Genomic DNA, 281,657 nt, shown 5'->3' on the forward strand with positions numbered 1-281,657 from the left:
CACACACACACACACACACACACACACACACACACACACACACACACTGGAACTTGTGACCTATGTGCTCCGGAGAGTGAAGGAAGTAGGAAAAAAAGGCTGATTCCAAGGTGTTTGGAGCCTAAATAAACTTAGAAAATGGAGGTGCCCTTGGAAGGGGCCCCAGTTTTCAGGATGAATTAAAATTCCAGACAGGTGTTTAAAGTGACAGCAAGGCTGGCAAAAGAGAAAAGGGTGACTTTGGGCAAATTTGACAAGTTTTATCATTTCAGCAGCCGTATGACCCAACTGAAATAGTAATACTTGCCCTACCGGCCTCACAAGGTGGTTGTATGAATCAAATGCGAAGAGAGACGTGAATTCATTTCTACAATATAAAATCTGACTTAAGTGGGGGAATTCCCTGGTGGTCCAGTGGTTAGGACTCTGTGCTTGCACTGCAGGGGGCATGGGTTCGATCCCTGGTTGGGGAACTAGGATCCTGCATGCCGCGTGGCACGGACAAAAAAATAAATAAATAAAATAAAATATGACTTAAATGTGAGGGTGGGCCTATTGCCATCAGTGGGACAGGAAATGAGGATTTGGGCTCCTCATAGCAGAGGTGATTAAAATCTGAAGAATGGGGCTTCCCTGGTGGCGCAGTGGTTGAGAGTCCGCCTGCCGATGCAGGGCACACGGGTTCGTGCCCCGATCCGGGAGGATCCCGCATGCCGCAGAGCGGCTGGGCCCGTGAGCCATGGCCGCTGGGCCTGCGCGTCTAGAACCTGTGCTCCGCGGTGGGAGAGGCCACAGCACTGAGAGGACCGCGTACCGCAAAAAAAAAAAAAAAAAAAAAAAAAAATCTGAAGAATGAGTGAATTGTCTGAAGGAGAGATTTTAGAGGCAGAAGAACAGAAGGCCAAAAACACCTACTGTCAGAGGTGAGAAGAAAGAGGGACCAGCAAAAGAGAAACCAATCTAGTTCCCATCAGCTCGTGGAAACAGAGACAGTTGGAAATACCTTTCAGTCAAGGATTCAAGTCTGCCTTCTAAACTGCTCATTTCAACTGCTTAATTACAACTACTTTGTTCTAAAAAAAAATATGTATTTTCAAATTGCAGACATGCAGCCCCATCCCGGTGTTGATGTCACTCTCCTCTCTCTCCAACAGATTGACTTTGTGGCCCACGATGACATTCCATACTCCTCTGCTGGCTCTGATGATGTTTACAAGCATATAAAGGAAGCAGGTGAGGGTCGTCCTGTGCTCACCTGTCCCCTGCAGCATAGTGATCAGGGTTAATAAGAGACGTCTGCCCTGGGCCTGCAGCATATACGTACAAGGCACTGGCGTTTCACATGTCTCCCAAGTAGCCTCTGTTGACATGTGCTAAGTCTCAGCTGTGGCACAGACACCAGTTAGGTATTTATATAGAAATTAACCTGAGCACCAAAGTACTCAACTTCCGGTTTGAGGCTCGATTTTAGAGTTCATCACAGGACCTAAAATCACAGGACCCTGTTTATTTTTTTTATTGGAGTATAATTGATTTACAGTGTTGTGTTAGTTTCTGGTGTACAGCAAAGTGATTCAGTTATATACACACACACACACACACATATACACACATATATATATATATTCTTTTTAATATTCTTTTCCATTATAGATTATTACAAGATATTAAATATTGTTTCCTGTGCTATACAGTAGGACCTTGTTGTTTATCTATTGTATATATAGTAGTGTGTATCTGCTAATCCCAAACTCCTAGTTTATCCCCCTCCCCGGACACTGTTGTTTAAAGGGCAATCATTTTCCTCATTAACAATGAAATTACTCTATGTTCCCAAGAAAGTTCCTTCCAGAAGAATACAGATAACTGGCTAATTAATGATCTGGACTCCTCATCTCCCAAGTCCAGTCCTGCCATAGGTCATCCTGTCACATGATAATAATATCCTCAGGTACCACATGCAGAGGCCAAAAATAAAAATAAAAAGAAAGAAAGAATGGATAAATATTTGTGGTAGTCAAGTAAACATTAGTGGCAACTGTCATTCCTCGGCCACCTGTTTCCTCCTGATAACAGTTAACTGATGTCATGGAAGGCAGACATGGTGCCTGAGCTTTGGAAGTTGTCCCATTTGTCACTAGGCATTTCTCTTCAGGTCAGAGAGTCTGGTTGGCCCCAGGGACTTACTGGGGGACTGGAAAGAGGGAGGTTTCCTTCCATTGCGGGCTCCCCGGAATTAATTCCTTCATCAAGTACTCTTCGTACTCCTACGCTGCTCTGACTGCAGGGAAATCGCTCCTGGGCATCATAGAAGGTCTGTGGTTTCTAGCCTCAGTGGGATGCTCGGTTGCTCCTTGGTAACATTTACCTCCTCTTTTTCCCCTTCCTGCCCTGATTTACCCATAACTCCTTGCGTCCTTGCATCCTTGCTTCCTCTACTGCATCCAGAGGAAGAGGGGTATGTTTTCTGTCCCAGGCTAACCTCTTATCTGAACTTACCTTCTCCCTTCCCTGGAGCATGTTTTCTTTTATTCTTCCTCCCATTGTGATCCAAGCTTCTCACTCTCCAGTAGTTTCTTACCAGCTTGCGTAGAAGTTTACAAAAACAAATAAACCCAGATCTTTCCTTCTGCCCTCCCTCCTGCCTCTACCTTCACGGACATCCTTGCTTGGTCCTCCTCTTAGTGGCAGCTGTCATTCCTCAGTCACCTGCAGTCTGACTTCTGTCCCATCTTTGCTCGGTTCTCAGATGCCCTTTGGACCACCCAATCCAGCGGCCTTAGCTCAGTCCCCCCTCTGGGCATAACGACACTGCTGACCGTGTTCTTTGCTTAGACGCTCTTGTCTGGGACACTTCTGGGACCTTTGGTTTTTTGTGTGTTTTTTTTTCTTGATATCTTTTGGCCGCACCATGGGGCATGTGAGATCTTAGTTCCCCGACCAGGGATCGAACCCGTGCCCACTGCATTGGCAGTGCAGAGTCTTAACCACTGGGCCACCAGGGAAGTCCCCGCTCCTGGGTTTTGTTACTGGGTTTCTCTCCCTGTCTCACCAGCCTCAGCTCTGTGCTCTGCCATCCACACGCTCTACACTCCAGGTACACGGAATCTGTCCTGGTTTCCAGACACACCCCCGCTTTATGCCTTTCCTCCAGCTGTTCTCTGGGCTTGGAATGCCCTTCCTCTGAGCATCTTGGTCAGGGCCCAGCTGAGGAGCGAACCCAGACATGCACCCTCTCCCTGGGGCATGATTCAGCACAGCCCCCGCCCTCTTCAGAGGCAGACACTCTTCGCACATGGACCTCCTTGTCAGCTCCCTTCTCCTGATTGTGTGTGTGTGGGTGGGTGGGTGGGTGTGTGTCCCTAGCTAGAGTGAAGTGCCACAGGCCACGGCCATAACTCATCCATCTTTGCATCCCCAGCACAGTCCCTGGTACATCTGTGGTGCTCCTTAAGTGCTGGCTGAACAAGAGAGTGCTTTTATTGAGTATGATGGGGAGGCAGCTTAAGATGGAAGCCTTTTGTGTGCAGGGGCTCTTCCCAACACATGGGGAATGGAGCCATTTACCCAGATCATTCGGGCACACACTTCTGTCTTGTGGAATGGTTCATATTATTTAGATGTAAGGGTGATATTTTGGCCTGAAGGATATGGACCTTTCATCCAATTTGTTGGCTTTTCACTGGTATCTTGGCCTCTGAGTTCCTCGCACACCTCTTTATTGAAGGAGATGCTAATGACAAGTGCTGAATTACTCCAAACCATCTTAGCCTCACAGCCCAACAAAATCTCAGTGAAAGATGGAAGGGCTCACTCTGTGACTTATTTCAAAAATGACTGTGAGGGCTTCCCTGGTGGCGCAGTGGTTGAGAGTCCGCCTGCCGATGCAGGGGACGCGGGCGGGTTCGTGCCCCGGTCCGGGAAGATCCCACGTGCCGCGGAGCGGCTGGGCCCGTGAGCCATGGCCGCTGAGCCTGTGCGTCCGGAGCCTGTGCTCCGCAACGGGAGAGGTCACAACAGTGAGAGGCCCGCGTACCGCAAAAAAAAAAAAAAAAAAGACTGTGATCTGAAAGATCTTTGAAATTATATCTATGAATTTGCATCTTTTTTGCTCTACTTTATAACAGGCAAAAACTCACAAATTATAGGTGCTCTTTGGGGCAAATGTATAATGGAAAAATAGTCTCGGCTCTACCCAATACTCACCATTTTCCTGAGCTGAGGTTTTCCGTCAATGTCACAGGGTTTCAAATAATCACCAGGAATCAGAATAGTCATTGCTGGGATTTTAAAATACCCAGCCTCCCCAGATAATATCCATTTGGATTACTTAAAAAGACAGCTGGGGCAAAGGTAATTACTTCTACCCTCTTACAGGATCAGATATGGTTTTTCTGACTCTATAAGTGGAGCTGTCCAAGGTTGAGGAGGCAGTACGGTAACGTGAATTCCTTAGCTTCTCCATCCCTCTTCCTTCATCAGACCACCTTCCATAAACTTCCCATAAGCCTGTTGCTGCCTGAGAATCTTGGAGCGAGGAAGAGTTTGAGGAAGGGATGGGCTGGAATTGGTATTTTAGCTAAAGGTAGGTGCAGAAGTAGATTTTTAATGGCTTAATTTATTTTCTGCTATTTTATTTTCTACCATACATGACATCCATAGGTACTGTAGGTGCATTCATGCATACTTTCCTGCATTCGTTAAGCCATCATCTGGCACGGTACAGACACTGTAGTTTAGTGAGTTACCATATGCTTTACTTAGGGATTTCAAGAAGTCGAATACACGCCACTTTATATTGGAGCTGCCCCCATTGCTAGCACTTGCATCGGAGCCATCTTTCCCCTTCCTGGCGGCCACTGGAACTCCACCCATTGGTCCCACCATCCTTCACCCTCAGCCTGCTGCCGCTACAGCCTTTTCCTGGTATTCAGGGACCTTCAGACTCTGAAGGTAGAACGGGCTCCTAAGGGGCACTCACCCAGTTGTCTACCTCCTCTTTGGCATCACTGCCAGATCCAGGTAGAACCGATGCTTGCACGTCTCCCATGAGGGGGAGCTTCCTCTCTCCCAAGGCAGCCCATTCCGTCTTTGGATGGTTTTGACTCTCGTTGGTTAACACACGAACCGCTGAGTGCATCCACAAGCCTGCTATTGTTGGTGGGAAAATGGGATACAAAGATGAATAAGACGGCCCTCACCCTTGACAGAGAGCAGAGCCAGATATAAATAATTACACCAAAATATTAGAAGCCTGCTATATATAGCAGGCAGGGGAGGTGTGTCCAAAGGTGGGGGTATATGAGGAAGTGCAGCGTGTTTGGAGAAAATCGACAATGTTCATGTGGTAAAGGGTGCGTGGAGGTGGCAGCGGAGAGAAAAACTGGCAGGACGAGTGGTTTAGGCTTCATTCCGTGCGTCACAGGGCCAGATGCCACTCAGAGGCGGGGGGGGTGCCAGGAACAGCTCTCTTGCGGGGGAAGAACAACTGGGTAGGGGGCAAGAGGAATTTCTGTAACCAAACTTAGGAGCTCCCATTTCCACAGATGACAGAAAAAAAAACAACCCACTCTTGACACTTGAAGTAATTCAGACTCTTTAAGGTTTGCACTTAGACCACGTGGACTCAACCCGTGGCCTTTTTCTCCTGGCATGATCTGAGTACTGGCTTGGATGGGCTACGGATCTGGCTCTGCTGACCTGTTGTTGTGGGGTATCAAGACCTGCTCAGCCATCATCCCTGGCTACCAGATCCCCATGGCCGCCGCGTCCATCTGTTCCCCAGCCACGGCCCTCTTTGGCCTGTCTCGGCCACAGCCTCTGCCTCACTACCCCCCTCCCCACATTACAGGTGTGCCACCCAGCAGTCATGCTGATCTCAAGTCCCAGCTACCATCAGTGTTCCTTGAGAGGGTCCCCAGGAACGTCAAATATGTCCCCCACAATTACTGGAGGGCGGTGGGAGGGAGCCACATTAGGCCCTGTCTGACCTGCTCGCCATGTTGGCACGGGGCCTCTGTGGGACCATTTCCTCCCAAAGTTCCTCGAGGTAAACAGGGTACCAGCCCCTCTGCTCTGGGCTTCCTAAGGGGGTTTCTTACTTGCCTCTGCCCCCGGGGGTTTGAACCTGAGTCAGGGCAAGACAGAGGACTTGCTTATATTCTCTTGCTTCTGATCCCTCTCTGGGCTTTTCCCTCAACCTCAGGAGGGGCTGTCTTCTTCCCCGAGGGCAGGAAACTGCCCCTGTGTTAATTTCATCTTTCCCCACTCCAGGGCTGACAGTTCAACATTCTATACCCTGAGTCCACTGAACCTCTGGTTCTTGATCATCAAAGGGACACTCCTGGCATTCAGAAAACCCTTTCTGCAGTCCTCAAAGCCTGGCTCTTTCAAGTGAAAGCCTTACCTTTCATAACTATTCTTTTGGAAATGAGCCTTCAGAAGAGCTTGTTTGAGAAGTCAAAAGCTGAACACAGTCTCCTGTATCCTCAGCTGCCTCTGCTTTCCCCTGAGGTGATGGAGGTCTCAGCATCAGTGGGAAGAGGGCTTCAGGACACACATCATCCCCAGAAATGAAAATGACATTGGCTAATATATCAGAAATGTATTCTGCTACGTAGAACGTACTCAGTCTCCCTAATGGAGTTTTTTTGTTGGTTCACATCCTTTTGGGGCCAGCTGGGGGAACTCCATGCTACCCTGAGCTGGTCAGGTCTGTACTGTTCTCTTAGAAAGGGCTCCCTTGGTGGTCAGGAACATTGGGTAAGAACGGGAGGCCTGACAGTCTCAGATACCAGTCTTGTCTGTAAGGAGTTCCAAGAAAGGAAACCCCATACGCTTTAGACTTGGAAGGCTGCTAGGAAACATGGCGAGGTGGGCTTTGGTGGGTTGGAGAGGAGGGAGGAGGGGGCTGAACTGCCTGATGTGTCAGTAACTCAGTGATGGGTTATGGCATGGGGCGAGTATTACCTTTTTAAGTCTTTGTAAGATCTGAGCTGTGAGCAAGCTGCTTCTTTCCGAAAGTTGTCATGAAGGGCCTGGTACACACAAGTGCTTGTCAAGTGTCAATGTGTGTACAGATCCCTGCAAGATCTTGTTCAGGTGCAGATTTGGGTTCAGTAGGTCTGGTGGGACCTAAGAGTCCCATTTCTGATGAGCTCCCAGGGCGTTAGCTACTGTAGGTTCATAAAGCTCACTTAGAGTAGCATGAATCCAGACCAGGGATTCTGGTTCACCCAGAATTCCCCCAGGGGTTACTCCCAGGTTTAATTGAGTCAGCATGTCCTGGGGTGACAGTTCTTCCACTGCCTTGGAGAGCAGCAACAAGCATTTACCGGTGGTTTTATTTCTGGGTGAATAGCCTCTGGTGAGCTAAGAGAAAGTTACTTTCCTGATTTGAGGAATCAGGAAAACCTCAAGTTCTAGTTGTTGGGTGTAGAAACAGGTCCAATATTTTGCTAACTCTAAGCAATTGATCATCCGATTGTTGCATAACAAATTATTGCTGCAGTTAGTGACTTAAAAGAGCCGCTTTAGGGACTTCCCTGGTGGTCCAGTGGTTAAGACTCCATGCTCCCAATGCAGGGGGCACGGGTTCAATCCCTGGTCAGGGAACTAAGATCCTGCCTGCTGCACGGCATGGCCAAGAAAAAGAGCCACTTAATTTTGCTCATGATTTTGTGGAACAGGATTCCAGTAAGGGCTTGACTGGGTGGTCCTTGCTCAGGGTCTCTGAAACGGTTGTAGTCAGACACTGGCCCAATTGGGCTGGAGGTCCCTGATGGTGCACTTAAGGGGCGGGCAGTGGGTGCTGGCTGTTGACAGGGAGCTCAGTTGGGGTTGACACTGGTTCTAGCCTTGGAAGCCACCCGGCATCACTTATGCCACATTTTATTTGTTATAAGCACGTCACGAAGGCCAGCTCACATTCCGAGGGACAGGAATCGTGCCCATCTTCAATCCACCACAATTCCCACCTCCAAATTGAATAGTCAGGTGGCATTTTACTTGCTCTCGGAGCGCAGGCATAAGACTTACATGTGCCTTTTCATGGGCACAAGGACCCTTTCTTGTGGTCCATTGATCTACTCTGCTGATTCCTCACCTGGGGAGAGCCACGGTAGAAATCTGTTTGGGGCCCAGGTAGAGAAGGCCAGAGCGTTCGTCGTGGAAGAAAGGTGCTCAGAAATGGCGTCAGCAGCCACATTTGGCTTCTATCCTCTAATCGAGGTTCATTCTGAAAGTCAAAAATCACTTTATATGAAGCCAGAGATACCGAGGGCATGAATTAAACTTTACAGCCCTCTGCTCCGCTTGTCAGAACTACACGTCAAAATTCTCCAGCAAAGATGGAGCTTAAATGAAGTAGACTGTAAGGTCCACATTACTCATCGTCATTCTAATATTGCCTACTACTGTTGAAAGTTTCCTTCATTAACATGTGCTTTGCTGCCTCTTAAAATAGTTCCATAACCAATGCCGCAGTTCTGCAAAGCATGATGAGAAAGGTTCTTTGATCATGCTCATTACTGAATATTTTTAGCAGAGCAATAATTAGGATTTGGAGGAAGCTGGGTGCCTCATTATGTCAGCAGAGGGCTTGGCTTCTTTCAGGGACCTACCTCCCAACCAGCCAAAGCAAATCTTTCCCCAGCCCCAACTTTCAGTTACTCAGCCACAGAGACTTCACCCTGTGGCTTCAAAGAAACGGTGAGCTCATGTCACCAGTGTCTGAGTGACTTGCTAAAATCAGTTAGTGGCTAGAGAATCTCCTTAACATTTCAGCCGGCAGTGGTTGTGAGTGAAATGCCTGCCTACTGAAAGATGGGATATCCTCCTCACCAGGAAGCTCCCTGCTGCCCTCACCAAGGTGAGGATGCTGTCTCAGGCCCCCTGGCTTGGGACCTCTCAGGGATCTTTGCCCACTAGAGCCCCGTGCACAGTTGGGTGCTATTTATATCCATGCCTTTATGTGTCGGCACCCTCTACCTTCTACTTAGTTTTCTATTTGAGTCCGCTTTCTTAGAAGGTGCTAAAAGAAGTTTCTGACCTCGGGGCCAACCCCAGCTCTGCCCTCTGAGCCACAGTATGTTAGAAACTGGATGCTTTGCCTGTGACAGCGGGGCCGCCCTGCTGCTGATACTATCAATGTGCAGATGGTGGCGAAGGAAAGCTCCAAAGGGACGCCCTGGTTGGGGCTAGAAGGCTGACAAATTCACCACTGTCCATAGATCCGAGAGAACTGGGTTTGGAAAGGCACTTGGACATCAGTGTTCATCTAGTCACTCATTCAACAAATATTCCTGGTGCCTGCTTGTCACCCAGTGCTGAGGACACAGACGAGAAGAAGGCAGGAGTGCTGCCTTCCCTCAGGCAGCTGATAGTCAGGTGGAAAAGGCAGTTACGGAACAAGCTGTCTGGGAATATTTGAAGGAAGAGAGCAGTGGACCATGGGCGAGAATTATAAGCAGGAAGACCCAGTCTGGGGTTTGAGAGATTTCCTTGAGGAAGTGATGCTAAAGGTGAACCCCAGTGGATGGCCGGGAGTTAACCAGGTGGAGAGTATGTGGCAGAGTGAGGGGAGGGGGCAGCCCTTGGAGGACACTCAAGTCCAGGGCCGCTGGGCCAAGGCAGGGCCAGCCTGTCGCTCAGCTCCACAGAAAACAGTGAGAAGAGCGCCCGCTGCATCTGCGGAGCACAGCGCCCGCTGCATCTGCGGAGCACAGGGGCCTTGGCTTAGGGAGTGAAGGGGGAACGCGGGTCTGAGATGAGACTGGAGAGAAGCACAGGGAAGAGAGAAGGCAAACTGCCTCAGAGTCAAGTTAAGGATTTGAATCCAAATACAAAGGACGGTAGAAAGCCAATGAAGGATGTTGAGCAGGTATCTGACTTATATTTTGAAAGACTGCTCTGCGGCTCTTGCTACGTGGAGAGCAGATTGAGGGGACAGAAAAGCGACATCCCTGGAGACTGGTTTTGAGGCTCTTGCTGTAATCTGAACAAGGTGGGGTTAGATTGGTTTAGATGGAGGATGGAGGAAAGTGGGTGAACCAGGGAGACATTTAGGAAGTAGATTGGTGAGTAGAAGGAAATTGATTGGACGTAAGGAGTGAGGGGGAGGGAAGCGGCACAGGTGAGGCCGAGGTCATGTGCAGCCACCTCATTTCTCAGCTTCAGAGGCTGAGGTTAAGTAACTTGCCTTCTGAGGCTTGAGTGACTTGCCCAAGTGTACAAACGGAGGACCCAGCACCCTCGTCCCTAGGCTCTGTCCATCATGCTGTCTCATGCCTGATATCTCTGACTGAGTGACCATTATCATATTAGAAAGATCTCAATTGCCAACACATCATTTCAGTTGACAACAGAAGTGCAAGCATAAACCAGATTCTTTTCAAAATTTTAATTTTATATTGGAGTATAGTTGATTAACAATGTTGTTAGTTTCACGTGTACAGCAGAGTGATTCAGTTATGCATATACGTGTATCTATTCTTTTTCAAGTTCTTTTCCCATTTAGGTTATTACAGAATATTGAGTAGAGTTCCCTGTGCTGTACAGTAGGTCCTTGCTGATTATTTTAAATATAGCAGTGTGTATATGTCAATCTCAGTCTCCCAATCTATCCCTACCCCTGGTAACCATAAGTTCATTCTCTAAGTCTGTGAGTCTATTTCTATTTTGTAAATAAGTTCATTTGTATCATTTGTTAAGATTCTGCAGATAAGCGATATGATATTTGTCTTTGTCTTACTTCACTTAGTATGATAATCTCCAGGTCCATCCATGTTGCTGCAAATGGCATTATTTCATTCTTTTTGATGGTGGAGTAATATCCCATTGTATATATGTACCACATCTCCTTTATCCATTCATCTGTCGATGGACATTTGGGTTGCTTCCATGTCTTGGTTCTTGTAAACAGTGCTGCAGTGAACATTGGGGTGCATGTATCCTTTTGAACCATGGTTTTCTCCAGATATATGCCCAGGAGTGGGATTGCTGAATCATATGGGAACTGTATTTTTAGTTTTTTAAGGAACCTCCATACTGTTCTCCGTAGTGGCTATACCAATTTATACTGCCACCAACAGTGTAGGAGGTTCCCTTTTCTCCACACCCTCTCCAGCATTTACCGTTTGTAGACTTTTTGTTGTTGTTGTTGTTAAAGAGGAGCGTGTTTTGTTTATTTATTTACTTTTGGCCATACTGCACTGCACGGCTTGCAGGAACTCAGGTCCCTGACCAGGGATTAAACCTGGGCCATGGCAGTGAAAGCCCAGACTCCTAACCACTTGGCCACCAGGGAACTCCCTGTTGGTAGACTTTTTGATGATGGCCATTCTGACTGGTGTGAGGCGATATCTCATTGTAGTTCTGATTTGCATTTCTCTAATAATTAGTGATGTTGAGCGTCTTTTTCATATGTCTCTTGGCCACCTGTATATCTTCTTTGGAGAGATGTCTATTTATGTCTTCTGCCCATTTTCTGATTGAGTTGTTTTTTTGATATTGAGCCACATGAGCTGTTTGTAGATTTTGGAGACTAATCTCTTGTCAGTCACATTGTTAGCAAATATTTTCTCCTATTCTGTGGGTTGTCTTTTCGTTTTGTTTATGGTTTCCTTTGCTGTGCAAAAGCTTTTGAGTTTCATTAGGTCCCATTTATTTGTGTTTTATTTCCATTACTCTAGGAGATTGAAAAAGATACTGCTGCGATTTACGTCAAAGAGTGTTCTGCCTCTGTTTTCCTCTAAGAGTTTTATAGTATCCAGTCTTACATTTAGGTCTTTAATCCATTTTGAGTTTATTTTTGTGTATGGTGTTAAAGGATGTTCTAATTTCGTTTTTCTACATGTAGTTGTCCAATTTCCCCAGCACCATTTACTGAAGAGACTGTCTTTCCTCCATTGTATAGTCTTGCCTCCTTTGTCCTAGATTAATTGACCATAGGTGCATGGGTTTATTTCTGGGCTTTCTATCCTGTTCCATTGATCTATGTTTCTGTTTTTGTGCCAATACCATACTATTTTGATGACTGTAGCTGTGTAGTATAGTCTGAAGTCAGGGAGCCTGATTCCTCCAGCTCCATTTTTCTTTCTCAAGATTGCTTTGGCTATGCAAGGTCTTCTGCGTCTCCATACAAATTAAAATTTTTTTTTGTTCTAGTTCTGTGAAGAATGCCATTGGTAATTTGATAGGCATTGCATTGAATCTGTAGATTGCCTGGGGTAGTGTAGTCATTTTAACAATTTGATTCTTCCAATCCAAGAACATGGTGTATCTTTGCATCTGTTTGTGTCATCTTTGATTTCACCAGATTCTTGTCTTTCATAACATTTGTGACTTCCTTATGGCCCTGTATTGGTACACCCAGATACATCTTTGAGGACTTTAAGGAAGTTCTATGAAAAATTGGCATCCTCTGTGCTTGTTTGTTTTTACTCAGTCCCACAGAGTCTAGATGAAAGGGCCTTTGAGTGGTGAAACCATCATTCAGAGTAGATTGTTCTTAGAGAGACAAAATCATCTAGCAGCCCCTGGGCATGTCTTTCAATCAGAGACAACAAAAATAGTCCACCCTTTCTCTTATCCTTCACTGTAATGTGACGCAGAACTCCCAGGGGAAGAAGGGGAGTTGCTGTGATCTAATTCGTTGACTCGGTTGTTATTCTCCATTCGCTTATTCACTTAATTTGCATTTATTGAGCACTTGCCATGTGCTGGACACCAGGGCACTGAGCTGGGTGCTGGGAATGCAAAGATGATCAAGGCACAACCTGTGCTTTCAGAATGTTCCGTTTCTACAAGGAGAAGGATATCTAAAATACTTTTGTTAATGGAAATCAAGTTTATATTCTAAGTGCTGTGGTTTCTGCCTGGTGATGTCAGGAAAGACTTCGCAGAGGCATAGCCTTGAACCCGGACCCTGTAGGAGGAGGAGCAACTCTGCAGACGCTGTGGGCAGGGAAGGGGGATCTGGGGCAGAAAAGAAGGGCGTGGCATGAGCAAATGTCGGGAGACAGGTGAGCGCCTGGTGCATCCAGGGAATAGGTCTAGGATGACGAACACACAGTGTTTATGGCAGGGAGGGAGTGTCCGGAACTGAGCCTGGCAGAGTCAGCTGGGGCCAGATGTGAAAGCCTCACTGACCCACCTAAGAGCTGCCACTTTGTCCTGGAAAGGAGGGCCATTCAAGAAGAGGGGTCAACCGGGGCCACCTTAGTTGTTTTTCTTTATTCTGTCTTTCCTATTGGAACAGGAATGTTTGTTCCAACGCAGAGAACGGAAGGCATCTCAACATCAGACATCATCACCAGGATTGTCCGTGACTATGATGTTTATGCCCGACGCAATCTCCAGAGAGGGTACACAGCCAAGGAACTGAATGTCAGCTTTATAAATGTAAGTGTGCCACCCCGGACCCTCTGAGGTCCAGCACGTCACACTACTGTGAACACCGTCTATTAATCACTTACTCTACGCCACGTGGGATTCTTGATGTTTGACATTTGTCTCATCCAATCCATGTAACAGCCCAGTGATGTATTATTATCCCCGTTTTGTAGATGGAGAAACCAGTGTTCAAAGGGGTAACATAAGTTGACCGAGGCCCACAGGTAGCGAGTGAGCTTCACATTTTCTAAAGGAGCTGCCTCGCCTCCCTCTCTTCACCCCAACCTCCCCCTTTAGCGTTCTCAGACTTGGGTGAAGGATTTCCGGGAGATCTGCCCTCACAAAAGGCAAGAGTTGTCTTCTGCTCAAAGGGAAGGAAGGAGGGCAGAGGCAGTGAAAAGCTAAACCCAGAGGAAATGCTTTCTTGTTTTAACATTTTACAACTTTCATTTTATTAAGGCCTTACAGGTGCTCATTAGAAACGTTAACAGCCGCTTTTTTTTTTTTATTGTCCAGAGAAATTACAGCTGCTTAAATAAAGCTCAAAGTCTCTGGCTTCCTTTTGTATTTCTGCCGTTTTGTTCCCACAGAGCTGCTGTTAGTTTAATAATAGAGCAACTGTTAAAACAATGTTTAAAACAAGCTGTTAAAAGGCAAAGAGGGCAGCCCAGTTGCTGGAGGTGATGCTCGTGAGTCTGGATGACTGTATTGGCCTGGACTCCGAGGCGCTCGTGGAGTTGAGTAAAATAACTCTCCGTACATACGGAATTTCCACCCCCCGAAACAGATACTGTCCAAGAGCGATTTTTCTACAAAACCAGATGCTTATATGTATGTGCAGCCACAGTTATCCAGCAGCTTACACACATCGATCATCCGTGCCTCCGAATGAGGAAGGGTTCAGGAATCAGAAGTCAGTCATTATTAGTTGTCCTCGCGAGGCAGGGAGTGTTGGGAGTCCAGGCTCTGTGGCTTCGTACAAACTGGGCAACAAAATGGAAAATGTCGGGTTCAAGTGGCACCAGATCAAGTGGCCGAAAAGAATTCCGTCCAAGTGGTTATTTGGTATCTTATAGAGCATAAAGCCCTGGTTATTTCAATAAATTAAACTGTCTGTTCTTTTCAATTGAATTCGGTAGCCCATCCAAGCGTGTGGAGGCATTTCCAAAAGTTATTGCTCACGCTCTTTCAGCGGCCTGTGGATAAGCCGCTTAGCTCAGGGAACCGTGTAGTCAGCGTGGATGAGCCCGTTGCTTTTCTGTGACAACAAACCTGGCTGCGGCTCAGAGAGAAAATCTAATGTGTTGGATGGGCATGTAGATGAATCAGAACCTCAGAGGCGGCAGGAACCTGTCGCCCAGTCCAAGCCCCTGAATTCAGAAGTGAGGAAAGCTGAGCTCAGAGAGGGATGTGGCTAAAGTCCTTCAAGCAAAGTGGAGGTGGAGGCAGCAGCGGCCTCCCAGCCTTTTGGCTCGTGGTCCAGTGCTCACTCTAGTGTTCCGTGCTGCTCCTGAGAGCTGCGTATAGATAGTAACCATGTATTATGTAGAGCTGGCTGGCAGCACAGGTAGCTCACACCCCAACCTGAGGCTGCAGTAAGGTTTGTAAAGCCTAGATCAGGGAATCCTGACCCAGTTTTGTAATATTGTACCTGGCTCAAAAAATTCTGAAATATGAAATAGACTTCAGTTCCATATAGTGAAGAAAAGGGATAAACCTTATTACCTCTCCAGGAGAAAATGTTTTATGATTGCATGGAGGAAAAGAGCCTTTGTTTCATCTTATTTTCATGGTTTTGATTCCATTCTCACCAGGTAACATGATTAAATGCCTCTGCGGCGTAATAGTGATCAAAGAGCCAACACACACTGAAGCTTCTACTAAATGCCAGGCTTTGTGCCAAGCACTTTACATGCATTATCTTACCTAATTGTTACAGCACCCCTATAGGGTAGGGACGATAATTATCCCTATTTTACAGATGAGAAAACTGAGGTTTAGAGATGACACGTGACTTGCCCAACGTATGTGCCTTCCAGGCACAGAGGTATAGCAATGCTGCATAAAGGCTATGAACAAAATCCCAGTCCAGAGAAGCTATCAGAACAAAATCTTCCTTCGTTACCAAGGAAACTGATGCAGTTCCGTTAGCTTAATGGCAAATATCGTGACAGTGACAATTTTAGTATGACACGTGGGTTCTGAGGCCCAGCCAATATTTCAACCAATATTGGTTTTAACAATGTCCCAGTAAAATAGGGAGCTCAGGTAGCTTCTGAGTGGCCATTCTATGTACAATTCATATTTTTGTCTAAGTCTCAGGAGAATTGAGGGGCTGTATTCACCCAGTATCTCTCCGTAATAAAGGGCAAATGTATACTTTTGGTTCTTCTCTTATATAAGTGAATTCAACTCCAATATTTACAAGAAAGAGAACATTAAAACCACTTGTACTTCACTGTACACATTCAAGTAGACTAATGAGAAGTGACTTTTCTTCCGAGAGGGCCTTCCTGTCAATCCAGCCCTTGGGAAATAGCATCCTGACTCTTCAGGTTAAGAACACACATGAGTTGAGATAAAATATGACCATTCTGTGAATGACTGATCTCTCCCATGCCCTCTTGGATAAATCCATTTCTTTCTCCTTTAATTTTGGACCAGGAGAAGAAGTACCGCTTCCAAAACCAGGTAGACAAGATGAAGGAAAAGGTCAAAAACGTGGAGGAAAAATCAAAGGAATTTGTAAACAGAGTGGAAGAAAAGAGTCATGATCTAATTCAAAAGTGGGAAGAGAAATCGAGGGAATTCATTGGCAACTTCCTAGAACTGTTTGGGCCTGATGGAGCATGGGTATGTAATTATTTCACTTGGCCCTGCAGTAATGGGTGTTTTCAGTTTATCCTCCTTTCCAAGGAACTACTCAAGGGTTCCCTTATCTCCGTCCAATATGTGGCCTCCACTTTGGGCATGAGTCCGAATGACTTTAAGTCTACGTCACTTCCTTAGTTTCTGCATTTCCTCTCAGTATGGCATCCAGTAGTGCCCAAAGCCAGCTCTGGTCTCTATTTCTATTTCTTATCCAGAGTTTGAAGCCACTTGGTAGTCATTGAATGTCTGTTACCGCAGAGGTTGGTTCCGTAGCTCATCCCAGTCTCCCGGTTGGATGGTAAGGGTGAAGTGGGTCAGTGGCATCATGGAACTTGACCCACTTGTAAGTGGGTCAGTGGTATCATGGAACTGATGCCTCTTGGATCAACCAGAGGAGGAGGATGCAAAAGAAATGCAGCTGCCTTGATCGCCTTTGGTTGTCAGGAACTCCTCTCTCATTGGTTGGAAGAGAGAAAGAAGAGGTAGGACTGTCTCTGTATTATCATGCCCTGATTTGCCCCCTTTGTTTCCCCATGGTGTGTATGTGCTGGGATAGGCATAAAGGTGTTGAGGGACCGCGGCCATGATCTGAATCTTAAAACTAAGACAGAAAATGGAGACAGGGTCTCTTGCCTAAATTCTATATGGAATTCTGAGTGAAAATTATGGAAAGGGAAAAGAAAATTCTGGAAACCGCCTTCTACTCCAGTGGTATTTCTATTGTGCATGCACTTCCAGAGTAAATAACCAGTATTATCAGCAGAGTTAATGAGGGTTCTATGAAAAAGATAGTTTCTTAAAATTGAAGTATAGTTGATTTACAATGCCATGTTAATTACTGCTGTACAGCAAAGGGATTCAGTTGTACATATATATACATTTATTTTTAATATTCTTTTCCATTATGGTTTGTCATAGGATACTGAATAGAGTTCTCTGTGCTATACAACAGAACCTTGTTGTTTATCCATTCTATATATAAAAGCCTACATCTGCTAACCCCAACCTCCCACTGCATCCCTCCCCCAACACCCCCCGCCTTGGTAACCACCAGTCTGTTCTCTGTGTCTGTAATTCTGTTTCTGTTTCACAGATAGGTTCATCTGTGTCATATTTTAGATTCCACATATAAGTGATGTCATATGGTATTTGTCTTTCTGATTTACTTCACTTAGTATGATAATTTCTAGTTGCATCCATGTTGCTGCAAATGGCATTGTTTTGTTCTTTTTGTGGCTGCGTAGTATTCCACTGTATACATATACCACATCATCTTTATCCATTCATCTGTCAATGGACATTGATTTCCATGGCTTGGCTATTGTGAATAGTGCTGCTATGAACATTGGGGTGCATGTATCTTTTTGAATTAGAGGAGTTTTGTCTGGGTATATGCCCAGGAGTGGGATTGCTGGGTCATATGGTAACTCTATTGTTAGTTTTCTGAGGAACCTCCATACTGTTTTCCACAGTGGCTGCACCAACTTACATTCCCACCAATAGTGTAGGAGGGTTCCTTTTTCTCCACACCCTCTCCAGCATTTGTTATTTATGGACTTTTTAATGATGGCCATTCTGACTGGTGTGAGGTGCTACCTCATTGTAGCTTTGATTTGCATTTCTCTGATAATTAGCGATGTTGAGCATCTTTTCATGTGCCTCTTGGTCATCTGTATGTCTTTTTTGGAGAAATGTCTACTTCGGTCTTCTGCCCATTTATGGATTGGATTGTTTGTTTTTTGTTATTGAGTTGTATGAGCTGTTCGTATATTTTGGAAATTAAGCCCTTGTTGGTCACATTGTTTGCAAACATTTTCTCCCATTTTGTAGGTTGTCTTTTCATTTTGTTTACGGTTTCGTTTGCTGTGTAAAAGCTCACAAGTTTAATTAGGTCTCGTTTGTTTTCGTTTTTATTTCTATTGCCTTGGCAGACTGACCTAAGAAAACACTGGTACAATTTATGTCAGAGAATGTTTTGCCTATGATCTCTTCTAGGAGTTTTATGGTGTCATGTCTTATGTTTAAGTCTTTAAGCCATTTTGAGTTTATTTTTGTGTATGGTGAGAGGGTGTGTTCTAATTTCATTGATTTACATGTGCTGTCCAACTTCCCAACACCACTGGCTGAAGAGACTGTCTTTTCTCCATTGTATATTCTTGCCTCCTTTGTCGAAGATCAATTGACTGTACGTGTGTGGGTTTATTTCTGGACTCTCTGTTGTGTTCCATTGATCCATAGGTCTTTTTTTGTGCCAGTACCACTCTGTTTTGATTACTGTAGCCTTTGTCGTATTGTCTGAAGTCTGGGAGGGTGATGCCTCCTGCTTGGTTCTTTTTCTTCAGGATTGCTTTGGACATTCTAGGTCTTTTATGGTTCCACATAAATTTTAGGATTGTTTTAGTCCTGTGAAAAATGTCATGGGTAAGTCGATGGGGATCACATTAAATCTGTAGATTGCTTTGGGTAGTATGGCCGTTTTAACAAGATTAATTTTTCCAATCCAAGGGCATGGGATATCTGGAAAGTGATAGTTCTAAAGCTAACTAACTTTCCTTTTACAACAAAAAGGAAGGATTCCATTTGATTTTCCTGATTTTAAGTAGCCTAGATTTCCTATTATGACGTGAGAAGTCTCTAACAAAATTCACTTTGGCTTTATTTTATTGATGGTTTGTCACTGCTGAGTCTCTGCTCATTTGAGCTGGTTCATTATAGGATTATCTAAAACACTCCAATAGAAAAAAGAACAATGTTTGAGAAGTTACAAGAGATGCCTTGCTTAAAGCCTAGCAGTCTCTAAGTGATTACAGAGGCAGCTGTCATAGGCCAACCATGTCTTGTTGGCCGAGTCTGAGAGGGGTGGAGGGTTTGCAAGGGGCTGCTTGAGCCCTTGATGACTTCTAGAAGGAGCTTGTAAGAGTGGGGGAGCTAAGGGTTGGGTTCCTTTTCGTTTTCCCTGGGTTTCAGCTCAGTTCACTTTAATTCATGGGACACTGATTAATGTCCTTGTATGTGCATGGTACTAGGGAAGGACATGAAGGTAAAGCGCAGACCCTGTTCTCTGGGATTCCGTGGTCTCTGTAACAAGTCTGGAATTTCTCATTAAAATAGTTAACGTTTTTCACAACTAATTTTCAGGCTCTGAGGAAACAACTAGTGGTTTTTAAAAAATGAAACCATGTAGGCATTCATTTGCTTGCAGGGATTCAGAAATGTGTCTCTGCTGAGAAGCGCTGGTATTGTACCTCAAGCGGGAGGATGTTTCCTCCACCTGCCGTGAGCAAAGGTGGGAAAGGATATCATTTACATAGCAACTTGACAGACTCTAGTTGTTTCGGGCTCCCAGTGAAGGTGGAATAGTAGCTGGAATTGTACTAGGGGAATTTGGTGACAGTGAGCTGAGGTGATTTTTAAGAAATGAAACCCAGCTAAGATACTGGAGGCTTTTCTTTTTAAAACTTGCTATTAGTGTCAAAACTGTTATTCATATTAATTTACCATATCAGCCAGCCTCAGATGTTACTTTTGTTCTGTTGACATTAAAAGTACAGGAATAGTTACAAGGATGTTAAATGCCAAGTTAAGTAATTTGCTTTCCATGAATATGCTATTATTATAATAATTCTTTATTTGTGGATTTGGGACTGGAACTCATTTCTTAAAATAGAGAATCTGTGTTAACCTGCCAATATAGTACTGATACAAATAACCCAGACTTGGAAAGGTACAAAATACAAGGATTTAAGGTAAAAAATTTGGTACAACAGGTTCAGCATGTAGCTTACAGTGGGTACTCCATAAATGTTTCTAGATTGAACGAACAGATGCGTGATGAAGACCTATTCACAGAACTTTCCAGCACCTGCGAAGGATATGGTGAGGCCTAAATCCTCCATGTCTACATGGATCTATATATCGATGCTCTCTACAGATATGCGTACTGCTACTGCTAGATCAACACATACCCTTAGCCTTCTGTTGTTTATGGTGCTGGACAGGGCTTGCTTACAACTTAGCATTTGGGGGCTCGATTTCAGTAGGCAGACTTGGTTTGCTTGGCCCTTAACAATGTTGAAACCTTTCTCATAGGGAGGGCACAAACTCTCCAGTTGACTGTGTCTATAACATTCCCCACTCTTCCTTGCTGCCACCTTCTCTAACCTTACACCTTTATGCTGCCCACCTGGCCTCAGGGAATATTTGTGTTTGCACCTTGTGGTATAGTGTCTGTTTGGAATCAAGAACGAGGATATAAAACCCAAAACCTTACAGTCCATCTCTAAGAGGAGGGTGGTGGTGATGTTACTGTCTAGAAGTTGTATGGTAGGTTCAACTCCTTTTTACATAGTCCTTTTATGTCTACTCTACCCATTTTAATCACATAAGAGGGTAGTATTATAGCAGTGTTATAAAGAAACAAAGGTCTAGAAAAATTATGAACCTTTCCAATGGTCTCATAGGAGTTTGGAGGTACCAGGATGGACCCTGGGGCCAAGCCTCTTTATCCAGGCCAGCACTGGATCCTTCATGATGGAAATGTCCATGGGATGCAGTCACTTTGCTTCACTCTCCTTTGGCTAGCGTGTGGCACTGTGGAGAAACTAGGGTCTATCAAAACCCTCCCTTTAAGGCTTTTTAAGGCTTTTGTGACAAAGCCAGTTGCCAAAAGGGCACATGAGGTGAGGTCATCTAGATTCAGGACTTCCTTCCTAAGCAAGAAGAAATCATGGTGTTCATGGCTGTACTCATTATTAGAGTGTAACACATTACCCCAAAACTTAGTGACTTAAAAACAAACATTATCTCACATAGTTTCTGAAGGTCAGGAAGCAACTTAGCCGGATGGTTATGACTTGGGGTCTTGTTATGAAGTTGGCCGTCAGGATGTCAGCTGGAGCTGCAGTCACTGGAGGCTGGAGGATCCTCTTCCACACTCTGATGTCACTGTCGACTGGATACCTCAGTTCTTCACTATGTGGGTCTTTCCACAAGGCTGCCCCAAGTGTCTTCACGACATAGCAGCTGGCTTTCTCCAGAGGGAGTGAGAGTCTAAGGAAAAAAAGCTATAGTCTTTTATGATCTAACCTCAGAAGTGACAAAGCATCACTTTTACCATCTTCTATTGGTTACACAGACTAATCCTTGTGTATTTGGGAAGGACACTACACAAGGATGTGAATACCAGCGGGTGGGGCCATTGCTTTTGAGAATTGGAAGCAAGCCATCTACTTTCCAGCTGCTGTAATAGCTTCTCAGTCCCCTTTTACTCAGTCTGATGGGTGGAATGTCAGAGACCAATATGTTAATTTTCAACCTTATCATCTACCACTCTATGTAGTTAACTGTTTGCTTGATTCTTGTTACTAGTTTTGACCCATACTCAGAAGAGAGCCTGTAACCCAACCAGAGATGCAAAGGGAAGCCTTCCCAGCGGAGACTTGGCATTACCTCTCTTTGGAGGATGTGTCTCTGACACACAGACGGTCTCAAGGGAAGGGTTGTAAAGGAGCTACATTTTGAAGCTTTGTTGCTATGTAGGAGGCAACCCTGTTCATGTCCAAGATATTGAGAGGCAAGAAGTCAGGACCAGGACCAGGGGATGCCGACTTCCTAGTGAAACTTCATGTTTGCTCTGGGAATTCAAGCATTTCAAACGAAGATAGCGTTCTCTTTAAACATCAGTACCCCAGCCACATATGCTGTCCTTTAAAATATTACCTATCATTTTGAATGATCTGCCATTCCTCCATTGACTCTGAAAATAGAATCATCTCCTGTTTGAAGGGAGAATGGCTCTATTCTGTTTTACCATGTGAACATAGACCCCTTCCCTGGAGTAACAGGAGAGAAGGACCTTAAGTCAGGTGCAAGTTTTCGGTTCTTCCTGGACCACGAACCCCCTCAGCCTCACCCAGTCAGCCTGGTGGATCTGTAATTTGCCATCTGATATGAGATTACTTAAAGAAAAAAAAAAAACACCTTGATGGTGTGTTCTTTTTTCTTAGAAAAACCAGATTTACATGATATAAGGTCCAATGCTAATTTTTTCAAACAGCACTAAGAACACAATTCACCATTTTAACCGTTTTTAAGTGTACGGTTCAGTGGTATGAAATACATTTACACTGATTTCCAACCACCACCACCACCATCCATTTCCAGAACTTTGTTTTTATCATCCCATATTAAAACTATGTACCCATTAAATAGTAAATTCACATTTCCCCACTCCCCCCAACCAGTCCTCGGGCACCACCCCTTTTACTTTCTATCTATCTCTATCAATTTGACTATTCTAGGTACCTCATAAGTAGAATCATACAGTATTTGTTCTTTGTTGTACGGCTTCTTTCACTTACTATAAGGTCTTCAAGGTTCAACTGATATTATAACATATATCAGGATTTCATTCCTTTTCAAAGCTGAATAATCTCCCATTGTGAAAGACTTTATTTTTATGTAAAAGAGGCTTATTTACTTATGTTAAAGCATCGGGGCTTCCTTGGTGGTGCAGTGGTTAAGAATCTGCCTGCCCAGGCAGGGGACAAGGGTCCAAGCCCTGGTCCAGGAAGATCCCACGTGCAGTGGAACAAATAAGCCCGTGTGCTGCAACTACTGAGCCTGCACGCCACAGCCACTGAGCCCGCGATCCACAACTACTGAAGCCCGCATGCCTAGGGCCAGTGCTCTGCAACGAGAGAAGCCACCGCGATGAGAAGCCCGCGCACCGCAACAAAGAGTAGCCCTCGCTCACTGCAACTAAAAGCTCCTGCTCAGCAAAGACCCAACGCAGCCAAAAATAAATTAAAAAACAAACAAGCATCGGCCTGAGGGGCAGGTATATAATTTAACATACTTTTTAGGGGCCTGCTGGTTACTCTCCAGGGACGGAGGCTGGTGGGTACCATCTTTGTGTTCTCCCTCTGCCTCATTTCAGCTTGCTTTGCTCATAACTTCCAGAAAGGAGCCTGTACCCTCCTTTGGCAGCCTGATTTTTCTGGCCGCCACCCGCAAGATACCACTCGATCACCTGGACCTGGTGGCCAGTGGGGCTTATGCTCAGGAATCCCACAGGACTGTAACCAATGGAGAAGACTTCTCGTCCAGGTACCATGCACAGGACACAGCAAGAGGCAACAGACCCAGGAGCCCAGTCTTTCTGTGAAAGTGGCCTATTTGCTTGTCCTGGAGCTATGGCCTGAGGGACAGATTTTAATGGTTTGGCACACATCTAGGGACCTACTGAAGTGTACTCCAAAAACAGAGGCCAGTAGATGCCATCTCTGCTCTCCTTCTGCCTCACACCAGGTCACCAACAGCTACCAGTAAGAGACAATAACTGAACTGAAGAATACACTAGAGGGATTCAATAGCAGACTAGATGAAGCTCAGTGAACGTGAAGACAGGGCTGTGAAACTCACCCCAATCAGAGCAGCAAAAAGAAAAAAGAATGAAAAAAAGTAAAAATTGCTTAAGGAGCTTATGGGACAATATCAAGCCAACCAAAATTCATATTATAGCGGTCCCAGAAGGAGAAGCAAGAGAGAAAGGGGCAGAAAACTTACTTGAAGACATAATGGCTGAAAACTTCCCTAACCTTGGGAAGAAAACAGAGACCCAGATCCAGGAAGCAAAGGGAGTTCCAAATAAGATGAACTGAAAGACACATTATAAAGGAGAGAATCTTAAAAGCAGCAAGAGAAGAACAACTTGTCATGTATAAGGGAACCCCCATAAAACTATCAGCACATTTTCAGCAGAAACTTTACAGGCCAGAAGGAAGTGGCATGATATAGTCAAAGTGCTGAAAGAAAAAACCCACAACCAAGAATACCCTACTGGGTGCAGGCTGTCACTCAGAATTGAAGGAGACAAGAAAAGGCTAAAGGAGCTCATCACCACGAAACCAGCCTTAGGAGAAATGTTAGAGGGACGTCTTTAAGCTGAAAAGAAAGGGTGCTCCTTATTAATAGGAAAACATATGAAAGTATAAAGCTCACTGGTAAATATAAATATGTAGCAAAATTAAGAATAATCTAATGTTATAAAGGTGATGGATTAATCACTTATAAAGCTAGTGTGAAGGTTAAGACCTTCACACTAGCTTTATAAGTGAGTAAAAATAACTATAACTACAATAATTAAGGGATACAAGAGATTAAAAGATGTAAAAGGTGACATCGAAGGTGTCAGACATCTGGCAGAGGTTAGGAGGGAGAGTAAAAAGGTAGAGCTTTAGAATGTGCTCGAACTTAAGTTTTTATCAACTTGAAACAGACTGTTATATACATTTTTTATGTGTAAGCCTCATGGTAACTACAAAGTAAAAACCTATAGTAGATACCAAAAGATAAAGGAATCTAAGCACACACTAAAGAACGTCATCAAATCACAAAGGAAGAGAGCAGAAAGGAACAGAGGAACTAGAAAACAGCCAGAAAACAATTAACAAAATGGCAATATTTACATACCTATCAATAATTACTTTAAATGAAAATGATTTAAATTTTCCAGTTAAAAGAGTGTCTGACACATCTACATGGTGCCTACAAGACACTCACTTCAGATGTAAGGACACAGACTTAAGGGAAGGGTTGGAAAAAAATATTCCATGCAAATGGAAACCGAAAGAAAGCTGGGGTAACTAAGACAAAATAGACTTTACAACAAAGACAGGAGCACCAAAATGTATTAACAGACCTAAAAAAGGAAAGACAACAATACAGTAATAGTAGGGGGATTTAAAACACTACTTTCATCAATGGATAGAGCATCCAGTCAGTACAGAAATTCAGCTGTAAATGACATATCAGATGGAGTTGATACATACAGCACAGGCCATCCAAAAGCAATGGAATATATCAATACATTCTTCTCAAGTGCACATGAAATATTATCCAGGAGAGATCATATGTTAGGCCACAAAAGAAGTCTTAACACACTGAAAAAGACTGAAATCATATCAAGCACTTTTCTTTTCTTTTTTTTTTTTTTTTTTTTTTTTTTTTTTTTTTTTTTTTTTTTTTGCAGTACGTGGGCCTCTCACTGCTGTGGCCTCTCCTGCCGCGGAGCACAGGCTCCAGACGCACAGGTCCAGCGGCCATGGCCCACGTGCCCAGCCGCTCTGCAGCATGCGGGATCCTCCCGGACCAGGGCATGAACCCGTGTCCCCTGCATCGGCAGGCGGACTCCCAACCACTGCGCCACCAGGGAAGCCCTCAAGCACTTTTCTAACTACAATGGTATGAAGCCAGAAATCGATTACGAGAAGAAAACTGGAAAATTCACAAATATGTGGAAATTAAACAGCATGCTACTGAACAACCAATGAGTCAAAGAAGATATCAAAAGAGAAGTCAAAAAATACCTTGAGACAAATAAAAATGGAAATACAACACACCCAAATTTATGGGATGCAGCAAAAGCAGTTCTAAGAGGGAAGTGTGTATCAATAAATGCCAACATCAAGAAACAACAAAAAAATCCTCAAACAATGTAACTTTACATGCGAAGAACTAGGAAAAGAATAATACAGGAAGCCCAAAGGAAGGAAATAAAGACCAGAACAGAAATAAATGAAATACAGACTAAAAAGACAGTAGTTAAGATCAACAAAACTAAGAGCTGGTTCTTTGAAAACAAAATTGACAAACCTTAAGCTAGACTCATCAAGAAAAGAAAGAGGACTCACAACAACAAAATTACAACTCACAAAGGAGACATTACAACTGACACCACAGAAATACAAAGGATAAGAGACTACTATTAACAATTATACACCAACAAATTTGACAACCTAGACGAAATGGATAAATTCCTAGAAACATACAGCCTACTGAGACTGAATTGTGAAGAAATGGAAAATCCAAACAGACAGATTACTAGTAAGGAGATTGAATTAGTCAACCAAAAACCTCCTTGGGATTAATATATACACACTACTATATATAAAATAGATAACCAACAAGGACCTACTGTATAGCACAGGAAACTACACAACACAATATTTTATAATCACCTATAAGGGAAAAGAATCTGAAAAAGAATGTATACGTATGTATATAGATCTGAATCACTGTGCTGTACACCTGAAACTAACACAACATTGTAAATGAACTATACTTCAATTAAAATATATATATATAAAAATATATAAAGTTTCACATACTACTTCCTATGGTCTGAGCATTTGTGCCCCTCCCCCCCAATTTCATACGTTGAGATCTTAACGCCCAATGAGATGGTATTAGCAGATGGGGCCTTTGGGAGGTGAGTAGGTCATGAGGGCAGAACCCTCATAAATGAAATTAATACCCATATAAAATAGACCCCAGAGAGCTCCCTTGCCTCCTGCCACCATGTAGGGACGCAAGAAGGCTATGAACAGGAAGAGGCTCCTCACTCGATCCTACTGGCAACTTGATCTTGGGCTTTTCAACCTCCACAACTGTGAGAAATAAATTTCTGTTATAAGCTAAAGAAAACAAAAAAAACAAAAACCCACCCAACAAAAGTCCACAAGCAGATGGCATTACTGGTGAATTCTCTCAAACATTTAAAGAATACTGATCATGTTCAAAGTCTCCCAGAAAGAAAAAAAAAAAAGGAAGGAACACTACCAGGGCAATATCTCTGATGAATACAGATGCAAAAATCCTCAACAAAATATTAGCAAACCACATTCAACAATACATTAAAGGGATCATACACCATGATATGTGGGATTTATTCTAGAGCTGCAAGGATGGTTCAACATCCACAATTCAATGTGTTATACCAGTTTAACCAAATGAAGAATAAAAACCATGTGCTTACTCAACAGATACAGAAAAAGCATTTGACAAAATTCAACATCCATGTACGATTAAAAACTCTCAACAAAGGGTATAGAGGGGAATGTACCTCAACGACATAATAAAAGCCATATATGACAAGCCACGGTTAACATTATACTCAACGATGAAAAGCTGAAATCTTTTCCTCTAATATCAGGAACAAGTCAAGTATGCCCCCTCACCACTTCTATTTAACATAGCATTGGACGTCCTAGCCATAGCAATTAGGCAAAAAAAGAAACAAAAGGGCATCCAAATGGGAAAGGACAAACTGTCACTATTTGCTGATGACATATTATATATAAGAAACCCTAAAGACTCCACAAAAAAACTGTGAGAAATAATAAATTCAGAACTGTCAGAAAGAAATTAAGACAACAATCCCATTTACAATTGCATCAAAAAGAATAAAATACATAGGAATAAATTTACCAAGCAGGTGAAAGATCTGTACACTGAAAACTGTAAGATGTTGATGAAAGAAATTGAAGACACAAATAAATGGAAAGACATTCTGTGCTCATGGATTGGAAGAACATGGTTAAAATGTCCATACAACCCAAAGCAATCTGCAGAGTCAGTGCAATCCCTATCAAAATTCCAATGGCGTTTTTTACAGAAATACAACGAACAATCTTAAAATTCATATGGAACTACCTAAGATCCCAAATAGCTAAAGCAATCTTGAGAAAAAAGACCAAAGCTGGAGACATCGTGTGCCCTAATGTCACACTGTATTACAAAGTGATAGTAATCAAAACAGTGTGGGATTGGCATAAAAACAAACACATAGGGCTTCCCTGGTGGTGCAGTGGTTGAGAGTCTGCCTGCCGATGCGGGGGACACGGGTTTGTGCTCTGGTCCAGGAAGATCCCACATGCCGCGGAGCGGCTGGGCCCGTGAGCCATGGCCGCTGAGCCTGCACGTCTGGAGCCTGTGCTCCGCAACGGGAGAGGCCACAACAGTGAGAGGCCCGCGTACCGCAAAAAAAAAACCCCAAAAAACAAAAAAACCAGACACATATAGTAATGGAACAGAATAGGGAGCCCAGAAATAAACCTATGCATATATGGTCAATTTATGACAAAGGAGGCAAGAATATACAATGGGGAAAAGACAGTCTCTGCAATAATGCTGCTAGGAAAACTGGACACCAACATGCAAAGAGAACGAAACTGGACCACTCTTACACTATACACAAAAAGCTAACTCAAAATGGATTAAAGAATTTAGTGTAAGACGTGAACCCATAAAACTCCTACAAGAAAACATAGGTGGTAGGCTCCTTGACATTGGTCTTCGCAATGATTTGTTGGATTTGACACCAAAAGCAAAGGCATCAAAAGCAAGAATAAACAAATGGGACTACACCAAAGTACAAAGCTTCTGTAGAGCAAAGGAAACAAAATGAAAAAGCAACCTACCAAATGGGAGAAAATATTTGCAAATCATATCTGATAAGGGGTTAATATCTACAAAATATATATATATATATAAAACTTATACAACTCAACAAAAAAACCTATGATCCAGCAAAATGAGATAGAAGATACAGAGAACAGATTGGTGGTTGCCAAAGGCAGAGGGTAGGGGGTGTACAAAATGGGTGAAGAGGGTCAAAAGTACAAAATTTCAGTTATAAAATAAGTCCTGGGGAACACACAGCACGCCTCAGGCTGTTGCAACGTCACGCCGGCCTCTGCCGCCACAGGCTCACCCTGCATTCCGTACCCCTCCCTCCCCCTAGCCTGAGTGAGCCAGAGCCCCCTAATCAGCCGCTACTTTAACTCCCTCCTGTCTGGGCAAAGACCAGATGCCAGAGGGCGACCGACATGCAGAGGCGGGGCCAAATCCAAAGCTGAACCCCAGGAGCTGTGCAAACAAAGAAGAGAAAGGGAAATCTCTCCCAGCAGCCTCAGGAGCAGCGGATTAAATCTCCACAATCAACTTGATGTACCCTGCATCTGTGGAACACCTGAAGAGACAAGGAATCATCCCAAAATTGAGGCAGTGGACTTTGAGAGCAACTGTAGGCTTGGGACTTGCTGTATGTCACTGACGGGTTTCTGATTTATATGTTGAGCTTAGTTTAGTTTTTAGCACTTGTTATCATTGATGGATTTGTTTATTGGTTTGGTTGCTCTTTTCTTTTTTTTATGACTTTTTAATTTTAATATTTTTAAATTTTAATAACTTTTATTTTATTTTACTATACTTTCTTTCTTTTTTTCCTCCCTTTTCTACTGAGCCATGTAGCTGACAGGGTCTTGGTGCTCCGGCCGGGTGTCAGGCCTGAGCCTCGAAAGTGGGAGAGCCGAGTTCAGGACACTGGACCACCAGAGACCTCCTGGCTCCACGTAATATCAATCAGTGAGAGTTGTCCCAGAGATCTCCATCTCAACGCTAAGACCCAGCTCCACTCAACGACCAGCAAGTTCCAGTGCTGGACACCCCATGCAAAACTACTAGCAAGACAGGAACACAACTCCACCCATTAGCAGAGAGGCTGCCTAAAATCATAGTAAGTTCACAGACACCCCAAAACACACCACCAGACGCGGTCCTGCACACCAGAAGGACAAGATCCAGCTTCATCCACCAGAACACAGGCACCAATCCCCTCCACCAGGAAGCCTACACAATCCACTGAACCAACCTTACCCACTGGGGGCAGACACCAAAAACAACAGAAACTATGAACCTGCAACCTGCAAAAAGGAGACTCCAAACACAGTAAGTTAAGCAAAATGAGAACACAGAGAAACACACAGCAGATGAAGGAGCAAGGTAAAAACCCACCAGACCTAACAAATGAAAAGGAAATACACAGTCTACCTGAATAAGAATTCAGAGTAATGATAGTAAAGATGATCCAAAATCTTGGAAATAGAATGGAGAAAATACAAGAAAAGATTAACAAGGACCTAGAAGAACTAAGAGCAAATAAACAGAGATGAACAGCACAATAAATGAAATTAAAAATTCTCTAGAAGGAATCCATAGCAGAAAAACTGAGGCAGAAGAACAGATAACGGACCTGGAAGATAAAATAGTGGAAATAACTACCACAGAGCAGAATAAAGAAAAAAGAATGGAGGGCAGTCTCAGAGACCTCTGGGACAACATTAAACACACCAACATTCGAATTATAGGGGTCCCAGAAGAAGAGGAGGAAAAGGGACTGAGAAAATATTTGAAGGATTATAGTCGAAAACTTCCCTAATATGGGAAAGGAAAGAGTCAATCAAGTCCAGGAAGCACAGAGAGTCCCATACAGGAAATATCCAAGGAGAAACACGCCAAGACACATATTAATCAAACTGTCAAAAATTAAATACAAAGAACAAATATTAAAAGCAAGGGAAAAACAACAAATAACACACAAGGGAATCCCCATAAGGTTAACAGCTGATCTTTCAGCAGAAACTCTGCAAGCCAAAAAGGAGTGGCAGGACATATTTAAAGGGATGAAAGGGAAAAACCTACGACCAAGATTACTCTGCCCAGCAAGGATCTCACTCAGATTTGACAGAGAAATTAAAACCTTTACAGACAAGCAAAAGCTAAGAATTCAGTACCACCAAACCACCTTTGCAACAAATGCTAAAGGAACTTCTCTAGGCAGGAGACACAAGGGAAGGAAAAGACCTACAATAACAAACCCAAAACAATTAAGAAAATGGTAACAGGAACATACATATCGATAATTACCTCGAATGTAAATGGATTAAATGCTCCAACCAAAGATACAGACTGGCTGAATGGATACAAAAACATGACCTGTATATATGCTGTCTACAAGAGACCCACTTCAGACCTAGGGACACATACAGACTGAAAGTGAGGGGATGGACAAAGATATTCCATGCAAATGGAAATCAAAAGAAAGCTGGAGTAGCAATTCTCGTATCAGACAAAATAGACTTTAAAATAAAGACTATTATAAGAGACAAAGAAGGACACTACATAATGAGCAAGGAATCAATCCAAGAAGAAGATACAACAATTGTAAATATTTATGCACCCAACAGAGGAGCACCTCAATACATAAGGCAAATGCTAACAGCCATAAAAGGGGAAATCAACAGTAACGCAATAATAGTAGGGGACTTTCACACTCCACTTTCACCAATGGACAGATCATCCAAAATGAAAATAAATAAGGAAACACAAGCTTTAAATGATACATTAAACAAGATGGACTTAACTGATATTTATAGGACATTCCATCCAAAGACAACAGAATACACATTCTTCTCAAGTGCTCATGGAACATCCTCCAGGATGGATCATATCTTGGGACACAAATCAAGCTTTGGGAAATTTAAGAAAATTGAAATTGTATCAAGTATCTTTTCTGACCACAATGCAATGAGACTAGATATCAATTACAGGGGGAAAAAAACTGAAATAATACAAACACCTGGAGGCTAAACAATATGCTACTGAATAACCAAGAGATCACTGAATAAATCAAAGAGCAAGTCAAAAACTACCTAGAAACAAATGACAATGAAAACACGAGGACCCAAAACCTATGGGATGCAGCAAAAGCAGTTCTAAGAAGGAAGTTTATAGCAATAAAATCCTACCTCAAGAAACAAGAAAAATCTCCAATAAACAACCTAACCTCACACCTAAAGCAATTAGAGAAAGAAAAACAAGAAACCCCCAAAGTTAGCAGGAGGAAATAAATCATAAAGATCAGATCAGAAATAAATGAAAAAGAAATGAAGGAGACGATAGCAAAGATCAATAAAACTAAAAGCTGGTTCTTTGAGAAGATAAACAAAATTGATAAACCATTAGCCAGACTCAACAAGAAAAAGAGGGAGAAGACTCAATAGAATTAGAAATGAAAAAGGAGAAGTAACAACTGACACTGCAGAAATACAAATGATCATGAGAAATTACTACAAGCAACTATATGCCAATAAAATGGACAACCTGGAAGATTTGGACAAATTCTTAGAAAAGCACACCCTTCCGAGACTAAACCAGGAAGACACAGAAAATATAAACAGACCAATCACAAGCACTGAAATTGAAACTGTGATTAAAAATCTTCCAACAAACAAAAGTCCAGGACCAGATGGATTTACAGGCGAATTCTAGCAAACACTTAGAGAAGAGCTAACACCTATCCTTCTCAAACTCTTCCAAAATACAGCAGAGGGAGGAACACTCCCAAACTCATTCTATGAGGCCACCATCACCCTGATACCAGACAATTATGTCACAAAAGAAAGAAAACTACAGGCCCATATCACTGATGAACATAGATGCGAAAGTCCTCAACAAAATTCTAGCAAACAGGGCTTCCCTGGTGGCGCAGGTGTTGACAGTCCGCCTGCCAATGCAGGGGACACGGGTTCGTGCCCCGGTCCGGGAAGATCCCACATGCCACGGAGCGGCTAGGCCCGTGAGCCATGGCTGCTGTGCCTGCGCGTCTGGAGCCTGTGCTCTGCAATGGGAGAGGCCACAACAGTGAGAGGCCCACGTACCGCAAAAAAAAAAAAAAACCTAGCAAACAGAATCCAGCAGCACATTAAAAGGATCATACACCATGATCAGGTGGGGTTTATCCCAGGAATGCAAGGGTTCTTCAATATGGTCAAATCAATCAATGTGATACACCATATTAACAAACTGAAGGATAAAAACCATATTATAATCTCAATAGACACAGAAAAAGCTTTCAAGAACATTCAACAGGGCTTCCCTGGTGGCGCAGTGGTTGAGAATCTGCCTGCTAATGCAGGGGACACGGGTTCGAGCCCTGGTCTGGGAGGATCCCACATGCTGTGGAGCAATTAGGCCCGTGAGCCACAACTACTGAGCCTGCGTGTCTGGAGCCTGTGCTCCGCAACAAGAGAGGCCGTGATAGTGAGAGGCCCGTGCACTGCGATGAAGAGTGGCCCCTGCTTGCCACAACTAGAGAAAGCCCTCGCACAGAAACGAAGACCCAGCACAGGAAAAATAAATTAATAAACTCCTACCCCCAACATCTAAAAAAAAAAATTCAACACCCATTTATGATAAAAACTCTCCAGAAAGTAGGCATAGAGGGAACTTACCTCAACATAATAAAGGCCATATATGACAAACCCATAGCCAACATCATGCTCAATGGTGAAAAACTGAAAGCATTTCCACTAAGATTGGGAACAAGACAAGGTTGCCCACTCTCACCACTATTATTCAACATAGTTTTGGAAGTTTTAGCCCCAGCAATCAGAGACGAGAAAGAAAGAAAAGGAATCCAAATTGGAAAAGAAGTAAAACTGTCACTGTTCGCACATGACATGATACTCTAGATGGAGAATCCTAAAAATGCTACCAGAAAACTACTAGAGCTAACCAATGAATTTGGTAAAGCTGCAGGATACAAAATTAATGCACAGACATCTCTTGCATTCCTATACACTAATGATGAAAAATCTGAAAGAGAAATTAAGGAAACACTCCCATTTACCACTGCAGCAAAAAGAATAAAATACCTAAGAATAAACCTACCTACGGAGACAAAAGACCTGTATGCAGAAAACTATAAGACACTGATGGAAGAAATTAAAGATGATATAAATAGAGAGATATACCATATTCTTGGATTGGAAGTATCAACATTGTGAAAATGACTATACTACCCAAAGCAATCTACAGATTCAGTGCAATCCCCGTCAAACTACCAGTGGCATTTTTCACAGAATTGGAACAAAAAATTTCACAATTTATATGGATACACAAATAACCAAAGCAATCCTGAGAAAGAAAAATGTAGCTGGAGGAATCAGGCTCCCTGACTTCAGACTATACTACAAAGCTACAGTAATCAAGACAGTATGGTACTGGCACATAAACAGAAATATAGATCAATGGAACATGATAGAAAGCCCAGAGATAAACCTACACACGTATGGTCACTTTATCTTTGATAAAGGAGGCAAGAATATACAGTGGAGCCAAGACAGCCTCTTCAATAAGTGGTGCTGGGAAAACTGGACAGCGACATGTAAAAGAATGAAATTAGAACACTCCCTAACACCATACACAAAAATAAACTCAAAATGGATTAAAGACCTAAATGTAAGGCCAGACACTATCAAACTCTTACAGGAAAACACAGGCAGAACACTCTATGACATACATCACAGTAAGATCCTTTTTGACCCACCTCCTAGGGAAATGGAAATAAAAACAAACAAATGGGACCTAATGAAACTTAAAAGCTTTTACACAGCAAATGAAATCATAAACAAGACAAAAAGACAACCCTCAAATGAGAGAAAATATTTGCAAATGAAGAAATGGACAAAGGATTAATCTCCAAAATATATAAACAGTTCATGCAGCTCAATATCAAAAACACAAACAACCCAATCCAAAAATGGGCAGAAGACCTAAATAGACATTTCTCCAAAGAAGATATACAGATTGCCAACAAACACATGAAAGGATGCTCAACATCACTTATCATTAGAGAAATGCAACTCAAAACTACCTCACACCAGTCAGAATGGCCATCATCAAAAAATTTACAAACAATAAATGCTGGAGAGGGTGTGGAGAAAAGGGAACCCTCTTGCACTGTTGGTGGGAATGTAAACTGATACAGCCACTGTGGAGAACAGTATGGAGGTTCCTTAAAAAACTAAAAATAGAGCTTCCCTGGTGGCGCAGTGGTTGAGAGTCTACCTGCCAATGCAGGGGACACATGTTCCTCTCCCAGTCTGGGAAGATCCCACGTGCCACGGAGCGGCTAGACCCGTGAGCCATGGCCGCTGAGCCTGCGTGTCCAGAGCCTGTGCTCCGCAACGGGAGAGGCCACAACAGTGAGAGGCCCGTGTACCGCAAAAAAAAAAAAAAACAAACTAAAAATAGAACTACCATATGACCCAGCACTCCCATTACTGGGCATATACCCTGAGAAAACCATAATTCAGAAAGAGTCATGTACCAAAATGTTCATTGCAGCTCTATTTACAATAGCCCGGAGATGGAAACAACCTAAGTGTCCATCATCGGATGAATGGATAAAGAAGATGTGGCACATATATACAATGGAATATTACTCAGCCATAAAAAGAAACGTAATTGAGTTATTTGTAGTGAGGTGGATGGACCTAGAGACTGTCATACAGAGTGAAGTAAGTCAGAAAGAGAAAAACAAATACCGTATGCTAACACATATATATATGGAATTAAAAAAAAAAAGGTTCTGAAGAACCTAGGGGCAGGACAAGAATAAAGACACAGACATAGAGAATGGACTTGAGGACACTGGGAGGGGAAAGGGTAAGCTAAGAAGAAGTTAGAGAGTGGCACTGACATATATACACTACCAAATGTAAAGTAGATAGCTAGTGGGAAGCAGCCTCATAGCACAGGGAGATCAGCTTGGTTCTTTGTGACCACCTAGAGGGGTGGGTTAGGGAGGGTGGGAAGAAGACGCAAGAGGGAGGGGATATGGGGATATATGTATACGAATAGCTGGTTCACTTTGTTGTACAGCAGAAACTAACACAACAATGTAAAGCATTTTTATTTTTTATTTTTTTAAACATCTTTATTGGAGTATAATTGCTTTACAATGGTGTGTTAGTTTCTGCTTTATAACAAAGTGAATCAGTTATACATATACACCTGTTCCCATTTCTCTTCCCTTTTGCATCTCCCTCCCTCCCTCCCTCCCACCGTCCCCATCCCACCCCTCCAGGTGGTAACAGAGCACCGAGCTGATCTCCCTGTACTATGAGGCTGCTTCCCACTAGCTACCTATTCTACGTTTGATAGTGTATATATGTCCATGCCACTCTCTCACTTCGTCACTGCCTACCCTTCCCCCTCCCCACATCCTCAAGTCCATTCTCTAGTAGGTCTGTGTCTTTATTCCCGTCTTACCCCTAGGTTCTTCATGACCTTTTTTTTTCTTTCTTAAATTTCATATATATGTGTTAGCATACGGTATTTTTCTCTTTTTGACTTACTTCACTCTGTATGACAGACTCTAGGTCCATCCACCTCACTACAAATAACTCAATTTTGTTTCTTTTTATAGATGAGTAATATTCCATTGTATGTATGTGCCACATCTTCTTTACCCATTCATCTGTTGATGGACACTTAGGTTGCTTCCATGTCCTGGCTATCGTAAATAGAGCTGCAATGAACATTTTGGTACATGACTCTTTTTGAATTATGGTTTTCTCAGGGTATATGCCCAGTAGTGGGATTGCTGGGTCGTATGGTAGTTCTATTTGTAGTTTTTTAAGGAACCTCCATACTGTTCTCCATAGTAGCTGTATCAATTTACATTCCCACCAGCAGTGCAAGCGTGTTCCCTTTTCTCCATACGCTCTCCAGCATTTATTGTTTCTAGATTTTTTGATGATGGCCATTCTGACCAGTGTGAGATAAAGCAATTTTATTATACTCCAATAAAAATGTTAAGAAAAAAAAGAAACTATTGCCTAATCTAACATCTTACAGATTTACACCAGTGTTTCCTCTAAGATCCCTTTTTTTTTTTTTTTTTTGCGGTACGCAGGCCTCTCACCATTGTGGCCTCTCCCGTTGCAGAGCACAGGCTCCGGATGCGCAGGCTCAGCGGCCATGGCTCACGGGCCCAGCCGCTCCGCGGCACGTGGGATCCTCCTGGACCGGGGCACGAACCCGTGTCCCCTGCATCAGCAGGCGGACTCTCAACCACTGCGCCACCAGGGAAGCCCTAAGATCCATTTTGAGTTAATTTTTATATGTGGTATGAACTAAGGTTCAAATTTATTCTTTTGGATATGGATATCCATTGTCTATCACCATTTGTTGATAAGGATACTCTTGACATCCTTGTTGAAAATCAATTTACTTTTGATATATGGGTTTATTTCTAAGTGTTGTCATCTTAATATTAAATCTTCCAATCCATGAACACAGGATGTCTCTCCATTTACTTAGGTCTTTAGTTTCTTTCAACAATGATTTGCAGTATACAAGTCTTATATTCATTGATTAAATTTACTCTTATTTTTTCTTTTTGTTATTTTAACTGGATTTAAGAAAATTTTTAGATTGTTTATTGCTAATATATAGAAATACAACTGATTTTTTTCTATATTCTTAAAAAAGAAGTCCTGGAGATGTAATGTGCAGCATGGTAATAGTTAATAATACTCTTGCCTATTTGAAAGTAGATCTTAAAAGTTCTCATCACAGAAATTTGCAACCATGTATGGTAACAGATTAACAAGACTTATTGTGATCATTTACATATATATATACACACACATATATATGTACATATTATATGTTATATATATATGTTGTACACCTGAAACTAATATAACATTATATGTCAATTATACCTCAAAAAATATATACATGAACATAGACTTTTTTCCTCTATTGTTTACTGCTCTATCCTCAGGGTTTAGATTAATCCTCAAACCATACATAGTGTGCTGTTGGTAAATGTTTGTTGAAGCAATGAATCTTTTGTGAGCTTTCAGATTCTCCATGCCAGGAAAACCCTCCATAATATTTTATAAGAGACAAAATGTTTCTTTTCAACACCATCTTAGAAATACTTTAGCCATGCTAGCAAAAAAAAAACCCCATCATATGTATATGCATACACGTGTACATATACATACATATACACATATACAGTTATTTATGCATACCTCATTTTGTTTATCCATTCATCCATCAATAGACATTTAGAGTGTTTCCACTTTTTGGCTATGAACATTACTATACAAGTATCTATTTAAGTCTCTGCTTTCAAGTCTTTTTGGGTATATACCCAGAAGTAGAATTGTTAAACCATATGATAATGCTCTTTTTAATTTTTTTGAGGAACTGCCATACTGTTTTCCATAGTGGCTGCACCAGTTTACATTCCCTTGGCAACGCACGAAAGTTCTAATTTCTCCAGCACTTGTTGTTTTCTGTTTGTTCCTTATAATAGCCATTTTCATGGCATTGCTAAGTTTTAAGACTTAATTTTGAGAAAAGAAATATAAAATGCAGTTCGTGGATCTGAACTAGATTTCCCACTTGTCTTTTGGACAGTTTGAAAACTTTGTCTTCCAACAAATGTTCAATAAAACATGAGTAAACATGAAAAGCTTCCTACTATGAAAGTTATGGAGAGCTGGTCATGAGCAGGGGCTCACTTCCTAGCTGGGTAGCCTTGAGCAAGTTCATTTACCTCTCAGCCACTTCCTAGGGTTGTTGGGAGGATTAAATTTTCTCATACTTTAAAGCCCTTTATAACAGTGCTGGGTACCCAGGGCACGTGTTGGGCACTGTTTCAGGGTGAGTTGTTGCTTATTGATTTGCACAGAACTGAAACTCTCCATGAGTTCCATCTTGAATATCAGGAGGTCCAAACCATCTGTAACTAGGATATTTTTTATTTCCTTTTTGGTGGTGCCAGAGTATATTTGAAACACTGAAACCTTTAAATGCATGTGTCAAGACATTTACTGCCTTACTAGATATTAAGAACTTTTTTTTAAAAGGGAAAACATTGTAGGAGGGGAAATAGAAATTTATTTTCATGTGGACAGGACTATAAATGGGGTTCTTTTCTTGGGAGAAAACTTTATAAATGGAAACCTCTTAATACAGCAAAAGACTGAATTTAAATTCAGTCTTTTCTCTTTGAAAATGCCATGCCACGGTCTTCATTATTTGTTATATTTCTAAAGTGCTTTTCTTTCCAGGAAGCTCATTACAAACTGTCTCCTGACCTGATTCAATTCAGCTCCTTCACAGGGGAACCACCCTTCAAAATGTACCAGAAACAGATCAGAGAGCTTGCAAATCAAGACCCATAGTTGTTTTGCCTGGATACTGCATTTTATAAAGGGTGACACCACTGTTTATCATTAAGGGTTCAAATAATTTCATCCCCTTAGGCAGAATATTCAGTTATGAGCTTGAGTCTTGTCTAGTCTCCAACTAGGAGACAAGTTGGAGATTCCTTAGAAAGTGGGCTTCTAATGGAAATGCTGACAATCCATTAACAGCAGGAGGGCTAGTGGCTGCCACTAAAAATATACTTCAAGATTACAGTAATAAAAACACGTATTTCAAAATGCCTGCTAGGGGCTTCCCTGGTGGTACAGTGGTTGAGAATCCGCCTGCCTATGCCAGGGACACGAGTTCGAGCCCTGGTCCGGGAAGATCCCACATGCCGAGGAGCAACTAAGCCCATGCGCCACAACTACTGAGCCTGCTTTCTAGAGCCCGCGAGCCACAACTACTGAGCCCATGTGCCACAACTACTGAAGCCCACACGCCTAGAGCCCATGCTCCACAACATGAGAAGCCCGCGCACCGCAACGAAGAGCAGCCCCTGCTCGCCGCAACTAGAGAAAGCCCGCACACAGCAACGAAGACCAACGCAGCCAAAAATAAATTTAAAAAATTTAAATATAGAAATGCCTGTTAGAAGTTCAAGGATTTTTTTTTTCACGTTGCCATTAATAATAGGCCACCCTATCCTTTCGGCATTTGATTTTGTCTCATAAATGGGCTTAATCTAAATTAATGCTGTTGTACTACAGCATTTGTTTCTGTTTGATTTTGAGGGGTTTGGATGTCTTCTGGCAGAATTATCAATGCCTTTAATGGAAGATGAATAATCGGTGTATTCATAGAATTATGGGGTTTTAAATCTGGAAAGGATCTCAGTGATCAGCAAGTCATCTCTCTTGTATCTGCTAGAGGAGATTTGAGCTCCTAAAAAGTAATGGGCTACAACTTAAAAAGGGAAAATGACTGCAGGGGAATTGATGTTGTGCCTGAGGCCTTAATATTTTCTTACCTGTGACATTATTGCAATGCCCTTTGGCCTAATCTCCTTGCCTCAGTTATCTTTCTTTCTTCCTAGCGTATCTTTTTTTTGATGGTAAAAATAGTGTGTTCATTGTAGAACTATTAGAAAGTAAAGAAAATAATAAAAGAAACTAAAAATCACCTCTAGCCTCATCACCCAGAGTAGTCACTGCTAATATTTGGCGGGTATTGCCCCCATCTTTCTTCCATCTACATGTATATATTTCCTTGCTACATGTATATATTTTCCTATTCTAAAATCATTTTTACTTTGCAATAGCTCATGAACATTTTCTCACATTACTGAATATTCTTTAAGGACTTGATTTTCATCAGCTGCTTAGTGTATAATCTCAGAGTTGTGCAAGATCTCTCTAACCTGTTTAGGGAGTTTGACGTTTTGTCTGTTGACACTGCAATGAATGTCCATGTACACAAATTTACATCTCTGACCATCTCCTCAGGAAAAAAAGTTTTTGTGCCTATTTGCCCAATTACCCCTCCGAACGGCACTACTATTTTACCCTTCCACCAGCAGTAACAGGAGTGTAGTCTTTTTCCTGAGCCCTCACCAACACTGGCCATTACCAATTAAAAAGAATAATCTTGGCGGAGTGACATCAAGATGGCAACATAGGTCATTCCTGACTTTGTTCTCCCTCACAAGAAGAACTATTCACAGAGAAGACACCACTGAGAGAATCCTAGAACACTTGGGTGAGGCTGGAGCACGCCCTGCACTACAGAGACCAAGACAGGTGGCATTAGAAGGGTAAGAGGAGCCGCTACGTGCTCACCGTACTGCCCCTCCCCCAGGCCAGCATGGCACCGTGGAGAAATCTCCCCCGAGCCTCTGGTTCCTCCAGTGGCGAAAGAGGCCCAGATGGACATCCAGCTCTCCCGGCACTGTGGGTTCTTTCTTGCGAGACCACCTCTGGTCTTACCCCATGGTGACTGCAGAGGAATCTGAAGGACTTGACCACTGAGGATCTCATCATGCCACAACCAGCACTCTGATCTTGGCGGACCAAGTTCCTATGTGCAGTGCCCAAGTAGTAGCCCCAGCCAGCCACTTTGTCCATCTGCAGAGTCGAGTCATTGGCACCATCTGACCTGGGAACTCAGTGGAGTCCAAGTCTGTCTGATTTGGGTCCTCAAACAAAGATTTTTGGCCCTGGAGCCCGGTCTGTCCCCACGCATGCAGCGGAGCTGAGTTTTAACCCCCACTGACTGCTGAATGAAGGTCCCAGCCCCACCCAACCAGAAAGCCTTGCGAGAACACCTGGGAAGCTGCATAGCCCAGCAATACTTGAGCACAGAGTCTGGCAGGCAGAGCTGACAGACGGCAGAGCAAAGCCAGTGGCTGTGTTCAGCTACGGAACTTAGGGTGCAGGTCAGCTTGAATCAAGACCACCCACAAAGAGCCTTTCTGGCCTTGGAATTAGTTCTCCCACCGTGCCCAGGAAGGGAACCTAATTCCCAGCCCCACTCGTTGCTGAATACACCTTGCAGCCCACCCGACCACAGAATCTAACTAGAGCACACGGGAAGCTGCCTAGCTCATCCAACAACCCTGTGTACAGTGGCACTTGAACAGAGAGCAAAACTGGTGGCCCTGTCTGGCCAGGGAATTCAGTACACACTCTTGCCTGACTCAGGTCCCCAAACAACAAGCCGTACAGGCCCTGGAGCCTATTCTGCTGCCCTACCAGGGAAGAGAAGGTAATTCATGGCCTCACCTACCGGTGAGTATAGTACCCAGTCATGACCATCTAGTTATCCTGACCAGAAAACCCAGGAAGCTGTGGAGCCCAAGCTCCAGCCTCACTTGTGCAGGGAACCAAATCAGCAGTCCTATCCAACTGTTCTCAGGCAGCAGCAAGCCCTCCCTGCCCCGTCACCTCAGAACTTGGGCAGTGGCCTCACCCCAAAATAAACCCTGATAGCATACCATTCCTGCCCAAGGATGTTACCAGCAAACACATCCAGAAACCCAAACTGAGCTGTCTCTGCCAAAGTACACATGTAAAGTCTGGAAGAGAAGACCACTTACTCAAATGTGCATATACCAATGTAAGAAATCAAGGATCAAAAATATGGTTAATATGACAGCAAAGGAAACTAATAAAGCTCCAACTACTGACCCTAAATAAATGGACATCTCTGAACTTTCAGGCAAAGAATTCAGAATAATCCTCCCAAAGAAGTTTAGTGAACTACAAGCACACACAGACAACACAATTAGCAAAACCATACATGAACAAAATGAGAAACTCAAAGAAATAGGAACCATCAAAAAAAAAAAACAACCCCAAACAGAAACCCTAGAGCTGAAAAATACAATGACTGAAGAACTCAACAATGAGCTTCAAAAGCAGACTCTACTAGGCACAAGAAACCTAGAAGTCAAGAAACTATCCAGTCAGGAGGAAAAAGAAAAAAACAATGAAGAAGAGTGAATAAAACCTATGGGAATTACAGGACACAATCAAAAGAAACAGTATGTACATTATGGGAATTCCAGAAGGAGAAGATAAAGAGACAAAGTGTATTATTTAAATCAATAATGGCTGAAAACTTCCCACAACTTGGGAGAGAAAGGGACATCCAGATCCATAAGGCACAAAGGACACCAAATAGGTTAAACCTGAGTAGGGCTACACTGAGATTATAATTAAATTGTCAAAAGTCAAAGACAAAGAATTTTGAAAGCAGCAAGAGAAAAGAGAAATTACAAACACTGGAACCCTCATAAGACTTCTGGTAGATTTCTCAACAGAAACGTCTGATGTCGGGAGAGAATGGAATGGTATATTCAAATTTTTGAAAAAAAACCATCAAGCAAGAATTCTATGCCTGGCAAAGCTATCCTTCAGAAATGAAGGAGAGATAAAGGTATTCCTGAAGAAACAAAACCTGAGGGAGTTTATCACCACTAGATCTGCCTTACAAGAAAGGCTAAAGGGAGTTCTTTGAGTAAAAGGACACTAAATAACATCATAAAACATAAGAAGGTAGCATAAAACTCACTGGTAATGGTAATTATATAGTCAAAGTTAGATTCTATAATGTAACAGTGGTACATAATTCACATAACTGTACATTAAAGGTTAGAAAACAGGACTTCCCTGCTGGTGCAGTGGTTGAGAATCTGCCTGCCAATGCAGGGGACACGGGTTTGATCCCTGGTCTGGGAAGATCCCACATGCCTGTGCACCAAACTATAGAGCCTGTACTCTAGAGACTAGAGCCACAACTACTGAGGCCGTGTGCCACAGCTACTGAAGCCCGCATGCCTAGAGCCCGTGCTCTGCAATGAGAAGCCACTGCAATGAGAAGCCTGCACACCACAACAAAGAGTAGACCCCAGTCGCCACAACTAGAGAAAGCCTGCACACAGCAATGAAGATCCAATGAAGCCATAAATAAATAAATAAATAAATAAGTAAATAATACTTTAAAAAGTTAGAAAACATAGTAAAAATAACCATGACTACAATAATTTGATATTGGTTACACAATATTTAATAATATATCAACTGTCCAGCAACAATAACCTAAAATGTGAGGGAGAGGACAAGCAAAAGTAAAGTTTAGGAAGTCTATTGAACTTAAGTCATTATCAGTTTAAAATAGTGTGTTATTATTTTAACATAGTCTATGTAAGCCTCATGGTAATGATAAGGCAAAAACCTTAGTATTTACACAAAAGAACATGATAAAGTTGTCAAAGCATACTGTTACCAAAAGACATCAAAACACACACAAAAAACACAGCAAAATATGAAACAAGGAACAGAGGAACTACAAAACAGCTAGAAAACAATTAACAGAATGGCAATAATAAGTCCTTCCCTATCAATAATTACTTTTAACATAAATGGACTAGATTCTGCAATCAAAAGATACAGAATGGCTAAATGGTTAAAAAAAAAAAACCAAGATCCGACAATATGTTGCCCACAAGAGGTACACTTTAACCTTAAAGACACACACAGACTGAAAATAAAGGAGTGAAGCTCAATATTAAAAAAAACAAACAACCCAATCCAAAAATGGGCAGAAGACCTAAATAGACATTTCTCCAAAGAAGACACACAGATGGCCAAGAAGCACATGAAAAGCTGCTCAACGTCACTAATTATTAGAGAAACGCAAATCAAAACTACAATGAGGTATCACCTCACACCAGTTAGAATGGGCATCATCAGAAAATCTACAAGCAACAAATGCTGGAGAGGGTGTGGAGAAAGGGAACCCTCTTGCACTGTTGATGGGAATGTAAATTGATCTAGCCAATATGGACAACAGTATGGACGTTCCTTAAAAAACTGAAAATAGAATTACATATGACCCAGCAATCGCACTACTGGGCATATACCCAGAGAAAACGATAATTCAAAAAGACACATGCACCCCAATGTTCATTGCAGCGCTATTTACAATAGCCATGTCATGGAAGCAATCTAAATGCCCATCGACAGACGTAATGGATCAAGAAGATGTGGTACATATATACCGTGGAATATTACTCAGCTATAAAAAGGAAAGAAATTGGGTCATTTGTAGAGACGTGGATGGATCTGGAGACTGTCATACAGAGTGAAGTAGTCAGAAAGAGAAAAACAAATATCATATATTAACGCATATATGTGGAACCTAGAAAAATGGTACAGATGAACCGGTTTGCAGGGCAGAAATAGAGACACAGATGTAGAGAACAAATGTAGGGACACCAAGGGGGGAAAGTGGCAGGGGGGGTGGTGGTGGTGGGATGAACTGGGAGATTGGGATTGACATGTATACACTAATATGTATAAAATAGATAACTAATAACAACCTGCTGTATAAAAAAATTAAATTAGATTTAAAAATTAAAAAATAAAATTTAAAAAAACAGAAAAAAAAGGGGTGGAAAAAGATAATCCAAGCAAATGGTATATTTTAAGAAGTCAGGGGTAGGTGTACTTACATGAGACAAAATAGACTTTATAGTAAAAACAGTACAAAGAGACAAAGAATGTCAACATATAATGATAAAGCGGTCAATCCATCAAGAAGATATAATAATTGTAGATATTTATGCATCCAACGTTGGAGCACCCAAATATATAAAGCAGACCTAAACTGAGAAACATCAATACAATAATAGTTGGGGACTTTAATATCCCACTCTCAACAATGGATAGATCATCCACACAGGGAATCAATAAGGAAACAGTGGATATGAACAACGCTATAGATCAACTGAACCTAAGGGACATATACAGGATATTCTATCCAATAAAAGCCAAATATACACTCCTAAGTGCATATGGAACATTTTTTAGAATAGACCATATGTTAGGCCACAAAACAAGTCTAAGCAAATTTAAGAATATTGAAATCATACCAAGTATCTTCTCTGACCACAATGGTATGAAACTAGAAATCAGTAACAGGAAGAAAACTAGAAAATTCACAAATACATGGAAATGAAAAAATATTCTCCTGACCCATCAAAGAAGAAATGAAAGGGGAAATAATTTATCTTGAGACAAATGAAAAATGGAAATACTACATACCAAAACTTATGGCATGCACCAAAAGCAATTCAAAGAGGGAAGTTCATAGCAATAAATGCCTACATTAAGAAATAAGAAAAGTCTCAAATAACGTAACTCTATACCTTAAGGAACCAGAAAGAGCAGAACAAACTGAGCCCAAAGTTAGCAGAAGGAAGGAAATAAAGATTAGAGCAGAAACAAATGAGATAGAGAATAGGAAGACAATAGAAAAGGTTAACAACACTTTAACAAAACTAAGAGTTAGTCCTTGGAAAAGATAAACAAGGTTGTCAGACCTTTAGCTAGACTCACCAAGAAACAAAGAGAGAGGACTCAAATCAACAAAATTATAAATGAAAAGGGAGACATTACCACTGATACCACAGAAATACAAAGGATTATAAGAGGCTACTATGAACAATTTATACACCAACAAACTGGACAAACTAGAATAAATGGACACATTTTTAGAAACATACAACCTAACAAGACTGAATCAGGAAGAAAGAGAAAATCTGGACAGACCGATTAGTATTAAGGAGATTGAATCATTAACCAAAAATCTCCCAATGAAGAAAAGCCCAGGACCAGATGGCTTCACTGGTGAATTTTAGCAAGCATTTGAAGAAGAATTAATGCCAATCCTTCTCAAACTCTTCCCAAAATACTGAGGAGGTGGGAAACTCCCAAACTCGTTTTACAAGATCAGCATTACCCTCATACCAAAGCCAGAAAAGGACACTCTCAGAAAAGAAAACCATAGGCCAATATCCCTTATGAATATAGATGCAAAAATTCTCAGTAAAATACTAGCAAACTGAATTCAGCAGCACATTAAAAAGATCTTTTGCCATGACCAAGTGGGATTTATCCCTGAGATGCAAGGATAGTTCAGACACAAATCCATCAATGTGATGCATCAATTAATAGAATGAAAGGGAAAAAATCATATGATCATCCCTATAGATGCTCAAAAAGCATTTGACAAAATTTAACAACTATTTATGACAGTTGTTAAAAACTACAAACTAGGTATAGAAGGAATATACCACAACATAATAAAGGCCATATATGACAGCTAACATCATACTCAATTGTGAAAGGTTAAAAACTTGTCCTCTAAAATCAGGAACAAGGCAAGGCTGCCCACTCTCACCACTCCTATTTAACATAGTACTCAAAGTCCTAGCCAGAGCAGTCAGGCAAGAAAAAGATATAAAAGGCATTAGGATTGGAAAGGAAGAAGTAAAATAGTCTCTATTTGCATATGACATGATTTTATACATAGAAAATTCTAGAGACTCCATCAGTAAACTGCGAGATCTAATCAATTCAGTAAAGTTGCAGGATACAAAATTAACATACAAAAATCAGTAGCATTTCTGTACACTGATAATGAATTATCTGGAAAAGGGACTTAAATTATCCCATTTACAGTAGCATCAAAAAGAATAGAATACTGGGGCTTCCCTGGTGGTGCAGTGGTTGAGAGTCCGCCTGCCGATGCAGGGGACGTGGGTTCGTGCCCCGGTCTGGGAAGATCCCACATGCCACAGAGCGGCTGGGCCCGTGAGCCATGGCCGCTGAGCCTGCGTGTCCGGAGCCTGTGCTCCACAGCGGGAGAGGCCACAACAGTGATAGGCCCGCGTACCACAAAAAAAAAAGGAATAGTATACTTAATTTAACCAAGGAGGTGAAAGATCTCTGCACTGAAAGCTACAAGACACTGAAGAAAGAAATCCAAGAAGACACCAATAACTGGAAAGATATCCCATGCTCATGGATTGAGAGAATTGTTAAAATGTCCATACTATCCAAAGCCATCTATAGATTCAATGCAATTCCCATCAAGATTCTAATGGCATTTTTTTTCAGAAATAGAAAAAAAGTCCTAAAATTTATATGGAAGCACAAAAGACCCTGTGTGGACAGCCAAAACAATCTTGAGAAAGAAGAACAAAGTGGGAGGCATCACACTTCTTGCTTTCAAACTATACTATAAAGCTGTAGTAATCAAAACAGTATGACAGTGGCATAATAACAGACACATAGACCAACAAAACAGAATTGAGATCCCAGGAGTAAACCCATGCAAGGGAGCCAAAAATACTCACTAGAGAAAAGACAGTATCTTCAATAAATGGTGCTAGAAAATTGGACATTTACATGTAAAAGAATGAAAGTAGACCCCTATCTTACACCACCCACGAAAATTGACTTGAACTAGATTAAGGATTTCAATGTGAGATCACAATCCATAAAATTCCCAGTAGAAAACATCAGAGCAAAACTCCTTGACATGGGTCTTGGCAATGATTTTTTGGATATGACACCTAAGGCACAAGCAACAAAATAAATGAGACTACATCAAACTGAAAAATTTTGCATGGCAAAAGAAACCACCTACAAAATTAAAAGATAGCCTACGGAAAGGGAAAAAATATTTACAAACCATGTATCTGATAAGGAATTAACATCCAAAATATATAAAGATCTCATAGAGTTGAGTAGCAAAAAACCAAGTAATCCAATTTAAAAATGGGCAAAGGACCTGAAAAGACATTTTTCCAAAGAAGATATACCAATGGTTAACAAGTACATGAAAAGATGTTCAACATCACTAAATCAACAGGGAAATGCAGATCGAAACCACAATGAGATATTATCTCACACCTGTTAGAGTGTGAGCAATAAAAAGACAAGAGAACAAATGCTGGCAAGTATGTAGAGAAAAGGGAATGCTTGTGCACTGCTGGTGGGATTGTCAACTGGTACAACCAATATGGAAACATTATGAAGGTTCCTCAAAAAATTCAAAATATGATCCAGAATTTCCACTTGTGGGAATACAGTTGACCCTTGAACAGGTTTGAACTGCATGGGTCCACTTATACTTGGATTGTTTTCAGTATTAAATACTAAGTTACTACATGATCTACAGTTGGTTGAATCCACAAACATAGAACTGTGAACGCCGAGGGCCAACTCCAATGTTTTACACCGATCTTTCGACAGCAGAGGGTCAGCATCCATAACCCCCCCATTGTTCAAGGGTCAACTGTTATATCTGAAGGAAATGAAAACACTGTGTTGAAGAGATAACTGCACCCCTGTGTTCATGGCAGCATTATTGGTAATACTGAAGACATGGAAACAACCTAAGTGTCTGTCAATGGATGAATGGACAAAGTTGTGGTTTATACACACACACACACACACACACACACAATGGATTATTACTCATCCATATAAAAGGAGGAAATCCCACCATTTGTGATAACACGGATGGACCTTGAGGGCATTTTGCCAAGTGAAATAAGTCAGAGAAAGACAAATACTGTATGATTTCACTGACAGATTGTGTTTACCAGAGGTAGGGAGTATGGGGAGGGGAAATTGCATGAAGGGGATCAAAAGGTACAAATTTCCAGTTATAAGTAAGTACTAGGCATGTAATGTACAACATGATCACCGTAGTTAACATTGCTGTATGGTATATATACAGGTTTTGAGAGTACATCCTAAGAGTGTTCATCACAAGGAAAAAATATTTGTATCCATATGAGATGATGGATGTTAACTAACCTTATTGTAGTAATTATTTCACGATTTAAGTGAAATCATTATGCTGTACACCTTAAACGTATATAGTTTAAGAACCAGAAAGAGAAGTTCAGTTGTTCATACTATTGAATTGTATGTCAATTCTATCTCAAAACTGGAAAAACTTTTAAAAGGTTGGGAAGATGAAAAATATCTTTAGCAATCTGATATATTAAAAGAGGTATCTCCCATCACTTTGCGTTAGTTTATTAGTGATGCCAAACATTTTTTAGAGTTCATTTATAAGTCTTTTGTGAGTTACCTGTATGTGCCAAATGGTCGTTATATTCTTTTTGGTTTCTAAGCTCTGTTTATATACTAAAATGCTTTATTTGTATTTAAATGTTGCAAAAATTCCCCCCCCCCTTTCTTTTTGGCAGTACGTGGGCCTCTCACTGTTGTGGCCTCTCCCGTTGTGGAGCACAGGCTCCGGACGCACAGGCTCAGCGGCCATGGCTCATGGGCCCAGCCTGCTCCGCGGCATGTGGGATCTTCCCGGACCGGGGCACGAACCCGTGTACCCGGCATCGGCAGGCACACTCTCAACCACTGCGCCACTAGGGAAGCCCTCCCCCTTTTTTTCATTTGCCTTGTACATTATTTCATAGTGGTTTGTTGTTTTTTTTTTAGGTACAGAAGTTTTAAATTTTCTATACAGCCAAACATCAATCTTTTTTTTTAATGGTTTCTTTTTTTGCTTTTATGCTCATACCCAAAGGTATTTCTACATCACCAATCTTACCATACCCTTCTCTTGATTAAAATCTTCCAGGAGCTCCTCAGGAGAAATCCATCCTCCTCCTGGTGCTCCAGCCTCAACTACTGTCACCCTATAGGCACTTGGGGCCCAGTCAGGCCAAGCAGTTATGCTTAGCCCTGTCTACTTAGCACCTTCTGTTTGGAAAGCCAGTCCTCACCCAGCCCCACGGGCTCACCACCCATCTCCACCCCATCTTCCCGCATGTCACTGAAGCCCCAGCTTCGATACGACCACCAACTTTATCCTTTTCTTCCCCCCATGCCCCTCCTCACCCAGGTAACTCCACTCCAGCCCACAGGGTCTCCTTGCTTGTCCTGGGACGTGCACTGCATGCTCCCTTCTCGGAGTTCTGTCTGGAACGTGCTTCCCCCCGATTGCCATTCATGTAGTCCCCTCCTCACCTCTTTCAGGTCTCTGCTCAGACAGCATCTTCTCAGTGAGGCCTTCCCTGAGCGCCCTACTGACCTTTGCAGCCCACCTGTCTCCCCGGCCCACACCCCAATCTGCTAACCTCTCTCGTTGTAGTTTTCTCTCAGACCATAGTTCCATCTGACACACCTCATATTTTGTTTATCGTGTGATTCCTCCCTCATATCCATGAGGATAGGGATTTTTGTTTTATTTCCTGCTGCACTTCGAAGTACCGAGGACATTGCCATTTGCCTGGCACATCAGATAGCAGTTCGATTTGGAGATGGAGGAAAAGGTGGTAAGAAGGGATGAGCCCCAAGAACCAGCCGGGAGGATAATCTGATGTGGCAGCATCTTCCTGCCCCAGAATCTCACTCAGCCCCTCCCCAGAGATAGTCTGGGGAACACGGGCTGTCATGCGAGCCTGCGTTTGTGCATGCAGGTACTTAGAGCAGCAGCTGTCCTTCCTGCCTTGTTTGTTTCCCTCCCGCCTCAGAAGGCTCCTTTAACAGACGCCTTCTCTCCCTTCTCTCTCTAGAAGCAGATGTTCCAGGAGAGGAGTAGCCGGATGCTGCAGGCCTTGTCCCCGAAGCAGAGCCCTGTGAGCAGCCCCACCAGGAGCCGGTCCCCTTCACGCTCCCCGTCGCCCACCTTCTCGTGGCTCCCGAACAAAACCTCACCCCCCTCCTCACCCAAAGCCGCCTCAGCCTCCATCAGCAGCATGAGTGAGGGGGATGAAGATGAGAAGTAAAGGCTGCTGGGAGAAAACAAGAGCCACGCCACCCAGGCTGGGGGGAGGGCGGGGGCACGGGGGATGCCTGAGTGGCGTGGGAGCTGCAGCTCGGCCAGGAGACCCTGAGCTCTGCTAAGGGAAGGCCTTGAGACCAGCTCTCCGTCAGTCTCCACTCAGCCTAAGACTTGGACTCTGCATGGAGGTTTCCCGCCAGACAACCTATACAAACCTTCTTAGCATCATCTAGAACCACTACTTTAACCTTGCTAAGGAAAGATGAAGAGCACCCCTGGGAGACTTGCACTGAGTGGCGTGCCTTCTGCTTTGGTCCTTGCACTGGCCCCCACCAAGCATACCACCTGTGGAAGCGTCTGCTCCCTCAATCTACTTCCAGCTCCTAAGGGCCCTGCACGTTGCCTCCTACCACCCGAGCTCTACCAGAATAAAGTTGTTTCCAGTAGAGGTGGCACAGTGCTTCTGAAATAGTCAAGCTACAGACAAAGGCCAACCTTCTCAGTTTAGCCACGAGACCTGATGTTGCAACACATCAATTCTTTCCAGTTCCAGGAACGCGGCGTCTAGACCAAGCCTTGCTTTAGGCTACGTATATCAAAGGTCACCTAGCGTGAACCTCAACTTCTTATTCCAAGGACAGTTTTGTCAAGGAGAACGCCACCTAAGGCGTAATGTCTCCTGGTTGTACTCTTTCATCATTGGTTTGACTTGTTTTCCAGAAACTACCTTAATCTGTGGGAAATGCAACAAAACAGAACATCATATATATACATACATATATATATATGTATATGTGTGTGTATATGTATATAAAGGAGCCGCTTTGCTTTGGCTCCAAGTTTAGCAGGTGGTAGATGTGTCCTGAAGCTTCTCCTTCAAGGATGCTATTATGGAATGGCTTTTCCCATTTCTGACCAGTTAACAGTTTCATAGACCTCAAGTAACGGTTTGATGTACCAAACCACATAGTATACCAATAGGGGGTGCTACCTGCACGTATCTGTTCTATGTATGCTCCCAATACGCCATCCAGGGTGTGTACCATGTGCAATATGAATCTATGGTGGTGGCATTTTACATTATCCCCTTCTACTGCTCTCACCCTAATACCCTGCTGAAACCCTTGGTCTTAAGAACTACCTGGTTCCCTTGTGACTTGGGCACTTCGTCAGCTCATCCTGCATTCCCGTAGAAATGTCCCAGCCACGAAATCAGCATGTTGTGCTCACAGCCTCCCATCATCTTCCTGGGTAGAGGAAGGCTCTGAATAGTTTCGCCGAGCGAGGTGGAAACCTCAGCCGGACCTCAGCATCCGGATGTTCCAGGTAGTCCTGTAATTACCCACCTCCCCGGCCCTAGGTTTCAAATGGGATGAAGACGCTAAGTATGCCTGCTGAGTTGTCTCAAGTTACTGTCCCCTAAGCACAGGTAGAAATGAGCAGGTAGAGGCAAGATGTAGAACTGCACTCTTGAGTAGAAGAGGCATTGCCCGGCTGTCCCAGTAAAGCCAGAGGCCCGACACAGCAACTTGCGGACAGAGCCCGGCATCTCGTGACAGAAACTCTCCCTTTCAGAGACCTTGGGAAACAGCCTTCTGGGTGACAAGTGGGGCAACCAGTGAAGGAAGGTGGCATGCCTTTCCCCCTCGTGTTGGGGTTGAACTACCTCCCTACCCACCTGGAGATAAGTGGTGTTTGTTGGGAAGCAAAACCGTGCGGCTAAGCTGGCTGGGAACCCCCTTGTCTGGGCATTTCCTCCGGAACCGTGTCGAGCACTCACAGGGCAGAGAGCTGGTGGGAACACGGCACGTGCGAAGAAAACTTGTCGCCGTCAAGGCCCACAGCACTGCTCTGCTGAGAGGGGCAAAGGCCCCGTTCTTCCACTGTGCCCGTTTGGTCTCTCTCCCGTCATGTACCCAGGGCACACTGGGCATGTATGCCCACCATCTCCTGAGTGGTGACAGGGTGAGGAGGCCCGCTGGGGAAGGCAAGGCAGTCAGAACAAGGGAAGAGAAAAGGAGAAAGAGGTGCCTAGAGAAAGGCAAGTAGGTGAAAGAGAATCTGCGCGCTCAAACCGTTTCAGGGCCTCCCTTTGTAGGGGAAACTCTCCTGGGAATGCCTTTTATGGGCTGTTGCCACGGCCCAGAGCAGATGAATCCACTTTTACCTGATTCCCGCTCTGGAGCAAATAGCTTGGAATTGATGTATCAGGCAGATTCTAAGTTTGCGGCCTCACACACCACACTGACAGGTGCCGCTTATATAACTCATCAGATTCAGTGCCATCCTAGCTGCCAATTATGGGAAATGACCAATGCCTGGGATATCCCAGGGATGGGCCGTAACAACCCACAAGTGGATTCTAGGTCTCACCCTCTGTCCCCCTCCTGACCTGTAACAATACCTCCCCACCCTAAGGCTACGAGATTACTGAGAAGGAATGAGGAGATTCTGCAACCCAACTTTTGATGCGTCCTGGCCACCAGTTTGTCCCTGCCCCTCCTCTCCTGCTTGGGAGGAGATGGGGCGGCTCTTTGTTTGGGCCGGCCACTCAATAGTAATGGCCAAGAGTGCGTTAAGGCTGGAATGAGAGACGTACAAAGTGTGACACAAGCTTGCAGAGGTAAGCGGGAATGACAAAAAGCAAGGAAAGGTTCTTTTGCCCTAGACAGGGAAGGAAGCTTCAGACTGAGGGCTGGGAAGAACAGTTTAGGTCATGGAAGGAGGCAGGTTACATGAAGATGGGCAGGAGGGGGGGCGTACTTCCTTTCCGCTCCCTTACAAGTGTCACTCACTCCCTAACAGGTAAAGAAGCCAGGCTTTCTTTCACAGACACCCAAGGTTAGTGGGTACCTGTGCAGGATGTGGGTTCCCGTCCCCCCACCCCGTCCAGCTTCCCCATTTCAGCCCTTCTCCATTAGCTGCCACATCTTCCTCCTGGGGACCCTGAAATCAAATGTTCACCAGCTAAAAACATGGGGCAACTGTAATGTCATAGTCACATTGAATGGCCCGTCTCTGGCAAGCCAACTCCCGTGGGCCAGGACTTTACAAAGGCAAAGGAAACCAGCCCCAAGAGGAGTGATCCCAAGACCTAAGTCTGCCTTCTGACCTGCTGTGCGGGGAAGAGACACAGCTGCGGGATGGCCAGCTTGCTCCATGCCTTAGGCTGGAGTTACTGAGAGTCCATCCTTGGAGGGAGGGACGGGAAGAGCATGGATTCGTTCTCTCCATCTTCGGGACTTACCACCCAGGCATACCCCAGGGAGAGATTGCGAGATGGCGACCTACACTCAGCTGAATCAGATGAACCCGAAGGGAGCAAAGATGTCCCTGTTCCTCAGGCATCCGTTCAGCACTAGTCTTGGCCATCAGATTTGTCCTTTTTTAAAAAAACACAATGAGCTCATGAGGCGTTTGCAACTTTTACTTTCTCTCTAGACTTGAGTTTTTTGTTGTGTCCCTGCAGTGTGTCCCGGGACAAAGCCATAAGATCATACATACTTAAGACTATGCTGTACACGTGAGACAAGACGACGACTCGTCTGGGTTAAAGCCCGACCTTACGCCCAAGCATCTGCTCTGGTGCTGAATAACGCGAACTTCCGGAATCAGCCCCACCCCTCCCCAACCCCCCCCTACCCCCGCACATGCCCCCCCCCCCGCCCCGCTCCAGACCCACTCCTGCTCGCCAACGGGACACGGCATTGCCAACGTGTTTATAAATAAAGGGATGCAGAATTGCACTTTTCCTACTGTGTTTCTTAAAAGCGTGGTGCTGTGCGTTCCTACTTATGAGCTCTGGCGCAATACGGAAGAGTGCAGGTGTGGCCGCTATCGTGCCTCCGCCCAGCCGGGCCCCAGCCCTTCAGAATGATGGGTCTGCGTGCCGTGCAGCGCGGGGCCAAGCCTGGAGTTGCCAGCTGGCTCACGCCTGGCATGGAAACAACCTAAAGGTCCATCAGCAGAGGAGTGGATGAAAATATGGTACATATATACAAAGGAGTACTACTCGGCCATAAAAATGTGAAATAATGCCATTTGCAGCAACATGGAACAACTAGTGATTATACGAAGTCAGCCAGAAAGACAAATACCATATGATATCACTGATATGTGGAATCTAAACTATGACACAAATGAACCTATCTACTAAACAAACAGACTCATGGACATAGAGAACAGACTTGTGGTTGCCAAGGGGCGGGGTGGGGGTGAGGGAGGGATGGATTGGGAGTTTGGGGTTAGTAGATGGATTCAACAACAAGGTCCTACTGTATAGCATAGGGAACTATAGCCAATCTCCTGGGGGTAAACCATAATGGAAAAAATACAAAAAGGAATGTATATATGTGTAGAACCGAGTCACGTTGCTGTACAGCAGAAATTAGCACAACATTGTAAATCAACTATACTTCAATAAAAAAAAAAAAGTCTGCTTAGGTGCACTCACCTGGAGGGGAGGTCACGTAGGGAGCCCGGCCAGGACCCCGAGTTGTACGCTCCACTGCCAACTTGCTTTCTGACCTCGGCCAAACCACTTCACTTCTCAGACCTCAGCGTCTGCTTTTGTAAAACGAAGGGGTTGAAGGCAATTGTTTCTGAGGTCTCCTTTGACTGTAACAGTCTCTGAATTTATGAGGCAGGCTGCGTTGTCCCTAAGCTTCTCCAGCTATGGTGCTGTCACTGAGCCACCATGAGGAAGTGCTTACCCTTCACTGGGACGCTGGAGACGCGGCCCGGGACCTCCACAGCCGACAGCACCAGTGCCGCACTCACGCCCGCAGCCTCCAGCAGGCTCTCAGGCTCCACCCACCCTTCTTATCTAGCTGCCTGGTGGGATACTTTTCACCTGGACTTAAACATCGAGGCGTGGCCATTTCCACCACTTCTCCATCTGTGGGGAAAAGCTCCTTTGGTCAGCTGGAAGCAGATAGATGGGGGTGGAGGCGCTCAATCAGGATTCCAAATGTCAACAATTAAGGCAGATTGATGTTCTCGGCCTTCCATGAGCATTGTGCTCAGGCCCTCCTAGCCGAATTTACGAGCTTCTATTAACTCCATCTGGAGGGGTTTAGCTCTTTGAACCGACAACAGTTCTAACATCAGCCTAGATTCTAGAAGAAATAGAACCAGGCCTGCAGGCAGCAAGGGAATTCATTTAAAAATTGAATTCCTATCGTTCACAGACCACAGTACTTGGCTTTTGCCATACAGATCAAACACATTCTCGACAGGCTGTATTTAGAGTCACAGTTACAGGTTTCTTCACTTTCCATGATACCTCAGAAATGTTCTCAAGGGAAAAGCAGTTCTAAGCCATAACAAAACTCACGTTTAAGAACTCTGATATTTGCTCCAAAGAGAATGAGCCTTTGTTAGCAAACCCCTAGGATTAAAAGGTATGCTATCAAAAATGTTTACACACACACACACACACACACACACACACACACACAGTCCTCTTGTATTGAAGTCCTCACAGCTTATTGGAGTTGAATGTTTAAGCAACTTCTCCAGGTATTCAGCAGAGGCTATTAGATAAAAAGACTCCTACAGAGATGCTTTTCAGGCAAAGAGGGACAGTTCATTAGCACCAAGTGTACACCCAGTGATCCAACTCTTCAAGAAACCGTCAAGTAAAATCCTGAAAATAAAGAACCAGTAAAATCTGAAATATCATTAAGAGCATAAACAGGTGCAAATTGATCTTTACATTAGGCCCTGTACTGCCACAACTTATATTCTAGAAAAAAACCCACCACATTGGTTGAATGTCAGCTGCAGTTGACCACATGTGGGAAACTTGAGGAGAATGTTCAGAGTAGGGTTGACTTGTCTCCTGTAAGCAGTTTTTATTCTCCTTACCTTTGTTATCTTTCTTGGGGGGCAGGGAAAGGAATTAATCTGCCAGGTTACTGTACTCTATTCATCAAAGCTGAGTTCTGATGGAGGGATTAGACATAACTAAAATATTTGATACATCATCTTCCATTTTAAAAGAATTAATGAATCCATACCTGAAAGAGCTGGGATACTTTACCTCTTCCACGGGGACCTTTTCAACTTCTTAGACTTGCAAATGAACTTGTCGCTCTAAAATTTCCAAGTTCAAAGAAAACCTGTCATCTTCTGCCATGCACATGGCAGGACATGACTCATTACATAGCTTGAGGCGATAACCAGACTTCCTTGTCTGATAATCACGTTCCACTGGACAGATGTTGGCAAGATGCCATTTACTGGTCTGACCATACAAACTGACATTGACACAACTGAGTCATTGATTCTTTTTCCATTTTTTCCCATATCTGGCACCCAGGGATAAAGTAGTTGAAGAGGTGTGTGTGTTAGTTTCCTATTGCTGTAACAAATTCAGTGGCTTAAAACAACACAGTGTGTTATTTTACAGTTCTGGAGGTCAGACGTCCAAAATGGGTCTTACTGGACTAAAATTAAGGTGCTGGCAGGGCTGCATTCCTGTCTGGAGGCTCTAGGGGAGAATCCATTTTCTTGCATTTTCTAGCCTGCATTCCTTAGCTCGTGGCCCCCTTCCATCTTCAAAGCCGGCCATGGCCAGTCCAATCTTTCTCACATCACATCACTATGACACTCCTTCTGCCTCTCTCCTCTATGTATGAGGGCCCTTATGATGACATTGGGCCCACTAGGATACTCCAGGACACGCTCCCTATTTTAAGGTCATCAGCAACTTTAATTCCTTCTTGCCATGTAATAAAACACATTCCCAGGTTCTAAGGATTGGGACGTGAACATCTTTGGGGGGCCATAATTCTATGACTGAAGACAATGGTCATAAACCCTTGAACCTTTTTCCAGATCCTAACAGAGTTGAGGAGAAGTAATCCTCATGCAGATAGAGAGATTCGTGTTCCTCTTTTTAACATTCCTACATCTACTCGCGATGGACCCCTTAAATGTTTCTCTTGAGTCTTGACATCCACAAGAGAAGCATGGGATAGGTATACTGGGAGATGTTGGACCCAAATGAACAGGCTAATTGGCCCATGAGGAAAGGAAGGGTTGGCTCCTCAACTCATGAACATGGAGCCGTGGCTGGTAGAGAAGGAAGTTTAAGAGCTCCCTCCCTCTTCTCTGTACATATCCTCCAATTCATATTTGGCTATACCAAGAAGACAGGAAGTGAAAGGGTAGCTAACCAAAGTCTTTGATCGCTGGACACATTCTTGCTGAAATAAGCCAAGGAATACAGTTTCTGGCTATCAGGCAGCATCGGTTTCCTACCTATACTCCCCCTGGTTTGTTTTTGGTTTTGTTTTTCTGGTCATTGGAGGTTGACCACAGCCAGTTTAAGCTGGGACTCACTTCCAGCCATCAAGTATCAAGGTATGCCATGCTCCTTTCTAGAGTAACTTATTTTTCCATGGTTGCCTTTGATCTGCATTTTAACTTAAGGTCTCAAATACATTCCTGTCCGAAGCATTCAGTAAACATTTACGTGAGCTCGTAGGTGCTGGAGATACAAAGACAAAAGAGGACACCATCCCTCCCCGCACCGCAATTTCAGTTCAGTAACTTGACTCTCAATTCTGACCTCTCCCGAGTGGCCCAGCCTCTGGCTTTACTGAGCTCTTGATGAACAGTCCATGTTTCGGACTGTGCCAAAGAGAATTTGACAATCATTTGACTAACTTCACTTATTTTTTTTTAACTAATCTCTTTGGGGTGGAGTGCTCTAAATTTCCCAGAGTGCTAAGAAAGATTGCTAACTCCTACTCAGAATAGGGAAAAATAGAAAAACAAAATAGATTTGTAAAAGTAGATTTTCTATTTATGAGAAACCACTTGTTGAGAATGCTGAACGGTGGAGGCTGGTGACATCACCCCTCAGCTGGCCCGTGAACAGGAAGACTCTTAGGCGAGTTACCTAAGTCACAAGGCGTCAGCACACTCTTTCCTTAAAGGCCTTACCAAACAGGTGTGGGCCCTGGCCTGGAATGAACTCTATTTGAACAGAGCTGTTCTACGGATGAGATGGTCATTCGATGTCTCACCTTAGATTCTTCGATTGCAGGGTGGCTGACGGACTTCTCCCAGAATAATGGGGCAGAATTTGCTTTCATAAATTATTATTTTGTTACCAGTCGAAGCCCTAGAAAAAGAGCAGTTTTCATGTAAGAAGCTCGTTCCAATGATTGTGCCAAGGTGACAATAATTACCTCTAACTTTAGAAATGATGACACTATTACATTAAGCTGTTACTAAGGAACTGTTGGAATGCTTCTGCGTCCATCACTGTTGTTGAAATCATTAACATGTTTATTTCGTTTGAGCACTAGCAAATTCTGTTTGGACAAGAATGCCAGAAAACAGTAAGAGTAGCATTAGCTTAGAGTTTCTTGCACAGAAGGAAACAGCAAAGCTGCTCAGTTGTCCAAAATCCAAATCGACAAGGCCTTTTCTCTAAGTATTTCCCAATTACCTGTTAAATAGAACATCAGTTGGACCCTAGGCCTGCTCTATGCCAGGGAGACAGGATTTGCTGCTCCCAGAATTTTAGCCACTCTCAGAGGCTGGTCTGTGGTTTGGACTTGATCAGTGGTTTTTCAATCCTGTCACATGTTAGAATCTCTTAGGGAACCCTTTAAAAAAGACTTCTCGGACACCATCTGATGGAATGGATCTGAAATGGGCCCCAGTACTTGGAGATTCCAATGTGGCCAGGTTGAGACCCTCTGGGCTATAGTCAACACTTCAATTCAGAGAACAAAGTGAGCCTCTGAGAGAAATGGATTCAAAGAGGGTGACAATGCCTTTTGTAGCAAAGATGAGAAGTGACGTGCCAAGCAGCTAGGACAGGAAAAGGTCGAGGTATCATCTTGTTATTTTCTTATCCAAAGAGAGACTCTTATGTTAACGAAAGTGTCATCAGTAGGCAGAGGACAAAGGATTCATTTTAAGACCAACATTTAGAAATGACAAGGGTACTGTCAAGCACCCAACCCAATGACTGGTGAAAATGGGTACTCGATGTTAATTTAAAAAAATGCAACAACGTGTAATGGCTGTACATAGCTGCACTGTCCAATATGGTTGCCACTAGCCACAGGTGGCTATTTGAATTTAAATGAATACCAATTAAAAATTCAGTTCCTCAGTTGAACTAGCCACATTTTAAGTGTACAGGTGGCTAGTGGTGGCCATATTGGACAGCAAAGCTAGAGAACATGCCCATCATCACAGAGTTCTAGTGGTGGACAGAGGCAACCCCTCCTATGTGATGCTTTATAATTTATTCACGTGAGCAAAGAGTATGTCTCTGTTACTACGAACACCTGAAAACATCAGCAGATAACCATTTGTAAACATGCATTGTTAAGCCATTGGAAAGAATTCTGAAATGAGGACAAGGAAGTAAAAACCGACACTACAGTGCAATGCTCTTCAGCAGCTTCATGGAACCACAGACTCTTGAGTGAGGGTCTCTTTGTTGAGTGTAAACCATACTTACTTGCTGAATTTCAAACAGGGCAGGAGTGGCTGCTACAAGAATGCTCTTCCCCAGATGTGAATGATGCGTTAGCACAGTGACTGCTGGATGGACGATTTAAGAATTCTAACTAAAACCACTGTCACTTCCAAGAGTCAGTGGTTTGGTATTCTTTGGGCAAGATACAGCACAACATGAAAGCGGTTGATTAGTAACTGCTTCACATTTTAGGTTTTAAAGAGAGCCCTGTAACATCAGACCTGGAAAGAACCCTGAAATCATGCAGTCCAACTCCCTAATTTAATAGATGAAGATACCAAAGCACAGTTAACAGGGAGCCGGTAGGGGAACCAAGGCAAACATGCTGATTTCCTGACATTAATACTCCCCAGGAATCATCCAAACCGAACTTTCTTGCCTCAAACTTTCTAGACGTTTTGTTTTTTAGTGATGAGAACACAGGACAGGCAGTTGTGCGGCTCTCAAATTTGAAAAAAGACACCCATTCATCACTGAAGACTTAGTAAAAGAATGACACATTGGCAAATAACACGAAGACGCCATCTCTTAGTCAGTCAGGAAGTACCTAAGTGCAGCCAAGTGTCTTTGGAGGCACTGGGTTCTGGTGTCAGTGCTGCACCAGCTCCTCAGAAGAGACCATGGAACCAACAGCAGCAGTTTCCAACTTACATTTTTTAAAAGAATTCCCCTGGGGCATTTGTTAAAATCAAGATTCCTAGGCCTCCACCCCAGAGAATCTGAATCAGAAGAGCTGAGGCAGAGCCCAGGAATCTGCATTTAACCAGCATCTCAGGTAATTCTGGGGTAGGTGGTCCACGGCCAGTCAATCCCAATTTGTCCACGACAGTCCCAGTTTACATCTGTTGACGTGGTTTACAGCATAATTATTAACAGTGCTCGTTCTCACTGTCAAAAGTGTCCTGGCTTGGCCGATATATTATATAGTCCCCTTTCTCCAATCCCTGGATCGTATTATGAAAACTACCGCTATAACGATTCACTGTTAAGCAGTTTATTTTGCCAGTAGGATGTTCCCCCAAAAGGTGAGCTGTATGTTCCCTGCCACAGAGAATCCAAAGAACCTGTTTTTCCTCTGAGTGATCATAAACGTTTTAAAATGTACTCTTCCCCATTCCCAGCAACTTGCAAAGGTGCTCGGTGCTGTTCACGTACTGAATTCCAGAAACGGAGCGAGCAGAAGGCGGAGCTTACAGGTGGGACGGATGAGACTACAGACAAGAGCTCAGGAAAAGACCACACGGACGCACAGTGAAACACAACTACCACTTTATTGTTCGATGACTGTAGTACACAATTGTCCACGTGCTCCAGGACTCGTCTGGCTCTGACACACACCAAGGATGGCTCCGCGACCGATGGGGAACATGATCTGAGCCACACACTTCCCCGGTCGTGTTTTTCCAACAATCACAAAAACAAACCACTTTTCTCCACGGAACGTGGAGCGACAAATTACCTCAAACCAAAGTAATTCTTCACTCGTAACAGTGTGTACCAGCCAGGCCACAGAACAGCACAGAACACGAGGGGCCGGGCTTCCCTCTACAAACCACAAGGCACCTCGTGAACACCGGACACACGCGTACATTTCACTGTAACTGAGCCGACAGCTGCCCAAAGCCAACCAGGTCAGATTTGGACTTAGGGGTACGAACACTGTAATGAACTTTCATTTCATATATACGTCACTCTACTTCTCTTGTTAAATCAGCTATTGTTCCCAGTTTAGACATTGCTTTTATGAGTTAAGGAGTTATGATGGAAGTAATCAGTCAAGTGACTTCACATTTCAATGCAGCATTAAATATGTTCACAATGGTATATTTTACTCCACGTTGACTTTTCTTATTTGGTTCAAGCATTTCTTAACTATTCACAACTTGTGTTCTAAATCTGGGAAATATTGAAGTTACAAGCACTCATGTACTTTCGTGAGGATGTGAACTTAGACCAACAGATGGCACGATGAGTATATAAACCTGAAGCAGCAATTACAATCTCAGATGACTTTAACACCAAGGAACTCTGCAGAGATCAGGGTTAGCCAGGATGCTAAAGTGATAGGGTTCACTCTCCTAAAACATGCGTCATGTCGTCCAGGACGGACTCGAGCACAGCCTGGGTTTTTAATCAGAGTGGAGCATTCGGTTCCAGTGCAGCACAGCGAGAGGACAGAGTAACAAGGAACATAAGAGAAACAATGGAAGAGGCAACAGAGCTCAGTTCCTCCGACACTGAATATAGCCAACTTGCACTTTTTAAATACGTAATACTTTCTACTTTCTAGGTAAACCTTGCCTTGGCTGTCTCCTCAGAGCCAAGATACCTTTAGTTTGGTCTAGGCTAAAAAAGAATTTTAAGCATATGCACAACTTATTGGTCAAATTCACGTGCCAGCTCTAACAGGAATTTTAAAAGTAAAAAGCAAGATATCAAAGGACTTTATGTGATGCTTTCCCCTGGAAGAGTTACACAGGCAGCTAGAGAAAAAGGGAGCAGATACAGGATCTTGGCAGGCCCCTTCTATTTTAGGTTATAACAACCAGGCAAAACCCGCGTCCTGATGGCGATCGGCAAGCCAGGCTGCGAAGCCTGCGATCTTGCCTGGTCCCTCTCCAACGGCAGGTGGTTTTCAGTGTTTTCAGATCCCTACACTTACAGGCTGTAGCTGTAATTATTCTAAAACATTTGTTCTAATTAAACATGGGGAATAGTAACCTCAGCAGTGTTTTAGATAAAGGCACAGGCCAATTCTTAATGTAAATATAGTGCCTTTTAAAATACTGACGTTTCCCATGGATATAAAAGTTCAAGTGACAAAAGAAGATGGAATTTATAAGAAAGGGGTGCCATGATGTATTATAAACAGCAACATAACATTTTATACTCATCCTGCCTGTTTTCGCCAACCCCTCATCACTCCTCTTGTATATCAAGCATGGCCAAACGGCAAATGCCTTTGACGCCCAATGAGATTTCACTTTTGTCATTGCCTTTTTTTTTTTTTTTCTTGCAGTACGCGGGCCTCTCACTGTTGTGGCCTCTCCCGTTGCGGAGCACAGGCTCCGGACGCGCAGGCTCAGCGGCCATGGCTCACGGGCCCAGCCGCTCCGCGGCATGTGGGATCTTCCCGGACCGAGGCACGAACCCGCGTCCCCTGCATCGGCAGGCGGACTCTCAACCACTGCGCCACCAGGGAAGCCCTGTCATTGCCTTTTTAATGCCTGGCATATATGAAGAGCCAAAACAGAACTGAATGTTAAGGTTCTTTCCATTTTCTCCCAAAAAGAATCTCAAGGTAAGAATATTTTAAAACATTAAGTAGTTCTGTAATCAGTAAGCATTCCATTCTAAATGTGTCATTTTCAACGAATCTGGAAGGCAGAGATGAACTGAAGAGCCATTAAGCCAGTCATAAGTGCCAGGATTAGACATTTCTTCACTTCGCTAACTGCAGGGCGAACATATTGCTTAGAGTACATATGATCTTTGACATTTGTGCTGTTTCGGCCCATTTGCAAAAGTCAGCAGGCCATTCTGAGGTTGGCAAAAGTTACAATTATTTAATAGAATGTGCTTTTAAGTGAAATTTTATTATCCCAAAAGGATTCAAATCCAATGGGAAACAGAATCTTCACTGAAAAGCCAAGAAGCAAAATTATCAACAAAATCAAATTCCAGGATTTTTCTATGAAAATCTCAGAGAAGCGCGATAAAGAGGTCTTTGTATACCTACTAAACCTAGGACTTTTAGGTGTCCTTTTATCACGAAAAAGCCTAGAAACACATAGAATCTGAGTGCTGATAAGAGCGAAGTTCAAGTTTCTTGGGTAACCTTGTGTTCCTGAGATGACAACACTTTCGAAACTCTAGCTCTAGAAATTTAGACAAGAACTATCAAATCTGAGCACACCAGGATAGACTTTCAGAGATTTTCATGGGGATTCTTATCAAAGGGTATCCCTGAGACATGCAAGGGTAGTGAAAATGTAATTCTCTGAGTACAAAAAAATATAACTTATAAAATCAATTTGATCTCTTCACTTCTCCCTTTAAAGAAATTACTAAAATAAAAAGATTTATCATTATAGTCTAAACTCTTCTGTTCTACTTTATTTAAAAAAAAAATTCATTTTATTTAGGGAGAGGCCAGGCACGGGCGGGATGCTTTCACATACATTCTCTCTCCCAATACTTCTCTTAAAGGATCACTTCTTTAAAGGTACAGAAATAAAAATAGACTTCTTACAATCATAACAAACTTAGTGGGATCACAAAATAGTTGCATTTTAAAGAATGCAACTGCAATTCTTCAGTTTTGGAAACTATGTAACATGAAAAAGATAAGCAATGGAATGGAATCCTCAAATGATGAGAACTTTTAAAGAATGCAATAACCATTTTGTACTTTTGGAAAATGTGATATGAAAAACAAATCCAAAATACCTCTCTATGTAAATGAAAGCTCAAGCCATAGTAATTCAAAATTAAAATGATTTACATAATCTACTATACTTTGTGTTTTTTTAGTAATTAACCTTCCTGAGGCTGATTTTGTTCTCCTTGGTGTTTGCTTAACTAAAGTGCTTAATAAAATTTCTACAGAATATATTACCCTCTTCATAGATGAATATTATTTTCAACTACAATCTGACAAAAATCTAACTACATTTAATTATGCTTGATTAATCCAAATGTCACTGAGAGATTTATAGAACAGAGAAATATTTTTCAGGTTAAATTCATCCTCTTTTCCACCGCAAGCTTCCTGGATCCACTATCACCACAAATCTACTACTCATTTCTCTAACGTTAAAAAAAAATCCCACCAAAAATATTGCCAATAGTCCAAACTGGACCGTGGGACTCCAGGCATCAAACTCTACTGCTTATCCTTTTCAAGAGATGTGCAGACTCCATCAAAGACGAAGTCACCACTTCAAACTGGGAAGTGAGCCACCCCTGCAGAGTCTGGCAGTGGTGGAGGGAAAAGGATACAGAGAGGGGAAGTCAAATACTATTACGGATTTATTAAACGCTGCGAGGATATGAATGCGAGATAAGGGGTGGGCTTTCTTTTAATGCAGGCACTTAACTGCATCAGACATTTGTTTGGAGGCTTTCAGTAGTGATGCCCTAAGGTGCTTTCATTTATATGCAAATAAGTCAATTTAAAGGATGACAAATCGGCTCTACTTATGGGAATAATTCAACTCATCCCTTTCTCCTGCTCCAGCACTCGGCTCTACCCTCCCTGGGACCAGCCAGGCAGGTGTCAGAAAACCGAAAGTGTCCTCCCCGGCTTTGCTGCTGCCTCCGAGGGAGCAGTACCACCACCGAGAGCCACCTGTGTCCCAACATGAGTAGCTGCCCGCGTCCGGCTCCACTGACCCCATCACTGGGATCCTGGGCAATTCAAGTCCAGGTTTTATAGACAGATGAAAGAAAAGGCAGAAACAATGGTTTCTCAAGGATTCTGTGACCTCGATATTGCTGTCATTTTATTCTCTTCATTTTGGGGGTTGAACACAGCTAATGCCAACCTACGGACTTGAGAGGGAAGCCGCCTCGGCTAAGCCTTTCCTCCACGTCTCAAACCAGTTCGCAAGCGTTCACGTCCTCCTGACAAGCAGCTCTTTTCACTCCAGCATCATCAGCCAGAAGCTGGAATTGGGAAGACTTGGTTTCAATCATGATTTCTGAAGTTCTACAAAGACACATCTGGAAGCTGCTCTGATTGCATTTTCGTTACGAGGAAACAGCAGCCCACACCATTCAGTGCAATGCGACGATCAAAGCTGGCTCCTCTCACCTTACCACGTTTCCCTGCAAAGGGCTCAGCCGGCTCCTGGACCCAAAGTCACAGCGCCCCGCGGAGCCAGGCCCAGAAGGCGGCCTCTCCACGTGCAGATGAACAGATACAAAGGAGACAAGAACTCAGGGCTCACCAATGCCTCCTCGTCCAAGGACCCCATCCATCCGTGACAATGAAAACAACAGTTACAGGGTTCGGTGCCTCCACCACCACTCGTCCTTTGCAACCCCCTTCCCGCCTTTATTTTTCTCCCAACTGTACTAGAAACTTTCCTCGTTGAGTGTCTCGTCTGATCCCCCAGCCCGAACGTGAGCCCCGCGAGGCCAGGACTTCCGTCTGCTGTCATCACTGCCACGTGCCCAGCCCTGGGCACTTCTAGCGCGCTGCAGATGCTCGCTATTATTTAAACGGAGGAATGAACACGGCTTTCCTTTCCACAACTCCTCTGTCTGCCACCTTCATTTCTTCCGTCCCTCACACACGGACACGTGTTCCATTGTGCACTTCACACCAGGACGGAACCAGGGCCAACACTCTGACCTGAGGGGAAGGCACTGCACAGGGTAGAGTTAGATGCACTGAGCAAGGCTGTCACCCCTGCTCCTTGATCACTGCGCTCGGCTCTGAAGGTGAGGAAAGTGTGCCCAGTGGGATACGCTGCCCACTGAGGAAAGGAGGCTTCAATCCTACAAATAGGCGAAATAAAACCCCCAATCTGTGATCCCCCTATAAACGCACTTTTGAAATGTCAGTTTGTGTGACAGGAGGTCCCAGACCTACAAACCATCTCAAGGTATATTCATGAATATCAGCAATCATCCTGATGAGGACTTGACTCCTTTCTGTTTCTTAATGAACCACATTTTAAGACGGGCTGATGAAAAGACAGGTAAGAAAAACCTGTGTCACAGTAAAGCTCTCACGGGGTCACCACCCTCCGTTGGGCAGCTCAACTAGCAACCTGTCAGTAAAAAATAGTTTAAACTTCTCCTGATAATTCTGATTATGTGCTAGTTTGAAATATTCCATCATATTTAATTAACTAATAAATCACTGTCAATGGCTGGTAACTTTTTAAGTTCATGAAAATGTCACATGCCCCCTGTTTTCAAACCAGAAGGTACTGATCTCTCTAATCAATGGACCAGGAACCCAAGTTAAAAGTTACCTTTCCACAAAGAACAATAAACAAAAATCCTGTATTAAGTTATTAATGGTGCTTTCCTACTAGCGATATTGGTTCCATCTGTTGACTAACATATAGCTTATGATTAGGAAGGACATTATCTTCAAAGTCAATGTTTAGGCAGCTGGACTGCCGGGAAGATGGCAGAGTAAATTCATGTTTATATAAGTGCTCCTGCCTTTCAACACATACATCCAAAAGCTGAAAAAGAAGCTGTCTACGGGGAAACTAATAAAAGCCACCACCCCATACCGAGGACTCCAGGAGAGTGTCTGACAACCAAGCTGAGGACTAATCAGAGGAGGGTTCTCGAAGTTGTCAAGCAGGCCACAGTTGCTGGGCAGTTGTTGAGAGCGTTCCAAAGGACTCTACCAATCATTTCTTAACTTGGAGAAATAAAGCCTGGTGGCGGTCAAGACAAGCTGAGGGCACACTGCGTGGGCATGTTTCCCGAAGCAAAAACTAGGAGGGGAGGTTGACATCTCAGGTGCGCCGTTTGTGTGCAGAGGAGAGAAACAGTAACTCTGGAGCCAAACACACAAACACTGACTACATATAACCCAGCAGAGCAGAGGGACGAACCCACCACACTCCTGCTGGGGCGACGTCTAATGGACATGGGGAAACTCGAGGGCAATCCTCTCCCCCACTGGGACCCAGCACCCGCCCCCCCAGGGCGAAGGATTCAACAGTGTCCACGGAAGGCACTCCAAGGAGGCTTTGCTTCACTCCTCCTTCCCCCGCGTCCAGATAGCAGAACGGAAAACAAAGAGAGCCTCTGCCATTACATTCTGTCAATATCCAGCCTTACAGTTCAGGGGCGCAGGTGATCAAATGCTTCTCACTTGAAAAAGGAGGAGTCAAGGAGGATTTAGCCACACTCTTCTTGGCAGATAGAAATGGTCCCATGCAAAGACCAACAAATAAGCAGAAAAAAGCCATCACGATACTTCTGCAACAAGAAAAAAGCAAAATAACACAAAAGGAATGAAAGAAGCAAAACACAGAAAAACGCACTCTGGAAACAGAGTCATTTCAGAATCCACGAAAACAGAGTTCAGCTTCCCAAGCAACGAAAAAAAGGAGTCAAAGAGGAAAACACAATGAGAGAAAAAGCTGGCAGAGCTAAGGAAAGACACAGAGGGAAAAAAAAGAAAAGAAAACTGCAGCAGAAGTGAAAGCCACATGGCAAGCACTGGGGCCCAGAATCAGTACCACAGAAAACAGAATCAGTGAAATGCAAGGTTAAGACCTGAGGGAAAAAAATCACACAGCAGGAAGAAAGACAAGGAGACCAAAAGCAATCAAAGGAAAGATAAATGTGAAGGACAGAGAACAGAGAGTCAATATAGGGGCAGATTGTTGAACATGAGAGCCGATAAACCGGTAAGCAACGCAGAAAGGCCCGAATGTCAATGTCTGATGCTCACTGAGGACCAGAAAAAGCCAACAGGTAACTCTTGGCCCCGAGACACACTCGAATGAAGTTACTGCATTTCAAGGATAAACTAGAAATCACAAGTACTCAGGGCAAACAAGCAGTTCATGTACAAAAGGGGAAGAAAAATCTGTCTGGACTCGGCCCTCTCAGACCCACCACACACTAGAAGACAACAGAGTGATGTCTCCAAAGAACTGAGGGGAAAAAGACGTGATCCAAGAATCTGAGAGACAGCCAAGTTACGGTTCATAAAAGACGGCAACAGAAAGGCATCTGTAACTATGCGAGAAAATCCAACTGAAACTGTAATCCAGTCCACCGAGAGATAAAAGCATCGACTCTCAAATGTGGAGTCATTGTATGAGAAGGCTGGCAGTGAGCACTGAGTTCATTCAAACATAGAATTAAGTCTAAATAACTCCAGTAATTACCAACAGTTATACACTTTAAAGTCGGCTGCCTTTCTAGGTGACAGCCGCCAAATCCATTCGATTATCTCCACTAACTATGCCAAGATGAAAACACACAAAAGAAAACCTCTCCTGAATGAAATTCTCTGACACTACCGAAAAATTTTGGTTTATATCTTACCCTTGAGGGTTAATATACCCAAGAAATTCCTCAAAAAAGAGATAATGCTAATTACCTGGGGCATCGCTGAGAGCATGGACCTAGGAACAAGAAGACCCAACTACTCACTTTGGTTCTTCCATGCCACCGTGGCAAACCACTGAACTGCTTTGGAACTCATATGAAAAAGAGAGATAATACCTGCATGGTCCACCACGTGGCATTGGAAGGATCAAATAGGATGCTGTATGCGAAAGTTCTCTGGAATCTATAAGCAAGGGTATAAAACCATGTCACCTGATTGGATGGCAAGAACCCACTATATTAAGGAGTCAAAATCAGTCATTCAGAGACAAAGAAAGGATCAGATGGCTCCCATGGATCCATCACTACTTCCTTCCTCTTGTTTCTCTCCATTTTCAAGTCACCTCTTAGCACTATAAAAAGGAAATTCAGTACTTCCACAGCTCACAGCTCCTGACCTGAATTATTTTTAATTTGGAAACAAAGACAGTTACCCACCATCCAAGGTAAATGTCTGTCAATCTCCATTCACTAATTCAGCTAATACTCATTAAGCACCTACTATGTTCCAGGTCCTACTTCAAATAGTAGACACTGTCCCCAAATACTTAAAATAAAGTTGAGTAAATGAGAGGGAAATGCAGGGCAATTTGGGAGGACTAAACAAGTTTAGCTGAAAGACGGTTAATGTCTATGTACTTTACAACATGTAGAAATGTGACCAGATACATAGAGACAAAGCACAGCAACCAGCCAGAGGGATGCACCTAGGTTCAGGGAATGATGTACGGCCATCAGGAAGGATAAATTGATACTTGGGGCAGCTAAATTGTGTGAATGCAAGATATTCTGAAACTCTTCTGATGGTTGCTTCGGAAGCAAAGTTAATTTCTTAATGCAGAAAACAAAGACAGGTGAGGCAAGATTGTCCCGGTGTCAGATGGATATGAGTAAGCCAAAACGTGTATCAGCAGAGGACTACCAGTTAAGTCATTAAAACACTGAAAGAAATCTTTACTTTTGAAAAAGACCTAAAAAGGGAGGAAGATCATAGGCTTTTTTCACATCAGCTTTTCCATCTGCAACCTTTACATGGAGCTTGGGGTGAGGGCATATCAATCAATGGGAATTCCTCAAGCACACAGAACAAAGCAGGAGGGAACACTCCGGAATCTGCTGCCTCCTTCCCTTACAGCACATCACAAGTGAAAGTGTAAAGGGCTATGGTTGGAAATGCAGGCCAAGTAAGATACTGATAGATGATCTGAAACTTAGAAGAAAGCTGGAGTCTTTAAAAATAAAGGGCTGTTATTTTTACATCTTTATACTACAAGGAAACAATCATATGGAACAGCCCCATTCCCAAGACACTGACTCAGTCTTCAGGAAACAGACCTCCATACGGACCACCTCATCACCCGTATCTTGGAAGTACGTCGGTCTTTTTCTTACCTAATTATGAGTCCCCTGATGAGAGCCTTCGAAGGATGGGAGAGATGAGGTCTTTCTAAAGATGAAGGAACTAATCATGAGCTCAGGTAACATGATAAAATGAAAGAATATCAGAGTTGGTGGAACTAAGAGAAACAGAGGGGACATCAAGCCAAGCGCAGCTGGTCAGCGCACAACTCCACCCAGGGAAAAACTGTGACTAAAGGAGGAGGAATACTTTACAAGTGACAGCTCTGAACTCAGTGAATTCAATACTTAAACACTGGATGGGAACATTTATATGGATGTTAAAAGAGAGCAGAAGTCAAGGTAGATCATAAATATACGAAAAATTACAGTGAAGAGAAACACATCCTGTGGAGCTTTATAACTTGTGAATTTTAATCTGGACTCTCAGCTTCCGTTTCTAAGAGTAAATACAACATGGCTCCTCTTTCCTCACCTCAAGTCCTCTGCCAAGTCCACCTTCCAGCAAAAAATAAACTATGCTGAAAATCAGACAGACAATTCTAAAACCGGCTAAACTTCATGAAAATATACATTATGAAGACCTGGGGCATTTTTCAAAATAAACTAGAAAGAACTTTTCCCTTCGGTCTATTTTACAACTAGTAAAGTGCATCACATAGGGACTTAGAAAACTACAAAGGAATATAACATGACAAAAGGACAGTATTCAGAGGTAAAACTGTTACATAAGCATAAAAATTCCACTTCCCACTCTTTACGAACTTGATAACGACCAGAAGGTAGACTTTCACTTAAGATCTTTGAAACCAAGCAGTTAAGTGAAAAATTCCAAGACAACTTTTGGAATGCTTTAATTGACAGAATGGAAGTATACAAATGAATTTCAAAATAAAACCTATGCATCCAAGAGGAAGATCTAACACGAAACTACCCATACCTCACAATGAGAATCCGGTCAGATGGAAGAAGGCCAAAGTCTAAATCAGAGAGTGAGGAGGGACGCATAAGAGAAAGGAAGGGCCCAGGGACCGAATTATCAAGACATGCTAAGCTGACGTCCTCAACTTCCGGACTCCTCAGGCCTTAGCTGGTGGTTTGGGACAAACATGGTATTTGGTCACAAAGAGCAACAGTAGAGATCGGCTGTATCCGCAGTGGGGAGGGAGCTGAGAAACCTGGGGAGACTGCAGACACTCTATGATAACGAGGACAGAGGTATGAGGAGGCGAGTGCTAACGAGGTTCTGTGTCCCCTTATGACAGGCGCCAACCAAACCACGGCAACGTACTACGAAAAATGACTCAAGTTACTACTTTAGTGGAAGATCTGAAGTAGCTACAGGAAACTTCTGTGGAAAAGGTCCACCTCATACAGAGAGCAAATACACATTCAAACACTGGATTAACTATAGTGCCACACGCAGAGTTGGTGGAGGAAAGGAGTTCTTTCTGGGTGACTTGCAGAAGACCATCTTTTCTTCATGGAGAGGACCGAAGCATTCAGTTCTTTACAAAGTTCTGTTAGTCTTGAACTTGTCCCTACAAAGAAAATAATGGGAATATCCACAGTGAGTTTATGAGGACAACCTTCTCTATTTTACGCGAGACTTATTCAGAGCATTTAGTTACAGTGATGATGCAAAAACGCGTGCCTTATCTCAGAATTATTCTCTATGGTTACTACAGAAAATGAATTACCATTTAATGACTTATATATACTTTAAAAGAGTTCTTTCCTCTCAGTTAAAAACCTGATTAGAAATGAGGAATCACTGCTAATGGGTATGGGGTTTCTTTGGGGGATGGTGAATATGTTCTGAAATTAGACAGTGGGTGAGGATCACACAACTCTGTGAATATACCAAAAGCCACTGAATTTGTACACTTTAAAAGGCTGCATTATATCTCAGTAAGGCTGTAATTAAAAATCTGCTTAGGAAATAAATTTTCTTAGGATTTCTCTTTCCCCTAGTGAATTTACCATTCCTACTAAATACTTTCCCAAGGTGGCCGCCAATTATGCTATTTGTATAACTGAAATATCAGGCTAACCGTTTTACAATCTTAAAAATCGCTTTCTGCTAAAATTTGTCTAAGATATTAGAAATGAAGGCTCATACTTAGTCAGCAGTATACAACCTCCTAATCTATTTAAAGTTTTAAGTAGACTTTTTTAAAAAATTTATTTATTTATTTTTGGCTGCATTGGGTCTTTGTTGCTGCGTGTGGGCTTTCTCTAGTTGCGGCAAGCGCAGGCTTCTCATTGTGGTGGTTTCTCTTGTTGTGGAGCACGGGCTCTAGGTGCGCGGCTTCAATAGCTGTGGCTTGAGGGCTCTAGGGCGCAGGCTCAGTAGTTGTGGCGCACGGGCTTAGTTGTTCTGTGGCATGTGGGATCTTCCCAGACCAGGGCTTGAACCCATGTCCCCTGCATTAGCAGGCAGATTCTTAACCACTGTGCCACTGGGGAAGTCCTAAGCAGCCTTTAAAACAATATTCAACAAAGGCCATCTTTTAACAATCCAAATGGACCTTAATGTTTATAAAGACTGCTTATGTGCTACTCAAATAACTCCCCCTACCGGAGCCATAGCTGGAATTAACTGCTCACACTGATGCCCAACATGCTACTTGACTTACATACGGACTGAAAATGCAATCAAGGGAAACTGATCCACGGGTTTCAAGCTAATTTAGCTTAATCTCCACCAGGGATGGTGTGCGTATGTGTCTACACACACCTGTGTGTACACTCACACTCATGTGCACAAACCAAACTCCTCTAGATTTCATCATTTGAGGTGAGTGACCAGGCCGGCAATATTGCACAGAGGTCCATCACAAGACTTCCGTAGAAAAGAATAAACATCAATATAGATAGCCTTTATATCATTCATCAGAAAAGACCAATGCTACTATAAAGGTACAAAATCACAAAGCTATATAAAATCTATTTGCATACAAATACCTTTCTGTTGCACTATGTTAGGAATCAAGGTTTTCAGAGTAAGAGGAAATATATACAATTAAAATATAATAGCGAGGGACTTCCCTGGTGACGCAGTGGTTAAGGATCCGCCTGCCAATGCAGGGGACACAGGTTCGAGTCCTGGTCCGGGAAGATCCCACGTGCCACGGGGCAACTAAGCCCGTGCGACACAACTACTGAGCCCACGTGCCACAACTACTGAAGCTGGAGTGCCTAGAGCCCGTGCTCCACAACAAGAGAAGCCACTGCAATGAGAAGCCCCCGCACCGTAACAAAGAGTAGCCCCCGCTTGCCGCAACTAGAGAAAGCTCGCATGCAGCAACGAAGACCCAACACAGCCAAAAATAAATAAATAATTAAAAAAAATATTAGCGAGAAACATTACAATGTTAAAATCGAATAAAAATATCAATATGATCTTATAAAAGATATGTATTTTATAGTTCTGCCCAGAAAAGGGGACTAGAAAAGGTATAATGTACACCTCCAACACCCAGATTAGGGTCTCTAATACCCATTAAAAGGAAACAGGAGTCCTTGAGGAAAATGGCTGATTCTAGGCAAAGTGTAAGATAAGCCTAGGACATCATCTTGGGCCAGAAAGCAAGGAAGCTTTCAAAGATGAATGCAGTTTTATCAATGGAACACAAAGGATCTGGCTCAAAATAGCTTCCAATGGCCAAAGGTGTGCCAGTTTTAGCATCAAAAAGATGGCTACTACATGCAATGACATAGGTGAACCTCACAGAAAGCCAGACACAAAAAGAGCACACACTATATCTTCCTTTTGTTTTAAGTTCAAGCAGTGAGAGAGTCAGACACAGTGATAGGTGATAGAGTTGGAATAATTGTTACATGGTAAGGAGGGAAAAAGGAGGAGAGTCTGACTAGAAAGCAGCCTGTTCACGTGCTGGAAATATAGGTGTAAAAATTCATTAAGTTATAAACTTAAGACTTGAACACTTTTTATATATATGTTAAATATTGACTGAAACATATCAAAGCAATAAAAATCTACAATATCCATAATACTACTTAAAAAAGAGAAAGCCAGAAACTCATTGGTCAAATTTAAGGTGGTTTTTAACTCAACTTCTTACCTTGAAAATTGGTAATTAAAGGGAAAGACTGAAATGCTTATCCTGCCTTGCCAGGAGGAACTGTACTTCAAAAGGTACCTAAATGACCTTAGTTGTTGAGGAAGAACTTTACAGGAGAATGTCAGCTAATAATTGTCAAAGGAATGATACTAACAAAGAAAAACCTCATCATTTTATAAACATTAATAAAGTTACTGATTAAGGCCAAAGGTATCAGCTGGTGCTAAAAACCATTAGGTGATGGTTGCATGGTGCCGAAATAACATGACAAAATAACACTACGCAGATTACTTTCTGGTTGAGAAGGGAAAATTAACTATACTATGGAGGGATCAGACAGCCATCACCTGAATTACGGTCAGTCTTAACATTACTAATGGTGGATCAACCAGACATCGTGGGTCTCAGAGTGTAATTCTGCAGGAGTATTTATGAAATATTCTAGCAAAAAAATGCTCCACTGAGCCTTTAGATGAACTTCCAGTTTATGGGAGATACAGGGAAAGGGGGACAAATTAAATAAAACTTCAAAGACAAAATCAAACAAATCAAGGTGGGACATTTTTGCAGGACAACTGGTATGGTCCAACAACAAAAGATTGTTCTAGATTAAAAACAGCTTGAGACCTACTCAGATGTGTTATGTGGTCTTGGAACTGATTTGTTGTTTGGACAAATCAGGGGAATTTTCACGATGAAAATGTATTGACATGGAAAGGTGGAGGTGGTTAAATGAAATAAAACTAGGTTGTACAACAGTATGAAAAGTATGATCTCATTGGGGGAAAATACACATACATGTATACAAACAGCAAAATAGCTGGAAGAACACAGATAAAGCTCTGAGAATGGTAATCTCTGGGTTATGGGAATACAGCAGTTTCTCTTTTTTTCTTTTTTTGCTTTTTTATATTTCCTAATTTTTTACAATGTTCATATACTGCTTTTCTATTACTAAAAGGTTACTTGAAATTAAACAAATAATCAGAACCCTTACTCTTGCTAGCAGAGTTGGAGCTTAAAGGTAGTCAGAAGAAAAAGAAAATTGGAAACCAAAGATTGGATTATTGTCCTTATTACCACAAAGTAGTGAAACTTGTTATTCTATGATTGATAATTTTCCTCTTTTTCATTTTTTTTATTGTGGTAAATTGTACATAAAATTTACCACCTGGTTAAGATGGTAAAAAAAAATGTTTTATTAAGTGTACAGTCCAGTGGCATTAAGTACATTCACAGTGTTGTACCACCATTACCACCATCCATCTCCAGAGCTTTTTCATCTTTCTCCACTGAAACTCTGTCCTCGTGAAACACGAAATTCGCTTTCCCCCTACTCCCCAGCCCTGGCAACCACCATCCTACTTTCTGTCTCTAGGTGCCTCACGTAAGTGCAATCATACAATATTTGTCCTTTTGGATCCGGCTTATTTTACTTAGCATAATGACTTCAAGGTTTATCTATATTGTAGCATGTCAGAACTTTATTCCTTTTAAGGGCTGAATAATAATACTCTGTTAGATGGATAAACCACATTTTGTTTACCTTGACTGATAATTTTAACTTCTTTATTTTTCCAGTTTCAACCCACCTACAGACTTCCTCTAAACATTCTTCTGTGAAGTCTATGGAGGATGACAAATTACAAATTAATTCCTTTTTAAAGAAGCAGGCTAAACCCTGCTTACTGCTTTTGATACCTCCACAGGGCAAGGACTCCTAGGTCATCAAGGCCTCTACTGGAATTGCTACTCTGGCTACCCAATTCTTGCTCTCCTTCCTGTCTGGGGTGAAAAAGCTACTCCATCCTTTCTTTAGGGATCACTTTGCTTTTCCAGTGATAAAACCACAAAGATGTGGCTGAAAATGTCAATCGTCTGGCTGGTACACACTGGAGAAAAATCAGATGCTTTATAATAGAAAGAAAAGTGGTAAATTACTGTTTCGCCTTGTATTTGGAAGCATCCCTGGGTTCGCTGCTGGGATTGCTCCAATCGTCAGCTTCAGGTGTGGTCTTGTAATGGCGCCATGCGGACTTATTAAAAACTGGAAGTCTCTCAAATGATTCACTTGAAAGAGCCTAAGGAAAAACAAAAATAGACACCAAAGGTCCACAGTGTCATCTTGCTCACATGAAATACTGACCCAAATTCTATTATTTAAAACATCAGAAACCTTATTAATATATATATTTTTAGAGTTATATTAAAATTACAGTCTAAGTAAGTTACTTAGACTGATCAGGATGAAATTAAAGCTTTTCTATGAAAGTACTGGTTTCACGAAAAACCAGTACTGAAGTACACATGAGCAAAACAAAAACTATTTTAGTTCAGTTAATACTGATGTGAGATATTCAACTGTCTTGACTATATGGTCTTAGACCAAACACTACTGTTCACTGGGCAACTGTTCTCCCAGAGGGCCCTGAAGAAATAGTTTCATACACAGTAGATGTATAAATATAAGCTCATAAAGTGATATCAAATAGCATATCATTTATATGCATTGGCATCTAAGATACACACTCAAAATAACTGGTTATCTTATCATATAACATATAACACACTAAGCAGCTGTTAAAAGGATGAGCCAGTTCGGTATGAACTGATATGGAAAGATCTCCAAGATACGTTGGAAAGTTAAAAAAAAGCAAAGTGCTAAAATAATCATTTGTGTGAAAAAAAATCAGATTTCCCCCCATACTTTTATCAATGCAGAATCAACTTCCATGAGGCTCCACATGAAACTGGCATCCAGGGTCGCCCCTGGGAAAGAGAACCAAGTGGCTCTGGGCCACTGATGGGAGAGACTTAGTTCTCCCTTTTGTAGCTTTAAAATTTTGTACTATGTGCCCATATCACACATTCAAAAAATACTCCAAATATTCTAGAGTTTAGAAGTAAATAAAAGTCTGACTCCACCAATGAATGAGAAAACTTGTTTTACAGAGAACTTTGTTAGTCGATCAGACTTTTAGGTAACCATATTACGAGCACTGAATTCTTGCAACTTTGGGAAAGCCGGCAAGTTTCTAAAACAAAAGACTACAAGAATTCAGTTTATGAAAACCTGTCTCCTTTTAGATTAGTCCTTTCAATGGGTATACAATTTTTTAAAAAATCACAACTTAGAATTATGGTTTTAAAAATCAATATTTAAATTTTTACCTCTCCATGTTTCCTATTTTGCTGTATCTGAGCATAAAATCAAGGGTAGGACATAACTTGGTTTTCACGTAAAACTGGAGTAAATCCGAGCTGAATATAGGAGATGATATAGTGCTATTCTCCATTAGTTATTAGAACTTATAGCTTTAAAAAGTAAAGATGCCTTCATATAACAGAAATAAAATGCAGTACCTTCAAATAAATGACAGCATCAGTACCCACGCCTTCCATAGAATAGAGTTTTAGATCTCCTTGAAAATATCTAGCATACAGACGAGAAATTGGCAAGCCGTAACCAAATCCAGCCTACCGAGAAAAGAAAATTAATACGGTGAGACGGGCACAAAACGCTAACACATCGAGTCTGAGGACCATCTGCAAGATTATAATAAATTCTTGCTTCATATTTAAAGCAAATAAATTATTGATCCAAACTTTACAGTGATGTATATGCTCATCTATGGCAAACAATCTGTTTTCACCCTGCAAAAATACTTCTCACATGTTTGGAAAAGAAAAGAAATACTCCGATTTCGGACTAAGGCTTTTTGAACGTTTTAAAGCAAATTGTTAGCATTGTTAAATCCCAAATCAAGTGGAATTTGAACCAGAAACCAAAGTAAACCACACCATTCCAAAGTTCCACTATGATTTCTTTGCTCAATTAAATTGAGCAGCACAGGAGTTGAAATCTAACCGTACCAAGGCTAACACAATGAAAAGAAAACAATCTCCTAAGAGCTACTTCCTAAGGGTCTGAGAACGCTGCAATATTTTGACATGTGGTAGTCCATATATTCTTAGAGACAAGAAAACAATTCCAGTACCCTCCTATACCTCTATGTCATAGAACCTTGACTGTCAGTAACAGGTTGTTGGGGGAAGAAAAAAAAGGTCTCCGATATTGATAGGAATAATTGAGACTAATTTCCAACACTCTGGGGTGGAGGGGAAGGGGCTGTTCCTCAAGCTTCGACCCCTCTGATTAAGTCCACCGACAGGGTGTCAAAGGATCAATAGGAGTTGTCTGGGAGGACATTTCCGAAAAAGAAATGCGTGTGTCACGGCACAGAGCTGTAACATAGTAAGGTGTTCGATGAAGAAGTTAACGTTTCCTAGTAGTACATACCCACACGCCCGCTTAAAAGCTGAGGAGACTTGACTAACTGGGAGAGATGCTAGTGGAAGCATTTCCTCAAATGGAGAGCCACCAGGCACACTGGAAGGAATACAGACATGGCCAGTGCCAGCTTGACGATAATGAGCTCAATGACCTTGGGCAAACCAGTAACCTCATTTCCTCATCTATAAAATGGGAGGTGGGATGCACATTGTTTAGAGCTCTCTCACTTCAATTGCTCAGTGTCATTTAAAAAAAAAGATGACATCACAGCTGTCCTCAAGGTGCTATCTTGAGACCTGTAACAGACGATCCATACTCCTTTTAAACAATTGCGGAAGGTTCTAGATTTGCCTGTAGTGTCTCTTTTTCTTTTGACATTTATTTAAGTATGTACCAGAAACTGGTCAAGGCAATGGCCTTCAAATTGATCTTTCAAGAATTTTCTGGAATCCTATGTAAGCGACTTCCTCTCCGTTTTCAATATGCAGTGTTAACAAACCCTGTCTAGAATAAATGATGTTAAGTGTTGGATTTTATTCATACATATAAAATATAATCTTACGTGCTTGTCAGTCAGGTACAACTTGAAAATGAAACTTTACACTCTGAACCATTTTGCAGACTGACAGATATGTTGCTGTGCTTAATGACAAAGGGTTCAGTTGTTGTTTGTCAATTAGAAACACTCAGCCGGGGGAAGAAAGTGTGGCCCTACCAGGATCTAAATGCTGCCATGGTAACCAGAGGCTTTCCTCACTTCCTGAAGGTTATTTCCACAGTGAGACAGAAAGGGCTCTGAAAATGCATACGCCACCTATATGTTTCCTGCTTATATAAAAAATTTAATGTGTTCGTAATTTAACACTTTAATTATATAAACAAATTTGGCGGGGGAAGTTCAAAGGCCCTGGGTGATTTGGGCCTCTATGGTATGCAGCGCCAAAGTGCCCAGGGCCAGCTGCAGCCAGACACGCTGTGCTGTTCCCTGCTCACCTGCTATTAAACTTCCACCCCCTCCAAGGGGAGTGCCAGGTGGTAAATGGTGCTCCAGAAGCAGTCTTAACCACAGGGAAATATTTTTTCTCTGTATTGGGGAGGTAAGTACTCAGCTCTGAGTGTTTCTTAGACACAAATTAGAGAAGAAATCTGAGTCCAAAAGAGTCATAGAGAAAGCAGCAGTGGCATAAAATTCTCCCTCCTTCAAACCATGCGGGAAACATACAAATGCAACAAGGCTAATGCGACAACCCGGGGAAAGAGCCAGCTCTGTCCCTTCTCTAGCGAATGGTCTTTCCTCTAGCAGCGGTTTCAGAGGCTTACCAGCGGCGCGGCTCTCGTAGGCTCCAGGCTAGGTCTCGGAGCAGTTGAATACATGTAGTTAAAAAGACGATCTATTTTTCGTAGTGGGACCCCACCACCTAGGTCACTTATCTGTAATGTACAAAATGTGAAAAGGAAGAAAAACAAGAAGAAGTCATCAATCTATACTTAGTAGGAGGCAAGGAGTTCATTAAATAAAGTACATACTAGATTACTCTAAACCGTGCAAGGACTTGAACCCCCAACGAAATATGGTCCCTTTGTGAACAGTGTAAAACAAAGGAGGCGGGCAAGTGGGGTTAGGCTCCAATATGCTTGGGTTTGGGATCTTGTTCAGCTCCCTAAAAAATGGGGTTCCAACGAAGTTTAAATGAGGTAGCTCAAGCCAAGGATCAAATGCAGTACTTACAAATAAGACACTCAGTTGTCAGTTCTCCTCCCTTCCCTTTGATTCCTCAATGTTTACACACTATTAAATTAACTGATAATTCAAGTATACGTACAAATAAAGAGTTACCTTAATGGATAAGTCTTCTTTACCCAGAGTAACAAGGGTTTTAACAGCTGGGTAGCCCTCTTTTCTATCTTCATATAGTTCCACTGTCGCTCTCATTGAGTTCTGAAATCACAGAACCTTTTTTTTTAGCATGCCACCAACTCACAAACTACAACTTTAAAAAAAGAAACTGGCGAAAGGCTACCGCTGCACAACGTTTCTTTGGTGGGGGGCAAAGATCAGTTGGATTTATATGGCACTCTTTTCCTCTCTAAAGAACTTAACTAAACGTGTGTTCAGAGCAAGGAAAAATGTCTTGATGCTCTACTTTGTTATTATCTCGTTTTAGTCTCATCCACCATACTAAATGCTTATTTTCCTTTCCTTCCTGTTTTCGATTTTGCTTTAGGGTATTTAAATTATTCAACTCTTAACCAAGAGGGATGTTTTTATCGCGTGTAATGAGGCTGCAGAGGCTCACTGGCGTGTGCTTTAAATCCCACTATCAGTCTGCACTTACAGAGCACCCTTCCTCTAAAGAAGGCGGAAAGCCTGAGAGGATTCATGCTGCCCACAAAAATTAATCATTTGGCTGGAAAAAAAAAAGTAGAAGAAATGTCAGGTGAAAAGAAATTCTGAAAAAGCCACAGCTGTTGCAGAGCAAGTTCACAACTGAATGCCCATCTCAACCTTAAGTGTCACATCAGTAACATAATTTTGGGAAGCGAATCAGCATAACTGATTTTTCAGGTGTTTGGTTTAGGGTTTTACACACTGGAAGAAATGAAATTTTAGCTCAAATGCCTTGTGCCTGAAATACTGCTACTTACATGCCGTTAGCTACTGGTTAATAAAAGCAACAGCTTAAGGTATAGACAGTCTTTTCTCTTTTGGTCCAGCCCTTCCACATCTTTGCCCCCTGCCTCTGTCAGATCTTCTGAATTTTCTAAACTGACTCAAATGTGTAAAAGTGTTAACGTATCTTTCAGGACCGGAACAACTGATAACGCACCGACATGGTTAATGTTCAGAAACATAAAGATGCATAAACGTGTTTTTATTTTGATCTGACTACCACCAATAAAGCCTTTGCCAGATCTGGAAACTAAAAAGCATCTCTAAGCTCATCTCTGAAGAAAAAACAGTATGGATTTTACATAAAGCCACTGAAGCTTTTATTTTACAATTAAGCTTCAAAATCAATATGTACTAATATTCATGAAGACTATACCATACACAGCAAATTTTCACCTCAGAGTATACAAATTATAAAACCCACAGGGCATTAGAAATAGAATTTTTAAAATGGTTATGCAAAACCTTTTTCTTATGCTAATCTGATGAATCCATTATGCCCTGAATCAAAGTAATTTAAAATGAAGACTTCTTTCCATGTTTTTAAATTCCACTTACCTTGAACAACTCAAATAGCATGTGAAACAGATGTGAGGGCACATAAACTACCTGAATAGGTTTGTCTGGAGCTTTGGCTGAAAACAGAGACAAAACCGTCCATGAGTAAGGATCAAAACTAGAAGAAAGTCAAGAATGTTCTTTGCATCCTTTCTTCCAAGTACATAAAAAAAGAACTCTACAAAAGGCCAACGTAGGTTTCCAACTCTAAAGGCAGGGCTGAGCAAAAGCATGTGCTTTGAAGTCCAACAAACTTGGGGTGAAATCCAGTTCCTTCACTTACCAGCTATGTGACCTTAGGCAAATTTCTCTCTTTGGAACTTAGTTGAGCAAAACTGGAATATCATCACCTACGTCCTAATGTTCAGAGCATTACATAAGGTCATCCAAATATCACTTGGTGTTTCTCAAAATGGGGGACACCCTCCACCACCACCACTGACCCCAGTGGTCAGCCAGGGGAATGTGAAGCCACAGAGGTAGAGGGGTACATCCTCTTGGAGACTTTGACTAAACAGTAATGTTAAGTTCTGTTAAATTATGACAAACAAGGCATACTACTCGCAGCTAGCAGACCAACTCCCAGAGACCTACAGTCCTTTCTCCTTGTGTCAGGGATCTTCTGAGGAAAATCCGAGAAACCCAGAATCCCAGAGTAGGATATAGAGTAGATAATAGAAAATTTAGGCTTTCCTCCTCCTCGTGACCTGAAATCATTAAGAGACCAAAACTACGTAAGCTTTCTCAAGTAGAACACCCATGTTATGATTTCAACCTAACTACTTCCTCTAATAAAGTGAGTAATTAATAGTAATATAAAGGAGAGCAATCATTTGTTTGCTTCTTAGCAGTTTACAAAGAGCTTGCACATACATTACCCAAATGAACTCTCATGACAATACTGTGTGGCTCACAGGGTGGGTGGCTGGGGACACAGGCTTTGCTGAGGTTATGCGACTTGCCTGCCATAATGGAGGAGGCCTGGAACTGGACACCTAAACTAAGAGTTTTTGATTCTAAATCTTGAACCTTTTGATGATCAGTTACTTTTTAAACTATTAAGTAATATATACAGCAATATCCCCTTGTCCACGGTTTCGTTTTCTGCAGTTTCTGTTACCCATGGTCAAACGAGGTTCGAAAATATTAAATGGAAACTTCTGGAAACAAACAATTCATAAGTTCTGAGTGGTGTGATGAAATCTCACGCCTTCCTGATCTGTCCTGCTCAGGACGTCAATCATCCCTTTGTCCAATAGATCCCGCCCATTAGACACTTAGTAGCCACCTTGGTTATCACATCACTGTCACAGTATTGTAGTGCTTATGTTCAAGTGACACTTATTTTATTTAATAGTGGCCCCAAAGTGCAAGAAGAGTGATGCTGGCAATCAAAACTACAGTGAGGTATCACACCGGTCAGAATGGCCATCATCAAAAAATCTACAACAATAGATGCTAGAGTGGGTGTGGAGAAAAGGGAACCCTCATGCACTATTGGTGGGAATGTAAACTGGTACAGCCACTATGGAGAACAGTATGGAGGTTCCTTAAAAAACTAAAAATAGAGCTACCGTATGATCCTGCAATCCCACTCCTGGGCATATATCCTGAGAAAACCATAATTCGAGAGATACATGCACCCCAATGTTCACTGCAGCACTATTTACAATAACCAAGACATGGAAGCAACCTAATGTCCATCGACAGAGGAATGGATAAAGAAGATGTGGCGTGTACACACACACACACACACACACACACACACACACACACAATGGAATATTACTCAGCCATAAGAAAGAATGAAATAATGCCATTTGCAGCTACATGGATGGACCTAGAGATTATCAAACTAAGTGAAGTCAGACAGAACAAAGACAAATACCATATGATATCACTTATATGAGGAACCTAAAATACGATACAAATCAACATATCTACGAAACAAAAACAGACTCACAGATATAGAGAACAGACTTGTGGTTGCCAAGGGGGAGGAGGGGTAGGGAAGGGAAGGAATGGGAGTTTGAGACTAGCAGATGTAAACTATTATATATAGGATGGATAAACAACAAGGTCCTGCTGTATAGCACAGACAACTATATTCAATATCTTGTGATAAACCATAATGAAAAAGAATGTCTATATATGTATAACTGAATCACTTTCTGTACAGCAGAAATTAACACATTATAAGTCAACTATATTCAATAAAAAATATTAAAACTAAAAAAGGTTTTGACTTTTATTATCAGTTCCTATGGATTCTCAGCACGTGAAATTCTATTTTATCTAATATTACATATTGCTTCATATATATACATGTACAACAATCAATTTGCTGTACATGTGAAACTAACACATTATATGTCAACCATATTTCAATAAAAATTAAAAAAATAAAGTGGGTTCCCTGTAGAAAAAATAAAAAAGGTGAACACTGATTGTGTTGGTAACATAACCAGGTAAATATTGCTCACTGCAGACTGGCCACAGGAATAGACCAGGGTGACATTTCTTTCCCTATGAGCCCAATGTGTCATGAGTCATGTGTCACTTGAAGGAGAATATTACCAGCCTTAAGGTGAAATGGATTCACTTTATCCACCTCCAACTGCTCAAAATCATGTTACCTTTTAAGGTTGCCGAATATTTGGACCATGTCTTTCTGATACTCCTCTTCTTGGGTAACCGGACAAGAGACATATGCTTTCCTTGCCACATCACTGAGATCTTCCAGCCTCTTTTCTATTGCATGGGATCCATTCCATTCTTTAAGATTTTTCAAATTAGAATCAACTGCTTTCCAAACATGCTGCACAGCCATCATCCTCAAATTGTTTTTGATTGAGGTTCTAGAGTATTTTTTGCTATTTCTTACACCTACATTATACACACCATTAGGTCAGTCCCGTAAACTACCTCAGAAAGCTATGCATGGGAAATACATTTCTCAGTCCTTATACCTCTGATTCACTTGACTGGAGGTTTCACCAGGTACAGACTTTGGATTTGAAATCAATTTCTTTCAGCATTTAGAAAGGCAGGGGGAGGGACTTCCCTGGTGGCGCAGTGGTTAAGAATCCGGCTACCAGTGCAGGGGACACGGGTTCGAGCCCTGGTCCGGGAGGATCCCACATGCCACAGAGCAACTGAGCCCGTGCTCTAGAGCCCGCGAGCCACAACTACTGAAGCCCACGTGCCTGGAGCCCGTGCTCCGCAACAGGAGAAGCCACTGCAGTGAAAAGCCCGTGCACCACCACGAAGACCCAACACAGCCAAAAAAAAAAAGGCAGGGGGGAGGGAGAGGGGTCTTCTGACCATGACAGCGCAGCTGAGAAGTTTAATGCCAGTCAGGTTTCCATTCATGCTGCTGGTTTTTCGCCCGAGGTCTGATACATCTTGGTCGTAAAATTCTTGTTGAAGAATGAGGAACTGGATTGTTTGTTTGAGAGAGCTGGTGTTGACTTCCCCCTAAGTGGGAAGGCTGACGTGGAGCTCTGTGTACCTGGTCAAGACTTTTCCACTGGCTTTAGGATGAGCGGACAGCAAGCTGGCCTCTGACCAGAGGGTCCCCCAAATGCCTGAACGAAGAGGGCTTTACTTTGGGATGATGACACTCACACGAACAGACCTAGTTTTACCCAGGTTCTTGAAGAAACTACTTTGATTTTTGCCCAGGGGAAAATGCTCGTGGATGTTGGCAGGCAGAGCAGAGCCAGAGTCAAGCTGCTTCCCGTCACCCATCCTTACTCCACCTGAGACCAGCTTTCAATCAACCCCCATCTTTTACCTTCCCTATCCAGTCCCTGACACTTCCCAGCTCTGCTCCCAGAGTCCCTCCAGGATCATCTGATGCCATTTCTGCTGCAGCCTCCTCTTTCGTGGCTTCTTCTGCTCCGTCCCATTAATCAGCCAGTGTACTTCTATCTCGTTACCCTTTGGCAGGAGGTGGGATCAATGGCCCACTGATGAGTCCCCCTGGTTTCTTTGCTGTTTTTCTTTGTATTCCTTTACTGTCTTTTTAACGGAGCCCTAGGAGCACACTGAATGCTTAGACTATCTTGTACCGAAAGGCATGATTAGTTATATAAATAACCTTCGGAAGTCAACCTTTTCACTCCAGATCTCAGGGAACTTAAAATACCTTTGATAGCTTTGTTTTGTTTGTTTGTTTTCAGTTCAACCAGCATTCTCTAGGAGCCATCTGACAGCTTGCTCAATTACTTGTACTTTTCTTTGAGAACATTATCGTTTAGATGTCTTTCCGTCCTTTTATTATTTTTTATTTATTTTTAAAATAAATTTAAATTTAAAATAAATTATTTGGCTGCGTTGGGTCTTCGTTGCTGCGCACAGGCTTTTCTCTAGTTGTGGTGAGTGTTGTTGCAGTGCACAGGCTTCTCATTTGTGGTGGCTTCTCTTGTTGCGGAGCATGGGCGGTAGGCATGTGGGCTTCAGTAGTTGTGGCACGCGAGCTCAGTAGTTGTGGCACGTGAGCTCAGTAGTTGTGGCTCGTGGGCTCTAGAGCACAGGCTCAGTAGTTGTGGTGCACGGGCTTAGTTGCTCCGCAGCATGTGGGATCCTCCCGGACCAGGGCTTGAACCCGTGTCCCCTGCATTGGCAGGCAGATTCTTAACCACTGTGCCACCTGGGAAGTCCCTTTCTTTCCTTTTAAAACCATGTCAAATGTCTTTGTCCATGACTCTTCCCTAATCCTGGGTCGAGGAGCTTTTCCATAGTAGACCCTTAATAGATGTTGGCTGGCTTTCTAAAATAAGACATAAATGGAATATGAATTTTCCATCTAAGGGTACATTTTAAAAAGTCAATGGAAAAATGGCGCAGGTTTTTCATGCTCAAGACTCAAGAAATAATAAAGTCCCTATTTGCACAGTCATTGCTCCAAATGCCATTAGTTGAAACGACATTTAATAAATGCCAAAAACTCTACATAGGATATAAAGAGTTTTATCTTCAGACAGTTCTCCTATATGCATGAAAAAAAATACTGGTGGCTAAGCAGAAAAAATTCATTTAAGAGAAGCTTGATCCACGGTTGGTTGAACCCATGGATGTGGAAGCCTTAGATATGAAGGGCTGACTACACTATGCCATTTTATATAAGGGACTTCAGCATCCATAGATTTAGGAATTCCCGGGGGTTCCTGGAACCAGTCACCTGCAGACACCAAGGGAGGGCTGCATACTGATAGGAATTTAACACATTTGGGCCTCCAGCATTCCGTTTCTAAAATGAGCACTGTACATATTTCACTGGGTTAACATAAGGGTTAAATGAGATAACAGTGATAAACTAGTTTACACAGAGCCTGCCACATAGTAAGCAGCTAATACCTGTTGGCTATTACCACTACTAAAACATTAATTTCGACAGTGTTAACAGCGCTACCAGTAATGGCTTTCTTATTCTCGTGTAGAACCACCTGACTAAAAATATCCACAAAAGTATCCAATTTGAGAAAACTAGAGGTCAAAGACTCCAGGATAGACGCACACCTTTTCTACGAACTCTCTTACAACAAAATTTACATAGTGCGAACTGAAATCTTTACTTTTCCAACAAAACCTGAAGCTATAAATCAACCCTCTTGACAGGAAAGACTAATCCAGAAATGGTGAAAAAATGCAAGTGTGGCAACCATCCGTCTTATCTTTCCCAAGTCAACCCTGACTTCCAGTAACCACCCTTTATTAAATGTCCAGCACGTGCCTGGCGTTCTGCTTGAGGCCTTAGAAACATTATCCTTTTCTCACCTCACAAGGAGACCTGACAGATGAGGAATGTGGGTGTCACAGCAGCAAAGTGACTTGTCTCCTAAGTGTCAGAATCCAGATTTCCACCACCTGGCTGGCTACAAAGTTCACCTCTTCCCTCTAAGCCACGCTGCCTTACCATACGGATGCGGAGAATGTAAGGTAAAAAGGTTTATTTGCTTAATGCTTTGGCAACCGATTTCTCAAGAGAACGAGAATGCTGAGAACAAGCACGGTAGAATGGCTACCCATCTTTGGAGCAACCCACGTGGGTTGCCGCGGGTAGCTAATCAGCAATATTTGAAACCTGATGTAAGGTAAATAAAATTCTGTTGTTTTTAATCTTCCTGTGAAATGTACTACCAAAAAAATAAAAAAGAAGTTTACTACAGCTAGCTCCCAATATTCAGAACGCTAGTGATGACCGTAAATAATGATGGTGCTCACACAGTACGTTCTGCATAATCCTATTTACTACTTTCTCAGGGGTCTGCATTGGGAAAGGAAGAAATCGAAACTTCAGGAAAAGAGATCATAGGGCAAACTCACAGAACTTAAATTCTCAGGTACCAGCAAACTGTTCTTTGGGATTCATGGCAGCGACGGTCCTCTGAAGTGCAGAGCACAGGAGAATGGAAGCATCCTGAAAGGGGATGCTATGCTAGTTCACACGGGCTCTGAAAATGAATCCACAGAATCTGGATCTGACTCCTCGCCGGAAAACAGTCACACACACTCTCTCTCCGTGACAAAGCCCGTCTGCTTAAGGTGTTCAGGACCAACCTCTGACCTCCGTCTCTAACACGGAGCTTGTTAGAGCTCAACTGCAGTGCTTAACCACACTCACAAAGAGCTTTGGCATTCAAGAAATAATAGAAATCGTAAATACATCCCCCAAAGCAACAGGAAACTAGAAGCTACCTATAACCACCATTTCTCTTAGTGATGGGAAAAAGGGCTTCAAAAATCACGCATGAGACAGTGTCAAAAATGGTTGGAAAGCTTCTCCCCTGGTGGGGTGCACTGCCCGTTGTGACAGCCTCGCTGGGAAGGAACGTGCTGACCTGGCTGGCACCCAGGAATCAGCAAGACCAGGCTCGCTGCTCTGGCCTTCAGAGTGAGTGAGGTTACCATTCATGCAAACGAGCAATTAATTACTACCGGTGAGTTTAAGTTCCATGTTTGACAGACAGAAATCAGGACAGTGAGGTCAGGCTCCGCCTAGCCAGTAGGAAGAAACAGAATATTAAGATGCTTCTACTCAGGAATACTCAAGCAAAATCCACTTGGTGCTAGAGGTATATTTCTTCAAAATAGGGGTGCAACTCTTCTCAGAGAACCCAACAGACTTTGAAAGTGGCATCGATTCCACACCTCCTAGTACAACGTAGGGGCAGTTGTCCCAGGATGGCAGCCTGAAGTCTTCACATTCTGAACCGAGTATAAGAGAAATCGATTTTTGGAATATTTTTGAGAGGGAATGTGGTTTATCTTTAATGCCATACCCTAAGACCCCATACCCTAAGACTCAGTCGTTCCACACTTCTAAGAATCTAGCCTACAGAAATACTTCCACACGTTCACAGGTTTTCCCACGCTCCAAATACACACACACACACACACACACACACACACACACACACACACACACACACACACACACACCCCTTCATGCCTCATTATATGGAATATGGGAAAATCAGAAATCCACCCAATGGGAAACGATCAAATAAATTATGATAATCTACACTATGGATAATCTCTAAATGACACTAATACATGCAAAGATCTTTAAGGTGAAGTGAAATACACAAGTTAAAGAACATGTATGGTTTTAGCCTCATTTATGTAAAACACAAAACTCTGTATGGGAGCAGAGTAGTGGGGACTTTCACTTTTTACTCTATATTTATGTTTGTATTTTTAGAGATAAGTATGTCTCTTTCATAACTTACAAATAAAAAAATAAAAGTGACATGTAAATATAGTTTCACACAACTAATGTAAAAATTAGCTAAAACCCCCCTATCCAGAGAGCTGCTGTTTGTATTTTGGTGGTATAAATCCTTCGACTTATTATCCAATGAACTTGCACTATTACAAGCTTTTATAGCCTGTGGTTAAAAACTCAACTTTTCTCAAACATTAAATATTCTTTAAAGCATTGTTTTGAATGGTTGCATAGTATTCTATCTTATGGGTATACCAGAATTTATTTCAATAATTCCCTACTGTGGAAAACTTGGGTTGTTTTCTAATTTTTCTCTGTAAGAAAACTACTCTGATCATCATTCTTATACATATATCTGTGCACATCTCTATTTTCCTTTTTTTAACATCTTTATTGGAGTATAACTGCTTTACAATGGTGTGTTAGTTTCTGCTTTACAACAAAGTGAATCAGCTATACGTATACATATATCCCCATATCTCCTCTCTCTTGCGTCTCCCTCCCACCCTCCCTATCCCACCCCTCTAGGCGGTCACAAAGCACCGAGCTGATCTCCCTGTGCTATGCGGCTGCTTCCCACTAGCTATCTATTTTACATTTGGTAGTGTATATATGTCCATGCCACTCTCTCACTTTGTCCCAGCTTATCCTTCCCCCTCCCCATGTCCTCAAGTCCATTCTCTACGTCTGCGTATTTATTCCTTTTTTTTTTAAGTATTGGTTCTTGACAGATTTAAAAAATTTTTCATGACTTTCGCATATTTTTTATTTATTTGCTTTTATTTTTTGGCACTCCAAGGGGCATGCGGGATCTTAGTTCCCCGACCAGGGATCGAACCCGTGCCCCCTGCAATGGAAGCGCAGAGTCTTAACCACTGGACCACCAGGGAAGTCCCTATTTTCTCTTAATAAATCTTCTGAAGTTTATTTACTGGACCAAAGAATATAACCATTATTACTTTAACTTACTGGGCCAAAGAGAAAGAACACTGTTAGCCTGTTTTTTTTAAAGAAAGGCTATACCGATTTAAACGTAGATCAGAAATGTGTAAATTTGGGGGACAGAGTATTTTTCTGGGCAGCAATTCAAAGCATTAAAATGTTTTCATCACTGCCACTTTGAAAGACAAAAATGGCATTCCTCTATGTTTTTCTTTGTACTTCTTTGATTAGTAAACACTTTTCTACATGTTTATTGACTGTTTGCACTGGTTATTTTGAGAACTGCTTATTTACATCTCTGTGCATCTTCCACCTTGATTACTTCTGTTCCAAGAGCTTGGAGCTCTAATAGAGAACACATTCCTGTACAAAAACTCACTGACCAGAGATATAAAAAAGGTTTTAAAAACACAGAAAGAGGGGCTTCCCTGGTGGCGCAGTGGTTGAGAGTTTGCCTGCCAATGCAGGGGACACGGGTTCGAGCCCTGGTCTGGGAAGATCCCACATGCCGCGGAGCAACTAGGCCCGTGAGCCACAACTACTGAGCCTGCGCGTCTGGAGCCTGTGCTCCGCAACAAGAGAGGCCGCGACAGTGAGAGGCCCGCGCACCGCGATGAAGAGTGGCCCCCACTTGCCACAACTAGAGAAAGCCCTTGCGCAGAAACGAAGACCCAACACAGCCAAAAATAAATAAATTTAAAAAAAAAAAAAAACACAGAAAGATGAAAAAGCAGCACAATTTTAGGATCTCACTGAAATATAGCTCAGGTATAATCAGTTTTTTAGTCAGCTTCTTTGTATTTAAGGCTGAAATTATTTTTCTTTTACCATTGAATTCTTCAACTTCCAGCTCTGGAGCTACCAGATAATACTGTTCACAAAGCATCTTGGCAGTTTCATATGCATCTGCAAAGAGAGAGAAAAGTTCAGCTGCTGCACTAACAGCATGGACTCAGACAGACAGACTCAATAGAATAAAGAAACAAGGACAATCTGTAACCCGACAGATTTAGAATTAATCAACTACTGCCTTAAAAAATAGCCCTTTCTGGCTACAATAGAATTACAATAACTGAACCAAAATTTCTCTTTCAGTTTTAATGACCACAACAATATCAAAATACTGCACTAATGATGACATAGCCAGCTTTATACTAAACATGGCTTTAACTTTTAAATATTCCTAAGAGCCATTTTTCATGAAAAATCTATAAACTCAAGACTATACTTCTGAACAGCATGCAACCTGACTAAACTGTACCAAAAAGCTATTTGCTGTAATTTCAAAAATAATAATGGCAACCATCTTAAGATTTGCCAATTATTTGTAAATTAAACGTCAACAAGTATTTGCGAAATGAACAGGTTTCCACGAGCCACACAATTTAAGTTATTGGAGACGTTACTCCTGCTTTGAAATGTCCTCTAAATCAAATATACTTCAATAAAATTAAAACACTTTTTAAATGTCCTTTAAGTTAGTTAAAGGTAACAGGTTGGGGCTGTTATTTTATCAAAGTCTGAGGAGGAACAGTTTGCTTTTGAAAGGAAAAAAAAAAAAAGGACAAAGGATAAGAAGATCAGAGCCATTACAGAGATGAATAGAAGAGGGAATTCAGGAAGGTACATCCAAAAGATGGGGAACAGATTCAGAAAGCTACAGTGCATTATTTTACACTGCATGTGTGCTTTTCTCTTGAACTGTAAACAATTTGAGGTCAGGGTTTCTGTCTTACACTTGTTTCATAACTCACATAGAACTTATTTCATGCCTGTTAGCTAGTCAATAAATATTCCTTGGTTTGATAAATTTTAAACCTTTTGATGATCTACTTTTTTTAAAAAACAGCTTTATGGAGATACAATTCTCACACCATACAAATCATCCATTTAAAGTGCACATACAATTCAATGATTTTTAGTGTATTCGCAGAGTTGTGCGTGCATCACCACAATTAATTTTACATTTTTCATCACCCCCAAAAGAAGCTCCACAACCATGAACAGTCATTACCCCCGCACCCAGCCCTAGGCAACCACGGATCTGCTCTATCTCTATAGGTTTGCTATCCTGGACATTTCATATAAATGGAACCATACAATATGTGGCCTTTTGTGACTGGTTTCTTTCACTCAGCATAATGTTTTCAAGGGTCATCCATGTTGTAGCATACATCAGTACTTCATTCCTTTTTATTACTGAATTAATACTGTATTATGCAAATATGTCACATTTTGTCTATTCATTTATCCATCAACAGACATTTGGATTGTTTCCACTTTTTGGATATTACAAATGAACGTTCACATGTTCATTCATATTGCTATGAACATTCATGTCCAAGTTTTTTTAGTGAAGATGTGTTTTCACTTCTCTTGGGTATAGACCTAGGAGAGAAAAATTGCTTGATCATATAGCAGCTGTATGTTTAAACGTTTGAAGGACAGCCAGACTGTCTTCCAAAGTGAGATTTTTTAAGTTCCACCTTTACAATTTCTGAAGATCAGATATTCAAATTACTTTAAAATGCTTCATGATTGCATTTGCAATGTCCTCAAGTGTATATCAGCTCTTTGGAGACAGGTTTGTACTTCTTTTATATTCCCCATGTCAGTAGTGTGCATAGAGTAGATAATTAAGATTCAAGCGTTAAGAGGAAAGAGGGAAGGAAGGAAGAAAGGGGGAAAAATAAGCCTGACAGAATTTAAATACATTAAAAATTGACAATGTCAATCTACAATAATACAAAAGATAAGATTAGGGTATGTTCAGACTATAAGGTTTGGTTCATTTCCCTCCTATTGCTACTAAGTTTAAATTTTACATAATATTTGACCTCAGAGGAAAAATTCTCATTTTATTAAACTTTTAGAATTAAACCACTATAGGGACTTCCCTGGTGGTGCAGTGGTTAAGAATCCGCCTGCCAATGCAGGGGACATGGGTTCAAACCCTGGTCCGGGAAGATCCCACATGTCGCGGAGCAACTAAGCCCATGCGCCACAACTACTGAGCCTGTGCTCTAGAGCCTGCGAGCCACAACTACTGAGCCCACGTGCCACAGCTACTGAAGCCCGCACGTCTAGAGCCCGTGCTCCACAAGAGAAGCCACTGCAATGAGAAGCCTGCGCATCGCAACGAACAGTAGCTCCCCCTTGCTGCAATTAGAGAAAGCCCATGTGCAGCAACAAAGACCCAACACAGCCAAAAATAAATAAATAAATTCATATTAAAAAAAGAGAATTAAACGACTATAAAGAACCACAGATAGAGACATCAGAATCTCTCTGACAAGATGAAATAATGAAGGACAGCCAAAGGAAACGTTAGCAAAAGGAGAAAAAAATTTAAAAAGAGTTGATTGGTGTGAAAACAGACATCAAAGTGGACTGTAGTTAAATCCTAACAAAGAAAATTACAATTTAGAATTATATTAAGTTCGCAAGTTTTTTTGTAGGGTATAGTAAAACTCATCAAACATCTGTACAGTTCTTTTGGAAAAATCAAGATTCACTCTCTGTGCTGTGGCTATACCACCAAACAATGCTACATCTCCACCTAGCGACATAACAGCACAAAGCTGACCAAGAACTCCCAACACTTAAACCAATAGATACTGAAATCTACAAATGATGCTTCCTTATCCATATAAAATGTCAATACGTCTCCACAAAACAACTCCTCCAAGGATAGGACACCTTTAAAGATGTTTAAACTGCTCTTCCATTCACCAAAAAACAGGAAACGAGCCCAACTCCACTAAATGTGCTAGTTCCTCATGGCATTATGAAGAGAAAGTATGACACAAATGTAACATGTGGAAGATAGGAGAGTCCAGATAGATGCAGCCAACTTGAAACTCAAAGACTCAATATGGTTCCTGAAACCACATGAGTAAGAATTTTTCAAGCATTACCACAAATTACAGTGTATCAATGCTGTCATTGACAACTGCATTATGATCCTTGAAAAACTCAAGACACGACAATGAGACTCACATATACCAGCCAGCCAAAAGTCTTCTGGGGGCAGTACTGGTAAAAGCTATATTCACATGCATCTTATAAATTCCCGGGGCATATCATAATGCCTTGGGCACCATACACACCCAGTGAGCATCTGTTAAACGGAACAATCCTGCCCATGCAAAGGTTCTCCAGGTTCAATCAATTATACTGATTCGAGATGTTCTTTTTGGTCAGACTGGGAACTAGTGGGCTAGAGTGGTTCCCAAACCCGTGTGTGTGCGTAGAATTCATTAGCAAGTTAAAAAAAGAAGTATAGGTTAAATGAACCCCTGGAGGTGCTGATGCAGTAGCTCTGTGTTGAGGCCTGGGAATCCACAAATTTCAAAAAGTCTGAAGAGAAGGTAGATTTGGAGACCACTGGCCTAGAAAGTCAAGGCTGGGTCATGCTAATTCTATCACTGTCACTCCCAGGCCATGAATGATCATGGAGTACTGAGGAGTATGACAGCACATATATACTCAAATAGGATACTTCTGTTTAAGTGAAGTACCATAAGAATGGAAAAGTTTTTAAAAAATCACCAACATAACAACCAAACTTCAACTACTGGCTTAAAAATTCACTTCCTTTATATCTAGAGTAAAATGCAAGTTCTACTAACAATAAGCTTTCTAATAAAACTTTTCTATTGTTTAAAAAGAAACCAAAATCTTAAAATACGATAATTTATCAAATTACTTTTATCTGCAATATATTTGAGTCACTATTTACCACCCAATCTTTAAAATGAAATATCAGGAAATGATTATTACTGCCACTGAACGTAAGTGACTTTCATTGTTTTAAGAACCTGTTTTCAAGGGAAATAAGGTACCGATGATAAAGTAACGAACAAAAATGTAGGGGTAGGGACTTCCCTGGTGGTCCAGTGGCTAACACTCCATGCTCCCAAGGCAGGGGGCCCGGGTTCGATCCCTAGTCAGGGAACTAGACCCCACATGCCACAATTAAGACTTTGCATGCTGCAACTAAAGATTCCACATGCCTCAATGAAGATCCCACGTGCTGCAACTAAGACCTGGCATGGCCAAATAAATAAATAATTTTAAAAAAAGAAAAAAAACTGTAGGTGTAGCACATTTCTACTTCCCCAGGATATAATACCCAAACTATAAACACATAAGACTAAAACTAAAAAAGACTGAGCCATAAAGAGTAAGGTGAAGGTTCACATGGCAACCAGCCCAACAGATCCACTGTAGCCACAAATCAGTTTTAAGAAGCACACAGGAAAATTTAAGTGTATGGACACTATTTTATTAGATGTTTTTATTAGAAGCTATGCAAAATTCACCAGAGAACCCTGCTATCAGATACTGGACTGGCCAAAAAGTTCATTCAGGTTTTTCCATATGATCTCGAATGAACTTTTTGGCCAACCCAATATTAGCCTCTATCACAAATACATGCCATTGTTTGTTTACAGATATCTTATAAGAGACTGGACAAAGATGAAATTTGAGTGAGAAAACAAACATGAACAGGATATCCAAAACCATAAAGCTCGAGTTTAAGAAACAATGCCTGGGGCTTCCCTGGTGGCGCAGTGGTTGAGAGTCCGCCTGCCGATGCAGGGGATGCAGGTTTGTGCCCCGGTCCGGGAAGATCCCACGTGCTGCAGAACGGCTAGGCCCGTGAGCCATGGCCGCTGAGCCTGCGCGTCCGGAGCCTGTGGTCCGCAACGGGAGAGGCCACAGCAGTGAGAGGCCCGCGTATCGCAAAAAAAAACACACAAAAAAAACAATGCCTGAACAAGATAAACGTAAACGACCACAAAGCATTAGAGTCATAGGTATGCTGCTTTTTTTTTTTACTCCTTCATTTTATTTATTTTTTAAAATTAATTTTTATGGGAGTATGGTTACTTTACAATGTATGCTGCTTTTAAGAAACACTTTTAAGGGCTTCCCTGGTGGCGCAGTAGTTAAGAATCCACCTGCCAATGCAGGGGACACGGGTTCAAGCCCTAAGGCCACGCACCACAACTACTGAGTCTGCACTCTAGAGCCCGCGAGCCACAACTACTGAGCCCGCATGCTGCAACTACTGAAGTCCGCATGCTTAGAGCCCGTGCTCCGCAACAAGAGAAGCCACTGCAGTGAGAAGCCCATGCACCACAACAAAGAGTAGCCCCCGGCTCGCTGCAACGAAGACCCAACGCAACCAAAAAAAAAAAAGAAACGCTTTTAAGTCACAAAGCAATTCTAATAAGGTACGTCTATCATCACTTACCCAAAACCCATCTCGAGTGGGAAGCATCAGGGTTTTTTTTGAAGTGCTAGACCCTCTCCCACTGCCCAAAGCGCAGCCAACTGGAGAAGTGGGGGGCAGAACGTCTAAGGTACGGGCGACCAATCCACAGGCTGACTAGAATCCTAAAACCTGCGGTTGTGGGCAAAAAGACGGGCTGAGCCGATGAAATTCATCTTGTGCGAATTCAGGATGGAGACACTCAGGCAGGGCAGAAGGCAAAAAGAAACACTTAGAGTTATGATGATCTAGGCCTGGAGTGCCTGTCATTGCCCTAAACAAGCTGCCCTAAAAAGGCTGCCAGTCTACAGACAAGAGTGGGGCTGAGGGGCTGTGACTTGACAAACCCACTTACACAGAAAAAAAACCCTTGCTTTCTGTTTCCCAGTTCCAATTTCTATAGCTCCGACTACAAAGTGGTTCCTGCCCTAGGATTACCATGGGACCAACTAGGTTCTTTTAATACATCTGCCTCTTGAGTTGGTGGGAGTGGGTCTCTGTTACTTGCAACCTGAAGAGCCCGAAGTGAGAGCACAAGACGTTATTTCTGAACCAGAATAATGACACGCTCTGCAGAAACTGTTTGTGTGCCATTACGCTAAGCCCAGCAATAAGAGCATTTAGGAACAACACAGGCAAGCTAACGTCGCTGTGAGAGCTGACTTTTGTGCCAAGTATTTGTTTGTACCTTTAAAACGATCTTATCACAGGATTTTCCATTTTGTTTCCTGGTTTCTTACACAGAAAGGAGGGAAAAGGGTCACAATGGAAGGCACCTCCCAGAGGATAATAGGAGCTGCTCTACAACACTAATTCTAGCATTCACTGCCACGAGGCTATAATTTGCAGATGTGTGAAGGCAGATATTAGTGTGCTAAATAAGCAGCAAGGAGGCGTGCTTCAGTGTCCTGCACATTCAATTACGATGATGCAAGATGCACCCCACTTCTACGCATTTATACAACTGTCTAGTCAAAAGTAAAAACAGTGTCCCTACCCTTCTACATAAAAGTTTCCTAGAGTCTATCTCAAGAGATCTAAGTACAGAATCATTGTTAGTTCATTAAGGCTTCCTAAGGCTATAAAACACGCACGTGCACGTGCATAGGCATGTACGGGCACACGCACATGCACGCACGCACACACACAGCGGTCATTTGGACTGGACATCTGACTATGCTTAAACCATGCAGGACCTTCACAGCTGAGAAAATCAATAGCAGAGCTATCATTAAAACTCAGAACCCCTATACCTTGTAAATCAAGTTTCCTAAAACAAAAGGGAAAAAAATATTAGAGACAGAGGGAGAACAGTATGGAGGTTCCTTAAAAAATTAAAAATAGAACTACCATATGACCCAGCAATCCCACTACTGGGCATACACCCTGAGAAAACCACAATCCAAATAGATACATGTACCCAATGTTCACTGCAGCACTATTTACAATAGCCAGGACAGGGAAGCAACCTAAATGTCCATCGAAAGATGAACGGATAAAGAAGATGTGGTACCTATATACAACAGAATATTAGTCAGCCATTAAAAGGAACGAAATTGGGTCATTTGTAGAGATGTGGACGGACCTAGAGTCTGTCATACAGAGTGAAGTAAGTCAGAAAGAGAAAAATAAATATTGTACAATGTATTAACGCATATATGTGAAATTTAGAAAAATGGTATAGATGAACCTATATGCAGGGCAGGAATAGAGATGCAAATGAAGAGAACAGACATGTGGACATGGCGGCGGGGGGGTGGGGTGGGAAGGGGGGATGAACTGGGAGATTAGGATCGGCATATATACATTAGCATGTGTAAAACCGATAGCTAGAGGGAACCTGCTGTATAGCACAGGGAGCTCAGCTTCGTGCTCTATGGTGACCTAGATGGGTGGGATTCACTTCGTTGTACAGCAGAAACTAACACAACATTGTAAAGATTAGCTGAAAAATCTCAGAAGGTACGAGGAGAAGGTAAAAAATCAGTGAAAAAATACCAACTACTTTCAAAAGAGGAAGGGAATGGTAAGACGTCACTGAAAGTTGAAGGAAGCTGACACACATCTCTTCCTCTCCTTGACAGCATTCGGGGGTATTGGGAAGAAGAGCTGGGGGGGCGTGGGCCCTTTGGGACTCTGACTATTGTCCCTGGGGCATTTGGGGGCGGAGACTCCAGTGCCTTTTTGCTAGAAGACATGGAAGAACTTCCAGGCCTTCTGATAGTTCGTGCTGTCTGCCTTGTTTATTTTTTCTCAGTCTTATTTTGAGCCAGAAAGAGCTTCTGCTTCGGTATGCAGACACTTAGAGAATTAAAAGTGGGGTCCACAGGGCATGAAACAGAAAGCTATTAAAATATGCTTTCTCCACGGGGAGGAAAGAGACCTTCAGGCTTCCTGCTAGGGTGCCTAGCCAATTTTGCCATGGTAGGAAAGGTAACTGATTTAAGACTAATATCTCATTGAGGAATAAAGATTATATACACCTAGCTGGGAAAACTATTTGAATATAGAGGTTATCAGTATAGCAGATCAGACACTGAATTCATCCAGGAAGGCGGTGTGTGATGGGCATTAGTGCTGGAGATGGGGAAATACACAAGTACTGCGGATTTCATATGAAGAGACGCATTATTCACAGTTGCTATCTGTAAAGTTGGTATGAATTCAATATAAAACAATGTTCTTGCTGGGTTATGAAGACAGGTGATTTTTAGTCTCTTCTCTCTTTTCCCACATTTTCTCAATTTTCTTCAATGAGCACTTTTTATTATTTTGGTAATATGGTATTAGTCCTCTTGACTGACCAAAACGGAAACAGAAGTTGGATGACTGACAAAAAAGTTGGATAGTGGGAAACCATAAAATGACTACAATTGTAAACATTAACTTAAAATACACATTTGAATACACAATTTATTCCTCTACCAATCTTTTCATATAAGGCCAATGTCTCTTCTTTGAAGAGGCGTCAGCTTGGGGTTCCAGATGATACTTCTTAGATAAACAATATCACACACATCTATGAATTCCAATTCCTATTTCTTTAAAGTGCAAGAAACTTAAAGATACTTGTCAAGCAATCCGAGTGCAGATTCCTTCTGGGATTTTTACTCAGTGCCGCCCTGTCACCTAAAAGTTATCTTGTTCACAGTCATTTCATTACATTTTTAAGAATCTCTTCTTTATCAAGTCTTTCCAAAGCATTCGACTTGATTTTTATGGAAATTAAGTCTCTTTTTTGTACTCACATTTCTTCAGTTTACATAACGTATAAATAAATTATGTATATTTATACATATTCATGCGGTATAACTTACACCAACGGTGTGAGGACAAGTAAGTGACCCTTAGTAAGCATGTGTCTCACCAAGTGGAAGAAGCATCAGGGCATTCTAGAAAGTACGTACAAGCCAAGCGTCCTCAGCGTGCTGTGGGTATGATTTATGAAGGGAATGAAGGCGGCAGAAGAGCTGATGATGTGGAAGTTGCTTTGCGGGTTCATGCAGTTTCAGAATCTGAAACCAGCCTCCACTGTTGTCTTAAGGAAAGAGGCTATGAAGAAATGAAAAACACGGTTTGAAAGAAGCGGTGGGGAACAGGGAGCAGCGCAGTCCTTGCCCCTCGCCCCATGAGTGTGAGGGTGGAAGTGTGCTGGGGGAGGTGACATGCCCCGTGGCAGAGGGGCATGGGGGGGTGATCATCATGGGATACAGCTTTGCCAGGAGCCCAGGCTTTAAGTTGTGCCAGATGAGTGGTAGGAATGGTTACGTGAGAGGATGGAGTAAAATGTGTTCATGGTAACTGGTGGACTCATTGGGTATAAAGTCAAAAGGGGCAGGAGAAAGAGTGAAGATAAAGCTGTGAGTGAGCGCGGGAAGACGGAGAGGCTGGGAGGCGACCTGGCCCAGGGTCAAAACCTCGACTAAAAAGGCCAAAGAAAGCAGGAGGCACAAACTTCTAGTTTCTTTCTTTCAAATACTGATCCAACTGTTTTGCACACAATCTTCCGCTAGTGTTTGGTATGAAACTTCTGTCCCTGAGAGGAGTGATGCAAGCGTGGATGAGAGTAATTCCAGCCCTTGAGGAATTTACACCCCCATTAGAGAGACCAACAGAAGTACAGAACGATGCCAAGACCAGGCAGGATGTAATAAGTCCAGTAAGAGCCACACAGACAGTAAATGCTCAAAACAATGGCTTCTGCTCTCCTCCAGCGTCCAGCCTCATCCTCTGATTCACTTGAGCGCTGCTTCATCCCTCTGCCCTAACAACTGCCAAGAACAGTCCGTTACTTCTCTACTTACACTGACTCATGGTTAAAATCTCTCTGAAAAATTAGTGAGAGACTTTTTGTGAAGAAACAATGAGATGATAAAAAGGAGTATGATTTTTTTTTTTTTTTTGAGGTACACGGGCCTCTCACTGTTGTGGCCTCTCCCGCTGTGGAGCACAGGCTCCGGACGCGCAGGCTCAGCGGCCATGGCTCACAGGCCCAGCCGCTCCGCGGTTTGTGGGATCTTCCTGGACCGGGGCACGAACCCGTGTCCCCTGCATCGGCAGGCAGACTCTCAACCACTGCGCCACCAGGGAAGCCCAATTTTTTAACATCTTTATTGGAGTATAATTGCTTTACAATGGTGTGTTAGTTTCTGCTGTATAACGAAGTGAATCCGCTATATGTATACATATATCCCCATATCTCCTCTCTCTTGCGTCTCCCTCTCACCCTCCCTACCCACCCCTCCAGGTGGTCACAAAGCACCGAGCTGATCTCCCTGTGCTATGCGGCTGCTTCCCACTAGCTATCTATTTTATATTTGGTAGTGTATGTATGTCCATGCCACTCTCTCACTTCGTCCCAGCTTACCCTTCCCCCTCCCCGTGTCCTCAAGTCCATTCTCTCTCTACGTCTGCGACTTTATTTCTGTCCTGCCCCTAGGTTCTTCAGAACCATTTTTTTAAAGGGAGTACCTTTTTACAACTTTATTATGAAGAATTGCAAACGTTGACGGAAGTGCAGAGCACAGTGCAGAGAATCCTAGCGCACTCATCAGCAGCCTCAACACTTCTCAACACAGCCTGATCTTTTTCACTGCGCTACCTCTTGATAATTTTGAAGCAAATCCCACAAGGCATTTGATATCATGTGTGATATTTCAAAATACCTCTCTTGAAGCTAGGACACCTTAAAAAAAAATAACCACAATACCAATATGACACCTAAAAAAAGTCAACAATATTTCTTGAAATATTTCATCAAATATTCAAGTGTCTTATAAATGTCCTAAATGTTTTAAAATATTTGATAATTTATGCCAGAAACAAAAGCAAAGGCACCAACTTATTATATAATCAATGGTATAAATGAGAAGGCAAATGACTCACATGAGGCCCAAGGATGCTCATGAACTTGTCTACCTACAGCCCTTCCTGGGTGCTAGTGCTGCTTCAGGAGCGCTACATATATTATCTCACTTAACCCTAGGACACAGCTGAATTGCCAAGAGCACCATTTTATTGATGACGAAACTGACGCCCAAAGAGGTTATGTAACATGTCCAAGGTCACCTAGCTAACCTAGATGTCTATCAGCTGATGAATAGATAAAACAAAATGCAGTCTATCCATACAGTGGAATATTATTTGGCCATAAAAAGAAACAAAGAAAAAGAAAAAACAAAGAAAAAAAAAAAAAAAGAAACAAAGTACCGGTTTATGCTACAACATGGATGACACTTGAAAACACTGTGCTAAGTGAAAGAAACCATTCACAAAAGACCACATACTGTATGATTTCGTTTATATGAAAGGTCCAGAAGAGGAGTATCTATAGAGACAGCAAGTACTGGGTTGGCCAAAAGGTTTGTTTAGTTTTTTCCGTAAGATGGCTCTAGTAGTAGCACTTAATGGTCTTTAACTTCATTTGAAACAATTTTGTTAGATTGTATGTGACAGCTGTCATATCAGTGTGCACTTAAAAAAAGACATCAAAATTGGTGAAATTTTGCGTAGCCGTTTAAATATTGAAGATGGAAGAAAAAAAGCAACATTTTCGGCCTATTATGTTCTATTATTTCCAGAAAGGTAAAAATGCAACTGAAACGCAAAAAAAGATTTGTGCAGTGTATGAAGAAGGTGCTGTAACTGATCGAACACGTCAAAAATGGTTTGCGAAGTTTCGTGCTGGAGATTTCTCGCTGGAAGATGCTCCACGGTTGGGTAGACCAGTTGAAGTTGATAGCGATCAAATCAAGACGTTAATTGAGAACAATCAACGTTATACCACGTGGAAGATAGCTGACATGCTCAAAATATCCAACATGAGCACTGAAAATCATTTGCACCAGCTTGGTTACATGAATTGCTTTGATGTTTGGGTTCCACATAAGTTAAGTGAAAAAAAACTTCTTGACAGTATTTTGGCATGCGATTCTCTACTTAAACGCAATGAAAATGTGCCGTTTTTAAAACAAATTGTGACAGGCGATGAAAAGTGGATACTGTACGATAATGTGGAACAGAAGAGATTGTGGGGCAAGCGAAATGAACCACAACCAACCCCACCAAAGACCGGTCTTCATCCAAAGAAGGTGATGTTGTGTATATGGTGGGATTGGAAGGGAGTCCTCTATTATCAGCTCTTTCTGGAAAACCAAACGATTAATTCCAACAAGTACTGCTCCCAGTTAGACCAACTGAAAGCAGCACTAGACAAAAAGCGTCCAGAATTAGTCAACAGAAAACGCATAATCTTCCATCAGGATAACGCAAGACCACATGTTTCTTTGATGACCAGGCAAAAACTGTTACAGCTTGGCTGCGAAGTTCTGATTCACCGGCTGTATTCACCAGACATTGCACCTTTGGATTTCAATTTCTTTCAGTCTTTACAAAATTCTCTTAATGGAAAAAATTTCAATTCCCTGGAAGACTCAAAGGCCCCTGAAAGAGTTCTTTGCTCAAAGATAAAAAGTTTTGGTAAGATGGAATTATGAAGTTGCCTGAAAAATGGCAGCAGGTAGTGGAACAAAAGGGTGAATATGTGGTTCAATAAAGTTCTTGGTGAAAATGAAAAATGTGTCTTTTATTTTTACTTAAAAACGGAAGGCACTTTTTGGCCAACCCAATAGATTAGTGGTTGCCTAGGGCTGGGGAGAGGGGTAGTAGGGAGTGACTGCTAATGGCTATGGGGTTTCTTTTGGGGTGATGAAAAAGTCCTAAAATTGGATTATGGTGATGGTTGCACAACTCCGTAAATAAACTAGAAACCCCTGAATTGTACACTTTAAATGGGTGAATCGTATGGCATGTGAATTGTACCACAATAAAGCTTTTTTAAAAGTAAATTACCGAAAAGCTGAACATTTCTCAAGCCAAGGAGTATTTATTGACCATCTACACAGGCATATACTAAGTTCTATGCGAGTCACAAAACAAGTATAAGACAAATACCCTGACTTCAAATTGCTTGCAGTTCAAGAGAAAAGGCACATATGCAATATATTACAATGCACTTTTGCTTTATGAATGTGTACCTTTTTTTTTTCTAAGGGCAGTCAACTATCTGAACCAGGTTTTCTGAATCATAAAAGCCACTGGCTAGGGCCAGATGAACATACAAGTGGTGATAAGACCAAACCTGCTTCCCTTCCCTGCTGGGGGCCTACAGAGGGTTATCTTGTGAGAGAGAAACCTACATACAGGGTTCTTAGGGTGCTGAAGCTGAGCCTATTCACTTGTAACTGAAGTAATGTGAGTACATGTTTTCTAACTAAACAGAGGCCAGGGCAGCCTGACAAGCCTAGCCTGAGCTAAGGCCACCAGGGGGATGCCTAGGGTAATCAAACAGCACAGGTTTTCCTTAGCTTTAGCGGCTGAAGATCTGGTCTGTTCACCCACTGGGGAGGCTGCCCACATGGGGCACCGTCCCTTGGCCCTCCAAGCTCCAAGAGCAAAGGTCACTCTGCTTGAGGCAGGCCTGAGAGCTCTGCCAAGGAGACAAGGCCCTCGTCTGCCTCCTAGTCATTTAGCTACACAATCCAGAAGAAGTAAGAGCAACAGAGATCCCAATGCAGATCGGAGAGAGCTATGGTCCTGAAACTAGTAAGGTGTGTGTTTAGATAAGGAGAGGAGGGCCACAGCAGGAGACACAATCTAGGAAAGGGGACAGTCTGGGGATCCGAGGCTGCAGAGAATAACCCTAACACCGAAGAAAACTGAAGAGGTCCAGGAACCTGGCGGATCACTTACAACCAGGAAGGCTTTCTGGAGCTAGCATTTAACTTAAATGAAAAATGAGGAGACTGCTGTTCAAATTCCAAGTGCCCAGGCACTAGGAACACATGGCTCTAGGGTTCTGTTCTACCCTGAGGCTGCTGGAACAGAGTCCAGCTCCACATCCAGTGAACCCGTGAAGCCCAAATGCCATGTAGATTCTAAAACCTGGAGTGCATGTCAGAAAGATATATACATTTTACAAACACGTGAATTCAGCTGAATTTTATAACAGGGATTTGCAGTCTCTGAAATTTTCAGACAGTGGTGGCAATTGAAACTTAGACCCTTAAGCTAACAAATATTTACTGTTTAGCTAGAACTATAAGAAAAGCCTTAGTCAATGAAGTAGAAACTCCGATTTTGAACATTACTAATTATGCATCGCTTCCTGAGCCACCTAGAAAGAACAAGGCATATCTGGATCAAATGGCTTGGGCCCAGAGTGGCCTGATGAACCAGCAAACAGTTCAGCGCCATAACCCTAGAGCCAAGCTGCCTCAACGAAACCACAATCCTACTGGAACCACAACCGCTAACGTTACATTGGCCTCCTTACCTTTCACAACATCAGCCACGTTGCAAGTGGGATCAATACTTCCTATGTGTTTGGGATGCGCAGGATTGGTGTCACCGCCGAACAGTAGTGCTAAACAAACACAAGGGAAAAGGGAGAGGATTAAAAACACAGCAGGCTAGGATGGTCAGGCAGAGAAATATGGGGCTTGTAAGTTTTGAAAAGATTTTCTTATTGTGAAAACCGTTTTAGCATCCACAGTGACTCAGAGCAACAGAATCCACTCAACTGGTGGGTGATCAGCTATCAGACAACTGAGGAGGAAGGATGTGCTGTGAAATCTGCCAGGTGCAGTTAGCAGGTCCTAAAGCAGTGACATGGGCCGGGTACCCAACCCGCTCTCCCCAACACAACGTGACTTGGATGAAAAAAACTTCCTTTCATCCTCAGCCAAGTTTACCCACCTTCTCAGCACTACCCTAGACATTTATTCCAACATTCACTAAATATTTAGAAAATGCAGTCTGCACCATTAGACCAGGCTTGCACAGGGTCTTCACCATGAGCACCTCAAATGCCTCCACTGTGGAGCTTATTTTTCACCGTACTACACACGAACGCTATTTGTGCAAGCGTTTTTAAAAGTACATTTAACTACTTTCATAATATACAAGGTTTGCAAAATTTTACTTCTGAAAAAAACCAAAAGGACCCCCAAAGAAAAAAGTAATCTGAATTCAAATGTTTATATGTGTAGCTATTTTTAAATCAAACAAAAATTGGGAATAACTTAGGCTCCACAAAAGGAGAATGTTTAAACAAAATAGGTAGAGATTTTAATTATGAAAAAGGACAAGTATGGGCATTAGGCCAATACATAAAGTGCCAACTAATTAAGTGGAAGAAAACCAAGAGGTGTGCAAACGTAGTCAACGACCGAAAAACATGTACGTATGTATGTAGACACACATATGTAGGTCAGAAAGAAACTGTAGTTATCTAAGTAGTTTAAATAGTATTTGGGTTCTCTTTTTTCCCCTATAAATTTCCTGTAAACTGTCAAACATTTACATTTTAAACAGACACACATTTAGAACAAACCCACATTTAACAGCTGCATAACATTTGGTTATCCAAATAAAAACACATTAGTAAAATAAAGATGCTCTGTCCATTTTCTGACTCAACAGAGAGGGTGAATTAGACGCTAGACACCTGGATGCTTTTTCATAAGAATTATGAAATCCGACAAAGAAACACGCTGAAAATCAGTTTAAAAGTTTTTGTGAAGAGAATTTTAGTTGTTGTTTTTTTTTCTTATCTGCTTATCGGCCTAGAGAGGAGACTAAAACTCTCAATACAAGATTAGGGTTTGACAAACCCGCTTAATCTGATTTCACTGATCACTGTGAAATAAAAGATCCATGCTCATATTGCCAACTTGTCAGTTCAATATTGTTAGTATCAATGTTTTTAAAACCAAAAAGGAAAACATGTGACATCCTGAATGAAGACTAGAACAGACCCTAGAGACACTGAAAGTATTCAGAGATGAACACCAGGCTGCCATTAAAGCCGGTCCCTCACCCCCACCAGGAATGTAACAGGAGAGGCTTAAAAGGCAGGCAGTGGTCCTGTCTCAAATATGAGCACCCAAAAAGCCTTTCAAGGATTTCTTTTAACAGAGAGTTCTAATGATTAGCTTTTTCACAGATAGGACTCACTTAGGAGAAACTGAACTAGAAATGAAATTTCTAGACAAAAATGCAGATCAGTAAATTAAAAATGAAGCAACAGGAAAACATTTCGGAGAAATCACTCTGGTTATCTTTTCAAAACTGGACCAAGAAAAGCCAACTTACTGTGCTGGTTAATAAGCATGCGGAAAGAGATGCGGTTGGTATAAAACCGGTCCAGAAAATACTGGATGTTACTGCTAATGAACGGATCAAACCCAAACTTCTCCTTGTACTCGATCACTCCTTGGGCCATTGTAGGAACCACATCATTGTGTCTATTTCTGACTTTAATTAGAACTTGTAGAAAGCTGTGTGGGAAGGAAAGAAAAAAACGGTCAAAATGGTCAAAATCTCATGGGCTAATGTATAAACTTCCCAGGTCTATCTCAGTACTATTTACCTGTTGGTATTTATTTTATAAGGCAGAGACATCATTATCATCATAGGCTACAAGGAAGTACTCACGAGAAACTAAAGTATTACTCAGTTTTTGCTTGAAACTTTCTACAGAAAGTCTTCCTTCAGAGATACAAAAAGTAGAAGGTGGGCTTCCCTGGTGGCGCAGTGGTTGAGAGTCCGCCTGCCGATGCAGGGGACGCGGGTTCGTGCCCCGGTCTGGGAAGATCCCACATGCCGCGGAGCGGCTGGGCCCGTGAGCCATGGCCGCTAAGCCTGCGTGTCCGGAGCCTGTGCTCCGCAACGGGAGAGGCCACAACAGTGAGAGGCCCGCGTACCGCAAAAAAAAAAAACAAAAAAAACAAGTAGAAGGTTCTAGTAAAGAAAAAAAATGCTCAAATGCCTTTTTAGGAATCCACTGACTTTCCAGATAAGTGATTACTAATAAAACAGATTCTATAACTGTTTGCTGAATACATAATTGCAGAATATATTAATATTTCTTCTGACAACATGAAGACAATCCCAAAAATCTCCAAGGATTTATTATGGAGTCTTAAAGAAATAGCTTCCATGAAGAAATAATGTCAAACTTTTTAAGAATAAAATTTTGAAACGAATTTCTCTCAGCAGTAAAATATGGTGACGAAATGTAGATAGAACAATGGTGATTAAGACAAACCTATTCAAGAATTCCAGTATATTACTGTAAAAGTGCAGAGGGAAAAATATATTGAGAATGGTAACTAAGAACAGAAAGACAAGTCAATGGAACCAAATAAAAAGCCTGGAACCAGGATCAAGGGTGAATGAGTATGTGTGTGTAAAAATTCAGCATATCGATAAAGTGACAATGTAAATCAGTAGGGAAACAAATTAGTTGGGACAGCTGGCTAACAATTTAAGTCACACCTCAATTTTAAACTTTAAGCCCCAAAATGGGTTAAAAGACTTAAATGTAAAAGGGTGAAATTGTAGAAAAGGAAAAAGAAAATCAGCTGAATAAGTATATAACCTTGGAGTAAAGGGAGGCTGTTCTAATACCAAAGGCAGAAACCACGATGAAACAAGTAATAGGGCTATGCAGGATTTCAGCAATTTTATAGGGGCACACATTATAAAGTCAAGAAAAAGTGAAAGCTGGGAAAAATATATTCACAAGAGTTACTATTCTTAGTGAAGGAAAAGATGACCACCCTAACAGAAAACTAGGCAAGGGGCCTGGTATCAATAGAAAATGTACCAGAGGAAACGCAAACACCAACAACTTCACCTTCAAAATAATAAAAGAAAAGCAAATTAAAACAATGCAACGCTATTCTCCGCTTACAGACTGGCAAAGAATAACCACTGTCAGCCAGAGTGTGGGAGCGTAACTGATGCATTTCTAGGGGCAATCGAGCAGCCTATATCAAAAGCCCAAAGAAAGTCATTCCACTCCCAGGAATTGATTCTAGGAAAATAACTGGACAAGGCCAACAGCTGTATTTAAGAGCTGTTCTTTAGAGCACTGCTTATAGTAGCCAGAAAACCACGAACTATTCTAAAAACCCAATGACAGGAGGTCAAATCACATGAGTTATCTGCAGATGGACCACTATGAAACTACTACTAATGGTGTAGATCTATAATGCTGACACTGTTATTTCTGTAAAACACACACACACACATTCTACACATATAGAAATATACATGCCTAGTTAAAAGTGTAAATGGAAGGAAAATGCTAACAGTGGTTGGCCCCCAGTAATGGAAATTTGGAGTAACCTTATTTACCCAAATAGTCTTATTTTTCTCAATGATGAAATACTTCTGTAACAAATACATATGTGCAAAGACAGCAAAGATGAATAAATCAACTCAGAAATTATAAGGTCATAATATTCTCAAGAAATTTTCTAATGGACCATTTATCCTTTACATAATGCTCTTCCCACCATATTCATAAATTAAATATTACTAAACTGAAACAATTCATTACAGTAGAAAAGTGCCTCAACTTATCTGAGGGGAGGAGACTTGCTTCAATGGTTCAATTCTCAGACTACTTCCCCAATCTTCTGGGGCTCTTCTAAACTTTATCATTACGACAAACATCCTTGTCCTCTAAGCTACTTTCACTTTACTTAAGTGGTTTCCCTGCCCATGACTGCTATATAACCTCTCACCGATAAGAAAAGGCTGCTACGATGGGCAGAACTCTCCACTCCTTCCTTCACTGCAAACTCGGGCTTCTACAATCCCAAGTCTCTTAACTAGCTTCACGGCAACCTGGACAAGTTACTAAACGTCACTGAGCGAGAGCTATTATCATTACAATCTCGTACACATTGGATCCAGCACTTGGCAGTTTCCAAAGCAGGCTCGCGTCCATAAATCGCATCTGACTGATAACCTGTTCCAGAAACTGAGACAGGACTCCAGGAAACACACAGCAGAAATTTAATATCATAAACTTCCACAAATCTATATCCCAAAATTTGAAGCTATAGAGGTCAGTCCTAATTTGGAGGATATCAGCCAAACTGTCACTAGCTAATGACTTTTGAGAAACCAAACTTCTGAGTTCGATTTATTTAACTTTGATAACTTAAATGACAGCAAGGGCTTACAACAAGAAAAACATTACAGCTGGGGGCTCTAATCCAATGCCTCCCTTTCCACATTTCATAGACCCATTAGCAAAACACCTAGCGAAGTATAAAACAGGTCAGGACTTTTTTCCCTTTGTATTTTAATCTGTAACTACATTTCAGCTAGCTACTCATGACTCAGACCAGCAGTTCTGGCAGTATGGTGCACTGCAAAGAGCGATGTACCAAGGAAGAGGAAACATGATTTACAGATCCAGCTCTGCTCCTAACTAATGTTACAATCTTGGGGAAGTCAGCTCACATCTTGGACCTCAGTTTTCTTATCTGTGAATTGAGAGAGCTGGGTTAAATGCCTCCAGCTATGGGCTCTTATGGAACACGGTGCTTCTTAGTTCTTTTTACGGAACAGCTACATGTAAGGCATTTGGTGTCACAATGCTGTGGGTCAGGTTTCTACTTAGAAAGGAATTCCTCAGCACAACAGGCCTGCCATATGCATTCACTGATGGGTACATGAAAGAGGAGGAAAGTAATGTGAAGGGGACACAATTTCTCTTGGGGGTGAAAAAACCACACTCAGAGCTAGGGTCAGCGTTTCCCGGTTAAATGAAAAGGGAAAAACCAGAAATATTTTCCATCAGCATGAGAATTTAGCAGCCTTCGTGCCTAACAGCAGCAACAGAATTCAGAATAGCTGTTATGTTAATAGCATACTCTTTTACGCTGCTCCAAAATAAAAGCATTATTGATTCTCTGAGCTCAAATGTAATATCGCATTGAAAATTTAAAAACAAATTGTAAAGGACTAAGTACATAAACTCATGTATACACAGGGGCCAGTGCATTCTTAAAACTACCACTAGGTGGAACATTTACTGTAATATTTACAGTGAGTGTCCAGCACCAGTTCACCAGAAGACAAGGATTAAGAATTAGATCATGAAGCGTAATTGGAAGGGTCATTATTCCCTTGGTACTATGTTAAATTCTTAACTCAAAATTTTAAAAAACTGCAACGTTGAGCTGTTACCCATTAAGAAACCTAATGCTTTCGTCCAAGTTGTACTTCTTGGTTCTTAATGACATGAGTTCCATTTACCAAAACATTTTTTAACCTAGATATTTTGACTTTCAGGTAAGTTTGGTACCATACTTACTTATCCAAGACGTGTGGATCCTCAGGGCTCTTATTTTCATATTCTAGAAGTTCAAGAAAACTCTGCATATACCTGAAAAAAAGAGATACTGTGTTAGTTGCCTACCCTACATCCATCCTCCTTTCCCCTTTCCTTAGGAGTACGTTAAATTTCCACCCAGGTATCCATCCAATCCCCTCCACCCGCCATGTAGCCCAAGTGCTTCCGGGGAAGCTGATACCATGCAAAGCTCCTGGGTGGCCCTGTTTTTCTCTGGGTAATCCTATTTCTCTTGTCACTAATTCCTAATTAGTCCGATAGTTCTGGCCTAAGCCTGTCACTGAGTCGCATTTCCCTGAACACAGGGATTGGCTCAGGAATGGACATCACTGCCTCGATTCAGGCCACTAAAATAAGAGAGCAGACTTGCTGGCGGTCTTTGGGAGAGAAATTAACTTGCTCTGCTTTTGGACAATGTGGTCCATGGATGTAAAGCCTGGAACTGCTGCAGCTATTCTGTCAGCAGGAGAAAATCCAGCCAGAAAATGAAGCCGACCCCATGGAAAGTAGGGCCTTGATAATCTCGTGAATCTCTGAATCAAACCAACACCAAAACCTCATCCTATGGCTGGATCTTACAGTTACAATTTATTGCTTAAGCCAGGTTTAGTTGGATTTTCTGCTACTCCCTAACACACATGTCCTAACTGATACATCAAGTCTACAGTTTGATTACCAAAAAAAGTGCACAGAAAATTTAAGAAGCATGTGTGTGACCCTGAAGTGCATGCTAAGAACTTAGAACTAGGGGAGTTTCCTGGCGGTCCAGCGGTGCTTTCACTGCCATGGGCCTGGGTTCAATCCCTGGTTGGGGAACTAAGATCTTGCAAGCTGCATGGCACAGCAGGAAAAGGAGGAAAAAAAGAACCTAGAGCTAGAAATAAAGAAGGTTCCTTCTCAGAGTTAACCTAGTTTCATCAACATGTAATGAAGGAGAAAGAATTCCTCTTAGGCCCTCAGAAACAGCTTCTGGATTAAGAATACTGACATATCTCATTCAGGGCCAGTATAAGAAATAATATGTCCAACAAAGATCTGGAGGACAGAGGAAAAATGGGACTTAGAGAGGCACATTACAGCAGCAGCTACAGCCAGACTGGACCTGCCGGATCTGGTGCGGATTCAAAGATTCCAATTACTTAGAGGTATATGAGCTCTGCTTTGGGTCTTAACATGTCCTGAAAAAATTATCCCTTATTCTAATTATTTCTAATAATTAATGACTACTAATCCTACTATCCCACTGTGGATAGAGGATGAGGGCACGCCAGTAACTAAAAATGACTGTTAAGCTTATAAATAAACAGGAAGGACGTTTTATTAATCAGCCTCACCTGAACTTTGTGACAACACATGATACTGAAGTATGTTCGTTGCTGGGTATATTTTTTTTTAAAGTTTCTGGGCATATAAGGCTATGAACTAGACATTGTTAAAATCACTAGGTTAAACCACCCTGAGAGGCCACAGTCAGCCATCCACAGTGATGCCCTCTGCCCTGCCACATATCAGCAGAATTTCAGGCAGGCATCCCATCCTTCCGGAAGGGGACAGTTCATTTAAAGGGCAAAGTCATAAATGGAAAGGAGTCAAAGATTATGCTGAGCTTCCTGGCCTGAAAGTCAAGAAAGCAAGGAGAACACTGACTGAGGTGGGCTTCACGGCCTGTTATACTTAAGATTTGCTTTCAAGAGGAAAAGGAAATGGCAAGTAAACACAATGCATGATCCTGAACTGGATTCATAAATCAGGGGTGAGGGTAGGGATTGCTTAAAAAGAAAAGCACTATTAGGACTAGTGATGAAAGACAGTAGGGTCCACATATTAGATAATATTACTGTATCAATGTTAAATTTCCCAAATTGGATAATCAAACTGTAGTTTTCTAAGAGTTGTTCTAAGGAGATACACACTCAAGTATTTAGGGGTAAAGGGGCATGATGTATACCATTAACCCAAATGGTTCAGAAAAAAATAATGTATTCTATGTGTGTACCATACATATATAAATATATTGAGAGAGGGAGAGAGAATATGAATGAGAATGATAGAACAAATGCAGCCAAATGTTAACAATTAGTGAATCTGGGTGCAAGGATATGGGAATTCTTGCTACTAGTCTTGCAAACCCTTCTGTTAAATACGCAATTATTTCAAAATTGAATGTTTAAAAAAGAAAGGGAAGAAGTAACATGCACAAGTTTGCAATGGCTATGGGAGAGAAACAGTAAGGAGACCCAAAAAAAAAAAAAAAAAAAAAAAAGAGCTGACTCAGTAATGTGAGTCAGCAATTCACTCTGAAGCCCCTGAAGTGACTTTTACATAAGTGATAGTAAATGTTTGACTGTCACTGCCACCATGACCGGGGACTTGAAAGCCAGCTAGCCTATCTAGAATTCCCAGCACAGTAGCTAGCTCCCAGGAGTGCTTATATACTTTCTGCTGGAGATCTAATCATGGTCTTGGAGCAATAAAGAAGTCTCATGCAAACAAGTACTCGCTGTTCTGAAACAAGCTATGAGTTTACAGTAGAATCCAAGTGACCTTAAGATGGGAGCCATGGTCGCCACCTCTTTTGAGCTTTCTGGGGTCCCGGGGCCCCTGCGCCTGCCTCGGTGAGGGGCTGCTGCTTGTCTGGGACAAGGACGGACCACCCAATAGAGTGTTTCTCAGATGATTCATTCTCAACCCTAAGAATTTATTATAATCAGTATTACTGAGGAATGACTGTTGAATGGCCATCTTTCAGTAGCCCGGCCTCCGTTAATACTCTAGATGCCAACTAATTCATGGTTCCGCTCTCCCCATATCTGTCCACATCATTCCCATCCCCTGAACTGCTCTCCCTGTCCCTGTCAGTTCCACCCCCCACCCCCCCCCCCGCACCAAGGGGCAGCGCAGACCACAGTCGGCACCTCCCTCCCCCAGGCCCCCATGGCACCTCCTCAGTGCTGGCTTGAGAGCACTTTGTGCATCTGGCCTCCTGAACCCCTCCAGCTTTCTCCACGGGGACTTCTTTGCTTGTAGAATACAGAGGAGACAAGCGAGCGCTTCTCAAATCTATGCAAATCCCTTTCTAAAAATACACCACCTGCTCTTCCCTCCCACCACTCACCCATCCCACTCTGCCTACTGAGTGGGCAGTTCAGTCACAAATTCAACTTCTTCAATTAGACAGCACATGCTTTAAGCATCAGAGCTACACCTGACTGAATGCTAACATACTCTGTGAAGATACTTCAGACTTTTCATGGGGGAGATGAGGTACAGCAGCTAGCTCGTATTTTTCACATGGGAGGTTCCCCTTTAAATGACTTAATTTGTCCTAAAATAAGTACTGTCTTCTAAAAACTTCTTTAAAAGGAAAACAGAAAAAACACGTCAGAGACTGGATCAAAGCAGCAACATCCCCCTATCCAAAGAATTGCAGATCTGCTCACATGGGACACTGCATTGCTATTCTTCTATATTTTTCTGTACTTTCCCATTTTCTTCAATGAAAAATCACATTTATAACCAGAAAAAAAATTTGAGAAGTCAAGAAAGTGTCTAGTACAGTTGAAAAGTATTTTCCTTAGGACAATTATACACTGTCAGTTAAAATAAAAAAAAAAACCCAACTTTTAATTACCTGGGAAACCCGGCCATCCTGAATGACTCGTCCCCACAGAAGCAGTACGTGTACTTTTAGGGAGAATGGTCCCAATGCCAAATGTTCAGAGCATTCTGGGTAGACCCATCTGAAGCCACACTATTTACTTACCAACTCTGAACCAAGCCCACCGAAGGGCGGTTAAGCAAGTTATCCGGCAGAAGATTAACTTCTCTCATTGTGTTAGCCAGGCGCACAGGAAGCTCCTTTCGTAGGAACATATATGAAGTTTTCTCACATGCATTATCTCTCCCTATTAAGAGATGAAAAATGTTCCATGATTTTATAATCTAACGGAATAATAAAATGTTCTCATGGTAGCCCAGTGACTGGTCGGGAAGATAAAATTAAGTAATATTGCAGTCTCTAGTTAAATATTTATCCTCTGAAACAGCAAGTTTAAGAAAATAATTTAATTAGAATAGAAAAAGAACCCTTATTCCAAGAGGCAACCTTGAAAGCAGTGTTTTTCCCTCAGCACAAATACATCCTTAGTGTTACCAGTGGCGGTATAAAAGTAACCTGGGACAGAATCTGAATTTGTTTTCAAATGAACGCTGTGGGAAGACTGCCAAGTACAAAGGTAGGAGAACATGTAAACCCACTCCTGTTCACGGGGGTTTCCAGAAGGCAAGAGACCCATTCATTCCACAACTATTCACCTACTGCGGGCCGACTGCTTCCTAAGATTTTCTTCAAATGTGTTTCTTCAGGGACCAGGAAGCAGCCACAGACCCCAGCTCTGACCGAGACACAGGACTCGGGAGGTGCCCGAGAAGCCAGCTCACAGGTGGCCTCAGAAATGGAGGGATGGACTACAGCATGTCCGAGAGGACAGAGATACAGTGTTGACTAGGAAGACAGAGCTCAGAGAGGGAGTCTTCTGTTGACTGCCTTGCGCTGGCTGTGCACACAATGTACGCAACGAGGGGCACAGTGAGAGAAAAGGTACCAGGCCACCTGAAAGAGGAACCCGAGCCCTTTCCCCGGCTGCCACGTGACCAGAGCAGTAACACGACTGGTCTTGCCCCCAAACTCCAACCTTGCTGTAAACCCAGTGATAGTTGGGGGATAGAGGATGTGATAGAAAAGACATGAGCTTTGGGGACAGAAATGTGCTTCAGCCTCGACTTCTCCATTTACCCTTGGTAAGCGTCTTAACTTCTGAGGCTCAGCGGCCTTCAGCTGTAAGATGGGGATGAAACGTCAGTTTTTGTAAACACTACATGTGACAACATATATGGAGCCTGACACAGATCAAGTGTTCGGCGAACATTAGTTCTTCTTCTGTCCTCTGTGATACTGATGGGTCTGTCCCAACTCTCTCACATTCGGACAGGCCTGCCTGATGCCCCATATTCCCTGGAGGCCGCTGGGAAATAGGCAACCTCGGGGCCAAGCCCAGAGAGAGAGAAGCAGGGCTCATCGAGCGATCTTCTCCTCCAAACTCTCCTCTTTCTTCCAAATGTGATGAAGACAGCAAGAGAGATTCAGAAGTAAATCCATTCTAACACTTCCAGCCAAATTCTTTCCTGTCCTCACGGAATAAGACTGGAAATAAAAGAACCCACTGTTTTTTTTTTTGTTTGTTTTTTGTTTTTGGCCAAACCGTGCAGCATGTGGGATCATAGTTCCCTGACCAGGGATTGAACACGCGCCCCCCTGCACTGGAAGCGCGGAGTTTTAACCACTGGGCCACCAGTGAAGTCCCATAGAACCCACTTTTGAGAGTCATCTGCAGAACCTCTTCCCTCCACTGCCCCCTGCCCCGCTTTCTCCATTTCCAAAAAAAGTCAGAATAAAAGATTAAATTCTTAACCCATCCCTCACTTACCTCATTCTAAGTGAGTAGTATATTGAAGGCCTCCAGTAAATCTTTAATCAATAATTCTGCCTTTGCCCTTTCTCCTAAGGGAAATACTCCAAAAAGCAAGAGGAGTGTAATACCTCAGCAATGACCTTCCAACACTTACTCCATACACATTCATTTGGCCTTAGATGATTAACACTTAAGGTGATTCAGGCTGCTTTAGATTATATATATATATAATTCCTAAAATGTTCTGTATATAATTTTTATGGATGAATCATTTTAAGTGCACTAAAAATGCTGGTATTTCAAAACTCAGCATGAACCTCATTATAAAATGAAGGACCTATTATCTAAGTTAAAATGTGCATGTACGTTTGCACATACCAGGAGAAATACCTTGTACCCTGGTTAAATAGAAAGGACATTTAAAAAAAAAAAAAAAAAAAAGCACAAAAAAAATGATGGCGGAGAAGGAAGTTAGGGAATGTGGAAGAAGCGAGAACCCTGTAGTGTTGAATTGGAACTGGAAATAGCAGTGTGACCTTAGGATTCTGAAAAATTATCTGAGTTTTTAGGGGTACTGAAAGTTGACATGCTTAAACTTCCACATCCAGAGCACACGAGGAGCAGCACATCAACAGCATGGTGGGGGGCGTGGGGCTGGGGGTGGGAGTAGGGTGAAGAGGGAGGGTCAGGGAAGTGACAGCGGTCTGGCAGGTGCCAGGTGGTGAGAGGCAGTCAGGTGCACGTCTCTTCTGGAAATCCACAGGGCTAGACGGCTTTCAGAATTGAAAGGTTTTCAGTTTTAGAAAGAGTACGTGCCTCCATTGCGTGAAACAGTCTACTCTACAGACACAGTACAGCTACAGCGCAATCTGTGAACGTCGACACTGAGCAGGGGAAGACCACGGCCCCCAGATCACTGCAGGCTAGGTTTTGCCATGGACTTAGTTTGGGCAGCAGGTATAAAAAAAGAACTTCAATTTTTTGAGCTTTTTGGACTTCAGAATTCAGATTAAAAGACCGCAGTCCGGCAGGACAGTAATGCCGAGATCAGATGCCAGAGTTAGACTTGGCTTTGAATCCTGTCCTGAGCATCCACTGGCTTCGTGAACACCGGCAAGTGTCATTACACGTCGAAGCCTCGGTGTAACCATCTATAAAATAAGAACAGGACCGATTTCGCAGAGGTTGCAGCAAGGGTTAAAAAGCGCTCAACATTTAACACGAACAGGTTCTTAAAACTGAGAAGAGGGGGCTCATTAAATCGCAATCACTAATGATGCCGGCTTGTATAAAGCAGCGCAGCCCAAGGCCATGGGGTGCCAGATCAAACAGTCTGACGCTAAGCCCTGAGAGCGTGACTGCATTCTGGTTCAGCGCGGTCGCCTGTGCTCATCTGATGATTCTACATAATTAAAAAAGGATTAAAGTATGTTCCGTGTCCCTACCATCCAATTTTATTTATTTTAAAATAAAAGGCCTTGGTGTTTCCATTGGTCAACTCTGCACTAACTGGAAGACTCAACTAACTACTAGGCGTGGCCTGAAATAACCAACATTTCAAGGCAGCATTTTATTCTAGGCTTCTTGGATTATCAGCCTTTCATAAACTAGTGTTGAAAGAAACTTTGTCTCTATACCCCCCCACCTCCACCCCCGCCCCCACCCCCGTGGCACTGATTAGACTGCCTCACCTGTGGGAGTGTCTCAACGATTTACTAGAAGAATAGAGAATACTTTCAGAAGTTTGTATTTTTAAGAGAAAGAGTACCTGCAAAATCTCAGGTTTTGCCTCCTACATTCTAATTTAGCTTTAGAGACGAATTCTTTGTACTCAGATACCTTAATTATACATCAGCTTAAACAGGGGGATAAGTCTTTTTTAGTTAATTAGTAAGCCTAAAAATAAATATGAAATGCCTGATTTGTTTTAACCTTCCTGTGGTTTTCCTCATATAAGTTGAAAGTATTTTATCTTATGTATTAATGTTAAATATTCAGTTTAAATCAAAGGGTTCAAACAATCTTGTTTTTAGTTAACCTACCAAAAAGAAACTTTTGGTTTTAACTGGATGTCCTCTCAAAAGGGTTCTGTTTTTCTAAGGCTTCTGGCATATTGAGTATTTTCCAGTTATTCTTCCCAGTCATTTGACTTCATTTTTTCCCCCGCTTACTTGGCTTCTCTGCATTCCTTAATTTTGATTTTCTATTTTTATTCTGCATTTCTCCATATACTTCATCTTATTCAAATTTACCGATTAAAATTTTCCCTAGTATCAGTTCAGAAAAAGACGAAGAAGCAGTGTGTGAGAGGCATGGAAAATTCTGATTTCGTGAACGCAAATAAGTCACTGGCTTAGATACATTTGTGTATTTCTTCAGTTTTTCTTCCTCTTTTGATGACCCTTTAATTCTCTTCTGTTTTGTTTGTTTTTCATACTTCGCCCTTTCATTGAGAAGTCAGAGACAATTACTACATTTGCAAAAGGTACGACTGGCTTTGTCTAGAAAGGTTCTAAATGGCTTTCCAGTTCACCAAGACACAGGATAAACAGACACAGAAACACAAATGACTTTTTTTTATAATTGGGGTATAGTTGTTTTACAATGTTTGGTTAGTTTCAGTAGATTCACAGCGAAGTGAATCGGCCATATGTATACATATATCCCCTCTTTTTTGGATTTCCTTCCCATTTCGGTCACCACAGAGCAGTAAGTATACACAAATGAGTTTTGTTTTGTTTTTTTTCCATACATGACTTCTGATTTAATACGGGGAGCCCTCTCAGGGACGGTCTCTGATAAGAAAGGAGCATTTGAGCAGCCTTCTGAGAGCAAGAGTTCCGACATTATTCTTTATACCTGGTTTCCACAGTGGCATATATTTCTGGTGAATCTCTAAATCCTCTTTTCCACTAATTTACAGGAAGCAGAAAAAATAATTATTTCTTCGGTTAATGAAATGACCTGATAATGTATCTTATAATTAAAGCAGAGAGCTGAGCACATAACTCCCAAAAATGTAGTCTCCTGCCTGGATTACTTGAAGGCTATCTTTATCCACATCTTTCAGCTTTAAGGCTTGGTGGGGAATGTTTTAGGAGGGTAAGCAAGGGAATCAGGGAGTGGAAAAGGAGGGCAAAAAACGGAAAAATTACTAGCAAGGCACTAAAACCCAACAGAATGATCAGCTCATTCTGATAATGCTGCTTTTTCTAATTACTGTCAATTAAATGTTTGAGTTTACAATGTATTTTTACCATTAGCCATGTTAATATGGGTAAAATATAACTGAGAAAATAATATTTCAGGGGCAGCTCTTTGATTTTTCTTCAGTTGTATTTATAAGATTTCAATCTCCTGACAACACTGAATTTTAGCATAAGTAATTTATTCTCAAACTTACCAGGGCTATAAACAATAATTAATTGAATAGTCCTGCAGAAGACACAACCGTAAGTGTGAATGGAGAGCTACCAAATGATTGTGAATATCCTTCAAAAGAATCCCCCCTCTTTCTTTAGCTTCATTTATACTTTGAAAATGTTTGTTTTACTCCATGTCCAGAAATAGTGTTTCACTGCCTGGGAAGTTTAACAGTTTTCCTGTGTTTGGGAAAACTTATTCCTGAATTTAAAGAGATCAAAATAGGTAGTGGGTTTGGGGTCTACCAAACTTGAGGCTGCATCCACTCTAGGCCGGCCCATTTGGGTTATTATTACTAACAGCAAGTCAGAAACTTCAGAGCCAAAGAGCCAAAGATCAGGTGTTTCACACACACCTCATTCCCTATCAAACTCAATGCCCCAACAACATGCAGCTATTACACTATTTCTTTCAGCCCAATGTCTGTTTATTATGTTCATAGATGCTGTGGGTCAGGAATTGAGATAAGACACAGGAGGGAAGGCTGGTCTGGGACCTCAGCTGGGAAAACTTAAACGCTGGAAGAGTGACTGGACCGTGGGGGCTGGAACTACCTGAAGGCTTCCAGCTCACATATCTGACCCTTGGGCCGATTGCTTACTGACTGAGATCGCCCACTGAAGCATCGCCAGGTGGCCTCACCATGGGCTTCCTCACAGCATGGCGGCCTTGGGCTGGTTGGATTCCTGTATGGCTTCAGTAACAAGGCAGAGGCTGCATGGCCTTTTATGACCCAGCCGCAGAAGTCACACAGCTAGTCCCCTTCTGCCATACTCAACTGTTCTAAGCAACCACAGCCTGCCCAGACTCCGGGGGAGGGGATCAGACCCCCTGCGTTGGTGGAGGGCTGGCAAGGGCACATCATAGAAAAGCCATCTTTGGAAAACACCATCTGCCCCAAGATGTTCAGAAGGAGGTGTACAAGATGATTTATTTCTCAAATTATACTTTAAAGCACTCTTCTACTACCTGAATTTGTTTTCTTTGGAGTCACTGTTGGGCCATTTATTTATGTTAGTTTCTCTTGCTGTAGGCTTCCCTCAGACGGCAGGCGATCCTTGCTTGTTCAGTGAGGCAGCCTAAGGACTAAGTGAGCACCCAAAACACCTGATTACATAGGGCTTTTGGGTGGGGTCCTAACACCACACCAGCTTCCCTTATTCTCCTTAAACAGTTCTTTCAGGGTCTTTAGAGAAGAACCCCCTCCTTGCCCTTCACTTGGCCTAGGGGTAAGTGCCTGCCTATTAATGTTCTGATGATCAGGATGGAGGGTAACCCTTCTGTTTGCAGACTTCTGGTTCATTCTCCAGTTTTCACCCAGCCATTCCTACCTCTCACTCCTGCCCTCTATCCCTGGTGCTGCATTACTGAGGTAGAAGCCCCTCCTGGGGCCACAGTGCCTCCTGAGTATGTTCTAGACCCCAGCTATCCAATACAGGAGCCATGAGCCATTAGAGGAAATGTGAATATTCAATTATATTATAAATCAATGATAAATTCGCTGTGATAACTGTACCGTGGCTATTAGGAAAGTACTCTCATGCTTAGGATATATATGTAAGTATGTAGAGGTAGTCATTACATCTGCAACTTACTCTCAAGATGGTTCAGCAAAAAAGGTGTATACAGAGAGGGAGGCAAGGAGATACGGACAGGGATGGATGCAAGGGGGAAGAAGCAAATATAGCAAAGTAACTGGTGAATCTAGGTGCTAAACATGGGTGTTTACTGTTCTTATCACTTTTCCTGAGGTCTGAAATTTTTCCAAATAAAAGGTTTGGGAGAGACACTGTAAACAACCTAAGTATCCAACAATAAGGGAATAGTCAAATAAATTACAATACTGCATATTTACATAGGGATTTCCTATGTAAACTTTAAAAAGTTTTTAAAGTTTAAAACTTTAAAAAGTTTTTAAAACTCAACAACAAAAAAAGCAAACAACCCTATCCAAAAATGAGCAGAAGACTGAAATAGGTATTTCTCCAAAGACATACAGATGGCCAATAGGCACGTGAAAAGATGCTCAACATCGCTAATTATTAGAGAAATGCAAATCAAAACTACAATGAGGTATCACCTCACACCAGTAAGAATGGCCATCATTAAAAAGTCTGCAAATGACGAATGGTGGAGAGGAGGTGGAGAAAAGGGAACCCGCGTACACTGTTGATGGGAATGTAAGTTGGTGCAGCCACTATGGAAAACAGTATGGAGGTTCCTCTGAAAGCTAAAAATAGAATTACCATATGATCCAGCAATCCCACTCCTTGGCATATATCTGGACGAAACTATACTTCAAAAAGATACATGCACCCCTATGTTCATAGCAGCACTATTCACAACAGTCAAGACGTGGAATTAACCTAAATGCCCATCGACAGATGAATGGGTAAAGAAGATGTGGTACATATATACAATGGAATACTACTCAGCCATAAAAAGAACGAAATAATGCCATGCGCAGCAACATGGACGGACCTAGAGATTATCATACTGAATGAAGTCAGACAGACAAATACCATACGGTATCGCTTATATGTGGGATCTAAAATATGACAAATGGGGACTTCCCTGGTGGCACAGTGGTTAAGAATCCGCCTGCCAATGCAGGGGACACGGGTTCGAGCCCTGGTCCGGGAAGATCCCACATGCCGCGGAGCAACGAAGCCCCTGCGTCACAACTGCTGAGCCTGTGCTCTAGAGCCCGTGAGCCACAGCTATTGAGCCCGCGTGTCACAACTACTGAAGCCCACGTGTCTAGAGTCCATGCTCCACAACAAGAGAAGCCACCACAATGAGAAGCCCACGCACCACTACAAAGAGTAGCCCCTGCTCGCAGCAACTAGAGAAAGCCCACGCACAGCAACAACGACCCAACGCAGCCAAAAATAAATGAATAATTTTTATAAATATGACAAATGAACCTATCTACGAAATGGAAACAGACTCAAGGACATAGAGAACAGACTGGTGGTTACCAAGGGGGAGGGGGTCGGGGGAGGGCTGGAGTGGGGGGTTGAGGTGAGCAGATGTGAGCTTTTATACATGGAATGCATAAACAGCAAGGGCCTACTGTACAGCACAGAGAACTATATTCAATATCCTATGATAGGGACTTCCCCTGGTGGCCCAGTGGTAAAGCATCTGCCTTCCAATGCAGGGGACACGGGTTCAATCCCTGGTCAGGGACCTAAGATCCCACATGCTGCGGGGAAACTAAGCCCGTGCGCCGCAACCACTGAGCTTGCGCACCTCAACAGAGAGCCTGCGTGCCGCAAACTACAGAGCCCACGTGCTCTGGAGCCTGCGTGCCACAACTAGAGAGAGAAAACCCGCATGCCACACCTAGAGAGAAGTCCACGTACCTAAAGCAGCCAAAAAAATAATAAAAGAAAATAAATAAAAGTAAATATTAAAAAAATTCCTATGATAAACCATAATGGAAAAGAATATTTTTAAAAAGAATGTATATATGTGTAACTGAATGACTTTGTTGTACAACAGAAATTAACACAACATCGTAAATCAACTATACTTCAATTTTTAAAAAATAAAATGAGTTTTTAAAGAAAAAAGCAGTCTTCTGAAAAAGGTCTTCCTATAACTAGAGCCGTTCTATTATTTTAAAGAAAAACACCCTACTAGAGCCATTCTATTCTAAAAACAAACAAAAATCTCATACAGAACGTGCTACTATATGCAGAACTTCCTAATGGGGGCTGAAGCCCATGCTACCCTTCATGTAATGGTTTTTGCCGCTCTTGTAAGAAAAGAGGGTACAGGGTGATCGCGACAGGGTTCTTAATTAAGGTAAGTGAGGGTTACTGGATCCTCCCCTGAAGGAGATCTATGTCTGTGCTGAGGGAACATGAGCGACAGCCACTAGTACCTTGATCCTCTCTCTTTAGAGATCCTATTTGTTGACTCTTTCGAAATATATGTATCCATGAACAGATTAGTGAGAAACCTGCCCCTCTGTATGCCACATAAGGCCAAACCAAGTTGTGAGTAGATTCCACCGTGGGCCCACAATTTGTGCCCTTGGCTTGGGCAACCCCTCTGTCATCACCCCCAGTCACTGAGGTCTATGTCCCATGGATCCCAAGATTCCTCAAAAAACTGAACAGTCCATCAGCACAATACCTGGCACATTGCAGGTGTTTAATATTTCCTGATTAGAACTGAAAATTAAAATACCTAGTAAGTTGCAGTATAAACTTACAATAGCAAATAAAATTCAGGGGTTCAAGATGACATTTGCTGGTAATGGTAAATTCCTCTAATAGATCACTTCATTCTGTATATCTGGTTAGGGGTATTCCAATCCTTATAGTTAGGGGAAGAAGAGCCAAAAGGTAGACAAGGAAGGTGAGGGAAAGTGACAGTAATTGTCAATATGGTGTGTCAGGCCAGCGAGTGGACAGAAAAGGCAAGGATGTGTTGAGAACTGACATCACAAATAGAGCTTTGACCAGCTAACACCACACAGATCCACATCGTCCTAATTCCAGAAAGGAGTTTAGGATCTAGTCCTAACGGTGGATTACAGAATGTCTTGTTGTCATGGAAGCAGGAACAGTTAAGTAAACACCACACTGTACTCATCGTTGAGGTTAATTGAGGCAAAACCTTAAGTTAACCATTACAGTGAATGAAGAAGATCCAAAGCCAGTCACGCTCAAAGCACAAACGAGCTGAAAGTGCTACGTTTCTTGGAAAATGATCAGTTTATATGGCTGGGACCTTCAGCCAACAAACTTTAAGATAATTAACATTCGAGGTTAAGAGCTCCCTATGCAGTTTTCATTCTTAGCAGGAAGCTGACTTTGTCCAGGATAATGCTGTGTCACTAACTTCCCATGACAAAAGCACAGCCAACATCTACTGAGCACCTACCATGTGCCATGCGCCGTGCTGCATGTTCTCGAGTTCATGGGTGCAACAGGCCTATGATTCGATGCTATCGTTTCCATTTTGTAGATCAGGACATCGAAGTGTAGTGGGATTAAGTGATTTGCCCAAGCTCGCACTGGTGGTAGGCACCAGAAACCAAGCCTTGGGTACAAGTCCACATAGACCCGTTATCATATTTCCAGAGAGAGACGATAGGCTAACAAGACAATAAACTAACAAGTGTAGGTCCTCAGAATAAAAATTGTTTCTAGTGTAAGTAAATGAAGGAGGTAGCAATCTGATAGCTCCGAAATGATAAGACTAGACAAACATTAGATTATGCAATTTCCAGACTGTCTAAAAGAACAAATTTAGACAAGACCCCAAGCATTACTAATAGAGACTCTGTTTGCTAGAAAGAATTGCACTGTGGCAAATGGTATATTATGTGGTAAGAAATGGTATGTTAAGTTGAAAGAAAAAAAGCATACGTTTAAAAGCTCAATCGACCTGCATTTTAACTGTGGTTTTGCTCCTAACTTTCCTTAGGCAAGATATTTAAATCATCTAAGCTTCAGCGTCTTCATCCAAAAAATGGAAACATCTATTTCACCTGGATGCTGTGAGAATTACAGCTACATCTGACTACTATTGTGTCTGGTGGAGAGCGGTACACAAATATAAGTTCCCTTCACCTCCTAGAAAGAATAATTTCTGGCTCACTTTGGAAGAGGCAGCCAAGATGTTAGGTCAACAACTAGCTGATGCTTTGGGCAGTCTCTTCATTACTCGGGGCTTCTACTTTCTCATGTGTAAACTGGGGAGGTTGGACAGATGATCGTTAAGCTCAGGATCCCACTGAATCAATCTACGAGGATAAGATTCTGGTTTGTATACTTTACAGTTATTTATCCTACACCAACCTTGCCTAACGTACATTCTGGGACAACTGTGGAGAGAGCACTGCTAGGAGTGAGTAGCCAATGAAAGGAGCTAGAAATCAAGAAAAAGAGTACATACATTATAGTGGTTTTCTACCAAAAAACTAAGAAAGAAACAAAGAAAGCCTCCAAGGATGCTCTGGATAAAGGACAATTGGGTTAACACTTCACACATACCCAGAAACCACCTCTATTACACGAACCTCCAAGGGAGAGGTAGAGAAAGCATGACACAAACTCATGGGATGCATACATTCTGGACAGCCTATATATATATTGACATATTTGTCTCGACTTCTCATTTATCTATAAGCCCCTCAAAGGCAGAAACTAAGCCTCGACAATTCCCCAATGCTTCTCAGTTTCCACTCCATTCCGAATCCAGAAAGTTCAACGAATGCTGATGGACTCCTGGGAATTCCCTGGCGGTCCAGTGGTTAGGACTCAGTGCTTCCACTGCTGAGGGTCCGGGTTCAATCCCAGGTTGGGGAACGAAGATCCCTCAAGCTGCACGGCGCGGCCAAAAAAAAAAAAAAAAAATGCTGATGGACTCCTAAACTCCTTACGTGTTAACCTTCAGCATCTCACAGACTTTATCCCCTAAAGTGGTTCACAGCTCTTGGGAAAAATTTTTACCACATCTAACACAGTTCTTAACTCTGGAAGCACATTACAGTCAGCTGGGTAAGTCAAAAATACCAGCACCTAGACCCTACCTTCAGAGATTGATGTAATTGCCTTCTACAGGGTGAGGGTGGGGGGACAGGTGGCACTAGCTTTAGAAGCTCCCCCAGATGATTCTCACAAGCACCCAGGACTGAGATCCACTGACTAGCATCTAATCACAGGAAATTCAACAAGGGAATAAACCAAAGAACTCCTCAGGCTCAGACAGTGGCTATTAAGCATCCCCAACTTTTTCACTGACCCATCGATTTTTAGTCTCTATTTTCATGTTTGAGTTTTGTTGCAGCCTCCTAGGAAACTGACCACACTTGAGCGCATTACATGACCAATATAGGAATGTTAATATAGCAATGATACTTTGCTTTCTATTTCTTCTCAGAAGAGGAGAAATTAACCAGATTTATACAAAGTGCACAGTCAAGTATTAAGGAGCATCTGCTACCAAGCTTAAGGAAACACTGGACTCTTCTAGAACAGATCCAAGGGAAGGTTCAGGTAAACCCTGAATATGCTCTGGTCAATGAAGATGTAATAATTTGTTGGGAAAAGGTATGTATGTTACATGTTTCAAAGGGCCCTACTGTCTTCCGGCCAACAACACATGGGAATACTTAACTTCATGCTTTGAGAAAATGTTAAGAGATACGTAGCAATTTATTCCCAACAGTGAAACTATTATATACTGACTTCCATGCCCTAGTAAGAAAGAAACACTCGTACAACTCAAATGGTTGAGTGGAATCAGAGGTCAAGTCTAAGACTGAAAATAAAATCACAACTGCTTGGGTGATGCTTAGGGAAATAATCTACCAAGTTAGAACCCCAAATATTCAATCACAGGGAATGTAAATATCGACCTGTGTAATATATAATAAATAGTTTGCTGTAATTTTTGTGCCATTCATTAGAGCAGAAAGAATAATCTCAGTCAAGATGAGACAATGACTAGGAAAGGAGTTCTCCTCGAGGGATATGAAGGGCAATCAAACCCAGCTCTGCCACAAATATGGTGAAACGGGCTACCTGAAGATGCTTCCAGGCTAGTTTCAATAAACGCCAGGTACCCCCCCATCCACAGTTCCCTTAGCACATTTTCTATAAGTTTAGCTAATTTACCAAGAAGAATAAGTGGGCAAGAACAGCGAGAATTTCTAAACATCTAAACTAATAAATAAGGAGCTGCCGTCACCAAATTTTCACAGAAATCACAAGGCAAAAGTTAGCGTATGATATTTAGTCGAAATCAGAAAAGTTGTCCTTTCAGAGAGAATCCACAAATATAAACTATTCTGTGAACTTTGTGATAAAGCAGCAACAAGACAGAAAGACGGGAGGTCTTAATAGTTGCTGCTATGCAAATGGACAGCAGAACAGAGTAAAAGTGAGTTGACTGCAAACGTCCCAACAGAGATGGCAACAAATTCCAGAGGGATTTAGTGACAGTTTACATACTGCTCTAGGTGATAAATCTGACCATGATAAAAGCATTGCAAATGACTGGGTATATTAAAACTCAGACTGTGCACTAAATGAAAAGGAAACCAATAATCAGTGTCAACATATGTGAATATATGGGCAAAAGATGTAACGCTATCACCAAAAAATGGATGGAAGAATTAGAGGTGATATTCTTTCCGAACGCCTTTAGTTGTATACTTTGATAATTACTTTACCAAAGAAGGGAGCACAAGAGGAAACAATAGATATACAGCACAATAGCTTACTATGCCAAGTAGACACAGGGAGTGCACGCAAATGATTAAAACTCCCGAGTCTAGTTACTAAATGGTCAAGGGCACTTCACACACACACCAAAATGCACAAAATAAACCCACAAGGGGAAAAGATAGAACTTTTAGCTTCTATGTTACCTACTATACAATTGAAGTCATAAAACCTCATTTTGGCAGGGCTGTGGAGAAACCGGTACACTTAAACTTTGGTGACAGCCCTAGAGATTAAAGCTATAAAATCCCTCCAAGCCTTTCACATGGTAATTCCACACAGGGGCACATACCCTATAGGTAAGCCACCGATCACCTGGCAGAGTCCTAGCTACCCCAAAAGTCACACTCCAGATAGCCAAGTTTTACTGTTACTAGCATGCCGGACAAACAAAGCTTTATCATTGAAATGCCAATTAACAGCGATCACTGCACACTTCTTTAACAGGGAGCCAAACTGTCTCAGACTAGAGGTCCAAACTTTCTGTAAAGGGCCAGATGGTAAACATTTTGGCTTTGTGGGCCAAATCGTCTCTGTGGCAACTACTCAACCCTGCTGTTGCAGAGGTACAGAAGCCACATACGCTATGTAATGAATGGGCATGGCTGTGGTCCAATAAAACTTTATTTACAAAAATAGGTGCTGCCAAAACCCAGAGCACATGTAACACAAAGACTGAACGCTAACAGAAACTATCAACTTTGGGTGATAATGATGGATCAGTGTGGGTTCATCAGCTGTAACAAATGTCCCACACTGGTGTATGGGAGTTCCCTGTACTTTCTGCCCGTATTTGCTGTGAACCTAAAACTACTCTTAAAAATACAGCCTGTTAATTGTAACACAAAAACAGGTGGCTGGCCCTCGGGCTATAGTTCGATAACCTGTCTTAGACTATGGCATTCAAAAAAAAAAGGATTTGTCCAACTCTGGAATCAGATAATCATGGAAGTAAATCAGATAATCATGGAAGTAAAATAATAGAATTTCATTTTATGAAAATTTATGGTGATATTTTCTGATTCCATCCAGTAATAAGACCATGGTTTCCCAAATCTTGCCAACAATCTGATCAACTTCCCAGAGTTTACTGGGACGAAACCACTCAGTCATCAAGAGGTCAGGACGTGTGGCCATGTCTCTCCTTCAGAAGCACACAAAACTGCCGAGAGAACGAACAAAGCTGGAACTACACCTTAAACGCTCAGAGCCTGATAAACCAGGTTATGTTGAAATCCAGTCATATCAGATCTTTAGGGCCCAAAAGGCCAATTCTTTCTTTAAATTTAAATATTGATCAGGGTGCATTAAGCCACGTTAGATATCTTTACCCTAAATGAAATTGTACTCTTCCCCTTTAATTCTGAATCATTAGCTCTGTCTCTAAACAGATTAGTCTAATTCTTGGCAACTCCTCACAGAAGAACATCATCTCTTACAGAAAAGGTGTGTCATGTACATATATGTAAAGGTACAAAATGTACACACTCAGAAACAAAATGCTACTGCTTCTCTCTTTTCCTAACACAATTAAAAAAAAACAAAACCCAAAAACTCTCCTCATTTTCTCCAGAAACAAAACCACTCTTCTCCCCAGTAGTAATCAGGCTTTAAGAAGCGTGACTTACAAACTCAAGGCTTTCCGAAGAGCAGTCATTTGCAACCAAAGTCAACTTCGCAGTGGATACTGGAATCTTAAAATACTTTCTAAAGGAAAACAGAGGGCAGCTGGGCCTTCAAACCTCAAGAAGAGTAAAAACAGGGAAACTGGTTGCTTCCTTCTAATAGCTAAAGGCTCCAAGGTTCAGAGAACCAGTGTAATTATGAGAGAAATCTTTTCTGTGAAAAGAAGACAGAGCTGTCAGACAACCTATTGTCAGACAACGTATCTTCTGGTGGTTTTATTTCAGAGATGCTGTATTTAAATGTGGGGACATTACAGAAGTTTAGACCTATATAACAACTGACTAAATTAAAGTGACATAATGTTTAACAGCCTTTAAATGGAGTCAATAATCACCACTTATGAAGCGCCCACTCTGGGCAGAAAGCAAACAGCTGAGGAAGCTGTGAAAAGGGTACAAAGAACAGGTGAGTGCCTACCCTCTGGAAAGAGACAGTTCAGAATAAAATCAAAGAACAGGAGCCAGGAGCAAATATGTTTAATACAAGTGCAGCTGTGCAAAAGACGGGTGCAAAGCAACTGGGAAATAAAACAGAAAGTCAGTCTGTAGGGAGCGGATCAGAGTGATTAATGAAGGAACCCGAAGTGGACAGGGTAAAGCTGAAAGATGAAAAGCATGTCCAGATGAAACTGTGAATCATTTCCTATGAACTCATTCAAGATTCAGAAGGTTCTATCTTTAAGTTATGTCATACAGTCCAAGTTCTCCTTTTCTTACATCACTAAGAGAACTTTAAATTCTTAACAACCACTTAACAGAAAGACCTCAAGCTTTTGCAAACGTCACAAAGAACCACGGTAACGTTAACTGCCATTCAAAGACAGTTAATTGGTCCAAAACTCCTGAGAGCAACAGGTTTACAGGAAAAAAAGAGTAAAAGTTAAACTGAGAAATAAAATCAATAAATGTTTATTCTGAACATTAAAATGTGATATTTCTATTACTCCTTATAAGGAGTTAATATATCATTGTCCAATAGAAACCTGTGAGCCACACACGTAATTTTAAACTCCCTAGCAGCCATATGAACATAAAAAGAAACAGGTGAAATTTTTGATGTTTAATTTAATGCAACATACCCCCAAAATTACCATTTCAACGTGGAATCAATACAGAAACATACTGAGATAGTTTAGTATTTTTATATTAAGTCTTTGAAATCCAGTGTGTCATACTTACATCTCAATTCAAAAGCTAAATTTCTAACAGAAATAATGGGCCTATAATTAGATTTCATCAAATTTACAGTTAAGGTAGATTCACATATCCAAACTGTTCTAAACATACTTAAAAGTTTTCCAATTAACTGAATCAAGTGTCACTTTGAAGTTTAAATGTAAATTAAATCAATTCAGTTTCTCAGTCACAACAGCCACATTTCAAGGGCTCAATAGGTTCAGCTGGCTAGTGGTGACCATACTGGACAAAGAAAGTCTAAATAAATCAGTAGAAAGATAATCCCTGGAACCAAAAATTCCAACCTAATTACTGAAAGAAATATAACAAAACAAAGCAAGATATATAATATGGTAGAAAAATTACAGGTATTAAAGACATAAAGTGAAAGAAAATTATAGATGTTTATCGTTACAGATGACAGATCTGTCATATCAATAATATAAACTGGTTAAACTTAACCACATAAAAGAAAAAGTTTGACTCACAAAGCAAAACCCAGCTTTATACTACATTTCAAGAAATTCAGAAATGCTCTAGCAGAAAATGAAAACAAGAGGCAGATAGGGCTCCGGATCTCAATGTCACGTAAGGATGAATCCAGGCCAAAAAGCACTGAACTAGTCAAAGGGCAGCACTCTGTACCCTAAAGCGTGCATCTCGAAATGACAGTTAAGGATGTCTAAGCAGCAAATGCAACATTAACAGGCACAAAGCAAAAACCATAGGCAATAACTGGAGAAACAGAATCGGATTATTAGGAGACCTGAACTTCTTTTGACCCATGACAGATCCAGTAGATTAAAAAAAGCAAAGGTATAGAAAACTCAAATAAAATAATTAATATGGTAGATTTGATATATGAAGCTCTGTAACCTGAGAAGAGAACACAACCTTCTTTTTGCTGCCCAAGGAACAGTGACAGGAAATGAACACAGATTGGACTACAAAGCAAACATCAATAAATTAAAGAAATGATTCCGATAACATTCTCTGATCACAATGCAGCAAAAGTAAAACTCAACAAAATTAAAATACAGGGTGCACTTCTACTGGAAATTTAAAAACTCAAGTCTTGGGCTTCCCTGGTGGCGCAGTGGTTGGGAGGCACCTGCCAATGCTGGGGACACAGGTTCGAGCCCTGGTCTGGGAAGATCCCACATGCCACAGAGCAACTAAGCCCATGTGCCACAACTACTGAGCCTGTGCTCCACAGCCCGCGAGCCACAACTACTGAGCCCGCGTGCCACAACTACTGAGCCCGTGTGCCACAACTACTGAAGCCCGTGCGCCTAGAGCCCATGCTCCGCAACAAGAGAAGCCACTGCAGTGAGAAGCCCGCGTGCCACACGAAGCGTAGCCCCCCGCTTGCCGCAACTACAGAAAGCCCGCACGCAGCAATGAAGGCCCAACGCAGCCAATAAATAAATAAATTTATAAAAAAATAAAATAAAATAAAAATCAAGTCTTAGTTCACACAAGAATAAAAACCTGAAGATGCAGAAGAGCTGGGGAGAAAAAGCATCAAACACTATACACATCAGCTGCTAAAGCAGTGTTCAGAGGAATGCCTGTAGCCTTAAATACTGAAATAAACAAAGAAGAAATGAATTTTGCCATTCAAAAAGAAAAAAAATAACACTGAGCACATGAGGGGGAATTAATAAAATCAAAGTAGACATTAATGAACTAGAAAACAAAAGTCATAAAGCTAATAAGTGAATCCAATCATATAAACCAACAACTAATCTAATCACAAAAGAGGGGGAGAATATAGAAGGAATAAAGGAGGATCAGCCACAGAGAAAATTAAGACTAATTACTATCTCAGTTTGCAAACTGGCTTTAAAACCTTGATGACTAGGATAATTTTCTAGAGAAATACATCAAAATGGATTCTAGAAGAGATAGAAAATCTATCCAGATCAATACCACAGACTAGAGAAACCTGTCAAAAAGCAACAGTCCCCAAGACACACTAGGTTTAAAAGGTTTCATGGGTGGATTCTACCAGATCTTTGAAGAACACATAGTTCAAAAGATAAACTGGTCTTAGTGCAGAAAAAAATGTATTTCTTCTGAAACAAGCATGACATTGATAAGAAAATCTAACAGACTGCACATACACACAACATCCACAGACAAACAGCACGTGCAGATCAATATAATGAACCCAGGATTTCATCAAACTATTCTCTCTAGTACTGTATATGCTTCCAATTTTCCATAATAAAAAGCTAAAGTTAAAATATTTTACTCTGTAAAAATACTGAATCACTATGCTGTACACCTGAAACTAATATAATCTTATAAATCAACTATACTTCAATTTAAAAAATTTCTTTACTCAAGGAGAAAAAACTTTTATCTAGATACACTTCTTCACTTATCAAAAGTTTGACAACAATGTGGTAAAAGTGTAGGAAAATAGGTACTCTCAGAAACTTCTAGTGAGAGGATAGACAGACAACCTCGATGGAAGGCAATCTGACAATATTTACCAAAATTTCAAATGCACATAGCCTTTGGTGTAGAAATGCCATGTTTAGGAATTTGTCCTATATATATACTCACACACGCATGAAATGATGAATGCAGTAATTCAGCGTAGCACAGGCTGTCACAGCAAAGATTGGAAACAACCTACTAGCCGTCAACAGAGAGTTGGCTAATGAATATAGTACACTCATATAAACAAATTCTCAGAAGCCATAAAAAAGAAAAAGGAAGTTCTGCAGTTACGATATGGAAAGCTGTCTAAGGAATGAAGTTTAAAAAGGTACGGACAAAAGTATTACAAGTTGCCGTTTATTTTAAAATGGGGAGGCTAGTGGACAAAAGTAGGAAGCTGACTTTTCTATGTCCTTTCGTACCTTTTGAATTTGGAACCATGTAACTATAATCTCAGGCCAAAAAGAATCTCTTTTTTTTTTTAATCTCACCTTTCACAACGCACTACTGCCCTTATAAACTCATGATCCATTTAGAACGCTTGCTATTCTTGTTAAACTTGCTAACTGTGTGCAAGGCCATGTTTCAAGTAAAGATTGAGCTCAAGAAAACTCTTATTTTAAAGGGCATAGAGAAATACGGCCCACGGATGAAAGGGGGACAACTCTAGATCCAGAAGATCATCTAATTAGTGGTTCTCAACCCTGGTTATGCTTAAGAACAACCAAAAATACCAATGCCCAGCCCCCCCAGAACATTTATAGTAAAGTCTGGAGGACTGGGGCACAGGCATGAAGACCATGCAGGCATCTAAATGCTTTACAGCAGTAGTCTTCAACAGAGGGTGACGCATTTTGCTCCCCTGGGGGACATGGCAGTGTCTGGAAACATGTTTGGTTGTCACAACTCATGTGTGGAGGGAGTGCGGGGGGGGGGGGGGGGGGTGTGCTGCTGGCATCTAGTGCGGAGAGCCCAGGGGTGCTGCTTTCGTAAACCTCCCACAACGCACAGGACAGCACCCCTCCTCCACCGAACAATGACCTGCCGCAGAAAGTCAAGAGTGCTGAGATTGAGCAGGCCTCATTTCAAATAAAGTCACTGCTTCTGGAGTAACACGCAGTTTTAGCCTTCCCTCTTAAACAAGGAAGATCATCTCATTTACTAGTGGGGATACATTCGCGAAAGAAAGCTGCTTCAGTGCCCACAGAAACCACAGTTTGTTGATGCGGTTCTAACAGATACTGTAAACGTGAAATTCCGTGGATATTCTTTCTCTGGTCCCTGTCCCGGTATTCTAGTCCAAAACTTCGGTCCCGTTTGCAAAGTAGCCAGGTAGAACGTCACGAAGTGGCAGTCTGTGGGTCAGCATAGTTCACGCGTCTGTTCTGTTTGAGCCCTAGGTCTTGAAAGTATACTGAATCAGCGCCGGTCAGCTTGCCCCTCCGGAGCCAGCATAGACGGGGTGGACGGGGCTGCCACGGCCCCCCACCCCAAGCTGGCTTCGTGTAGTCATCTGCTGCTCCCACTCAGGGCCTGTAAGCACTGGAGGTGGCCCTCCCCTGCAGTGTTCTCCAATCATTCAGGGGCATAAAGCCTCTTTACTCTTCTTCCTTCTCACCTTAAAAATATCCCCACATCCTTGCTAAATTCTCAAACTCCCGCACCACTTGCCAAAATCGGACTTCTATCCAGAGCTGGAAGAACCAAGAGAAAGGGAGAAGTCGAAATGGCCTTTGTGTGACAACTCTCTTCTAGTTGTTGGCATTAAAGATAGACTGCCTGCCACCTGATTCGTCTCTGGGCATTACAAATGAGCCTTGAGTTTCTAGCACATTCCACTACAATTATATATAGCTCTTCTGTGAGCTTCCTTATAAGGAAAAGACTTCAATTATTAGGCTTCTTCCATTATCCTAGATTAGAGTATCCCCTCCACTCTTCCCAAAATAGGTCAGAAGGCTCTTACGGGAAATACCTATCCAAAGATTTGGTAGTTTTCTTTTAAAAAGCTCATCCCTTTTCCTTGGAAATTAGGATCACACAGTTTGGGAACTGTGCTTTAGAGATGACCTTATACAATCCACGTGTTTTATTGACGGGGACAATGAACCCCAGTGAGGTTCAGTCACTTAGCCAAGGCCAGGCTCCTGAGTCAGTGGCAGAGCAAGAATTAGAACATTTCTTTCCAGATAATGGTCCCACGGGTTTTCCACGATAACACTATGCCCCACTGTGGTTTTCCTACTCAAATAACATCTCTGCCAAGACACCTATTAACATGGTAGATATTAGCTGCTATAGAAATAAATCAACCAAAATTTCGTCAAGCTATGAGAGCTATCACTTCAACTTTGAGGGTGGAAGGAAGGAACTGGGAGTCTCTGGATTCTTTCTGTTCCTTTTACTGTGAATTAACCTGTCTCAGTTTACCCCAATGAAAAGTCGATACCTTCAGAATCTCTCAAAGCCATAAATTAGGGACAGAATGTTGCTATTTATAGCAAGAGCGACATTTTCTTTCTAAACTCTGAAGTCGGGGGGCTGCCTCAAACCTCTAAAATTCTCACAAGTGGCCACAGATGGTAAAGTAAAACTACTGAAAAGCTTCTGGGACTGAAGTTTAAGATGCAAAGATCAACATGTCACTGAACCCTGACTTTCCTCATCATTCGCTGGCAAACTGGTTTCTTAAAATTTAATTTGGTCTCAACTTTAACCTATTCCTCTCTTTCCATCCTAACTTAAGTATGGACAACATCACATGGTGCTTACTGGGTCTTCTCCGAATGTGCTACCTACTTTGCACTTAGGTTTTTATGCCTTCCTGACACCATCTTTTGACATTTACTTAAAAGTCATTAAACGACCAGCCGCCCCATTATTTTCCCTCGAGAGCTTAGAACATCTTTGCTGCTCCATTTTCTTTTCCTTCCAGGGTGCCGCGTTCCCTCCTGATAGCTGGGTGCGCACTTCTGTTTTAATACTTTCAGGTGTTCCACAACCAGCTGCCTCGCATTCACCCAACTTAGAGGATTCCCTCCGCGCTTGAAACGGCACCACTCTGGGGAAACACGATCCAGTTAACAGAAGGTCGTGGAATCTATTCCCATCTCAGCTAGGCCTCAGGCAGGGTGGGGGCCGGGTCTTCTGCGCTCCCACCTCAATTCGTGGAAGCTGCCCACCGTCCCGCCCGACAGGGGAGAAGGTGGGACACAGAAGGAGAGGCGCGGCGAAAGGTGCTGGCACGAGACCCTGCTCTGACGCTAGGAGCCCACACGTCCGCTCCTCCCAGCATCTAAGGCTTTTGCAGTCCAGGCCTCTAACTGCTTTAACACTGCACGAACGAGACAGCAGTTCGAGTCCTGGCGCTCCGGCCAGACAGGAGCACCTTAAGAGCAGAAAAGGAACAAAATGCCATTGCATAATTTATTCGACCTCAAAGTGTTTCTAAACAGCTCTTACCCAATCCAAAAAAAAAAAAAGAATCTAAATACAAAAACGTTCAAAAGCCACCCACACTCCGCTCCGAAGTTTTAAGGGCGGTGAGGTCTGTGTCAAGTAGATTTGAAGCTAACGACGGCAGCTTTGGAGAGTCCCGCCCGGAATGAGGCTCCTCGCATGCGGTTTCTGTGTCTCCGGGTAAGCCCCCGGCGGGTGTGTGGGTGCCAGGCCATGCCCCTCTGTGCCCCGAAATCCGAGCCCCCCGGCATCCCGGAGCCCCGCCCGCGGTTCCAATGGACTTTGCCCGGAGGCGGCGGAGACCTGCGGCGGCGGGCCCAGAAGGCAGCGGCCCCACACCCCGGGGCCGTGGAGACCGTGGCGACCCGCGGCCCCGCACTTACCGAAGTCCAGGAACTGCTTGATGGAGAGCGGCGATGGCGAGAAGCGGGAATAGCGCTCAATCTGCTTGGGCACCGGCTGCTTCAGCAGCCACCGGAACAGCCGCATCCTCGTCGGGGCAACGCAGAGACCAGTCAAGACGCTCAAGCGGCCGCAAAGGCCGGTGCAGCCGAGCCGCGCGGATTAGGCAAGTTCGCCAAGCGCGCACCCTGGCCTCCGTCTCGGCCTCGGCGACGCGGCTGCAGCCGCCGCAGCACCACCAGCAGCACCACCAGCAGCTACCGTGTCCCGGCCGGCCGCCCGCCCGCGGCTTCCCCAGGCCCCGCCCACGGGGGCGGAGCCAGCCGCCGTACGTACGCGGCGCGCGGGGGGCGCGAGGGGCGCGCGGCCGCACGCGCTGGCTGCTGATTGGCCGCTGCCGCCCTCGCTTTCTTTTGCCGGAGTGCAGCCGGGGGCGCCCCCCTCCTTCACTCCCGGGACCCAGACAGGCCCAGCAAGTGCATCTACACCCTGTCCCGTCCCGGGCTACGTCCTCCGCGGCCGAAAGGTGGCGGAGGTACAAGGGGACTGGGAGGAGATCCGGAGCCCTCGCCCGGAATCCGATCCGAAGCGCTGCTCAAGGCCCCTCTCCACCGAAGGCACCTCTTCCGGGAGGCCTTCCCTGGATCAGCTGACTGTTACACTTCAGGGTATTTGTTGCGTCTTGACACTTTTAAATCTTCTGTTTACCACTTAACTATACTGGCTGCTTCATGCCCTCCACCACAGCCACCACCGTTGGGCAAATATAAACTCACTGGTTCGGATTCCTGCCTGCCCCTCACCACTGGGCGGGATTCACTGTAATGTCACTCTCTTGTTTCATAGCCACCACCCCCCCCCACCCGCCTGGGCCAACTCCTTTGGGCAGGATTAATTGTTACGTCACTGACTGTTTCATGCCACCACCGCCATCACCACCATTGAACGGGGTCAATTATAAGGTCAATGGCACTTCATTTAGTCCCTCCCCCTCTCGCCCCCCCCCCCTGAACTCCCCCCTACCCCCCCCGGCCGGCCTAAATTTTAAGTCCCAGTTCCCTGTTTCATGTCCCCCCCCCCCCAACCGCTACCATTGGAAAGGATCCAATTTAAGGTCTTAGGCACTGTCTTTCATACCCCCTCACCTCCACCACCACCACCATAGGACAGCCCCCTGACTCTTTTTCATGCCTCACCACCACCAGCACCACTACTTCTGGACAGGAGTCTGTGCTTACACTATGTATTACACTTACACTATGTTAGGTATTGTTTGTATAAGAGTGAACTTGACCTCAGGGCTCAATATATGCAATCATTATTTCCTAATGTGAAGGTATGAAGTACAGCTTGCTTTAACTATTTCCACCAAACCTTGCTTTATTTTTGGCAACGTATAAACATCAACTAAATGAAAGGTAGAATGTTCTCTGAGGAAAGGTAAAAATGTAACTGGAAACCACTCCTTTGGTCTGATTGGACTGGTTTTCTCAGTGAGTAAGATGATTGGTGTGTAGCTATTTAGCTTTTGTGCCTTCATTGGGTCTCTGTGCACCCAATTCTTTGCTTAATGCTTGCACCTCTACTCTGAACTTAAAGAGAAAAGTAATACGTACACTCAAAGACATCCACTGGTCCTCCCTCACTTCTAGATTTTCAAGTACATCTTGGTCATCTTGGTGGTGGTATGGTATGTAGACTACCATGTCTTTTCAAAACAAAAAGCTGAACAAACATACCAACAACCTCTTTAACCAAGAGCTCTGCCAGAAGAGCTAAGCAATCGTGTTGGTGTGCATGGGCAGACGAAAAGACCTGTGGCCTGTGACTCCTCCAGTGACTTTCTCGGGTGCTACCAGGAAGCATGTTGTACTTGGTGGCAGTTGTGGGAGTCGATGAGCAGGAAGAAGTTGAATATCGATGGAGAGGGGTTTTTCCCAACCTAAGCCGCAAATCGCTGCTGATCTTTCTGAGCTTGGAAAGACTTGTTTCACTCCTTCCTTTTTTACTGAACAAAATGCTACTTTACATCTATGTATTCTGATTTACTGAATTGTCATGTGCATAGTTTTATTAATCTTTCTCCAAAAGGTGGCAAAGTCTTAGAAGTTGGGAACAATATGATAGAGCCTGGTATAATAGAAATTGTGCTGGTCCAGGGCTCAAATGACCCAGTCCTAAGCTTGGTTCTTTTATTAACTAGCTGTGTGACCTTAGACAAGTCACTTAGCCTTTCTGTGTCTGTGACTTCTTATGTCAGATGGGGCTACCTGATTTCTCTCCCTGGCATTTGTGACAATCAAATGAAATAAATATTTAATACAAACACAAGATATGGTTGTACCTCTTTTATCCAACTATTTATTTATTTAAGCTAAAAGTTTCATGTTAACTGGCAAAATCCAGAAGCTAAACCAGTGGGTTGATTTCAGTGCTGGTTGTAGTTATAAAAGAAGGATCTTGAGAGAAATAAATAGATCTTGATGAACTTTTTTCAATTATTTGTACACACCAAGGTCTTGCCCAAGCCCTGCTCCCAGTGGCTCTCAAAGTGAGATCCCTGGTCCAGCAGCAGGAGTGTCACCTGGGAACTTGTTAGAAATGCAAACTCCTGGACCCCACCCCAGACCTACTGAATCAGAAATGCTGGGGGTGGGGCCTGGCACTCTGTTTTAATAAGCTTATGGGGGTTTCAAAGATATGGCCACAAATTCTTTGATATTCCTCCCCTCAAGAGATGGTGCTTAATTATTCTCCCCTTGAGTATGGACTAGAAGTAGTACTCACTTCTACCAAATACAGGATGGCCAAAAGTGATGAGATCTCACTTCGAAGATTAGTTTATAAAACAACTTCTGTCCTACCTAACCAATACTCCTCAAAACTATCAAGGTCATTTAAAACAAGGAAAATGGACTTCCCTGGTGGTGCAGTGGTTAAGAATCTGCCTGCCAATGCAGGAGACACGGGTTGGAGCCCTGGTCCGGGAAGATCCCACATGCCGCAGAGCAACTAAGCCCGTGCACCACAACTACCGAGCCTGCACTCTAGAGCCCACAAGCCACAACTACTGAGCCCACGCGCCGCATCTACTGAAGCCCATGCGCTCCAGAGCCCGCGCTCCGCGACAAGAGAGGCCACCGCAGTGAGAAGCCCGCGCACCACAACGAAGAGTAGCCCCAGCTCGCCGCAACTAGAGAAAGCCTGTGTGCAGCGACGAAGACCCAACACAGCCAAAAATAATAAATAAAAATAAAATAAATTTATAACAAACAAACAAAAACAACAAGGAAAATAAGAAAAACTGTCACAGCCAAGAGAAGCCTAAGTAGACATGACAACTAAATATCATGTGCTATCCTGGATGGGATTCTGGAACAGAAAAAAGGACACTAAGGTAAAAACTAAGGAATTCGGCATAAAGGAAGGACTCTGGACCAAATTTGTTTAATAATAATGTATTAACATATGTTTATGAATTGTAATAAATGTACCATACTAATGCAAAATGTTACCAGTAGGGGAAACTGGATATGCGACATATGGGAACTTTGTGTGCTGTCCTCACAATTTTGCTGTAAATCTAAAAGTGTTCTTAAAAAAATCAAGTCAATTATACAGTACACTATTGATGACTACAGTCATCACATTATACGTTACATCAGAACTTATTTATCTTATAACTGGGAGTTTTGAAAGTCGCTAAGAGAGCAGATATTAAAAATTCTCATCACAAGGAAAAAAATTTGTAACCATGTGAGTCTATGGATGTGAACTAAATTTACTGTGGTAATCATTTCACAATATATACATATATCAATCATTTTAGTGTACACCTTAAATTTATACAATGTTATTTATGTCAATTATATCTCAATGAAACTGGAAAAAAAGCAGTACCTTTTGGTTCCAAAATGTAAAATCAAATATATTCAAATAATATAAAGAAAATATTTAAGATAGCAATGAAAATATTTTATAACCATGGAATAACTATTGAACATTTAAAGGACATGAATTACTACTACTACTACTACCACTACTAATACTAATGTCAACATTTAAAAAAAGACTGTGGCTTCCATGTTAGGGTTTTGTCTCTCCCCCTTCCCCTGTCTCTGTGTCTGTGTCTCTCTCATCCTCTCTCAAAAGCCACCTGCCAGGCTGCAAGGCAGCCCTGTGGAGAAGCTCACAAGAGTGAGCTTGGAAGGAAATCCCTTTGGAAGCAGATCCTTTCCCTGCTCAGCACCTTGACTGTAACCTCGGGAGAGACCCCAAGCCACAACCACTCAGCTAAGCAGTTCCTGGATGCTTAGCTGAGAAATGCTCACAGTTTGCTGTAATAAATGCTTGTTGTTTCCAGCTGCTAACTTTTTGGATAATTTGTTATGCACTAATAGTTAACTAATCTACAAGCCCTCCAGGTGATTCTGACGCATGCTCAAGTGGGAGAACCAATGGATGGACCTAGAGATTATCATACTAAGAGAAAGACAAATATACGATATCACTCATATGTGGAATCTAATTTTGTTTTAAAAGATACAAATGAACTTATTTACAAAACAGAAATAGACTTATGGTTACCAAAGGGAAAACGTTGCGGGGGGGGGATGAATCAGGAGCTTGGGATGAACATACTAACCTTAACTATATGTAAGATAGATAACCAACAAGGACCGACTGTATAGCACAGGGAACTCTAACTCTACTCAATATTCTGTGATAACCTACATGAGAAAAGAATCTTAAAAAGAATGAATATATGTATAACTGAATCACTTTACTGTACACCTGAAACTAATGCAACATTGTAAATTGACTATTCTCCAATAAAAAAATTTTTTTAAGTGTGAGAACCAGTTTCCTGTACTATGCACTCTAGAGCAGCACCCTATTCCTTCTTGTTAATGCCTCAGACCTCAGCACGGTCAACACTTAGACATCAAGGGAGGCCTTCCCCCCTCATAAACGCTATTCATTCCCCTTGCTATACAGTTTCCTGACTCTGTTCCTCCCACTGTAACACTCAAAACACTTCGTTATCATTTGATTAATGCCTGTCTTCGGCACTAGACATCAGCCCTGTGACCACTGGGCCCAGGTCCGGCTTATTCACTGCTTCATCCTCAGTGTGTAGCGTATGTACCAGTCACTATTTAGGTTCACAACAAATATTTTTTTAAATAAATGAAAACCGACAATAATAACATCAAAACCTACCCCAGGGCTTCCCTGGTGGCGCACTGGTTGAGAGTCCGCCTGCCGATGCAGGGGACACGGGTTCGTGCCCCGGTCCGGGATGATCCCACATGCCGCGGAGGGGCTGGGCCCGTGAGCCGTGGCCGCTGAGCCTGCGCGTCCAGAGCCTGTGCTCCGCAATGGGAGAGGCCGCAACAGTGAGAGGCCCGCGTACCACAAAAAAAAAAAACAAAAAAACCTACCCCAAATCGCATTCCTTCTGAGCAGCTCTCAATGGAGAACAAAGGCAAGGGTAGCGTTCTGAGTAATTCAAACAATAATGTACACTTCATTAAATAACATTTTGATAAAGCCAAAATCCAAAATCCAAAGTGGACTGGAACAGATGAGGAAAAAAAATAACCCGTGACTATCTCATCATCAATCACCGGTCGCTGGATCTTGTTATAAAACGCCTCCACCATCACTTGACTTTATGAAATCCTGGTCTCCCTGCCTTTTCCTCCCCTCTCTCTCTTCACTCTCGACTAACATTTTTTGAGCACCTACTGTGTGCTCTGTGAAATTACCTATGTTGTCTCTTCACAGTAAATCTGATGAATGAATACTATCCTCATTTTATAGGTGAGTGAACTAAGATACAGAAAGCTTAAACTAATTTAAGATTACACAGCTTGTAAATGACAGTCCAGATTTGAATCCAGGTCTCCTGACTCTCAATTCTATGTTCTTTCATAATACCAGCATGAATTGTTTTTAATAGACTTTTTTTTAAAAGCATTTTTAGGTTCATAGCAAAATTATGCCTCCCCCACCATCAACTCCCACCAGATGGTACCTTTGCTACAATCAGTGAACTTACATTGACACATCATTATCAACCAGAGTCCATAGTTTACATTACTGTTCACTCCTGGTACTGTACATTCTATGGGTTTGGACAAAAGTATTGCCCTAAAAATCCCCTGTTCTCTGCCTACGCATCCCTCCCCATCCCAACCCCTGGCAACCACTGATCTTTTCACTGTCTCCATAGTTTTGCCTTTTCCAGAATGTCATATAATTGGAATCATAAAGTATACAGCCTTTCAGATTGGCTTCTTTCACTTGACAATGTGCACTTAAGACTCCTCCATGTCTTTTTGTGGCTTGATAGCGCATTTCTTTTTAGGTCTGAATAAAATTCCATTGTCTGGATGTAGCCTAGTTTATTGATCCATTCACCTCTCGAAGGAAATTTCGGTTGCATCCAAGATTCACTAGCCCACCTTTTGATTTTAAAAGTGGAAAGTAAGAATGTGAAGATGAGTGAACTAGAGGAGTGACAACTACTTAACTTTTACTAAATTTATATCTTGAATCAAATATGTGTGTGATTTGAAGCAGTAGTTCTATCCTCTCAGGGGCCAAGATTCTTGATTCTTTCGACAAACTATTCTGGGTGGCACAAATCCTCTTGAAGTCCATTTATCCTGGTCCTTTCATTTCTAATTAAGGAGGGTTTTCAGTCTTGATGGTCTTTCTCTTGCCCCAAAAGAGGTCAGAAAAGATTTTAAGTACAGGGATAGTGTGGCAGGATAACTTATTGAGAAATTAAATCTGGATTTTGTTTTTGCCGCTCTTGGACGGACAAAAGAAAGGGGTGGCTGATCAGCCCCAATCTAAAAGACAACGGAGGGCTTCCCTGGTGGCACAGTGGTTGAGAGTCCGCCTGCCGATGCAGGGGACACGGGTTCGTGCCCCGGTCCAGGAAGATCCCACATGCCGCGGAGCGGCTGGGCCCGTGAGCCATGGCCGCTGAGCCTGCGCGTCCGGAGCCTGGGCTCCGCAACGGGAGAGGCCACAACAGTGAGAGGCCCGCGTACCGCAAAAAAATAAAAGACAACGGAGACTTTGGATCTTGGCTTTGGGCTGCTGTGCCTTGGGAAATTCGTTAGCTGTTCTGTATAGCAAAGTGCTTTGGTTTCTAGGGCTGAAAACAGGTTGGAAGATAGAGGAGACATTCTGGTAGTCTCTGTAATCGCGCCTCGGATTAAACCTCATTGGCTACGATACTGCCACTGTGCAAAGCTGGTACAGTAAGTCCCCTACATACGAACCTTCAAGTTGCGAACTTTCAAAGATGTGAAACGTGCGTTCCAACAACATCAGGTGTGAGTGAAATTGCAGCTTGCCCTTCATCTTCTATTACTGACGATCCTTCGGCTCTACCATCTCCCACCTCCTCTCCCTCCTCCAGTCAGTAACTCTTCTTGCCTGTTCACTTGATGCCAGCCCCTGTATGCCAGCTGTTGTACTGTACTACTATACTTTTCAAAGTACTTTACTGTAAGATTAAAAATGTTTTCTTTATTTTTTGTGTTTGTTCCTTGTGTATTATTTGTGTGAAAAGTATTATAAACCTACTACAGCACAGTACTATATAGCTGATTGTGTTAGTTGGGTACCTAGGCTAACTTTGTTGGACTTATGAACAAATTGGACTTACGAATGTGCTCTCGGAATAGAACCTGTTCATACGTGGGGTACTGTAGTCTCTGTAAATTCATTCCCTCTCCTGTTGGTAACTACCCCCAGCTTTTGTTTAGTTCCCCATGCAGTACAATTGTGTTTTGGCCAGGGGTGGGAGTGGGGTGGGGAACAGCTCACTTTGGTTGTAGTAATGAAATATACAGCTCAATCTAAAAACCAATGAGCTTAGGGACTTTCCTGGCAGTCCAGTGGTAAAGAATCCGCCTTCCAACGCAGGGGACTCAGGTTCGATCCCTGGTCAGGGAACTAAGACCCCACATGCCGCGGGGCAACTAAGCCCGTGCGCCACAACTACTGAGCTCATGCGCCTCAACAAGAGAGCCCACGTGCCGCAGACTACACAGCCCACGCCCTCTGGAGCCCGAGCACCACAATGAAAAGCCCGCACAGCAACCAAAGATCCCGCATGCCTCAGCGAAGACCCCGTGTGCCGCACCAAGACCCGCTGCAGCCAAAGAACTAAAATAAATAAATTTTTAAAATTATTAAAAAAAATAAAATAAAAGCTAATAAGCTTAATTCTGACCACTGGCCATGGCTCATGGTTATTGGCACATGGCCCAATTTAGGCCAATAAAAAGGAGGAGACATTTCCTGGGAGCTTCTGTAAAAGAAACTTGCTTGCCATTCAGAGGAAGCTTCTGGAAGAACCTCTTTCTCTTCTCTTTCACTCTCTCTACCTCCTCCCCATCTCTAAGCACACCCACAAAAGCATCAATTGACAACCAACTTGTGAGCAGGGTGAAGCTGACAGTGTAGAAAGCAGAGCAGAAGTGGGAAGAGGCTGGGTCCTCGGTGATGTTGTCAGGTAACGAAATCAAACCAATCCTGAAACTTCCAATTTCACAGACTAGTACAGTCTCCTTTATGGTTTAGGCCAGCTTGGGTAGCTTTGTGTTACTTAGAGTCAGAAGCATCCTAACTTTCACATGAAGCGTTTTCCAGATACCCTGCATACACACTTAGGAACAAGCCCCACATTGACGGCTGCTGGTGGGTGTCTTGCCAGCTCTGCACGTAGGAATTCAAACCCAGATTTAATTTGATTTTTTAAAAATAAAGAAAGGTAACGTTTCACGTGCCCGAGTGTTATGGAACGAAATCACGTCTTATAATATCCGGAAGAAACAATAATGGAGGATGATTACGTAAATCATAGCACATGCACCCAGTGGACCATTACACTGTCATTAAAAATTCACTGTATGAGGTTTATATGAGAACATGGAAATGCAAACATTATACGTAGGTAAAAGCAAGATACAAAACTATTTATTAAAGTTGAGCTCAGCTATAAAGAGATCACAAAAGCTTCATAGAAAAAAAGTCTGGACGGAAACAGAGCAAAATGCCAACAGCACAAGAACCCTGAAGAGTGTTTTGAGCGACACCATTTAGGAAATTCTTGGAGTCCCTGGGTGGGAAGTGATCCAAAAACATGAACCAAGGATAGGTAACATGAATGGCCTTATTCGGTTCTCCTTCACTCCAAAAGATGAAGGTTAATTATACAGAGACTTGTCAGAATCCACTGTTTTGTTTTTATCCAAAGCATGATCTTATTAGTTCTGATTAATACTTACTTAGTACCCATAATTGACTGAGCACGAATCATTATATGCAGTGGACTCTGACATCTAAGGTGCCACCTCTTATCTGGAAAACTTGGTGTTTCTTACATGAGCAAGTCTAGTACAGCCTTCACCCATCCAAGCTGTTTGCCAAGAAGCAGCCGCCACCCCTACCCCTGACCATCACCACCCCCAACAGCGAGCCTGACAGCGAACCTGAGTCAGTTCTCAAGTTGCTAAGATTTCCATCAGAGAGGGTTGTTGTGTAGCTACCAGGAGGGCCTCTTCCCCAGGAACTCTGGAGTCTTGTCATCAGGCCCAATTCTTTTCACCTTCCCCCTCCCTCCACATATCCCAGGTTTCTAGAGGTTTGAAGCTTTGAGGACAAGAAAGGACAGCCATTCCTCACAAGGCGACTGGGGATTCCTGCTCTTGGACAATCTGTCCCGTGTACCATCTGATGCCTCAGATAAGTATAAATCAGTGATATTAAAGGAACAGGACTGAGGCCGATCACCTACCACAATTTGAAATGCACAATAGAATAGAATCGAAAAGGCCAGATTTCAAAATCTAAAGAGATTCAATCTTATTAGAAGTACTTAAAGCCCACGTGGGGCTATCGAGCACTTGAAATGTGATCGTCTGAATTCAGACATGTTGTAAGTGTAAAATTCACACCAGATTTTGAAGACTTGGGATGCAAAAAAAAAAAGTAAGGAAGAGAGAGAAAGAAAGAGAGAGAGAGAGAGGAAGAGAGGAAGAGAGAAAGAGAGGAAGAAAGGAAGGAAGGAAGGGAGGAAGGAAGGGAGGGAGAAAGAAAGAAAGAAAGAAAGAAAGAAAGAAAGAAAGAAAGAAAGAAAGAAAGAGAAAGAAAAGAGAAAAAGAGAGGGAGAGAGGAAGAGAGGAAGGAAGGAAGGGAGAAAGGAAGGGAGAAAGAGAGAAAGGGAGAGAGAGAAAGAAAGAATGGAGGGAGGGAAGGAGGGAGGGAGGGAGGAAGGAAGGGAGGGAGGGAGGGAGGGAGGAAGAAAGAAAAGGAAAGGAAAAAAGAATAGACAAAACTATCTCATTACTAATTTTTACATTGATTACATGCTGAGACAAAACATTTTAGATATACTGGTTAAATCATATACATTACTAAAATTAATTTCATTTACCCTTTTAAAAATGTGGCTTCTAGAAAATGTCAAATTACACCTGTGGCTCGCATTTGGGGCTCCTATTAGATTTCCAGTGGACAGTGTTGTGCTCAGTATATTGCAGGGTGTCCCTTATACTCCTGTGTATATATGGACAAGGTAACTAACATTTGCTGCTGGGCTTCTTTGTGCCAGAGCTGTGTTAGGCACAGTTAGCTCTTTCAATCCTCATATCAATCCTGCAAGGCACTCATGAGTATACCCCACTTACAGATGAGAAAACTGAGGCTCAAAGAAGTTAAGTAACTTGCCCAAGGTCATCCACTGAAGTATGACAGAGCCCCTAAATTCAACACTAGATAATTGTTCAGGGCGTTATCCAGTTGCCAAGGCTTTTCTCTCTGCCATGACTCAATGACCTATACAAGCAGAAGAAGTGATGCCAAAAAAAATGGAAGGAGACGTGTTCTCTAAAACTGAAATTGCTTCACACAGACAAGCCTCATTAAAAAAAAAAACTACACCTCTCTAGTCCTTGAGGCCAAGTTCCAAACACATGACTGGTGACAAGTGATATAGCACTGCCTTTCTTTTCCTCTGACCCTAACTTGGAAAGAGGTTTTCACTGGGTACTGTTGAAGATCTAGACTTGCCCCATTCAAAAAAGAGTCCCATAACTTTTTGTCATTTTATGTTATGTGTGTTACCATAGGGGCATTTAGGTTGTTTCTAGACTGTTTCTTTCCTTCCTTCCTTCCTTCTTTTTATGTATTTATTTATTTACTACAAATGGTAAACAGTGCTGCTGTGAATGTAATTTTTGGACAGGCATATAGACTCCATGAGAATGTTTAATACTACAAGACAATGCAAATCAATTAAGGCAGTTTATAATTCCTATGGTATGGTATTGTCATTAATACAACATTGTAAATCAACTATACTTCAGTAAAATACATTTTTTTAAAAAACTTGGTATTGTCAGACAGCTTCGTCGAATGCTCTGGTTTGGGGTTTGGGTGTTGGGTTCATGGGTGTTCATATTAATTTATGTATTTATTTAAAAAGAGAAGCACACACGGACCTGTGTATGTTGAGCCCAGGATTATTATTAACTCAGTTCTATGCAATTACGGATCCCCCTCAGAAATAGCAGAGTCACAGCACACCTATCAGGCTCTATAAATGCACGCTATCAGCTTTCATAAACACCTCAGCAGAGTTCGGGGCACAAAGATCCCGCCTCAGTGTAGATACTGTTCTGTTATTTCTCCAGAGACCCCTTCTCTTCATGTTGCCTCCACCCGACCAGCACCATCCTACTGGGCCTGAAAAGTTCCCCTTGCTTCCCAAAGTTTCCCTTCCCAACAAAACATAACTTTTCAGGGTCCCATTTCCTCAAGACTCTGCCCTTTCCTAGCAGTGACTCGAAGTGGAAACTTTAGGCACCAGAGCCAAGGAGTTGGGTCTATAATTTTGGTTGTGTGGGCCTTTGGGCATTCCTCATGACACCAGGCAGGCCATCATCTGTCCCCAGTGACGTGTAGGATCACCCTTAGATACTGGTAATCCCTACCTGGTCATCCTGCAAGATGAGACAGTGTTGCTATTTACTGACAGGGTGGTTTTAGGCAAGTTATTTAACCTCTCTGAGCCCTGGTTTCCTCACCTGGAGAATGGAAGTGATAAAGCCTCCTTTAAAGGTTTGCTGTGAGAACTGGCCTCAGGAAGCTTTCTGTTATGGGAGCTGCTGCTGTTTCTATACATTCAAGCATGACAGCATAGCCTACTAGCACCTGACCTCAAAGTTCCAGGCCTAGAACTGCCACTAACTAGCTCCGTGGGTTTCGGAAAATTGCTTCATCCTTCCACGCCCAGTTCGTCATACGTAAAGCGGGACAGCTGGACTTCAGCTGATCTCTAAAAAGGAGATCATGAGTCTATGAGAAGAACTCTGACTACAATAGTCAATTATTTATTGATGCCAATGTAGTCACTACAGCTATCATTCCTCAAGTACTAACTTACTCGAGGGAAGAGTTAGGACAAGAACTTTCCCAGGAAATGAGAGAAAATAATTTTGTTTTACTTGAGGGAATAATTTCCAAATCTGAAGGGCAAAGGAAAGAGTTAAAGGGGAGGAGAGGATAACTATCCTAAAATTTACACATAAAACTTACGTTTTTTATGTGTTCAAAACCAAGTTCAGAACTCTGACATTATTCCAATTATTTTTTCACCACTCAAGGTTGTTGCATGAGTCAGAGCTGTATTACGCGAGCCTCTCACTGTTGTGGTCTCTCCCGTTTGCAGAGCACAGGCTCCGGACGCACAGGCTCAGCGGCCATGGCTCACGGGCCCAGCCGCTCCGCGGCATGTGGGATCTTCCCGGACCGGGGCACGAACCCGTGTCCCCTGCATCGGCAGGCGGACTCTCAACCACTGCGCCACCAGGGAAGCCCCAGAGCTGTATTCTGTTTCTCCTTGTATAACTCCTGGTATAACCCTTTTCTTCTTTTATTCCTTTCCCTCAAAATGGCTTCATTCTTTCACTGCATTTTTTTTCTTCTCTGCATTCCTGTTGTTGCTTTGGTTTCAGTGAGAAAGTCACTTCGGTCTTGGGTAAGTTTTCTTCGGCAGCAGAACCTGAGGAACACCTGTTCTCATTCTTAAGCTATGTCCCCTCATAGGCATGGTCAAAGAGTTCCATTTGAATTAGATGTAAGCTGAATTTCAGTAGACAATTTTAAAACATAGAGGAACGTTTTCTCTTTCCATTATTTAAACCTTCAACCTCAGGCAACTCTTTTGGCTTTTCCAATACCCTTCTTGGCTTCTCACAGGTAAGAGACTTACCTGTGTCCTCCCCTTATACTACTCTGTGAACTCACCAACCTAACAAATATCCTATTGTCCTTTGCTGGCTATGCTCCTGATGAAGAACCACTGCATACACACTGGATGAGAAGCAGTTGCAATGAAATGTTAATTTACTCAGACTCCCTGGAGACACAAAATCTCTATTCAAGTCTCAGAATAACCAACTGGAGAAGGACATGGCAGCCATCGAGGACTAGAGAGCTAAGAGGAAGAGCAAGTGATGGGAGTGCTTCTGGCCAAAGGTGACAGTGAACAAAGAGCTGTGGTTAAGGCCACAGGGGCCTGGAGTCCAGTCCACCACCTCCATTTGTCTTACTGGGAGGGCAAAGTACGTGTGCGCACGCGCTTTGGTGGCGGCGGCGGTGCATGTATTTCAGGCCCTCCTCAACAGCGGTTTCCCACTGGACTTCTCACCACCATCTTGCTTTTCCTGAAGGCTCTGTTCTCACGAACATCTGCCAGAAACACTCCGAGGAGATGACAATTCCTAGGTTCTGTCCCCATCCCACCCATCACGCCAAATTCACGCTAAGGTCACCATGATCTTCGTGTCCAAGGAACACTTTTTAGTTCTTATTTTTCTTGACTTCATGGTCACTCCCTCCTGTTGAAAAACTGTTTGAATTCAGTGGCTCCCCACCGCCACTGTTTCTCTCCCAGCTTTCTGGTCACTTCTGGCTTCACCTTAGGGTTCCTTAGAGCTCTTTCCTTGCTTATCTCTTCCCAGGCAATCTCCACTATCCCCATGGCTTCATTTACCATTAAAACTCGGACTCCCAATAAATCCCCTGCCTTGGTATATGCAAATGCCTACTTGCCAGTTTCCATTTGACTGTCTCAGTGACCCCCTCAAGCTATCCAAAATTATATTCATGATCTTCTCACCAAAATTCTTCTCTTTCAGCATAGTTCCCTTCCTTCGAAAACGGTAGTTTTGCTGACCAGGCTGCTTAAACGAAGAACCTTACACATCATCCTTGACACCCCCCTCGGTGTCCCCTCTCACACCCCATCAATCATCGAGTCTTTTTTTAAAAAATACATTTATTTATTTATGGCTGCGTTGGGTCTTCGTTGCTGCACGCGGGCTTTCTTTAGTTGCGGCGAGCGGGGGCTACTCTTGGTTGCGGTGCGCGAGCTTCTCATTGCGGTGGCTTCTCTTGCTGCGGAGCACGGGCTCTAGGCGCGTGGGCTTCACTAGTTGTGGCTTGTGGGCTCAGTAGTTGTGGCTCGCGGGCTCTACAGCACAGGCTCAGGAGTTGTGGCGCACGGGCTTAGTTGCCCCGTGACATGTGGGATCCTCCTGGACCAGGGCTCGAACCCGTGTCCCCTGCGTTGGCAGGAGGATTCTTAACCACTGCGCCACCAGAGAAGTTCCGCAAAACTGGATTTATATGAACGCCTTAAAATGCAATGTTTTGCCTGCCTACAGCTTTTGGACATGCTCTTCCTTCTGTCTGAAAAGCTCTTTCCACCCCCACTGACCTGAGGCAGCTAATTCCTGCTCATCCTTAGAGTCTCCCGTCAACATCACATCCTCAGGGGGGAGGGAGGTGGGAGAGGGAAGGACTGGGAGCTTAGGATTGGCAGATGCAAACTAGTATATATAGGATGGATAAACAACAAGGTCCTACTGTATAGCACAGGGGAGTATATTCAATATCGTGTGATAAACCAAAATGCAAAAGAATATAAAAAAGAATATATATATATATATATATGTATAACTGACTCACTTTGCTGTACAGCAGAAATAAACACAACACTGTAAATCAACTCTACTCCAATAAAAATTTAAGAATAAAAAAATTAGATCCTCGGGAAAACCTTCCCCGACCATCCAGATAGACTAGTTCTCCTCTGAATCACTCTCATAGCGCCATGCACACTTGAAGTGAATTAATAGCAGTTTTGGGCGTAATGCCAATCTTCCTCTTGTGGCTGTAAGTTCCATATTGGCAGCGCCCATGTCTGTTTGTCCACCACTGAGGTCTCAGTTCCTAGCTAACAGCAGGCTCTCAAGAAAAAATCTGTATAGGAACTGACTCTCTGAACATTCTCACCAAACCATGCCTGTTGAATTAAAAACACCCTGTTGAGTCCTCCTGACTTAGTTTCCTATTGCTGCTGTAACAAACTGTCACAAACTTAGTGACTTAGAACAACACAAATGTATTTTCTTACAGTTCTGGAAGTCAAAATTCCTAAAATCGAAGAGTCAGCAGGGCTGCACTCCTTCTGGAAGCTCTAGAGGAAAATCCATTTTCCTGCCTTTTCTGGCTTCTAGAGGCTGCCTGAATCCCTTGGCTTGCGGCCTTGCATCACTCCGACCTCTACTTCCATCATCACAGCTCCTTCTGTGACTCTGCTTCTCTCACTCCAACTCTCCTGCCTCCCTCCTATAAGAACCTTTGTGATTACCTGGGGCCCACCTGGATAATCCAGGATCATCTCGCCATCTGGAGATCCTTAACTTAATTGTATCTGCAAAGTCGCTTTTGCCATGTGAGGTAACACATTCACGGGTTCCGGGGACTAGGAGGCGGACATCTTTGGGGAGAGGCATTATCCAGCCTGCCACACCTCCCACGCCCCGGAGGATAAAACTTTTGCCAAGTTTTCTGGAACTAATTCTGAACTCGCCATACACACTCCATACACATCATGATACTGCCCATGTTATAACTCTTTCTCCTAGATCCCCTTACAAATCACTTTTGATTAGTCTTTCCTCAAGTGGGCACATATACTCCATAGTGTCCGCATACACACATTCCCCAAGTGTGCTTAGAATATCCCTCCTGATTCCTGTCCCTTTGGTGAGGAAGGGCAGAGGCAGCGGGAAGCGAACGAGGCCCAGCTAAGTGGCTGAAGTCACCTTGTCTTGTTCGATGCCCGAGTCTACCCTCCCAACTCCAAGTCTCCCTTCCAAGCTGTTGCTTCGTGGGGAAACTGGCTGAGGGGATGCACGGTCACAAGGTGTCTTCAGGTGGAAGAGTCTTAGCAAGAAGCTCTGGTTGAACATTTTTAGATACATTTATAATTTGTAAAACAACATTCAGAAGGTGCACAAATATTGGGCAATGAGTGTGGAAGCAAAAGGGTTTCATGGTAAGCAATTTGCATCTTAAACACGCGACTTAGTTGGTATGAATATTCCTAAGACTGAGAAAGCCTGATCTTCAAAGAACTACCTACATACTGTTCACGTCCTAGTCAGGGTGGGTAGAGACACTCAGCCCCAGGCATGGTCTCGTCTGGCATTGCAGCTGCCATTACACGCTTTTTCTGACAGTTATGGAAATCAAACAGAAGACGTTGCTTCTGGCAACACTGAATGTGCTAACTGGGAGTGAATCTCTTGTTACCAACAGGCTCGATCTTGACCTGGGAGCGAAGACAGGCAAGATTTTCTCTCACGTTATCTACTCCCCTTGCAGTAACCAACTCTCAGTTCTTTAATCCTGGGTCCCACCTAGAGAGTAATGCTTTGTGGATACTCTGGGGTTTTCCCAAGTCCTGATTATTTTACCCATGAAAGATTTCCAAAGGGACAAGAAGGCATGGAAAACACTTTTTCTACACTCTTCTTACCTTTGTTTATTAAAATAGAAACCTCACTACCAAGGAAAGCTCTAGGCAAGTTGTTCTCAGACATCTATTCCTGAGACGCACACACCTTTAGTGTAAATCTACTCATGACATTTTAGAGCTTGGAGAGTACAGACCAGCTGATCCACCCACTCATTTTGCAGATGAGGAAGCTGAGGTGTAAACACCTAAGGAAATGGTCCAAGGACATACAGGCCAGGGCTGTTGACAGTTTCATAAGGCCATAAAAACTAACAACCGAGATTCTACATATTCAGTTGATAACAGTCATAGATACAGCTTCCATATAATAGATTCAGTCTCCATTGTTTTAAGGTTTTGTGATACTTCGACCTGAGCTAGGGCAAAGTTTACTTCAAATGCTCTGAGAGAAAAACTTACTAAGCAATTAATGGTGTAGAAAGACCACAGAACATACTGTTTACCTATTTCTAGGGGCAAACGGTTTAAAGGACATTTGCCTTTAACTGTATGCAACTGTACTTTTGGTTTTAAAATAAATTATTAAGATAGGCCATGCAAAACCTCAGTTGAGAGTCATTTTGTTAATTATTTAATCCCCATTATACAGAACTTTCATTGATCCGGCCTGATCATCCCTTCTAGTGACTCCAAATTAAAGGGGTTTAACTGCAGGGCTTCAAAGGGAATCAGAAATCGTGTGACAAGGCCGACTCTTCCAGAGCAACTGTCCTCATTCACCTTGAGTGAATCCTGGACGTTTTGCTTTAATGAATAAGGGAGGGTGGAGTGTTTAGGAATTTGGTTTTCCCCACCAGGACTAACAAAGTGCTTTGAATGGCAACCCTTATCCTTACACATAAAGGACTTCTTCAGATGAAAACTGACAACACAAGTCACTACCAGGCACGAGGCCTTTCGGAAGAAGTCCTTTGCCCATCCTGCCTGCAGCCCACACACCATTATCCTAGGCCATTTCTGCCACCCAGCTCTCTGGGAACCAGTGAATGTAACAGGATTTGATTTAAACTCCGGACCCCTATCAAGACATTCAAGAAAAGTCCCCTGCTTTTTTATTAATTGCAAAATCAAACTGACTCCCAGTGGAAAGTTTGTTCCCTCTTTTAGGACAGGGACTGCTAACTAATAATAGGTTCTTGCCAGAGAATCTGGTTTGGGGGTGGTTCCCTGTATTGAAAAGACATTTTTCATGTTCCCTACGATTTATCTCCCTCCTGCTTCCCTGGCATCTAGGGTTGCCAGGTAAAATACAGGACGTCCAGTGAAAATTGAATTTCAGACAAACAAGAAATAAATTTTTCTGAGTACAAGTATGTCTCATGTACTATTTGGAACATACGTATACTTGAAAAACTTATTTGTTGACTATGTGAAATTCAAAACTCACTGAATGTCCTGTATTGATCGGGTTTTTTTTTTTTTTTTTTGGTAGATCTGGCAACCCTACATGATTTTCTTCATCCAACTTTGTTATGTTCTCCTAAAATTTTATCTTCATGGGCCTTCTTCGCAATTTCATTCCCCTCTTTAAGAACAGTTATTTCTTCACCTTCTACTCTTTTTTGGGGGGTATTAAGTTTAAGTGGCTTTGAATTGTGATGGGAAGCACCAGGCTTCTGTATAAAGGGCCTCAGAGTCACGCACGCATCAGGTGAGATTGGAAGAGAGCCTATCTGAATCCATTTCTTCTGATACTCTACCCTCAACAAGTACTCCTTTGAATTAAGCTTGCCTTCTCCAAGTGGGACTTCTAAACCGTATCTGGGGAACAGTAACACAACTTACTAATACCTTAGGAGAAACGGTAGTAATGATTTTAAAATTTCATCTCCAGCTACCTTTTAAAAATAAACTCCGTTTTGGAAGTGTAACAGAAGTGTGTCCAATTAATAAGTGCACAGCTGGATGAATTTTCCCCAAATGAACATACTCAGGTAACCAGCACCCAGATCAAGAAACAGAACATTGGGAAGGAAATCCTGTCACATGTTACAACATGGATAAGCCTTGAGGACACTATGCTACATGAAATAAACCAGCCACGAAAGGATAAATACTGTGTAATTCCACTCATAGGAGGCATCTAGAGTAGTCAAATTCATAGAAATAAATATGGAGTAGAATGGTGGTTACCAGGGACTGGGGACAGGGGAGATGGGACGTTATCTGTTAATGGCTATAGAGTTTCAGTTTTGCAAGATGAAAAAGTTCTGGACATCTGTTTTACAACTGTGTGAAGATACTTCACACTACTGAACTGTACACTTAGAAGCGGTTTAGGTGATAAACTTTATGATCTGTATTTTTTACCACAACAAAAAACCAGAAATACAATATTACCAGTTTCCCGGAAGACCTCATGCCCCTTTCCCAGTCACTCCTCCATGCCTAAGGTAACAACTCTCCTGATCTCTAAAAGGAACCCATCTGCTTTAAAAAGATTCTAGAGTTAGTAAGAAAAAAAAAGTTGATCAGAACCCCTTCCTTCTGACAGTGAGATTCCTTCGAATCAGAAAAGGATTTGGGGCTTCCCTGGTGGCGCAGTGGTTGAGAGTCCGCCTGCCAATGCAGGGGACACGGGTTCGCGCCCCGGTCCGGGAAGATCCCACATGCCGCAGAGCGGCTGGGCCCGTGAACCATGGCCGCTGAGCCTGCGCGTCCGGAGCCTGTGCTCCGCAATGGGAGAGGCCACAACAGTGAGAGGCCCGCGTACCGCAAAAAAAAAAAAAAAAGGATTTGATCACAGCTACCATGGTGCCGGGCTTACAGGAGAAGCAGCTCAAAAAATGCTTGCTAATTGCATGCAGACCGAGAGCCTTAGGCTTGCAGTTGTGGGAGGAGCTGAGGGAAGAAAAGGGCGCTGAGGAAAAAAGATGAAAGTGCTGGAAACAAATGCCAGCCACTCTGCAATCTTGCCAAAGGTGAGCGCTGCATATTCATTACAGGTTTATTCACTGATGATGCATTTTTTCCTCTTTCACTGTGTTGACATGATCTGTAGGTTCATGTTTGAATCCAGCCCAAAGTATATAGTTATTTTTTGTTGCTGTGTGCATAGCTCTAACTGCTTATTTTCTTACCGGGGTGTTTATTGCCAATGTGTATTGCACGAGACGAAATAGATGTGCTTGTTAATGCTTATCTCCAAATTCCTCAAGGGAAAATTCTAAACTCTAAGGAAATTTAGGTTTACTTCATTTTACAACCACCTTAAGATTTGATCCACTGGACTTTTTGATTACGCCCTTTTCCAAAAGGGCACCAAATGTTCCAAAGAACAAATGACAAAACTGTAAGCACTGATAAAGAAAATGGATAAAACTGCTATTTTAGAGCACAAATGGTAGCGACTGGGGCAGAGGTGAACAATCTTTTACAGTCTTGAAGCCAAGGGAATATGATACACCACTCTTTGATGTCACAAGGTAGGCAGATAGGCTGGAAGCCTGAGAAACAAATGGTATTGTCATATTATGCTAAGGATTAGTTATTTAGATCAGTGGTTTCAGAGCCAATGATCCCTTTTATAACATAAATTCTAGTTAGCAGTCCTCCTATACTGACTTGAAATTCAAAGGTGATACCACATACTTCTACAATCATTGTAAAAAACAATCAACATAATGACCTAGTAGAAAGGAGAAATAAAAGGAAAGTAATTTATAATAAAATAGCATGCACCTCAAAATGTAAACCCTCAGGCATGGCAACACTAGATGACAAAATAAAATAGCCGGACGCTTATATTAATCATAACATCACTGTGAGTGACAGCTCAAGACACAGACTGACCCAGGTGTGCTTCAGTGGCGACTCAAATGGCGACTATGACTTCCCAACATGATGAACAACTCTTGGAAAAGTCTAAGCAAAACTAAATGCAAGCATCCTTCAATTCATACTGTGCTTGCATTCTTGGAAAATTAGGTGCTTACTTTCACCTACATGAAGGTTCAGCAGGACATCTGAAGGTCATTTGGAACATGGAACAATTTCTAATTCTAGCGTCACTGGGCACCACCCTTTAAATATCAATAGTACCTCCCAATCATTGTGACAATCAAAACACGCCACCATCAATTTCTAAAATCCACCCCCACTGACCCCTGGACAATACCAGCTCCCATTTAGTATCCTTGATTTAGAGTAAAAAATTTTATTTGCAGAAGCATTTTTAAAATACATCATTGATAAAAAAGGACCCATATCCTCAGAAATTCCTCCATTTGTGACTCACATTCCTTCACATTTTTTGAAAAATTTGATCTTTGCTTTTATAATCCCACCAAAAAGGAGTTTCCCAACATCTGAGTCAGTAAGATCATCAAGAGATTCAATAAATAAAATTACATAGTACTTTTCTCTTGGGAACACTTTACTTAGTATTTCAGTCATTAAAATAAGAGGTTGACAAAGGAAAAAAAAAAGAGCAAAACCCTGCAGGTGGTCTCATCAAGAAAAGCAATTTAATGAGAAGGTGTCCTACAGAACTAGGACAGCAATAACTATTGTAATTATTGTTTTGTTCCATTTTTGCATTTATTCTGTTTAGTTGTTTTTCCAAAATGTTCAGTAACTCTGAAAAGTCTTTATTAGCGACATAAATATAAATCAGATATCTTACAAACACAATCAGTTCCTGTCTATAGAGCACTGCCCTCAGGTGGGGTTTCATGCGTTTGGGGGCCAGCAGGCGTGCTGGAGCCAACTGGTTCTAGCTCGGAAGAGTTCACTGCACTCAGCTCTTCCCAACTCTGCATTTGGTGATGTCATGTTGGTAGCCAGAAATCAGCAGCGATGGAAGTAGTCACACCATGGAAACTGGCAATCGCTACAAATCAGGTCTGCCCTCACACCCACGTCCTCCCCCCCAGAGAGCCTACTGTGAAACATTCACCAGATGCCACTGCATGGGGCTGGCTTGCAGGAAAGAACCTGACATAGAAGTACAAAAGAAGACTTCGGTACAAACTCTCTTCAAAAAGATCAGTCCAAACTGGGCTCTGTAGTGTTCCATCAGATTCTAGCAAGATACAAAATGATGGCCCATAAATAACCGAAGAGCCAAAACGAAACAGAAACATTAATTCACTCGCATCCAAATATCTATTTAGTACCAACTGTGTGCAAAAGAGTCTCCTTAACTTGTTCCTGGACCAAGGCAAGGTACAACTTCAATAAGTATACGAGGTGCAGTGGACCCATGGATATGCTGCCAATTTGAAAGAGATAATTAAACATCGATGGTAATAGTTTTCACCTTTATCACAGGGGATACTGACATCTAATAAGAATTGTGCCAGGTATTAAGCAAATATTATCTTGTTTGATCCTCACAAGCACCGTGAAAGGTAATCATTAGGGAAACTATATGAAACTGCTGATAGCTGACCAGTTTTGACCTCTACAAGAGGCAATTTCATAAGGTTTCATCCAATATTATTTTCTCTGTTTTACGGACAAGGAGGCCAAGACCCCAGCATACCAATTTGTCAAATGTCAAACAGCTATTAAGTGACTAAGCTGGGATTCCTTGCAGACCTGACTGGCTCCAGAGCCCCTGTGCTTTCCACCACACACACTTCCCACATGAAAGAACTGTTAGGCTCATTTGATATGTTGCTAACACTGAAAGAAATCTTAGAATTAAACTGTCTTGAAGTAACTCACTACAAAAAAAATTAAATTAAGGACGTGTGCTTTACCACATCACTAAACATTGGCTTCCTGGGTTTCTTAATCATATATGAGTAGAAAGAATCATCACTGTTCATACATTTTAGAGACTGAATAATAATTTAATATGGATTGCAACCATTGTTTAATTTGTTCTTAAGAAATTAAATTAATGATTATTTGTACTTAAGAAATTCCACTAACATTCAATTTATACTTGAGAAGTTAATGTTTAATTTATACTTAACAAATGACTTTTTAAAAATGCTGTGCTATTACTAGTACCAACTATCAAAGGTCTATGGTCACAGTCTATGATTCTCAACCCACTGGAATGATCAATGCTTCAGAAAAGAATTACAGTCACAAATGTTTGAACTAACTGTATAGTACAGAAGTGTCTCTTAAATTTTTAAATTACAACTCGCAGTAATGTCTTGATATAATACACATATGCATATATATGGATATAACTGAAACAAAAGTTTCACGAAAACTTTTACTCTTGGTATGTGAAAAATACTCTGATACTTTCTATTCTATTTCATTTTTAGAAATGCAGACCACAACTTAGTATATCATTTTCACAAACTCACTAATATGTTGTAACCCCCAGTTTGAGAAACATTGTCTTAGAGACCTTTATTTTAGAGACCTCATCTACATCCCCAATTTTATCCCTTTCCCTCTAGATTACTCTGTTCTTTTCATCTAGACCTTTGGCCCCCAACTTACCAACTTCCTTCTTTCAACAGAGATTTACACATCATCTGCTCTGTGCCAGACACTGTGCTAGGTACAGGAGATGCAATGGATTTGTATCCACATCCTGTGATCTCAACATCCATCCAATCATCACGCAAATAAATGCAAACTTTCAGCTGTGCTTGGTGCTACAAAGGCTCCGAGGGAGGAGGATTTGACCTAATAAGGGAAGACTTTCTGAGGAAATGGTACCTGAGCTGAGATGTAAAGATACATTCTATTCTGTTCTATTTCATTAAGAAAATGCTGGCCACTCCCCATTATCCCCAACCCCTAATCTACTTTCAGCAACCTCAAATCTACTTTCTGTGTCTATAGATTTGCCTGTTCCGGACATTTTATGTAAACAGAATCACATATCATATAATATGTGGTCTTTTGTGACTGTGTCCGTTCACTTAGTGTAATGTTTGCAAGGGTCATCCACGTTACAGTATTGTATGGCTATATACAACATTATGTGTATCCATTTGTCAGCTGATGGACATTTGGGTTGTTTCCACTTTGGGCTATTAAGTAATGCTGCTATGAACATTTGTGTACAAGTTTTTGTATGGACCTATCCTTTTATTTCTCTTGGGTATACACCTAGGAGTGAAATTGCTGGGTCACATGCGAACTCTAATTTTAACATTTTTAGGAACCGCCAAACTATTTTCTGAAGCAGCCACACTTTTACATTCTCACCAGTGTGTGAGGGTTCCAATTTCCCCATATTTTGCCAACACTTGTTCATTATCTGATTATTTGGTTATAAGCATTCCAGTGGGTGTGAAGTAGTATCGCATTGTGGTTTTGGTTTGCATTTCCTCGATGGCTAATGATGTTGAACATCGTTTCATGTGCTTATTGGCCATTTGTATATTGTCTTTGGAGAAATATCTATTCAAATTCCTTGCCTATCTTTTAATTGGGTTAGTTATCTTTTTATTATTGAATTGTAAGAGTTCTTCATATTTTTTAGATACAAGTCCCTTATCACATCATTTGCAAAAATTCCCTCCCATTCTGAGTTGTCTTTTCACCTTCCTGATGACGACCTTTGAAGCACAAAAGTGTTTACTTTGATGATGTCCCAACACCCTATCTTACACCACACTTCACACTTCCCTGATTACTTCTTCAACCATTAACTCCATTTTAATGGACCTTGAAAGCACCCAAAGCTGTTTGAACTCTTCTTTCTTAAACTCCACTATTCTATTCTCAGGGTAAAACTCTTTGTCTTTCTAGCTCTCTCTCTGCCTTGTTTCTATCACATATGCTCTGTGAACCCTCGAAGACCTCCAATTGCCAGGCTTCTGCTTTCTCCGTTTGTCACACTTGCCTCTTGCCAACTTTCCCATCTTCCACTCTCATCCAGCCTAGCCCTTAGATCACAACACTGTAAACCCTCCACTCCCACTAGATTTCACTCCTTTGCCCCACTATCTTTTTTGTTACACTTGTTCTGCAACCTCCAACCATATATCAATCCGACCATCTGCCCTCTCTACTTCTACTGCTACTAAGCAGCATTGTAAAAGTCATGCAACTTTACGCATTGGTAACACTCCTGATTTGTGTTCTCCAGTATCAGCTGAGCTCTCACACCGGCCCTACAAGCTTTTTCTTCAACCCATTTTAGTTTCCTCTCCCGTTGCCTGATGTCAACTACTCTCCCTTTCACTCATGTCATTCCCATCATGCTCTTCCTTGAACAAGCCAAGATAACTTAAGTCTCTTTGGTGCTTGTTCCTTTGCCGTAAGCACTCTTCCACCAGGTCCTTGAATGGCTGGAAAGTCCTTGTCGTTCAGGTCTCAGTTCAAATGTTACCTCTTCAGAGAGGTCTCCCCTATCCACCCGGTCAAAAATTGCTGCCCTCCTCCCATTGCTATCACTCTGCCCTGATCTATTTCCTTATTTTCTTTATCTGTGCTGTCTGGAAAAGTCTTACTCATGCTTCCAAAACCCTTCACTAGCTAAAGTTAGAGACTTGCTCCTGTGGGCTCTCACTATACCCTGGGAGAGCTCTCAAACCCTGTGTAGAACTCTTACTAGGTTGCTGTTATTTACGGATTACAGGTCTGTGTTCCTCTTCTACGTGCCAAGCTCCCTGCAGATAGATGCTGTAATCATCTGTGGCTCCCTGGACATGCCCAGCACAGACCAGGCACTCAGTATGTGTGGAAGAGATGTAGAGAAGCCCGTTATTTTTGTAGCATGGGATCCACCCAACCCATCATGCATGAGGATTAACAATCGCCGGGGGAAAACTGGGGAAACATACTGTAATACAAATTAAATCCTGCTGGGCATTATTTATAACAGCAAAAATAGGGGAAAAGTGTCTGAACATAGGGAACTAGAGGAGTAACCTATGGATTACCTACTCACTGGAATTTCATGTTGCTGTTAAGATGGTGTCTGATTCCAATGAAAGATAATGACATGGAATGTGCTTATGCTATGATGATAATGTTTTTATGAAAACAAAACCTGTACATAGAAAGATTGAAAGAAACTAAACCAATGTAATGCTGTTTTCTTTATGCGTGAGCAATAGAGATGCTTTTCTTCTTTTCTGAATTCTTCTAGTTTTCTCTATATATACATTGCTTTTACACTGAAATAAGCTCTAATATTTCATTCCTAAAAAAGAGATATAGTCATATTCTTTCTTTAGTTCATATAACTTCAAATATTAATATTTAATTCAGTTTTAAAAACTGAAGAATGCAGAGTCAGAGAGATTTATCCAGCATCCCTCAACAAATTAATGACAGAAAAAGAAACATTATGGTAATCCTAAAGTGATATTGGGGAACACGACTAATTTCCCATAGGCTCTGTACCATCGATATTATACTTCTTATAGTTCTGTGTTCGTTGCTTGCTCAGAGGCTAATTAGCACTAGTATAAATAGCATAAAAAGAGTGGGGAGACTATAGGTGAACCCCATTTACATCAAAGTGGGTAAAGTTCACTTTAAGGAAACAAACTACATGAAAATTCACAAATTTGGGCTTTTTAAATGAAAGGCTTCACAAAAGAATTAGCTTGAGCTCTTTATTATCAGAGAAGACATTTACCAAATGAAAGCCCATCTGTGATTCAGATACCAGAACAAATACCTAATACAACAAATTCCAATCTACCAAAGAAAGTGCCTTAGAGTCACAACAGGATTTTTTTAAACTTGATGTATCAAACACATCATTTGGAGGGAGGGGCCACTCCAGCTTGGTACGGAGTTTGAGAATGAACAGTTTAGAGGAAAGCAAAAACTGTTAAACAAGAGAAGAGAGCAAATTCCAATAAAACAGATCAAGGTAGGAGGATGTCTTAGCGTGGGCTCCCCTAGAACTAGGCACTGATATATATACCAGGATTCCAGTGCAAGTGGTTGATTTGGGAGGAGATTTCTGGGCACTTCGGTAGGGCACTGGGGAAGCTAGAACAGGCAGGGGAGGGAAGGAAGCCACTTAAAAGGATGTTATCAAGCTAGCTGCCACTGTGGGCCGCTGGAACCTCATCCTGCTGGGGGACACGGGGTGACCAGTGAGAACACACGCACCTGAGTCACCCTGCCTGAGAAGCGAGGGCACTTTGGGGGACGTAATCCAGATTACGTCTCAGGGCAGAGCAGCCGTTGTTGCCTATTGGAAGTCGGGCCGGTGTGTGTGAAAATGCAGAGGGCTGGCAGTGCAGAAGCACAGCTTCTGCTACAGATGGAGTAAACCAGCTCCTCACGGCGTGTTTGTTCCCTTTGGTGCTTTTTAAAAAGTGGTTTGAATGGCTTACATTTACGGTTGAAACTCCTTAAAGCTGACTTTCTGATATTCCCTCGTGTGCACTTTCGTTTTTCCTGCCCCAGGGCTGCTACTGACACGTCCTTCTCTGCCTGCTCCGCTGCCGCCCACTTAACAGCAGGCTGAGGGCCTCCGTGCCCAAGCGGCTCACTCTGGTCAGACCTGTTGTGTTTTTGGGTGGACGTGGCTCCGGGCAGTAGAAAACACGGTCTGCAGTGCTATTACAGCAGAAGGCCTGGCACCTTCAAAGCATGTCTGCAAACACCCTGCTCCAGTTTTATACTTGTCGAACATGTTCCCCAGGTGAGGAAGGAAAGGCCAAACGCGGTTAGTCACTCTAGAAAGTGGCAGTTTGCGTTCCAAGAGGACTGCGTCTCCTCCTCTTTTTCTCCTCTGCACCCTCTCACCACAGGAAACACTCTTTCTAAGCAGTTTTCAAAGTCCCAAGAAGGATCGCAGAGTTCCTAACGCGCAGTTTATGGCTTGAAAACACTTGGCAGACGAAACAATAACAAAGTCAATGCCACCTCGCCCTTTCCGTGTGGTTATGTAATCAAAGGGCAAACTGCTGTCTCAGGCAGAGCTGGGAGAGGGCTGGGCACACAGCTCTGCACATCCAGCCGCCCGCCATGCTTTGGAGGCTTGGGGAGGGAGTACCCTTCCAGCTGTCAGGAGGCTTTGACACGGAGCGTGTCTGGGCCTCTCTCTCTGTCCCATCATCGGGAACTAGGACGGCCCCTATGACCCATTAATGTGGATTTTCTTTTTTTTTTTTTAACATCTTTATTGGAGTATAATTGCTTTACAATGGTGTGTTCGTTTCTGCTTTATAACAAAGTGAATCAGTTATACATATACATATGTTCCCATATCTCTTCCCTCTTGCGGCTCCCTCCCTCCCACCCTCCCTATCCCACCCCTCTAGGTGATCACAAAGTACGGAGCTGATCTCCCTGTGCTATGCAGCTGCTTCCCACTAGCTATCTAGTTTACGTTTGGTAGTGTATATATGTCCATGCCACTCTCTCACTTCGTCCCAGCTTACCCTTCCCCTCCCCATATCCTCAAGTCCATTCTCTAGTAGGTCTGTGTCTTTATTCCCGTCTTACCCCTAGGTTCTTCATGACATTTTTTTTCTTAGATTCCATATATATGTGTTAGCATACGGTATTGGTTTTCCTCTTTCTGACTTACTTCACTCTGTATGACAGACCCTAGGTCCATCCACCTCACTACAAATAACTCAATTTCGTTTCTTTTTATGGCTGAGTAATATTCCATTGTATATATGTGCCACATCTTCTTTATCCATTCATCCGATGATGGGCACTTAGGTTGTTTCCATCTCCAGGCTATTGTAAATGGTGCTGCAATGAACATTGTGGTACATGACTCTTTTTGAATTATGGTTTTCTCAGGGTATATGCCCAGTAGTGGGATTGCTGGGTTGTATGGTAGTTCTACTTGTAGTTTTTTAAGCAACTGACAAAGGATTAATCTCCAAAATTTACGAGCAGCTCATGCAGCTCAATAACAAAAAAACAAACACCCAATCCAAAAATGGGCAGAAGACCTAAATAGACATTTCTCCAAAGAAGATATACAGATTGCCAACAAACACATGAAAGGATGCTCAACATCACTTATCATTAGAGAAATGCAAATCAAAACTACAATGAGATATCATCTCACACCGCTCAGAATGGCTATCATCAAAAAATCTAGAAACAATAAATGCTGGAGAGGGTGTGGAGAAAGGGGAACCCTCTTGCACTGCTGGTGGGAATGTGAATTGGTACAGCCACTATGGAGAACAGTATGGAGGTTCCTTAAAAAACTACAAATAGAACTACCATAATGTGGATTTTAAAAGGGGCCCATTCCTTCCTCTGGGAGCACACAGCCCCATGCTGGGGACCCCAGTTTGGCGAGGGGGGGCTTGGCCTGGATTTCAGCCCCCTCTTGGGGCCCTCGGCCAGGCCTCTGAGGGCAGAGCAGACCCCTACAGTTCACGTGGGGACACTGTGGAGACTGGAAACTCTCCCACCCCACCCCAGGTCAGAGCTGTCGTTTACTCTATCTCACTTCCCTTTAAGTTCCAGATCCTGAAAGATTATTCCTTCTGCTTCAGAGGACAGCTCCTTCCTCTGGCCACAGCTTGCTTTCTTTATAAATTACCTGGAAGTTCCTGCCTGTCCATTTCAGTTAGTTTATTTACCTGATCATTTGGCCTGCTGTATCAGCATCTCCCCACAAGACTATATCACTCTTTCCGCCCCAAGTGGCATCACTTTGTGGCAAGGTATTTGGGGAGGCAATTGTCCTTTCTTATTTTCTTTTTAAGGTTAAACAAACAACTAGCTTAAAGGCAGGGGAATGGTCAAATCTGCATAAGTGGGAGGAGAGAAATTTGCATAAGAAGCCCAGGTGCCTCCTGGGAGGAAAGTAACCGAGATGCCAGTGCAGATTCCCTTCTCAAAGCTGTGGTAGAGACCAGGGGACTCTAAGGAAGGGCCATGGGCAGGGGAAAGGAGACAGGGGAAGTGGGGTTGGCGCTGCACTGGAGAGAGGTGGAAATCAAGCATGGCCTGGGTCCAGGATACAGCAGAACCCAGACGTGTGCTAACTTGGTTCTCCTGACAGCAAACCACCACCTTCAGGAAAGTGTTGTGTAAGCAAACTGGCAAGCTGCCCTCGCAGCAGCTGGCCCCAGGGTCCCGACCTCAGATGTGATGTGGGGATTCAGGAAGCCACTGCTGGAACCACTGGCTTCAGAGGCACACCAGACCTGTTGTAAGATGCACCGGCAAAACATAAGCTTCCCACCATGCCTCTTTCCCCACTTGGAAGAGGTCTGAATTTGTCTCATGTGACCGCATCTGGCTGGTGGAACTGAAATTACTCAGCTGCCAGGGAGTCTGGGAAATGTAGTTTCAGATTTGTAGACTCTGCTACATGTAAAGGCACACTGAAAGGACGTTGAAATGGATGATGAGTAATCATTTTCCCCACGGTTCCTCCATTTGAAAACCTTCAATGGCTCTCCATGTGGATAGCACTGTCGAAGGAAAGCAGGACCTGAGTCCAGGATACAGCAGACTCCAGCAATGATTTCCAAACTGTAGACTACAGACCCTGGGGAGGAGACTAGGAGATATTACAAGATGTTTCCGAACCTCCTTACACTGCAGTCGTCCTGTGGACTGGAAGGCAAAGAAAAAAAAACCCAAAAACCACATTGTGACTTCCACACATGCGTTCACCTATTTTTCAAACATGGAGGGAATTATGATTCAAAAAATACAAATCACTTAACAACCTTCCTTACAAACATGTTTCTCACCCGCAGACCCCACTCCTCTGCCTAGATTGAGAATTCTGTCTCCGTCCTGTCTTGCCAATTCATATTCATCATCTGAGACTCAGCCCAGGCTACCACCTCCCCTAATCGGGGAGGTGATTCTCTCTGACTTCCTCAGGCTGGGGTAGATAGTCCTCATCAGTTCTCTCGTAATATCCTGATAATAATAAAATTAAAGTGAAATTTGATTGGCTTACTTTGTGCCAGGCTCCATGAGGTATGTACTCTTACTATCTCATTTTACAGATGAGGACGCTGGGGCACAGAGAGGTTGTATAACCTGCCCAAGGTCACTTATTAGTGACAGCTGTGACTGTCACAGGCAGCAGTCTGTCTTCAGAATCTATGCTCTTGGCCAATACCCTCACTTCCTCTCATCTATCTGTTGTTACACTGCCCACCGTGCTACATTTATCTATCTATCCATCCATCTATAGCCGAATCTGTACATCTATCTCCTCCACAAATAAGCAATGTCTTTCTATGATGTTTAAAATGGGAAAAAAAAGTTCAAAGTATTTCCTCTCTTCCTAACACATTGAAAATTCCAGGACCAGGGTCCAAATTCCTTGCTCCACCTTTCTCTCATCCTCTACTGTCTGTTAACACAGGGACTATTTTCTCCTTCGGCAGAGAATACCAGACTGAATTACAGAGCAGGGTACAAAATTACTATCCTCAGCTCCCTTCTTTGCCTGTTTTCTCCAAAATAGATTCTTTCCGTTGGTTGTATAAATACAAGACAGAACCCACCACTGCTTCGAAATCATGTGGGAAAGCGTATCATCAACTGTGAGCTCTGTTGGAGCTGACCTTCTGGCCAGGGTCCACCAAGCGCTCCTTGAGAAAGGATGGCGTTCCTAGGCACTCCAGCCCATGCATCAGCATTCTCGTGCAAACATTTAGGAGGGTGAAATTGAGGAGAGCATGACATTTCCCTGGGAATCAGGAGGCGTTTCCATATCTGCACTCTTGCCTTCACTGTTTATTACCCTTTCTGTCTAACACGGATGACACTTGCTCGTGTTCCCGGTGCCTCAGTACCTGGGTAGCTCTGCTTACACCTGCCAACAACCCCACCAGGTAAGCTAGCTGACTGTTCCCTCTACTGGGGACACCCTGGAAGCACCACCTTACTCCAGACTCATCTCCCTTCTCGCTTTGCTCAAACTCCTTTCTCCTCCCTTCGTCTGATATTTGCTCAGCCCATTGGTTTTGGCTCATAAACCAGGTATTTCCTTTTCCCTCTTGAAGGTAACTTATAAAAGAAACTTTCCTTAATCATCTTTCAGGTACGCTCTCTGGGCCTCTGTTTGGGAAAGTCCCCCCTGCCTGCAGAGTGCCCTTCTAAAGGCTGGTATCCTCTGCAGGAAACAGGGAACAATTTAGATGGACCAGGCATGATGGCTTTGCAAATCTCCCTTGTGTAATTTACGCATCTGAAACCATCGTTTCTTCCGGTGAGCACACTATTACACCAAGGCCCATCAGCAGCAGGAGAGGCAGGAAAACTCATAAATATGCTTAAGGAGTGACTCTGGTAACTCATTATTGTTTTAAGACATCTTAATTCCCATTCAGGCTAAATGACCTGGTATACCCACAGCCATCTCAGAGAATGTCAGTTCAATCTAAGAGAGTGCGACGTTTGTCAAAATAGTATTGCACAAACCCTCTAAAGAAAGCCAAAAACAGTTGCAGTGAATTACAAAAATATTATGGAGTCAATGAGGTCTGGCATTTAATCTTCAGCTAACGTTGACACCAAGCAGTACACCCACAAAAGCCAAAGAGAATCCGAGTGGAGAGCGTGGGTTCCCAGCCTTGGCTGCCTTTTGGAATCATCGGGGTATTAAAAAAAAAATCTCCGTGTCCAGGCCATACTCCAAGCCAATTAAATCAGAATCTCTGGGGGTGGGTCCCAGGCATCATTATATTTTAAAGCCCTCCAGGGATTCCAATATGCAGCCAAGTTCGAGATCCACTAGTATAGAACGTCTGGCCCTCGCTCACAACCAGGGCTCAGGCCCTCCTTATACACGCTGTCAGGCGTGTAGGGCGGGAAAGGTGGCACGACATGCCTGGTCATGCCACTCACCCATGCCAGCTTAACTCGCCAGCTGCCCACTCAGCGCCTGAAGCTACCCAAAACGTGGAAACTCAAGGTCGAGGTGATGCTCAGGTGACGATTAAGGTTACTAGACATCAGAGCATTGAAAGCGGGACAGCCAAGGCACAAACAGAATAGAGAGACACAAGTGCACGTTAAGCAGTAATCTGTGATATCTTTACTGGCTCTGCTCCAAAGGGGGGTGTTGGATTTGCCAATTTGATGTACTGCCACCTGATATTCAACTGAAGAAGGAAAAAAGATATGGAGGGTAGGAGGGGGCTTCTGAAGTGCTGGTCATGTTCTGTTTCTTCAACTGGATGCTGGTTACACAGGGGTGCTGTTTCTGAAACATGGCTACTTCTACACTTACGATATGGGCACTTTTATATATGTACATCATGCTTTAGTAAAAAGTTTTATAAGGAGAGAAACCCTACACTGGTCAGTGAAAAAAGGTCATAGACGCTATCAAAAATAGAAAGCCCACCAGTCTGTTTATAGCACTGAGTTTGATAATAGCCCCATATTAGAAACCATTCAAATCATAGGGACCTGGTTGGACAAATGAAGGTTCAGTCATACAACGGGATACTACGTAGCTATTAAATTTTATGTGGTAGAAGACTACGTCATGACATGGAAAAGTGCTCGCAGGCTATTTTAAAGTTAAAAAAAGAAGATGGATTATAAAACATCGTTATACATGTGTTAGATATTATTATGCATTTTTCTATGCACACTGGTCTTGAGATAAACAAATGTTAGGCATAACTGAGATACAAACAGAAAGAAAGACAGTGTGCAGATAGGACCTGGACTCAAGTCCCAACCCAGCTTATCTACTAATAATTGTTCGCCTTTGGCCAACTTGCTCAACTTTGTGAAAAGAGCTTTATTGAGATATAATTCACATACCATACAATTCACCCATCTGAAGTGTACAAGTTAATGTCTTTTAGTATATTCAAAGAGTTGTACAACTACTACCACAAACTGATTTTAGAACATTTTTATCGCCCCGTAGCCATTTGCAGTCAGTCTCCACTCCTGCCAACCCCCGCAGCCCTTGGCAACCAGTCATCTACCTTCTGTCTCCATACAGTTGCCTATTCTGGACATTTCATCGAAATACAGTCATACGATGTATGTTTTTTGCGCGTCTGGCATCTTTCCATTAGCGTAGTGTTTTCAAGGGTCATCCATGTTATAGCATTTATCAAACTTCATTCCTTTTACTGCTAAATAATATCCCCCTTTATGAATATATCATATTTTGCTTATCCATTCTTCAAATGGTGGACATTTGGGTTGTTTCTACTTTGGGGCTATTATGAATAACGCTGCTGTAAACATTCACATAGAAGTTTATGTGTGGATGCATGTTTTAGTTTCTCTTGGGTATATATCTAGGAGTGGAACTTCTGGGTGTGATATAATACAAAAATATATTTAGTCTTTGCCCACAGTTCCTGGCAGAGCTCCTAAAACCCTTGGAATTTCCTGAGTGATAGGATTTGTGGGGGGGTTTGCTATGCACAACCAGCCCCTTTCAATCACACCTGAGTGTATGCTAATGAGGTGACTTAGGGTGGGACCCGCCCCCTCCTCAGATAGAGGATACGGCCAATCACCAGAAAGACCAAGTGATCAGAGGGTTAGAACTCTCAGCCCCACCCACCAACCCCTCTGGGAAAGGGAGGTGGCTATTGCTGGAGATGGAACTCTATAAAAAACTCTTGAACAATGAGATTTGGAGAGTTTCCAGGCTGGTGAACACATGGACTTGCTGGGACGGTGGTGTGGCTGGAGAAGGCATGGAAGCTCTACGTTCCCTCCCTTCTCCATACCTTGCCCTGTGTATCTCTTCCATCTGGCTATTCCTGAGTTGTATCCTTTATAATAAAGCCATAAATGTAAGTAAAGTATTTCCCTGAAGTCTGTGAGCCATTCTAGCAAACTATTGAACTTAAGGAGGGGGTCGTGGGAACCTACAATTTACAGCCAGAAGTACGGGTGGCCCAGGACATTGCACTGGCATCGGGGGCAGTCTGGTGGGACTGAACCCTTAAATCTGTGGAATCTGTCACTAACTCCAGGTAGTTAGTTTCAGAATTAAATTGAATTGTTGGACATCCAATTGGTGTCCGGGGAATTGGAGAATTGGTTGACTGGTGTCAGAGTACGATCCAGACTAGGTCATATGGTAACTCTGTGTTTAACATTTACATTTCCTCCAGCAATTTCTCCATATCCTCGCCAACACTTGCTATTGTGTGTCTTTTTTACTATAGCCATCCTAGCAGATGTAAGGTGATACCTCATTGTGGTTTTGATTTGCTTTTCTCTAATAACTAATGATGTTGAGCATCTTTTCATATGTTTATTACCATTTGTATATATTCTATGGAGAAATGTCTAATCAGATCCCTTGCCCATTTTTAAATTGGGTTAACTTTTTATTATTGAATGGTAGCTTTTTATATATTCTGGAATCAAGTCCCTTATCAGACACATAATTTGTAAATATTTTCACCCATTCTGTGGGTTGTCTTTTCACTTCCTTGATGGTGCCCTTTAAAGCCCAAAAGTTTTAGATTTTTATGAAATCCAATTTATCCATTTTTTTCTTTAGTCACTTGTTTTTTGGTGTCATGTTTAAGGAGGCTTTCAGGATCCACATCTTTTAATCTTCTTATTCTTGGAGCCAAGCACAGAGCCTGGCATACAGCAGGCACACAATATTTGCGAACTGGGATGACGTATCTTTATCTGAACCTGGGAATGTATTGAGTCCTGTATCGTTTATCTATTACTGTGTAAAAAATGACCTCAATTTAGCAGTTTAAAACCACAAACATTTTATTTGGCTCACTAGCCAATGGGTCAGTTGGGCAGTCCTTCTGATCTCGACTGGCTCACGTGTCTGTGTTCAGCTTATAGTTTGGCAGCTGGTTGAATGATCTAGAATGGCCTCACTCTCATGTCTGGTGGTTGGTACACTGTCAGATGGGATGCCTTGGTTCTCTTTGTAGCCTGTCACCCAATAGCAGGCTAGCTCATGGTCGTGTTAGAGTTCCAATTCCAAGCCCTAATACCTAAGCGCTTTTCAAGTCTCTGCTTATATCACATTTGTTCATGTCCTATTGACCAAAGCAATTCACATAGCCAGGCCTAGATTTGAGAGATGGAGAAATAGACTCCAGCTTTTAGGAGAAGGGAAGGATTTGTGGCCATTTTTGTAATTTACCACAAGTACCTCGATGCTTCTACACTGTTAGGCTTTTATGGAGGATGTAAAAGAAAAACCTCTCCTTCTTTCAAGTTTACACGCCATTGTGGGCATTCATTCATTCAACAAATGTTTACTGAGCATCTACTATGTGTCAGGCACAGTTCTGGGCTCTTGAGCTATCTTAATAAGCTGAGCAGACTAAGATCCTTCCCCCTTCCCCATGAAATTTACCTTCTAGTGGAAATGGCAAGAGGAAAGATTTCAAATAGAGTCCAAACAAACTGTTGTGGTGGTGAAAATTTCTTTGACCGTACCTATATACAATGAAGATTAAATCCAAGACTTAGCCCCTGCGGGCAGGAGGGAAGATAGAAACACCCTTAAGAACACAGAGCAAAAGGGGAGAAGATTGCAAGAGATCCCAGAAAAGAAAAGCAGGCTCCTATGGAAAATGGAAATTTGTTCTTGTATTTTCAAAGTGAGTTTGTATCAATCGGGGTTCAACCAGAAACATATAAATGATAGGAGACATATATTAAGAGATTTCGGGAATTCCCTAGTGGTCCAGTGTTTAGGACTCTACTTGCATGAAGAGTTACTTTATGCGATTGTGGGGCTGGCTAGGCAAGTCTGAAATCCATAGGGCCTGCCATCAGGAGAAGCAGGCTGGAATTCCCAGGCACGAGCTAAAGCTGCAGTCTGCAGGCAGAATTCCTTCTTCTCCTGGGAAACCCCAGGTCTGCTCTTACGGCCTTTCACCTGACTGAATCAGGGTTACCCAGACTATCTAAAATAATCTCCCTTACTTAAAGTTCACTGACTGTGGACTTTAATCACATCTACAAAACACCTTCACACAGCACCTAGATTAGCGTTTAATTGAATAACTGGAGACTGTAGCCTAGCCCAGCTGACACGTAAAACTGAACATCACATGAACTGACTGCACAATTCTGTCAATTTACTAAAGCCCACTGTACACGTTAAGTGGGTGAATTATATAGTATGTGAAATATATCTTAATAAAGCTGTAAAAAAAAAAGTAGGTTAGTTCTATGCTTTGGGAGATCTAGTTTCAAAAAATAAATGTGGGCTTAAAACAAAAAGTCTTATTATGAATGTGTTTGACTCAGTCTGGAAGGCAGAACAGAAGCTGTAATCCACGAGGAACGTAGCCTAATTCACCCTGAGCCCGGCACTGTTCTATCCTCTCAGCTAGGAGTTGGAGTAATTTCTCTATGGCTTCCTTACTACCTGCGTGCCATAGACCAATTAATATTTACACTCCCCAGCCAGTTACCAGAGGAGACAGACGCTGGGAGAGCCGGAAGAGCAGAGCCCAGAGGATCCTCGGGCCCCTGGGCTGGTTATGGGATGTAGGATCCAGCGCCACTTAATAAGATTAAGCGTCACCTCCAATTAGCTCTCTGTCCTCTCTGCACTCAAGTGGCTCTAGCCTGTGGGCAGCTGTTAGAGCCCAGCTACAGACAAATAAGAAGGTGGTGCATTAAAAAAAAAAAAAGTGTGGTGAGGGCTAGACATGTTCCAGGGGTCTGGAGCAGAGTGAGGACGCCCATGGGAAAGGAAAGATGAAAACACCATGGATGGAACTGGGGCGGGAGGGAGGGCCCACGGCACAACTGGGAACAAACAAAGGGCTAGAGGAGGGAACAGGCTGGACTGACTGGAACAGCGTGTCCTGGAGAGGTGGGTGCAGGGCAGGGAAGCTCTTGAAGAAGAGGCGGAGGAATGCGGAACAGATGCAAGCAAACCTGTGGTGCCCAAAGTAGGGGTGCACATCTCAAGGGGTGGCCAAGATGATCCACTGCAGCAGGAGAGGGAAAGACGCTAACTTCGACTAGATTTATTTTTGATCCAAAGAATAAGAAAATAAACTCAACTAGTAGGTAATATATAGATTCATGCCACCACCCTCCCCCTGTCTGGAAGTCAGACAGTCGCAAGACAAGACTCCTCAAATGATTTTGAAGACAGAATGGGAATTCCTGAATTGAAGGGATGATAAGCCTCGTCATTTACTTTCAGCATTTTGCAACATTTATAAGGTAAAGTGTGTTTACAGATTCTAGTCTCCAGTTATAATGAAACCAGCCCTCATAAAATAAACAGGTGACTTTGAAGAATCCCACAAAGGAAACCCTGCTTGGAAATAATATTAATAAGGCAAGAAAAATCAAACAACCTGAAAATGAGTTCTCCTTCTCACAATGCAACAAATGATGCATTTCTCCACTTTCTAGAACCTTCTTTGTCCACCATGGTTGAAGTCAAAACAATGACCATCTAGTCAGATCTGAAAAGAGGTTGTTCAGAGAACTCAAAATTATCCAGGTACCTATTAAAAATATGGATATAAAGCTGGCCCGAGGTATAGCCCATGACTTAATATACTGGTTAATGAAAGGATATCATTTATAAATAAACAAGTATGAATATAACGGGGGTGCATACTAAGGAAGGTATACGGGCAAAAAAAAAAAAGGGAGTTCATTGCTGCAAGCAATGTGAAGGGCTATTTTCAGACAATATTGTAGAGTATATGGGCTGTTTTAGGTTGGGTTCCTCTAGAAGCAGACCTGGAGATGAGGATTGGATGTGAGTAGTTGAAATGAGAGAGAGACTCACGAAGCACTAGGAGGGAAGTGGGGGTGTGTTAGCAAGCATGTCATCACTGTGGGCAACTGAGGCAACTGGAAATTGGTGTAGAACCTGCGTTAGACGCGTCCCACCCTAGGGGGAAGGAAGACGGAGTAGTTATACACCAGCTTCTGCCATCAATGGTTCAGAGCCGCTCGCGGGGCATTTACTCCCCATTCTGCCTGTGCTTGGGCAAGCCCAAGGAAGCCCTCAGAATGACAGTCACGGGGGCTTGGAGGAGGAAGCCACAAGCATGCACGGGAATGGTGAAGGCCAAGAGATACGGGCGGAGCACCCACAGCGTCTGCTCCCTAGGCTTCTTTACGGTTTGACTTTTTACAATAAGCAGCGTTTACTCTCTCTGTCTCATCATTCTTTGTTTTTCAACTTTTCACTTGTCGAACTCTGGGTGGGGCAACGAGCCCAGGCGTGCGAGTCCTGAAGGCCTCGGAAATAGCGGCTTACCAAAGGCCAAGAAGCGGCGCACGTTCCTCCCAGCCCATTTTAAAGGAGCTCCCGGGCTGTTGGATTCTACAGAGGAAGGCGGTTTTTGGTAAAACATTGCCGAGAACTCTAATATGTACCGCTGCAACAGAAAATACTGAAAGGAAGGGTTAGGGCTGGGTGTTTTCGGGGAGATTCCAGAAGGTTCAGAAAGTTCAATTCAGCTAAGAACTAAGCGAAGACACTCAGTGTAGCCCTACTTCAGAAGTCCAGCTGAATGAATGCACGTCTGCCCTAGAGGATCAGGGCATTTGTGAGTTGCCACGGGCCAGCCCAGAGAGGTCTAGATGGCAAAGGAGACATTCTGAGGGGCTCCAGCAGCAGAGGAGAGGGTGGACTTTGCCCACCAGCTGCCTGCACTAAGGCCATCCTGTCTACCAAGCAGAGCCTTCTACGTGCTGTGCCTGAAGCAGAGATAAGCAAGAGCGACTCGATTCGGCCACCACTTCGGTGCAAGTAGGACTTCAGGCCCCATCTAGAAAGGAGGGGCTGCCATTTGGGAATGAAGCGCTTAAAGCAAGATCCAGAGCAGTGTGGAGAGGCAGCCAGAGCCATCGCTCCTACCCTCAGCTGCAGGGGGGCCCATCCTATGGGCAGGAGGAATAGGCAGCTAAATACAGAAGAGACACGAGGCACCCTCACTGGCTCGTCCTCCGTGACAACAGGTTTTATTGGGAGCAGAGAAGAGATGGCTAAAGTCTATTCCTCCCAGCACTGAAGGAGTCAGAACAGAAAGAGAGGCAGAAAGGGGACTTAGGAGGGAGCCAGAGATACATCGTCATTTCATGATTTGTTTAAGCTGTTCTATCATTACAATGACTACAGGTTACGCCACAGAAGACTCATGTTAAAACACTGCTCTTGTTAGTAATGTTAACACAGGGGAATTGTGGGGGGCGGGAGGGGTGCACCGAGCTAGTTGATACCTTGGGAACCGAAGGGAAGAGCTACAAGATACAGTAGAGACAGTCAATGGGAAGGAGCAGGAGTGGGCGATGTGAAGGCGAAAAGCTGGGAATGAATGATAGCTCTTGTGTGCAGGATGCCGGCCACGTTTCCGAGGTTATTCACATTGATCCTCACTGCAACCCTAAAGGGAATTAACGGATGAGGAAACGGAGCCAGAGAGAGGTTAGGTGACTAGCTGTGTTAATTCACTGGGTCCTCCAAGAAGCAGACGCCAAGATGGGATTAGAAGTGCAAGAACCATATGGGGACATATGTATATGTATAGCTGATTCACTTTGTTATAAAGCAGAAACTAACACACCATTGTAAAGCAATTATACTCCAATAAAGATGTTTAAAAAAAAAAGTGCAAGAACCGTATGGGGGGAAGTGCCGGGGAAAGGCTCAGAGGAGGGGGCAGGAGAAGGCAGAGCGCGCCTTCAGGTGGCGATGCCAGTCTGGACCCTGTGGAGGAGACATAGAAGGACCTCTAGGAAAGTCTCAGCCAGGCCAACGAGGAGTCCTGCAGCCAAGGTGGCCCGTTGGAGGAGTCCCGCATGTCCCTGGGATGGCCTGCCCTAGTACTCTGACTGCGCTTACTCACTGGCTGGGAGCAGCCCATGGGAAACACAGCCTAGGTGCAAATGCAGCAGTGAATCCGGAGGGGCAGGAGCTGGGCCCTCAGTTATGCTCCTGAAGCAGGAGGTCAGAGTGGCACCCTTTCATGGCTGCCATGATAACCTAAAATCACATGACCACCAAATAGTGGGAGGATTTGAACTGAGATCTTTCTGACTGTAAATCCCCCTTTCTTGGTCACTGCCTTGTATACATATGCATATATCTTGGGCATGAACTAAATGGCATCAGAGGACTGAATGTAACCGAACAGGACCCTATGGGGCCTTCCCAGAACAGAATTCCCCCCATGTTCTCCTCCTACCTTTTGCCTGTAGAAAAACTTTTGTCAAAGAATAAATTTAATCAGAGAAGTGAGAAAATGAAGAAAGTAAGGAAAAAATACAAGCAAGACAAAAAAATAACAGTTTAGCCAGTAAAAAAAGTCAAGGACCTTTAATTCCTCAAGGGCTATAGATAATATTCTGAGTCACGTCCTTTGAGCTGTTTTGCAGATACTGAAACTCACACCGGGTGGAAGAAGTTAACTGTATGCTGCCCACAAGCACACACCAGTTGGAACCAGAAGGTTGATGATGTTGACTCCCGATTACCTCACCACCAACCAATCAGAGGAGTGTCCACAAGCTGATCACATACCTGACAACCCCCCTCCCTCACCCTGTCTTTATAAACCTTTCCCTGAAAGCCTTCAGGGAGTTTGGGTCTTTTAAGCACTTGCTACCTGGACTCCTTGTTTGGCACCCTGCAATAAACACTGCACTGTATTCACCACAGCCCAGTGTCAGTAGATAGGCTTTACTGCGCATGGGCAAGTGGACCCACTCTGGTTCAGTAACGTGAAGACAAACTTGAGACATCCCTCACCAACTCCTGCAGCACAAATTTCTAAAATCACAATCTAGCTGGGCAACATACGTTTTTATGAAGAGATCAGAAAGATGAAAGATTTTCAATCCTATTAAAATTGTTTTTTAGATTCTCACCCATTCCTCTCCATTCTCCACAGGAACACACAGATCCACAAATATTTATTGAGCACTCACCACGTAACAGAGTCTGCATTTGGTACTGGGTACACATACATGGAATTTACAGTATGGTGGGAGAGGCACGCATTAACAAGTAATGAAGAAAAATTATGGATAAGTTTATAAGGGAAAGTTCAAGGTGCCTTGAGAGAAAAAGCAGGTGAGATCTAATGGAAATTGGGGCCTGAGGGGTGGATAAAATGTCTGAAGCAATGAATGCCCCAGGGAGGAATGGCATTGGTGTTAGTAGACGTAGGGTCTTAGCCCAAAGTATGTGTTGTTGGCTCCTCTGAGCATGAGAAGAGCTGAAAGCCAGATCCCCATACTTAACTTCCCTTCAATAAGCCCTGTTTGTATCTTCCAAGGAGCTTACATATCGTTTTTAAGAGAGGGTGTTATTTAGGATTGGCTCAAGATGGCGGAGTAGAAGGACGTGTGCTCACTCCCTTTTGCAAGAGCACTGGAAGCACAACTAACTGCTGAACAGTCATCAAGAGGAAGACACTGGAACTCACCAAAAAAGATACCCCATATCCAAAGACAAAGGAGAAGCCGCAGTGAGACGGTAGGAGGGGCGCAATCACAATAAAATCAAATCCCATAACTGCTGGGTGGGTGACTCACAAACTGGAGAACACTTATACCACAGAAGTCCACCCACTGGAGTGAAGGTTCTGAGCCCCACATCAGGCTTCCCAACTTGGGGGTCCGGCAACAGCAGGAAGAATTCCTAGAGAATCAGACTTTGAAGGCAAGTGGGATTTGATTGCAGGACTTCGACAGGACTGGGGGAAACAGAGACTCCACTCCTGGAGGGCACATACAAAGTAGTGTGCACACTGGGACCCAGGGGAAGGAGCAGTGACCCCAAAGGAGACTGAACCAGACCTACCTGCTAGTGTTGGAGGGTCTCCTGCAGAGGCAAGGGGTGGTTGTGGGTCACTGTGGGGACAAGGACACTGGCATCAGAAGTTCTGGGAAGTACTCCTTGGCGTGAGCTCTCCCAGCGTCCGCCATTAGCCCCACCAAAGAGCCAGGTAGGCTCCAGTGCTGGGTCGCCTCAGGGAAAACAACCAACAGGGAGGGCACCCAGCCCCACCCATCAGCAGACAAGAGGATTAAAGTTTTACTGAGCTCTGCCCACCAGAGCAACACCCAGCTCTACCCACCACCAGTCCCTCCCATCAGGAAGCTGGCACAAGCCTCTTAGATAGCTTCATCCACCAGAGGGCAGACAGCAGAAGAAAGAAGAACTACAGTTCTGCAGCCTGTGGAAGGAAAACCACATTCACAGAAAGATAGACAAGATGAAAAGGCAGAGGACTATGTACCAGATGAAGGAACAAGATAAAACCCCAGAAAAACAACTAAATGAAGTGGAGATAGGCAACCTTCCAGAAAAAGAATTCAGAGTAACGATAGTAAAGATAATCCAGGACCTCAGAAAAACAACGGAGGCAAAGATCAAGAAGATGCAAGAACTGTTTAACAAAGACCTAGAAGAATTAAAGAACAAACAAACAGACATGAACAATACAATAACTGAAATGAAAACTACACTAGAAGGAATCAATAGCAGAATAACTGAGGCAGAAGAACGGATAAATGCCCTGGAAGACAGAATGGTGGAATTCACTGCCACAGAACAGAATAAAGAAAAAAGAATGAAAAGAAATGAAGACAGCCTAAGAGACCTCTGGGACAACACTAAATTCAACAACATTTGCATTATAGGGGTCCCAGAAGGAGAAGAGAGAGAGAAAGGACCTCAGACAATATTTGAAGAGATTATAGTCGAAAACTTCCCTAACATGGGAAAGGAAATAACCACCCAAGTCCAGGAAGCGCAGAGTCCCAGGCAGGATAACCCAAGGAGAAACATGCCGAGACACATGGTAATCAAAGTGACAAATATTAAAGGCAAAGAAAAATTACTGACAGCAACAAGGGAAAAAAGACAAATAACATACAAGGGAACTCCAATAAGGTTAACAGCCGATTTCTCAGCAGAAACTCTACAAGCCAGAAGGGAGTGGCACCATGTGACAAAGTGAGAGAGTGGCATGGACATATATACACTACCAACCGTAAAATAGACAGCTAGTGGGAAGCAGCAGCATAGCACAGGGAGATCAGCCCGGTGCTCTGTGACCACCTAGAGGGGTGGGATAGGGAGGGTGGGAGGGAGGGAGATGCAAGAGGGAAGAGATATGGGAACATATGTATATGTATAACAGATTCACTTTGTTATAAAGCAGAAACTAACACACCATTGTAAAGCAATTATACTCCAATAAAGATGTTAAAAAATAAATAAGGCAGTTACTTTTCAGACCAAAAAAAAAATCAAACATGGTTAATCTTTTGGTAAATAAATAAAATAAAGCGATGAAAGGGAAGAACCTACAACCAAGACTACTCTACCCCGGCAAGGATCTCATTCAGATTCAATGGAGAAATCAAAAGCTTTACAGACAAGCAAAAGCTAAGAAAATTCAGCACCACCAAACCAGCTCTACAACAAATGCTAAAGGAACTTCTCTAAATGAGAAACACAAGAGAGAAAAGGACCTACAAAAACAAACCCATAACAATTAAGAAAATGGTAATAGGAACATACATATTGATAATTACCTTAAACACGAATGGATTAAATGCTCCAACAAAAAGACACAGCCTCGCTGAATGGATACAAAAACCAGACCCGTACATATGCCGTCTACAAGAGATCCACTTCAGACCTAGAGACACATACAGACTGAAAGTGAGAGGATGGAAAAAGATATTCCATGCAAATGGAAATCAAAGGAAAGCTGGAGTAGCAATACTCATATCAGATAAAATAAACTTTAAAATAAAGAATGTTACAAGAGACAATAAAGGACACTACATAATGATCGAGGGATCAATCCAAGAAGATATAACAATTATAAATACATCCAACATAGGAGGACCTCAATACATAAGGCAACTGCTAACAGCTATAAAAGAGGAAATCGACAGTAACACAATAATAGTGGGAGACTTTAACACCTCACTTACACCAATGGACAGATCATCCAAAATGAAAATAAGGAAACAGAACCTTTAAATGACACAACAGACCAGATAAATTGATAGTTATAGGCTATTCCATCCAAAAACAGAAGATTACACTTTCTTCTCAAGTGCACACAGAACATTCTCCAGGATAGATCACATTTTGGGTCACAAATCAAGTCTCGGTAAATTTAAGAAAATTGAAATTATATCAAGCATCTCTTCCGACCACAATGCTATGAGATTGGAAATCAATTATAGGGAAAATAATATAAAAAACACGAACACATGGAGGCTAAACAATACGTTACTAAATAACCAAGAGATCACTGAAGAAATCAAAGAGGAAATCAAAAAATACCTAGAGACAAATGACAACGAAAACACGATAATCCAAAACCTATGGGATGCAGCAAAAGCAGTTCTAAGAGGGAAGTTTCTAGCAATACAAGCCTACCTCAAGAAACAAGAAAAATCTCAAATAAACAATCTAACCTTACACCTAAAGGAACTAGAGAAAGAAGAACAAACAAAACCCAAAGTTAGCAGAAGGAAAGAAATCATAAAGATCAGAGCAGAAATAAATGCAACAGAAACAAAGAAAACAATAGCAAAGATCAATAAAACTAAAAGCTGGTTCTTTGAGAAGATAAACAACACTGATAAACCTTTAGCCAGACTCAAAAAGAAAAAGAGGGAGAGGACTCAAATCAATAAAATTAGAAATGAAAAAGGAGAAGTTACAACAGACGCTGCAGAAATACAAAGCATCCTAAGAGACTACTACAAGCAACTCTATGCCAATAAAATGGACAACCTGGAGGAAATGGACAAATTCTTAGAAAGGTATAACCTTCCAAGACTGAACCAGGAAGAAATAGAAAATATGAACAGACCAATCACAAGTAATGAAATTGAAACTGTGATTAAAATTCTGCCAACAAACAAAAAGTCCAGGACCAGATGGCTTCACAGGTGAATTCTATCAAACATTTAGAGAAGAGCTAACACCCATCCTTCTCAAACTCTTCCAAAAAACTGCAGAGGAAGGAACACTCCCAAACTCATTCTATGAGGCCACCATCAGCCTGATACCAAAACCCAACAAAGATACCACAAAAAAAAGAAAATTACAGACCAATATCACTCATGAATATAGACGCAAAAATCCTCAACAAAATACTAGCAAACAGAATCCAACAACACATTAAAAGGATCATACACCACGATCAAGTGGGATTTATCCCAGGGATTCAAGGATTCTTCAATATGCGCAAATCAATCAATGTGATACACCATATTAACAAACTGAAGGATAAAAACCATATGATCATGTCAATAGATTCAGAAAAAGCTTTTGACAAAATTCAGCACCCATTTGTGATAAAAACTCTCCAGAAAGTGGGCATAAGGGAAACTACCTCAACATAATAAAGGCCATATACGACAAACCCACAGCAAACATCATTCTCAATGGTGAAAAACTGAGAGCATTTCCTCTAAGATCAGGAACAAGACAAGGATGTCCACTCTAGCCACTATTATTCAACATAGTTTTGGTAGTCCTACCCACAGCAATCAGAGAAGAAAAAGAAATAAAAGGAATACAAATTGGAAAAGAAGAAGTAAAACTGTCACTGTTTGCAGATGACATGATACTATACATAGAGAATCCTAAAGATGCTACCAGAAAACTACTAGAGCTAATCAATGAATTTGGTAAAGTTGCAGGATACAAAATTAATGCACAGAAATCTCTTGCATTCCTATACACTAACAACGAAAGATCAGAAAGAACAATTAAGGAAACAATCCCATTCACCATTGCAACAAAAAGAATAAAATACCTAGGAATAAACCTACCTAGGGGGACAAAAGACCTGTAAGCAGAAAAGTATAAGACACTGATGAAAGAAATCAAAAATGACACAGATGGAGAGATATACCATGTTCTTGGATTGGAAGAGTCAATCTTCTGAAAATGACTCTACTACCCAAAGCAATCTGCAGATTCAAGGCAATCCCTATCAAATTACCAATGGCATTTTTCACAGAACTAGAACAAAAAATCTTAAAATTTGTGTGGAGACACAAAAGACCCCGAATAACCAAAGCAGTCTTCAGGGAAGAAAACGGAGCTGGAGGAATCAGACTTGTGACTTCAGACTATAATACAAAGCTACAGTAATCCAGACAATATGGAACTGGCACAAAAACAGAAATATAGGTCAATGGAACAGGATAGTAAGCCCAGGGATAAACCCACGTACATATGGTCACCTTATCTTTGATAAAGGAGACAAGAGTATACAATGGAGAAAAGGCAGCCTCTTCAAAAAGTGGTGCTGGGAAAACTGGACAGCTACATGTACAAGTATGAGATTAGAACACTCCCTAACACCATACACAAAAATAAGCTAAAAATGGATTAAAGACCTAAATGTAAGGCCAGAAACTATCAAACTCTTAGAGGAAAACATAGGCAGGACACTCTATGACATAAATCACAGCAAGATCCTTTTTGACCCGCTTCCTAGAGAGATGGAAATAAAAGCAAAAATAAACAAATGGGACCTAATGAAACTTAAAAGCTTTTGCACAGCAAAGGAAACCATAAACAAGACCAAAAGACAACCCTCAGAATGGGAGGAAATATTTGCAAATGAAGCAACTGACAAAGGATTAATCTCCAAAATTTACAAGCAGCTCATGCAGCTCAATAACAAAAAAACAAACACCCAATCCAAAAATGGGCAGAAGACCTAAATAGACATTTCTCCAAAGAAGATATACAGATTGCCAACAAACACATGAAAGGATGCTCAACATCATTAATCATTAGAGAAATGCAAATCAAAACTACAATGAGATATCATCTCACACCGCTCAGAATGGCCATCATCAAAAAATCTAGAAACAATAAATGCTGGAGAGGGTGTGGAGAAAAGGGAACACTCTTGCACTGCTGGTGGGAATGTGAATTACTACAGCCACTATGGAGAACAGTATGGAGGTTCCTTAAAAAACTACAAACAGAACTACCATATGACCCAGCAATCCCACTACTGGGCATATACCCTGAGAAAACCATAATTCAAAAAGAGTCATGTACCAAAATGTTCACTGCAACTCCATTTACAATAGCCTGGAGATGGAAACAACCTAGGTGTCCATCATCAGATGAATGGATAAAGAAGATGTGGCAAATATATACAATGGAATATTACTCAGCCATAAAAAGAAACAAAATTGAGCTATTTGCAATGAGGTGGATGGACCTAGAGTCTGTCATACAGAGTGAAGTAAGTCAGAAAGAGAAAGACAAATACCATATGCTAACACATATATATGGAATTTAAGGGAAAAAAAGGTCATGAAGAACCTAGGGGCAAGACGGGAATAAAGACACAGATCTACTAGAGAATGGACTTGAGGATACGGGGAGGGGGAAGGGTAAGTTGTGACAAAGCGAGAGAGTGGCATGGACATATATACACTACCAAACGTAAGGTAGATAGCTAGTGGGAAGCAGCCGCATAGTATGGGGAGATCAGCTCGGTGCTTTGTGACCACCTGGAGGGGTGGGATAGGGAGGGTGGGAGGGAGGGAGACGCAAGAGGGAAGAGATATGGGAACATATGCATATGTATAACTGAGTCACTTTGTTATAAAGCAGAAACTAACACACCACTGTAAAGCAAGTATACTCCAACAAAGATGTAAAAAAACCCAAAAAACAAAAATAAACAAATGGGACCTAATGAAACTTAAAAGCTTTTGCAAAGCAAAGGAAACTACAAACAAGACAAAAAGACAACCCTCAGAATGGGAGAAAATATTTGCAAACGAACCAACGGACAAGCATTAATCTCCAAAATATATAAACAGCTCATGCAGCTCAATATCAAAAAAACAAACAACCCAATCCAAAAATGGGCAGAAGACCTAAACAGACATTTCTCCACAGAAGATATACAGATTGCCAACAAACACATGAAAAGATGCTCAACATCACTAATTATTAGAGAAATGCAAATCAAAACTATAATGAGGTATCACCTCACACCAGTTAGAACGGGCGTCATCAGAAAATCTACAAACAACAAATGCTGGAGAGGATGTGGAGAACAGGGAACCCTCTTGCACTGTTGGTGGGAATGCAAATTGATACAGCCACTATGGAGAACAGTATGGACGCTCCTTAAAAAACTGAAAATAGAATTACCATATGACCCAGCAATCCCACTACTGGGCATATACCCAGAGAAAACCATAATTCAAAAAGACACATGCATCCCAATGTTCATTGCAGCACTATTTACAATAGCCAGGAATAGCTAGGTTCTATGTGGAACCTAGAAAAATGGTACAGATGAACCGGTATGCAGGGCAGAAATAGAGACACAGATGGAGAGAACAAACGTATGGCCTCCAACGGGGGAAAGTGGCGGGGGTGGGGGTGGGGGGGGGTGGGATGAACAGGGAGATTGGGATTGACATGTATACACTAATTGTATAAAATAGATAACTAATAAGAACCTGCTGTATACAAATAAAATAAAATTCAAAAAAATAAAATAAAAAAGAAAATTTAAAAAAAGAGGGTGTTAATTGACTGCTATGTTTATAGCATTTGAAAAATACTTTGCAGTCGATTTGAAAACATAAATAAAATAAACACACCACATGATTCTAAACTTATTTTTTCCCCTGGGAATAAAGCAGAGTTAAGCTTCCTACCAGCTGGCTGTTCAGCTACCACAGTGTAATGATTAAAACCCACGTATTCTGTGTTGCCAGTTGGTAAGATGGCGGGGGTGCTCTCAGATTATATTGTTTAAAGGCTGTAAAGCTCCCCTATCGCCTGGTTACAAAATTGTTTGCCTTTTGGTTGAATGACTGAGTTTGAGGCTCACTTGTTATACTGCTTATTCAGGTTTGAAATCATTAAGCAAAATGACAGCTCTTGGTTTCGGAGACCACCCCCTAAAAACAACATGGCTCTCGCTGCTGAATTCTCATCAGTTTCTCACTCCCATTAAAAATAATTCTTTCCCCATGTGGAAGCCTACGACACCAAGTTTTTCTTCAACAGGCTCAAAACACTTACCAATCATCACCTCGTTCATCCTCACCTCTTCCCTATTAAAGGGACAAGTGTCATTACATCATGCTAGGCCAAAACCAGAAAGAGGGCGGTTCAGTGGGCGATTATAGGGCTTACAGGAGCAACAGGGCACTCGTTTCCCACTGAGGTATCAAGGTTGAATCAGAGGACAGTAGAGTATGAAAGCTAGAATTTCCCATAAAGATGGAGAGGCAGAGTTTAAGGGCCAGTGCTCTACTTGAATGGCAGGTCAAATTTTTCACTCCCTTGGGCAAGGCTCTGAACCCCTTTGGTCCCGGTGTCCCCATCCATAAAATGAAACTAATGAAAGTATCTGCTTCCTCGTGTGGATGTAAGGACTAAATGAGACGGCGCACACGCAGCACTTAGCACAGCGCTCAATAAATGGGAGTTTGTTATTAGGCTCAAGATCAATTCTCCAGGGATATTAGAGATGACACTGAAGGCAGAGGGGTGGCCCAAGGTGCCAGAGTCAGGTCGAAGTAGGGGAGAGATCGAAACCTTATTGTCTCCGTGACAAATTAGTGAAAGGAGCTTAGCGATGATATCCATGACGGCCAAAAATGTCTTTTTTTTTTTAATTTTTGGCCACACTGTGCAGCACGTGGGATCTTAGTTCCCCGACCAGGGATCGAACCCGTGTCCCCTGCAGTGGCAGCTCAGAGTCTTAACCACTGGACCCTGCCGGCTGCTCGCACCAGTGGATTCCCCGCCCTGGAGGGGGCGGGAGGCGGCGCAGTCCGAGGCTGCTGAGCCTCGGGTGCGTCCCTTCCAGGCTGGTGGCCAAGCTGCATGGCGCCCTGGACTCCTGCACCGAGTGACAGCGGCAGCTGGAGCGGAGCCTGCGAGGCTCCCGGCGGCTGCTGAGTGCCTGGGAACCAGCCGAGACCCCGGCTCCGGAGCCCAGCCCAGGGCCAGAAACTAATGAAGAGGCCCCATCTGCAGCACGCACACCCAGCCCGCAGGACCTCAAGGAGCCGGAGCTTCTGACCCAGGCACTGGAGAAGGCTGTACGGGTGCGAAAAGGCATCTCAAAGGCTGGAGAAGGCGACAAGGGCAAGGCCCCCAGCCTGAAGTCTGCGTCCACGGCCGCTTCCCCTGCCACCAGAGCCTCTGCCCCCTCAGCGCCTCACGCAGGGCTGACAGCCGTGCATCAGAGACAAAAGCCCCCGGGGCATCCACCAAACCAGGGGGCCTGCCAAGGACCTCCCTGAGAGCAGGCTTCTGTCAGTGGGGCATCAGACCTGTATGGGGAAGGGGCCGGAGCCACCAAGCCTGAACCAGGCCGCAGGGACCAACAAATAGGCCCGTTGGCTGTGCCTCAGGCCCCAGAAGCTCTTACACTCGAGGATAAGGGGTGCGTTTCCCAGGCCCTCACTGGAGGCACTACTGTCTCTACCTGATCAGATCCTGGCAGCAGCAGGAGTCTGGGTTTGGGGTGACAGGGAGGGCAGGGCATTGAGCTGGATGTGGGCCAGGGGGGCCCCAGGATGCCACCCCATGAGGCCCAAGCCCGGAAGCCGGCAGAGTGGAACAGCTGGCTGTGAAGGTGCCACGTCTGATGCACTGGGGCCTGTCCTGTGCCCCATCCACTTATCCACCCAGCCCCGGGGCTCCACATGAGCCTGAGCTCCGCTTTCTCTCCTCCCTGCCAGGTGGGACCTGAACTGGGCTGGCTCCTGGGGTCACCCTGGAAGCCCTGCCTGAGGGGTGGGCGAGCCTCATCCCTCACTGGGCTCTGAGTAGGGAGTGGGGCCTGGAGCCCCCCGAGTGACACAGAGCTGTCCTGGGCACCGGCTTCTCTGACAGGATGCAGCTGCCCGAGGCCTTCAGGAAAGCGGCTTCCCGGAAGCCTCGAGGCTGGGGGAGGGGGAAGAGGAGGGGGAGGTGAGACCAGGGGAGTGTGGAGAGCCGGGAAGCCTCCCGATGGTAACACTTCTCCCACGGGTCCCTTGGCTTTCTCTGCTGGGTGGCGACACTCTCCGCGTTAGGAGAGTCAGCCTCCCTAAGACGGCTGTGGTCACCTCACACTCAGCCAGCGGCCTCGCAGGCCCCCAGCTCGGCCTGTCTCAAGCTGTGAGACCTTGAACAAGGCACTCCGTGTCTCCAAGTCCCCATCTGTCTTCCTTGTGGACATGACAATAATAGTAGCAGCTTCTAGAGGTGCTGTAGGGCTTAAACAAGGTAGTGCCTTTCGGGTGCTTGTGCTGGGCCTGGTACAGAGCCAGCACCCAGAGCTCTCACCAGACATCTTGGCTACCAGTCACTGCTGGCTCCTCTCCCCTTTTTCCCTTGAATTCTCTCCTAGCATTTCCCAGAGTGGGTCAGCTCTGTCACCCTTTTCACGGACAGTGTCCCCTCAGTTCCCCAGGACCCCCAAAGGCCCCTCCTGGCATTCAGCAGAGCCGACAGCAGGCTGGGGCCGCTACCCTGGCCCTTGCCTACTTCTCGTGGCCCAGCCCAGCTGGCTGGGGTCACCACGTTGCTCTCTGGTTTGCGGGCTGCGCACGTGTGCATCCCAGCCTGTGGGCCCAGCTCAGCTCTGCACAGACCAGTGATTCTGTGGATGCTGCTACCACCGCCAAAACCCAGTTCCTGCAGAAAATGCAGACAACTTCAAGTTGGCCCGGCTCTAGGCTCAGCGCCGCGGAGGTGGAGGCAGAGTTGCGGCACCTGCAGGAGGCCTGCTTGCTGCTAAGACTTCGAATGGGGAAGAGCTCACGGCAGAGCCCAAGGACTGGATACAGGAGTAGCGCTGCCTGCTCACCCCGGAGGGGCTGCAGGCCATCGCGGGGCAGCGTCTCCACAGGCTGCGGGAGCGGTGCACAGTACCCAGGAGCTGCAGACCCCGGCGGCCCTCGGGCTGCGGGGGGGCCATGCTGCACCAGCAGATCCACCTGGAAAAGGTCCTGATGGCCGAACTCCTCCCCCTGGTGAGCAAGCAGGAGCCGCTGGGGCCACCCTGGCTCGTGCTGTGCCGGGCTGAACACAGCCTGCTCTGTGAGGGAGGCCAGCACTTCCTCACCCTCCTACAAGAAGATAAGCCTGCTGACTGAGCCCTTCCCATGGCCAGGCCCACCCCCAGTCCCCCAGGACCATGCAGCAAAGGCAGGCTGCCTCAGCCCCCTAGCCTGCCTGTTAGGGAAGCCGCGCTTCCCTAGGAGGCATTAAATGAATGGGCATTGAGGGGATTTTCACTGGAGCAGTGAGCCGGGGGCCCAGAGATGCCTGTACCCCCGTAGGAAACCAGGTTTCCAAGGGGTGGGGACTGCCTCCTGGCTCTTCCTGAGGAACTCAGGGCCTTTCTCATGGCTGCTAAACCGGCTGCTCAGGGCTCAGCTTGCCTTGGCCTTCCGCAGGCTCAGGAGACCTGAGGCTGGTGGGGCCTTTTCTTAGCTACCTCTGATTTCTCTTGCTGCACACTGAAAAGCCACTTCTGTGACATTAAAACTACTTTAGAAAGTATATATATTTAAATCATTTTTAAAAAAACCATTGGACCACCAGGGGAGTCCAAAACATTTTTTAAAATTTTTTTAACAATGTCTTTTTTAAAATAAATTTTACCATTTCTTTTTTTAAAATTTTTTAAAATATTTATTTATTTTTGGCTGCATTGGGTCTTTGTTGCTGCGCGCAGGCTTTCTCTAGTTGCGGCGTGCGGGGGCTACTCTACGTTGCAGTGCACAGGCTTCTCATCGCGGTGGCTTCTCTTGTGGAGCACGGGCTCTAGGCACGCGGGCTTCAGTAACTGTAGCGTGTGGGCTCAGTAGTTGTGGTGCACGGGCTTAGTTGCTCCGTGGCATGTGGGATCTTCCCGGACCAGGGCTCGAACCTGTGTGCCCTGCCCTGGCAGGCGGATTCTTAACCCTCGTGCCACCAGGGAAGCCCAACAATATCTTTTTAATTCAACACTCTTGACAGACTGGAGCAGACCCATCCCCTCCCCCTCCTCACCCTCTATAATGGCCTGAGACTCAGAAGACCTTGCACAAGTCATATCATCTTGTTAGGCCTCCATTCCTCCTTTTGAAAATGAGGGGTTGGCCTGACTCAAACTGACTCAATCAGTAAGGGAATATCATCGTCCATTACATATTAAAGACTGTTATAAGATGTTCAAATCCAAATTTGTTGATTTTTTAAAATAATGATAAAGTGAGCTGGTTGCACGGACTCAGAGGTGAATGGTGCCTCCAGGATCGTAAGTACCGAGGCAGGGAGCTTTCTCTGGAACAGTCCTGTGGGACATTTGAGCGCTCTGCCTGCTTCTCCAGCTGTGTAGCCTCCAAGACTGGCTCTCTGGCCCTCCCCAAGACTCCAAAAGCTATTTAAAATTTTGAATAAACTCCTTAAACTAACTAGAGTAGATTCTGATGTTGGCAACTAAGAACTCTGATGGATTCAGAATAGGATACGTTTAAAATTAACCCAATAATGTTGCCACAAGTCCCAAAATGTTCAGAATCAATGTCTCAGAATATTTTTTTCAAAGTAAAAGTAACTCTTTCAAATCGTAGCAAAATAAGAATGCTTTTCATTCTACCACATGTGCGTTTACCTCCAAGAATGCCGACAATCTCCAAACTGAAGGACAGCCATAGGCGAACAATCTGTTGAAAAAGAGTCCTACTTTGCAGTGAGATTTTGCAAATACATTTCTTCTACAGTATGTGTAGGAGCCTCATGAGAAGATGCTAGCACTGACCTATAAGATGAACCTCAAAGTCAGACCTTTTCCTTTACTAGCACCACCATCTCTTACTGTGAACTTCATAATCGTGAAGCTGAAACACCATGGACTGTATACTCACCGTAATCAGAAATCTCCAGAAGCCCTAATGCAGTGTTTTATGCTCTGCACTGGCATTATGAAACTATTTATGGTTATCAGAAACCTCCCTAGAAGGATAAGGGAATAGAAATGTCATTGAAAACAAAAACGTCACAGGCATGGGCTTCCCTGGTGGCGCAGTGCTTGAGAGTCCGCCTGCCGATGCAGGGGACGCGGGTTCGTGCCCAGTCCGGGAGGATCCCACATGCCACGGAGCGGCTGGGCCCGTGAGCCATGGCCGCTGAGCCTGCGCGCACGGAGGCTGTGCTCCGCAACGGGAGAGGCCACAGCAGTGAGAGGCCCACGTACAGAAAAAAAAAAAAAAAAGTCACAGGCATGAATATTATAACAGATTAACTGACAAAGCTGCCCACTTCCCTCCATTATGTAATGGACAAAGGGAACTATTATACAATTACTCTACTCTTTTTTTATGTCAAGGGGGAAAACTGATGGTGCCATGAATTTCAGATTTACTGGAATTTGGATAAATTTTATCTCTGGTGAAGTTTCAACTTACTTTCTCAAGAACTATTTAGGTGCTCATAATTTCAGCCATACATTAATATTTTGTTCTTACACTGAGGCTGCTTTTTAAAAAATCTGTACTTCAAAACCCCAAAGAGTCTACAAAAAAACACCTGTTAGAACTAATAAATTCAGCAAAGTTGCAGGATACAAAATGAACACACAAAAATCAGCTGCACTACTCACACAAGAGCCATGAGGTGGAAGCAACCCAAATATCCACTGACAAATGAAAGGATAAACAAAATAAAGTATACACATACAATGGAATATTATCAACCTTAAAAAGGAAGGAAGGGCTTCCCTGGCGGCGCAGTGGTTGAGAGTCCGCCTGCCGATGCAGGGGACACAGGTTCGAGCCCTGGTCTGGGAAGATCCCACATGCCACGGAGCAACTAACCCGTGCGCCACAACTACTGAGCCTGCGCTCTAGGGCCCACGAGCCACAACTACTGAGCCTGCGTGCTGCAACTACTGAGCCCGCGTGCCTAGAGCCCATGCTCCCCAGCAAGAGAGGTCACCACAATGAGAAGTCCGTGTACCGCAACGAAGAGTAGCCCCAGCTCACTGCAACTAGAGATAGCCTGCGTGCAGCAACGAAGACCCAATGCAGCCAAAAATAGATAAATAAAATAAATAAATTAATTTTTTTTAAAAGGGAAGGAGATCTTGTCACATGTTATAACATGGATGAACCTTGTGGTCATTATGAGGTTATTATGGTAAGTGAGATAAGCTAGTCACAAAAAGACTGAATGATTCCACTTACATAAGCACCTAGAGTAGTCAGACTCATAGAAACAGGAAGTAGAATGGTGGTTACCGGAAGCTGGAGGGAAGGAGAGTTGTTTTTTGACGGGTATAGTGTTTCAGTTTGTGTCCATCAACAGATGAATGGATACAGAAAATGTGGCACATATATACAATGGAATATTACTCAGCCATAAAAAGAAAGGAAATTGAGTTATTTGTGGCAAGGTGGATGGACCTAGAGTCTGTCATACAGAGTGAAGTAAGTCAGAAAGAGAAAAACAAATACCGTATGCTAACACATATATATGGAATCTAAGGGAAAAAAAAGGTCATGAAGAACCTAGGGGCAAGACGGGAATAAAGACACAGATCTACTAGAGAATGGACTTGAGGATACGGGGAGGGGGAAGGGTAAGCTGGGACAAAGCGAGAGAGTGGCATGGACATATATACACTACCAAACGTAAAATAGATAGCTAGTGGGAAGCAGCCGCATAGTACGGGGAGATCAGCTCGGTGCTTTGTGACCGCCTGGAGGGGTGGGATAGGGAGGGTGGGAGGGAGGGAGACGCAAGAGGGAAGAGATATGGGAACATGTGTATATGTATAACTGAGTCACTTTGTTGTAAAGCGGAAACTAACACACCATTGTAAAGCAATTATACTCCAATAAAGATGTTAAAAAAAAAGTTCTAGAGAACTTGACTCATAACAATGTGAATACATTTAAAACTATTGAACTGCACACTTAAAAATGGTTAAGATGGTAAATTTTATGTTACCAGACCATATGTCTTACCATAATAAAAAAGACCAAAAAAATCTGTGCTTCAAAAAAACATAAAGGTGTGTTTCAAATCCAGAGACTTCTACCATAGGAATGTATCCCATTAGCATTTGAGAATGCAAAGATATTTCCGTATTGTATTTTCTTGCCCTAAACTCCGATGGTTACCCAAATCCTTATCCCTAAGCCAAGTACCAGACTCTACCCACAATCCTCTCACCCCAAACCCTATCACATGACTCTAATCCCTAACCCTAACCCCAATATGTAATGCTAACCCCTGACCCAAACCCCAATCCCTTTCTCCATGACACTCTGCTTACCTGCCACAACTCTGTCCCTCCCCCCCCCCCCACCCCCGCCACACTCCCTCCCAGGGGGAGCAGCTTTTCTAGAGAAGGACTTGCTATTTCCCACAACCCTTTAGGCCAGGCTAGGCCAACCAGCTGGAAACTCTTTGGTCTATACTTGCGGGTTCCCCCAAGTAACTGAGCCTCTTAGGCCTGATCCTCCAATCCCAGCATTGCCCTTACTGACCCATCCTGCTCCAGGAACATGTCATTCCCCAGCCCAATCCTGAGACAGGATGACCAGCTTCAGTTCTCTGGGAAATTAATTCAGGAGGAAAAACTCTTCCTTCATAATGTTCACCAAACTTATTTAGTTTAACTCCAACTTTGGGGCCAGCCTGCCCCGCCACTTAAATCCTACGGCAACCCAGGCAAGCTACTTAACTTCTCTGTGCCTCAACTGCTTGCTCTGTAAAATGGGTTTAATAACAGCACGTCTTTCATAAGGTGCCTAGAAAGATTAAATGAGTTAATATATAAAAGCACCTAGAATGGTACCTGGCACCATAGTAACCACCAAATAAGTGTTCGCTTTTGTTAACATTAGTATGACTGTTACCAAAAAAAAAAGTATACGTTTTCCTCTTCAGACTCCCACTTACTTTTATAATGAGGGCAAAAAACCTAAACGTGCTTATTTTAGAATTTTTACAAAGCACAGAAAAGTATAAAGAAGAAAAATAGCCCACATCCATCCACTTACTTACGTTTTGAGGACAAAGGATAATTTGACTTTGCTAACAGTCTGCGTTTTAGTAGATTTTCACTTGCTGCAGCCCTGCCCAGCCAAGCAGAACTGCACTTTGATTTTATTTTGCTCTTGGCACTCAACTATAATTCCAGGCATAACATAGGGTCTCTGTATGTTTGTGTTTCCCACTAGGTTGGAAGCTCCTGGAGGAGAGGAACAGTATCTCTTTACTCTCTGCATGCCCTGGACGCCCAGCACAGAGCCAGACCAGGAAGATGCCTCCTCAATGCCAATACGCCTGGCTTCTCCCAGCTGTACCACTCCAGAATTCTGTTTCACAACTCTTCGCTCAGAAATGCAGGATTCTAGCAGAACTATCTCTGAAATAGAATGTAAGGCGAGAAGAATTCCCCCATTGTGAATTTGGTGGGGGGGGGGGGTGGAGGGCGGTCTGCAGTACCTCTTCTCAAAGATCTTAGAAAGGGCGTTTTCCTCTGTTGGGTAATTGCAAACATTTTTTTCCACAGAGGATGTGGCTCATTAAAGTGGTGATTTTCCACTTGCAGGTATAAAAATGAAGAGAAGGCTGGCCAAAGCTGTGCCCCAAAGAGACATGGCATCTGCTAGCTGCCTGCCAAAGACCACAAAACAATGGAGGGTCCTTTCTCAACACAGGTAACTGTAGTCTAACCGACATCACTCCCTCTCTTAAGGAAGCTTACCAAGTGGCAGCAAATGCCATCCCAAGCAGTAAAATGAGAAACAGAAACATGAGGCTTAATGTAGCACGAACACGGGTTTTGAGAAAACTTATTTTTTAAGAAAAAGCTGGAAGGAGCAAGAGACGGTCGAACAGACATGTCAATTTCAGGGATAATCCTGCTTTCCATCCATGCTCACTTCTGCCCTCTCCTTTCCCTTTCATCTTTCCAACTGGCCTGATGTTCACAGCAGAGAGAGCTGATGTAACCGAGATTTTCCTTTCCCAGAAAGGCCTTTTGTGATGTTTCCATGCAAACCGAATAAACTTACTGGAAGTGAAGTAGGAGACAGACGCAATAAAAGAATGAACGTGCAAGTTTACAATCCAAAAGAGGAAGAGGCTCTTCCCCCAACTTATGAGCAGCTTCTAAATCACACAGAGCATCAGCAGAGGCAGAATATGTATGTATGTGGATGTAAGAAATGCTTACGTTTTACATAAATCTATGCATCTGCCTCCCAAAGCGGACAATTAAGAAGTAGAAGTAATCAAAGCTTGACTCTGTATACCCAAATCCAAGAAAGTGCCAGGGCTGTCTTGTCATTGGTGTTTTTCCTCCCCCATAATAGATTCTCTTCCCTCTTCCATAAGCATTTTACCAGGCTATGTTTAGAATAGACGTCAGAGCTGGGAAACCAACTAGCAAAGCAAGACTTTCCCAATGGTGCCATCTGGTGGTGCTTCTGTGTATTACAACATGGCTTTGACCTGAAGCCGACACAGGGAAAGCCAAGGGCAAACAACTTGGAATTAGTCCTTTCATGATTTTTTTTAAAAAGTCGAACCTTTGAGATTTGGCATTGGATCATGTGTGGCAAGTGTCAAACACACAGGTGTTGAGAGAAAGTTCTGCCACATGACAGAAATCATACATTAAGAAACAAAGTTTTGGGTCGCCCTGAACACTCAGCTGGTTTCATGAATTAGGTGAACGCCCTGTCCATTTTTTTTTTAATCGAGCAATGAAAATGTTTACAAAAGACCTCTGGGGAGAGATTCGTGAAAGGGCAACTTCTAGGGAAAGGGTTTAGAATCGCTGCATTTTAGAGAGAGAAGAATCCCTTTAGCTGTGGGCTTCTGAACCTGGGGACCACAATCCCATTTTAGGGAAAGTGGACTCCTTGATTTTGAACATAAAAAGTGGTGTGTTGGCACAGATGGGCATTTTAACATAAACGGCATTTTATCAGATTCTCAAAGGAGTCCATGGCCTAGAAAAAGCTAAGAACAAATGCCTGGGATCCTAACCTAACCTCATACCCTGTTAGAAAATTCTGTCCACAACAGTCTCGACAAATTCAGTTACTCTCGGTTTGAACTTTACTCTTATGGAGACATCGTTGCTTTGAGGCAGCTAGTCAATGGTAATTACTTCGAAGCCTTCGGAACTTTTAATACTGAATTGGACTTCCCCAGAATGTCAACCCACTGGGCTCAGCTACACTCTCCACCCTATTACAGCGCGCTCTAGTCCTTCTCCAAGCTTGGATGGCCTTCCTGCAAGTCTCCCCCTTTCCAGGCTAAACCCACCCAGAACCTTTCATTTGCCATGGTTTTCAGATCCTTCATTTCCCCCTCTCTTTTTGTGAGACAACACTTCTTTGACATTGACAACTTGACGTACAAAACAGAATACCCTAACCCCCATGACAACCCCTTCCGCCTACAGAGTGCCTGACTTGAACTTGTTCCAAACACCCAAGGCCTCTTTTTAATTTCTTCACCGACCCCTAGTTTAACCAAGAGTCTTTCACCCTTTCCAGGTTAAAGAGCACTGGCCTTGATAAACAGTAAGAAAAAGGACAAACCAGAAGCTGTGTGCTTCTTCTCTCTGCCATTTTTTGTATCACTTCACTCGCCCCAAGCAGATCCATCCTTTCCTTCTTCCTGTTTCAAATAGAACATAAAAGCTTTTTTATTGCTATCATTACTATTGTTCTCAAATCTGAGCTTATTCTGGTCTTTTGATTTCGATCCTGAGAAATTTATGACATGCTTTGTGTTTCTCCTTTAATGATGCCAGATTTCTGGTTTTGTACATATCGCTTTAAAATCAAAGCTATCTAGAGCCCTCTGTGCAGCCTTGATGGTTTCCTTAGATCTGCCCCATTTTCTCTCTTCTCCAGCCTCCTTTGTGGTGATGTATCACAAACAGGTTTTTTTAGCAACCATTTTCTCTTGTTCATCTCTATCTTTTGGATTCTCTGACCACGAGCTCATGCCCATATTTTTGGTAGATTTTTAAAAATCTTTTTTCCTAAACCCTGCACACATGCCTGGGGATCCCTTTCTTGGCTAGGTCAAATTGTCCTTGTCATTCTCTCCTATTTCCCATCACTCCCACTGTCACCTCATGGGTGATGATTAGGATGGGTGTAGCATTCTCCTCACGCTCTCATCAGCACCGTAAGGCAAAAAAGGTAAACAAAAGAGACAGTGGGGGACTTCCCTGGTGGCGCATCGGTTAGGAATCCGCCTGCCAATGCAGGGACACGGGTTCGAGCCCTGGTCCAGGAAGATCCCACGTGCCACGGAGCAACTAAGCCCATGCACCACACTACTGAGCCTGCGCTCTAGAACCCGCGAGCCACAACTACTGAGCCCGCGTGCTACAACTACTGAAGCTCACGCACCTAGAGCCTGTGCTCCGCAACAAGAGAAGCCACCGCAATGAGAAGCCTACGCACCTCAACGAAGAGTGGCCCCCACTCGCCGCAACTAGAGAAAGCCCGCACACAGCAACAAAGACCCAACGCAGCCATAAATAAATAAATTTAATAATAAAAAAATAACATTTACTGCTCAGTCACCTTGTACCGGGCACTGTACCAATCTATTGTATTAAAAAAAAGACAGTGGCACATGATCAAGGCCAGAGATTAAACCAGGAAGAAACAGACAAGGCAGTTCAAGAAGGAACTCCACGAACGCTGGCTGCCTCTCACAGCTTTGCTCTTACGCTCAGCCTGGTGCAATGGGGGAAGGGGTGGATTTTCAGAGAACCCAGCGCGGCTCCGAGATCCAGCAACGGAGTAAACAGAAAATATACTAGGCAAGGGTGGGTGGTCGCTGTTGCCTCCTCCTTACCTTGCGGATGCTAATTCCAGAGCAGAAGCAGCGTGAATCTTCTGGAACCTCATGATCTGCAGGACGTGGGCCCCTTACCATCCTTAGGCCGAGGCGGTCCTGGAAATCCAGCCAGGCTGCACAGACCGACGAAGGCCTCGAAGCCCGCGGCTGAGGGATGAGGGCCCGCGGGCGAAGCTTGCCCTCTGGCTGCAGACCAGCAGGCCCGCCTAACACCAACCCCGCGGGCGGCAGGCGATTTCATAAGAGACTGTCCTTGTTGCGAGGTGAGCAATTCCCAGCCGCCCTGGCAGCACCGTAAGTGTCCTGCCCGTGTGGGCTCAGCGCTCAGTCCCACGCAGGCTGACAGCCTTTCACCACCAGCTTCTGCAGAGTGCGCACCACACACCCAGGGCAGCCAGGAGTTCCAGGGAGCGGTCCTCAATCACTGATGAAAGGGAACCGACCGCACAACATCCCAGTTTCTCACCGCCAAGTGGAGCCACTTGGAGATGCGTGCTCCCCAGGCTGCCTGCTGTCCCCAGTCGTCACCTGCTCACCGACACCAATAACTTGTCCTGACTGCCTTCCCTCCTCCTCTTATCCCCACTTTCCTGCTGGTGCTTCCGGGTTTCACCTCCCAAGTAAACTGCTTGTGCTCGAATCCTAGTCTCCTCGTGCGTGCTAAGACACCACCTGATTGCAGTTCCGTAAATCACATCCCCCGCTGCCCTCAGGGCTCACATAATGAGCGCTCCCGCGCCCGGGGTGGTTGCGCTTCAGCAGCCTCTCCCTGACTATCCTCCCCTGGCAGGCATCTCACGAGGCTGTTTCCGCGCTTTTCCACGTGGGTTCACAAGTGAGCTCCTGGTAACACTGACTCAGCGCTCCTGGAAACCCGGCCCCAGCTAGCCGCCCCCCACCCGCCCGCCCTGCCCCCTCGCCAGCCTCCTACAGTCAGTCCCCTAAGCAGTGGTGCTCAGGGCGTGGCCCGAGGATCCCCGCCCCCACATCCGTGTTATCTGGGGAGCATGTTAACAATGAGCTTTCCTGGACACTACCAACTGAATCAGAATTTCTGCCGGTGGGGCCCGGGAATCTGCATTCCAAGCAATTCCTCCAGGCATCTTATACAGCCCGAACGTTGAAATCAGCTGCTCGGAAGCGTGAGCCTTCAGCAATCAGCGTCATCAATTTACCGTAATCAGTTCCCAGCCCGGCCTCCTTCAGCAAAACGCACAGCGCTCAGCAGCCGAGCTCAGGTGCTTCATCCCCTTTACTGTTTCTGTGCGACCCTCCCGACAGTTTTGTGTGTTTTTTCTGCCCTCTAGGCTTTTGACACTGCTTTGCCCATAGTGCAGAGGGTAGCCACGTGCCTGGGGTTGTAGGCTTCCTGGGGGAGAACTCAGCCAATGACTGCCAGGTGTGGGCATATTAAAGCCCAGCTGCCTGGCTTGGATCTGGGACAAACTCTTGGGGTGAGTTTACCCTCAAGAGCTCCCCTGGGGATCTGGCCTCGACTGGGACTTCGCTCAAGATCATCCTTTGCTTGCCTTCCTCCCCTTCCCTGTCCTGCTCCCACCCTGCCCTTCCTCCTGAAGAAACCTGAATCCTCATCTCAGGCTCTGCTCCTGGGGACATTTACCTACAAACGTGTTTTACTTATTTTTCCCTGACTTTTGCTATGTGAGTGCATTTGAAAATAGCTCGTTACACCATAAATAACAACTCTGCTCAGTATCGAATTGTTCACGAGCAGTTTCAGTTACAATGAAAGGAGGTGCCTTCGTGGATGGAGGTCACAAAAGCCAGTGCCCCTTTCCCTACTCCGCCATTTCCTCTGCCCTTCGGTCATTGCTGAGACTTCATGAGCACTTACTGCGTTCCAGGCATTGTTCCAAGCACTTCATGTCTAGTATGTCTTTTAATCCCCACAGCAACCCTTTGAGAGTGGCACTTTTTATCATTTCCATTTTCTGAGGAGGAATCAGAGCACAAAGATAGTAAAGGACTTGCCCAAGGTCACACAACCAGTGGCAGAGCCAGCAATTAGTCCAGGCCATCTGGTCCTAACACCTGTGGCTGACCCAGATCTCTCCCTTCTCGGATGCACACAGTATTTATATATTTACATATTTATTTGTGTATTTGCATATTTACATATGTATTTATTTGTTTGGCATAACTCTGGCATTATGGCCTGTCTTGCTCACTGTGCATTTTATGCGGACAGATCTTGTCTCAACTCCAAAGATGGTAAGCCCCTCGAGGGTGGGACCAACTGGCCATACACCTGCGGCTTCTCCCTGGGCAAGGCCAGGCCCCCGTATGCACTTGTATATCGATTCCTCATGTTCTTCACCAATTTCCTCCCACCCAGGCCTTGGTGCTTTTTCTTCAACCACCTCCTCTGGCTACAGACCCAGGCTTTCTTCTCTTCCTCCTGTTCCATCACCATCACGTGGCATGACCAGTAGGTTGTTTAAATCTTTATTATACAATATATAATATTGTGTGTATACAGGCCTAACTTTGTGACTATTAGTCAAACCTAAGCCTATATAAATCTCCTAGTCTTCTGCCCCAAATCAAGATGTATTTTGCAGGGCTTCCCTGGTGGCGCAGTGGTTGAGAGTCCGCCTGCCGATGCAGGGGACACAGGTTCATGCCCCGGTCCGGGAAGATCCCACGTGCCGCGGAGCGGCTGGGCCCGTGGGCCATGGCCGCTGAGCCTGCGCGTCCAGAGCCTGTGCTCCACAACGGGAGAGGCCACAGCAGTGAGAGGCCCGCATACCACAAAAAAAAAAGATGTATTTTGCATACTTTGCTATGATGTCTAAGTTGGTAGACGCTAGCCACATGTGGCTATTTAAATTTAATTAAATTAAAAATTCAGTTCCTCAGTTCCACTAGCCACATTTCAAGTGCCCGATAGCCACATGTGGCTAGTGGCTACCCCAATGGAACAGCACAGACACTGAACATTTCCACTGCCAACTAAAAACTGTTGTTCTCCACCTGGTTTTACAAGAACGAAGTCTCTAGCCACTGCAGTGGCTGCCCTTCAACACCCCCCTGAAAAGAGTTCAGGGTGGAGACCAGGAATGAGGCACTCTGTGCTGTGGGAAGAACTGGCAGAACAGGGCTTCGGATAGATATTTTCAGGAGAAGATTTTATGAGCCCAATTTCTTGCATCTTCTCATATCTAGAAAAGCACTAAACTCACGAACAGAGACATCTGCTCCTCGTAACTGGCAGCAACCTTCTGCCAAAATGTGTGCTTGCTTGCATGTACCCCCCTCACTAAAATCATCTATAATACTGACCTCTCCCCCTACCTCTCTGCAGCAGTTCCTCAGAGCTAGCTGAGAGGCTGTCTCCCAGGCTATAGTCCTCATTTTGCCCCAAATAAAACGTAAGTCACAACTCTCGCATCGTGCATTTTTTTTTTCCAGCCGACACCACAGGAAGTCCTATTGGATAGTGAGTGCTACTTCAGAGGCTAGCATAGCTGATTTTTCTCTTGAAGACTAAATAAAATTATTTCTCTTTTGCCAGATTCTATAGACTCCCACACATCGCTACTAAAATCCCATTCATGTCCGCCCTAATTTACAGGGTTACTCATATGCTGCCTGAGACGCAGGCTGGAGGATGGGGGTGAAGGTAACCTCTTCCCTGATCCCCCGGGTCCCAGAGAATGTCAGCGGCACCTGGAGTTTTGCAGGTTGCAGCCTTGCTTCTTCATTTAGGGGACATTCAAGTACATCCCCTCTCTTTTGCCAGCCCCACCTCCCCCGAGTCTCCAGTCCTCAAAAGACTTGGGAATGTAAAGCTTTTTAACACAAAACTGCAACAGGGAAGAGCAAAATCTGACTCCATGTTGCATCTGTTTCTTTTACTTTAACCTTTGCTTTTCATTGCTTTTGTTACTATAATCACTAAAAGGACGCTGTCTATAGCCTTGAGCATACATAATGGCCTCCCTCAGGGAACCCTGACCCTCTGCCTGAATGTTAAACTAAAGTGCCTTTGTTCAGCTCACGGGGAAACACCCTGACCCTGCCCACCTGTGAATGGCTGCAGAAAAGAAGAAATAAACACAGCCCCTCCCTGAGGCTGGCCAAACCAGGAGATGTTTTGCAAGGCTTATGGCCTTTTTGCTTTACTTCCTCACCTTCTCCCCGTCTCTGTTCTATGAAAGAAACTAGTATCCAGACCCCATAAGATGGTATTCTGGGATGCTAGCCCGCCATCTTCTCGGACACCCAGCTTTCTGAATAAAGTCGCTCTTCCTTGCCTCAACACCTCATCTCCCTATTACTGTCCTGCTGTGCAGTGAGCAGACCGAGCTTGGATTCCGTCACAAAACTACACAACACACTTTTCTCATTGTTGAAATCTCTGGTTAAAAACCAAACGGGGGCCATGAGCCTTGTGTGCAGCCATCTCCAGGGCTACAGAGGGAGCCAGAAAATGTTCACACGTTAAATGCATTTTCTTATAATTAACACAGCTGACATTCTTTAACTGTTTGGCTTCTTTCTGCCTTTAGGCAGCAAACGACAGCAGCGGTTTTGTCAGCCCCTCTCTTAAAATCAATTAAAGTCCTGAACACTTGAGTAGTCAGTTCCTGCCAATACACCAGCTCCATCTGCACCTCAAAGAAGTCGCTTATGCTGATCAGGCCTGCTGAGGTGACCTTTTGCACATTCCCAGGGAATCAGTACAAAGTCTCTTGCCAGGTGCAAACTGGCCTATTAAAAGGGATTTGTTCAGGGCCCCAGGAAATAGAGAGCGGTTCCCAAGGGCACACACAGCTCTCTAAGGAGACTCGAGACCCCGGAGCTTTCAGACTCAGTTTTGCTTTCCTCTTCTACCTTGTTATTTCTCTATTTTCCCTACACCTTCAGTAAATGTTTGTCAAATATTGTGAGTCTGTCTTTGGAAAATTAAAGGAGGGGCTTGCATCCATTGCTGGGAGCAAAGTTCTAGAGAGCAAAAATCCCCTGACCCCAAACCTCTTGCAGACACAGGCTGGCTGAGGTGACAGCCCTGACCAGGATGATCTGTGAGAGCACAGGAGCCTAAAGCAAAGCTCTCGCAGAACTATTTAGAAGAGGGAATCTGGGAGGACTGGAACTGTGGTGGTGTGGAAGGTGGGCAGAGTACCAAGCAGGTCCGTGCAGGAAAGAGATGGCATGCTCAAAAAAGTGGAGTCGGGGAGAGTTTAAGAGACGAAGTACAAAGTGAGCGCAGGGTTAGAGGAAATCAACGAGGGATGGGGAAACACACCAGGGCAAGAGGAGGAAGCAGCCTCACACCTAGGCCTGAAGGGGCAAGAGGAGGGAGTGGTCACCCACCGAAAGTGGTGGCAGTTGTAGCTCAGGGAGAGGGCTGCCTGCTAGGAGGTGTGGCCTTCGCTAGAGGGAAACAGCTGCTGTCCAGCCCAGCCACCCAAGCAGGAGCTGGGGGAGTAAATACCCCGACCTCTCTTCCTGCCTCCAATTTCCTGCCCGTGTCCCCATTGACTGGACCCAACCAGAAGGAGCCACCCTTCAGATGGGATCTGGAGAGACAAATGGAGGATATCCAGCTCAGGAGCTCAAACTGTTTTCCAAGCTATTATTTGGAGATCCTGAAGACCTCTAGCTTACACACACACACACACACACACACACACCCGAGCCACTGTCTGTAGCTGGTCTTTTTTTTTTTTTTTTTTTTCGCCTTGCCTCGAGGCATGCAGGATCTTAGTTCCCCGACCAGGGATCAAACCCGCGCCCCCTGCAGTGGAAGCTCGGACTCTTAACCACTAGGCCACCAGGGAAGTCCCTGTACCTTGTCTTTGTCCAGCACCTCAGCCCTCTTTCTTCTGGTAACAGAAGCCCCTTTGGTATGTGGAATTGCCTTTCTCCTACTTGTGTGGTTCTCTATCCCCATCCCATGACAAGGGTGGCATGTCCTCAAGGCCTGGCCAATCATGACACTCCATCTCCCCAGTCGCTGGAGGTGGGAGCATGAACCAAGTCGAGCCCAATGGGATTTTTCCCTGGAGTTTTATCTCCTTCTTCTGTCCTTTCTTGCTTCCTATCATCTGGTTGTCCATCCACCCATGGATTTTAGAAGAGAGAAGCTCTCATCTCTGGGGTCAACTAAGCTGGGATAACAGGAGTTTGCCTTCTTCCCCCACTACATGGAAGAATATTTAGGCAATAAAGAGACCAATATAAAGAGAAACGCAGAGTTAAGGGGAGAGAAGGGGTGACAGATAGCCCTTAGGATGTCATTTGACACCTTGGAGTCCCTGAGACAAGCTCTATCTCTGGATATGCCACTTTCCTGAGCCAATAAATCCCTCTGTTCTTAAACTGGCTTGAATTGGATTTCTATTACTTGCACTAGAAATGGTGTCGCACACAAGCCCTGACGGAAAACGCACACTCGGACACACACCAACCTATCCTACCCTCTCCACGGTAGTCACCCCACACACTTCCTTCCACTCTCCACCCTTATAAACTGTATTCACAGAAATCTATAATCTCAGCAACCCCTCACGGAAATGCTAAATCACTGTGTTATTTTAGTGTGGAGTATAAGAGGAAGCAACTTTAAGTTTAAAAAACTGAATTTAGATCAGTATACTATTAAAGATTGCATTATAATTTCCATTTTAATATATTGTTTAGTAATATTCATAACATATAAGGACGAAGTTCTATTTGTTCCCATTTAACAAGTGATACCTGCTGCTTATCTTAAATTAAGTAGGCAAGAAAGAAAAGTACGCAAGAAAGAGCATAGTTTATCTACAATTTCAAAATGTCATCATAATATTGTGTTTGGGGACCAAATGTGTATTAATATGTAGATTGAAATTTAACTATGTGTTACAACCCTCCAAACTGCTTCTATGACCTGATATTTGGAATTCTTGAATTTTGCACTATAAAAAAATCAATTACCTTATTATTATAATTTTCATGTTTTGTTTCTAAAAGAGGAGACGTGAGTACTTTCTGGCTGCTCTTTGCAAGTACTTCTCCAGAAATAACACTCTGTGGGTTTGGATAATTTTATTACCCATAAAGAAAAAGCCAAACTGGATACAAATTTCTCCTTTTAACTTCTGTTCTGAAGAACTAGAGATATCCTGAGGTACTAAGCAATGATATGAATATACCTTACAGGTCTGAGGTCAAAATCCAGAATGACTGTGTTTATGTCCCTCATTAGCTCCTTCATTCTATTTTTTTAAACCAGTTTAACCATTTTTAAGTGCACAGTTCAGTAGCTCACTCTGTTCACTAAATCAGTATTCTTGATCCTCTCTTTAACCGATAAGCCGTTGAGTTGAAGAGTGGAATAAAAATCATTGAAAGCTGGGATTTCCCTCATGGTGCAGTGGTTAAGAATCCTCCTGCCAACTCAGGAGACACGGGTTCGAGCCCTGGTCCAGGAAAATGCCACATGCTGCAGAGCAACTAAGCCCGTGCGCCCTAGAGCCCGTGCTCTGCAACAAGAGAAGCCACCGCAATGAGAAGCCTGCGCACTGCCGGGAAGAGTAGCCCCCGCTCGCCGCAACTAGAAAAAGCCCACGCACAGCAAAGGAGACCCAATGCAGCCAAAAATAAATAAATAAATAATTTTCTAAAAAATGGAAAGCTATAAAATGGTGAAAACCACCATTGTAGCAGGTGAACTAGTCAGCTGAGTGATAAAACAACAAAATAGCTGATGTTGAAACAGGCCCAGCTGATCTCCACTCACTGCCCCAGACACCTCGTCCACATTTGGAGGCCTTTACAACTGAAATTAGAACAGACTTCACTATCATTTTTAAATATCGTGAAGCTCAGAACACTTCACAAATCCCTTGGCATTCTTTTTTTTAAAATTAATTTATTTGGTTGCTCTGGGTCTTAGTTGTGGCAGGCAGGCTCCTTAGTTGCGACTCGAGGGCTCCTTACTTGTGGCATGCAAACTCTTAGTTGAAGCATGCACGTGGGATCTAGTTCCCTGACCAGGGATTGAACCCAGGTCCCTTGCATTGGGAGCACAGCGTCTTAACCACTGTGCCACTAGGGAAGTCCCCCTGGGCATTCTTAATACCAAAATTGAAATTGGAAACCTTGGATTCATATCCTGGTTCCACTTCTCACTAGCTCTGTGACCCTGAGTGAATGATTTCCTTTTTCTTTTTCTAAAGCTCAGTTTGTATATATATAAATGAGGATTTAAAACATCTACCCAGTGAACTTGGCCAGACCACGATGTGGGCACACCGCAGTCAGATGCAAAGACATTGCTTTCACTTCAATTTACTATCGAAGCAGCTGATGGATAAAAGCTGCACAAAGGATAATAAATGTGGTAATGATCCCAGTGAGTGAACAGATGTAGTTTGGCAAAGCAGCCCTAGTAGAGTAAGCTGTCCACAGGGTCAGAGGAACAAAAAGCCCAACTCCTTGCATCATTAGGCTGGGGTAGGGCCATGACACAAGAGCAGTGGTTTTCAAAGTGTGGTCCCCGGACCGGCATTTTTGACCTGGGTATTTGTGAGAAATACAAATCTTTGGGCCCCAGCCCAGACCTACTGAGCCAGGAGCTTTGGGGCTGGGGGGCCAGCAATCTGTGTTTTCACAAGCCCTCCAGGAGATTCTGATGCATGCTCAAGTGTGAGGACCCCACTGTAGCATGAGACAATTGCTTCTGGTACCGGTTTTCCTTGCATGTTCTCATTTCTCTCATGGGCCCGCTTACCACCCACCGCTACTGCAGGAAAAAAAAATCCTGTGTGGACTTGGAAATTCTCCGTTTTCTGCAAAGCCCTATACAAACATAAAGGATTTATTTCTCTCGGGAGCAGCTAGGCAGAGAATTTAACAACTGGTTCTGCTGAGATCCTGAGTTATCAGCCCTGCTCATAGGCAGAGGGTTGGGCTACCCCTTTCCCTACGGTCTTTGGGGATCCCCTGCATTTGTATATGTGAAGAAGGAAGAGATGGCATGTCAAGAGCTTGCGAGCCTAGCCTATCTACCTGCGGACCTGGCTCCATCTTCCTGGTTTGCTCTAAGCAGCACTGTCCAACGGAACTTTCTCTGATGATGGAAATTTTCTCTAATCCACGCTGATCTGCACTGTCCAGTACGTACGGTAGCCACTAGCCACATGTAGCATTTGACAATATGGCTAGTGCAAGTGGGGAATTGCATTTTACATTTTATTTAATTTTAATTAATTTAAATTTGAATGGCCATATGTGGTACACAGCTATACTAAAAATTTTTTCGTTGTTTACCTGAAATTCAAATTTAATTGGGTGTCCTGTGTTTTTATTCGCTACATCTGGCAACCCTAGTTACAGATTCCCAGTAACATTGACCTTGCCTCCTCCAATAGAGAGTTTGATTCAAAGTTTCTCTACCCATGACCAGAGGAAGCAGATTTGACCTTACCTTGGCCAGAAAGGGCGCCTGGCTGTTGTTCTTTTTTGAAGACAATTTTCAGAGGAATAATGTCTGGGAAAATCAATATAAATGATGACTAAAAAGTGAAAATTGTACTATCATTCATAGAGTCATACTAATTTCTCTGCAACTGAATCCATCCTCCATAGACAGGCTGTGATGGTCCTAAGTACTAGGACTGTAGCAGGGAGAAACGGTATTTGCGGGTCATGTCACTGATTATAAAGCAAACCTTCCTTCCTTAATTGTCTAATCCCTTTCTTACATCAATGAGTGACTACCACATTAAAGTCATCATAGGAAGTGGAAAAAACAAGACCCAGATTCTTTTCTTATGACTGTATTTATGCTTTGCTTCAAAAACAAAACAAAAAGTATAGCAACTTAGAACATTGCCAGTTCTCAGGGAGACTTGATAATATTTTCCCAACAACCCTATAATTTCAAGATGTGATCAAATAGAGGTGCCCTTCTACCTCCATTCACTGTAGGCCTCACTCTCTGCCAATAACTACCTCCTCTTTGGCATTGATAAGAAACCAGTTCTTGAGGCCTCCAAGCTCGTCCCTGATATAATAAAGTATTATTTTACAGTAACTTATTAAGTGGATATTGGATAACATTCTTAACTAGAGAAAAGGATTTTAAAATTGGAATAGCAAAGAAAGCAAACATGGTACGAAGTAAATGGCATTCCAGAAGACGGGTTGATTCTTATAAAACCAAGGCCCGGGTTTCCCTGGTGGCGCAGTGGTTGAGAGTCTGCCTGCCAATGCAGGGGACACGGGCTCGAGCCCTGGTCTGGGAAGATCCCACATGCCGCGGAGCAACTAGGCCCGTGAGCCACAACTACTGAGCCTGCGTGTCTGGAGCCTGTGCTCCGCAACAAGAGAGGCCGCGATAGTGAGAGGCCCGCGCATCGCGATGAAGAGTGCCCCCCGCTTGCCGCAACTAGAGAAAGCTCTCGCACAGAAATGAAGACCCAACATAGCCAAAAATAAATAATAAATTAATTTAAAGAAAAAAAAAACCAAGGCCCTCCTGTTTCCAAGAATGTCCAGGTCAAAGAGTAATGATTGTAGTTTTTCTCTTTCAATAGGTTTTAATGTAACAAACATAGCCAGCAGGCTTAAAAATGAATTTAATAACACTGTGTCTAGACCACCACCTTTGGTATTTTCCTATTTTCTCCCTTGCTTACAATACTCACATGGATCTATATTTAGCTTTGGAGATCTGGCAGCTTGGGAACCAATGGGTCTCTAGCAAGAGATTATTAGGTGATGCAATAGTTCTCCGCTCCCACCTCCCCCTCCCACAGGTTCCTTCTCTGTCTTTTTTACCCATTTCCCTAAGAAAAGGTTTTGGGTCTGGAATACAATGGCGTTCTGCCCAGAGAACCTGCATTTCTGAAGGGGCTCCCCTAAGTATAGCTCAGGTTTACATTTGGAAATAGGGGCACTCGCCCTGGAGAGCGCCGTGTGATTGGCACACAGACTGTAGTCCTCAAAGTGTGCATGGTCCCCGGCCCAGCAGTAGCAGCATCTGAGAATTTTAGAAATGCTAATTCTCAGGGCTCACTCTGTAGACCTAGCTGGATGACTTCAGTTACCTAAGTATTATAGCCTTTTTTTTTTAACCTTTTATGTTTCTCTTTCTTTCTTCAGAAGCAGAGAACCCTTCTCACTGGCATATTCAGACCTTTCCCCATAGAAGAGAGCAGTGGTTCTCAAAGTGTGGTCCCAGTGAGGCAGGAGATAGATGGGCCCCAGGATGAGCAGCTGGAGTTTGTCCCCCGTGGACAGATACTCCAAAATATTGATAGCAGGAGAGAGAGAGCAGCTGAGCCCTGTCCAGAGAAGAGACCACATATTTCTCATTCTCGAGGTCAAGGGGACCTTCCTGACTACACAGGCGCAGAAAGGCTCCTTGGAGGTCAAAAAGGGTGTGATGTCAACCTATCCACAGGCGTCTTTGCTAGAGTCCATCTTGGCTAAGAGATGCGTGTGCACACATGGGAGGACCCTCAGATAAACCAAACGGACTCAGAACCAGGCAAAGCAAGACGACTGGCCGAAGGAAACCCGGAAGAAATGTCCCATATAAATGATTCAAACTACCACGAGGGGGCGGCTCTCTCTCTAAGTCCGTCCTTGTGTCTACCCACACATACCCTTTACCTCCAAATAAACACTTTGTTTCACTACTTTCTGTCTCTCTGTGGAAATTCACTTCTACACAGCTGACAGTCCAGGGCCTTGTCACTGGCCACTGGTCTAGGGGCTAGGATTCAGAGATTTCACTGCCGCGGCCTGATTTCAATCTCTGGCCGGGAAGCGAAATCTTGCTTCAAGCTGCTGCAGGCCGAGGCCACCCGCGATCAGCAGGACCGGAAGCATCAGTACCACCTGGTAAGTTGTTACAGGTGCGCATTCTCAGGCCCCCACCCCCATCCCCCGGTGATTTTGAGAAACAATAAGGGTACTACCTGCTAGCGAGCCTATTCTGTGACTTGGCTTTGTTCTGAGATGCCACACAGCTACCACAGGCCTGCCCCAAAGCCCTGCGAGTAGTTTATAAGCCCATGGACCTTAATCCTTTGTCAGTCTGCCTTATTCTCAAGAAAGTATTTAAAATGATAAATGCCACTTACAGTATTACTGTGTAGATATAAATCCGTGTTTCTCAGAGAAGAGGATTCGTTTGAGGGAAAGGTCACAACAGGCTGTGTGGGATCTGTGGTTGTGTGAAGGCAAGTGGGGAGAAGCATGGAATATTCCAAACGCCTCCTTTCCCCCTTGATGGAGGTAGATGAGTGAGTGGGTTTTTTTTAAAATTTATAATATATGTATTTCTTTTGCTGCGCCGGGTCTTCGTTGCAGCGCATGGGCTTCTCTAGTTGCGGCATGTGGGATCTTAGTTCCCCAACCAGGGATGGAACCCAGGCCCCCCGCGTTGGGAGCATGGAGTCTTAACCACTGGACCACCAGGGAAGTCCCAAGTGAGTGTTTTTTAAATCAAGTTGGTAGAATAGTTTGCCAAGATTTGGATCGACTGGGGCATAAAAGCCTATTTTTACAGTCCACCCATTGTAGCCTATCACTGGGGAGAAATGGAAACTCTCAACCTTTAACTTACAAGTTTAATGCTAATTTCACTTCTTAATCAATTTATACCACGGATATGGATCTAGGGGTATATTTCAAGGACGATGAGTATGAAGCTAAGGTTTAATCTGCAGGCTGCGTTCTCCAGTCCCTCCTTCACACTCCTGCCACATAAACTGCGCTAACCCACAGCTCCAATGAGACCATTTTCCCCCAGTGCCGCCTCCCCAATATTTACCAAATTAACTTCATAGATCTCACCTGGCATTCAAGACCAACCGTAGCTGTTAGATTGGACCATGTGAAGTTGCCATTTTAACTGGGCAAAAACGGCCAGATAGCAACAATTTCATATGGTTCAACCTGATATTATCTATCTCATATTTAATTTGTTAAAATTCTCTACAGCCTTTTTTTGTTTCCATATTGTAAAGTTTAAACTTCTCAGAATTTTAATGCTTAATCTTGAAACTGCCAGCCCCAGCTGTTGGTGAATAAGCTCAGAAAGATAAAATGTACCCTCTTCCCTCACAGGTTCAGAGACACCATTGTGTGGTGTGAAGCCAGTTCCGCGTCACAAGATTAGAATTGGGAACATTGACTCAAGGATCTGTCTGTCCCCATCTCCTGGCCAGTGTGGAGGTTTGAGTGAAAGGCTGTGGTCCTGTTTTGTTCTCTGTTACTATAAAACTGTCCTTGGAAGTGTTACCTGTAAAGAAATATCTCTCTTAAGATACCTGAATATCAGAGTTTGTTGCTACGTCTTGTAAAATGGAAACTGTAACACCTAAAGGTCTGCAACTATGATTGGTCATGTCGTTTAATGTGTTGCTCTGGTAATAGTAATACTTAAACTGTCAGTTCTGCTTTCCATAAGGGAACAAATATATCTAACAGATTTCTCTGTTAAGTGGAAGAAGAACTTTGGAATCTCTTTCTCTTCCTTTAGGCACGAAAGTGTTGTAAGTCCTGTTGTGACTCGCCTGCATCCCTTATGTAAACAGCGGAGTATTTGTTTCATTTAAATTACCAAGAAGATCCATGATGTGGAGCCAACCTGTCATTTTGGCCTTATCCCTCCCTTCCGCTCTGCTCATACACCATGCTATACACATAGCTATATACATAGTTCCTCTTCTGCACACGTCAGCCTCCACCGCTCCTTAGCTACTGCTGTTCCCCTACTTAGAACACCCTCTTCCCACACCCATCTCAACCTATCAAAATCCAAGCCAAGATCTACCCAAAGGTCACCTTCTTTGTGAGGCCTTCCCCAATTCCATCCAGTAAGATTTATCTTTTTTTTAAATTGAAGTATAGTTGATGTACAATATTATATGTTACAGGTGTACAGTATAGTGATTCAGTTTTTTTTTTTTTTTTGCGGTACGCGGGCCTCTCACTGTTGTGGCCTCTCCCGTTGTGGAGCACAGGCTCCGGACGCACAGGCTCAGCGGCCACGGCTCACGGGCTCAGCCGCTCGGCGGCATGTGGGATCTTCCCAGACCGGGGCACGAACCCGTGTCCCCTGCATCGGCAGGCGGACTCTCAACCACTGCGCCACCAGGGAAGCCCAGTGATTCAGTTTTAAAGGTTACACTCCATTTATACTTATAGAAGAGAAGCGATATTCCCCATTGTTGTACAATATATTCTTGTAGCTTATTAATCCCTTACCCCTACCCCTCTTAATCCCCTACCCCTATTCTGCCCCTCCCCCCTTCCCTCACCCCACTGGTAACCACTAGTTTGTTTTCTATATCTGTGAGTCTGCTTCTTTTTTTGTTATATTCACTAGTTTGTTGTATTTGTTAGATTCCACATATAAATGATATCATATAGTATTTGTCTTTCTCCATCTAAGATCCAATAAGATTTATTTTTAACAGTGTTTGCCACAGTGCCCTCGATTTAGTCATTTGCATACTTCCCTTCTCTCTCTGAGTAGGCTTTATTTTTTTCCAGTTTTATTGAGATATAACTGACACATAACACTGTATCAGTTTTAGGTGTACAACATAACGATTTGACATATATATATATATATATATATGAATGAATAATTACCACAATAAGTTTAAGTAACGTCTACCACCTCACAGTTACAATTTGTTTTCTCTGAGTAGGCTTTAATCCCACTGAAGACAGAGAATGCACCTTACTCCTCCTCCAAGAACCGAGCAAAAGGCCTTGCATGCAAGCATGCTCTCAATAATCAAAAGACAACATTGAGGAAGTCTCCCACAACCAACATGAAGGGACATCTTGATCTAATGGACCTGCAAAACAAAACAAAACCAGTCCTCTTCCCCATGGTGGGGATTCAACTCCCCCACATACCTTGAAGATTCTAGGGCCTGATTCATGGTCACTCTCCAACACTTTGTCACACTTCTTGCTGATTTCTGTATCCACACAGATAGTCCTTCAGGTAGCCTAGCCCCTGGTCTCCTAGACCTCCTCTCTTCCAATGACTGTGTTCACCACCTCCCACAGGCAGACACTCCCGTAGTTTTACCTGAGACCAAAAGCCTCCACAATCACCATAGGCCTCCATAATCTCAGCTTCAAATGCCCCACTCTCCAAACAATGCAAAAACATAACTTCAGAATAACTCTGCTGGGGCTCCCCTGGTGGCGCAGTGGTTGAGAGTCCGCCTGCCAATGCAGGGGACGCGGGTTCGTGCCCCGGTCCGGGAAGATCCCACATGCCGCGGAGGGGCTGGGCCCGTGAGCCATGGCCGCTGAGCCTGCGCGCACGGACGCTGTGCTCCGCAACGGGAGAGGCCACAGCAGTGAGAGGCCCGCGTACCGCAATCGATCAATCAATCAATCAATAACTCTGCTTTCTCAAAGGGTATGAAGAAGATTCATAGCCCCAAATAACACTTCCTAAAAGCATCCCCTTTCCTCTCCAACTCTTACTTCCAGTAGAAGTTACCACACTTCCGTACAGGAGCCAATTAGAGCCCAAGAGGAATCTTGCTGGGTGGGGACAGGCATGAGGGAATTTGTTTCAAAGCTATATTTGCATAACTCTTCACACAATCCTGAGAGAACGGCACTTTTCCATATCAAAGAATGTCCCCCATAGTGACTATAGGGGTGGAGGGCTAAAGCAGCCCCCCATCCTCCCCAGTGACTTCTTCTTCAAGTCTTACAGTAAACTCTTTAGAAAACTCACCCAAAACAGTCCTTTGAGAAATGGTTTCACCAGCCATAGGCCTGTGCCCTATGCCACCGGAAAACGGGAGGGCAAAGCCAGAGCTTTTAAATAGACAAGAATGGGAGAAGGCTGGAACGCTGTGTGTGTGTGTGTGTGTGTGTGTATGCAGTGGGTCTTTTCCTGTTGTCCCAGAGTTGCTAACTCAAAGCTGGAAACAAAAAGCATCAGGGGCTCCCACATCCTGAAGAAGAACTCCGAACACCCAGCCAACACGTCCTCTCAGAGAGAGTGCTAAGGACTGGTACACGTGGCCCTATCACACCTGGGGCGGTTCCCCGCAACCACCACGCACCACCCTGTGTAAATACGGGAGGACCGGAAAGGTGAGGGAAGAGAACCAAGGGCTCCCGGTGACAGACTGCTTTCTCTTCGGGCCGAGTGGGAAGGGGAGCGAAGAGGAGTAGGGGTGCCCCCGGCTCCCCCAAGCCGAGACGCGTAAGGGAGAACTCCAAGAGAGCTGCTCGAGAAGAGGGGCAGGTCCGCACGAAGGGAAAGTGGGCATTCAGTTTCCTGCCGGAACTCCGGCTGAGCTGCACAGACCCGGCGGCCCGCCCAGCAGCCTGGGAAGCTGCCGGGCAGGGAATTCTTGCCAGAGCTTAACGAATCCTCCCCGTGCTGCGTGTTGCGTGTGAACCTGGAGTCTGGTGTCCCCTTGTGGTCGAGAGATATCTGAACGAGAGAGGCTCCAAAGATACTGAGGGGTAGTATGCCTGGAAAGAAAATGAGAACCTCACGCCCCCCTTGATCCATGACCCCACAGCCTTCAGAGTTCAAAAAAAGGACCTCAGCAATTCCCAAAGCTCCATATGGAGGAGCACAGGGCTTACTTTGAGGGCTGTCCAAGAGATGGGAGACAGAACCTTTAGAAGGGGCTGGGAGTCAGCAGGCAAAGCTGCTTTTCTCTGAGGGAGGCCCCAGGGGAGGAGGAGCCCAGGTGCAAAACCGAACAGCCCCGTGTTCGGAGCCGCCCCCCCCCCCCCCCCCCAGCAGATCACAGCATCAGACCTGGAAAAGGACCATATCCGCAGAAGATCTCTGGTCTCTCTGCTCCCCAGACCAGAGGATGCCATGGTGAATTTGTAATTGGGACTGGTCAGCTTTACCAACCAAGATAACCCAGAAAGTTATGAGATCTGTCCAAGGTGTCATTAAAGAATGGGAAAAGGGGCTTGGTGCTGCACTGAAAACAGTGATTGGAAAAAATAGTTCCATGTATACAGTCCGCCACTGTATCCAGACCTGTCAACACATTAGTTACATGTACCCAGGCACAGGACTTCAGAAGAAGACAGAAAATACCATGGACACCACTTAATAGCTTTATTGCCTCAGGCAAGTCCTATATGAGCCTCAGTTTCTTCATTTCTAAGAGGACAGTAATACCTAATAGGCAAGGTTATTAAAAGATTAGAGGCAGTGTATATATAAATGAATAGAAGCTACTATTTATTAATACACGTTTATGCATGTATGGAGCCATGTGTTCCCAGTTTCCTTTGACAAAAGATTTTAAATAGTCTACAACAAAAAGCAACAGAAATAAACAATAAGGAGCAAGGAACACTGAGATACTAACCATAAATATAAACTTGGCAATTTCTATTTCAAATTTGGTTTTGAGTTTCCTGGCAGCCAAGGTGCAAAAGGAAACCTGAGAACATGTACAATTCCAGTTATCTGAAAGGAGGAGGGGTACTACCTTTTCGGGGGTGAAAAGCTTTTCTTGTTCCAAATTTCAAAAGCAGTTATCTCAGGAGGAGTTTTTCTACATTGGCTTGTAAATTACCTGAAACCTTGACTATTCTTTAGCATGCGTTTCCAAAGCTTTAGAACTACTAATTAATACAGTAATTGGGACTGGAACGAACTTCTGAAGGTGAATGACCCAGATTTCTACATTTCGGATCACAGTGGTATTCTGCAGCAACTATTATCCCACAATTCTTCAAATTCTCTCAGATGAGCTCTCCCTAACACGTACATTGTAAGATCACACAAAGGGCATTTAAAGTCACCACTTCCACCCCCAAGCAAATGTTTTTATTTGTAACTCATGCAGCAGCTTTAGGCAGAGGACAGATCTAAGCAAAAGTAGAGATGTATTTTTAGATGAAAGAGCTAAACTGAAAGGACTCTTCCCTTTCCAGACCCAATTCAGGCCTACGAAGGCCACATGAAGGCCCTTGAAGGTGCTCTCCCCTCAAGACCAAGGTCACATTTCAGGGGTATTAGCGCAGGAAGCAAACAGCCTTTGCAAAACGGTGCTACAGGTGAGCTGTCCCACCCCAACCCCAGAGGCATCTCCACTAATCCGCACTTGCTACCACGAGCTCCTGAGGAAGATACTGAAATAAGCTCCTGTCCTCCCTCACCTTTACTTTAATCCCCACATAGGTTTTGCTTTTACCATATGGTAATTAGTTCCAAATCACAAGTGCAAGCACTCACTCTGATTGGAAAATTAGCAGATTTCAAACTCAGGTAATTTGTCCCTAATGAGGAACTTGTTGAACTGAATTTAACAATTAACTTGCACACTCTTTGCTGCCTGCGGCTACGGCAGCAAAGCCAGGAAGAAGGAAGGGCAAGCCGAGGGTCAGGGCCCATCATGACTTTGGGTGCAAGATGACGGTTAGGATGAGGCAAGGTGTGAAATGGGGCTGCAGGAACATCCGGAACTTGATTTCAAATGGATACATACAGGCAGACCTCGGAGACACTGCGGGCTCACTTCCAGACCGCCACGATAAAGCGAATATCACAATAAAGCAAGTAACACGAATTGTTTGGTTTCCCAGTGTATATAAAAGTTATGTTCACACTATGCTGTATTCTATTAAGTGTGAAATGGCATTACGTCTAAGAAACGTACATACCTTAATTAAAAATACTATATTGCTAAAAGACGCTAACCACCATCTGAGCCTTCAGCAAGTTGCAGCGGTAACATCCAGGATCGCTGATCATAGATCACCATAACAAATACAATAACAATGAGAAAGTTTGAAATATCGCGAGAATTACCTGAATGTGACACAGAGACACAAAGTGAGCAAATGCCGTTGGAAAAATGGCCCCGATAGACTTGCTTGATGCAGGGTTGCCACAAACCTTCAATTAGTCAAGACGCAATAAAACGATTTACACCTGTATGGCCAATTTCAAATATACACCTAAGTAGAGAGAAGAACAATGAGCCTCCATATACCCATCACCCAGCTCATGGCCGCTCTGGTCTCATCTGTGCCAAGGAGACCCCAAAGCTAGACAGGGAGGAGGAGTGACAGGAAAAGGAAAGAGCTGATGGTGCATCTCCGCTCTCGAATTCCCTCAGATTCCAAGCTCCTCAGGGTACACGTGGGTTAGGTGAGTTTTAATTCATTGCTGGGATGGCTAGTGCCTCTGCATCGCCATTTTGAATACAATTAGCAAAAGGCTGACCCTTGTTTTCCAGTGACTGCTTGACCTCTACCTGCAAGCCCAGGCCCAGGTGATGGCAGATAGTGAGGATTCCTGGGAGCTCTGCACAGCACATGGAACCAGTGTCACCTCTCCCACTCCAAGCCTGTGCTCTGATGATCGGCTCCCGCCTTATCTCCAGAGGTACTCTGGTATCCAGATCATGCCTGACGCTCTGTCTCTAGGATCTGCTTTGCTCTTCCGTCCAGAACTGCACTGATCAACACCATACCATAGGCAGCTGCTGACTACTTGAAACATGGCTAGTGAGACTGAGGAAGAAACTTTTATTTAATTTTAACTAATTTAAATTTAAAAACTGGTACTTAGGGCTTCCCTGGTGGAGCAGTAGTTAAGAATCCGTCTGCCAACGCAGGGGACATGGGTTTGAGCCCTGGTCTGGAAAGATCCCACATGCTGTGGAGCAGCTAAGCCCGTGCACCACAACTACTGAGCCTGCACTCTAGAGCCCGCGAGCCACAACTACTGAGCCCATGAGCCACAACTACTGAGCCCGTAAGCCACAACTACTGAGCCTGTGAGCCACAACTACTGAGCCCATGAGCCACAACTACTGAAGCCTGCACGCCTAGAGCCCATGCTCTGCAACAAGAGAAGCCACCACAATGAGAAGCCCGTGCACCGCAACGAAGAGTAGCCCCCGCTCACAACTAGAGAAAGCCCGCGTGCAGCAACGAAGACCCAACATAGCCAAAAATAAATTAATTAATTTTTTTCAAAAACTGGTACTTAATTCAATTTTTGGAAAACTACATTTGGAAGAAGAATCTACATTTTCAACTGTAAATTTTATGTAAAAATCTAAATACAGATCCAGGCTTTCTGATGAAAATTTTGCATCCGAATTTAGACAGGCTGGAAATGTCTGGATTTTGAAGGTTTAGTAAAAATAAAAGAATATAAAATGTCTAAGAATTTTAAAATATTGATTACATGTGGAAGTGATAATCCTCTGGATATATTTGGTTAGATAAATTACTAAAGGTAAGTTCTCCTGCTTCCTTTGACTTATTAAAATGTGGCTAGTAGAAAATTTTAAACATACAGAACTCACAATCTATTTCTTTCGGACAGTGCTGACCTAGAACCAGTGTCCTCTCTTCACTTGATACTATCCTCGAGGAATATAATCCTGAAACCAAAGCCCCATCCTGTGACCAGGGCCCCAACTCTCTGAAACAGGTTAGGCTGTACGGGTTCCACCTGCATTTTCCTGGATGATCGTCACCTGGATCAGTTTCTCTGCTGTCTCTTGGAAAATTCTGAGGCCAGCCGCTTTCACACAACCACCTCACTATGAACGGTCAGCCTAAGTCATGAAGACACAGCCTGCAGGAAACTAATTTCAGATGAAGTGCATGGATCTGACCTGGCGTAGGGGAGAGACTCCAGGTTCTCATGATACTAAAATCAGTGAAAAGTATATTCACATAACACAGACAGCTAATATGCTCAGAAGGGATCCTGTATCAAGTACCAACCTTGGTGAGGATTAGTAGGAGGAAATAAAGACCACCAAATGGTAATCTGAAACAAAGCTGCATTTATTTGCTTGCCTGGGAAGGGAGCACAACGTCAGCTGGTCTCTCCGCATAGTAGTATCTGAAAGGATGAGAGTGAGGACAAAAAGGGAGAAGGTACACAAAATCTAGTGAGATTCAGAGTTCACTTGTCTGGTCGGCTCCCAAGGCTGAGTATAAACTCCTCTTTGCAAGTGGTCATTGCACTGGTCTTCTTTGCAATTGGGCACTTCTTCAAAGTGCAGGCACCGTTCCTAAAGATGTCCAGGGTGGGCTACATAAAGCTCCAATGGGCTCAGTGTCACTCAACTGGCATATCTGCCATGTTGGCTTTCCTTAACAGGATCGGTAGCGTGTTAGTGCAGCCGGGTTAATGCAGTAAGAATCACCGGTTACCCGCCTCTTCACTCACCTCTTTTGGAACTGCCAAACTTCCTTTTTTTGGTTAGGGCAAAAGGCAGGGAAACATACATGTGTACTTGGGAAAAATACTTTTATATACACAGGTTGTCCTTCAAAGTTGTAAGAACGAAATACGAGAGGCCTCCAGATACTTGTACACAACTGTTCATAGCCCCACTATACACAATGGCAAAAGGTGGGAACAACTCAAATGTACATCAGCAGATGATGGATAAACAAGACGTGGCGCACACAAAGCAGGGAATGTTCCTCAGCCCCGAAAAGGAATGACGTGCCGACACGTGTGACGATGTGGACGAGCCTCAGAAACATTACGCCAAGTGAGAGGGGCCACGCAGAAGAGGTCACATCGTCTCTGGTTCCATTTTGAGGAAAAATCGAGATGGGGGAGTCTGCAGAGACAGAACGCAAATTGGTGGTTTCCTGGGCTGGGGGAGAGGAAGCTGGGAAGTGAGTGCTGAATGGGTACAGAGATTTCTCTCGGGCGATGAAAATGTTTTGGAAGCAGACAGAGGCTGTGGTCGCGCCACATTCTAAATGCAGTAAATGCCAATGAATTGTACACTTTAAAATGGTTGATTCTTATGTCAATTATACCACAGTAAGAAACGGAAAACTTCAGGGGTCTTCTGAGCCCCACTGAAACGAGAAAGAAGGTAAAAAGAGATGAGGAAGCAGGGACAGCTGACCAGTTGGTGACCACTCAGGGGAGAGGGACTCCACTTCAGAATGTACCAAAGTTGAAAACACTTGAAAGACAAACCCATTTCCAGATGTTTAGATATTTACCTTCTGCAAATAACCCTGGGTTCTCAAAAATGTAAACGGTTTTATAAAGAGAGAAGACAACATCCCCCTTTCCCGAAAGCCAGCGACTGCAGCCTAGAGGAGAAGAGCTGGGCTCTGGGGGTGGGGGGCACCTTCTAAAGGGCTGGGGACATCCACGCAAGCAAGGGCCCCTAAAGCATGCTGCGCACTGGGAGGTATCCCATGGCCTCAATAGCAAGATGACAAGCATCAAGTTTTGGTAGCGTTAGCTTGTTTTTGTTTTTTTCCCAAACCAAATGTATAAAAATTGCATTTCAGACACGGGTGCAAAAAGCTTTTAAACTAAATAAACAAATAGGAAAGTGCGCTCTCTTCCGAAGGACGTTTCTAAGCCTTCGTAGGCCGCGCCAGTGTATCGTAGGCACGCTGAAAGCACCTGTAAACAGCTACCACCTTCCTGTGGCACGCTAACATGGATGGACCTCGAGGACAGGACACTAAGTGAAATGAGCCCGTCACGAAAGACACATCCTGTACGATCCCACTTCTACGAAGCATCTAAAGCAGTCACACTCAGAGACACAGAAAATAGAGGGGTGGGGGCCAGGGCTGGGGCGAGGGAAACAGGGAGCTGGTGCTCACGGGGATAAAGCTTCACTTTTGCCCGAAGAAAACAACCCTAGAGATCTGCTGTACAGCAACGACAGAAGTCCACTTAACACTACCGAGCTGTACACGTAGAAGGGTGACGCTGCTACACTTATGCGTTAGTAGCATCTCGTTAGAATAATACTAATTTTGACTTGACTGGTGTTGCAGTTTTATTGCTTGAGAGAAATTACAGGCTTCAGGAGTTTAAACTGACCCTACTTTGGATGTGGATACACTTGAGAACATCGCAATAAAAACAACTGTCAACAGCCACCGCCCAAGCGATGGCTTCGGCGAAACCCTGCCAGTTTAGTAAAGCACTTCCCCGTCTCTATGTAAAAATCATGGGCTTGTGCCTCTGCAGAAAGTTTGTACGTCTAACAACGTAAAAGAGCGACACATTAAAACAAAACCCAAATGCGGGTGAAACTCGAAACGCACTCGGTCGCTGCTCTTGTGTTTTCTAAAGGAGAGAAGATCAGCCAGGCCTCAGGGCTTGGGAACGGCTGGCGGGCCTCTATCCGCGGTGCCCGCGGCCTGGCTGCTGGGCTGCGGGCCCCGAGGGCAAGGCGTGGCGGCGCGGCGGCGCACGTGCACGCTGAACTGCAACTGCGGCCGCGGGGCCGCCAAGGCCCAGCCCGTCTGCTGCGGGGTACTCAGCCCAGGGCTGCTCAGGCCAGAGCCCGGCGGGGACAACACGAGCACCTGGGGCGGCCGGAAGCCGTCCTCTGCACCGAGGTGAACAACCACGGCTTCCTCGGCACGCACGACCGTGTTGGGAACGGCGGCGCCCTGTGAACCTGAAGCCTGTGCCCCCGGATCCTGTACCCCCGGACCCTGTGCCCCCGGACCCTGTGCCTCCGGACCCTGTGCCCCCGGAACCTGTACCCCTAGACCCTGTACCCCCGGAACCTGTGCCCCCGGATCCTGTGCCTCCGGACCCTGTGCCCCCGGACCCCGTGCCCCCAGTCCTTGGGACGCCGGCAGCCGAGGAGGCGGGGCACAGGGCCACTGCAGGGGAAGCAGCTGGGGGAGGCGCGGCTGCGAGGCCGGCTGCTGGCTGCTGCACAGGAGCGAACCGCGGGGCAGCTGCACCACAGGAAAGGGTCTGAGATCCGAAGCGTTTTTCTCTGGAGGAGGAGGCGGCGGAGGAGGCGGCGGCGGCGGCGGCAGAGCTCCTGCGGGCAGGTGGCCCGGCTGGATCCCCCCGGGAGCTGGGGCTCTGGTGGCACAGCCTCTCCCCGAGGCCTGGCCTCCACGTCTGGGGCCCACTTCTCTGATGACCTTCAGACCAACGGAGATCACCGTGACCCGGGAGACCGAGGTCGTCTGTGATGAGCCCGCAGTGGACAGGGCGGTGGCAGGAAGCGTGCTAACTGGGCTCTGCTCCACAGAGGATTCCTGGGAAAGAGCTGGTGGCTTAGGAGCAGGGCCAGGAGATGCACATGCCTGAGAGCTGCCTGCCTGCTGTGAAGTGAGACTCTCACCCCAGGAGCTCCTTCCTGAGTGCCAAGGAAGTCGCATGGGTGGAGGTGGATGTGTGGCTCCGCTGTCGGGCACTGAAGACTGAACCCACCCAGTCTTAGGCTGTTCTGGTTCTTTCCCTGGAGAAGGTTGCCTGAGACCGGCTGAGCCACTGGAGCTGTGTGACATCTGCACTGGACACTGGGTGCTCTCCTGGACCGACTCCTCGGGCCGACTGACCACTCTCCCAGCATCAGACTCTGCCCCGGGCGGGAAACTGTAGGGATGGTTATCTGCGAAGGAGTGGGGGGGAGACAGCTGTCTCTCCCACGTGGCTTCTGTACCGGACCCTTTTCCAGAGGCAAGTGAATTATCAGTCAGCTGCCTGACGGCCAGCCTTGTTGCCTGGGACTGGTAGCCAGCGTCACCTCCAAATGCAAGATCACCTTGTACCTCATGCACTGGCCAGACTGTTGGTTGTGAGTCATCACATCCGACAGACTTCTTCCCTTTAGCGTATTTCTCCACGTCCACTTGAGAAGGTACGGCCAAGTCACAGCGTCTCCGTTTCCACATATCTACACAACTTCCTGCTTTAAAAGTTTTGAGGCCGTAATTCCCACCTGTTTTACTTTCTCTTATTCTTTTGCAGGAAGTCAGGGCTCTTAGCTCAGGAGAAGGTGGACGAGACAGCTCCTGCTGCCGATTCAGAGAGGCCATAGAGTACCTCTTGAAGTTCCTTTTCATGGGAAGAGTGTTCATCTTTTGTTTGTTATAGAGCAGTCTGTTTGCAGTGCACGCTACTGATACAGAAGGGTCTAGACACAGTGGTTCAGCCGTAGCTAAGATCAGTTGGCTCTCAAGCAAAAGTTTGTCCTCCTGGGTCCAATTCTGGTTATCGCTGGCTATGGCCTCTACATCCCAGGCTAAAGTCTGCATCGTGGGACGTAAGAGAATATGCCTGCTTTGGTAATGGGGAGCTTCCCTGTCGCTGGACTGCCTGTAGTCCCGTATTTCTGCTATCACACACCCGTGATGAAAAACGTTAACCTGAGACTTTTCCAGGAGACCCACTAAAACAGGAGGTAATTCTTCTGCATCCAAGTATTCGAGCAATTCCCCTTCTTCATAGGGCAGTCGGATGATCTCCGAAGATGCTCCATTTTCCCCCTTGAGCATCAGCGAATAGCCCTCCTTTCCTGGGTACAGGTTGACCACCAAACACGGCAACGACTCTCTCCTAAGAAGCTTCTCTAACAGGTTCACGTTGCTTGTTAATTCCTCCGTAACCTCAGGCTCTTTTTCACATTCTTCAACATAAATGTCATAAAGTTTTTCATAGAGAGACTTCTCCCCATTAGATGGGTATTTCCTTTCCGGAGGTCTCTGTCGGGCACTTGCAATGATATACTCCGCACGATCCAAAGCTCGTTCTAGAGCCTGCTCCATTGCGGTACAAAATGGGGGCCCTAATGGAAGAGAAAATGTAAGTGAGCGAATGAACCGGGTGAAAACCCTGTCTGCAGTATCGACGAGCATTCTTGCAAACGCGGCCACTCCACAGTGGCGCGACCAGCCTCACCTCCAAAAGGACACCAAGACACCCGCCCCCGAAGAAGCAGCGCGCAAAATACCTGCGATTTAGGGAAAGACCTAAAGGCGTGCAAGCGGCCACCGCGCTGGCTCTCGCTCGCCTCGCGTGGCAGCAGATGACCCGGATGTGAATGTAAGCGATTCTCCGCCCCCCACGCCCCCCACCCCCGCACATCCCCCCGAAGGCGCACTCATCCGTGCGTCCGCCTGCGCAGATCGTAGGCTCAGGCCTCATCCTTCTATTGCCTCTTGGGCACAGGCCCGCCCCCTTCACTTCTGGTTTTGGGGTCTGCACTTCCACCAAGGGCTGGGCTTCGCCACACCTTCTTTTCTTATACCCTTGAAAAGCACAAGCAGCCAACAAAATAAAAATCTATCATTTTTCGGTGCGGCTTTAATACGCACCAATTTGCGTGGTACTGCAGTTGCCGGGAAGGTCATGAAAGGTGGTCATTTCTTGGCGATCACTTCACCAAGCATTATTCACTGTTTTGGGAATGTCTTGTTTGTTCCCAGTGGCAGGACTGCTCCTGGTGTCCATCGCCAATTTAACACACCCAAAGAGTCCCCATATAGGGCTTCCCTGGTGGCGCAGTGGTTGGGGGTCTGCCTGCCGATGCAGGGGACACGGGTTGCGTGCCCCGGTCCGGGAAGATCCCACGTGCCGCGGAGCGGCTGGGCCCGTGAGCCATGGCCGCTGGGCCTGCGCGTCCGGAGCCTGTGCTCCGCAGTGGGAGAGGCCACAGCAGTGAGAGGCCCGCGTACCGCAAAACAGAACAAAACACAACAAAAAAGAGTCCCCATACATAGCTCTTGCCTACATGCAGGCTCGCTGTATTTGGTGCATCAGAATTCTTCATTGATTCTTCCAGTGATCTCCTGCCTAATGGTGTTCATAGAGATGTGCACGTAACATGACATTCTTTTACAGAAGTACTTACCTTTTATTTCTCTAGGTATTTCAGAAAGGGCTTTATAGTCTTTTTCAAAGTGTGTGGTAGGTACCTTATATCGTCTAAGAATTCCATTCAGGATTGTTTGTTTTAAAAGGTGGTTTGCATCTGATAGGGTTGAGAACTGTTGTTCCAGGTGACGGCGTACAGTTTAAATGGTTACCCTAACTGTAGACCATAGCTACAGTCCTAGTGGTGGTTTGGAGTGGTATGATTGAGTCCTAGGTAATCTATGGGCCATTGTTTTCCATTAATATTGTTGCCTTGCAATCTGCCAGCCTTTTTGGACAGGTTTTCTTTGTTTTCTGTTTTCAAGAATCTCTTGATGTTTAGGTGTAGACATAATGATACTACAATATTCATAGTGAAGTCACAAATGAGAAGAATCCAAGATAAACTGGTGAAATTCCTGAATTACAGACTACTATAAAATCGATGTGTTTTTCTAACCAATAGCAATTATGATAATTACATATTACAGTAGATACAGTCTACTGAAATAGGATTAAAAACTCCTTGACTAAGAGTTCCTTAAACATGTCCCTCGTTCAGCAATAGACAAGAATAATTTTCTCCTGGCATATCAGTTGTCTTTGGGCAAATGTATACAGTCGTCCCTCGGTATCAGCGGGTGATTGGTTCCAGGACACCCCCCCGCCCCCCCCCAGATGCTAAAAACCTCAGATGCTCAAGTCCTTACAGTAGGCCCTCCATGTCCCCATCCCTGGTTCTCCCTCTGCAGATCTATTATATTTGATCCGTGGTGGGTTGAAACCGCAAATGCGGAACCCGCGGATATGAAAGGCCAATGTGAATACTTGTGGATGCCTCGGGGGGGCTTGAAATCGGTTTAGTTTCTTAGCTCCTTAAAAGCATCCTTCCCTGTCTCTCTCTTTTCCCCTCCACATGCCCACCTTTAGGCTAAGCGTAAGACTGGATAGTTAAACCATAGTTTGCTATCCAGTCATCCAAATAGCCAACTTTAATCAAGCCCAACTGAATGAGGTGAACAGGAGCTCTGACCCTCACTCAAAGCACTGCCTATCCTTCCAACTTGAACAGATGAACTTAGCTGCCTGCCGGCCTCTTGCAGGCTTCTCCCCAACCATGATCCCCTTCACCTTCTGTCCTCAGGAATTTGCTGTGTGTTGGGTCTGGAAAAGTACCAGTCTGGGACAGTATTCCCTTTAGGTGGAGAGGCTAATTAGAAAGGGAAAGCTCTGCTTTCTTGGGGATCTGAGGTAGATTCTGTTGGAGGGGAAGTGGCACAGTGGACCTGTGTTGGAGTCAGGTTATCCTTCTAAAAAGTAAAGCCCAGGATTTCTGGGGGCTGCTCCCAGCCTGCACACCAGGCCCGGTAGCTTCTCAGCATGACAGAGGAGGAGGGCTGGGGCTAGGCTGAGGCAAGCAGGAGCCAGGGTGTAGGGTGCAAGGAGACAGCCACCCTCGGCTTGTGCAGGTCCCAACAGGGCCGGCGCCCTGGGTGCCTGGCTTGCTCACCTTGCCCCAGCCCTGCAGACAAGGCCCCTCACCACCTGGCGCCTGTCTGCTCCCCACCTCTTTCCTCTCCTCTCTTTCCTTTGCTTTCTGTGCTCTGAGCATAGTCACCGGGCACCGACAGGCCCACCCCTTCAGGGCTCTGTGCCCTCTCCGCTTAGTCACCTGCCAATCTCCACCCATCACCTCAAATATCCCTTCCTGACTTCCAAGGAGCTCGCCTCCTTGTCTCTGCTGTTCTGCCAAAGCACACGTACCACACGCCGTATCAGAGCCAGGCTTCGCATCGGAAGGGAATCGAGCGTGTGTTTGCACCGTTCTCCACACCCAGCCTCTGGATCCTCTGAGGGCAGACACGATGCCTTTTCCGTCTTTGTCTGGTCACCAACTTGGTCATCACTTGGCACAAAGTTGGCACAAGAACGAAGGAACGATTGACCCCCTGCTCTAGTTACTTTACTTCAAGACTCGTGTGAAGAAACATTTCATCCCCTCTTTAGCGGTGAGAAAGGCGTCCCGAGCCGGGTCTTCTGAGCGACGTGCTGTAGTGCGCCAGGGCGTCTGAGCCTCGGCACTAGTGACATTTGTGAGGGGGCGTGTTCCCGTGCACCGTAGGGTGTTTAGCAGCACCCCTGGCCTTCCCCACTAGACGCCAACAGCACTCATCCCCCGTTGTGGTAACCCAGAATGGCTCTAGATATTGCCCAAGAGGCCTTGCGGGGGCAAAATCATCCCCCTGGTGAGGAACCCCTCCACTACCCTGCTCTGTAAGCCATGAGCTTGATCCAAATGCAGCCCCTAAGCTGACATCCCCGGGCACCCCCCTCTCAGTAGAGAGGTGCATCTGCCCACTCTGTCATGGGATGGGCGAGATGCTCAGTTGTGGTCCTGACTGTGGCTTCGGTTGGGCTCCCCAGAAGCAAACCCTGACAAGAGGATTCGCGTGCAAGGAGTTTATTTGGGAGCTCATCCCGAGAGACACCGGTCAGGGGAAGGGCAGCTCAGTCAGGGATGGGGAAGAAGGTGATCAAAGGCAGAGTCATGAGCAGAAGGCCGCTGTGGACAACTGGTCCCTGCTGGGGCCCTTTGGGAGACAGTACGGAGCAAGCTCAGGTTGTTCTACCCTAGAGGCAAGGAAGCTGGGCTGTTTCTCCATCCACTCCTCTCTCTCATTTGACTGACGACAGTCCTGAGGGCATTATTTCCCATCACTCTGGGTTGCCACATGTGAGAGCCACCCATGCTCCTGTGGCCTGGGTGCCCTCAGAGAGAGCGTCAGGAGTGCCTGCAGTGATACTCAGTCCTCGTGTACAGGATGGCAAGTACCTCGGGGAGATGGGCAGGGCCCCGGCAGCATGGGCTACACCTGTGGCTGAAGAGCCATGGAAGAATGCGGCCATTCGCTCTCGGTGATGGAGACAGTGTGCTCCGTAATATAGGTGGGCGTGTGGAGACGTGAAATTGTACTCCATCCAAGTGAACGGGGCGATGTCACGTGAGGTTTTTGTCAGCTACTACAGCCCACGATGCCAACAGTGGAGAGTGTGGCCCACGCCTTACTCTTCCCCGGGAGGACCCCCAAGGCAGTCTGGCCACACGTGCGCTGGGTGAGGCTCTGTCCCTGGCTGTGCGTGTATTCCGGTGAGCTTTAGCTGGCCAGACAGTGCTTACCATGGCTCAGCACCCCCTGCACTTGAGCTCCCTAATTGCCTGCTCTTTCCACAGCACGAGGTTTTTGGAAAATGTTCTCAGTGCACACCATCTTTGGAGCCTTCTGAGCACATCAACGAGCACGCTGGCTGATTCTAAGGAGTCCAACTGCTGCCGTCCCCTACAGCAGCTCGACAGAGATGCACATGCTGAGAAAACCCATGGCCAGAAAAGACATGCTAGAGGAGGGAGAGAACTGAATTAATTACAAGATAATCAACCTAATTTACAGTAGTCAACTGGTTTGTTACACATTCACTGAGTGGAGCATGAAATTTGTTTTAGTTATAATATACATAGAGTAACAGTTACCATTTTCAGTGTACAGTTCCGGGAGTTTTGAAAAATTTTGTCAACCATGCAGCTGTCATGCAACTGTTCCGTCATGCAAAAAAATTCCCTCGTCCATATTTGGAGTCAATTCCTCCCTCACCCAGAGTTCCTAGCAACCATCAATGTTTTTGTGCCTATATATCACCTTTTCCAGAATGTCACATAAATAGAGTCATAAGTCACATAGCTTTGGGAACCGGCTTCCTTAACATACCTACATTTAAGGCTCATCCATGTTGTTTCTTTTATTATTAGTTTGTTCCTTCTTATTGCTGCATAGTATTCCATCGTGTGGTGGTACCAGCGTTTGCTTACCCATTTAACAGTTAAAAGATATTCTGGTCGTTTCCACTTTGGGGTGATTATGAACAAAGTCAGTGTAAACATTTGCAAATAAGATTTCCTGTGAACATAAGTTTTCATTTCACTTGCGTGAATATCCAGGCATGGCAATGTTGGGTCACGTGGTAAGTGTGCATTTAACTTTATAAGAAACAGTCAAACTGGCTTTTAAAGTGGTTGTACCATTTTGTGTCCCCAACAGCAATGTTTAGAGTCTCGGCCACATCCTTGCCAGCACTTGGTATTGACAAGTTCGTTTTGTTTAAAAGCATTCTAATAGGTGTCTAGTGTATTTCATTGTGGTTTTAGCTTCCATTTCCCTAATGACTAGTGATACTGAGTACCATTTCCTGAGCTTATTTCCATTTACATGTTTGTTGATGTGTTTCTTCAAATAGTTTGCCTATTCTTTATTGGGTTGTTTTCTTATCATTGAGGTTTGAGAGTCCTTATACGATCTGGATACAAGTCGTTTAGGAGCTACGTGTTTTGCAAACATTTTCTCCCAGTCTGTAGCCTGTCTTTTCATTCTCCTAACAGTGCCTTTTGAAGAGCAGAATTTCTTAATTTTTACGAAGTCCAATTGATCACTTTTTTCTTTTCTAGGTTATGCTTTCTGTATCAGATCTAAGTAATCTTTGCCTAACCCAAGGTCACAAAGCTATTCTCCTGGGACTTCCCTGGTGGTGCAGTGGATAAGACTCTGTGCTCCTAATACAGGGGGCCCAGGTTTGATCCCTGGTCAGGGAACTAGATCCCACGTGCATACTGCAACTTGAGTTCGCATGCCACAACTAAGGAGCTCGCCTGCCACACCTAAGACCCCAGGCAACCAAATAAATATTTTAGTTTTTAAAAAGGGTATTCTCGTATTTTCTTCTAGATATTTTATAGCAGTAAGCTTTATATTTAGGTTTATTATCCACTTTGAGTTCATTTTTGTATAAGGTGTCAGGTATAAGTCAAGGTTCATTTTTTACATATGGATGTCCAAGCGTCCCAGTATCATTTGTTGAAGAGATTGTCCTTTCACCGTTGAACTGCCTTCCCACCTTTGCAAAAAATCAATTGACCATATATGTGAAGCCCTGTTTCTGAACTGTCAATTCTGGTCCACTGATCTATCTGTCTATCTCTGTGCCAATACCACTGTGTCTTAATTACGGTAGCTTTATAATAAATTTTGACACCAGGTAGTGATAAAGCTCCAACTTTGTTCTTCTTTTGCACAGTAATTTTGGCAATCCTAGTCCTTTTGTCTTTTCATACATTTTAGAATCATCTTGCCAATTTCTACAGATTGTCAGGTCTAAACTGTAGTTCCACTAATTATCTGTGTGCCCTTGAGCAAGTTACTTGATTCTCTTGTGCCCCTGTTTCTTCATTTATAAATTGGGTTGTTGATGATGATGATGGCTACTTCGTTTAATTGTTTTGAAGTTTAAGTGACATAACCCATATACACCATATCCGTAGAAAAATGCCTGGGACATAGTGAGAACTCATTAACGGTTAGCCATTTTTTGCCTCACCACCACCCTTCCGATTGCCTTTTCTTTTATTTCTTTAAGACAGTGGGGCCCCATGGTGAGGACAATGGACTGGAATAGGGTGAGACTGATGGCAGGAAAAACAGGTTTGGAAGTGACTGCAATATCCCAGTGGCAACTGATGAGGTCAATGTTAGTGAAGATGTGAAGGAAATACTTGAATCACTTCTCAGGTAGATTGAGCAGGGCTTGATAAGTAATTGGTTATAGGAGTTGAAAACAGGGAAAGTTGAATTTGACTCAGAATCGCTAGCTTTAAGAGATTGAGTGGCTTGTGGCAACTTATATGGTATCACATATAATTCACAATCTTTTGGGGGGGTCAAGACTGTAGCAAGTTGGGGAATGGTGGCCTTCTTTAGACCCTTAACTGCCACAAGAGCAGGGACTGCTATTTTTGCTCACTACTGCTTACCTACGGCATAGCTACAATGCCTTGCTAGGTACTCACAGTAGACAGAATAATGCGCCCCCCCAGAGATGTCCAATCCTACTCTTTGGAACCAGTGACTATGTTACCTTCCAGTGCAAAAGAGACTTTGAGGGTATGATTAAGCTATGGAGCCTGAGATGAGGATAGTATCCTTGACCCTCTGGGTGGGCCCAATATAATCACATGGGTCCTTCTAGGGGAAGGAGGGAGGGAGGAAAGTCAGAGAGAGAGAGAGAGAGAGAGAGAGAGGAGATTGAAAGACGCTTCGCTGCTGGCCTTGAAGATGGAAGAAAGAGCTATAAGCCAAGGAATGCAGATGGCCTCTAGGAGCTGGAAAAGGCCAGGAAACAAATCCTCCCTAGAGTCTCCAAAAAGGAATGCAGCTTTGTCAACACCTGAATTTTTTCTTAGTGAGATCGATTTCAGACTTCTGCATTCCAGAAATATAAGATTATACATTTGTGTTGTTTTAAGCCACTACATTTGTGGTAATTTATTATAGCAGCACTAGAAAATGAATATATGTTTTATGTGATAGACAGTGTTGAGAAATCGTGAAGACCTGTATACTGCTGCCTGTAGTTTACTGAATCCAGGTTTGTAGAACCTCATGCTTCTCTAACAAGAGTACCACCTGGTTGTCTAATATCTGATTAAAATCGAGGGGGAAAAAAGATGTACGAAAAAGATGCATGCAGCCTTTCCCAGAACATCTACTGTCATCCTTTAATTTTATAAAATGCTTTGTTTCCAAGATCCCAAATGTCAGAAACAAGTAAGAGGCTTAGCGTCTTTGGGGAACGCAGAACGAACCCAACCAGAACAATATAGTGGTAGGAACTCAGGCTCTGAAACCAGAAAAAACCAAAACCAAGAGGCATATTTTGCTAACGGGGTTGTTTCCAAGTGTGCTTCTCCCAGGCCACTGCTGATTGCATCGTGGAGGAAGAGGCCACCAGCTCCCCATTTTCCTCTCAGAGGACCGCAGGGGAATGTTCCATTTCTGCAGGCCTTTTGGCCTGGTCACTTTCTCAGCACATACACTGCCAACCCCTTTCTGACCTCAGTTCACAGTTTACACTCAACAAATCCAGCTCCCTGCCCTGGGTGTAACCAGAGACAGGGATAACCCCATGACGTAAACCTAGATTATGTAAACTGAGTTTTTAATGTAAACAGAGATCACCTGTTCTTTAGCTCTGTTTAGCTTTATAGAATTACAATGGCTAACAGTTATTGAGTGCTCGCCGTGTACGGAGTGTCTGCATGCCTTAATCTCTCAAAGCCTACTATAGTCTCAGTTTTACAGATGAGGAAATAGAGACCCAGAAGGTTTTAAAACTCGTCAAAGCTCAAATAATTAGAGCAAATCCAGGAATATATATGGTTTTTCCTAGAAGACAAACTTTATCTTTCCCCTGAAATTAAAATGTGCTGCCTAGAAGCCTTTGGGCTTCCTAACATTTATATGGAAAATGGCAGATACTCTATCTAGCAAGGACTTTAGGAATCATAGCATCTATTTTTTTTCCCTATTTCTAATTCTTCCCAAGGTGAAGCATTTATTCAGGTGAGGCTTACAGTCCATCAGAGCCTCAATTAGCAGAACTTCAAGACACTGGAAAGGGGAACATCACAAGAAAATGAGCAGATCCAAAATGTATTCATTCCCAGGAGACTTATAATGAAAACAACATTCAGGATCAGGATCTGGAAGCAAAGCAAGATCGGCATCATCATACAAAAACTCAGTTACAGGGCTTCCCTGGTGGCGCAGTGGTTGAGAGTCCGCCTACCGAGGCAGGGGACACGGGTTCGTGCCCCAGTCCGGGAAGATTCCACATGCCGCGGAGCGGCTGGGCCCGTGAGCCATGACCACTGAGCCTGCACGTCCGGAGCCTGTGCTCCGCAACGGGAGAGGCCACAGCAGTGAGAGGCCCGCATACCGCAAAAAACCCCTCCCCCCCAAAAAAAACTCAGTTACATCCACTATACCATACCTGCTGAGGTCAGAAAGTGGGCTCCTGCTACCACTTGGAAGCCTTTCCAAGGACAAGGGCTAAAACCAAAACCTTTCTCATGGGAACCTACCGTATAGCATGGGGAACTCTGTTCAATACTCTGTAATGACCTATATGGGAATAGAATCTAAAAAAGAGTGTATAGATGTACATGTATGACTGACTCACACTGCTGTAGAGCAGAGACTAATACAACATTGTAAATCAACTAGACTCCAATAAAAAATTAATTAAAAAAAAAACCTTTTTCATTATCCGCAACGCTCTAATCCCTAAGCCAGTCCATAGATTGCATGTTTTTACAAGAATTACCAAATATAGCTCAGAAAATGGAAAGTATGCTTGGTGCTCAGAAGAATAAAAATATATTTGTATATATATATATGTGTATATATTTTACAATTTTATAAATGCTAAAACTCCATATTTAAATATTATTTAAATAGCATATTTAATGCTATTTAATAGGTTTTGGTATATATATAATGTTAATTTTTGGTAACAGGTTTTGGTATATATAATGTTAATATTTATATAATACATGTATATATTAAAATTATGTGTATATTCAAGGTCACCACATTACCTTACCCAAAGAAGTCCCTATAGACAAAGTACCTCCGACTTAGTCATCCTACATTTTGAAGAGTAAAAACTTAATATATTTTTAAAAGAAAAAAAATTGTCATCAGATCCATTTTAATATGGCTGACTAATGTTACTAAATATATAACACTGTCTAATACTAAATTACAGTTGAAATGCATTACTAAGAAAAGATGATAACCCCAACTATAATTTTAGTTTTGTCATATATAAAAGCTAGATATGACTCCCGGCCTACATTTTTCTGGAAATTTCGTTCGTTATCTGTTCATCTGTCTCAGAGAGTCAATGCCTTGTGCCATCGCCATTTTGATAACAATCTAGTGTCTACAAGGCCAAGGTATGAAGGTATCGTCTCTTGTAAGAACCTCTCACATCCGGTGTGACACTTAAACTCTAAGTGTAACCCAAGCCTTAACTCCTCCCTACTCTCTTCAAATGTGATGTTCTTTTCTATTACGTTTGGAGAAAAAGGGGTTTGTCATCTGACTGCTCCAGAGTCATTCAGTCGGCACCTCCTTTTCTGCTTTGCGAGCTCCTGCTCGGGGCCACCCCAGGCAGCCTTTCCCTCCCCTGTAACGATGCTGTCATGGAGCACGGAGGGTGGGCCACATGCTCTATGGTGGCCTGCCCTCCATTCCCCCACGACGGCAGGTGAGAATGTGTTTAAGACTTTACTGACCAGTTGGGGATAACTTATTGGTATTACAGGGTAGAAAGTACTTTTTAACTGGATGCTAAATATGAATTCTCTCATAGTGCAAAGGAAAAGAACAAAGGACATTAAACACTTCATTGAGGAGGGTGGGGTCCTTGTGACGGGACATCCCAGTTCTCGGCCTTGCTGCCAGGCCCACTCTCCTCTGACCCTTCCAGAGAGAGAGAAGGAGCCCCCTTCTTCAAATGTGTTCAGTGTACAGTTTTCACTCCATTACAGGAAAATTCCACTCACTCTCCTCAGGGGTTAGCACTGTGCTGGGTTGATCATCTTCTGTGGTGGGCACTCTTTGGGCCCCATCCAGGCTCCTCTCCAGGCTTCTGTGTGCTTTTGCTTCTAATGGTCTAAAGTTGAGACTCTTTGATCTGCTTTAAAGAGCCAGGGACAGGCAGGCACAGGAATGTGAAAGCCCCGCTCCCTGGCCTGAAGTTGGGACAAACTCAGAGGCGTGACATACTCCAGAGCTCCCCAGCAGGGTCAGGCTGAGGCTGGCTCTTCACCTGAGATCACACCCTCAGGGTTCCTCCCCTTCCCAGTCCCCCGCTTCTCTCACCCCTTTAAAGGTCTCCCTGGAAGCACTTACTTTAAAAAAACCACTCTCATACGAATCCTCACCTCAGGGTCTTCTTCTCGGGAACCAACCTAAAGCAGCACCTTTCTACCCATTTTTAAGTGTAGTCAAAGGCTCCATAATTCTCAGGCAGTACATTCCCAAAGTGCAGCAGGACAGCCCAGGGTCTCTGGTGTGATAAGTCAAATCCTTTTGAGTTCTCTCCCCAACAGTGTGGGATGAAACTGCGCCACTTTACCGCTCCAGTCCCCAGTGGGTAAATGCTGGGCAAAATAAACATCTGTCCCAAGGACAAAAAAATCATTCTCAGCAACAAAGTTAAATCCGATTAAAGAGGACAAACTTTCCCCAAAGCAATACAACTTGAAAAGAGGTGCTCTACCCAAAATTAGATTCTATAATTGGCCAAGCTGATTCTCTTCCCTTCTTCTACCTCCTGCCCGGTTGCCAACCATACATAGGAAGTAAGTCCATCGCGTGCTGTTGTGAAAGAACAAGCCATCTACGCTGAGAGCCATTTTTAGTAATACAACGACTCCACAGGGGCTTTGACAAAAAACGTCTCTTTTCTCTGGTCCAGTGATTCTCAAACTATGGTGCCAGGACCACCAGCAGCAGCATCTGGGAACTGGTTAGAAGCACAAATGCTCTGACCCCCGCCTGACACCTAGTGAATCAGAAGCTCTGGGGTTGGAAGCCCTCCAGGAATTCTGAGGCATGCTCGAAGCTGAGAACCACTGCTTCGGTCAAGTCAGGCATCTTCTGTCTTTAATCTCTGTAAACATTTTTTCAAATTCTCAGGAGAGAAAGTAGGATTGGCTGTTACTAAGGAGTTTCAATCCTCGATGCAATCATCTATGGCAAGGAGAAAGGATGAGTAGAATGAGGGGAACTCTGAGAACAAAGAAGCCTCCGTGAACTACTGCATCCACCATTATTCACTGGTCTAGGAGTCATGGAAGAAGTCATCTATGATGTACTAGAATACAATGGATCAGGTCAGCCAAATATAGAGGTCTTCATGACAGTGATTTTGAAAAATGGAAACAAAGCAAGTTTCTCTGCTTCAGACTGTTTAGCAGTGCCTAATATTGAGATGAGCGCTCCTCTAGTGTGTTCTTATAACGTGACTGAATTACCCCATTAGTGTACATACTGTCAAAATTGCTTGCTTTTTTTTGTCCCTATATTGGAAGCATCTCAAAGACAGGGACTATTTCTTGTTCACCTCTGCATCTCTAATGACTGTACCACAGTTAGGTGATCAATAAACATTTCTTACATGTTGAATAAGTAAAAAGAAACGAGGCATCAAAATAATGTAGTCAATTCCTAACTAGAGGAAAGCCCTGGGATTAGGATTGAGGGTTAGGTTCTTCCATTTACATAAGTGACTCAAGGCAGCTCTAAACAAAATCCAGGTAGACCCAGAAGTACTTTGTGGTAAAGTGGTAGGGTAGGGTGACAACAGTGGAAACATTTTACAAAGGAAAGGTCCTTTTTTGTTTTTTGTTTTTGGTGCTTGCAGAGTGTAAACTCTTTCCTCCCCTACCCAGTTCTATCGAGATATAATCAACATACAGCACTGTATATGTTTAAGGTATATAGCACAGTGATTTGATTCACATATATTGTGAAATTATTGCCAGAGCTGTCCAGGTCTTTGCTCAAAACCCACCAACCACTGCCTTTAGCAGGAGTTAACATAATCTTTAAATTAAAGGGTCCAGAGATAAGAAAGGAAGCTACAAAAACAAACAAACAAAAAACACAACGAGATGGAACCAGCTGGGACCAAGACAGCAACGAATCTGACCTCCAACAGACCCTGAGTCTCATTATTTGCTGATTTTACTACATTAGCGTATTTAAATGATATGCCTACTGGTGGCCATGACCAGACATTAAGGATCAAAAAAGGATACAAAGGGAGTGGCACCCACTCCCTCGGAAAAAGCCCTGCCCCTTCCCCAGTAGACTAATGCATATGCCTCCCCACCACTGGCCTCACTCCTCCTCCCTGTGTCTTCACTCTTTAAAATTAAATCCCTCTCACCAGGTGGGCAAGAAGATGACCTGTGAACTTAGTTCCCCTTCTCCATTCTTTGGCCACTGAATAAAGCTTGTGCTGAGTCGAGCTCAGCTCAGTTTTGTTATTACTCGGCTGCTCTAACCTGAGCGGAAAAAGAACCCTCCCCTGCCGAAGCAGAGAGCCTTGACCCAGGATAGGGCCTGAACAGGGTCCATACGACAATAATTTTAGTTAACATCCATCATCTCAAATAGGTACAAAAGAAAAAAAGAAAAAGGAAGAAAAGGTTTTTTACTTTATGTTAAGAACCCTTAGGGTTTACTCTTAACAACTTTCCTATATACCACACAGCAGTGTTAACTATAGCCATCAGGTTGTACCTTACATCCCTAGTACTTATCTACCTTGTAACCGCAAGTTTGTACCTCTTGACCACCTTCCTCCAACTCCCCCTCCCCTCATCCCCCACTCTGGTAACCACATATTTGATATCTTTTTCTATGAGTTTAGGGTTGTTTGTTTGTTGTTTGTTTTAGATTCCACATATAAGTGAAATCATACAGTATTTGTCTTTCTCTGTCTGGCTTATTTCACCTAGCATAATACCCTCCAGTTCCAACCATGTTGTCGCAAATGGCAGGATTTCATTCTTGTTCACGGCTGAATAATATCCCATTGTGCATATATATACCACAACTTCTTTATCCATGCATCTGTTCATGGACTAGAAAGGTCTTTAATTGGAATCTTAAATTGCTTTTGCCTCACAAAGGAGAGGCCTGTGGTTGCTTTTCAGACCCCAGAAAATAACATTTTTTCCATTAAAATCTACTGTTTTACTGTAAGGAATTTATGCTATCTCCTGGGCTCTCAAACCCTTTGTGAAGCTCCAACCATTTGGAGGACAGGGCAAGTTTTGAGGGGAGGGATGTGAAATCTGAAGACTGAGTATAAAAGGGCTGGGGGGAGCAGAGCCAACATAAAGAAAAGTGGGTTTGGGTGGGGTGCTCGAGACCTTTGCCAAGCAAATACGTTGGGGAGGGGGAGATGGGGAATGTCATCTGGTTTTTTAGAAAGGGGGTTTTAAGTTAAGGACCATTTATTTTAAGAGGCATAAACGTAAAACTACAATTTAAATCGCCTTCCAGGAGTGAAGACCTACAACTAATTCATAAGCAGAAGGGGATCAGAAAATGCCACATCTGTGGGACTTCCTTGGTGGCCCAGCGGCTAAGACTCTGCACTCCCAATGCAGGGGGCCCAGGTTCCATCCCTGGTCAGGGACCTAGATCCCACAGGCCGCAACTAAGAGTTCGCATTCTGCAACTAAAAATCCCGCGTGCCACAACTAAGACCTGGCACAGCCAAATAAATAAATATTAAAAATAAAAAGAAAATGCCACCCCTAAATATGCCACCTTGACATAAGGATTATTTTGAGCTAAAGGCAGTTAAGAAGCAACAAATGCAGAAAGAACTCTCTGCCCTCTTCCTATCTGCCTAGAAGCAGAGCACAAATTTCTCCTTGTAAAAGTGTTCCCACTCCCCTCTCCCACACCAGGAAGAGGAAAACCACCATTATCACCTGACACAGAACCTCAGTCCCGAGATGGGTCCGCATAACAAACCTTACTGAACAGCTTTTATCTTCCACTTGTTTCTCCCATATATTTTACCTGCCCACAATTTACTGCCCCTGGAATCCCAAACCCCTTGTTCTTTGTCTTATCACTTCTCCACAAACTTATCACCCCTTGTTAAAATGGAATATAAGCCCCTGGATCTAAGTGCCTGCTGGGGTCTTTACTTCCTTTTCTGTGAGGCCCTCATGTGCATATGTAATAAACCTTTTCTCCTGTCAATGTCTATTGTCAGTTTAATTAGCAGGCCCCAGCTACTGAACATAAAAGCATATAGGAAAAGTTTCTCTCTCCCTGCAATATTTTCTTGGGTCCTAGAGAAACAGCTTTTATCTTAAGATGTGGAAAAGAACAACTTTAGGTTTTTTTCACAAGTTTTGGATTTCGTCTTCCTCTCTTTTGTTGTATGTGTTCATCTTGGTGGTTTCCTTGATTTTTCCAGTCAGTGATATCTGCATGATTCAGATCATCCCAGGCTTCCCTGTACCCAACCTTTGACGTAATTGATGATAAAGGAAATATAAAGACTTTGAGACATAGTTTTTTTTTGCCACACCATGCGGCATGTGGGATCTTAGTTCCCCGACCAGGGATTGGACCCGCGCCCCCTGCACTGGAAGTGTGGAGTCTTAACCGCTAGATCGCCAGGGAAGTTCTGAGACATAGTATTAAGGTGAATTTACTTCTGAACAAGAGAGGGGAAACCTGATCGAACACAGCAGGATTAAGTCCTATGGGATGGAGTCTTCAAACTAACTATCAAATAATAATTCAGAGACAATTAAAGTATTGAGGATTTACTTATATTTAGGGACTACACAAGGGAGTACAGCTCCCACGGAGACCCTCTCAGACCAAAAGCAAGGGCGGGACTTATAAAAATCAAACCGAGAAAGTTTCATAAAGGATGACTGGTTGAACAAGACCAAGTTTGTCAGTTCAAGATTGGTTCATTGTAATGAAGCCGGGCACAGGCCATTTACGGAACCCCAAGTCTGGTTGTGGTTTTTAGGAACTGTGTTTACCCATCAAGTCTGTTATGTTGACCCCAGATATGCAGTTGAGTTATACATAGGCTGCAAAAAGTCACAGTTGCATCATGAAGCCATTTTTCTGCTGATTTGGACCAGTTTTCCAGTAAGTAGCTGCTCGGTTCCTTTTAGTGGGGCCCTGACCACGCACTGCCTTGCAATTTCTCATACCCTCGTGGCTCAGGATTCTGCAAACCTCCTACTTTGCTAAACCCAGGGTTTGTCACTGTGACCAGGAACATCTCCATAATTAAAAGTTGATGGTGACAGACATTCTTCGCTTGACCAAACTTCAGTCAGGCTCTTGAACCTTCTCCTAGGCCCATCTGCACACTTTCTTGTAGAACCTATTTTTGGCAAGAACCCTGCTCAATCAGTTTAACCAGAACTCCCTCCCCTGGATATCGGATCGCCCTCAATATATGATCAGGTTCCTCATCCTCCACCATCCCCCAGGTAATGTCTGACCACCCTGCCTTGTTTTCAGTAAAGAATCCTATTAGGTCAGTTGAGCTAGAACCCCCCCCCCCACCCTTACCCCTGATGTTTTCTCTTAGTAATTTTCTATCCACTGACCTTCCACCCTGCTCCTTGGCTATAAATTCCCACTTGCCCATGCCATATGTGGAGTGGAATCCAATCTCTCTCCTCCAGTGGGCCCTATACCTATCCTGAGGGTCTGGAATATACTTTTCTTTAACAATGATTCATATCTGAAGGGAGAATATATTAAGTGGACAAGGTAGAAAAGAATGTATCTGTGTTGGGAGGTACCCAAGACCACCCCTAGGTTTGATTATTCACTAGAACTCACAGAACTTTTTTTTATTGGAAGCTGGTTTTTTAACTGGAGGCTGGTCACACAGGCAGCCTCTGCCTAGCAGGTATAAAAATTCTCGATTCTTGGAAGGAAAGCAGGTGTTCAGCATAAACCATGTTGTTCGTACAGTGCAGGCACAGTGAGCTAGTCTTATCAGCTAAGAGTGGGAACTCTCTCCACAATCGAAGTTTCCAGATGCCATTCAACAGCCAGCCTAAGCAGGTCTTTAGCAGGCAACCTAAGCAGGCTTTCCAAAGGACTGCAGTCAGGCCTGCTATGTGAACTCTTTTCCGCACATATCCTCATTTGAAATCATTCTTTATCACGTTCAACTGTTTTATTTAGGGCACCACGGACAACATAAATATTTCTATAAAAGATTTATCAATCTTAAGGAAGATAGCTACTTCTCCACTTAAGTTTCACAAAGATTTTGCTCCCTGGATTAATTTTTTCTGTCAGATCTCCCAGACAAGGGATCAGCAAATTATGGCCCGGGGGCTAAATACAGCTTGCCCTTGCTTTTGTAAATAAAGTTTTATTGGAACGCAGCCATGCCCATCCATTTATATATTGTTTACAGCTGCTTTTACACTAGAAGGGCAGGCTAGGATAGTTGTGACAGAGATTGTATGGGCCTCAAAGCCTAAAATATTTACTATCTGGTCCTTCAGAGAGAAAGTTTGCTAACCCCCATCCTAGACCATAAGAAGTGCAAATAATCAGCTTTCTTTTAATACTCTCAAGTATGTTCTTCAAAATATGTATTTCCTGTTTTGAATATAGTGTTCGTCTAATAAGGAGAAAACATTGAGAATAAGACCACTAGATGGGCATTAACTCTTGGGATGGTTTTCTCCATCTAAGTAGTTTACTTCTGCCCAGTACACAGAATTGTCACAATAATGGCTAAAATGTTCTAAGAAAAAGTGTTCTCCAATAATACAAAGAATTGTTGCTATATTTATTTTTTTATTATTATTTTATAGCACCAGGCTTCAGAGTGCTGGAAGAAATCTGATATTGGAGAAAGTGACCCCTTCTCTTGGTTTTGGAAATTCCCTAGTGATCATTTATGGGCTTTAAGACAGTTGGTTTAAAACAATTTCTCTGAAGGCAATTTTCAGAGGAGAGGGTAGGCTGTTCCTTGAAGTCTTACCACTCATCCTGATCAAGCTTGGGATGTACAAACCCTACGGTCAACCTCACATTGTTTTGGATGGAATAGAGCTGAAAGCAGTTTCTAAATGTCCCCGCCTCAAGGATATTATACGGACAAGATTTACTGATAGACAAAGAAAGAGAAAACCAGACCAAAACAGTTATTGTGAATTTCAGGAGACCAGCTGTCCATGGGCGTCGAAATTCTGCACAGGAAGTTTAGGGTTAAAAGTGCAATAATCGGGCTCCCCTGGTGGCGCAGTGGTTGAGAGTCCGCCTGCCGATGCAGGGGACACGGGTTCGTGCCCCGGTCCTGGAAGATCCCACATGCCGCGGAGCGGCTGGGCCCGTGAGCCATGGCCGCTGAGCCTGTGCGCCCGGAGCCTGTGCTCCGCAACGGGAGAGGCCACAACAGTGAGAGGCCCGCGTACTGAAAAAAAAGGGCAATAATCATTTCTAACTGCGCTGGGACTTGTAGAGGCAGGAATTTGTAGAGGGGTCATTCCAACACCCAGAGCAGCTCTCAAGTGGTACTACCCTTGAGTCTCCCTCATGTGGGAAGACAAGATGAGGCCCAGGAACTCTCCAAGCTCTAGACACAGAAGCAAATCTCTCTTCAACAGGGGTCTGCTGCAGAATGGATAACAGGGGGCCGAGACCACAGGTGGTGGGAGTGACTCTGAGAAGTCCATAATCAAGGTGAACGAAAGGAAGATACAGAACCTTCTCACGCACTTCTAGCAACCTAGGCAAAAACACTGAATTGCAGAAGCAGCCCTATCTGATATTCATTCATTCATCCGTATTCATCCACTCAGGAAATATTTATGGATTATGTGGTATGTGCTAAATGCTAGGTGCTGAGTAAAAACTGCAGCTTACAGTATAGTGGAGGAGGCGGACATGAAATAAATAGGAGCAGTATAACATAATGGTTAGTAGAGTGACTTCAAACTACTCGGGTTCAAATTCCAGCTCTGCCACTTGCTATTCTAGGCAAGTTCACTTAACCTCTCTGGGACTCAGTTTTCTCATCTATTAAGTGGGATTAATAATAATACCGACCCTCTCTGAGATGAACCAACTGTAACTGCACACAACGTGGGTGAATGTTGAATGAAAGAAGCCAAACACAAGGGTACACGCTGTATGACTCCATTTACGTAAAGTTCAAAAAGAGGGAAAATGAAATCTATGGGGTCAAAAGTCAGGATAGTGGTTACCTGAAGGAGACATGAGGGGGACTCCAGGGTTCAGGTAATACTGTGTTTCTTCTTTGTCTGCTGGTTACACGAATGTGCTCACTTTGTGAAAATTCACTGGGCTGAACATTCATGTGAACTCTTCTACATGTACATAACAGTTCCATAAAAAGTTGGGAAATAACTATAGGAACAAAGCTAAAAGACAGATTTAGGGCTTCCCTGGTGGCGCAGTGGTTAAGAATCCGCCTGCCAATGCAGGGGACATGGGTTCGAGCCCTGGTCCAGGAGGATCTCACATGCCTCAGAGCAACTAAGCCCGTGCACCACAATTACTGAGCCTGTGCTCTAGAGCCCGCGAGCCACAACTACTGAGCCCGCGTGCCACAACTGCTGAAGCCCATGTGCCTAGAGCCCGTGCTCCGCAACAAGAGAAGCCACCGCGATGAGAAGCCTGCGCACCACAACGAAGAGTAGCCCCCGCTCGCCGCAACTAGAGAAAGCCCGCGCGCAGCGACGAAGACCCGATGCAGCCAAAAATAAATAAATACATTTATGTAAAAAAAAAGACATATTTAGATAAAAGACAATTTTTATGCACAAACATGTCCTTTATAGTTTTATTTATCCCTATGAAAAATTAGAGACAGCCTAAAAGTCCAACAGCTTTTTAAAAGATAACCATGGTGACTGTAACAGAAAAATTCTCACAATCTATTACTAATTGATCAAAACAGAACATAGCATTTTGAACACATACTACAAGTTTATTTCTGTAATCATTAAAATCTATTATTAAAAAGGAAAAATAATGACCTCATTGGGTTGTTGGAAGGATTAAATGGGATATTACATTTAAAGTGCACAGAAGAGTACTTAGCATGTAGTAAATGCTCAGTGATGTTAACTGTTACTGTTTCTATAAAATATATAACTGCACACTGTGAGAAGAAATATAATGAAAAATGTGGTGTTATAAGAGTAGATCCAGGATCCAGGTTAGGTTTTCAAAACAAAGGATTCCTGTCATCCAGGACGCCATGATGCCGACCCAGAGCATTAACCACTAAGAGGCTTTGCACTCAGAGTCCAGAGCCACCAACCTCGGCACAGGCCACAAATGAACACCCAAACAGAAAGGACTGCAGACACTCACTGACAACAGCAATAATACAGTACATGGACATAGCTTGTTATGGTTTAAGAAGTATTTTCACACAAAAAGACTCATGTAGGTATAACAACAAACCAGTGAGGTAGATAATATTCCCAGTCCTCAGATAAAGTGACTGAGCTGTAATGACTTCTTTTTTTTTTTTGCGGTACGCGGGCCTCTCACTGTTGTGGCCTCTCCCTTTGCGGAGCACAGGCTCCGGACGCGCAGGCTCAGCGGCCATGGCTCACGGGCCCAGGCGCTCCACGGCATGTGGGATCTTCCCGGACCGGGGCACGAACCCGTGTCCCCTGCATCAGCAGGCGGACTCTCAACCACTGTGCCACCAGGGAAGCCCTGTAATGACTTCTTTAACGTAACCCAGAAAGGGGAAGTACTGAGGTTTGAGCTTCATTTGTCTATATGTCCAACTTCAAAACATGCATTTCCCCCAGTGCCCCAGACCTTCCACAATCTGGGCAGCTATAAACAGACACAGAAGACACTCTGCATCCCATTCCTGTCCCTTGGAATCTGGGAAGGAAAGCAGAAGAGTGCACTCTAGCCTTTCCTTCTATTGAAGGACTACTGTCTGGGAAGGAAAGAAATTGAGCCAGTCAGATCTCCTTGTACACATGCTAATGACAGACCTCCTAGCAAACACTCCAATAGTAGGACAGTCTTTATCTATGGAATACTCTGAGGAGGATGTACTTGGTTTGTCTGGCATTGTTTGTGGTAAACAAACCTGGAACATACGTATTTATGGGGCACGGCTCCCTGGAAAATGTAAGTTATGTAACAATCAGAGTAGAAAAAATGGAGACATACCATCACCAAAGTAGCTTTCTTTTCTTGTAAGTGATGACTTTGACATTGCTTAGAGATCTTATATGTTAAATCTGACCTGGTATGTGTCTTAACGTGGCAAGAAAGGGCCAGGAGAGCTGCACTGGTAGTCCCTGACTTCCCATTGCTTTGTCTGTGCTCATTACCTGTACCCTTGAAATTATCAGTAAAGCTTGAGGCTGGGTAAGATGTGTGATTCTTGTAAGTCTGATTTGCCAATTTGATCCCTGTGTTAGCTCAGAAACGATGGGTATATAGCAGTAAGTACAGCTGAATTTTTGGGGTGTCCAAGGAGCACACTCAATGTGAAAACATCTTCAGACCACAACCCTTAGGGGTTGAGCCGCATCAGGGGACACCCCAGGAGCTCCAAAGACATGAATAGCCCAAATGAGGGCAGAGTCACTCCAGATGGGGTTTCACTTCCCAAAGGGGACAGGATGATTCCACTGAGAGACAGACAGGTCTTTCTAGATGGTCACAAGTTCCTGAACCAGAACCTTAGCCCTGGAAAAGACTCAACATTATTTTTCACTACTACTCAAATCCACACCCTGGTTCACATTCCAAGTTTGCCGGTGGTACTTTAAAGACCATTTGATAGAAAAAGAAAGAAGAAATCTTTCTTCAGAAGGCTTACCTGGTCAAAAGTCACCTCTTCTACAATGTCCCTGACTGTCGTGCTTGGTTTCGAGCACTTTAATTAGCAACTGGTCCCTAGGGAGACCCCCAGATACTCCTTGCATTCTTTCCTTTTGTCATAAGTAAGCCCAAGTACTACCCACAAGCTTAGACCCAGGACTACCTTGTCAATACTTCAAATACGAGGCAAATGCAGAATTTTCCATTACTCATCCATAAGCTTCTCTTACTGAAGCAGGGAAAGGAAGTCCATAGGAAGTCACCTTGTCATAGCCAATAGGTTGACGATGGCTCAGAATAAGGCAAATGTGCAATCCTCCCCACCCTACCCCTGCAAATGCACAAACAAAAGTTGTTCTTCGATCATTAGATAGAGCACAGTCTCCTGTGGAGGCATGCTGTTATTACAAACATAAACGCCTTATCTCCTTGTACGTAATCCATCTCCAGAGAGGATTCTTCTGCTCTGCTTGGAAATTAGGTCACAACTTTTAACTCAAAGCTGTAGTATATGAAAGCTAGATCTTCCAGTGTGAGCATCTAAGGAGGTATCATAGTGGAGCAGGGGGGCCATAGCTGACCAGGAGGAAATGAATAAAATTATCTAAGTGGTTTCTGGTGGTTGTATCTTAGTTACTGAGCCTCATTAAAATATTTATCTGGTCAATACATATTGTAAAGCATGCTGTGTTCTGTCTTACATGTGGGAGTAGACTCTGTCTACTTGGCTAATGGGTACAAAAGCCTGAAGGCACCAAAGTTAGGTGGAGTTTACTGGCTTTTTATAATTCTTCATTAAAAAAAAATCCCACAGGCACACAGCAGGCTGGCCGTAGGCAAAACTGAGAGAGATGAAGTGTACCTTTGGATTTACCATTATTTTCTTTCTCTCCCTGAAATAGCCATTCCCCTCATACGAAAAGTATCCTTTCTCTAAATGTTACAGTCCTGAGCTCACCCCCCAAAATACCTTGCTGTGTCCCAAAGTTCTCTATCGGGTAACAGAAACTCTGAAATTGTAACCATCCACTTCATTCATTCATTAATTCACTAAACATTATTGGGCACTGTTTTGTGTCAGACATTTTAAGTTGCTGGGGACAAAAGAATGTGTAAGAAAGATCCTTCCCTTCCTTCTTCCCTGCCCACAAAATCCTATTATTTTGGCCTCATAAAAATCTTTTGGAGGGACTTCCCTGGTGGTCCAGTGAGTAAGACTCCAAGCTCCCAATGCAGGGGGCCCGGGTTTGATCCCTAGTCGGGGAACTAGATCCCGCATGCCTGCTGCAACTAAGAGTCCACGTGCCGCGACTAAGACCTGGCACAGCCTGCCTAAATAAATACATAAATAAATAAATATTTTTTAAAATCTCTTGGATTCTCTCTTCCCTTTCTACATCCCTGCCACCATCATTCTGACTCAGCCCTGGTGAACTAATATTGGATCTGCTGCAGCAGTCTTAACTACCCATCCTCTTTGCATCCTTTTCCTTCAAACCCAGTCTCCACATATGAATTAATATGCCTAAAATGTTCTTCTTGCTCCAAGCTGCCCTCAGATCCTCTATGATCTGATCCTTACCTGCCTTCCTAGATGTATCCATTCCCATTCTGTAATAGTTATGCCAATCTGCTTAGGTTCTTGGACTACACTATGGTCCTGTGCCTCTGTGCCTTACCATGTGGAAGATTTTTTGCTAACAGTTTTACTGAGATATAATTCACGTACCATACAATTCACCCACAAAATTGTATAATCCAATGGTTTTTGGTATATCTACAAAGTTGTGTAACCATTGCCACATTGATTTTAGAACATTTTCGTCAGCCCCAAGAGAAACCCCTTACCCACTGGCTGTCACTCCCCATTTCTCTCCAATCCCCTCTCAGCCCTAGGCAATCATCAATATACATTTTTTCTCTATGGATTTGCCTGTTCTGTACATTTCACATGAATGGAATCATGTATTTAGCCTTTTGTGTCTGGCATCTTTCATTTGCATAATGATATAGCATGTATTAGTACCTTATTTCTTGTTATTGACAAATAATACTCCATTGTATGGATATACCACGTTGTATTTATTCATTCATCAGTTGATGGACATTTGGCTTCTTTCTAATTTTTGGCTATTATGAATAATGCAGCTATGAATCATTCATGTACAAATATTTGTGTGAAAATACGTCTTCAGTTGTCTTGGGTATACACAGGCATACCTTGGAGATATTGCACGTTGGGTTCCAGACCACCACAATAAATTGAATACCACAATAAAGCGAGTCACATGAATTTTCTGGTTTCCCAGTGCATATAAAAGTTATGTCTACACTATACTGTAGTCTATTAAATGCACAATAGCATTATGTCTAAAAAAATGTACATACCTTAATTGAAAAATACTTCATTGCTAAAAAATGCTAACCGTCATCTGACAACACAGGGTTGCCACAAACTTTAATTTGTAAAAAACATAGTACCCGCGAAGCGCAATAAGGCAAAGCACAATAAAATAAGGTATGCCTGTATCTCGGAGCGGAAGTGCTGGATCATACGGTAACTCCATGCTTAACCTTTTGAGGAACTAGCAGGCTGTTTTCCAAAGTAGCTATATAATCTTACATTCCCAAGAACAGTGTATGAAGGTTCCAGTTTCTCCACGATCTCACCAGCTCTTATTACTATCCGTTTTTTTGATGAGAGACATCCTAGTGGGGGTGAAGTGCTATCACACTGTGGTTTTGATTTGCATTTCCCCGATTAAAGATGCTGAGCATCCTTCCATGTGACTAAAGAGATCTTCTTTGGAGAATAGGTACCTCTCTGCTTTACACTCTTCCCTTGTCTTGAATGCCCTCTCTCCCACCTTGGTCCCCATTCCTGGTTTGTTGAGAACTTCTACTTATCCTTCAAAATCTGGCTTAACCATCATATTCTCTCTGAGGTCTTCCTTGACTCTCCCAGGTAGAACTAGCTCCTTTGAGCCACTTGTGTATGCTCTGCAACACTTATCACCCTGTGTTTTCTAACACGTAGGAATGCCCCCACACCACAGACTTGGGGCTTGGTCATGTAACGTGCCTTAGCCAATGGAACATGGACAGTTATGACTTATACCACATCCTAATACAAGCTCTCATGCTGTTCTCGATATGGCTTTGTTCCCCTTTTTGACCTTCTGCCTTCTACCATGAGAACAGCTCCAGATAGTATCTGCTCTTCAGCTTGGGTTCCAGAATGAGAAGACACATGGAGCTAAGTTGAGCCCAACAGAGCCCAAAGGTCCCCAAATGAATTCTGCCAAATTATAGTTTTTTGCTACTCGAAGTGTGACCCAAAATGAAGCATCCACGTTTATAATATTTACAAATATTTATATTTACAAATATTCAGTGCAATGCTTCTCCTCTGAAAGAGGCTGAGAAATCTTACAAACTGATGCTTAGGAGGAATCCTGAAAAGTGATCTAGTAACACTCTTCATCTCAGATAGGCTTCACTTCAAACACGTGAGAACATTTTTAAAAAGAATTCCAGTAAAGAATAACATAGTAATACAGGAATAAATTTAATACTTAATGCACATGTGTAATGGTGGGATTCTGCTTTACATCTAACTTATTTCTTCATGCTATAGTTTAAATTATTTTCCTAAACCTTGGAGAAACGGAGGAAAACTGATCTCTGCTTCTGCGATAGAGATTTTTATCTAGGAGGTTCAACCATAAAACAGTGGTTTAAAAGATACAGGCACCCCTATGTTCATAGCAGCACTATTCACAATAGGCAAGACATGGAAACAACCTAAATGTCCAGCGACAGATGAATGGATAAAGAAGACGTGGTACATATATACAATGGAATACTACTCGGACATAAAAGAGAATGAAATATTGCCATTTGCAGCAACATGGATGGGTCTAGAGATTATCATACTAAATGAAGTAAGTCAGACAGAGAAAGACACATACCGTATATCACTTATATGTGGAATCTAAAATATGACATAAATGAACCTATCTACAAGGCAGAAACAGACTCATAGACATAGAGAACAGACCTGTAGTTGCCAAGGGGGTGGGGGAGGGATGGACTGGGAGTTTGGGGTTAGTAGATGCAAACTATTACATATAGAATGGATGGACAAGAATGTCCTACTGAATAGCACAGGGAACTATGTTCAATGTCCATAATGGAAAAGAAAATAAAAAAGAATGTGTGTGTGTGTGTGTATGTATGTGTGTGTGTGTGTGTGTGTGTGTATATATATATATATATATATATATATATATATATATATATAACTGAGTCACTTTGCTGTACAGCAGAAATTAACACAACATTGTAAATCAACTATACTTCAATAAAAAATAAATAAATAAAACAGTGGTTTGGAAAGAGAGAAATTTTGTCCCTCAAAGGACATTTGGCAATGTCTGGAAACATTTTCGGTTGCCACATCTGTGGGAGAGTGGTGATGGTGGAGGGTACTACTGGCATCTTGGGGGTAGAAGCCAGGGATGTTGCTAGACATCCTACAATGCATGGGACAGCCCCCATAGCAAGAACAAAATCTAGCCCCAAATGCCAATAGTTGTAAGGTTGAGAACTCCTGCTATAAACTATCAAGACTGGTGGTAAGGATGGGTGAAATGAGTCTCATTATTTTTTTTTATTACTGAAGTATATTCACACTTAACCTTTGAGACCATCCCATGGCCTCAGTTGGCTGCACTGCCAACATCAATTCCTCATCCCCACCCCCCAACTTTCCCTTCCAACAGCCATCAATTTCTCGGGGGTGGAGCATTTGAGCAAAACTAAGCCAGTAAGTACACTCCATCTCTCTATACAATGATTTGTTCACAGGTAGGCATGTGGCATGCTCTAGGCCAATCAGGGTGAATATTAGAACTGCTGCTGGAAAGGCAGCAAGTTCTCTTTCTCCTGCTAGAAGTGAAGGAAGAAAAAGGAACCTTAGGTATTGCCTGCAGCCATCTTGAGACTGCAACAGGATGCATCTTTAGGTTGAACGACTCTGCAAAAAGCAGAGTGGAGACACAAAATCCTTGCTGATGTATTTAGGCTACTGGATCAAGGCTCTCCAAAAGCCAAACTAGTCTGTAAACTTTTTGCTTGCAAGGGTTATAAATCCCTTCATTATTTAAGCCATTTTGAGTTACATTTTCTGTCACTTGCTATCAAAAGCAACCTACTAATATAACCATCCTTAACACTTTTCTCCAAGATTGAATGTTGACAGTGATTCCAAAAGGAGGGAATGAATTAATCTAGGATGGTCAGGAGTATGTATGGTTTGAACAAACTTTGCAGGTGATTCTCACGTTCCTTTGCTTCTCTCCTCTCATCCCCAGTGCCATAGACTGAGCGTTTATGCCCCACCAAAATTCATGTTGAAACTGAATCCCCACTGAGATGGTATTTGGAGGTGGGGCCTTTGGGATATGATTAGTGCATTTATAAAAGAGCCCCCCAAAGCTCCTTGGCCCCTTCTGCCACATGAGGATATAGTGAAAAGATGGCCATCTACGAATCAAGAAGCAGGCCCTCGCCAGACACCAAATCTGCCAGCCCCTTGATCTTGGACTTCCCAGCCTCCAGAACTGTAAGAAATAAATTCATGTTGTTTATAAACCACCTGTCAACTAAAAAAAAATGCACAACCTAAAAGTTGAGAGTTATGTTTTATTCGGGGGACACACTGAGGACTTCAAGCCTGGAGGCAGCGTCTCAGGTAACCCTGAAAACTGCTCTGAGGAGGTGAGAGGGGAGCTAGGATATATAATAGTTTTGCAACAAAGGGCAGGTAGTAGGAACAAAAGATTACTGTTAATTAATGAAAGCTAGAAATCTCAAGTTAAGGAATTTAGCACTTTTCTATGTTTGAGAAGATGCAAGAGTCTGGGCTCACTGAAACCATTCCTTTGATATGCACCTCAGCTATCTGGGGCCAGTATCCTGTGTTTTCACATCCTGAGTTCCCTCAGGGCTCACCGTGGGGAGTGGCTGCAGTCCCTTGGCTGCTAGATGGCAGGTATTCTTTGTTTCCTTCCTGAGTTCCCTCAGGGCTCCTCAGCTCACCTCCCGATGACTGTGACATGCTTTGTTTATCGATATGGCAGGCAGTATTTTATTTCTCACACCCAATCTATGGTATTCTGTTACAGCAGCCTGAACAGACTAAGACAGAAATTGGTACCAAGAAGTGGGGTGCTGCTATAAAAGAATACATAAAAATGTGGAAGCGGCATTGGAACACGGTAATAACTAGAGGAGTTTTGAGGTGCACGCTAGAAAAAGCCTACATTTCTGTGAACGGGCTAAGACACCCGATAAGAAACATTATTTTCCTTTTTTTTTTTTTTGCGGAAAATCATCCCCTGGGTTTTCTTCTTTGAAATACCTGCCGCAAGGTGAAGGTGAAAATCAGATATCACTCTAGCTCAGTGGTTCTCAATACTCGCTGCTGCACGTGGGAATGAACTGGGGAGCTTATTTTTTTTAATTGAGGTATAGTTGATGTACAATATTATGTAAGTTTCAGGTGTACAACATAGTGATTCACAATTTTTAAAGGTTATATTCCACTTATAGTTATTATAAAATATGGCTATATTCCTTGTGCTGTATAATATATCCTTGTAGCTTACTTATTTTATACATAGTAGCTTGCGTCTCTCAATCCCCTCCCCCTATCTTGTCCTTCCTGCCTTCCCTCTCCCCACTGGTAACCAAGTTTGTTCTCTACATCTGTGAGTCTGTTTCTGTTTTGTTATATTCATTAATTTGTTTTGTTTTTTTGTTTGTTTTTTGCTGTACACGGGCCTCATCACTGTTGTGGCCTCTCCCGTTGCGGAGCACAGGCTCCGGACGCTCAGGCTCAGCGGCCATGGCTCACGGGCCCAGCCGCTCCGCGGCATGTGGGATCTTCCAGGACCGGGTAATGAACCCGTGTCCCCTGCATCGGCGGGAAGACTCTCAACCACTGCGCCGCCAGGGAAGCCCCATTAATTTCTTTTGTTTTATTTTTTAAGTTCCACATATAACTGGGGAGCTTTAAAAGCTCCTAATACCCAAGCCACCTCCAGAGATTCTGATTTAATCAATCCAGTGTTTGGCTTCCTGGTCATAGAATTTTTTAAAGCTCCCCAAATGATTCTAATGTGCAGCCAGAGCTGAGATCTCCCTGGGCTTCACGCAGCATAGAATCTTATAAATGCCGTTCAACAACCTCTTTATCTGCCAGGCTGACCATTTTGTTCTTAGTCAGTGATTTTTGTGTATGGTTTTTGGAACTTTTAGACATTGTCTGAATCATAAATTTTCATTAGCTACAGATGAGACGAAATTGCATGGTTTCCCAAAAGAAAATTACTTAATACTTTATGCTTGCTTAATGTTTCTGATTAGGAAAGACCCAACATGGGAATAGAAGTTTCATATTAAAGCAAATCAATAGACCATGAGACAGAAAAATGTTCAATGAACACCTCTCTGGGCATCTTAGAGGGGTAAGTTCCTGGGCTATTAAAGACAGGAACTGTCACACATACATATACACACACACACACACCACTAATAACCTATTTCCTTCGGTCTAATTTATTCCCAAATATCAGAAATAGGGACTATTCCACTGGCTTCAAAACCTGTGACACTTCCTCCTCTCTCTCAGGCCCCAATGCTAGGATATTACAGATGCCACAAAACCCAGACTGATCAGGGAATTTACGTTCATCACCTTGATGCAGCATAAACTTAGGGATTTTCTTCTTGCAGCTGAGGATCACACGATGTAGGAAAATAATTCCAACTGGTCACAGGATAAGAACAGTGAAGACCTCAACAGAACATTAGACCCACATTGCAGGAGGGTTATCCAGGAAGAGAAGGAACCAGAATTCTCTGGTTAAGTCTATTTCCTATTGTTCTGACAAATCCAGTTCCCATCAGAATGTTCACATGCCCCCACCTTTGACTGGACATGTGGAAACACTGTAGCATCAAGTGCTGCAGAAAACTGTTGTCTCCACCTGGAACTGCTGTGTTCTACTGAGACCAGGAACTGGTCTCCGTGTCGTTGGTTGCCTCATACTAGAAGCTGTTCCTTCCTTGCGCAGTAAGTCAGATTGCCTCAGCACCTACATCAGAAAGGCTCTAGATTCCATTCATCCAGAACGCGATAGATAGCAATGTCAGGACAGGTTGGAGAAAAGCAAATTGGAAAACCCCTCACTTCAGCAAAATATAGGAATTGGCTGATGAGGGGAAAAAGCCAACACTTAAAGAATTTCCAAATGCCCATCATGGTAACAAATAGCTATCTGTTCTATTTCTCTTCTTTTTTCCCCCAATTTGCTGCCTTTGCAGGATCCCCTCTAAATGCTATTTTGAATTCTCTGTAGCAGTTGATAATTGAAAGTTATACACATTCTTGTGGATAGATTGAGCACCATCATAGCATGATCCAAATAGGATTCTGCTGGTTTCTGAGGTACAAGAAACATCGTTTTTATATTTCTTTTTTGAATTAACTTACTTGGAAATAATTTCAAATTCACAAGCTGTAAAAATAAACATTGTACAAAGAACCCTGTATATCCTTTACCCAGATTCACCTATTCTCCACCCCACTCTCTTTGCAAATTTCATACGTCATGGCCCTTGATCCCTAAATATTTCTGTGTGTACTTCCTAAGAGTAGAGCTAGTCTCTTCCATAACCACAGTACAGTTACAGACTAATTGGATGCCAGACATTGGGTTCATTGTTAGCTGCTGGGTTTTTTAGAAGTAATTTTTGTAATATTCTGTAATTCTTGGTAAATAATTTTGAGCTTTCCTCTGGGATGCAGTTATGTTACTTGGAAATAATTTGATTCTTTCAAATCTTGCTTTTCAGCTCTGTTACGCTGAATCAGACCAGAGCAGCCTTTAGTTTAGGCCTAGCTCGATCCCACTATTGAGATAACACCTTTCTAAATACTCTACCTAATGCCCACATAGTACAAGGGTTCTCCAGTCTAGCAAAAGGGAAGATGAACTACTCCCAAACTTGTGTGATCGCCAAGAAGTTTTCCACTTGATACTTTTGGGAGATTATTTCCCTGGCCTCAGCTAGTTTCCTTAAAAACTCATGTACAAAAAAACCCCAAAAAACTCATGTATAGATCAGCACTAAGCTGACGATTCAAGGGAGCCCCTCTGCAGACCTCCAGAGTTCAGTCTCCAGGCAGCACTCTCCTCTCTGGTCCCCTGCCCTGCGAATCCTAGCCACCGTGGCCTCTCCAAATTCTCAACTATGTCTCCGCAACTCAGGAAACCTGGGGGTTCTGTTTGCGTTTCCCGTCCCTGCACTGAGGTTTGCAAACTGGCTCCAGGCAGTAAACAGGGGCAATCATAGGGTTCACCTTGTTTGTGTCTCTTCTCTTAGGGAATCTCTGTCCTGTGCTGCCTATCGTCTAATGTCTGCGAACCATCGTTTCGTACATTTTCTCTGCTTCTTTAGTTGTTTAAGGTAGGAGGGTACATCTGGCCCCTGTTACTTCATCATGGTCAGAACAATGTTTTTGCCTAATCTACTGTCCATACTTCAATTTTGTCAGTTGACCTAATAATGTCCTTTATGGTATTTTCACCTCCCCTGCAGTATACGGTTCAGTTTAGGCTCAGGTGTTGCCATTTAGCTGTCATGTCTTTTCAGACTCCTTTAATCTCAAACATCTCCACGGCCTTTGTCTTTTATGACACTGACATTGAAAGAATACTGTCCCACCTCCTTTTCCTTGTTCTGTGTCCAGCTGATACTTCCTCAGGATTAGATTCAGATTATACATTCTCAGTCAAAATACTACATAGGTGACATGTATCCTTTTCAGGGTATCACCTCTGGAGCTACATGATATCCATCTCTCCTTCACTGGTGATGTTAATTTTGGTCACCTGGACTAGGTGTTGTCCAATTTTTCCATTGTATACTTACTATTTTTTTCCTTCCCTTGCTGCTAATGCGCAGTCTCTGGGGAGACACTTAACAACCATGGAAATATCCTGCCCATTCCCCTACATTTAGTATCTATTGATGATTCTTGCCCGACTGAGGCTTTATTATGATGGTTGCAAAATGATAATCTTCCAACTCTAGGACTCCCTCCACATTGACCCTTGGCATTGTCCTTGTAAGCAAAAGCCCACCACCCTTCTCCCCCATTTATCCATGTATATACCTGTTTTTCCATTGGTTTATAATTCAGTACTGTAATTAATTATTTTGGTGCTCAAATTGTCTAAGATTCAGCCTGCAGAAGCCCCTTCAGGCTGGCTCCTCTGTACTTGTGGCACGTCCCTAACATTTTTCTGATCACTTCCTTACTTCCTGACATATCAGGATATTCCATGCTCCTCTTGAATCGATCTTGCTACTTCCCTGGAATCAGCCAGAGAAACATAGTTTTAAAGTGTGAAATGAAACTCTGACATACACAACTGGCTTTCTTCAAGATCTCAATCCAGGAGAAAAGAAAAAATTCTCTCGGACAACCAAGTCATTTAAACTTGTGTCCCATACTACCAATTAAGAAGCACAATAACTGACGAAAGCACTATATATAATGCTACCTATAAACCCACTAAAATGGAAAATATTTGGAATATAAACTGACTTATACTCTCTTCTATCCATAAGAGTTACTCACAAGTTAGTTCATATATGGTTAATTTACATATTCCGGATCACAGAAGTTTCATTACATTAATATATTTTGCATAGCACTTTATAAGCATCAGCTGTGTTCGACTGCATTAACCCAATTTCTTCATCTTTCCCAATATCCATACCATTTACTGTGTGACTTTACACATCTTTCCATCAAAAGGCCAGGTATACAAGCCCACTCCTTAATTTTCAGTTCAGCCACGTGGCTTGCTTTGACCAATGATAGATATGACACAGGACAGGCTTGTAAAAGTGCCTCCACAAGAGGGCTTGTTCTCTTGCGATCTTGCACTCCTGCCATTTCCATGAGAAGGATATATCTGGGTTAATCACCCTTGTCCAGCCCTGGGCGGATCGGTCAACGTTCCAGCCATGTGAATCCAGCTAACATCGGCAGAGTTGCCCAGGAAGCCCAGCCTAGATTAGCTAAAACCTGTAGATCTATGAGAAACAAATATTTATTGTCATATACCACAGAGGCTTGTGATTGTTACAAGGCAAATGCTAACGAATGTTAGCTAATATAATACTCCAATATCCCTCACTAGACAGGTAGAACGGATATCGTTACCCTCTCTTTACAGATGTGGAAATGAGCTTCATAGAAGTCAAATGATTTGATCATAGTTCTAGAGCAAGTAGGTGGGAGAACAATATTTCAGAACCTAGGTTTTCAGAGTTGGATTCCAGGGCTCTTTGCACTGCACCTCTTAGTAAAGCTGCCTCGAAGAGTGGAGTTTAAGGGCATTCCTGTGGAGTCACATGTTCATCAGGGGTCCTACGACAAATGCTTGCTGAGCTACACTCTTCGCTTGGCCACCTAAGACTACGGCTGCTTCACCCTTCCTGACTGGAAACCACCAAACTTGGAGCAGAGAACAGACTGGCATGTGTCATTATAATTGGTCACAGTAGTAGCCAGTTTATTCTCTGTTCTGGAAGCTATAACCATTTGAGTTCAGCTCACAACTTATTACAAATTGAAATGAATATCCATGTTCTTCTGAGTAAAGAACCACACACTTCAACAACAACAACCAACCAAACAAAATAAGAATTACGGAATTGTAACTAAAGCCTAGAGTTTGATAAAGCAGGGCTGTTACATTTTCTTAATGTCTTCACACAGGGGAAATCATTAAAATGATATTTAAGTTCTTTTTTGTACCACCGTGAAAGATCTAAAATTTTCTTTAGCTTAGAAAATATCAACAGGCAGTGTGCTGGGCACTCCCGCGGCTCCGTCTCCTGCTACAGCGGTGTGTGGACAGAACAGACCCAGGGGCGCCCCTCGCTCCCGCCTCCGACCACCTCCAGCCTGTGTTCCACTCGCAACCTTCGGAACCAGCCGCTCAGCTGTCCTGGCCACCGGGACCGCCAACACCATATTTGGAGCTTAACTCCGTATTACCGATCCACCACGAGCTCCCAGATTCGTCAGAATGATTCCGCCGAGGTGGAGGCCGCCGTCAACCTACTAGTCAACATGCATCTGCCGGCCTCCCGCACCTACCTCTCTCTGGGCTCCTATATCCACCACCACGACGCGACTCTGGAGGGCCTGGGCCACTTTTTCCGCGAAGTGCCCGAGGGGAAGCGTGAGGGCGCCCAGCGCCTCTTGAAAATGCAAAAGCAGCGCGGCAGCCGCGCCCTCTTCCAGGACGTGCAGAAGCATCTCAGGATGAGTGGGGTGAAACCCAGGACGCTGTGGAAGCCGTCGTGCTCGCGGAGAACCTGAACCAGACCCTTGTAGACCTGCACGCCCTGGGCTCTGCCCGCACAGACCCCCGCCTCTGTGACTTCCCGGAGAGCCGCCTCCTAGATGAGCAGGTGAAACTCATCCAGAAGATGCGCGCCCACCTGACCAACCTCCGCAGGCCGGCTGGTCCCCAGGGGGGGCTGGGCGAGCCCCTCGTCGAAAGGCTCGCCCTCCAGCACGAGTAGGAGCCTCCGGAGCCCAGCGGCCTTTGAGGAGCCCCTCTGGCGTCAGGGCTTCTGCCTGAAGCCCTGCTCTGCAGCCACTAGGCAGCTTTTAACCACCCTGGAGCCCTCTCCCAAGCCTTGGACCAAATGGAAACAATAAAGCTTTTCGCAGCATAAAAAAGAGAAAAAGAAAAAAGAAAGGAAGGAAGGAAGCAAGAAAGAAAATACCAACAATCTCATTAGCTCAGAATCGACATAGATGTCCATCGACAGATGAATGTATAAAGAACATGTGGTGTATATACACAATGGAATATTACTCAGCCATAAAAAGAGAATGAAATAGGGACTTCCCTGTTGCCGCAGTGAATAAGAATCTGTCTGCCAATGCAGGGGACACGGATTCGATCCCTGGCCCAGGAAGATGCCACATGCTGCGGAGCAACTAAGCCCGTGCACCACCACTACTGAGCCTGCGCTCTAGAGCCCACGAGCCACAACTACTGAGCCTGCGCTCTAGAGCCTGTGAGCCACAACTGAAGCCCATGCGCCTAGAGCCCATGCTCCGCCACAAGAGAAGCCACCGCAATGAGGAGCCTGCGCACCGCAACGAAGAGTAGCCCCGCTCATTGCAACTAGAGAAAGCCCGCGCACAGCAACGAAGACCCAACACAGCCAAAAATAAATAAAATGTTTTAAAAAATAATGAAATATGCCACTTGCAGCAACATGGATGGACCTAGAGATCATCAAACTAAGTGAAGTAAGCCAGACAGACAAAGACAAATATCACATAATATCACTTATATGTGGAATCTTAAACAAAAATGATACAGAACCGACAAATTGGCCAGATTATATTCACCACGGGGATACTTATTAAATTATAGACAGCTGGACCCTACCGCAGACCTACTTAATAATAATATCCAGGGGAGGAACCTGGGAGTTTTTATTTTTGACAAGCAATCAGGTGATTCTTATGCTCAACCAAGTTTGCGTTTAGATGACGCAGAGGCAAAGAAGGGTTATAAATTGTGATTTTTTTAATGGTTAGTTCCAGTTCCGATGCCTTAAGAAAATCATTCATCTTCCCTGGACCTCAGTGTTCTCATCTGTAAAACTGTGCCATTGGACCAAATGCTGTCTGCAAGAGGCAAATCGAGCTTGTAGACTAGAGTGAAGTTTTAAAGTATTGGTTCTCCATCCTGGTTACACATTAGAATCCTCTGGGAAGCTTCTGAAAGTGAAGGGTGCCCAGACACCACCCAGACCAATGAAACAGAATCTCTGGGGGTGGTTCCATGTGTTGCTAGTTTTGAAATCTCCCTAGGTGACTTTAATGGATAGCCACGGGTACAAACCTCTGCTCTAAAGGCTGACTGTCGTCAGCCAGGATGATTCTGGTTAGTCTCCAGACACCTATTTCCTTGCCTGGAAACTGGGAAGCATATCACCTATTTTACGTGGCGCATAGCCCCTGTTGATGGAGTGTCTACGATGATGATTCTAAGGTCTTTGTCTACATTAAATAATCTGCTATAATTCAGGAAGAAAACTCACAGCTTAATGAAAGAAGTTCAAAACAAACTCACTGCCAATGCTGACATCACCATCCAGAATAGGAAGGGCCAGTGAACATTTTTGTGACGAGGGGACACATGTGCAGGGATTGGGGAAACTCACTGAAGAGATCACTCAGAGAAAGTGGTTCTTTCTAAAATGAATTCCAGGATGGTTTTCATCGGCCCTTATTGTTAGGTCTGTGGCTTTCCAAAGAAAACTCACCTGGTGATTGGTAGGTTGGACAGACAGAAGCAGCAGCAATGGGGACCTGTGCTCTTCTTGAATTACCCTTTTCGAATGGGCTGGGCTATCATTTGATCTCCACATTCTTTACTCATCAACAGGCCCTTGAGGGATCCACAAAAGCAGAGAAACTATGAAAGGAAACAGCTGGGAAGTGGCATCTGGCCTATAGGGTTTAGGAAGGAAAAGGCCATTCCTGAACAGCTGGTTTGAGTGTTTTAACTCCCTTGGTGGTTTTATTGTGCAGTTTCCCAGGGGTAATGTTTTAGGCCACAGCCCATGAGTCTCACAGGCTGGCTTAGCTTTTCCCACCCACCCACGTGGCACACACAAAGTGGTCTCTTCCTGGGTGGTGACTTTTCCTCCACTTCATGAGAAAGTTGTACGGTAGGTGAAATATGGCTTCCTGGCCCCACCAGTCTCTGGTCTTTTTCTCACCTCCCTCAGCCACCCTATGCTTTCTCTCCTCCCTCAAAAAAAAAAAAAAAAAACACAAAAACACCATACAGGTTCTCAGGAATGATCTGAAATTCATCTACTGCTTTAGAAAGTTCAAAGACCTTCTGAAACCCATCCATGGGTCTCCTAGTTAAAAACTAGATTTTTTTTTTGGCTGAGTTGGGTCTTCGTTACTGTGAGCAGGCTTTCTCTAGTTGCGGTGAGCAGGGGCTACTCTTCGTTGTGGTGTGTGGGCTTCTCATTGCAGTGGCTTCTCATTGTGGAGCACAGGCTCTAAGCGCACAGGCTTCAGTAGTTGTGGCACGCGGGCTCAGTAGCTGTGGCGCACGGACTTAGTTGCTCCGAGGCATGTGGGATCTTCCTGGACCAGGGATCGAACCCATGTCCCCTGCATTGGCAGGCAGATTCTTAACCGCTGTGCCACCAGGGAAGTCCCGATTTTTTTTTTTTTACAGATAGTTGATAGCTCTCTGTTATCCACATTCATCATAGCATTTTATTTTATTTATTTATTACCTTTTTTTTGGCTGCACCGGGTCTTAGTTGTGGCAGGCAGGCTCCTTAGTTGTGGCATGCGAACTCAGTTGCAGCATGCATGTGGGATCTAGTTCCCTGACCAGGGATCAAACCCGGGCCCCCTGCATTGGGAGCACGGAGTCTTAACCAGTGCACCACCAGGGAAGTCCCCAGGTAGAGATTTTGAATAGGAAGTTTGATGTTATGAGTAGTTCATGGGAGAGGTCCAGGCTGGAGATATAAATTGAAGAACCATCTATGTATTGATGGTACCTAAAGCCATGAGACTAGATGAAGTCATTGAAGGATTGACTGTAAATAGAGAAAAGTGGGAGAAGGAGTGAGTCCAGGGACAGTCTGACATTAACAAAGCAAAATAAAGTGCAGAGAACATACATTGAAAGAGCAAATATTGAATGAAGATTAAAGAAAAATTACTGAAATGAGCAAAAATTCTCAATTGTTGAAGAAACGTGGAAAATCTGGAAATCGTTAGTGACTCTTATCAGGCAGATGAATTAAAAAAGAAAATCTCTGCTAGTATATTTTTGAAAATCTACCTTCTAAAGATTTAATGATATTTTTGTTTGCATCTCTCCTACTGGCCAGAGACTCTATTTATTAATCAGGTCCAATGGAACTTTTAGAGCATTAGCAAGATAACTCAGGGCCAACCTTAGCAGTAATTGCAGCAAAAAACAAACAAAAAATGTAAAAGTCACACCTAATCATTGGAACTGTCCTAGAAATTAGGGTGCCAAGTGTTTTGTGGTTTGTAGGTTGCTGCTTCCTTTCTCTAAACCCAGCTATTTTGTGATACCATGGTGTTGTGATTCTTAGCTGGGGGTAACTCTGCCCCCCACAGGGAACACTTAGCCGTATCCATAGACATGTTTGGTTGTCTTAACTGGGATGGGGCTGCTATTGGCCTCTAGTGGGTAGAGGCCAGGGATGCTACCGAACACCCTACATGGCACAGGACAGCGCCCACAACAATGTCAACAAGCAGAGGCTGAAAAACCCTGACTCAGGCTACGGCTATTTACCTCAGGGAGTTTATAACAGAGCAGTAACGCCAGGAAAACATCCAACTTCATTTATTTTTCAGTAAAATGATAAAAAAGGTGCACAAGTGGAAGAAGGTGGAGGGGAGACACAATTCAAGAAAAGGGGAAAAGAGGAAAATAAATGTGCAGTGCAACACTTACGGGCTCTGAGAAGTTCTTAGATTCAATAAACAACTAGTAGAGGTGGCGGCACAGAATGACCTAACAGGCTGTGGGAGTGATCTTCGCTCACATAATCTCACAGACCTACAACGTTCCCTGGGATTTGCTTTACTGAATCTGGGGCCTGATCACAGGAGTAACGCATTAAGTCTCAATGCCAGTGATGGAGGGTTAACCCGAGAGGAGACCAACAAGCAATGATTCTTTACCTTCCCCAATCTTTGATCCCGGCAGTTGCAAGGCTGCGGCTGGTCCCTCTAATTACCCACAGCGAGAGAGGCGGCAAAAACCTAGAACTACACCTCAGCGGGTAGAGAATGAACCAGTTGACTACTGTAAATTAGGTTAATTATCTTGTAATTAATTCAGTTCTCTGCCTCCTCTAGCATGTCTTTTCTGGCCATGGGTTTTCTCAGCATGTGCATCTCTGTCGAGCTGCCGTAGGGGACGGCAGCAGTTGGACTCCTTAGAATCAGCCAGTGTGCTCGTTGATGTGCTCAGAAGGCTCCAAAGATGGTGTGCACTGAGAACATTTTCAAAAAACCTCATGCTGTGGAAAGAGCAGGCAATTAGGGAGCTCAAGTGCAGGGGGTGCTGAGCCATGGTAAGCACTGTCTGGCCAGCTAAAGCTCACCGGAATACACGCACAGCCAGGGACAGAGCCTCACCCAGCGCACGTGTGGCCAGACTGCCTTGGGGGTCCTCCCGGGGAAGAGTAAGGCGTGGGCCACACTCTCCACTGTTGGCATCGTGGGCTGTAGTAGCTGACAAAAACCTCACGTGACATCGCCCCGTTCACTTGGATGGAGTACAATTTCACGTCTCCACACGCCCACCTATATTACGGAGCACACTGTCTCCATCACCAAGAGCGAATGGCCGCATTCTTCCACGGCTCTTCAGACACAGGTGTAGCCCATGCTGCCGGGGCCCTGCCCATCTCCCCGAGGTACTTGCCATCCTGTACATGAGGACTGAGTATCACTGCAGGCACTCCTGACGCTCTCTCTGAGGGCACCCAGGCCACAGGAGCATGGGTGGCTCTCACATGTGGCAACCCAGAGTGATGGGAAATAATGCCCTCAGGACTGTCGTCAGTCAAATGAGAGAGAGGAGTGGATGGAGAAACAGCCCAGCTTCCTTGCCTCTAGGGTAGAACAACCTGAGCTTGCTCCGTACTGTCTCCCAAAGGGCCCCAGCAGGGACCAGTTGTCCACAGCGGCCTTCTGCTCATGACTCTGCCTTTGATCACCTTCTTCCCCATCCCTGACTGAGCTGCCCTTCCCCTGACCGGTGTCTCTCGGGATGAGCTCCCAAACAAACTCCTTGCACGCGAATCCTCTTGTCAGGGTTTGCTTCTGGGGAGCCCAACCGAAGCCACAGTCAGGACCACAACTGAGCATCTCGCCCATCCCATGACAGAGTGGGTAGATGCACCTCTCTACTGAGAGAGGGGTGCCCGGGGATGTCAGCTTAGGGGCTGCATTTGGATCAAGCTCATGGCTTACAGAGCAGGGTAGTGGAGGGGTTCCTCACCAGGGGGATGATTTTGCCCCCGCAAGGCCTCTTGGGCAATATCTAGAGCCATTCTGGGTTACCACAACGGGGGATGAGTGCTGTTGGCGTCTAGTGGGGAAGGCCAGGGGTGCTGCTAAACACCCTACGGTGCACGGGAACACGCCCCCTCACAAATGTCACTAGTGCCGAGGCTCAGACGCCCTGGCGCACTACAGCACGACGCTCAGAAGACCCGGCTCGGGACGCCTTTCTCACCGCTAAAGAGGGGGTGAAATGTTTCTTCACACGAGTCTTGAAGTAAAGTAACTAGAGCAGGGGGTCAATCGTTCCTTCGTTCTTGTGCCAACTTTGTGCCAAGTGATGACCAAGTTGGTGACCAGACAAAGACGGAAAAGGCATCGTGTCTGCCCTCAGAGGATCCAGAGGCTGGGTGTGGAGAACGGTGCAAACACACGCTCGATTCCCTTCCGATGCGAAGCCTGGCTCTGATACGGCGTGTGGTACGTGTGCTTTGGCAGAACAGCAGAGACAAGGAGGCGAGCTCCTTGGAAGTCAGGAAGGGATATTTGAGGTGATGGGTGGAGATTGGCAGGTGACTAAGCGGAGAGGGCACAGAGCCCTGAAGGGGTGGGCCTGTCGGTGCCCGGTGACTATGCTCAGAGCACAGAAAGCAAAGGAAAGAGAGGAGAGGAAAGAGGTGGGGAGCAGACAGGCGCCAGGTGGTGAGGGGCCTTGTCTGCAGGGCTGGGGCAAGGTGAGCAAGCCAGGCACCCAGGGCGCCGGCCCTGTTGGGACCTGCACAAGCCGAGGGTGGCTGTCTCCTTGCACCCTACACCCTGGGCTCCTGCTTGCCTCACCCTAGCCCCAGCCCTCCTCCTCTGTCATGCTGAGAAGCTACCGGGCCTGGTGTGCAGGCTGGGAGCAGCCCCCAGAAATCCTGGGCTTTACTTTTTAGAAGGATAACCTGACTCCAACACAGGTCCACTGTGCCACTTCCCCTCCAACAGAATCTACCTCAGATCCCCAAGAAAGCAGAGCTTTCCCTTTCTAATTAGCCTCTCCACCTAAAGGGAATACTGTCCCAGACTGGTACTTTTCCAGACCCAACACACAGCAAATTCCTGAGGACAGAAGGTGAAGGGGATCATGGTTGGGGAGAAGCCTGCAAGAGGCCGGCAGGCAGCTAAGTTCATCTGTTCAAGTTGGAAGGATAGGCAGTGCTTTGAGTGAGGGTCAGAGCTCCTGTTCACCTCATTCAGTTGGGCTTGATTAAAGTTGGCTATTTGGATGACTGGATAGCAAACTATGGTTTAACTATCCAGTCTTACGCTTAGCCTAAAGGTGGGCATGTGGAGGGGAAAAGAGAGAGACAGGGAAGGATGCTTTTAAGGAGCTAAGAAACTAAACCGATTTCAAGCCCCCCCGAGGCATCCACAAGTATTCACATTGGCCTTTCATATCCGCGGGTTCCGCATTTGCGGTTTCAACCCACCACAGATCAAATATAATAGATCTGCAGAGGGAGAACCAGGGATGGGGACATGGAGGGCCTACTGTAAGGACTTGAGCATCTGAGGATTTTAGCATCCTTGGGGGGGCGGGCGGGTGTCCTGGAACCAATCACCCGCTGATACCGAGGGATGACTGTATACATTTGCCCAAAGACAACTGATATGCCAGGAGAAAATTATTCTTGTCTATTGCTGAACGAGGGACATGTTTAAGGAACTCTTAGTCAAGGAGTTTTTAATCCTATTTCAGTAGACTGTATCTACTGTAATATGTAATTATCATAATTGCTATTGGTTAGAAAAACACATCGATTTTATAGTAGTCTGTAATTCAGGAATTTCACCAGTTTATCTTGGATTCTTCTCATTTGTGACTTCACTATGAATATTGTAGTATCATTATGTCTACACCTAAACATCAAGAGATTCTTGAAAACAGAAAACAAAGAAAACCTGTCCAAAAAGGCTGGCAGATTGCAAGGCAACAATATTAATGGAAAACAATGGCCCATAGATTACCTAGGACTCAATCATACCACTCCAAACCACCACTAGGACTGTAGCTATGGTCTACAGTTAGAGTAACCATTTAAACTGTACTGCCATCACCTGGAACAACAGTTCTCAACCCTATCAGATGCAAACCACCTTTTAAAACAAACAATCCTGAATGGAATTCTTAGACGATATAAGGTACCTACCACACACTTTGAAAAAGACTATAAAGCCCTTTCTGAAATACCTAGAGAAATAAAAGGTAAGTACTTCTGTAAAAGAATGTCATGTTACGTGCACATCTCTATGAACACCATTAGGCAGGAGATCACTGGAAGAATCAATGAAGAATTCTGATGCTTGCACCGAATACAGCGAGCCTGCATGTAGGCAAGAGCTATGTATGGGGACTCTTTTTTGTTGTGTTTTGTTCTGTTTTGCGGTACGCGGGCCTCTCACTGCTGTGGCCTCTCCCACTGCGGAGCACAGGCTCCGGACGCGCAGGCCCAGCGGCCATGGCTCACGGGCCCAGCCGCTCCGCGGCACGTGGGATCTTCCCGGACCGGGGCACGCAACCCGTGTCCCCTGCATCGGCAGGCGGACCCCCAACCACTGCGCCACCAGGGAAGCCCTATATGGGGACTCTTTGGGTGTGTTAAATTGGCGATGGACACCAGGAGCAGTCCTGCCACTGGGAACAAACAAGACATTCCCAAAACAGTGAATAATGCTTGGTGAAGTGATCGCCAAGAAATGACCACCTTTCATGACCTTCCCGGCAACTGCAGTACCACGCAAATTGGTGCGTATTAAAGCCGCACCGAAAAATGATAGATTTTTATTTTGTTGGCTGCTTGTGCTTTTCAAGGGTATAAGAAAAGAAGGTGTGGCGAAGCCCAGCCCTTGGTGGAAGTGCAGACCCCAAAACCAGAAGTGAAGGGGGCGGGCCTGTGCCCAAGAGGCAATAGAAGGATGAGGCCTGAGCCTACGATCTGCGCAGGCGGACGCACGGATGAGCGCGCCTTCGGGGGGATGTGCGGGGGTGGGGGGCGGAGAATCGCTTACATTCACATCCGGGTCATCTGCTGCCACGCGAGGCGAGCGAGAGCCAGCGCGGTGGCCGCTTGCACGCCTTTAGGTCTTTCCCTAAATCGCAGGTATTTTGCGCGCTGCTTCTTCGGGGGCGGGTGTCTTGGTGTCCTTTTGGAGGTGAGGCTGGTCGCGCCACTGTGGAGTGGCCGCGTTTGCAAGAATGCTCGTCGATACTGCAGACAGGGTTTTCACCCGGTTCATTCGCTCACTTACATTTTCTCTTCCATTAGGGCCCCCATTTTGTACCGCAATGGAGCAGGCTCTAGAACGAGCTTTGGATCGTGCGGAGTATATCATTGCAAGTGCCCGACAGAGACCTCCGGAAAGGAAATACCCATCTAATGGGGAGAAGTCTCTCTATGAAAAACTTTATGACATTTATGTTGAAGAATGTGAAAAAGAGCCTGAGGTTACGGAGGAATTAACAAGCAACGTGAACCTGTTAGAGAAGCTTCTTAGGAGAGAGTCGTTGCCGTGTTTGGTGGTCAACCTGTACCCAGGAAAGGAGGGCTATTCGCTGATGCTCAAGGGGGAAAATGGATCATCTTCGGAGATCATCCGACTGCCCTATGAAGAAGGGGAATTGCTCGAATACTTGGATGCAGAAGAATTACCTCCTGTTTTAGTGGGTCTCCTGGAAAAGTCTCAGGTTAACGTTTTTCATCACGGGTGTGTGATAGCAGAAATACGGGACTACAGGCAGTCCAGCGACAGGGAAGCTCCCCATTACCAAAGCAGGCATATTCTCTTACGTCCCACGATGCAGACTTTAGCCTGGGATGTAGAGGCCATAGCCAGCGATAACCAGAATTGGACCCAGGAGGACAAACTTTTGCTTGAGAGCCAACTGATCTTAGCTACGGCTGAACCACTGTGTCTAGACCCTTCTGTATCAGTAGCGTGCACTGCAAACAGACTGCTCTATAACAAACAAAAGATGAACACTCTTCCCATGAAAAGGAACTTCAAGAGGTACTCTATGGCCTCTCTGAATCGGCAGCAGGAGCTGTCTCGTCCACCTTCTCCTGAGCTAAGAGCCCTGACTTCCTGCAAAAGAATAAGAGAAAGTAAAACAGGTGGGAATTACGGCCTCAAAACTTTTAAAGCAGGAAGTTGTGTAGATATGTGGAAACGGAGACGCTGTGACTTGGCCGTACCTTCTCAAGTGGACGTGGAGAAATACGCTAAAGGGAAGAAGTCTGTCGGATGTGATGACTCACAACCAACAGTCTGGCCAGTGCATGAGGTACAAGGTGATCTTGCATTTGGAGGTGACGCTGGCTACCAGTCCCAGGCAACAAGGCTGGCCGTCAGGCAGCTGACTGATAATTCACTTGCCTCTGGAAAAGGGTCCGGTACAGAAGCCACGTGGGAGAGACAGCTGTCTCCCCCCCACTCCTTCGCAGATAACCATCCCTACAGTTTCCCGCCCGGGGCAGAGTCTGATGCTGGGAGAGTGGTCAGTCGGCCCGAGGAGTCGGTCCAGGAGAGCACCCAGTGTCCAGTGCAGATGTCACACAGCTCCAGTGGCTCAGCCGGTCTCAGGCAACCTTCTCCAGGGAAAGAACCAGAACAGCCTAAGACTGGGTGGGTTCAGTCTTCAGTGCCCGACAGCGGAGCCACACATCCACCTCCACCCATGCGACTTCCTTGGCACTCAGGAAGGAGCTCCTGGGGTGAGAGTCTCACTTCACAGCAGGCAGGCAGCTCTCAGGCATGTGCATCTCCTGGCCCTGCTCCTAAGCCACCAGCTCTTTCCCAGGAATCCTCTGTGGAGCAGAGCCCAGTTAGCACGCTTCCTGCCACCGCCCTGTCCACTGCGGGCTCATCACAGACGACCTCGGTCTCCCGGGTCACGGTCATCTCCGTTGGTCTGAAGGTCATCAGAGAAGTGGGCCCCAGACGTGGAGGCCAGGCCTCGGGGAGAGGCTGTGCCACCAGAGCCCCAGCTCCCGGGGGGATCCAGCCGGGCCACCTGCCCGCAGGAGCTCTGCCGCCGCCGCCTCCTCCGCCGCCTCCTCCTCCGAAGAAAAGCGCTTCGGATCTCAGACCCTTTCCTGTGGTGCAGCTGCCCCGCGGTTCGCTCCTGTGCAGCAGCCAGCAGCCGGCCCCGCAGCCGCGCCTCCCTCAGCTGCTTCCCCTGCAGTGGCCCTGCGCCCCGCCTCCTCGGCTGCCGGCGTCCCAAGGTCTGGGGGCACGGGGTCCGGGGGCACAGGGTCCGGAGGCACAGGTTCCGGGGGTCCAGGGTCTGGGGGCACAGGTTCCGGGGGTCCAGGGTCCAGGGGTACAGGGTCCGCGGGTACAGGGTCCGGGGGCACAGGGTCCTGGGGTCCAGGGTCCGGGGGTACAGGGTCCGGGGGCACAGGCTTCAGGTTCACAGGGCGCCGCCGTTCCCAACACGGTCGTGCGTGCTGAGGAAGCCGTGGTTGTTCACCTCGGTGCAGAGGACGGCTTCCGGCCGCCCCAGGTGCTCGTGTTGTCCCCGCCGGGCTCTGGCCTGAGCAGCCCTGGGCTGAGTCCCCCGCAGCAGACGGGCTGGGCCTTGGCGGCCCCGCGGCCGCAGTTGCAGTTCAGCGTGCACGTGCGCCGCCGCGCCGCCGCGCCTTGCCCTCGGGGCCCGCAGCCCAGCAGCCAGGCCGCGGGCACCGCGGATAGAGGCCCGCCAGCCGTTCCCAAGCCCTGAGGCCTGGCTGATCTTCTCTCCTTTAGAAAACACAAGAGCAGCGACCGAGTGCATTTCGAGTTTCACCCGCATTTGGGTTTTGTTTTAATGTGTCGCTCTTTTACGTTGTTAGACGTACAAACTTTCTGCAGAGGCACAAGCCCATGATTTTTACATAGAGACGGGGAAGTGCTTTACTAAACTGGCAGGGTTTCGCCGAAGCCATCGCTTGGGCGGTGGCTGTTGACAGTTGTTTTTATTGCGATGTTCTCAAGTGTATCCACATCCAAAGTAGGGTCAGTTTAAACTCCTGAAGCCTGTAATTTCTCTCAAGCAATAAAACTGCAACACCAGTCAAGTCAAAATTAGTATTATTCTAACGAGATGCTACTAACGCATAAGTGTAGCAGCGTCACCCTTCTACGTGTACAGCTCGGTAGTGTTAAGTGGACTTCTGTCGTTGCTGTACAGCAGATCTCTAGGGTTGTTTTCTTCGGGCAAAAGTGAAGCTTTATCCCCGTGAGCACCAGCTCCCTGTTTCCCTCGCCCCAGCCCTGGCCCCCACCCCTCTATTTTCTGTGTCTCTGAGTGTGACTGCTTTAGATGCTTCGTAGAAGTGGGATCGTACAGGATTTGTCTTTCGTGACGGGCTCATTTCACTTAGTGTCCTGTCCTCGAGGTCCATCCATGTTAGCGTGCCACAGGAAGGTGGTAGCTGTTTACAGGTGCTTTCAGTGTGCCTACGATACACTGGCGCGGCCTACGAAGGCTTAGAAACGTCCTTCGGAAGAGAGCGCACTTTCCTATTTGTTTATTTAGTTTAAAAGCTTTTTGCACCCGTGTCTGAAATGCAATTTTTATACATTTGGTTTGGGAAAAAAACAAAAACAAGCTAACGCTACCAAAACTTGATGCTTGTCATCTTGCTATTGAGGCCATGGGATACCTCCCAGTGCGCAGCATGCTTTAGGGGCCCTTGCTTGCGTGGATGTCCCCAGCCCTTTAGAAGGTGCCCCCCACCCCCAGAGCCCAGCTCTTCTCCTCTAGGCTGCAGTCGCTGGCTTTCGGGAAAGGGGGATGTTGTCTTCTCTCTTTATAAAACCGTTTACATTTTTGAGAACCCAGGGTTATTTGCAGAAGGTAAATATCTAAACATCTGGAAATGGGTTTGTCTTTCAAGTGTTTTCAACTTTGGTACATTCTGAAGTGGAGTCCCTCTCCCCTGAGTGGTCACCAACTGGTCAGCTGTCCCTGCTTCCTCATCTCTTTTTACCTTCTTTCTCGTTTCAGTGGGGCTCAGAAGACCCCTGAAGTTTTCCGTTTCTTACTGTGGTATAATTGACATAAGAATCAACCATTTTAAAGTGTACAATTCATTGGCATTTACTGCATTTAGAATGTGGCGCGACCACAGCCTCTGTCTGCTTCCAAAACATTTTCATCGCCCGAGAGAAATCTGTACCCATCCAGCACTCACTTCCCAGCTTCCTCTCCCCCAGCCCAGGAAACCACCAATTTGCGTTCTGTCTCTGCAGACTCCCCCATCTCGATTTTTCCTCAAAATGGAACCAGAGACGACGTGACCTCTTCTGCGTGGCCCCTCTCACTTGGCGTAATGTTTCTGAGGCTCGTCCACATCGTCACACGTGTCGGCACGTCATTCCTTTTCGGGGCTGAGGAACATTCCCTGCTTTGTGTGCGCCACGTCTTGTTTATCCATCATCTGCTGATGTACATTTGAGTTGTTCCCACCTTTTGCCATTGTGTATAGTGGGGCTATGAACAGTTGTGTACAAGTATCTGGAGGCCTCTCGTATTTCGTTCTTACAACTTTGAAGGACAACCTGTGTATATAAAAGTATTTTTCCCAAGTACACATGTATGTTTCCCTGCCTTTTGCCCTAACCAAAAAAAGGAAGTTTGGCAGTTCCAAAAGAGGTGAGTGAAGAGGCGGGTAACCGGTGATTCTTACTGCATTAACCCGGCTGCACTAACGCGCTACCGATCCTGTTAAGGAAAGCCAACATGGCAGATGTGCCAGCGGAGTGACACTGAGCCCATTGGAGCTTCATGTAGCCCACCCTGGACATCTTTAGGAACGGTGCCTGCACTTTGAAGAAGTGCCCAATTGCAAAGAAGACCAGTGCAATGACCACTTGCAAAGAGGAGTTTATACTCAGCCTTGGGAGCCGACCAGACAAGTGAACTCTGAATCTCACTAGATTTTGTGTACCTTCTCCCTTTTTGTCCTCACTCTCATCCTTTCAGATACTACTACGCGGAGAGACCAGCTGACGTTGTGCTCCCTTCCCAGGCAAGCAAATAAATGCAGCTTTGTTTCAGATTACCATTTGGTGGTCTTTATTTCCTCCTACTAATCCTCACCAAGGTTTATAATTGAAGCAATTGCCTCACTGATGAAGAAGAAAGAGTGTACCCCTGGAAATACAATCCCAGAGTCTGTATTCATTCAAACACCTGTAAAGGGAGGACTTCCCACATGCCTTGTACTGTGTGAGGGCTTAGGTGGGATGCAGAGAATACAGATAGCAAAGAAAAGAAGTACCTCTTCAGAATGTAGATCTCATTCAAAATTCACGTCATTGTATCCTTCAGCAATTTAAGGTAAATTCCCTGTAGGAGAAAGTCTCAGTAGAATAATGAATGTTACATATCTGAAGATGAGTACACAACAGAATAGGAAATAGCAGAAGACTCAAGATTTTAGTGGCTTACCACCCTGCCACAAGTCAGAGGTTAGGACACAGACCAAGGAGATGGTGGAAACAGGACTCCAGAGAGAAAATATTACCCAGCTCATGAAGTCCAGGTGTGTGTATCTGCACAGAGAATTTGTACTTGTTTATAAATGATAAGTTAAAAAATCTATCATTCCATTCTAGATTGCTATTTTGAGAAAATCTTGGGGAAAATACTCCTAAGCAATGTTTGTTTATTTCTTTAAAGTGACAGAAACATGTTAGGTTCCTTGCTAGACCATCTCCAACATCCTGTTCTTACTTCTGCCACCTCTCAACAGATACCGATATTGTCTTTGGTTTTTGTTGTGTGTTGCTTCCTGAAATAGCACCACGACCACCTGTTCCTTAGAGAAAGCTGAGTTCATTCTTTCTGGCAAGGGAGAGGACAACCTTGACAGGGTGTTACTAGTGTTTTAGATAGTTAAATGTCTTTTCCCATAAAGTCTAATAAAATAACCCTTCATCTCAAGTACTTCAGTATTTGATCTGCAGGGAAAATGTAAAGCTTAGCTGCTTTAATTGCATTTTGAAAAACACTTAGGCTCTAAAATACAGGATTTTTCCCTCTGTTCTCACTTCCTGCTGGGCACTATTCTGTTTTTGCATGTTTTAATTCACTCAGTCCTTGCAAGGACCATGGAAGGAAGGTACAGTTATAGATGAGGAAACAAGGCATTGGGCAGTTAAATAATTTGCTCAAAGGCACCCAGCTATGAAGTATCAGAGCCCAGATTCGGATCCAAGCCTCCTGGGGTCAGAGACTACGTCCTTTACCACACTACCCTCTCCCCTGCCTCACTGAGGGCGAGACATAGACCTGTCCCCAGTGGACTCATCATATGATTGGAAAGACCTCAAGATGTGTGGATGAAATGACAGATTACAATCTATCACTTAGCCACATCTTGGTGTTTGAGAGGAGCTAATAACTGACATCTTTGCCACGGTTTGGAACCATTTGACAGAGATAGATTCAGGACTCAGCTGAACGTCAATATATTCTCTTTATACGTTCTGCTCATATATTCAAGGACACAATTTAGATCTGGGCCAAGCGGGTTTTCTAATACTGCACCCTCTATTAGGGAGATTCTTCCGCTCGCTCACAGGCAGGGCTAGAGAACTACAGAGCCCTCCCTGTGGGTCTGGCTCTCTTACAGGGGAAATTGAGTGGGCAGAGCAAGGCCAATTTTACTTTACTGAAGAGCTTCTTAATCCCTGGACAATGGGCCTATGGCATTTGGTAAAGGCTACGGATCCTTTCTCAGAATGACATTTTGATGTGCATAAAGTAGAAGATACGGCATTACAAAGGAAGCCCGTTACACTAAAATACAACCCTGAAAGTATAAAGTTATGATAAATAATAAATATGCTTCTTGGTTAATGCATTAAATAATAAGATGTAGCAGAGGAACTAATAATTACTATAATTTCAAAGCAGTGCTGAGCACGAATGATATTTTGAGGTACCTGCAATAAGTGGAATATGTGAAAACATCTGTGATTTCTATTCAATACAACTTCATAGACACTGTTAATACTACTGTGGTTTGTTCTCTATATTCATTTGTAGGAAATAATATATTTCACTTAGAGATCAGAGAATGTAAATATATAAAGCATTTTCTTTTCTCATTAAGTTCATGGATCCCCTAAAAGTGTCCATGAGCCCCAGGTTAAGAACACTTGCTCTAACGGAAGGTCCTCCCCCAGCAAAAGAAATAGGTAATAAGCGTCATCTCCGGCAGTGTATGCTATATGAACAAGCCCGCCGGTGATCAAGTCTGCTCCCACTGTACATAGTGGCCCGATTACTGAATGGTTATCACAGCAGCTTGGAAAGGAGTTGCTTACAAGGTGTACATTATTCATTTAATCCTCGGAATGACCCTATTGGTAGTTAATGTTGTTAACTCCATTTTCAAGTGAGGAAATTGAGGTTAATGTAATTTGTCGAAGTTCGCACATCTGAGGAGGGGTAAGCATTTGAATCTAGGTAGTCTGGCTCCAGAACCCACAGTCTTAACCACTAAACTGAACCTGCTCAGTAAGTTTAGAGGGCTAGTCTAAGAATACCTGGGGCTAAGTATAACTGCCATTTATAAAGTTCTTTTCCTAGAAAAAAGTTTAAATAAATCATTGGAAGACAACTCTTCTGTAGACTAGGGCTTCTTCCGTATAGAGATCGGGAATTACTGAACACCCTGTAGTTGCCAGTTATCCACTGTATCGAATAAGCATTATCCCAAAGTGACCTTATTTTGGCCGCCTGGACCACAAATCGTCTGGGGCTGGAGCAGAGTGGAGAGCGGGGCTTCCACTGAATTCAGCTTCCCGATGGGAGGGCACGTCACTTCTAATGAGCTCTGTCGAGAACTCTGAAAGGTCTGAGACTCTATGCTGCTTGAAAACTAACAAGTTAGCCTTAATTTCATGGATGCTGGCAGAAGACAAGAATACTGGGTCAGGGCTTCCCTGGTGGCGCAGTGGTTGAGAGTCCCCCTGCCGATGCAGGAGGATCGCACATGCCGCGGAGCGGCTGGGCCCGTGAGCCATGGCCGCTGAGCCTGTGCGTCCGGAGCCTGTGCTCCGCAGTGGGAGAGGCCGCGACAGTGAGAGGCCCGCGTACCAAAAAAAAAAAAAATACTGGGTCAGAGACAAAGGACTTTATTACTCATAGCACAACAAGGCAGCATGCATTTCATGTGTGCATTGGTTCCCTTGCCCACCCAAGTCCCATGGGGACAACAGAGAGGTGGGCCCGAGTGAATACCGCACATGCAGGAGATGTCTGTCACAAGGGAAGAACCCAAGCTTAGGAAATAACAATATGTTTAAAGGGGCTGCAAACAAACCTGCCTAAGTTTTGCTCTGGAGAAAGACATTATCTTTGTTATGACAGTCAAGAAACAAATTTGTCTTTGGCTCCATTAGGGAGATACTACCTCTATTTCCTCAGGCTGTTTACCATACAAACTTCCTGGAAAGTTAGTCCAGAATAAAGGTTATCAGTGTCTCTGCTCACAAGACATGCAGAAACAAGGGAAACATGGAGAACTGTCCCCCACCAGACTTCAGGTGCTGGCAACTGGAATTCCCAGACAACTCCTTTAAATAGCTAGTGTCCAACTCCAGATGGCAACACTCAAGCAGTTTGTGTGTCCCTTCATTGATAAAGTTGTTTTCTCATGCTCATTCTATAAAAGGAGAACAATAAGGGTGCAGGTCCCTCTACCAGAATGCGAACCCACACTAGGTATCCAGGGGCGTGTGGTGGCACTGGCACTCTTCTCTAATGAATGATGGAAGGAAGGGGACCTGTGCCTTCTCTTCTCTTGCTACCCTGCCCTTCTAAGTTTTCCTTTCCCCCAATAAAGCTGATGACTCAATTCATTCCAGGCCCTACTGCATAACATGTGATACCCAAATGGTCTCAGTACAGTAGATAAAGAAAAGTAACAGACAACTAAGAGTTCCCAGCAGCCAGAAGGAGGAACATAAAACAGAACAGGCACCCAGCAAAACAGAATTGCTAGAGGAGGACAGATGACAACTTTTTTAAAAATCACAGGGCTTCCCTGGTAGCGCAGTGGTTAAGAATCTGCCTGCCATTGCAGGGGACACGGGTTCAAGTTCTGGTCTGGGAAGATCCCACATGCCACGGAGCGACTAAGCCTGTGCGCCACAACTACTGAGCCTGCGCTCTAGAGCCCGCGAGCCACCACTACTGAGCCCATGTGCCACAACTACTGAAGCCCACGCGCCTAGATCCTGTGCTCTGCAACGAGAAGCCACTGCATTGAGAAGCCCTCACCACAACGAAGAGTAGCCCCCACTCGCCGCAACTAGAGAAAGCTCGTGTGCAGCAACGAAGACCCAACACAGCCAGAAATAAATAAATTTATATTAAAAAAAAAAAACAAGAAGAAGGGGATCCCCCAGGGATCCTTTAAAAAAAAATCACAAACTTTCTGTAAATGGATGCTATGGCTTTAAACTTAAAAATACATTAGTTGGGGACTTCCCTGGTGGTCCAGTGGTAAAGAATCTGCCGTCCAATGCAGGGGACATGGATTTGATCCCTGGTCGGGGAACTAAGATCTCACATGCCGTGGGGCAACTAAACCTGCATGCCACAACTACTGAGCTCGCATGTCTCAACTAGAGAGCCCATGTGCCACAACTATAGAGAAGCCCACGTGCCACAATGAAGAGCCTACACCGCAACAAAAGATCCCGCGTGCCTCAACTAAGATCTGACACAGCCAAAAAAATTAAATAAATACATTAGTTGAAAATATCGTATATTAACACATATATGTGGAATCTAGAAAAATGGTACAGATGAACCTGTTTGCAAGGCAGAAATAGAGACACAGACATAGAGAACAAATGTATGGACACCAAGGGGGGAAAGAAGGGGTGGGATGAATTGCGAGATTGGGACTGATATATATACACTAGTATGTATCAAATAGGCAATTAATGAGAACCTGCTATATAGCACAGGGGCTCAGTGCTCTGTGATGACCTAAATGGAAAGGAAATCCAAAAAAGAGGGGATATATGCGTACATACGGCTGAATCACTTTGCTGTACAGCAGAAACTAACACAACATTGTAAAACAACTATACCCCAATTTTAAAAAAAACAAAAACATTAGTTGAATTAAGGGAGAGGATACCTACTGTTGTGGCCAGAGTTAGTAACCTGGGTGAAGGGGAAGAAAAAGCTCAAGGCATGATGTCTCAAAAATATAAAAAGATGGAACTTATAGAAAAAAAATAGATAAGAGACTTGGAGGATAGACCTAGGAGACGTAACAAGCAAAAATAGGAGAACAAGGAACCGATGGAGGTAAAGTATGATGAAGCAAGTAATAAATGCAATTTTCCCTGAACAAAACAAAGGCCCAAGTTTACAGACTCAAAAAGTACACCAACTTCCCAGTAGGTGCCATGAGAGTCGGAGTAGATAATCTACCCATTATAGTAGGTTAAATTATTGTTCAACAAGTACTGATTCCCTCCCCTTTAACATGGAGCAAATTGCACTTCCCTAACTTTTTTTTTATAAATTAATTAATTATTTTTTGGCTGCATTGGGTCTTCGTTGCTGCGCGCAGGCTTTCTCTAGTTGTAGTGAGCGGGGGCCATTCTTCGTTGCGGTGCATGGGCTTCTCATTGCAGTGGCTTCTCTTGTTGCGGAGCACAGGCTCTAGGTGCGCGGGCTTCAGTAGTTGTGGCACGTGGGCTCAGTAGTTGTGGCTCGTGGGCTCAGTAGTTGTGGCTCATGGGCTCAGTAGTTGTGGCTCGTGGACTCTAGAGCTCAGGCTCAGTAGCTGTGGCGCACAGGCTCAGTCGCTCCGCAGCATGTGGGATCCTTCCAGACCAGGGCTCAAACCTGTGTCTCCCCTGCATTGGCGGGCAGATTGTTAACCACTGCACCACCAGGGAAGCCCCGTACTTCCCTAACTCTTGACTTTGAGTTTTATCATGTGACTCACTCTGGCCAATGGACTATTAATGGATATGATACAAGAAGAAACTTGAAATATACCTGCATAGTGGGTTCACCATCATGTGCTTCTGCTTTCTGCCCTGAGAAGAGCATGCTTTGGGAGGCTCTTGATCCAAGGAGGATGAGAAACACATCAAGCAGACCTGGACCCAACTTGGACCTTAGAGTCAAGCCCAGCATAGATTTGTAGATGTGTGAGTGACCAATAAATGCTTATTGTTTAATGCCAATGAACTCTTTGGGGTACTTTGTTACACAGCCTTACTGTGGCAATAGCTGATAGGCCTAATTTTACTTAGGCATATCCTGGTAAAATTATAAATCTCAATAATTAAACATAAATCTTAAGTTTCTAGTCAGAAAGAATTAGTTGTCTACAAATAAAAAGTAAGATAAGTATTAGGCTTTTCTTATACAACACTGGAAGTCCTGGAAGCTAGAAGATGTTGAAAAAACAACTAGGAGACTACTGAAAGTAAAGGACTACAACCCAAGAATCCCATACCCAGCCAGTATTTCATTCATCCATCCTGGTAAAAAGCTTTTTTTTTTAAATTTTTTATGCATTAAAAAAATTGAACAACCACATGCTCTATTCGAGAAAAATCATTCTAACTACTCAACCATAAAAAAAAGAATGAAATAATGCCATTTGCAGCAAGATGAATGGACCTGGAGATTATACTGAGTGAAGTAAGTCAGACAGAGGCAGACAAATATCATATGATATCACTTATATGTGGAATCTAAAATAAAGAGGGACTTCCCTGGTGGTCCAGTGGCTAAGACTCCGTGCTTCCACTGCAGGGGGTACTAAGAGCTGGCATGCCGCGTGGTGCGGCCAAAAATAAATAAATAATAAAAAATAAAAAATGGTATAAATGAACTTATTTACAAAACAGAAACAGTCTCACAGACACAGAAAACAAACTTATGGTTACCAAAGGGGAAAGGGGGTGGGGGAGGGATAAATTAGGAATTTGGGACTAGCAGATACAAACTACTATATATAAAATAGATAAACAACAAGGATAGATAAACAGAAAAACAATAAATAGATAAACAACAAGGATAGATAAACAGATAAACAATAAATAGATAAACACCACAGGGAACTATATTCAATATCTTGTAATAACCTATGAGGGCAAAGAATCTGAAAAAGAAGGTGTGTGTGTGTGTGTGTGTGTGTGTGTGTGTATACATATCTGAACCACTTTGCTGTGCACCTGAAACATTGTAACTCAACTATACTTCAATTAAAAAAAAAAGAAATCATTCTAACCAAACAACAAATGAACAAAAACAGAGGCTTCACATACTAAAGTTTAAATTAAATGGATCATAATTGGATTTCTAAAAATAAGTAATATGTAGTTTAATCTAAACCAATCATAAACAAATGTCTTGGAATATGTAATGTGAGTATTAGATAAGGATTCTTAAAATGAAAGAGGTTGCTGCAAAGGCAATTTTAATAATAATTTAGAACTAAACTATTTCAGAAAAACCTAGACGTTGGATGTGGTGAGCATGGAGGTAGAGTGAAAAAAGAGCATTTGAAATTTCTCAGAGCAGGAAGGGGAAGAGAAATTAAAATAGCCTAACTATCATCTTATTGGGGTAGGGGAGTCAGCGAAAAATAGACTGCCTTGGTGAGAAAAATAGTTGAGGGGTCTTGTTTTCAAGTAATGGTAACAAAATAGGTAATTGATTAAGAACACTAGAGAATAACAAGTTGCCATTAAAAGAACGGAAAGGTACAATGGAATGTCCAAATTAACGAGGGCAAAAACTAGAATGGAGAGCAACTTAGTAAAACTGGAAAGGAAAGAAAAGAAATAGTAAAAAGAAGAACTATCAGGGCTTCGCTGGTGGTGCAGTGGTTGAGAGTCCGCCTGCCGATGCAGGGGACACGGGTTCGTGCCCCGGTCCGGGAAGATCCCACATGCCGCGGAGCGGCTGGGCCCGTGAGCCATGGCTGCTGAGCCTGCGCGTCCGGAGCCTGTGCTCCGCGGCGGGAGAGGCCACAACAGTGAGAGGCCCGCGTACCGCAAAATAAATAAATAAAAAGAAAAAAACCTATCAAAGTCAAATGTTATAGCATAAATGCATCACAGAAGGAATAAAACCAAGTATACCAGTCGTTTCAGTAAATGCAAACGGACTTAATTCTATGAAAAGACTGAACATGTCAAAATGAGTTTAAAAAAGAAACCAAACCCAGCTATAAGATAAGTTATAAGAAAAAGAGAGAGAGAGAGAGAGAGAGAGAGAGAGAGAGAGAGAGAGAGAGA

At 43.8% G+C, this 281,657-nt stretch overlaps 2 protein-coding genes, 2 long non-coding RNA genes, 1 other non-coding gene and 4 pseudogenes across 7 annotated transcripts in view; 4 read left to right on the top strand and 5 right to left on the bottom strand.

The window, feature by feature from the left end:
- The window catches only part of LOC113614858 (uncharacterized), a 10,085-nt gene extending 2,463 nt beyond the window's left edge, over positions 1-7,622 (bottom strand). Inside the window, exons 1-3 of the long non-coding RNA XR_003430748.1 lie at positions 6,970-7,622; positions 6,407-6,546; positions 4,982-5,151 (exon numbers count right to left, since the gene is read on the bottom strand). This is a non-coding gene — a long non-coding RNA (uncharacterized LOC113614858). The remainder of the gene's footprint in view (positions 1-4,981; positions 5,152-6,406; positions 6,547-6,969) is intronic.
- The window catches only part of PCYT1B (phosphate cytidylyltransferase 1B, choline), a 129,557-nt gene extending 74,451 nt beyond the window's left edge, over positions 1-55,106 (top strand). The window contains exons 5-8 of the mRNA XM_027096707.1: positions 1,155-1,233; positions 13,259-13,401; positions 16,057-16,245; positions 50,801-55,106. Coding sequence (XP_026952508.1) covers positions 1,155-1,233; positions 13,259-13,401; positions 16,057-16,245; positions 50,801-51,013 — 624 coding nt within the window. The 3' untranslated portion in view covers positions 51,014-55,106. The remainder of the gene's footprint in view (positions 1-1,154; positions 1,234-13,258; positions 13,402-16,056; positions 16,246-50,800) is intronic.
- TRNAG-GCC (transfer RNA glycine (anticodon GCC)) lies at positions 2,933-3,005 on the bottom strand. The gene has a single exon. It is a non-coding gene; the product is annotated as a tRNA-Gly (tRNA).
- Positions 20,492-60,054, bottom strand: LOC113614857 (uncharacterized). The gene is made up of 3 exons (XR_003430747.1): positions 59,046-60,054; positions 55,463-57,105; positions 20,492-21,312 (listed from the first exon to the last, which is right to left on the bottom strand). It is a non-coding gene; the product is annotated as an uncharacterized LOC113614857 (long non-coding RNA).
- An 11,761-nt stretch (positions 60,055-71,815) lies between these two features.
- PDK3 (pyruvate dehydrogenase kinase 3) lies at positions 71,816-200,710 on the bottom strand. Of its 3 annotated transcripts, none has more exons than XM_027096732.1 (12): positions 200,177-200,710; positions 116,023-116,164; positions 112,221-112,292; positions 108,197-108,381; positions 106,377-106,466; positions 92,092-92,169; positions 82,590-82,666; positions 81,198-81,299; positions 80,681-80,791; positions 78,430-78,543; positions 77,008-77,147; positions 71,816-72,519 (listed from the first exon to the last, which is right to left on the bottom strand). In XM_027096732.1, the coding sequence occupies exons 2-12, from the start codon at positions 116,130-116,132 to the stop codon at positions 72,489-72,491; spliced, it is 1,110 nt and encodes a 369-aa protein (XP_026952533.1). In that variant the 5' UTR covers positions 116,133-116,164; positions 200,177-200,710; the 3' UTR covers positions 71,816-72,488. The 3 variants fall into 3 exon arrangements, with proteins under 3 accessions (XP_026952533.1, XP_026952531.1, XP_026952532.1); XM_027096730.1 differs by lacking the exon at positions 200,177-200,710 and adding an exon at positions 138,557-138,893; XM_027096731.1 differs by lacking the exons at positions 92,092-92,169; positions 200,177-200,710 and adding an exon at positions 138,557-138,849.
- On the top strand, positions 171,179-191,506 carry LOC113614877 (tubulin epsilon and delta complex protein 2-like; annotated as a pseudogene).
- Positions 200,711-223,294: 22,584 nt separating the features above from the next.
- Positions 223,295-225,718, bottom strand: LOC113614878 (transcription factor SPT20 homolog pseudogene; annotated as a pseudogene).
- A 28,911-nt stretch (positions 225,719-254,629) lies between these two features.
- LOC113614879 (ferritin light chain pseudogene) lies at positions 254,630-260,087 on the top strand (annotated as a pseudogene).
- An 8,565-nt stretch (positions 260,088-268,652) lies between these two features.
- Positions 268,653-271,095, top strand: LOC113614880 (transcription factor SPT20 homolog pseudogene; annotated as a pseudogene).
- The last annotated feature ends 10,562 nt before the right edge of the window (positions 271,096-281,657 follow it).

Source organism: Aethalodelphis obliquidens, unplaced genomic scaffold (assembly GCF_003676395.1).
Source record: "Aethalodelphis obliquidens isolate GAN/ISIS:26980383/991018 unplaced genomic scaffold, ASM367639v1 scaffold107, whole genome shotgun sequence".
NCBI lineage: Eukaryota > Metazoa > Chordata > Mammalia > Artiodactyla > Delphinidae > Aethalodelphis > Aethalodelphis obliquidens.

Coding starts and splice junctions, on each gene's coding strand:
- PDK3 (XM_027096730.1), bottom strand. CDS start 138,662: ATGCGGCTGTTCCGGTGGCTGCTGAAGCAGCCGGTGCCCAAGCAGATT. Junction 82,667..92,091: donor GGAAGTTGAAGAATTCAATG/GTAAAAGAAAAA, acceptor CTCTGTTTTCAG/CCAAAGCTCCAGACAAACCT. Junction 81,300..82,589: donor TGCTATTTGAGTTGTTCAAG/GTAAGTGGAATT, acceptor CTGTGATTTCAG/AACTCAATGAGAGCGACAGT.